General features: G+C 45.4%; 6 protein-coding genes across 7 annotated transcripts; 3 read left to right on the forward strand and 3 right to left on the reverse strand.

Moving 5' to 3' along the window:
* Window positions 1-26002: 26002 nt before the first annotated feature.
* LOC311199045 (histone H2B 5-like) lies at window positions 26003-26383 on the forward strand (the record flags this gene model as incomplete). Its single annotated transcript, XM_084273090.1, has 1 exon — window positions 26003-26383. The coding sequence occupies one exon, from the start codon at window positions 26003-26005 to the stop codon at window positions 26381-26383; it is 381 nt and encodes a 126-aa protein (XP_084129216.1).
* A 30872-nt stretch (window positions 26384-57255) lies between these two features.
* On the forward strand, window positions 57256-231138 carry CELSR1 (cadherin EGF LAG seven-pass G-type receptor 1; the record flags this gene model as incomplete). Its single annotated transcript, XM_084274584.1, has 35 exons — window positions 57256-60424; window positions 127801-128439; window positions 149883-150105; window positions 155010-155125; window positions 158447-158535; window positions 178783-178940; window positions 180562-180725; window positions 182143-182268; window positions 189705-189871; window positions 190301-190486; window positions 190819-190932; window positions 191234-191408; window positions 192127-192268; window positions 194205-194325; window positions 195552-195735; window positions 196565-196666; window positions 199087-199181; window positions 199481-199690; window positions 202384-202567; window positions 205653-205796; window positions 206996-207197; window positions 207522-207689; window positions 210133-210259; window positions 210856-211056; window positions 215889-216063; window positions 220576-220688; window positions 222004-222083; window positions 223337-223463; window positions 225425-225550; window positions 225841-225977; window positions 226488-226591; window positions 228100-228267; window positions 229174-229416; window positions 229717-229981; window positions 231067-231138. The coding sequence occupies 35 exons, from the start codon at window positions 57256-57258 to the stop codon at window positions 231089-231091; spliced, it is 8769 nt and encodes a 2922-aa protein (XP_084130710.1). The 3' UTR covers window positions 231092-231138.
* A 10760-nt stretch (window positions 231139-241898) lies between these two features.
* Window positions 241899-252578, reverse strand: TRMU (tRNA mitochondrial 2-thiouridylase; the record flags this gene model as incomplete). Its single annotated transcript, XM_084268847.1, has 11 exons — window positions 241899-242045; window positions 243448-243530; window positions 244074-244218; window positions 245450-245550; window positions 246411-246477; window positions 247333-247386; window positions 248339-248511; window positions 250352-250474; window positions 251007-251113; window positions 251890-252055; window positions 252491-252578. The coding sequence occupies 11 exons, from the start codon at window positions 252576-252578 to the stop codon at window positions 241899-241901; spliced, it is 1254 nt and encodes a 417-aa protein (XP_084124973.1).
* A 3155-nt stretch (window positions 252579-255733) lies between these two features.
* On the reverse strand, window positions 255734-265384 carry GTSE1 (G2 and S-phase expressed 1; the record flags this gene model as incomplete). Its single annotated transcript, XM_084267134.1, has 11 exons — window positions 255734-256030; window positions 256983-257123; window positions 258184-258364; window positions 260086-260334; window positions 260685-260757; window positions 260950-261327; window positions 262356-262500; window positions 262896-263066; window positions 263895-264513; window positions 264594-264657; window positions 265306-265384. 11 exons carry the CDS (start codon window positions 265382-265384, stop codon window positions 255947-255949), a joined length of 2184 nt encoding a protein of 727 aa, XP_084123260.1. The 3' UTR covers window positions 255734-255946.
* A 12970-nt stretch (window positions 265385-278354) lies between these two features.
* Window positions 278355-281381, reverse strand: TPRKB (TP53RK binding protein). Of its 2 annotated transcripts, none has more exons than XM_084270876.1 (5): window positions 281328-281381; window positions 280825-281077; window positions 279989-280111; window positions 279287-279463; window positions 278355-278473 (listed from the first exon to the last, which is right to left on the reverse strand). In XM_084270876.1, exons 2-5 carry the CDS (start codon window positions 280963-280965, stop codon window positions 278387-278389), a joined length of 528 nt encoding a protein of 175 aa, XP_084127002.1. In that variant the 5' UTR covers window positions 280966-281077; window positions 281328-281381; the 3' UTR covers window positions 278355-278386. The 2 variants fall into 2 exon arrangements, with proteins under 2 accessions (XP_084127002.1, XP_084127003.1); XM_084270877.1 differs by having other exon boundaries at window positions 281313-281343.
* A 57-nt stretch (window positions 281382-281438) lies between these two features.
* Window positions 281439-285750, forward strand: ALG10 (ALG10 alpha-1,2-glucosyltransferase; the record flags this gene model as incomplete). The annotated part of the gene is made up of 3 exons (XM_084275713.1): window positions 281439-281603; window positions 281914-282111; window positions 284695-285750. 3 exons carry the CDS (start codon window positions 281439-281441, stop codon window positions 285748-285750), a joined length of 1419 nt encoding a protein of 472 aa, XP_084131839.1.
* Between the last annotated feature and the right edge of the window lie 2608 nt (window positions 285751-288358).

Genomic DNA, 288358 nt, shown 5'->3' on the forward strand with positions numbered 1-288358 from the left:
GAAGAAATCGCTGCTGGCAGCACCCTCAAACTGGGTAAAAGTTGCTACCAGAAGAAACAGGAAAGAAGCAGAAGTAGCTTTAGGAGCAGTGTATCTGCTGTAAAAATGTTTCCCCATACAGTTTTCTGAGGAAGTCTGAACTATCCCACTCCGGCTGACTATTCCTATAACTGAAAGTAAAAATAAGAGCTGTCGAACGAGCGTACATTCATCAGGCCCACAAGCAGCTCCGATGGAGAGGGAAAGGCAAAATCCTTCCAAATAGGCCCAGACACTTCTATAAAGCATCAGAAGTTTTATATTCAGTATGTTTATCTGAAACAAAACACAGCTATCTCCAGATAATCTCAAAGAGACCACAGTCCTCATTTTTGCAGTGTTTTGCAAACTCCTGACATTAGTTTTAGTTACTGGAAGTTTCCAGAAAGCTCTCATAGCTGAAATAAAACTTGGGAGCACAGCAGCCTGGCAGTTCCTGGGAGCAGCTGGCAGTTCGCTTACAGGATCACCATGCCCATGGCTTGTTGGGAAGGTCATTCCTCATTGCACAATTCGAGGTTCTCCCACAGAGCTGCTGAGACAGGGCAGGGCTCTACACAAAACCAAGTCACACTACATTTTCGTACAAAGGGGGATCTCAGACACTCAGCGCTATCTTTCGGGTTCCTGTGCAGATTAGCCTGTAAGAGGAGCACGAAGAGCTTGGATAAAAGCACTGCAGAAGTGCAAAGATTTGCAAAGTTAATCAAACTGGAATAATGCCTAGAAGTAGCTCCGTGGTTTGGAAAGTCAATGTGTGCAGAGAGTACAGTTACACAGATTCCACTTATTCCCACTCCTTCCGATGACATGATCCTCACAAGCTGATGCAAAACCTAATAGTCTACAGAGCTGTTTTCTACTGTTACCTGATAAGCACAATAAAAAGTCACCCTAAGATTAGTCACACAAGGACACTTTGGACATTTTGCTGCCCTCAGGTCCCAGGCTTCACAGCTACCTTCGCCTCACAGAAGGATGGCAAAGGCTGGGAGTCGAACCTCTCGGCTACACGCAGTGAGAAGCAGCAGCTGGGGTGTCCAAGTATGGTATGTGAAGGCAACTCCCACAGCATTACTCCCTGTCTCACAAAGCAAAAGGTGAGAAAGAGGGAAGATGAATAACTCCTCAAGCACAAGAGTGAGTTCAGAGTTAGGATCCCAGGCTACAGATCATCTTTCAGCTTCATTTTGAATGGGGTAGCTAAAGTTGTGATCATTGAGAGACATGTAAGTGCAAAGAACACCACGCTGAAGGTACAAAGCTTTTCAACTTTGGGTGGTGAACATGCTATTTGTTTTTCCTGTTGCAACGTGGTACCTTGCTGCAATAGTTGCATACCTTACAAAATGCTCAGAACCCAGGCTACTGGTCCCTTCGCCACCTGAACAGGGATATGAGTATTTTCAGACGGGGCTCTTCTCTGCTACTCAGATCTCTAAGACTCAAACACGCATACCATCCTCTCCAGAAACCCCAGAAAGCACAAACTCACTCAGTCACTAGCAGCATGTTGTCCCTGGAACAAACCCTAAAACTGGTAGTTGTCAAACCACTACAGGAACATCTGGGAAAGCAGGTTGTGCCGAAAGCACACAATTATATGGCTCCCAAGGCTCAGATAGGGAGTAAATTACAGGGTTTTAGACACCTAAATCAGTTCTAATATAACTGCAAGCAACCCTGAAGCCCTATAGCTACGGACATCAGCTGGCTCTACAGAAAGCAAGAGGGGAAAAGGATATCCTTGTCAAGCCCGTAACACAGTACCATGGACTACACATGGCCTTCAAACTACATTTCAAGAGATCCTTCTCCAGAGGCTTCACATTTCCCCAGCCTCATGGCTGTGACACTGCTTAAATACTGCTGACGGTTATAAATCCACATGCCTCTCCGCAGCCCTGCCACACTTCCCCAGGAACCGCGACGTGCTGTTAACCTTGAAAAGTGCATCCAGTTATTTTAAAATGCAGTTACTCTGCACACATCTGGGAATGCAGAGACAAGATCCAGGGAGAGGGAAAGAAAAATATGCAAAGCTTTTTCCCGAATGTAGAAGGAACATGGAGCCTCAGGTAGCAAAATCAGCAGTTAGAGACTGGAGGACTTTTTACCGGAGGTAGCTGTAGAGCTAAAACTCTTCTAGCAAGTTCTCTTTTGCATACAGGTTTCTAAGTTGAAGAAACCACTTCCCAAATTTTAAGCTGACAATAAGCTTCAGGTTATGAAATAAGCCCTGCTTTGAGCATCTAAAGTTGCTTGTGTATCCTCCAGTGAAAAACCTGGTACTAATTCTCAGTCTCTGCAGACTGGTTGCTTTCCCAACTAGTGAATCTGAAGTGTTCTGTACATATGTAACATGAGACCTGAAATGAATGTTGAAGTAACAAGTGGCTTTTACAACCTGGTGAAAAAAAATGCCAAGCATTAGTAGTGCCAGATACTAATAAAAAACTGCTGACAGTCCTATCGAGAGCTCCGATAAGACAGTTCTAGCAGTTGGAGACTAATTGCACTCAGTCACTAATTGCATACATCAGGCCCGCGTGGAGTGCATGGCTTTGGTCTCTTTAATTAAGATAAGTATAGACCTCTCACGTTGTGCAGTTACTTTCAGGGGAGCACTTTGGAAATTTAAAATGCATTTATTAACCACTGTATTTCAACATAAAGGCAGCAAGCAACTGCTAGCTACTTTTTCTCATGTAATTTTGCCGTATTCTTGAAGAACCTTAAGAAAACCCACCTTAACCAACTACACATCCCTAGATATATAGGAGGGAAAGCTTAATGGTCAAGAACCAAGACTGCCCCCTCCCACAGAGTGTGATGAGAATCACAAGGATAAAGTGGTATTTTGTGCTTTATTCCTTTTTCTTGTTCTTCTCTCCCCACTCCTGTCCATGAGCAGTGTTACCAGCATTACATTCACAGCTTAATTCTGCACCTGAAATGTTGACCTAAAAATGAAAAACCCTGTTTACAAATTCTATATTTAACATCAACTACAGCTACCCATATAAGCATACAAAACAGATGTGGCAGAATACAGAAGCATCCGAACTTCACTCGGTTCAGTTTATAAGACAGATGCTCACCTTCAGGCGCGTCGCAAGGGAAAGGCAGTAACATAGCAAGTTCCCATGGAGCAGGCAGGTCAGCCCTGACAGAGTACAGCACAGCGTGGGATGGCTGCTGGAGAACCCAACCAGCCCACAGCAAGGATGCACCTTCACAAAAGCAAGCAGGCATTCACCCAAAACTGAAACGATCTCCGTGTCAGACAGCGGTCCATATGAAGACAGGTATCCATGTGACTCAGCATCGAATGATTACACTTACTAGGCATGTGTAGCCAGCAAAGGTAGTCATAAATCCCTGAATCACAGGTCAAGATTTGACAAATCCTGCATTGATGGGATGAGGAAAATATTAAAAAACCTCAAATGCTTCAGCAAGGAGCATCAGCTCCTGTGGAAATGTGCTCAGAGAAGTTGCATCACTGACCTACCGCAAAGCGACCTCTTTGGCCTGCATCTCAAAAACACACACACAAAATTTACTTTAGAAGTTTCTTCTTTTTACAGCATATTGGGAAATGTGAGGCCACAGCTGGAACATCTTATCCAGTTCTGGGCTCACCAGTACAAGAGACACGTGGACATACTGGGGAGAGTCCAGCAAAGGACAATGAAGGGACTGGAACATCGCTTCTGTGAGGAACAGTCGAGAGAGATGGGACCATTCAGCCTGAAGAAGCAGTGGCTCAGAGGCATCTTAGCAATGTGTATAAATACCTGAAGGGAGGGTGCAAGAAGACAAAGTCAAGGTCTTCTCAGTGATGCCCAGTGACAGGACCACAGGCAATGGCCACAAACTGAAGCACAGGAGGGTTCCTCTGAACATCAGGAAACACTTCTTCACTGCGAAGATGACAGAGCACTGGAGCACAGGTTGCCCTAAGGAGGTTGTGAAGTCCCCATCCTTGGAGATTTTCTCAAAAGCCATCTGGCCAAAGGCCTGTGCAACCTGCTCTAGGTGGCCCTGCTTGAACAGGGGGATTGGACCAGATAACCTCCAGAGGTACCTTCCAACCTCAACCACTCTCTGACTCTGTGAAATAAAAAGACTAGTTCTCTTCCCACTGATGAGACACCTAGAACAGGTCTTACAGTAAGCTTGACGGATTCCTGTTAACGTGTATCTAGAGCAACATGCTCTTCACAGACCATCACAAAGCGCTGGCTGCATTAACTTGGGATTCGTAAGAAGCTGCAACTAAGCGAAATGTCAGTTCCTATTAAGATGCAGATGTAGCTTTCAAACAAAAAGAGACAATTTTAAGTATTCTCAAGGCATGTTTAAAAAACACTACCAGTGGGTTGGGTTTTTTTTTCCTCATTAATACAGGCAAGTACAAAACACATATGATGACCCAAGATGCAAATAGAAAGGATTTTTCAAGCACAACTGAACATGTTGGGAATCTTTACCTTCCACTATTCTCAGCAGCAAAAAATTGCATCTTCAATCATTTAAGTACCTCAGAAAACCTTCATGGAATTAAATTTACTGCTAACAGAGTCTGCACCAGGAGAAAGGGCTGGGTGTTACAGAGAGGAGGGGAAAACCAGCAAGAGAGCTTCTAACCACAAATACAGTAATTTTATTTGCATCTGATAACTGCTCTTTCAGTTCAGTCATGGTGAGAAGGTTTACTGGGTGAAAGAAACTGTACTACCACAGTAATGATAAAATATCCAGAACTTACTCTCTGTGAAGACTGCAGAGCCTGTTAATATTTATGAAGTCTGAAGTGGCTTCAAAGACTCCTCCATTTTTCTTGTCATAACAAAAAGCAGCACTAACACATTAAATTTTAAGGTGAATTTACCACTGAACTATAACCATTTTAATAAATTCTGACCTCCTAGGAAAAGGCCTGGCTTCTCTGCTCCCTGTGCATGTGTGTCCCTTATCAATGGCCACAAGATGAGAAGAGAAAACTTGCATTTGTTCAGAAACTTGAAAGATCAAAACACACAAACCCTGGAAGCACCCAACACTGTGACCCAAAAAGCTACACTTGATGGCTGTGCTTCTGCACACAAATTATTTCATGGATTAACCTGCCAACACCCGTGGCCAGGTCAGTGGGCTGAGAGAATATCTTTTGGAAGACTGTGATTAAGCACTTACTGTCAAAAGCTTTCCCTCTGATCAAGCTCTGTCATAAAAATAACACGTTAGAGGAAGTCATCTCTCCTCCTCGCATGGATGCTGCCATGCAGATATTATTCAGCTGAGGGAAAAAAAAATCTATGTAGGAAAGAAAAGGAAACAGCATTACAGGATAAAGCTAGAAAATTGTGGACTTTGGGACTGGCATGGTCAGGTTTGGACAACAGAGCTTCCAATTCAGGATGGGAGGTTTTCCTGCATACAATACTAGAGTATTTTGTAACAGGCAGAGCTAGAAGGATTTTAAAGTTAGAGAACATCATTGCTAAGCCTGATTAATACTGGGGATAAGGAGAAGGAGGAAGAGACCAGGACAAGCCGCTGAATAGGTACATAGCTTTGACCCAAAAAATTTAGTGAGGTACATGTTGCCTTTGACTCAAGCATTCCTGAAAAGCATTTGTCTTCCAGACCTATAAGAAACAAAACATCAGGAAATGGGATCTGTTACTCCTTAAATAAAAAGACATTCACCATAAAGCTCTTAATTGGACCACATGTCTCACAAAGCACACTCTCATATCCTCAAGAATCCCTATGGATTTGGTTGTGACTGAGCCAAAAAACAAAGCCTGACTTTTCTAACTGAGGTGAAATGGGGTCTTTGTTAATTTTCCAACAGATCTGTCATCACTTTGAGGGTTAAACAGTTAATGCTCCTCCTTAGCTTTCAAATCCCTGTATTAAGGAGTAGATAATAAAATATGAAAATGATGCTGAAGACACATTTAGGTAGTATCACATGTGTACACGTCCTGTATAGCCACAGACAATGGTTTCCACAACCCAGAAACATACCTGGCCTTCAACAGCAGCACTAATCACTTTTCAGACACTGAAGAAATCCCCTTACCAAAATAAAAATACTAAAGTTATTTGTTTTGGGGTTCCCCCTCCCCGCCCCCCCACTCCTCCAGGTCTCAATCACAGAATCTCCTTAGCATCTGACACTGCTCTGGCCATTCACTCTTGTAATGAACTTCAGTTCCTACAAGCTTTGAATGTCACATTGCTGGAAGGAGAAGAGGTAGAGCCAGTGAACATCTTCTGCACTGGCCACCTGCAGTAAATCACTGCAAATTAGATTCCAGCCAGCAAGACAGCCAGGCTGTAAGTCCCTCCGATTTTGTCTTCTCAATCAGGATCTCTCCTCTGCCAGGCTCTCCAAAACCAGGATCCCGCGAAGACTGGAGCCAGGACTGGCTTTTCCCAGTAGCTGCCCTTAATTCCTCCCTCCCCAACAGGGAGGTGAGACATCAGGTCACCAGGCCACAGCCATGCTGGCAAGGCATGCCAGGAGGGAGGTCAAATCTTGGGTGATGCCTTCATCCAGAGCAGAAGCCATACCATGCCAAGGAGCAGCACACATATAATCAAGCAGCAGCCTCCCATGCATGGTTTGACAGTTCACCTCTAACCCAGGATGTACTGAACAGACCAGGTCTCCCTTAGTGCAACAACTAAAAGAGGAAAAAACCACAAACCCATCGGTCTGACACTGTAGTTCAGGTTAGTCCTACTTGTCACCAGTCAAAACCACCTCCGAGAGCCTACCTGCAGAGCTGGAAACATGGCATGGCTCATCTTCAATTGAGTCTGGCATGACAGCCCAAAACCACCTTTATTATGGCAGAGGGATGAGCCAAACATACTTGTGGCCACCTTATGAAACACGGTGAAACATAACTCAGGTTTTCAGGGCTTTTTGCGCAATATGGTATTGTAACACCATCAATTATTTTACATTTTATCCACTTCACAGCTAGTAGTTTAAGTGTCAGCTTCAGAAGAGCATGAAGAGGACTGAAAAAGACCCCTCTTTTCGAGTAACTAAAGATAGCATTTAAAAAAAAAGGTTTAAGGTAGCTCACATCTCTCAGGAATGAAACTACTTATCAGATGTTAAAAACTAAGGCAAAATATTGTCAGATAACACGGAGTTCAAGCAGCTGGGATCCTTGCTCACCCACACCTCAACTACCACTGGAAACAACATACCCGATAACTTGTCCATCGTTCATTCCACATTCACACTACCTTAACAGTACCACATCTGCTCAGGCTAAACTGCTGCAGCAAGGAAGCACAAGACAAAAACATGTTAAAAAGCTGTCATTTTCCTATTTGCCCCATATGGATGTTTAAGCCCAGAGATGACCACAGAAGAGGCCCACGAAACATGCGTACACCCATAGGCCTTTATAGTAGTCCAGGTTGACAGCCTGGACTGTAAACCAAGCATTTACTGGCACCTCAGCTGCACCAGCCTCTCAGACCCCTTGAAAGTAGACTCTCCAGCAGCATTTCTCACTCTTACTCCTCCAACACTCCCGTGCCTCATCGCACCACATCAAGATGCAGCCAGGCTCAGCTAAAGCTCAAGAAGCAAGCCTCACAACAGAAATGATGTTCCCTGGTCTTACTTCCAAATCGGATGCCACCCTGATGGCAACCCAGACAGGAGACAGGAAGAGGTACGGGAGGGGTGCGATGCAGCAGCGCACACTGCTCCCCCCTCGTCAAGGGAGATCCCTGCAAGCAGCTGTAGGAAATGTTACCACAATCGAAGCCAGGAGCACAGCAGCCTGGGGATGAGGAGCAGGTCTGGCAGGGACAGCAGCCACAACACGGTCCCCAGGACAACAAACCGGGACACCAGCTAGGAGGAGCTGCGTTTGTACGTGAAGATGTGACCTTTCCCAGGCTCACAACCACCCCACATACGCCGTGTTTACTACAGCCTCCGACTCCCGGGTCTGCGTTTCACCGGGACGATGGCGGTGATGCACACCTGTCCCCGCACGGCTCCTCCGGGCTGGAGGGGCTCGGGGAGGAGAGGAGAGCTGCTCCCCGGCACCGGGAAGAAGGGAGGGTGCAGCCGGGCACCCCCAGCGCCCCTGGGGACGGTCTCCCTTTTCCGGCAAGCGGATGAAGAAGGCCCAGAACGGCTCAGCCACCGACCGAGCTCCCCGGCGGCTCCCCCTGCACGGCCCCTGTCCGTCCTCTCCTCCCCCCCCCCTCCAACCCCAGGAGAGCCGAACAAAAGGCGACAGAAGGAACAGGGGCAGCAACGCTCTCCCGGTGTCCCGGTCCCCGGGGAGCGGCGGGCTCTGCTCTGCCCGGCCCGGCGGGCAGGCACCGCGCCTCACACGCAGCCCTGTCCCGGAGTGAGGGGGCGCGGCTCCCCCCAGCCTGCGGGGCGCGGGTCCGGTGTTTCCTCGCCGCCTCGGGGAGGTCGGCGCCGGGCTGGAGACAGCAAGGCTCGGACAAAGAAGAAACAAACAACGCTACCCCCCCGCCCCCTTCCCTCCCCCCCCCACCCCGAGGCGGCCCGACCGGGCACTCACCCTGCTCGTAAATCGGAGCAAACTCTCATTCACGCTGCCCGCAGTGCCCAGGCCGCTGGAACCAGGCGACGCCCCGAAAGCCGCCTGTCGCTGAGCTGAGCTGGGCTGCGCTGGGCCGGGCGCCGCCGGGGCCGGGCACGCCCGCTCAGCCCCGGACAAAGCGCGGCGCCCCTGCCCGCTACGGGCGAGGGCGGCAGCAGCAGGTGCCTGTCCGCCGCCGCCGAGGCCGTGCCGAGCGCCCTGCGCAGCCGCCGCCGCCGCAGCGCCCGAACTGCTCGCCCGCCCCGCCCCCGGCCGCCGGCGGCCCCGCGGCGGGAGCCCGCAGAGGCGGGGGCGGGCGGGGCCGGCGGGGCGGCCTATGGGCGGCCGCAGGGGCGGTGCGGCCCAGCCCGGCCCGGCCCGGCCCGGCTTGCAGGATCGCAGCGGCGGCGCAGAGCGAAGCTCCCCGCCGGCCGCAGCCCGGTCCCAGCTCCCGCGGCCGGCGGCGGAGGCGGGTCCCGCGGTCCGCCCGGCGCGGCGTCCGCAGGCTCTGCGCGGAGCGGCAACCGGCAAATCCCCCCCAGCCCCGCCGGCGCGCACCTGCCCTGCGCCGCGCCGGCGCCTGGAGCTCGCCTGCGAAGGAGTCCAGACGCCTAGCAGGCAAGACCCTCCATACTGTGGTGGCTGTTTATGGTGCAGTCTGTGCTGTACGCACTGCACAGCGGAATAGTCTGCAGCGGGGGTTGCGCTGTCCGAGGATGCGGTGTGCTGCGCAGCCTGTGCCGTGGCGCTGTCAATGGGTAGCGGTGGCGTGCGCTGCGGCCGGATCCCGAGCCCAGCAGCATCGGGGCTTCCTTGTGCTCCCGGCATGACAGGTCCACAGACACGGCGGCAGCCCGGCCTGTGCTTTGCTGTAGTCGTTAGGAATTGTGCCACCGGAGGTAACTGTGCTCCGGTTAACCTGGGGATGAAGGGGAAGCGAGTGCCCGGGGCAAGGCGGCGGCAGGGCTGGGGGCTGCGGGCTGCAGTCCCGCCCCGGGGTACCTGCTCTGGCACCGGCTGCAGCAGGCCGGCGGTGCTGGCGCAGGCAGGCCCGGCTGCAGCCTCCCCATACACACGCTGAGGAAGCCAGGCCCGCAGGGAAGGGGTCATTCCGGTGTGGAGACACCTCGGTGGCAACACCGTGTGTGTCTGTTAATTACTCAGTGAGCCTACAAGGCTGGACACCGTTGCTCAGGCGTGGTTTGTTGGCTTTTACTCTGCTTGCTCTTAACCCTGGTCCTCTTTTTTTCAGAGCTTTAGAGATGCAGGGAGTGTATCCCATAGGAAACCCTCCCTTTCTTTTTACCCTCTCCTTCTTCTCGTGCCCCGTCTCCTGGGTTTGGCGATGCAGGGACCGCCTAACGGAGCGGGTGCCGTGCAGCAGAAGCATTACCGTGCCGTTTTGTGGCAGACTTGTCTGCCTCAGCGCATGCCTCTAGCGCAGCGCGGTGTGCTGTGCGGCATCCTCCGGCGAGACCCCGGGGAGGGGGGCCCTGCCTCCGGCGCTTTTCCTCCCCACCGGGTTTGTCCCTTCTCAGGCCGGTGACTGACAGCGTGTTCTGCGCTCGCCGGCGTCCTCGTATTTCACGTCATCTCGTGCCCTTTGCATGCTGGCTTTGTAGCTCCGGGGGTTGGGGATGGGGGGGGGGGTTTGCCATCAAGAATTTGTGAATCAAAAGATGGGGGAGTGGAGCCATGTGGAGGCTGAGTCAGTTTGCCAGAGTGTGCAATTGCAGATCACATTTACAAACACGGTTTCATTCATCTCCATATGCTGCTCCCGTTACTACTAATAAAGCTTGGTTTTCTCAGGCTGGTGCTACCCTGGGAACACTCTTTTATCTTCCCTGGGGTTTTTGCTCTATTGCCTCCATAGTATTTTTGTTAGGGTGTTATTTTTTTCCTGGTTACTTTGTTTAACTGCATTGAACACACGTTAATAACAGAAAGAAGCTGATAGTATGAATGTACTTCCCACGCCCTCCTCTTTTGTTCGTGTTATTCAATCTGAAAAGGAGAGAGTTTATTTACCTGCAACATTTTTTTGCCCCTCTACACTGGTAAAGCTTTCCTAATTATTTACATATTAAAACCCCCCACTTTTTCCCATTTGCTTCCTCTTTTTTTCCTCATCCTGCTAATGATACCCAACTCTATCGTGGTAATTTAGGAGCTGCAGGAAACCCAGCTTTGTTTACTTGTCTACTGAAGTATTTCTACAGAAGCCCCTATAGGCAAAGGGAGCCAGAGAGCAAGGCCTCCTTTAGGCATAACGCTGCCTGAGGTTTTCTTCCCTGGCAGGGACGTCTAACTGTGGAGTGTGCAGCAATTGATTTTATCCAACACTTGGAGAGAAGAAGGTGGAAGGAAGATTGTATTGGAAAACAGCAAGGGTTTTCGTAAAGTCTTAGAGGGAAGACCCAAGTGGCAATTTCAGTGGCCTTCATGATTTCTATTTTAAAGAAAAGGCAGAAGCTTAGAACAGTGGTATTGTTGTCTTCTCCTGGCCTCATCCTTTGTTCTCCTTGGGTTTAGCCTGTTGAGTCCCAGGGCTTGACTCTGTCCCTTGCTGGGGTAACAGCACCTCTCACCTGTGACTCTCAAAAGCGCTGTTCTGGCAGGTGATTTTTTTTCACCAACTGCTTATTTCACATCATATCAGCTGTGCAAGGCCTTTCCTTCTTATGACCCTCCACATCTCTCTTGTCTGTGTGTTATTTATGCTTCAGTATTTCTGTCTTGCCAAACGTTTTGCCTGTTACTTTACCTTCTCCTTTCTCTCCATTTATTGTCCACTCACAACTTTTCTGTCATTTTTGTGCCTTTTCATGTATCCTCTCCTTTTTACACCTTTTTATTTCTCTTCTCTCCCAGTTTTTATACCCTGTCATTCTGTCTCCTTTCTCACAGCTCGCTTCAGTTGACTGCCTTACTCTACCTTCCTCTCAATGTTTTTTCTCCTCCACCCTGTTCCTTTGGTCACTGTTCTCCTCCATCTTTTCTCCTGACTTGTATTTACACACACATATATCTCTACCCCATTGCAGATCTTCCATTGCCCAGCTGAAACAAAGAAATGACTCATGCTGACAGCTAGCAGCCCTTTCTCAGCACCTGAAATAAGCTGCTCCTGCCCGTCCTCAAGCCCATGTATTGGGCAGGCTGAAGAATTAAGTATGTGGGAAATGTTTCTGAGCTCAGAAGTGGACTTGAGAGAGCAGCTTGCTCAGGCTGCGCTGTGAACAGAGTGGTTATTGTGCTCCCACTGACAGTACCAAGGAGGATTGTAAGCCCCCTGAACCCAAGGAACTAACAGCATTTTTTTCACATTTCTAAATATCTGACTTTTGTTAATGAGAAGCCTATAATTTTAAGTAAGGGAGGCTGTCATCTATCCAGATTATCCCTTGAATCTTGGACTAGTCCAAAATAAGACCCCACAAAATGCTTTCTTCTTTTTTTTTTTCCTCAATTGTTTTGTTTTATACATTTTTAAGCCACTTTTGTGCAGCTGATAGGACAGAAATGCTTTTCTTCTCATCAGAGCTAAGCTCTGCCTCTGAAAAGGGCTCTGTGTGGGGCGAGGCTGGGATCTGGGCTTGTCAGCTTCACTTGTTTTCTGGAGCCAGAGAGAGAGCAGAGCTGTGACTGTAGGATCATAGGCATTGGGTGGGTGAGAGAAGAATAGATGCATAACCCAAAAATCCTACATTAACCTCAGGGAGCTGGGGGTGGGCTTGTTAAATAATATTTCCCCTTGACTAGCACACAGACTGCAAACGGCATCATTGGGGATCAAGGGCAAATGTTATATTTTTTCTATTTAAATAAGACTCTTGGTTTAAAAAAAAATAATAATCTTGATTTAATAATTAAACTTTTTTTTTAAGGCTTTCAAAACCCATACCACTAGCTGGCTGGAGTGAAAACAGCTCCATCCCACGGATTCCACCTCCGCTTTCTGGCAGCTTACCCTGACTCATAAAGAGAGCGGGGGATTTGGTATGCCACCTACATCAACTCAACATTTTCCTTTGTGGTGAGAGTTAATCACCACCCCTGTCATATCATTTCACCGACCCTCTTGAAGATATGGGGGGATAATTTATCTCTCAAACAGCCTTTCAAACTTTATATAGAATAGAGGCAGGGGCTATGAAATTAGTGAAGATACACAGGTGGTCCATAGCAGTAAGGTTTTCTGCATTAATTCTTCAAAATGGGTGTTTACCTGAGCACTAGGGAAGAGAGAGTTTCTGTTTGCAGAGGACTCATCATCTCTGACATGAGATGTGCCACCTGGAGCACTGAGATGCATGAGCTGAAGGAAGAGGTCCAGCCCCCAGGTAATCATTGCAGGATGTGTGTGCTGAGGAGGAAACTGTGTGGTTGTAGCCACGATGATCAAGGATTTAAGAGGACAAAGTTTTGACAGCAGAGGCAGTGTTTATATTAGACCAACAGAGAGAGTCAGGTAAAATGGGTGTGCTTTTGGGCCTATAAAGTCTCTCCTTATATCCTGTTTGTATAACCTGTGTGGCCCTGTCTCTTGTGAGGAGGGAGATGGTATGCAGCAGACTGATACTTGTCAAGCAGAAAATTCTACACAAAAGAGCACAAGAAGATAGGAAGGAGAACAAAACACTAAGGTGACAATACAGTAAATATAGTGTGTGCAGGAGGAAAGGGAGGAGGAACTGAAAGTGTACCTCCAGGAAGGTTGTTGGCACCTGGCAGAGAGTGTTGGAACTAGATGATCTTTGAGGTCCCTTCCAACCCAAAGCATGCTGTGGTTCTGTGATTCTGTGACTTGCAAGGAGAACATACATTGCCCAGGAAAATGAGAGGAAGTTTGAGCAGAAAAGCATGTGGCACTTTTACAGGAGAAATTCTTGAAGTGAGGTACAAGGAGGGTAGAGAGGAAGGAAGAGCTGAGGCCGCTCTGGAGCTCAGCACTCAAAGAGAAATCTTGGAGTGAAAGAAGACTGTGTAAAGCATTTGGTAAGTCTCCTCATTTCTCTGTCACAAGAGCAAGCAGAACCAAGGAAGGGGAAGGGAAAGGGAAGGTAAAAACTGAAAGAACTGAAGTGGACCGTTGGGTGGAGGAAGGGTAGTGAATCTTCTTGAAGCAGAGGCACTAGTGAGCTCAGCAGAGGGTGCATCTTCAGAGGCACCAGCAGGGAGAAAGAAGAGAAAAGGGTGAGAAGTTCCTCTGAGGAGGAAACAGGTTGGGAGACCATAACAGTAGGGAAACTGAAGGTGTGGAAGCCTCAGGAGGAAAGTGAGTGTAGGGGGATGCAGCCACAGATGGTTAAAAATAACGGTGTGGTACAGATAACGTGGCACTCCGCTGACAGTTTAAACATGCTGCCTTCAAAAACGCTTCTGTGTTCTGCAAAGTAAACCCTAGATTAGATCTTTCTAATTGCTGCTGACCAGAGAGGACTGCTGGCATTTTGGGACTGTCACTTCGTCCAGCAACCCCAATTTTCTTCTCTACTGGTGTTGTAAAGGCAGGCAAGTCTTTAGCAGAGAGCTTTTTGCACCTCTGCCTGACGTATCCTTGATGTATCCTTAATTATGCTTGGATTTCTCTGGAAGGGAGATGTCCTTTTTTTAACTGTGTGTCAGTATACTAAGGCCACCTGGTAATGATGCTATCAGAAATGAGAGCTAACATACAGCACCGTTTGCAGTCACTTTGTGTGGTGTGGAGTTTGGGAACTGGTCTGAAACATTTTTTCAATGTTCCAAGAGAACTGCAAGCTTTTCAACCCCACAGCTGGTCACTCAAAGTAATGTGTCAGACCCTGTATAAATACCACGTGTTAGATGGGACCAAGTGGCAGGAAGCCTCCTGCAGCTTTAAACCTCCTGGCATTTGTAATTGGTATGAGAGAAAGAATGAAGGAAGACTAAAGGCCAGATTGGATGGGGCCCTGAGCAACTTTGTGTAGATCCAGGCCTAGAGGTTGGTGTCCCTGCCTGTGGCAGGGGGGTTGGATCTCTATGATCCCTGGGGTCCCTTCCAACCCAGACCATTCTGTGATTCTATGATTGTAAAGAGAAGAATACAGGAAAGAGAAATTCAAAGTGAAGGTCCTCTGTGTCCATTGATAACAATTCTTCAGTGGCACGGCAACACAGAACACAAAGGCACTGCCTGGTTAAGCACAGAATAGTTTGGCCTGGATGGGACCACAAAAATTCATGGGCAAGGACACCCTCCACTTGACCAGGTTGCCCAAAGCCTCATCCAACCTGACCTTGAACACTGCCCGGGAGGGGATAGCCACAGCTTCTCTGGGCAACCTGTGCCAGGGCATCACCACCCTCAGAATGAATAATTTCTTCCTAATAGCTAACCTAAATCTACTCTCTTGTAGTTTAAACCCATTACCCCTTGTTCTATCACTGCACGCCCTTGTAAACAGCCCGCCTCCATCTTTCCTGTGAGCCCCTTCAGGTACTGGAAAGGCTGCAGTAAGGTGTTTCTGGAGCCTTCTCTTCTCCAGGCTGAACAAGCCCAAATCTCTCAGCCTGTCTTCATAGCAGAGGTGCTCCAGCCCTCTCATCATCTTCATGGCCCTCCCCCTGAATGTGCTCCAACAGCTCCATGTCCTCTTTTTACAGGGCATCCCAGAGCTGGACACAGTATTCCAGGTGGAGTCTCGCAAGAACAGAGCAGAGGGCCAGAATCACTTCCCTCAGCCTGCTGGTCACGCTTCTTTTGATGCAGTCCAGGGTACAGCAAGCTTTCTGGGATGCAAGCACACATTGCTGTCTCACATTGAGCTTCTCCTCAGGGCTGCTCTCATTACATTCTCTGTCCAGCCTGTAGTTGCATTTGGGATTGTGCCAGCCCATGTGCAGGACATTGCGCTTGGCCTTGTTGAACTTCATGATGTTGGCAGAGGCCCACCTCTCAAGCCTGTCAGGGTACTTCTGGGTGACATCATTTCCCTCCAGCACGTTGACTGAACCATACAGCTTGGTGTCACCAGCAAACCTGCTGAGGGGGTATTCTGTGCCACTGTCCATGTTGCCAACAAGGTGTTAAACAGTGCTGGTCCCAATACCAGCCCCTGGAGAATGCCACTCATCACTGGTCTCCACTTGGACGTCAAGCCATTGACTGCAAGGCTTTGAGTGTGATCATCCAACCAATTCAATGTAGAGCAGTTACTTGCTATTGCCAGAGCCATATCCTAGGAATATTAAAATATATTTTAAAAAAAACCAATTTTTGTCTTTGCACTATAGAAGATATGGATTTCTTCATCTTTCTCTGCTGTTTCCTTCATCCTCCCACTTCCAAGTAAGGATATAAGGTTCCTTCTCATCTCCAGTGTGAATGTATCCATGAGCATCTTAAACCAGTTCCTTGTCAGTTCTTGTGCCAGAGTTTGCTTTCACCTTCAATAACTCTTGTGTCCTCAGTACTCTCCCCTCATCTCTTTCTTGAGAACATCCAGCTGCCCCCTTCCGCAGAGCTTTGCCACGCTGTCCCAGCCCTGCTTTTCTCCTCTTCTTCCATGTAACAAGCTCTCTTTTTTCCTGCTTTGTGCAGAAGGTGACCTCTAACGCTCAGAGGACTCTCTGCCTGTGGTAATGTGATCTAGTGGCTGCAGCAAAGAAAGGTGTCAGCAGTCCTGGACTGTATTCCCAGCCCGGTTATTGGCTGATGGGAGATCTGGAGAAGGACATTTCTCTTTGTTTCGCTGCAGGTTCCAGTAATAGCCACGCATCTCCATTTTACAGTGCAATGGCTATCACCATGCCAAATGAATTATTAATCCACATATCACAATATTTTCAGTGTTCTGTAGCAGGGAAATCTGACTCTGTGTCTCTCGCTGCCCTTTCTTGTGGCATGGCACGCAGTCCCCCTGGATCTACCTCCTCGGTGCTCACAGCTCCTGTGTTTGCGCTCTGCATTCCCAGGCCCCCACGCTTTGTGGCCATGATGAAGCAGCTTTCACATATTTCTGACTCTTTCATTAACTTTCCAATAATTTTATTTTTTTAAAATCTTTTTTTGGGACTTGCTGAGATGTGAATAATGTCACTGGGAACCAACAGTTGAAGTTAGAGACTCATTTAGAAGGAATGTCAGTCGTGATTGATCGCAGCTGCACACATCGTGCCCTCGCCTGGCTCTTCCTCCCCAGGCCGGGGGACAGTTGGTGGTACTGCCTGGGTCTGTGGAGCACTAGACCCATAGGCATCGCATGAAGGTTGTTAAAAAAGTTTTGCTGGGCTTATTTCACCCATACCATTGAGGATATGTGGTAATAATTAACGTTGTGATCTACCCACCATGTCACTCTTAGAAGCCTTAATGACCTCGGTCTGATTGTCAGTCTAATTTGGGAACGCAGCTTTCCACACTGGCCTGGGTCTGTACCCATATGTATTCTCACTCAACATGGTATGGCCAGAATAAGCATTTTGGGGTACTGCTGCTATTTCTTTCTGCTACACAAATTATCTGTGGCACTGGAAAAGGTCATGGAAACCTACCAAAACCTGGGGATGGGTCGTGTGGGAGGAAGAGGTGCCACACATGTCTGGGTTGGTTGCCACGTAACTCCTGCCTGAAGCCAGAAGCAGCTCTCATCTCCTGGGGCTGCTGCTTCTCCCTCTCCCACCCACTGTCCCCTTATGGCCTGCAGGTGTTGGGATGTAGCATCTCTCATATTTTTGGCCGTGGCTGAATTAGCACATTTTTAATGGATGCCTTTTTCAGCGCCAATGAAACTAGGTTAGAATTTTGATAATTCTCCATTACTCTATAAAAAGTTTGTTTAAATGCCATAGCAGTTCTTTTAGACTTGTTGCCATTACTAGTTTAGAGACCACAGCTCCATTGTAGAAAGAGTTATTTAGATGTAGCAGATTCAGTGAGTTTATGGTCTTCTGCTTTTCCAGGGAAACTGAAATTATGGGGTCAAAGATCAAGTGATTTTCATTTTTGATATGTCACAGAGCAATTAACTTTGAATCTGCACTTCTTATTTTTGATAGAATAGCATGTCACAGAGTAAGTAGAGCATCTTTCTAATGTGTAATGGGTTATTAGTATTACAGATCCCAGTCACCTATGATGTCACTATCTCCAGTAGTCTGTACCTTGTATATAACCAAGAAGATACATAGAGCTTGTGATGCTGCTTGAGAAGCTAAGCTGCTGTGATGCCTTGCTTGCTCCTCCTGCCCAGTAAGACCCCAGGTCTGTTGGAGATCCATCTGCCTGTATGTGGTTAGCAGGCTCAAACTTCTCCCCATTTTCAGAGCTACTTTCCTGAGGTAGTCTAAGGCCAGGAGCTAAGCCCTGCACCAAGGCACAGAGTTGTTGATGACAGGTTGACCACCAGTCAGTCCAGTTGAGTTGTAGTGGGATACAAAGGGAACAGAAGCCTCTTCTTGATTGAGGAAAGGATTTGTGGCAGAAGCAGCAAATTCTGATGACTCTGAAGCTTGTGGTGAAGTTTATGTTGTGTTTAGGTTTTGACTTACAAAACACCAGGAAGGGAGTTAGCCTGGTTGTGTTCTGTTGGGCTCTTCCCAGTGAGGGGTTTCCCAGGCTGGCTGGCACAGTACAGGGTTCTCTAGAACCCCAGGCACTCTGTGGGAAAGCCAGCTGAAGTGTAATTGTAGCAGATGCTGGTATTGGGTGTACTCCTGTAAACGTTTAACCAGTATTGATCTATAGAGAACACTGTTTCTCCTTTTTGCATTTGTTAGATCCTGTTGGTCAAGCATGTAGATCAGAGATAGTCCTGAAGCAGGTGAGGGAATGGGTGACCTTGCAAAATGCAGATAAAAGTCATGCTGCAGCTTTTTTAAGTACTCAGCTATTCACAGCAACAAAACCTTGATTTTTGTCCGATTTTTATGAAGTACTGAGCCTCCTGGGTTCCAGTGGAAATCAATTCTGGCTGTTGGTGCTGAGCATCTCTAAACGTTGTATTTGTGGTTTCAGACCCAGGTTAAACTCCCAGGCACTCCATTAGAATCAGAGCAAGGACAGCAGTGTTTTGCCTCCTGACGGTCATTCTTCTTGCAACACTGTGTCTCTCTGTTGCTGTGCTTGACTTATGGATAAGATTTTCCTTTCTTTAAAAATTCAATAGAGCAGAGAGCTCTGATCTAAGGTCCTGCTCCTTACTTAAGCATCTCTGATTGATGCCCCCACAACCCCAAGAAGTACTTGGAGTTCGGGCAGAGGTAGCACAAAAATTTACAGCTGTTGCTGGTGTTTTCTAAAGTCATAAATGGAAATGCTAGAAAAGAAGGAAGAGAAAAGGTTACTGTAGGGAGTGTCCTGTGCTGAGCTCCCCAGCAGTGCTTTAGCACAAGCAATGATAAGGGTCAGCCAAAGAGCTTGGATGCCAGCGTAAATCAGTGCTCTGTTCTGTGTGTATTTCTTCTAAAGAAATCTGAAGATCACTTTGAACATCCTGTGCCTGTGCCTGGCAGTGAGCTTGTGGCATTTATTTCTATGTTAAGGAAGAGGGGGCTTCTTCGGTTCTAACTTGTTTTTGTGGTCTGATGCACAAGAGTGAATCTTTTCACTAGAAGAACTCTGTGTGTGTATCCAGGGTTAAAAGTTACACCTTTAAATGATAACTTTACAGGAGCTGTCTTAAAAAATGCAGCAGAGAGTGTGGGATTTGGGGTGGGACCTTATTATTGATAGTGGATTACCTGGGATGAGAGTCAAAGGAGGTGATTCTCCCCCTCTACCCTGCCCTGGTCAGGCCCCACCTGGAGTATTGTGTCCAGTTCTTGGCTCCCTGGTATAAAAAGGACCGGGATCTCCTGGAGAGAGTCCAGAGAAGGGCTACAATGATGAATAAGGGCCTGGAGCATCTCCCCTATGAGGAAAGGCTGAGTGAGCTGGGACTGTTCAGCCTGGAGAAAAGAAGACTAAGGGGGGGACCTTATTAATGTTTATAAATATCTTAAGTATGGGATGCAGGGGGAAATGGCTGGCCTCTTTTCAGTGGTCTGTGGGGACAGGACAAGGGGCAATGGCCACAAATTACAGCACAGGAAGTTCCGCACCAACATGAGGAAGAACTTTTTCACAGTGAGGGTGACAGAGCCCTGGGACAGGCTGCCCAGGAGGGTTGTGGAGTCTCCTTCTCTGGAGATATTCAAGACCCATCTGGACACCTCCCTGTGTGACCTGTCCTAGGGAACCTGCTTTGGCAGGGGGGTTGGACCTGATGATCTCTTGAGGTCCCTTCCAACCCCTATGATTCTGTGATTCTGTGATCCCAGAATTGATCTCTGCCCCCCTCTGTTACTGGAAGAAATCAGATTATCTTATTCCAGGAAATTCTCCTCATTACTTCAAAGCAAATATTACCTCATTGTCACACGCTAGACAACCTACCAAGGGAAAAATTCTTTCCAGTCCAAAAAATGACTATCAGTTTTTGCACATGAGGCAGCATCACCGATGTCTCACGGTGACTCATCCTGCTTCTGAGCGGCTTTGCTACCTAAGGCAGAGCTTGCAACCAAATAACCATAAAATATCTGCTTGTTTTCTCTGCTACTGCTACTTAATGGCAGAGTTGGTTTCTCAGTTGGAAGAGAAAACTCTTCTTTAATACCTTTCAGGTAGATGGCTGTCCTGCTGCCTGGGCTCTTGCAAGCCTTTCAGAGCAGAAGAAGCCATTAGAAAGCCTTTTCCTTTCGGTGGAAACATGCCCTGATTTGTTGCCCTTCTTTGTATTTCAAAGAGGGTTAAAAACAAAAAGCAGCAACAAATTTCACTTTATGTTTCATATAGGATGAAACTCAAGTTTTCTTTACTTTATACAGCAAGAAATACCCAGGGAAGGGAGAATATTTGGACAACACTAACAGGACATCCCTATTTAAGGGGCAGAATAAACAACAAGTGCCTGCTGGCTCTCTTTTACTCTCACAAGGATTAAAATAGATCATCAGAAGATTAGCAGATACCAGAATATCAGATGTCCAAAAGATGAGAGCTTGGCTTTTTTCCTACAAATGTTTAATTTTTCACCAAAACCTCCTAAGAACAAAGGGCCAGTTCTAGAAATGTAACTTTCTGTGGTTGATTGGGAAATTGCAGCGAGGTGGACCAGATGGGCATGGGGATTGGCAGTGGGTGCCACAGAGCTCATCACAGCAAGGACAGCTTTTAATAGGAAAAAGAGGGAAAAAATCCAGGTGCTGTTTCCACCCCTACACGAGAAGAAAGAGGTCCAGAAGGCCAGCTAATGGTCCTCCTGTGGTAGCTCATGCTCACCTCTGGCACCAACTTGGCAGTGATCCTACAGACTTAGCAGCAAGACCAAAAATGAGCAAAAATGCTGTGGGAGCTTGCCTGCATGTGTGTCTCTCTCCATCAGTATATCAGGCCTGGGGAAAACAGAGACAGCATCAGGCTTCACATGGGATTTCTCAGCAGGGCTCCTCTCCCATCTCAGATCTGAGAGACTGCGGTGATTTGTATCTTTGAATATGTTTTCAGTTCATTTTCCTTTTAATGATGCTGAAGAAAGGGATGTCAACACAAAGGAAGATGTATCTGTCACTCTGCTCTGGTTCCTAGCAGCAGGCAGGCTGCTGCTTGGAGCTGGCTCGGAAAAATACCCTGGCTGGTTTTGTTGTTGGCTTTCTGAGGAGGAAAAAACATGCCAGCACTGATAACTGATTGACTCAGAGCACACACAGCCATACAGAAAAAAAATGCATCCAAAGATTTTCCTTGAAAGCCTGAAACCTTCCAAATGTCACCCTGACAGAGAGCCTCCTCTTGCATGGTCATACTCTGTGTTCCAGGGACTGTGGTGGCTTGGAGTTGGAGATGAGCACTATCTCCCCTCCTTAGGGGTCCTTGTGGGAGTCTCTGGCTGTGATATCCTGTGGGAAATGTCCACTGGAGGAACACATCTCATAAAGCATGTTCTAGGTGAGAGGTACCCGGCTTCAGTCTCCCAAGAGTCACAGAGTGGCTGAGATAGGAGAAGATCTAGTCCAGCCCATGCTCAGAGCAGGGGTGGACACTGTTTTGCTCCAGCATCCAGTTCAAGTATCCTCAGGGATGGAGACCCTGCAGCCTCTCTGAGAGACCTGTGCTAGTGCTCGGTCACCATCAGAGTAGAGAAGTCAATCATGATGGCAACACTTCCAAACACAAAATCTAAAAACTATTAACCTCTTTAGAGTTCCCTTCCCTTCCTTTTTCTTTTTTTAAAAGATCACCTAGTTTTCCCTCAACAACCTCTCCACATGGACACTTTGGAAATAATCCCACCACCTCTGTCTTCATATCGGAACATCACCTGCCTGCAGATTGCACTGCACTGTTGACAGAAGGGTTGGTGGTAGGGTGGACCATTATTTGTTTAACACCTGGCAAATGCAGCCAGGTTCTTTGTGCCAGGCACTGCCAAAACAAACTGGAAGGAAGACAACCTGTTCCCAGAGAAGCTGTTATTTACTGGTTAACAGTAGGCTGCAAAGAAATGCGTGGAAGGAATCATAGAATCATAGAATGGTCTGGGTTGGAAGGGAGCCCAAGGATCATATAGCTCCAACACCCCTGCCACAGGCAGGGCCACCAACCTCCAGGTCTGGATCTACACAAGGTTGCCCAGGGCCCCATCCAACCTGGCCATGAACACCCCCAGGGATGGGGCACCCACCACCTCTCTAGGCAGCCTGTTCCAGCACCTCACCACTCTCTCTGTAAAAAACTATCCCCTAATATCTAATCTAAACCTTCCTTCCTTTAGTTTTGATCCATCCCCCTTGTCCTGCCATTGTCTACCCTTTTAAAAAGTTGATTCCCCTCCTGTTTCTCTGCTCCCTTCAGGTACTGGAAGGCTGCAATGAGGTCCCCGTGCTGCCTTCTCCAGGCTGAACAAGCCCAGCTCCCCCAGCCTCTCCTCATAAGGGAGGTGCAAGGACACCAAAGTTTTGTGCTGATCTCTGAACTTTAGTATCATTGTTTCCCTCATTGCAGCCGCACTCAGGAGAAGAGTGAGATCCTGGACATGCTACCCAAGGGCATTAGCCAGTGGAATGGATGGAGATGTCCTGTAGATGACCTTTTTTTGGAGACATATGAAATCCCTCTGATGCCTGTTGGGTGGCCTATTCATTTTTTAAAAGCTGCAGTACAAGTGCACTTAACAATTGATACATATTTTAGAAGGATGCGGGTTTTTTTAAAAGCCCAAGAAATAGTCATTTAGATATCTCAGTTGTGGTATTTTTCAGTAAGGAAATTAGCTCAAGAGAAAAAGAAGCAATGCACAGTTATTTCTTCTCTTCCAAAAATGCCTTTCCATTGAAAAGTCATATTTTTGAGTCTGCAAATAAAAGCAATAGAGGATTTTTCACCCTGATATTTCTTCCTAAGTAGAGGAGGTGGTTTCACCAAAGGGGTAAAAGGTGTTGTTTAAATTGGGAAAGTGTCAGAGTTTTGAAGGGTGTTCAGGACTTTTGGGACAGTCCAACACTTGCCCTTCCAAATGCCTCCCCCAAGAAGAACGCTAGAGAAGATTAAGAAAAGGGATGAGGTGGCAGAGTTGAGCACATAGCACATGGAAACCATGTCTTTGGAGTTTTTAAAGAAAAGGTAAGAAATTATTCTAGGAGGACATGCCAGGGTACCCCGTCCTTAAAGCAAAGCGTGGGGCTCTGCAGGCTTGTTCCAGCAGCACGTTTCTGTGATTTGTGTGACACCATCTATTCACTTGCTCAAACTGAGCATTTTGGCATGCCAAGTCTCAGAGTCCACTTTGGTCAGAACCATCCTGTGTGTCTCTGGGCATGGTCTTTGTCCATGGTTTTCCACCTATCTTAGCTCATTTGGCCATGAAGCTTTGCCAGGGGGTGCAAAGCTGCTCCTGAAGGAGAGCTGCTCTCCCAGTGTGCCTTTCTCCTTCCTCTCCTATGAAAATGCTTTTCCTTTAACTTCAGAGAGTCAGAATATGTTAGTTTGTGACTGCCAGGTGGTATGACCACATATATTACAACTATGGGTTTCCTGAAACTAGGAAAAGATGTTCTTAAACTGAAAGCAACTAGAAGAAAGAATCAGCAGCTTTCAATACATTTGTTTGGGCTTTTCTTTTTCTTCCTATCCTCCATACCTGGTTTGAGAGGGATTTCTATGCACTTACCCTGTTCTGGTGGGGTTTTAAAAGTATTTTTATGCTTTGGTCACGAGCAGTTTGTGGTTGTGGTGCAGTGAGGAGTTGATGAGTTTGCAGCACGTTACATGAAGCTTTCCAGTACCCTGGCCCTTTCCACCTAGTTGGACAGTATCCTATTTTGCAGTGACAAAATACTTCTTTTTTGCAAGATGAGGCAAACAAAACTTAACAGGTCTCTCAGGCCTCACAAAGGCAAAACTCCCATTAATGGGAAGGAAGGAACTGCTTTGCTTAAGCAAAACCTCAGTGCTAAGGACACTGGTGCCAACTCTCACTTCTTGCTGGATGGGCCTTTTGGAGGGCTGTGGTGGAGACGTTGCCCCCCCACACCCTCACATCCCAAGCAGTGCCATCCTGCCCTTGCAGCTACTTGAAATGCCCTTCCCTACTTGAAATGCTCAGCATTGCCCTTTGTCCCACACCTGCCAGGCCATGTGCTGCCAGAGCCCGGTGTTGGTGCCTTGTAGGGTAAAGCAGCCAGCAGTGGCCCTGGTGCTTGCTGCAGCAGAAGGCAGCATCTCATTTACTGATTTGGAGCCATGGAGATGCGGGGCCCTAAATCCAGCCTCAGCACTGAGATGTCTCCTCCCACAGGGAGGAACTGGAAACTTCTTAACCAGCTTGGCTGCCACAGGGCTGCTGTGTCTGGTTTGGATGGCAGATGCAAGCAACCGTGGAGAAATCAGTCCAGGGTTCAGGATGAAGGGCAGCATCTTCATCATCTTCCTTCCCAAGGAGGAGAGGCAGGGCTGAGCATGTAATGGGTGCTTTGGCACAGACAATGTTTAGGTCCTTCTCTGATGCTCTGTGTGTGCAGACCATATATCACATCCCAGATTACTTTCTTCTGTTTACCTCTATCCATTTTCCCAGGTGCCACCAGCCCTGAAGCTCTTTTTTTCCTCTTCTAGTCTCTCTCAGACAGCAGACTGTAATTCCTAGGTCATGTCATACTCAATGGAGAGCAGTAAAAGCCCAAGGCCTGGGGTGATGCTGGAAGCTGATCCTCCAGCAAAGCCTTGAGAAGCCTTTCAAGTGATCACTCAAAGTGTCCTCTGAAAAACAAAACCATTTACCAGGGTATGACACAGTTGTTCTCTTGACTCACACAGTAAAGCACGTGTACATTTGTAGTGCAGGGGAGGCACTCGGTTTCATGACAGGTTTACATACTGTCTTTTACTGCACTTCTGGGTGACAGCAGTCAGCTGCAGGTCAGGGCTCTGCAGGTTGAGACCTAATGAAAAAAAAACCTCATAGAGAGGATCAGGCATCTTTGGTGTAAACTGACCAAAAACTCGTAGACAACATCAGGCATCTTTGGTGTGAACTGGCCAGTGGAGGTTTCCTCTCAAAAGCGGAAGACACCAAATAGCAGGAAACTATTTCAGTCCACGTGGCTTCTCAAAGCCCAAAAGCTCTTTGATTTGTCCTCCTATCCCCACTCCTGTTTCTCTATCAGGTGATTCCTGCCACCTCCTCTGAGGCTTTTCTACCCTGTCATATTTGTGCTAGCTAATGCGAACACTGAGAGGTTCCCATAGCTCAGCTACCTAGCTTGAAACGATATGATTTTGATACTCCACTGGAATACATGGGGTAAAACAACAGCCACCCTCAGAAAGGGTGCAAACACCCTCAGAAAAAAAAAAAGTTCACCTGCAAACAAAGAAAAAAGTGTCTATTGGAGATTCTAATAATCATGTAAAGTGATTTTGACCGATCTCATATAGAGGCAGCTTCAGCAACAGTCTCCAGCCCATTCCAGCAAGATTTAATTTATTCCATGCTGCAGTTAGTGTTTTCTTTGGAACCACGATGTTCTCAGAAGTTCACCCTCCAGCCCATATTTACTAAGTGGATGCCAACGAGGCCTGGGTTCAGCAATGTTTACAAGGCCAGATAATGGGGATTTAAGCAGAAAACAATAAAAAACCATGCACAAACCAGAGCAGCTCTCACTGGCAGTTCAAAAATGCTTGCAAAGGGTCACGGGGTGTTTGTCTCAGATTCAGATGTCGCTTGTCTGACTCAGACACTCGTCTTTCAGTAAAATATACTGTAGGAGAACAAAAAAGAACTTGATTTTTTGGGTGTTCTTTCCCAGCAGCTCCAAGGCCCAGAGAAAGAGCCCTCAGGATGCCAGAGCCAGCGAAGTCCACCTCTGCCCCCAAGAAGGGCTCCAAGAAAGCCGTGACAAAGACCCAGAAGAAGGGCGATAAGAAGCGGCACAAGAGCCGCAAGGAGAGCTACTCCATCTACGTCTACAAAGTGCTGAAGCAGGTCCACCCCGACACCGGCATCTCCTCCAAGGCCATGGGCATCATGAACTCCTTTGTCAACGACATCTTCGAGCGCATCGCCGGAGAAGCCTCCCGCCTGGCCCATTACAACAAGCGCTCCACCATCACCTCCCGGGAGATCCAGACGGCCGTGCGGCTCCTGCTGCCCGGCGAGCTGGCCAAGCACGCCGTCTCGGAGGGCACCAAGGCTGTCACCAAGTACACCAGCTCCAAGTAGCCAGACACCACCTCTCCAACGGGACCATCAAAGCACCGAACCCTCTGCGCAAGCACAGGCAGGCAGCCATAGTCCGGATAAACATCACAGCTATTATCCACAGCAGTTTATGGCTTTGGGATGGGCATGAGAAGCTGTCTGGTGAAAGAGGAGACGGTGATCTGGATGTCAGCTGATTTTCAGAGTCTGTCCGGGACGTGCGACGGGGTCTGCAGGGCTGGTGGAGGAGGCCTCTGCTTTCGCATCTCATCCGAAGGACTGACCGACTGCAGTGTACCCAGACTCTCCTCTGTGCTTGGCAAACCTGCATGTTTGGCGCTGGCGGGGGAGACTGGCAGCAGCAACACAGAGATGCCACCTCTGAAGTCTTCCTGTTTGGCTGCTTTCTCACAGTCATCCGAGACAGGCACCGAGGAGTCAGCACTAATATCCTGTCCCTCACAGCCTGGATCTGTCCCAGTGTACGGTGACACAGCCCACGCCGTGCCAGCAGAAATGGCATTGACAGCTACCAAGCATGGGCTGTAGAATAAAATCCATATTGATTCAGCAGCTATCCATGCTTGACAGCCTGTTTTAAAGAGTGAGCTTGGCAGGCAGATACCCAGGATGGTACCAAGTGCTATTCCTCCTCGTTGCTCCTGATGGATGAGGCATTGAGCAGGCTGAGGGTGCTGGAGCTGCCAGCTGCCTCCCACCCTGTGCCAAGTTGGACAGACAGACAAGGCGGGGTATTAGGGCTGGGTCACTACCTTGCACAGCTGCTGCTTTGCCTGCTTTAGGACTTGCTTTGGTGTTGAAGATGTCGCTAATTCTGCTGCTTTTCAGAGACTTTTCCTGCCTGGACGCTGCCTGAGCAATTCTTTCCACCTTAAGCGTGGGTCAGATGGGATGGTGCTGCCAGGGTGGCCTATGCTGCAAGTGCTGGGGTGGCCCAGGACAAGCAGCACAAAGGTGTTGGGAGGGCACCAAGGATTTGGGAAGGTAGCCGGAGTGGAAGCAGAGATGGTTAATGCAGTCAGGGGGAGAAACAGGTTACCCACAGAGATCACTGTGGGCAGCTCGCCTGGCCCTACTCTCGCTGCTTTATTCACCTGTTAGAAAGCAAAAGCAAAAACTGGGTCTAGGTGGATCTATAGGGACACTTCCTTGCATCCCAGTGAAATTTTAAAGAGTAAGTAATTTTAAACTACTTCAGCTACTCCCCATGTCTTCTCAAAGTCCACAATAAAGTGAGCAATAATAAAATCCTGATTAAAGCCATAGAAATTAGTGAAGGGATATCTTGGTTACAAGTTTATCTTGCCCAAACTGCTGGATAGCAGAAGAAAAGCATGTGTGGAATTGGTGTGAAGTTGCAGCTTCCTACTCAAACCACAAAATTAGCCAACATTTTAAAAAAAATATATCAAAATCTCTGGTAGGCAGCAGTGCTCAAACAAAACATATGCATGTCTTTAAAAATAACAGCTTATTCAGTAAATAAAAAGGGCAGCAAAGACAGGATCCAGAGCTGAGTGCAAGCTCTCCCTCAACTCCAAGACCTTGCCCTTACTGAGCAGGTAAATTCCTACCCCGAAATAGCAGCCTTGCAGTACATCTCTTGCTTTCCCTTGTGTTTCTCTCTACTTTTTTCTTTACACTTTGAGAGTGGTGGGCACCCTTGACAAATTTATGTTGCTTTTGGAGCTGTAGGACTCCGCAGCTCCAGGAGATTCAGTAATTCCATGTTTTTATAACAGTGCTGCAATCATTTCCCAGTTGATCTGAGGACTTAAATCTGCTTGACCAAGAGCACCTCAGATACCCAAGAGCAGTGTGGGGTCCCTGTGCAATAACAAGGGACACACGGCAGCTGCTTACAGGCTGCACCCATCATCCTGCTGCAGCTTGGAATATGAACACCCCATACCTGAAAAGGGACTTTTCTCCCATGCTTTGCTCAGTGATAGCACATTCCAGCTGTGTTTCATACCATATTCCAGCAGGAATCCACAGCCATATCTTCCAGAAGATATCCCCAGGTGTCAGTGTCCATAGTGAGCATCTTGCAGCAGTGGTACCTGTACTCAGTAGCATTGGTATCCTGGACTGCTTGGCCAGGAGACTTTGGAGATGACAGCATCCTGCTTCCTTTGGTTTTCCAATCAAATAGTAAAATTCAGATACCAAAGATTAAAATACACCTGCAGTGGGCCTAGAGCCACCAGCCTCCCACCAGAAATGAGACAAGGGGAATGTAAGGTGTGAAGGGCTGGCTGGCAGTGGTGGAGCTTTCTCTCCTGTCCTCTGGAATGCAGGAATTCCAAGTGGAATAAGCCCACTCCAGTTGAAGCAGTGCATACGAGCCAGGTCAGACACCTCACAGGACCACTAGGTGCAGGCTCTAAAACCTCACTCTTTTGAGCAGGAGTCCTGCTCTGGCCTCCACAGACTGCAAGAAGCCAGGAAAATAAGATGAGGTGGTCAGTTGGGTGGATGTCTAGGATCTCCTGGGCAGCTCAGAGAGCAGGGGACAAGGCTGGGTGGGTGCTTGGGTCCCACACACATACAGTCTTGGGTTCTTCTCTGGGCTGTGCCACTGCTGCCACTCTCTGTTTTTGGAGATGGTTTCAGGGAGAGAAGAAACAGCAATTTAAAGCTGTAAAAATACTTGAAGGCTTAAAGAGGATTTTTATGTTGTCTAAAGCTGAGCGACTGAGACTGGTCATCTCCATCCATTTATAGGTTAGGCTGTCATTTCACACATCATTTGCTCTTCATTTTCCCATTATATCATCTTTTAACTCGTCCCTGACAATGTGGAGCACAGGAACTGAGGAACTGATCCAGGGAACTGATCCAGGTTAAAACAAACCTTCTGGGTTGTGTGTTTTGTCTTGCAGGCTTCATTTTAACCCAGTTCTGGTAGCAGCTCTGATCTGTCACTGACCTGCAGATACCTGTGCCAGCAAAGGGAAGGGCTGATCCAGGAAAGGGAGGACAGACATAAACTAGGACTGCCACAGAGAGCAGTTGGGAAATTAATGGCCTTGATGTCGAAGGAGGAGTGGGCAAAAGAAACCAGTGCCACCTGGAATGGCCCAGTTAGCAGAAAAGGATGGGTATGAAGTACACCGTGGTGCGGTGTCCCTTGAAGCAGCTTCTCTTTAACAGTCCCAATGCTGGAAATCAAGGAGCATCCCATTTTTTGTAGATCCCACAGGATGAGTGGGAGGGAGTAGGTTGGCAAGGGGACTCTGTTCCCATGCATCCCCCCCCACTGTAGCAGTTGGAGCTCCTTGTTCAGACGGCATGTAACGCAGGCTGCCCATTCCACCGCTGCCTGCTGCTGCACAGGCAGGTGCTGCAGCAATTCACCCAGAACTATTTGGACTGTGGTGGGCTTGGACTGAGCCTTTAGATGTAGAGGCCATAGGAAATGGTCTAGAAGTTCAAGCATCGATTGTCCACTCGGTTAACTGAGTGTGGCAAGTGCCACAGTTCCTGGGTAAGGAACAGGGGTTGCTGCAGAAAAGGGGTTCTGCACTTCAGGACCTGTGCTCTTAAAAAATATGCATGTTCAGGTCTGTAATTGATAAAACATCCCTAAAACAAAGATAAAATGCCAAGCCCCACCGTCCCTGACAGGTTCCTGCTGCAATCCTAGGAGCACCTCTGGGACACTCCTGTGTTTTGTCAATTGAAAAAAAAGCCCAAACAAATAGTTGTTTGCTTTAGTGTACAACTGAAGAGAGCAAATTAGCAGCTATGGGTCTGTTCCTGATTTTTCACACTCCTTTCCTAGAAGGGCTTAAAGTCCACTCGCCCTTCCCAGTGGACCTCTGCCTACTAAACAACAGAGTAGCCCTGTGCGCGGGGTTTTGCTCCTGCTCGTGACAGACAGGTCTTTAGTCAAACACAGGGAAAGCAAACAGGTATGCAGGATGAGTGCCAGTCCTGGACATTGCTGCGTGTCCGAGGAAGGGATGCCCATGCTGAGACCACTGAGGAGCCCTGCACGGAGGAGCCCCAGTGGCTCATCGCTGCTCTGCCCTGGCAACCAGCAGCCATGCGGAGGTGGCCCCAGGTCCTGGTCACCCCTGGAGTCAGGCTTAGCATGGGCTCTGCGCAGCGCTGAGCATTTGCCCCATCACAGCGTTTCCTGACAGTTTACATCCAGACCAAGTTGTTTACAGGGAAAGGAAGAATGTGAACTAAACCATCAAAATCACTTGCTGCCAGGGATTCGGGGGTTTCCCGGGACCAGCGCCTGGGGAGCAATCTCTCCTGCTTACTGTCATGCATGGTGTCCTGTGGGCTTGTGAACACACTGTTTTTTTCTGACAGTAAGTGTGTGTTCCATCAAGTATGATCTATGTTACATTACTGCTGGTTTATGACCTACCTTACTGCTAATTACCTGTTTTCTGTTAAATGTATAAATAAAATATAAATGCAAACCTGCTGAAAGTCAGGTGAGACCCAGCTGTCAGGATGGTTTTGCTTCTGCTGCCACATCCCCACCCCTGCACACACCCCAAGCCCTACACTTCTCTTTTTCCATTATATTTCTTCCAGACCTGGGGTGACAGCTGCCACCCTTCCAGCAGAGATGGAGTCCGGCTGGTCCTGCCAGAGGGTCAGTCTAGAAACAGAGCAGCCCCAGGCTGAGGGATGTTACAGGCTGCCACTGTGAGTCCCTGTGGGGTGTCACGCACCCCAAATGTGTGCAACGTGGGCATGTGTGCATTTCCAAGCCTTTCCAGTGAGCTTGTCCCGGTGTAGAGCTGAGCCTGCACCCTGTTCTGGCCACAATCTTGTTTGGGATGCACTCTGCCTGGCACCCATCATTTAACCCCCAAGGGACTTTGGACTTGTACAGGCTGAACCACTGTGAGATTCTATGGTTGGAAAAGTGGCTTATGCACATTCAGAATCTGGAATCTCTGTTTATCTGAATTAATGATTGATGCCACTAGAAATGTCTTTCCTTAGACTATGTGAAGTTTGTAGGCAACAAACATGAGAAAGAAATCTGAAAAGCATCTCAAAATGCCGGGAAGGAAAACAAGATCTTCCTTTTAAAGAATGATTGGTAAATGCACTGGAGTGAATCACTTGCCTGCTGGATTTCAATATCATAATGTCCTCACTGGATTGGGAAATGCACGTGAGGTTCTAGATGCTGCGTGCTGGAGAAACAAGCTATGACTTCAGATATTGCATATAACAGAAATCAGAGATTAAAAAGTTTTAGGATCTCTCTAAAGACAAACTCATAAACTTAATTGGGGAAAAGCAGTATTTGGAAAAAAACCCCAACCAAACATTATAACTAACTGATCTGAAGTGTTTCCACTTTGCAGAGCAGCAGTCATAATGCATTTTTGTAACATAAAAAATGGGAAAAAACCTGTCAGGATGGACAGGTCCAAAGACTTGTGGTGAGGGGAGTTAAATCCAGTTGGCAGCTGGTCACAAGTGGCTTCTCCAGGGCTTAGGACTGGGGCCAGGTCTTAGTGTCTCTAGCAATGATCTGGGTGTGCTCAACACTGGTGTTCAGTTTTGTGCCTCTCACTACAAGACAGACACTGAGGTGCTGGAGCGCATTCAGAGAAGGACAATGAAGCTGGGGAGGGCTCTGGAGCATGAGCCTGACAAGGAGCAGCTGAGGGAACTGAGGTTGTTTAGCCTGGAGACAGGGAGGCTGAGGGGAGACCTGATCCCTCTCTACAACTACCAGAAAGAAGGTTGTAGCCATGCAGGTGTTGGTCTCTTCTCCCAAGTAACAAGCAGTAGAACATGAGTAAATGGCCTCAAGTTGCACCAGGGGACACTTAGATCAGGTATTAGGAAAACTTGCTTTACCAAAAGAGTTGTCAAGCACTGGAACAAGCTTCCCAGGGAAGTGGTTGGATGACCATGGCATCATAGAATCATATAATTGTCTTGATTGGAAGGGACCCTTTAGATCATCAAGTCCAACCATTACCCTAATCTGCCAAGTCCACCACTAAGCCATGTCCCTCAGCACTACATCTAACTGTCTTTCAAATACCTCCAGGGATGGTGATTCCATCACTTCCCTGGGCAGCCTGTCCAATGCCTGACAACCCTCTCTGTGAAGTTTTTCCTAACATCCAATCTAAACCTCCCCTGGCATAACTTGAGGCCACTTCCTCTTGTCCCTGGCAGTATTTAGAAGGCATGGTTTAGCAGTTGCCTTGGTAGTGCTAGGTTAATGGTTGGACTTGATTATCTTAAAGGTGTTTTCCAACGTAAATGATTCTTCTGACCTACAGGAGAGCTGACACCTGGGTCTCAGAAAGACCCAAACTAGGTTACAAAATCTAGAGCATCTGTGGTTGTGCTTCTCCAGGATGTTGGGAGGTAAAGAATTCTTTTTAGCTATGCAGTTATTATTTAATTATTGCTGACTGGTTATTTAAACACCAGTAGCTGGACTTAGGTGCCACATGGCTAAGGCTGTTGGCAGAACCAGATAGAAGAACTCTGGAGCATCGAAAGAAACTCGGCAAATGAGGTTTAAATTGAGTAAAGAGGAGCAACACTTCATGCAACAAGCAGTCCACTAATGGAGGCCTTTGCCAACAGATGTTGGAGATGCTAGAATTTTTTTTCAAGGGCAAAGTAATAGGAGAAATCCTTTGAGAGCTGCTAAACACATACAAACTATGCCAAAAATTGTTAGAGGCTGGGGTTTACATATTTATTTTATGTGTCTGTCTGACTCCTACAATCTTTCTTGCCTGTTCTGTCATGGCCACTGCAGGAAACAAGATTTTAGGTTGGGTGCACCAAAGGGCTGATCCAGGTTGTCTGCCTAAACTCATGTAATGCCTGCCTTGTACTATGCATGAACTCTGAAGAGTACCTTAGGCCTCTCAAGCTTAGGAGAAATCATAAGAGAAAACTTCACGTCCTCCTTTCCTAGGTGGTTCCTGCACTTGCACTGATGGTTGTGTGGATTGTGTTAGCCTGGCTTACATGAAAGATCTGAGATGTTTTGTTTCTAAAATAGTTGGAGTTAATAAACACACAGATGGTGCAAGAAAGAGAGGGAATGCAGCTTCTGCTCTCTCATACAAAGGAAAGCTGTTCTCAAAACATTTCTCATTTTCTCCCTTGAAGCAGTTGTTTTTCAAAAAGTAATACACAATTTCCTTTTCAATATCCATAAATCTAATTCCCCCCCTTAAAAAAACCCTCTTACAGCATTTCCTATAGAATTCATTCAGAAAAAAATTCTTATAGATTTAACTGTCTTCTAATGATAGAAGTAGTTTGTAATAGTAATATAAATGGGAAGATTGGTAAAAATAGGGAAGGAATAGCAGTGGCTGGGTGCGAGGTACCAGAAGGGACCACAGGCAGGATACTCTTAAGTGAATGCTGTAAGAGTGGCAGGTGCTGATGGGACCTTGACATGGAGCCCACCAAGATGCCAGCACCCACACAGCATGCAGCTGCTCGAGACACAGTCAGGAAACAAAGGGCAGGGAGTACATCCTGGTAACTCCCAGACGTGGAGCAGGGTGGACAGTGTTGTTTCTGCAAAGGGCCAAAAAGTACAAAAGGCACATCTAGAGCCAACACACAGTCACCAACCCAAGAGGAACATGGGAAATTTGATGAGAACATGATGGCACCATCCCTCGTCCTCAAAGTCATAGCAAAGATGGGCACAAGCATCCTGGTGTCTACTTACTGGCTTGGATACACCCATCTGTGTGACTACGTGGGTGTGAGAATATGAACATGACTGAGTCAAATCAGTACTGCTTTAAAATGAGTTCACCTGCCTCTGAGGTGGTAAAGTCATCCTCTTGTAGGGACTTGCATTGAGTTGCTGCACTGTGGCTGCTCATCCATTGTTTGTGTTCATCCAGCCTCGGGGCAGGCAGAGCGTCCCATCTCCTGTGCACCTCTCCAATTTATTGGCCATTGAACCTCCTCTCATGCAGGGGTGGAGAACGTTCTTTACACAAAGTACATCTGTATTTGCCAACAGTGGAAAAAATGTCTGGCACAGCTTTTTAAATAAACCAGGAGGTGCTTCTGACCTAACCTCCCGCATGGGCCAGGACATGGCCCAGTAAATACCAAGCTGCCCCTAGAAAATATAGTCCCAGACAGGAGAGCCATGAGTGCTGGCAGTGTAAGCAGTCAGCCTTCTCTCTTCACTTCAGAGTGCCTGTGAAGACCAGCAAAAAGAGGGAACATTAAGTGCACCACATTCAATTTCTCTCAAGTGAAGGAAGTCTGAGGGCGCTATTGCCATTTACCACCTTCTTGTGGGCTTTCAGCTTCTTTGGAGTGCTGCAGCACTTGGGAGCTCCCAGGAAACCTAGTCTAGCAGGCACTGATGGAAACAGCTTGTTGAGCTGCTCCATCTCAACAAAACCTGCCCTTGCAGGAAGCTTTCTGAGGCAGGGGCTCAGTTTGAGCCGGGTGGGAAGCCTGTGACAGCAAGGGCTGGCTTAACACTTCAAGAAGTAGTTGGTTGCTTCTGGTGAGAGGTTACTTTTTTGGGGCTGGATGTTTATCCCACAGCTGTGTACTTCTGTGGTCAAAGTAATAAAGACTCATATCTGAGTGCCAACTTTAGACATGCAGCATCCTCCCCTTTCTTCCACAAACGCCCTGCAATGCCACATCCACCTGAACACGCACTGAGTCCCTGGTGTTCCCATGCTGACCTGCAGTCTGGCCCAGGTCTGGAGCAAACCAGCTGCAGCTTTAAGTGAAAAACTCAGAGGGAGAGCAGAAGAAGACTAATCAAATTCATGCCCCAGCCCTTTCTGCAGCAAAAGCACCCAGACACCCCTCCCTTCAGCTGATCTCAGCTAACAAAAGCTGCCTCTGTGGGGTCCACCAGCTGCCCCTGGCCACTTTGCAGGAGAGAGCCAGAGCTCCTTTTAGCGGGGATGATTCAGCACAGAGAAAGAAGCCTTTATAGCTCAGCAGCAGGCATCACGCCTCTTCTCAGGTTTTAAATACAAGGGGACAGGAGTTCCTACGAGCCCCTGATTCTCTCAGCTCCCTGAACATATGCCTGTAATGTCGCTCCTGTCATTTAAGCACCTCTAAATGGAAAAGCTGGAGCTGGTGAGAGCCACGGGGTGCCACGTGCACCGCCTCCCTTTCGGAGCCAGCATCTTCCCTGGCATAAGCTGATCGCCCCGTGTGATGTCCTTCCTTCCTAGGACAGGATGTGGAACGACACTGAACAGCGCCAGGAGAGACCCCCATGCAAGCAGATGTGCACCATGAAGGAGGAACGGGAGGTCCTCCGTGCCAAAGGGTATCACAGCAACCAAGGGCTTTGCCATAATTTAAAGGGATTAGAGGTGCATAGAGGGCAAGAAGAATTTTAATAACAAAAGGCTAAAGAGATGCAAGTGTGCAGGCAAGGGTAGCTCTCTGCTTTATAGGAAAGTTACACCAGATACAAAGGAACAGCAGGAAGAAGTCTTATCCCACCCTGCTAGCTGCTGTGGGGCTTGCAGCATCCTCCGAAACAGCCCATGCCTGTCAGCTCTGACAAGGAGCCTCCACTAAGAGGCAGAATAGAAATTCATGCCCTAAGTGCCCTATTCACATGAAATGTTCAGACTGTTCAGAAAGGAGTACTCAATTTTTCAGAGTTTTTTCCCCTCCTCTTCTTTCTGCTTAAAATTTACCATTTTTCATATTTATGGCTTAGCCTGACTGTGAATAACTTTGACATCCAGGTCCACACCTGCCAAAGCCTGAGTGGGCAACAGCTCTGGAAGTGACCTGGAAAAATGGGAAGTCAACCTAAATACCTGCAGTTTTGCTTCTGGGCACAAAGATGCCAAAGCATCTGTGCCTATACAAGACTGAACAATTTTGTACTGATGCTTAACCCTGATGTTCTTCCAGTTTCACTCTAGCAAGCTGTCTTAGGAAAAGCAAGAGCATGGAGCCCCTGCTTGCTCACTCAATGCTATAGCTGAAAACCAAAAAAAGAAGAAAAAAGCATCTTTTTGCATGGGTGGGACAGGGGGCTTGAAATAAGACCACTAGCTGTTAGGAGGAGCATGTGAATTGCTGGCTGTAGCCACTTGCTTCCCAGTTTACAATCTCAAGCCTTGCAATTACTCTTGTTCCTAACCTGGGGCCTTTCTACTTCTCCTGCTGAGGCCAGTCTGCTCTTTGGAAAAAAGAAATGGAAAATACATGAAGGAAGAAGCAAGTGTTTCTGAAGCAAATAGGAACAGACCAGAACCCTAGAAATGGGTTGGTTTTATCCCTTAAATGATCCATGAGATCATGCAGCTAGGGGCAGGAGTCCATTCCTCAGCGAGTGCCACCTCCTCCAGACTTGTCATCAGGTGCAATTTCACTCTCTAATGTTTTTGGACAAGTGGTCCATTTAGAAGGGGACCAAGGGTGAGGACTCCTTGGAAATGAGGCACAACTGTATTACTACTAAAATCTCCCACACATCTCTTTAACGTAGCTAAATGTCTGCACACGGATGCAATCCCAACCTCTGTTTCTCATTCTAGCTTCAAAACTGAAGTCATCTTCTTAGCTGGGTACAAAGGTCTGAGCACTAGTAATAGCAGCATCTGTTGCTGGTACCAGCTTTCATAAAAGGCCTTCTGCCTGTCCCTGAGGGCAGTTTAATAGCGAAACCCTTGGTATTATTTCAGCACTAAAAATAGTGTCCTCTCCATACCTTGGTTGTGTCGTATTCCTGCACTTGTCAGATGATGACCCAGAGGAGACGGAAGCTGTATCAGTCTTCTCAGTCCCCAAGAGTCAGCCAGGTAAAAGGTTTGACTGGGTGTTTTAAAAGATTTAATGGGAAGACATGTGCTTGATCTGACATCTCTGATCACTTATGGGATTTCATGGCACAGCACACGTCAGGTTGTGTTTCGCTGTGCAGGGCTGCTGTTCTCCTGTACTGGCATCTCCCTGGCTCCGTCACTCAGCACTCACAATCCAGATTTAAGATGTGAAGGTGCATAATCTAAACCATGCCACGTGTTGTGTCTCACTAAAGGCCCTGCCACTGTGCTCAGGAAGCTCCAGTATGAGATCCTACTTGGATTCTCAGGTTATAATTACGTGAGGTTTCACTAAGAATTGAACTTATTTTTAGCAAGGTGGGAAAAGTCCTTTTTCATCTGCTGAGACTCGGTTCTCTCTTTCAAGCCAGGCAACCAAGACACTTCCACCGGGGTGCTGAAGTCACACAGCCTAAGATGGTGGCTCTTTGTCCTTACAGAAATGGGTGCACTGTCATCCGGGTTTTGAACCCTGTGCTGAAGCAGTGCCCACACTGTACTGACAAGCTGCATCACCAGGGCAGGCCTGGGGAGAGAGGCCTCGGGCACAGCCAATGCACTCACCTGCGATCCAGCCCAGAGCCCTGACCCCAGAGGACAACACACACAGATCCCCTTCCAGCAGTTCCTGTATGAGCTGGCTTAAACCTGCTGCTGACAGTTATTTTCATTCTTACAGATGAAGATAAGCTGTGGACATGACAGAGGAGTATTTAGTATAAATCAGTTTATTGAAACTCATCCAACTTGTGTCAGGGTTGAAATAAAACTGAGAAGGATAAGCCATCCATCCCAATTATTTTATTTTTATTTCAGCGGTTCTAAAATAATTCCAATGAGAGAACGTCTTGAAAGCAAAGAAAACAGCTTCTGTGCCAGAGAGCCTGCTCACTTACACAGGGACAAGCTGGCAGCACTGCAAGAGCATGGCGAGGAGGAGCCCATCGAGGGACGCTGCCAGGCACCAGGGGAGCAGAAGGCAGTGTCTGGTCTGTCTCTGGCTCCCTGACCTGCCCTGCAATCTGCTCAGCCTTTTGCAGGTCCCAGTGATACCTATAAAGTAGAATTTCCCACTTTACAGAGACAGAAGCATGTTTGGGTCAGTGCTCAGACACTGTTTAATTTAGGGGTAAATGCACTGCTTTGCTTTGCTAGCAACTCTCCCCTTGAAGAAGGGCTGAAGGACTGATAAAGAGCAGACTTTGCTCAAAAGTATCCTTGGAGAAGAGCCCAAGGACTGATAAAGAGGAAGCGTCCTGCCCCAGCAGCTGGGGGGTGACCAGAGAGGCTTGAAGTCAACAAAAATGGGCAGTAGCTGGGGGACAGCTGAAGGTGGCAGGGGCAGTTCGTGACCACCCACCCAATTAAAAGACTATGCAAATTGCCCTCTCACATCTTCAAGGAGCATGCCTGCTAATTTGAGTATGCTTGGCCAGTAGTAGATGATGTGGTAATTACTAACCCATTAGTGTAACTTTAGGTGGGTTTTCCTGGCTGTGGGTGGTGTGCCAGCTTTGTGGAATCACCACCCAGCAGCGTGTCTCTCTGCAGGCACAGAATAAATCAAACACCTCTGCTCTGGGGGTATGTTGTCTTAACCCACTCTGGGTAACAACCCCGCTTTTGGGACACCACCAGTGGTATCCTGTTGATGAGGGACAGTCTACATGGACACCAGACTTGTGGCAAAGAGGCTGTGACACTACCACGTGCAGCCATTTGTAGGGGACTCTAGATAGTGGAGATTTATGCCTGATGCTTTAGATTTAGGGGTAAATGGACTGCTTAACAGCATAGAAAATGGCTGTTATCTAGGCAAAACTAACCCTATACAGTGCTGTCTGTGACCTCTTCCCCCGTGTTTCAGAGTCTGCAATGGCAGCAGGCCCAGCAGGCAGGGGGGTGGCAGCTGTTTCAGTTCACCACTAAAGCCAGAGGTTTGCCTCTAGCTTACACTTCACAGATGCTCCGCTCTGATTTAGCACTGACAATCCCAGCACGTTGAGGAGTTGCCAGGTAAGATCCTGGTGACTGCCTCCATTTTGTTTTCTGCAGGTCTCTATTTCCAGATAGGTGTGTGGTGCCCCTTGTTGAAGCCCATTTGGTTAACACAGAAGCACAGTGACATTATCTACTTATATCCTACCTTTTCCTCCACAGCTTTCCAGCTTTCTCCTGGGAAGCACTGGATTTGTTGTGTCTCTGACAGGCTCAAAATCCTCTCTGCAGTTTCCTCAAGCCTCCCACTCTTTCTTCTTGCTGCAGGTGGCTTTGACCAGCTCTTCCCTAACAGGCAAGGAGGTATCCTTTCTCTCTCCCTCTGAGTCCTTTTCTCCACAAGTAACTTAAACTTGAAGAAATGAAATTTTTATCTGTGTCAAAGCCCCTCACCACAAAGCACAGGTGAAAGGGCCACGAAGGATTGCTCATCACTCCACCACAATGGAGGAGGCTGAGTACTTACTGTGTGGTTGAAAGGGAGTCGCAGTTCCCACACGCACTAGCAGCTGCAGAATCCCAGCACTGATAAAGCAAAATCACTTTCCTTTACTCTTGTTCTGCCTGCATGACTAGTGCAGGTGCTGGTATCCCTTGTCACTGGAGTGAAGAGCAATTTCCGTGCTGTGAGCTAGCTGACTTGTGCTAGGATGAAGTGACCTACACCTCAGGAGTGCACATTTCTCTCATTTTAAAACTGAGTGAGTCTGAAAACCTTCCTTGAAGACCAATGTCTGAAATTAGGTGAGTTTGTAGCAGGTAAGACATGTCAGAGGGGGAGCACAGACCCACAAAGAGCCCATCGGTCAGTGCCTGTGGCTGTGAATCCCCCAGGATGTCACATTCCTGACTCTCTCACCAGCAGCCATACATAGGCTATTAACCATTTGCCATGGCAAGCTGCTGTGCTGAGAGATGCTGAACCATGTCTGGTCCAGCTCAGTGTGCTAGAGGCTCACACAGACATGTCCCCTCCTGACACTCATGACCCAGGGATATACCACAGCCAAAAGCCCTTCCAGAGCTACAGCCATTTGTCATCTTTGTGTATTTTAAGGCAGAAACTCTGCCTGAGTCACCCCTCAGCAGGGTTTATCTGAAAGCAGCATGTCGGGGGCTCATGTTATGCCCTCTTGGGCAGTGGAGAGCCCCTTGAGAAGATTATGCCCACAGCTCTGCTCTTGAGTCACTCCCTCAACCAGCAGAGCTGCCTTGCCTTCCCCATGGGAAGGCTTTCCATTGAGAGGAAAAACTCAGCACTTGTTTCTGAATCCCACAGACAGCAAGGCAAGTCCACCTGTGGGGAAAAATGAAGAAGTAGAGGGTGCAGGTTTTGCAGGTGGCTTTTGGAGACAGCTGGCCTCAGTCATACACCTCTGTCCTGCCTGCAGCTGCTGCCAGAAGTTTTCTGACCTTCACAGATCTGTCCTGGAAGAGGTTGTCTCTCTGCTGTTCAGAGATCCTGGGCACAGGCAGGAGCTTGAAAGCTGCCTTGCCTACAGCATTGGGTTGACACCAAAGGGAGACCCCCCCTAAGCCACCTGATTGTGCTTCTCTTGCACTTGAACATGGCAGGGACAGCATGAAGCCACATAAATTCAGTCAGCAGCTTCTCAGGGACTCAGTTAGTGCCCAGTGCCCGGGGTCACGGGGTGGACTACACACACAGAAAAATGACCCTTCCCCTCACCCTGCCTCCCATAAGAAAAGGGATAAGGAAAGCACAGATCCCTGGAGCTTATAGAGGGTGATTCAATATTGTCACAGGCTGAGCAAACATTACATTCAGCTATATTATATTACTAACTCTCCCTCCAACATTTCTTCTGCCTAATCGCACTGGTCAGACCCACAGTGCCGATGTGGGTGTACTCCCATGGGCTTATTCTGCAGCAGAATGTAGATTCTGTTGTGAGGTGGGTGTTGGTTTCACTCAGCGTCATCACCAAAGGTGTCTTAGAGATGCCCTGAAGCAAAAAAGAAGGATCTCTGCATTTGCACAGAGGCAGCAGGAGGATTAGGAACAGTTATTTGAAGCATGTGTCTCTTCTCCTGATGCTGAAGGGCTTACTTCCATTGCACCAGTGTGGCAGGGGCAGAAGATGTGGTTTCCCTTAGCTGGAAGACCACAGTGGTGTGCTCAGGCAGTGGAGCAGGCTGTGTTCCTCTTTCTGTGTTTGGAACCTGGACATCTGGGTTCTTCTGATTCTTCTTGCAAGTTGTATCCTATACTTTGCAACTTAATTCATAAGATACTTGTGGGAACAGAATCTGACATGCTACCTCTCTCCCTAAAACTAACATGATCCTACTACACTGGGAGTTTGGGGGATTAGTAGCACTTAATTACACAGTGCTTTGAGTAGCATGAATCTTTCTCGTACGCAGGTTGGAAGAGTCACACGCTAATGACAAATATTTGCTCTCTTTAAGCTCTCTCCAGCTTTCCTCCTCCATCACTCTGACAGCTCCGACACCACCTGCTCTTGGAACAAAGCAGGCACAGAAATAAAATCCACACTGACTTTTGGACTGGGCATCACAGGATTGTAACGTGAGAGCATGCACTTTATTTATAAGTACCAGTAAGGAACACAGGCACACCAAAGACATCACTGACCTTCCTTATCATAGAGTCACAGAATCCTTTAGGTTGGAAAAGACCTTTAAGACCAACAAGTCCAACCGTTAACCCAGCACCATCAAAGCCACCGCTAAACCTTGTCCCTCAGCGCCACATCTACATGTCTTTTAAATACCTTCAGGGATGGTGACTCAACCACTTCCCTGGGTAGCCTGTTCCAGCGCTCCACAACCCTTTTGGTGAAGAATATTTTCCTAATACCAAATCTAAACCTCCCCTGGTGCAAGTTGCATGTGTTTCCTTTTGTCCTATTGCTTGTTACTTGGTTGAAGAGACCAACACCCACCCGGTTACAACCTCCTTTCAGGTAGTTGTAGAGAGCGATCAGGTCTCCCTGCAGCCACTTTTATGGTTTTCTTGGATTTTTTCATTAGGCTTTTTGTGGGATTTTTTGACTGGTGAATGAACAGAATGCTGGAACTATGGGGGAAAGATGGACACCTACAACTCTGCTCCTCCAAGACAGGCATTGATTAGGAGCAGTCCTGTTCAATTTATACATGCACAGACTGAGGTGTAATGGGGTCCTGATCCACATCAGGGGCTCCACTGAGCTGCTGCAATGGGAATAATAAACAGGCACGGCTGATGTATAAGGTCAACAAAAGATTTGTCTTTGAAAGATCAGGATTGATTCTGCTCCTGTACAGAAGATAAATGATATATGAAAATAGTGTCCTTGATAGCCCAATAGCTTACATTAGTTTATGTTTTTCCTCCTTACAAGTAGGCCCTGAGAACTCATGAAAACACTATGAACATAGCATAGGTACTGCTGTGAATATTTAGTATGTAATACCATTGAGTTTTGGTGCTAAGATTTGGCCCTTTTTTTCTAATTATTCTTTTTATGAAGCCAGATTTGAAAGGAACTGTGATTTAAGAAACTCCTAATAGGCAAATAATTTAGGTTCTCCTAATGAGAAAAAAAAAGACTCCTTCTTATAAAATGAGAGTCCTCCTAAAGAGCTTCACTGAATGCTCTTTGAGAGAGCTAATACGTATACCACTGGTTTTGTCATTCTCTTAAAAGGCAGACTAACTCTACTACCATTAATTTTTCATGCGCTGGGTAGGAAGGGATAATTAAAGCATGCTTCATACTGATTGTCTGCAACTGCTTTCTAATTAACTAATTGACTACAGAGCTAATGAGATTCAAAATTTATTTCGATATTTGGATTTGGCCAGGCCTATTTTAAGAACCATGAAGACAGATTATCCAGAAGCTCTCATTTGATGTCAATCAGGCTGGTATTTTGGAAACATCGTGGTATTATTGCCGTTTTGCAATGGGTTTTGCCTCTACCTGGTGGCGGGAAGATGAATTGCATGATTCCCGGTTTTACTTTGGTGGGAGGCAGGCAGTCTTTTGGGAAAAAAAAAATACATCTCTATAGATATATAAGCATGAAAAACACTCTCAGCTATCACTATCTAGGGACTAATTTTGCCTTCCCCATTCCACAGTCAGGTGAAGAACTGTTGGAAGGGATTCGTGGTGTAGATATCTAAATAAATATGATATATTCATCACACTCAGCATCAGCAACAATGACTCACATGTCTATAAGATCTCTTTGAACACATCAACAAGCGAGTGTCAACAGACAAGTAGAATCCAACCGATACGGCCAGCTCGGTTTTCAACAGGCATTGGGGGAATCCTTCAACGGCAGCTCGTCAGGTAGCTGCCATGGGTTAAGAGAGTGTCTTCATGTGAGCAAACAGTTGGCAAAAGTCAGGAACACACCAGCAATATTCACAGGGAAGGGAAGTTCCGGCTGGAGTCCTACGCTAGCATATGCTGTCGCTGCCCTGAGTTTCTAAAGCATCTGCAGATGAAGATGAGTAATGGACCTTGGGGGATAACAGGGAGAGTTGGTCACCTGGATGCAGCTGTCCAATGTAATAAGTGTGAAAGTTACTTCAGCAGTTGCAAAAAGGCCTTCAGAACACCCAGAAACAGGACAGTAAAAGGGTAGGTATTATTTGGAGATGAAAGGTAGGCAAGCTAAAGGCAAACCCATGAGCAAACCCAATTCTAGCTTCCAACATGCAGAGGTGCAACCCGAACAAGCTATTGCAAATCAGAGCACGACGCGCAGCTCTGGGGCCTCATCTCAAGGCCAATATAATGGAAACAAACCATTACAGAAAAAGATTACAATAGTTAATCCTAAAAGTACATAATCAAGGGTTAGGGGCCTGTGATGGCTGCCCATGAAGTCCCGAGCGGGATAAAGAAAGGGAGCAGAGGGCACTGAGTGTGTCTGAGGCCCTGAGCAGGTGGCAGATGCTACAGGGAGGGAAGGGGAGGGTTTCTGACACAACGTGGGCTAAAGCTTCCCAATGGTTTGTGGGAGGCTGCCAGAGTTGCCATGGTTCAGAAAACAATCAGCCAAATTCAGTGGAAGAAAAAAAATATAATCCATTTGGCACTATTTGAAATGACCGTGTAATTTCTGGCCAGGAAGTCCTTGGACCACAAATGATTGCAGTCTGCAAGCACTTTTGAGAAGCGCCAGTACCTCTGCCTGCAGGACCTGTTAGCTGCTCACCACCAGAGACAGAGGAACAAGCCAGGCAGCCCTGTGCTCTGCTTATTCTTAATTTCGATGTGTCACTCACATCCAGTGGCTTCCACATTTGGGAAGAACCCCAAAGGCTACAAAACATTTACTGGCGTACGTCTCATCTCTCGCTGGATTACATTTCAAACCTCAGTAAGAGCTGTTTATCTGCAGGGTCCATGATAGAAAATGGAGAAGAATAGCCAGAAAAGCCTCAATCAGGAGTGAAAGAGGGCTTATGTCTTTTCCATTAACTCCATAGTGTACAACAACCACTACACTGAGAGACTGCAACATTCCCATAATACATGTATTTAAAGAGGCTGTATAGTGTGCACAAGTCATCTTAATTCTGGCATGCTCTGGAGAGCTTGGCTTTGCAAAAACAGTAATGTCTTAGTATAGGCTGCCCAGAGGGGTCATGGAGTCTCCTTCTCTGGAGATATTCAAGACCCCTCTGGATGTTTACCTGTGCCACCTGTCCTAGGGACCCTGCTTTGGCAGGGGGGTTGGACCCGATGACCTCTGGAGGTCCCTACCAACCCCTATGATTCTGTGATTCATTTAATTCGGTCTCTCTGTGTGTGAATAATTAATAGGAATAATTAAGAAAATCAGCAGCACTTCACATTTGTACTGATTCTGAGATGACTTTCCTTTAACAGACCCAGTGGGGCTCAAGCTGCCTGCTATGTTCCTGGAAGAGCAGGAAAAGCCTGTGGCAGATGCAGATACTGACCCTTTGGAGCATCCCGTCTCCTTCATCCTTTGGTCAGACTGTGTCAGTCCCACAGTGTTGAAACCCTGAACATGGTCCATGATGAGCAGCTGTGCTCAGTGGGTTCAGTTTGAGAGATACTAAGCACCCGCTGCCATGGCCACCAGACATGTGGGCATGGTCCCTCTTGGCATGGCCAGCCTCTGGCAGTACCAAGAACAAGAAGACAGGTCTGTATGGCTTTCAGATATGGAGAGAGGTGCCAGATAAACTCTTGCAGTGACCACACTAACAACAGGGGCAACTCAGCCCAAGCAAGGAAGCTGGGCTTGGACCTGCCAGCACACAATGTCAGCTACCATTATCACATCCCAGCATATCTCACTTAGCAAAACTGTTAATGGGTAATTCAGCAATGTAAATCAGCGTTGCTTACAAGGTCTGCTGGGGAGGTCCACTCAGCACTATCTGTGTTTGATGAATCAGCTGTTTCTGATTAAGCACTGCAGCATTGCAAGTCCATGGCCCAAAGCAGTTCCAGTTGCAGGGATTCAGATTCCAAGGCAGAGGGAAAAAACACAGAAAAACACTTGATTGGGGGCCAGATCTTTTGGATCACCCTGCCATCACCTCTGCACATCCACAGGAAACCTCTGTGTCCATGCCCTCATGATGAAGCCCAGGAATAGGTCAGACACTGGACATCTCTTCTGGCACTTCCAGGTTTCACTGGCTCACTATCACAGGACAATGGGCTGGCTTGGCACAGGCTGACTGAACATCACTGACAGCCATCCTGAGATGTTCAGTATCAGGTGGGAAGTCTGCCAAGCTGTGAGATTATTGCCATTTTCCACTTTGCAGCCACTTTCTACGTTTATGTCTCGATAAGTCCTAAGAGAAACTCGTTCCAGATGGGGACAGAAAAGAGGAAATGCTAAGTGGTGATCCATCCTGGCAGTCTCATTCCTCTCTTCTGTTCTGCCTCATTAATTCACCTCACTCCATCTTTCTTGCCTTTTCTCACCCTCCCCCTTCTCTGCTCTTCACTGTCTTGTTTTGAAACACAGAATCACAAAGTGGTTGAGGTTGGAAGGGACTTCTGGAAGTCATCTGACTGAAGCCCCTGCTCAAGCAGGGCCACCTCAAGCAGGTTGCCCAGGCCTGTTGCCAGATGGCTTTTAAATATCTCCAAGAATGGAGACTCCACAACCTCCTTGGGTGACCCATGCCAGTTCTCGGTCACCTTCACAGTGAAAAAGTGTTTCCTGATGTTCAGAGGGAATCTCCTGTGCTTCAGTTTATGCTCATTGCCTCTGGTCCTGTCGCTGGGAAGGGCCTGGCTCCACTGTCTTTGCACCCTCCCTTCAAATATTTATAGACATTGTTCAGATCCTCTTGAGCCTTCTCTTCTTTGGGCTGAACAGACACAACTCTCTCCAACAACTCTCTCAGCCTTTCCTCACAGGAGCAATGCTCCAGTCCCTTCATCATCTCCATGGCCTTAGCTGGACTCTCCAGTATGTCCATGTGTCTCTTGTATCTGGGGAGCCCAGACTTGTACCCAGCACTCCAGGTGTGCCCTCCCCAGTGCTAAGCAGAGAGGAAGGATCACCTTCCTCTATCTGCTGGTATTGGTTTGCCTAACACAGCCCAGGATACCATCAGCTTGCTTTGTGGTAAGGGTACATCACTGGCTCAGTAGTACAGGCCCTGACCTGTGCACAACAGGCCAAATTCCACTTTCAGCACTTCCTGTGATTTAAGAGGATTTTCTGGACCAGAATTAATTTGGTTTCATTAGCAAGGTCAGTATAACAGGGCAAGTAGAGAAGCAGAGGATTTGCTTTGAGCTTATTCATGGCAGACACATACATTATTGTGGTTTGCCTGAAGAGACCTGTACAACCTCAGCAAAACCAAACTGCTGCTCATCAGCAAGGAAAATGGGGCAAGGAAGCACTCCATGGAATAATGAGCAGAAAGCCTGATAGCCATTAAGCAGATTAGCACAGATGACCCCTTCTGTATCTTAGAAAAAATTCTGCCTTAGGGGTGGAGAAACCACCTGATCAAAAGTTACAGTGTATGAGAAACACAAGGCCCTTCCAAGAGAGCCATATGGCTGTACTGTGTGTGGACATCATGGTTTACAACAAGGAGCAATCTTGGTTGTATTAGAAAAAGACACAGGTACAGGGCAATATGCCATGAGCAGCCCTACTGTGCCAAGATGCTCTGGCATCTGCAAAGTATCTGCAACACTGGGTGAGAAAGCAAAGGGACTGTAGGATAATTTCCTTTTCCAAACTAAAAAGACCCAAGGCTTTCCTTCAATGCCATTCACAAGAAGCAACTCATTAGTGCCCAGTGATAACCACCCATGAGGAGTCCAGCATCCCAGCACTATGCCCCATGAGCAACCCAGGACCCTCTCTGCCCCTGCCTGTACTGACAGCATGGACTGTTGGTAAAAATGTTCAGAATAAGGCAGTTTTGACAACCTTTTTCATCAGTGACAGTGGCAGCTGTGGGAATATTTTTAGTTCTGAGTCTCTCAGCCTCCTCATAGTTCAGAAAAAATGCCACCTTTTTTTGGTGCTGTGGGTGGAAAGGGAGATCAGCGCTTTCTAATATTACAGTGATGCTCCCTGGACGAGTAGCAGAGATGATGGTCAGAGTCCTGATGCTTTGCCCACAGCCCACAAAACCCAGAAGCACCCCACATTATCCTAACCTGACAACATTAGGTAGAACTAATTGTTGAGACAGCAGCTAGGAGTGATACTGCACACTCCAATAAAAAGGGTTAGAGATATTCACAGAGCAATTTTTTTTCACCTGAAAATGCCTTTTGTGGCCCTAAGGACAAAGAAATAATCAAGGCAGCATTTATAGCTATGGGTCAGGTCTGGAGAATCAGGCAGGGTGCTCATGGTGCTGTTTTGGCTCTGCAGAACCATGTGGGTTCATCCAGGAAGCGTTGCTGTGGCAAGAGAGACAGTGGGATTTCAAACCAAAGCCACTCCATGAGAATGTGGCCTTTGTTTCTTTGAGGAATACAGAGCCCATGTCTGTTGGCACAGGGAAAATCAGCCTGGCAGCAGCAGGAAGGATGGAGTACAAGCCCCACAACCTAACAGCCTCCCTCCTCCCTAGCCTGTGTAACCAGTGATTATTTTTGTCCTTTTACCTGACTGCAGGTCCCAGACTAGGGCATCTGAAGATAAGGGAGTTTTAGGGGATGCCAGGCAGAATAAGAAATGACCCCTGGCTGTACCTGCGCAAGAAAGCGGGTCCCCTTGTTTCCACACAGGGTATCCTCCCACAACCACCGCGGTGCTGCCGGTGAGACTGCTGCCTGCAGAGGGGCTCCAGGCACTGCAAATGGAGCTTGACCAATTTTACTTAAAAAGCAGAATTTGGAGCATTTCCCAAATGATAATTACCTATATCTAAATATAATTGTGCTACCTAACTGAGACCTCAGAGCAGAGAGCTGACAAGTGATGACAACTAAATTTGTTAAGAGTGCAAATTCTCTTCCTCTCTTTTATGAAACGATATTGAGTGATCCCCAAAGAAACCCAGCAACCAGAGACGTGGTATGTTAGTAAGTGGTGAGCCTGGTGAAGGGTGCTGGAGAGACAGGACAACTGATCCCCACCCCCCTCAGGAAATGCCTTGGTGCTGTACAGCTAGTAGAGGAGCAGAAGAAAGGACAGTTAAAACACTGGATGTTGAAAACACAACGTTTTGTGCATTTGGAGTGGAACTTCTCTTTTCATTTTGTTTACACTGGGAAATAAATCAGGGAATGGGCTGTTCTTTAGCCAACTGCTTTGGATTTGCATCCAGAGAAAAGCCCTTTTACCTTTCCTGACTTACACAGAGTAACCCTGCCCAAATATCTCACTAAGCATGGTCCCAAAGGTGTGCTAAGCCCAGCCTGGCATGGGCTGGCCAAGGGGGTGAGCTGGCAGGGGGCAAAACTCATCCTGAGAGTGTGACAGCGGTGCAACACACCAGCCCTGCACCAGGTCTCTGGTCTGACCCCTCTAAGTGTCTGCAGGAGGACGTGGTGTCTCTGCATACCCACCCCAGAGCCAGAGCGAGTCTAAACTGGGCCCCAGCATGGTCTTACTGGTGCTTTCTAAAGTGATTTGGTCTACCAGTTTTTCAAACACTTTCTAATTTTTCACGTGGAGAGGTGCCAAGCCCCAGGGATGATGACGAATGCCCAAGGATGTGTTTCAAAATGCACATATGAGGGAAGAATTTACTATTCCTAGGCCTCCTGGGGAAAGGTGAAGCGCAATTGTGGTGCATGGTGTGCTTCTAGACCAGGACTAGAAACCAAGACTGTACCTTCCCATCAAACTCTAGGTATGAAAGAATGCTAAGAAAGGGGAGGAGATAGTGGTTGTCACAATACCTGCAAAAATACAGCAGTTAAGAGGGGTGCTGGACACTGACTTTGCCTTCTTGCTTTTTTCTGCTGAGACAGCCACAAAGCCTCCAACCTCACCATCATCTGAGCAACCTGTTACCCTGACTTCATATTCCCACGTTAAGCATTTCAGCTGATGATTTTGTTTTTCCAACAGATCAAGTAACCCCCTGCCTGCAAGCCCTGCATTACAGCTTTGTGCTTCCTCCCCAAAGAGTCTGAAATACCTTGTCTTTGTAACTGAACTTCTGGTAAAGGAACAGTTTAGACCAAAGTCACGGTGTCCTTGCTTTCACTCCTTCACACCCACCCACCAGAAGCTCTTTGAATACTCTTTTATAAGCAGTTGAAAGAATTCCCCTGGATGGTTTTCCTATGCAAAGGTTGCTGTGTCCAAGGAGCCCACAGAAATCTCATGGAAAAGAAGGCTACAAAGGCCCACTGCTGGGAAAGAGCTGAATAGAAAGGTGAGTGTGTAGGTATCACAAAAAATAACCAGGACTGTTGAATCTAACAGCATCAAATCTAACTGGCTTCTGGAGGGATGAGGAAGAATCTTGTGGTGCCGAGTGGGGAATATAATGGCAGATAATGCATAGATTAGCACAAAGTAGTGGAGACTGGAGGAAAAAAACAAGTCCTGTCTCTAGGTATACCATAAAAAGTTCAGAAAATACCTGTTCACTCCAGAAAAAAATATTTTGGAGGTGTTAAAGTCCCTGGAAAATAGTGTTTCAATATTAAACAGGTGTCAAAAGAGTAGGGAGAGCTTAATGAATTACCTGAGGAGAAACTGAAGCAGGCTGGATTCAAACAACATGTTACACACCCCCAGGTGTAGTCACCAAGGAGCAGTCACTGCCGGTGGTATAAGAACATTACACCCACGCTCCCCTGTGAAACCACAGCACACCTACCCTGTGAGCACGCTGTGCAGTCCTGCAGAAGGCAACTCCACAGCCAGAAACCTCTCTATCAGTGCATGAACCCTACTTGCTACTCAGTCTGCTCATCTCCTGTGTCACCTCCTTGCTGCTCAGGTTCTCGTACTGCCGTCAGTAACTGCTCCTGGGTGACTACACCTGGGGGGTTGCAATGTGGCGTTAGGCTCCAGTCCTCCCCAGTCCCTAACCTGCCTAGATACGCCTGCCTTTTGCACTCTTTTTTTATTAATTAGTCCCCTAACCCCCCAATTAGATAGCAGAAGCTGCCAAAGCAAGGAACCCCGTCCTGCTCCACCTTTATTTCGATGGGCTGGCAGCAAATTTGCAGCAAACTCACCTGAATCTCTTGGGCAAAGTCACAAGAGCTGACTTTTTTAATCTGTTTGTACAACCTAAGGTGAGGGCCTGCAGGAGAGAGAGGGCATGTCCTGCAAAACAAACAGCAAGAAGTCACTCCCAAGGGTTTGATTTTCATTCAGTACCTCTGCTAATGCACCAGAGAGGTCTGAAAAGTAGAGAGAACCACATGAATCTACAGACCTGGGCTTCCTACTCTGCTTACTTGAAATGGATTATCAGTCTTGGGGTTTATATGTTAAGTTTGCTACAGATTTTGTTGCAGAGCTTGTTAGTTCATCGAACTACATTTCTGATGCATCAGCCTCTGCATTGCTTTTCCCATAAATAAAAGCCCAGCCACATCCAGCTTATATTTGTTCTTGGCCACCATGCACTTTTTGGGCATGAATTTGCCCTTCTATTGGTTTATGTGTCTATTTGCATGTTGTAACTAGTGGAGCCTTTAGCTAATGTAAGTTGGGGAGGGGGAGGGAATATCCAAAGCTATTCAGAGTGAGGAAATTCACAGGCTGTGTTTGAGAAGGGTGGAGCAGAGCTCCTTAGGCGAAATTATAAATGGATGGTATTAAGTCTAAGGAAATAAACAAGTTCCAACACCAAATCGCTGCTGTCTCCAGCGAGGATTTTAAAAGAAGCAACGGGGCGATTGGCTACAAGAAACTCTCTTAGAGCCCTGAATTGTTTCTTCTCTTCTTACAAAAGGAGAAGCTACATAGAGCTAAGAAGCCCTGAACATCACTCCTGCAGTAAGGATCCCAGCGTTTCGAAACCCCTTCTTGGCTTTAAGAGTGATGCATGTTAGCAATAAATGTGTTTTCTGAAACGTTTCCAAACCCACGTGGTTCCTGCAATAGGTGAAGGTTCAAGTTTCACCTTATGGAGCTCAAACTAAATCTTCTATTCTTAAAACAAACTCAGGTGAAATGTGGAAAAAATAAATTACTTTTGCTCATTTGAGCTTCCTTGGGCTGGACGTGGAACAGATTTCTACGAGGATTGGAAGTCCAAATGCCTGTTCAAGGTGCAACATGTCACCATGCTTTTTTTCTGTAGTGATTGCAGGAGTTGTCTAAGATCCTTATCTTACCCAATTTAAAATCAGCAGAGTGACACTGGGACTCACCTCTGGTCCTCAGGCCAGTTTGCATGCTGCACTGGGACAAGATCTTCTGCAGGTACTTTGGGCGGACAGAGACCCCTCTGCAGAGCCCAGCCCTGGAGAAGAAGGTGCAAGTGGGGGCCCAGGGAAGAGCAGCCCAGGGCTCCCACCTGTCTCCTGCCATGGGGAGGTGGGGGGGAGCAACAGCAAGGCAAGGTTCACCTTCAAAATTGGGGCATTCCTCTTGGCTTGCCCTTCTCTTTTTTTTTTTTTTATTAGACTTTTATTAGACTTTGGGGTGACAGAAGACTGTTCTTTGCTGATGGGCAGTCCCAGACAATGAAGAGACCCAACCTTGAATCACAGAATCACAAGGTTGGAAAAGACCTTGAAGATCTTTGAGTCCAACCATTCCCATCCTAAGCTAAACCATGTCCCTGAGTACCTCATCTACCCATCTTTTAAACACATCCAGGGAAGGTGACTCAACCCCCTCCCTGGGCAGCCTGTTCCAGGCTCTGACAACTCTTTCAGTGAAGAACATTTTCCTAACATCTAATCTGAACCTGCCCTGGCACAGCTTAGTGCCATTTCCCCTTGTCCTGTCTCCTGTCACTTGGCTGAAGAGACCATCACCCACCTCTTTACAACCTCCCTTAAAGTAGCTGTAGGTAGTGATATGGTCTCCCCTCAACCTCCTCTTCTCAAGGCTAAACAGCCCCAGCTCCCTCAGCTGCTCTTCATATGATTTGCCCTCCAGCCCCTTCACCAGCCTTGTTGCCCTTCTGAAGGTCGGATGTAACAGCAACCAGCATGAGTAACCTAAAACCCAGCAAGTTATTTGTTATTTGTGTTTTTTCTTTTTAATTATTCTTCATGTCTAGTATGTTGTCGGTTTATTTGAAATAGTGCATAGTAAATAGGCACTATTTCAAATAAATATTCTCTGCAAGTCCAGAGAAGTGCAGCCAGGCTGGTGAAGGGGCTGGAGGGCAAATCCTATGAGGAATGGTTGAGGGAGCTGGGGATTAGCTTGGAGAACAGAAGGCTGAAGGGAGACCTTATCACCACCTACAACTACCTGAAAAGAGGTTGTAGAGAGGTAGGTGATGGTCTCTTCAGCCAGGTGACAGGAGATAGGACAAGGGGAAATGGCACTAAGCTGTGCCAGGGCAGGTTTAGATTGGATATTAGAAAAAAATTTTTTACTGAAAGAGTTGTCAGGGCCTGGAACAGGCTGCCCAGGGATGTGGCTGAGTTACCTTCCCTGGATGTGTTTAAAAAAAGGGTAGATGAGGTACTTAGGGATACGGTTTAGCATAGGATGGGAATGGTTGGACTTGATGATATTCAAAGGTCTCTTCCAACCTTGTGATTCTGTGATTCTGTAAATAATGTTTCCCTCCAGAATACAGTTTTGTTCATTTCTGATGTGTGGCATGAAACTTCTCATTTCTTTGCAGGTGCTGGAAAATCTGATGGTTGAAGAATAAAGTGTGGTTTAAGTGCCTTTTATTGATGCCACTTGTGGTTTCCCAGATTATTTTCTCAAAGTGTTATTTTAGCAGGAAAGATCACCAGTGAAGTAAATAAACTGCAGCTATGAATGCATGCTACACGTATCAACTTACATTATCACTACATACACAGTGATCCTGTACAAGATATAGTTTGTGTTACATGGATGCCTAAATTTAAAGACATTTTTTCACCTCATGCATAACCTCCCCCCAAGCAAGAGTTTAGAAGGTAAAACCACTGGCTGCTGAGGAGGACACACACTACATATCACCTTCTTGCAATATCTCACAGCAGAGTTTCTGTTAAGGAATGATTCGTGGTCTCTTCCCTGGTCTTCTAACCTTCAAGTTTTTAAGAAAATCCCTTAAAGTTTTATTATCTATTTTTCCAAAGCTGAGGACCAAAACGGACCTGGGTTACAATGCCATCATTTTTGTTTTCTTTTAGCTTCTCAGCTTTATTTTAAATTCACTTTGGAAAGAAACTGGAAATACCTCACTGCCAGGCAAGTCGAGTGTTTTTTGAGCTGTGACATGAGAATGTCATTGATCAGTACCAAGGAAACAAAGGGTCAGGAGAAAACTCACCCACTTGTATACTTCTATGGACGTTGCCCATCATGGCGACGTTGGTGTGATTTCTCCTATAGAAAAGAGCAGTTTATGCCAGAGAATCTGCAGAATCAGACTCAAAGGGAGTATCTGGTTCTCCTAGAAGGGTCAGCCATGCCTGAAAACTTGCCAGTCAAAACACAAGACAGATGTAATTCTGATTTTTCTCCCCACCATGAGCTGCCTTTACCAACCACTCGGTTTCACTGACTCTTCCAGACCCACAGAACCAACATCACCAGAAATGGGTCACACCAGCCCCAACCTCTGACCAAGCAGTGACCCCCATTTCTATACGGAGCGATGTGGGAACAGGCCTGTCACTGCCTGGGAGTCCAGAAAGAGATACTGAGTTGTCAGTGTGTTAAGCAACCCTCTCCTTTCACTAGGGCAGCAAGTCAGCCTTGCATTTCAGTACTATACCCACCACTTTGCATCCAAAATCTATTTTTACAGCAAAATTTGGTGTGACACGTGAAGGGAACAATAGGGATGATATAACTGATGAGAAAACAGTGAAACTTATCAGATAAGACGAAATGAACTGAAAACAGAGGACGAGTCACACAAATGGGAATAGGATGAAGAATTTTGTGAAATTAAACACACACAATTAGTTTTCCACAGATGCCTTTACAGCATCTTCCCTTTCCGGACTCACAGATGTTGCTTCTTCTTGCAAGAAAATAGAAAGAAAAAAGGTTTCTTGCAGATCTGTTTTATCTAGTAAATGTCCCTCAAACGTATCCTTGGATTTCACTTCTATAAAGCCATAGAGAAGGATTATTCTGCCACAGAAGTGTATTTTTCAAAACGTGAGCACTGCAGCAAGAAAATGTAGAGAGAAGTAAGAAAGGTTAGGACTTAAAATAGGACTTTAATCCCAAGTTAATCTCGATATGACTTCAATCAGCTATGGAGTGAATTGCTTGATTTCTGGAGGGTAAGCCAGATAACTACATCCATTCAAACTTCATAAAAGGGGAGGGTATTTTTTTTTCCCTCTTCCTTTTCAGGAATTATCATTTCCATCAGAGGATCAGAAAAGCCAATTAAGCCTCTACATTCCATCCACACCCCTCCCCCTTTTTTTTAAAAATCTAATTGAGTAAAGCTGAGTCAGCTAAGCATCTTCCAAAAGTGCAATTTATAAAGCCTTTTCTTCCCCTGACAGACATACTGGCAATAATCCAAGGTAGATGTGTTTTGGTTTGGGGTTAGTTTTGGGGGGGGAGGGGAAGTTGTTCTTCCCCCCCCCCCCCTGCAATAATCCAGTTCCGGGGATGAAAGTGGTTGAAAGAATTTGGGTGGGTTTTGTTGGTTTTGAGGGTTTTTTTTCACAGCCTTCTTGTGCGTACCGAAGATCCTACCCTGCCACTCACAGATTGCTCTCGAAGTCGCCTTCCAGCTCACAGAATCACACAATCACGAGGCTGGAAAAGACCTTTAAGATCGTCAGGTCCAACTGTCCCTGTCCTACGCTAAACCATATCCCCAAGTACCTCATCTACCCTGTTTTGGGCTCCTAACTAAGCCCAGCGTCTCGCACCGCCCCACCCGACAGACTTTTGCCTTCTCGTTGCTCGCAGCACCCCGCGGTCTTTTTTTCCGAAGGTAAAGCTCTCGTAGGAAGGATCCCCGAGGATCAGCACCGGCGTTGACCTCCCGCCCCGCCCCGACGGTACGACGCGCTGCCCGCACCTTCCTTTCCCTCGCAGGCTGCGGGTGCGCTGCCCGCCGCGTCCTTCTTTCTGCCCGTAGCCACAAGAGGACGCCGCAGCCGCAGGGATGAAGCCTCAGCGTCCAGGAGCGCATCACAAAGGGGACGGGGAAAACGAGGGGAGAAAAAAAAAAGTAAACCGATGTAAACCGCTCAGCACAAAGTGGTGGAATGGGCGTTATAACCCCCGGCGCAACATCCACGGCGCGGGGCTTGGCTGTGCTTCTTCCCACGGGCTCCCGAAAGTGGCACCTCGCGTGTGACTATTTGCGGTGGCCCCGAGGAAACCCTTCGCTCGGGGGCTCCCGCTCCTACCTGCCGCTCCGCACAGCTCGGAGCGAACCCAGCGCGTCCGCGAAGCCTACCCGCCGGGACACACGGCGGGCCCCGAGTCACCCGAAGGCGATTTTGCCCTGAAAAGTTATTGTACTTCTCTCTTTTTTTTTTTTTTGTCTTTTTTTTTTTTCTCCTCCGTAGGGATAATTTAATAAATAAATTAACTACATCGGTTTAACTCCGTTCGGGACGACGGAGCCGGGCGACAGGTGGTTGGCTATACGCGGGGACGGGCTGCGAGCCGCGGCGCCATCCCGCTCCGCCTCCGTCCCCCCCACCCCCCGCGGAGCACCGTTTCTGGCGGGGGGAGAGGGGCTGCGGCAGCGGTACCTGTGCCGCCAGCTGCCCGCGCAGCCTCCGCCCAGCGCAGCCACCGGCCCGGGACGGGCAGCACTCCGGGCTGCCAGGGCGCGGGGCCGGGACCGGCCACCGAGAGGCGCCGGGCGGCGAGGAGGGAGCCCCGCGGGGCCGGGCTCGACCCAGCCCGGCCCCCGACACCGCCGCCGCCCGGGAGGGGCCGGGCGGGGCCGGCAGGAAACCCCGCCCCGGGCAGCGCCCGCCGCGCTCCGCGCTGCCTGCGCCGCTCAGCGCCGCCGCGGAACCGAGCGGAGCGGCAGGAACGGGACGGGACGGGACCGGCTCCGACGTGTCGCGTAGCCACGCGGGACCGTGCCGCCCGTGGGCCGGCGGCGCCGCGGCGGGACCTCCGTATTTAATTTGTTTCTTTACTTTCTTCTTTTTGGGCTTTGGGTTTGGGTTTTTTTTTTGGCGAAGGAGACGAGCAGCAGGTTTATGCTAATCACCCTCTCGGGAGCGACAGCGGGAGGAGGAGGAGGAGGAGGAGAGGAGCCATTTTGAACTCACTTCAAAGTTTAAGGTGGAAAAGTTGGAGCTCTCCAGCCCGCTGGCCGCGGACGGGGCGCGGGGCTGCGGGTCGGCGGCAGCCGGGCGGCGAGGGAGGCAGGGGGGGCCGAGCCGGCGGCTGATGGATGAGGGCGGGCGGGCAGCCCGGCGGGTGGATGGATTGTGCGGCAGCCCTCTGCCCGGCATCGCTGCCCGCTGAGCCCCGGAGATGCTGCGGCTGTCCGCCGCCGCCTGCGTGTCCTGGGCCGCGCTGCTCTGCGCCCTGGCGCCGGCGGGCGGCGGGGAGCTGCGGCCGCCCCGCGCCGCCCCGCTCCTCCACCTGCCCCCGGGGGCCGCGGGGCGCCGAGCCGCCGCGGAGCCGCCGGCGCTGCCGCCCGCCGGGCGCCTGAGGGCGGAGGGCGCCGCGCTGCGCCGCGCTTCTTCCGCCCAGCCCCGCGGGCCCTGTCCGCGGCGCGCCCGGCAGCGGGCGGCCGCTGAGCCCCGCGGAGCCGCCGCCGGCTGCGCCCCGCCGCCGCGGGAGGAGGGCGGCGGGCGGAGAGGAGCGCGGCGGGCGCGGAGCCTCAACAACCCCCCGCAGTTCCAGCTGCCGAGCTACCAGGTCTCCATCCCCGAGAACGAGCCCGCCGGCACGGAGGTCATCGTGCTGCGGGCCCAGGACCCCGACGAGGGGGAGGCGGGCCGGCTGGCGTACTCCATGGAGGCGCTCTTCGACGAGCGCTCTAACGACTACTTCTCCATCGATGCCGAGACGGGCAGCGTGGTCACCGCCCGCAGCCTCGACCGGGAGACGAAGGACACCCATGTGCTGAAGGTGACTGCCTCTGACCACGGCTCCCCACGCCGCCGCTCGGCCACCACGTATCTGACGGTCACCGTCAGTGACACAAACGACCACGAGCCGGTGTTTGAGCAGCCTGAGTACCGTGAGAGCATCCGGGAGAACCTGGAGGTGGGTTATGAGGTGCTGACCATCCGTGCCACCGACGGGGATGCCCCAGCTAACGCCAACATGCTTTATCGTTTGCTGGAGCCGGGTGCTGGTGATGGGGTCTTTGAGATTGACCCACGCTCTGGGGTCGTGAGGACCCGAGCCCCAGTAGACCGTGAGGAGGTCTCTGAGTACCACCTGGTGGTGGAAGCCAATGACCAGGGCAAGGACCCTGGACCACGCAGTGCCACGGCTATGGTGCACATCACCGTTGAGGATGAGAATGACAACTACCCCCAATTCAGTGAGAAGCGCTACCTGGTCCAGGTGCCAGAGGATGCCCCGGTGAACAGCCAGATTCTGCAGGTGCAGGCCACAGATCGGGACCGGGGCAGCAATGCCCAGGTGCACTACAGCATTGTGAGCGGCAACCTGAAAGGCCAGTTCTACATCCACTCTTTCTCTGGCGCCATTGACCTGATCAATCCTCTGGATTATGAGACTATTCGGGAGTACACACTCCGGATCAAAGCCCAGGATGGTGGCAGGCCTCCCTTGATCAACTCCAGTGGCATGGTGTCAGTGCAGGTCGTGGACGTGAATGACAATGCCCCCATCTTTGTGAGCACTCCCTTCCAGGCCACAGTGCTGGAGAACGTTCCTCTGGGATACTCAGTGTTGCACATCCAGGCTGTGGATGCTGACTCTGGGGAGAACGCTCGCCTGGAGTACAAACTCGTAGAGATGGCACCATCCACGGGAGGTGCCCCAGTAGCAGGTGACTCTGGGTTTCCTTTTCAGATCAACAACAGCACAGGGTGGATCACAGTGGCTGCAGAGCTGGACCGAGAGACTGTGGAGAACTATCACTTTGGGGTGGAGGCCAGGGATCATGGTGTGCCGGTCATGACCTCCTCAGCCAGTGTGTCTATCACTGTCCTGGATGTGAATGACAACAACCCCACCTTCACGGAGAAGGTGTATCACCTCAGACTGAACGAGGACGCGGCTGTGGGCAGCAGTGTCCTAACCCTGACAGCAGTGGACAGGGACGTTAACAGCGTTGTAACTTACCAGATCACCAGTGGCAATACCAGGAACCGGTTTGCCATCACCAGTCAGAGTGGAGGAGGTCTGATCACACTGGCCTTGCCCCTGGATTACAAGCAAGAAAGGCAGTATGTGCTCACAGTCACTGCCTCCGATGGCACTCGCTTTGACACCGTCCAGGTCTTCATCAACGTCACGGATGCCAACACGCATCGCCCAGTCTTCCAAAGCTCCCACTACACAGTAAGTGTCAGTGAGGACAAGCCCATCGGCACCTCTATTGTCACCATCAGTGCCACCGATGAAGACACAGGGGAGAACGCAAGAATCACTTACATTTTGGATGATAACATTCCCCAGTTCCGCATCGACCCTGACACAGGTACCATCACCACTCTGATGGAACTGGACTATGAGGACCAGGCCTCCTACACATTAGCCATTACAGCTCACGACAATGGCATCCCCCAGAAATCGGACACCACCTACGTCGAGATCCTCATCCTGGATGCCAACGACAACGCTCCCCGCTTTCTGCGTGACCGCTACCAGGGCTCAGTTTTCGAGGATGTGCCACTCTCCACCAGCGTCCTACAGCTGTCTGCTACCGACCGTGACTCGGGCCTCAATGGCCGCCTCCTCTACACGTTCCAAGGTGGTGACGATGGAGATGGAGATTTCTACATTGAACCCACTTCTGGAGTGATACGCACACTGCGCAAGCTGGACCGCGAGAATGTGGCTGTCTACAGCCTGCGGGCCTTTGCTGTGGACAGGGGCAGCCCACCACTGAAAGCTTCTGTGGATATCCAAGTGACCGTGCTGGACATCAACGACAACCCCCCTGTCTTTGAGAAGGATGAATTTGACATCTTTGTGGAGGAGAACAGCCCCGTGGGCTCTATTGTGGCACGGATCAGTGCTGCTGACCCCGATGAGGGGACCAACGCGCAGATCATGTACCAGATCGTAGAGGGGAACATCCCTGAGGTCTTCCAGCTGGACTTGCTCAACGGAGACCTCACGGCCCTGATGGACCTGGATTATGAGAGCCGGACAGAGTACGTGATCGTGGTGCAGGCCACTTCTGCCCCTCTTGTGAGCCGGGCAACAGTGCACATACGCCTCCTGGATCAGAACGATAACCCACCAGTGCTGCAGGACTTCCAGATCATCTTCAATAACTACGTGACCAACAAGTCTAACAGCTTCCCCTCTGGTGTCATTGGCAAGATCCCAGCTCATGATCCTGATGTGTCTGACAGCCTGGCCTACACCTTTGTGCAAGGCAATGAATTAAACTTGCTCCTTTTGGACTCTGCCACTGGGGAACTCAAACTCAGTCGTGATCTGGACAACAACAGACCCCTGGAAGCCCTCATGAAAGTATCGGTGTCAGGTAAGGAAGCGTGCGAGGTTCGCAAAGCGTGTGATTCCACTTGTCAGACCAGTACAGGGAGGGGGGGAGTAGGGGGAGCATGAGCAGAAATAACCCATTTGCAGTTTTGTGCACAGCCTTCAGTTTCCTGAGGCAGCAATTTTACCTGCAGAATTTTTAGAGGAACCACAAAAATTCATCAAACCCATGTGCTGGCGATTGAAGTGGTGGGTTGAAGTTCTTTAGTGAAGGTGGATCACAAGGATAAATAAACAGGGGTGTGCGTGGAAGGGTATATACTCCCTCAGTGGAGGTGGTACCTTGGTTGAAGCTTTTCTGATGTGGTTGACTAAAGGTAGTAAATAATGTAACTTGCAAAGATGGAGAGAATGCACGTGTATCTGTAATGCCATTTCCCTGCCCTCTTCTTTTTCCCCTCCTAAAAAGAGAAGTTGAGATTTGGTGTCTCTGCTTTTTTTTTTTTTTAGCAGCAAAATGTGTTTGTTTCCTCCTGAATACCAGGGGGGCTTGGCTGGTAGATCCTTGGGCCTCAGCCCAGCCTTCTGCTGGTGTGTCCCGGGTGGATGTGACGCTGGATGAGCTGTGCTGGTTTGCACTGCTGGCGTGTGTTCCTGTGGGGAAATGGCGACGCTGAGAGCAATGAGTTATGGCTGTGTAATAGCTGTGTAACGCTGCTAATTGCGCTGGAGTTGCTTTAGTAGAGCTAGGGGCACGTACTGGCCAAACACAGCCCAAAACCAGCGCTGCGGGGTGGAGGGAGAGAAGGGAAGAGGGAGGGATGCTGTACCATTAACTTCCTCGGGGAATTTGTGTCTCTGTGTGCGTATTAAGACTGTTGGATGCCACCTGCTATATACTGTTACATGAGCACATACACACTCTTAGGATATTACTCTTTTTCTGCTCGGTTGTGTATCGTGGGATTACATTTTATGCCTGTAATTGTGGCATCAATCATGCAGCAAGTAGTTTCCTCTGCAGGTGCCACTCTATAAAGTTTACTGTGGACCTAATCCCGGACTTGTGTTGACTTTCTGAGGTTTAACCGAGATACATTCCTCTCGCAGCCTCTCTCTGCATCCTAAAGCTAATATTTGTATTCTTTCTGGGGAAAAAATAGCTGAAAGTACTAGGTACATAAAATGATGCTTTGGGTGGGAAGTGCTTCGTTTGGGCTGATTCTCTTAAAGTAAACCCCAATAAACTGTGGCATAGTCCTGGCAGCACTTGCTCTACTGCAAGAGGTCACGGCTTGCAGCAGGGCCAGGGGGGAGCGAGCTGTGCTCTCCTTTGTGTTTGCAGGCTCGAGGTCCTTTCTGCTTCAGGAAAATTAAAGCAGTAGTAACCAAACTGATTGAATTTCCTGAGGTGTGTCACCGGACGAGCCCCTCCTGATTCTTCCAAAATGATTGGTGGGTGGGGAGATGGGGGAGATGGACACACAGCCGATGTGTTAAGTTGGCTGATAAATGCCATTTCCATGTCCCGTGAAGACTCGCAGAGAAAACAGACTGTTGGCTTGTGACCTTAAAGAAAAACATTTGGATTAAGGTGCAGGTGATTGCGTGGCCATTGTCTGAACTGGTAGCTCTTTATCTAGTAGCAGATGATAAGAACTTGAGCTTGGAAACTTGAGCAAGGAGCTTGGAAAGGATGTTTCGCTAGAGGAGGTGAGGGAAGCGTTGAGAACAGAAGCACAGATGAGACAAACTATTCCTTTCTCAGTGTGATGATTTACACCGTTTAAGTGGATGAAACCTCAGGTAGGAATTAAGACCTCTGTTTTCTTAAGTAACAAGGGCTTGATGGTGAAACCAGCATCAGTTTCATGTTTGGTGAAGGTGTGAACTTTGAAACCCCTGTGATACTGATCAGAATCGCTGTCTGCTGCATGTCTTGAGCTATTTGAAAGATTAAAGGTTTTTATAGACGGGATTTTCAAATAATTTTGACAAGCCCTGAACTCCACTGTGACGTTAATTCAGAGAAGTTTACTGTCTGGAAATTGAAAGGGGCAGAGTTTGGCAGGATGTGAGGCTGTGTCGGGGAAACTCTCACCTGCCTGTTTTCTCTGGTTTATCTGATGCCCTCTTAAAAAAAAAAAAAAAAAAGACAGATGAACTCAGACAGAAGTGCTCCACAGGGTTATCTCTAAGTGTTGCGAAATACCTGCAAATCATCTGCTAAAATGACCTGCCAGTTAACTGAAAAACGTGTCTGTGGAGTAGCCATTAACCTCTCAACCCAGACAAACACAAAGTCTTGCCCTGCGCTGCACAGCTGCTCTTCTTCGGGTCAGGGAAGGATCCCGAGCTCTTTATGAACTTGAGGAATTCGCTCTATAGACGAGTCGGAAGTAACGCTGCTGCTGTAAAAATCTGATTTCCACTCAGCGATGCGTTGTGCTGGGGAGGCTTGTGAGTGTGTGTGATGCTAGGGAGGAGCTGTGCTACCCGGTTAAATCATTTTGAGACTTTGATGCTGGGCTAAACCCAGCATCTTCTTCATTTGATCTGGGGATTATTCATCTAAGCGTGGTAATGTTGGCCTTCTGTGTACAAACAGAGCTTCAAGAATGATGAAAACCCAGCAGATGAAGAGCATTTCGTAAAACCCGAGAATACTCAGGTGTTTGAAACTTGCCCTAAACAGTACAAACACCCCCAGAAGCTCGGTGGGACGGTGGGCAGCCCTGGGCAGGCTCGGTGTGTGTGTGGCTCAGCCTCCGCCCCCGTGCCACAGTACCGGCTGGGCTGTGCCTCCACAGCCGGTCAGGAACCCATCCAAAACCCCATCCCAGTGAAGAGGGAGGAATGTGGGTGGTGTGGATATTAGCATTCGGCTTTGGATGGGGAGGGAGCTTTTGAAGTCAACCTCTTTTGAAGTGAATCTTTCTGGCTGCCCCTCTGCCTGTGCCTGTTGTGCAGGGCAGCCTGAGTGAGCAAACTGGACCCTGTTTGGTGAAATTAAATGATGTGCTCCAGGGGTGCCCCAAGGGGTCCCTTAAAAAGACACATACTCCTTATTCCATTCTATCTTTAAGGCTTTCCTACAGTAAAGCAGAGCTTTGCCTTATATTCCCGTGCCTTTATATTGTATCCTGGGCATTGGAACAGGCTGCCCAGGGAGGCGGTGGAGTCACCATCCCTGGATATATTTAAAAGACCGGTAGATGAGGTGCTCAGGGATACGGTCTAGTAGAGGATGGGTACGGTTGGAGTCAATGATCTCAAAGGTCTTTTCCAAGCTAGTGATTCTGTGATCCTTTGGTTTATGTTGGTTTAGCAACTGGGGTGAAGTCTGGACCCTACTGAAATCCTGGTCTTGTTTTCCAGAGGGGCAGGATTTTACTCTGTGCTTTGGAAACAGGCAGTTAAGTATTGATCAGTCTGTGATTTCTTAGTGTTACTAAAAATATATATGGCATAAATTGGCAGGATTTTTTTTAAAAAAACAAACCTATTTCTTTTTGTCTGCAGCAATGTTCATGGTAACAAATTGGGGTTTATTTGGTAAAAAAAAAGGGGTTAAACATTGCTCAAGTCACATGGAGTTTGCCTATGTTAAACATTATACTGTGGTCCTGGCCAGTGCTGGGAGCGGGGGAAGTCAGTCTGGTGCTAGCCTCAACTTTGCACAAACCTCACACAAGTTTGCCTGGGTATCACATTGCAAACGCTGCTGGCACCTGCTTGGCTGTGCTACCACAAGCAGCCCCACTTATCCCGGACAGCTCGATGGGATACAATAGGTGTGTGTGCAAACTCCTCTGGGAACCCAGCCTAATTCAGCAGGGCAGATAAAACCCAGCCTAACCGGATGCTGCTGCTTTCGAGTGGTCCAGATAAATGTCAAATATCATGGTGTAACACACAGTTTTAGGAAGGCAGGGCTTTCTCAGGCAGTGAGGGATAGACATCCAGGCGTTTCTAAGGGCATGCAAGCTCAAGAATCACCTTTTACATTTCTTTAGCTTTTAATCTCTAGAGGCATTCGGTGAGGTTATTGACTTATCAGCAAACACAAATTAAGATAGAGCTTGTTTGGGTGGCAATAAACTTTTGAGACTTTTACTCAAGGTTTGGTGAAGGATCTTCATTATTATTGTAATTTAAAAGTCATTATGCTAATGGTCCTGTGCCTTTTCCATACAAATGTAAGGGAAGATGCAATACTTAGGTTTAACCCTTCTGATAAAGGAAAGGCCACAGCTGAGTCCTGGATGCAGGACATTGGGGGATTATTTCTGTGTGTGTGAAGAAGCTTTGAGATTCAAGGGGAAAAAGGGAACTTGAGGGAAAAGGGGTCTTTAAGAGCAGGGGTACCTTTGGGTGTGGAGGGCGAGCAGTGGGCAACCGCTTGGGATGCAGGTGAGGTGCCTTGGCACCATCTGGATGCATCCTGACCTTGTGCCCCTGCCTTTAGAAGTGGGCTGGACAGGGACGCTGGATCCTTGTGCATGTTGGGGGGACAGATCTGCAGGGTGACCAGTTCTTTCTGAGTGATGCTTCTGGTTGCCTGTGAGGACTTGTTTTCAGGGTCTGCCAGGGACGGTTAGCACCCGAACTTCTCTCCAAACACATTCCCGCAGGCTGTGGGATCCCTGTGGGTTGTACAATTAGGAGATGATGGAAATAGACGGGCGGAGGCTCCTCTCCCTCCCTCTGGGTGGGAAGAGGTGTGTTGTCGTGTTGCATGGCTGCAGAGCTTTTGCACACTTGTGTCCCTGGGGACTTCAGGCACTTCCATTTCCTGTGTGCATCCCGCGCTGTGGTGAGTGAGGAGAAGGCAGCGGCTCAAGGGCTGCAAAGCCCAGGGATGCAGCGACAAGGGGCCTCGTTCAGAAATAGCAAATCAAGAGCAGAGTCCATCATTTGAAAGTTAGGGTACCTCCTGGGTCTGATCTGGCTACCTAGATCCTTTCTTGCAGCCATATGGGTTCTGTAATTTCTCCTATAGGTAAGATGCATTTTACATGTGGGTCCCTCCAGCCTGCAGGAACGTGACTTTCCCTCCTCATCCGTATGATCTGTTCCAACTGATAAAAAGCTGTGGCTGCCTTGTTGCTTTCCTGTGTGCTTCCTTCCACTTTGTCCCTGGATTTCATAGGAGTGGTGTATTTTTGTTTCCAAAGGCAGGAAAATGTCAGTGGCTACCAGAGGAAAATATTTAGTGGAAGGCTGACTGAGAAAATAACTTTTCACTGAGATAAAAGCTATCATCTGCATGCAAATAAATAAAAGAGCAGTTCATGCTACTGTAAATAAGCAATTTCTTTGTTATACTGCTGATCCCTAGTAATAAAAAACAAGAAATGTTTACCACAGCACACTTTAAAATCTGGATGAGATGTTTTATCTCAGACAAAAACTATTTTGTAAGTTCAGCTTCTTTCAGAAAATGCTGCTCTGCAGTGTAGCCACCACTGAAGATGATGTTTCGCCCTGTTTTTGTGTTTCTGTCTGTGTGCAGTGCAGGCTGTATGTTCTTGGGTTTGATTACAGAGTTTTAAACAAGATATCTCTACTTGAGTGTGTCTTGGTGGTTGAGGCACACAGAGATGGCATTTCTTAACTTCATCCCACAAAGTGAAACTTTGAATCATGAATACCTGAGCTCACAATCAGCACTTGTGGGGGGCTGGGGAGGAGTATCCATGCCCTACATAAGCCCAAACTCTGAGCTGCTGTTTAAAAACCCACTGGTGTGTTTGCTTGAGATTTCTGTACAAACTTTGGGTTGCCTTGACTGAGAGGGTGTGAGAAATGGCTTATTGAGGTTGCAGGGGGTTTGGGCTGGTTCTCTACACACGTTGCTCAGTGTACTGATAATGATTGTTGTTTGGTTGGGGTTTTTAATTGCCTAAATGCTGATGCTTTTCTCAGTGATTCCTAGGAAGAAGGGAGAAGGTTTAAGAAAAATGAGATGGAAGATGTGAGAGGAAGAAAGATGTACTAGGCTTCACTTGATAATCAAGTCCTAAGGGATGGAAATTAAATTTAGGGGAGCATGATAGTGGGATTGCCTGGAAAACTTTTTCCCCTATTTTTAAATTATTTGCAAATGGGGAGATAGTTTTAACAACCATTTTAAAATTATATTAGCAATTGCTTTATGGTTTTGATTACTTTTTAAGCTTCGGGGTGTATTAGTGAATTGATTTCCGTGGTGTACTCGCTTGTTGTGATTTAATTCCCTCTTAGAAGTCACTGAAGTGCTCCAGCTTCTCACTTGCACTTGTGGGTTGGGAAGAACCCTCTTTTGTTCTGTTGTTCTGGTCACACATTTCCATGCAGTTCAGCATTGCTTTAGGCAGCAGAGCCTGCTGAAACTGCCAAATCCAGAATAAACATCAAATTGTTGTCCAGGGTGATGACAAAAGAAGCCTCTGTTTAGAATGTAGAAAAGTTTTCTAGGTTTGGATGTTAGATTGATAGTAAGTCTGCAGTAGAATTAGGGGTGGGGGAGGTAGGTGATGTGAAGCAGTAGGGTTTTATACTTCATTATCTCCAACATCCCAAGCACTCCCTGAGGAAGTGGCTGGCTGCTGATAAAGTGTATAATTTTACATTTGCTCATTAAACGGTCTGTTTTCTTTCAGCTTATGTACTTACTATACTGAAACTCCCATTCGTTGTTGACTCCCATCTTTGAGCTGAATGGATTTTCTCAGTCATCCCGTGGCTGAGGAAAGCAATGCTGGGTTTTAAAGTAGGACATCGGGTAACTGTAGGTAGTGTGCCCACTGCTCTTCTGATAGGGCTTTCGCTGCTGGGACCCTTAGCAGATGCTTGGATGGGAACCCAAGTGTTCTCACATTTACACCAGTCTGGTCAGAGTGTGGCTCTGGTATCTCCCAGCATCTTCAAGGAAGGGTTGGGAAGACTCATCCGTGGTCTCCTGCCTCTGCTTCAGGACATGCTGCAGGTCTGCCAGACACCCCTGCATCTGTCGGGTTGTCTCTGGTGATTTGGCTGGCTGGGTGCTCAGGCTTTGTGGGTTCAGGGGCATGTGATAGCACGCAGCACCTGTGATGGTGTTTACGTTCAGCCAGATGTGTGGCTGCTGCATATGTTGGTGCAGCTGAGCTCGCTTTCATCAGGTTATTTTGGGCACAGACGGCAACGGCTGCACTGTAGCACGGCTTTGCCTTGTGATTTCACTGGGCCCCTCAATTCCCTCCTGGGTCAGGTGAGACTGATACAAAGACTGGGAACACAAGGCCTGTGGAAGTTAAGAGCAGGATTGCTTTCTGTGCAGGAAAGGTGCAAATGGGGAGCTCTTCTAAAACCTATGTGCTACAAATACCTTTTCAATATTTAGCAGTGTAGGCAACTCTAGCTGTAGTGCTCATGCATGGAAGATGAGTTAAGGGGAGGATCAAATGTCAGACACAAGATCTGTGCTCTCCAGCCCTTCTTCTCTTTTATAAGCCCTGAGGATTTTGAGAGCCTGTTGTTGGGGTGACAGAGTTTTGGGTGTTGGAGTGCTTGAGATAACAACACAACTTATCTGCTTACCTCAGTATTGCCTAATTCACAGGATTTGGGCAACTGTCTCTCTTGTCTTCCACTTGTATTTCCAAAAATGCCTATGGAGAGTCTCTAGGAAACAGGAATGTTAGAAGGGCTGAAGCTCAGATCTGATGACCTTTTCTGGCAATCTTCCATGTTATGGTCTTTCTGTCCTGGTTTCTGTGGGAATTACGATATTTTTAGGTAAAACAGTACTCCAACTATGCTGCCAGCTCTTTTGCCATTTAAGAAACAAGTATGGCTATGCTGTCTTTTATGAGCCATAGGCTATTTTGTTGCCTGCTCCCTTTATAAAAGACCTTTTGGCCAAAAGATTGCATAAATCAGAGTACAGAACAAGTTGACGAGGGATTTGGTTCCTCAAAGCCTTGTTCACAGTGGTTGTCCACTTGAAAGAAGGAACATCTGAGACCCTATTAAATTCAGTTTCACTGCTTTGTGTTTCTGTGACAAGTGATGGTTTTGTTACATTTTTTTCCCCCCATGCAGCTCTTTTTCCAGTGTTGAAAAACACCAAACTATTTATAGGCGTAACACAAGTTTCCAAAAGGGGCAGGATGTAATCTTCATGGAACATTTTGAAATCTGCCACTGAGTGATCTCTTGTTTGTTTGGCAGAGCTTTGCATAACACCTCTTTTTGTAAGACCTGGGCACATACACTTCAGTTGCGCTTTTATCGCAATGTGTTGATCTTGTTGGATTGAAACAATCTAATCAAAGGTAAAGCTTGGCTCTTCTGGTTGAAATTGTATCACTTATCATGATTTGGCTAGTGGTTGGACTTGCTGATCTTAAAGGTCTTCTCCAACCTAAACCATTCCATGATTCTATGACCTTCCCAGTAAATCCAAGTGTCTCTTCAGAGGTGGCTGTATAGGTTGCATCCGTGACTGGAGGGCTTGATGGCTGAAGATGCCCATTTCACCCCACTGATTAAAGAGGGAACATAAGTGACTGACCTGGGCTAATTGCCTTGTTGCTACGTGGGTAAAGTTCAGTGGGGTGAACCCACCCTGAATGTCTGTGCCAGGACTGTGGGGTTTGTTTTCTTTTGTAGCAATGACTGTGCTTATTACTGTTACAGCAAACTACCTGTAGTAACAGGCTTAGCAGACTGGATGGAAAGGATGGGGAAGGCCATAACTTGCAAACAGGAAAACATTCTGCCATGAATAGCATTAGCAGAGGCTTTAAATATTGTCAAGAGTTTGAGTGAATGAAGGGGGAAAGTATGCTTTTATGGGGATTTGGCATTCAACAAAGAAATAAAATTTTAAAATACTTGAGAAAGATGATCTTTGCACTTGAGGGAAAAAAAAAGCAGTTGGACAGAATAGGATTTGTTGGAGAGAAAAGAAAACTTTTGGACTTTGTTTCAACAAGTTGTTAATGCTGCTAAGCTGTAACCGCCTTCATATTTATTCCAGTATTTACACTTGACAAGCACAAAAAAAGCAAATAAATGAAATGGTAAACCTGTAATAAATCCTCGGGGGACCACATAGTAAACACAGACATGTTGGGCTTATCTAACACAAAGCAAAGTAATCTGCTTTCAACACCATTGCCAAACGCGTGATAGATGCTACATTCCATCAGGTCTCCAGCGCTTTTGGAAATGACACATCTGGTCAAAATATTTCAGTGCTTTTTGAAGGAGGGAGGAAGAGAGGCCATCATTAACAGCTGTTGCAAACATGGCATCTTCTGCCTGCTGTGGAGTCTGTGGGCCTGGTCCAGTTTCAGGGAGAAGCAGAAGGGTCTTGCCCCACCAGATGGGCAAAGCAAGGACTGTATTACTGGTCTTGACTTTTACAGGTGTGATGACCAGCATCTGGCAGTCTGTCTTTGCTGTTAAATTCCATAGAGCTGTTAGGTTTAGAAGCTAATGTACTCAAGGTGATGCTCTGAAGCTGTCATGGTGCTGGAGAGTGCATCGTGCATTGGTTGGGTTTGCTCTTTCCTTGCACTAGCTCCAGATCAGACTCCTTGACCATGTTCAAAACTGATGTTAGCAAGTCACTGAGTTTATTGGATTGAATAGCACTTCTTGAATGCCAGGAACCAAGTGCACCCCTCATTTACTTGTGTGCTTGCAGCGATGTTCCTGATGGGTCTGTTTCTAAAAGAGACCCCTTAACATCCACGCTGTGATTTTTGCTTTTAAAATTTATTCATTTAGCCATCTAAAACATGTAAAAGCTGGATATGAAGGAAAAAAATATTCACTATGAAGGTGGTGAGGCAGTAGAACAGCTTGCCCAGGGAGGTGATGGATGCCCCCTCCCTGGAGGTGTTCAGGGCTGGGTTGGATGGGGCCTTGAGCAGCCTGGTCTAATGAGGGCATCCCTGCCTGTGGCAGAGGGTTGGAACTAGATGATCTTAATTTAAGGCCCCTTCCAGCCCAAACCAGTCTGTGATACTACGATTCTGTGACAAGCTGTATCACACTACTGCTTTTCTTGTTTTAGCAGTGTGTGACTGCCAGCCTTCAGACACTGCAGGCAAAGCTCAGCATGGTCAGGAAGAGGCATTTGGCACCTTTCACAGCTTAGGTCCAGTAGAGGACTTATATCTAACCATCAAATGCCACAGTGCCTCACCTTGAGGTGCCTGTTTTCTGCAGCAGTATCCTGGTTTGGGCCTGTAAGTGTTCTATAAAGTGGGAGTACTTGAAATACCATCCTGCTGCAGCCTGGGCACTTCACTCAGCAGAGCGATCAGGACACACAGCGAGGACAGAGATGGGCTGGGCTCCAACCCTTGATCTCAAAGCTTTTACTGTGCTATACATTAAAGAGGAGATGAATAAGGTGCAGAAACCGTTGTGGGACTCATGTTTCCCATCACTCTGGTAAGTGCCATAAACTACAGGGTCCTGCTCACACTTGCAGGGCACCAGAGAGGGTGCTTTCTGGCTCGTGTTTGTGAACACCTCCACTTCAGTCAAGCAGCGGTGTGGGCAGTCTGGCCCTGACTCTCAGCTGTTGGATTTAGTTTAGGTCATAATAAAAGCTGGATCATGAACCATTCATGCTATGTCAGGACTGGGTCAGTTCTGCCTGTAGCCAGGGACTCAGCTCTTCCCACCTGGGAACTCAAAGGTAAAATAAACAAGAACCCTGGGGCTTTCCAGGGAGTACTTTCCTATTGATCGGAGTCTGTTTGTTTGTCGTCTGGCTTTAACTATATGTAAATGTATTTTGCTTTTTATGTGGAGTGTCCCTCAAGTGGGTTAAATGGTCAGTTATGGAAGGATTCTTGGGCTCAGACTGCTAAATAGCCAGAGTTCAACCCATCTTCACCTACTTTTTAATCCTCTTTCTCACTGCAGTTTGCCATGATGATAGACTTGCTGGTAATTACCAACATGCTGCCGCACGTCACTTGGATCCTGTGGCTTTTCCCGCAATGTGCTCGTTGACTCTGCAGCTATCCGACATTTTCCTGACGCATGCAGTAAAAGGTCTCCTGGCAGCAAAGCCCAGGTTGAACTATCCCATTGGCTGACTCAGTTTCCCTTCTCACAGGGTGTATTTCTGATGTTGGCCTTCTTGTATTGGCACAGTGTAATTTAGCAACGTGCTCTCCGCATGATGAGCTCTCCATCTGGCAGATAATTGCCTGCTAGTTTAAATCCCGTCTTAACTTCAGTTCCTTGAGATCATGAATCCTGCTGATGCCTTCTGGTTGATTTTGCAGGCTGTTTGCAAAAGGATTCGTTCCCACCTAAAGTGGTGTGAGCATGTTTCTGTGAGGGTTTTTGGGAGGATAGGTATCGTAGCTTAACTTTTAGGTCCTGCTTACTAAGCTACCTGACATTTTTCTGCACCGAGTTTGGCAGTCTAACACTTGAATTTGTTGACCAAGCTGCTGGCTGCAGGCGCTGGCTGTTTGCACTCCTTATGCAAAGTGGGAACCCGGGATACCTTTTAGGACCTAGTGGATGATGTTGAAAGGTTGTTACACAAAAGCACGCTGGTGTTCCTCTTTCCTCCTTGCTTATCACCTTCTTTGGCCTCGCTGGATCTGTTTGCTGTGTGTAGTTTTGCAGCAAGGCGCCTGTCTGTGGAGCTTGCCTGCTGCAGGCCTGTACAGCAGGCCCAGCGGAGACCGCGTGGGTGCTGCTTTCGTAATACCTGCTGTAAATAGTGAGGGTAACCACCAGACATGGACTGACTGGCAGCCCTCAGAGATAGCCAGATACGAGTGGCCACACTGGGGACTGACTTCAGGGTTGGGACCTCAGCGGTGCTGGCTGCTGGGCGCAGCTTTCAGCAATTTTGCAGCTGTGGTTCTTTAACCCTCTCCTTGCACAGGGTCTCGGAGGCCATGGCACGAGGTGGTAACAGTCCCACCGAGCTTTTGTCACAGGTCATAGGGCACGCTACACACTGAGTCTTGGTACTTGTCGTCTTTGCAGCCTGTGGGAGTAACACCTGTACCTGTGAACTGGGAAATGGGCCCAGTTTGGGTATAGATACCGACTGTACTTCTTTCCTACGCCTTGTGACAAGTTGCAGTTGTCTTTACTGGCTGGTTCCTTCATGGCTTATCTAATAACGGTGTCTGGGACTTTATGCAGCTTTAAGAGGCTTTAAACTCAGAAATTCCTCTTTACTACCAACAGCATTGATGGACATGACTGATTAATGGCAATAAACTCTGGTGAGAGCTGAGAGATGAGGACAGTTTTTCTTTTGTATGCAGTGAACATGTGTTTATTTTGTATGAATGAGTTTTACGAACTTTGGTATGATCTGCCTTTAAAATGTCCCTTGCCAAATGGTTGGGAATTTCTTAAGCTAACTGATTCATTCCTTAGCTCAGCCAACATGCACCAGGCTGTGCTGAAGCTGAGGTGATGAGATGATCAGAGAAAATTCAACTGGTGGCAGTTGAGCACCCATTCCCTCCCCTCCTCCCCCCTTTTTGGTGGTTTGTTTTTTTTATTTTTTTCCTGGAGGGAAGTCCTCCAGATTTCACCTGCTTTGAGGTGGTATCAGTAACTCCCCTGGGTTTTTGCTTTCAGTGTCCTTGATCAGACTTTAGCTGTCAAGAGATCCCATTACTCTTTCCAAGGCCTGAAGGGAAAGTGACAACTTTGATGGCCGGTTTGGAAACTTTCTTAGACTGGAAAGCATCCCATGGGGTAAACAACTTTACTCACCCTCTAGACATCCCATAGAGATCAGATAGGAAGGCATTTTACTGGTGTAGTGCTGCGTAAAGTTGGGATGTTGTGCATTTTCAGGTATTTACTTACGTAAATAACTTATGATAAGAAAGGATTAATTAATATTATTCCTGTACTGAAACTGAATTTTAAAGAAATCAGCCTGAAGTTTCAGTGTGAAATTTGTAGTGTTGTTCTGTGCACTGTAGAGCCTTTGTGCTTACTGCTGTAGTCATATTACATGACATTGCCTAATACCCAGCAAGACGTATTCTTGGCTCATTTGGCAGGTCAGGCTCCCTCTGGGTCACTGAATCCCTCCATGTACTCAACAGAGAGCTCAGCCTGATGATTTTACAGCCACCCATCTGCCTTTTCATTTCCAGTGCTTTTTCCTTTTTGCAGTAGTTCTCCGTTTTACAGCATGGTGAGCATCAAAAGCAGGGCTCTGACTAGTTTTGTGACCAGCATCATCCCTCCCTGCTTCCCATTCCTGGTGGGCAGCTGCTGACTTGCTGGTGGTCTGTTCTGGGGATAAGTTTTTTTGCTCCATCTTCCTGGTGCGGTGAGGGAGGCCAACGGGCGTAGGCACCTTGCGAAGATGCTCAAGTCCTGGGGCAGGGGCTCAAGCTCGCAGCTGAGAGCTGGTCCTCTAGCAAATGAGATGCAGATTCATTAGAGCTTCAGGATAATTTAATCACTTTTGGAAAGCTCAGTAGTTAATAATCCCACACTAAGAAACCGCCACTGCTTCTGTTCCTTATTAGACATCTTAATTAATTTCTTTTCCATTTCTGTTCTTTGGCATTTCATAGCATTTAATTTTCTCTGCAGTAATTTATGAGTCACAAAGTCTCTTGGAACAGGTGAGCCTCTGAGTGATGGCGTTTCAGCGCCTCGTGCATTTCCTGAGGTTGGATCTTGTGCTGTTGCTCATCGTTTAGTGGCAACGTTGCTGCTGCTTCCCCCAGGAAAGCAATATGTTGTTAACTGGGTGTGCTGTGCCCGGACCATGCTGCCCTCCCTTTGGAGACAGGCAATACACCTACTTTGGTGGCATCTGAACTGCTTAGAAAAATAGTGGGATGGATTCCATTTTCTGATGTTACAGGATTTGGGTGACTTACTTTTGTTGTCGAGCCACTGTCTGTGGGTTTAAGTTGGTTCAGGAGGATGGAGGTAACAGACAAGTTGAAAAATGCGTTGGTGCATGGGGCTTCCCACACAGGGGGTGGATTTCTTAAAGAAGGTTGCCTGTTGTATGAGGCCTTGCAAATATAGTTCCTCTGTACTATTCTGATAGTTCCTACTCAAGAAAAGATTTATGTTGTAAAGAGGGCAAGATGGGGGACAGAGGAATTGTTGCACTGGAGGTATCATTTAAGGTAGAAGACTGCATCTTCCATGCTGTGAAATGAAAACCAAAGAGGGCTGTGATTGCTGCCTACCTCTCTGAAATACTTATGGAAAACAAAGTTAAAAGCAGGGCAGTTTAAAGAAAAAAATCCCTAAGTGGACTGATCCTCACTAAATTTAGGTAGGATGTTGGAAGGTGGTTTGAAACCTTTAGGGAAGCAAATTTCTGGAACAACCTCTCTGTGAAGGGATCCAAGAAAGTGTAGCTGAGTTTAATATCCTGGGCTGCGTCAAAGGAAGTGTGACCAGCAGATCAAGGGAAGGATTCTGCCCCTCTGCTCTGCTCTCCTGAGACCCTACCTGGAGTACTGCATCTAGCTCTGGGGTCCCCAGTACAAGAAAGACATGGAGCTGTTGGAGTGCATCCAGAGGAGACCATAAAGATGGACAGAGGGCTGGAGCACCTCTTCTCCTATGAAGACAGGCTGAGAGTTGGGCTTGCTCAGCCTGGAGAAGAGAAGGCACTGGGGAGACCTTATTGCAGCCTTTCCAGTACCTGAAGGGGTCTGCAGAAAAGCTGGAGTAGGACTGTTATCAGGGAATGTAGCAACAGGACAAGGGGCAATGGCTTTAAGCTGAAGGAGAGTGGGTTTAGGTTAGCTGCTAGGAAGAAATTCTTCCCTGTGAGGGTGGTGATGCCCTGGCCCACGTTGCCCAGAGAAGCTGTGGCTGCCCCCTCCCTGGCAGTTTTCAATGCCATGTTGGATGGGGCTTTGGACAATCAAGTCTAGTGAAAGGTGTCCCTGCCATGGCAGGGGGTTGGAACTAGGTGATATTTGAGGTCCCTTCTAACCCAAACCAGTTTGTCATTCAATGAAGCTTTATAAATGAATGCCTGCTAGTTTATAAGCAGTATTATATATACACAACACGCTTCCTTGAGAAACTTCCTGGAATAAAAATATTGAACTAGGTGGGAAAATTATTTCCCATTCTCCTTTTGCTGTAGAAATCAAACATGCATATTAACAAATTGCAAATGTGTTACCCCTTTGAACTGCCTGAGCTTGTGTAAGTTGTTGTGTGTTGATAACAGCACTGCAATCTTCTCCTAAACCTTGGTATCAACAGAAGATAACAAATCCACAAGGCAGCGTGGTTCAGCAGGTAAATGAATGGGGCTGGAAGTTATTCACAGATGTCATAGGCTGCAAGTTGCAGCAAATCTGAGCCAGTCTTGCTTCTGCCTGTTACAGTCCCTTCCCTTCCAGCACCTGTATGACCTTGTGCTGGGCTGTTTCCATACACAAAGTTGCTTAAAAGCCAAAAACCAAAGCAAGCTGCTTAGCATGAAAAAACAGTCCGTCAAGCGAGTATCAGAGACAGTGCAAATGAGGATATAAGTTGATAAAAAGCCAAACTACCAATGAAAACAGAAGCAAAGTAAGTCTGACTTAAGTGTGAAGAAACAGTTCAAAGCAGTGTGACATGAGAGCCAGTGCGAAGGAGGGGAGGGACTGTGGCAACAAGCCCTTAGATTAGCTATGTATTTGCAACCAAAGACTAAAGAAAAAGAAGAGGTACCAGGATGGTGTAAAAGAAGGAGCAGTAATTAGGTGGGTTTAGGCTCTGACCTTGGCTTGGTGGGTTCTACGCTGCTGCTTCTTGGAGATTATATATGTTTTCCTTCTGGAAGGTAGAAAGTCTCTAGAAAGTCCTTTCCCATATGTGTGAAGGTTACGCTGTCCCTCCCTTGGGCCTGTGTGATCACATTGACTCAGATGAAGGGGGAAATTGGTTCCAGTGCTCTGTGCCCAGTACTCACCACCTACTTCACACGAGCAACTGTGTGAGCTCGCACCGCTCTCTTCAGTGGGTACAAAACTCCCAGCTTTCATTTGTATGAAGTTCTGCCACCTAGAAGTTCTACAGCTTGACCCTACCGCAGGTTTTGTGATGCAGCTGTGTTGTGCTAACATCAAAACCATAGGAGATTCGGTAAACATGTTTAAAAGCACCTGTCTTGGAACCATACAGAGCGCAAGAAAACAGTGTGATAAATGAATGCAAAAATAAACAGCTGAATAATTTTGGTTCTTCAGTCTCTGTAGATTGCTGGCTTTCTAGTTTAGATGATAATAATAATAATAATAATAATAATAATAATAATAATAATAATAATAATAATAATAATAATAATGATAATGATGTCTGGTAGTGAGGATTTTGCATTGAGAAAATGTATGTATCTATGAGCTCTGCGTTTGAATTATCTAGGCACTACTGTAACCGATAAGTGAATGCTGATAACCCTGTTAATATTTCAAGGACTCTCTGCAAGTATAGGGGAGCAGTCGGTAACTATCACATTCCTTTGCATTGCAGGACAGGTTTTTTTATTTGCTATCTTAATGGTGCTATATGCATGCTGTTTTCTCGAGCTCTGTTCGCCTTGTCTCGCAGTAGCTCCTTGGCAAGCAGCCTCACAAACTCTTTAAGATGCTTCTTGCTCACAGCGGCTGGGCTCATTGCCTGCCCTGGTGTGGCAGGGATTTGGATTGCAAATTCCTGATCCGAACAAAGAGGGAGGATAGAAAAGGCCGGTTTCTGGCTTCTCTCACTCTATAGGAAATGTTGCTGGCTTCAGAGGATTGTACTAATAGCTCTAGCTACACTTGAAAGAAAAAAAGAAAGACAGAGGGGTGCAGCCCCAGCAGTAGGCACATTGCTAGAGGAAGGAAGAGAGAAGTGGCTCCAGGCAGGCTGCTGGGATTTCAGGCATCATCTTAGCTAGAGCTACCTCGAGCCTTGTCCACGCTTGTTCCCTTTTTCTCTTTCCCCTTGCTTTGTCTCAGAACTGTGGGGTTGGAGATCACTGGTTTTCAGAAGGGCAGAGGGTTGGGGAAAAAATGGATGGAGACAAAACGTGGATGGAGACAAACCGTGGATGTCCCCACACGCATTGCCTCATGGTGCTCATCAGCTGCACCCAAGGGCCTTACAATCTGAGAGGCAGCTTGCTGTAATTGCTTTCACGAGACAGTATATCAACTGGGTAGGACTTGGCCTGTGCTGGCTTGCGTTTGGTGAGGAGATGAGTCAAACCAAACAGGGTGACTCATCAGAATCGAGCTCCTGCAATGGTTTGTGTGTACAAAAACGCTCAGAGTTGGGAAATGGGCTGCCATGGTCATGAAATCATTATCTCCCTTTGGTTTGCCGCTCTTCAGAGCTGCTGAAGCTCTGTAGAGTCCGTGTCAGCCACAGTCTGAACAAAGGTGACTGTGCTTGGCTGATACCTAATTCCCCAGGGGCTCCGGACAGGGACACTCATGTTACCATGAGGCAGCTGCCAAGACTAAATTTCTGTCCTTGAACTTGGGGTTCCTTTTTTTGTTGTCTCCATCAGTGAAAGTGACCAAAAAAGCACTCAAACCTCTTGCTTGGCTGGAAACCTGTGTGGAGGACTTTGCGCAGCAGGTAGTGCTGGGCTAAGCAACCTGCAATTATTCATTGGTTTGGTTTAGAAAGTGTGGTAATTGCCTCCCTGAAGCCAGGCTTGTGTAGTGTGAGGAGGAAAACTGCTTTCATGTCTCCTGAGCTGTGTTTTGATTTGAAACCATCCTCCCTGTTACTCTTCTCCCAGGCAGCCTTGTGTTAAAAATATTCACCACACGCTGAGATCTCCACCTCTCTTGTGGCATAAAGTCACAGGCCTTCATCTTAATGGACTTGGAGGAACCAGGTGGAGGCAGAGAGAGCATGGCCAGATGGACACTGGGATTAACCTGCTCCTCACCGTGGAATTTACCAGAAGAAATCCAGTCGGTTGCTTTCCTCCTGCACAAGAAACCCTCCTTAAGAGGTGAACTAGAAGGTAGACCTAGCTGCGAAGCCCTGGGAGGAGAACCTGGTTTGACGAACAGATAGCAGGTCCTGTGGATGCAGAGCTGGTGTGGTGGCTGTGGGAGCTGCCGCAGGCACCTGGGAGCAACACTCAGCAAGAAGGAGCCTTGGGGTTTCTTCACACTCATCTCCACAGACAGGAACAGTTTCTCATAAATCGTTGTCTTGAGTATAATATGCGCAAAACCAGCCTCTGGGAAAAGCTGGTGCTCCCTGGTGAAGTATTTTGGGTGTATCCGGCTCTGTGAGTGAGTTAGGATTTCTGTGAGGCGCAACACACCCTTTTTCGATGTGTTTGTTAGTCAAATAGTACACTTACTTCCTTTTGTTTCAGGAGAAGTGAGTCTGAAGGAGAGGCAGGTAAACAGTGAAAGAGGATCTCCTGGCATGGCTCACTGTGGGGCTAGGAGGCCATGCTGGGATCTGCGGGGCTGCCTGATTCAGCCCTGCGTGTAGGTAATTAAGGTATACCCTCCAATTAGCCTAAGTGGCCCCTTTATTGATGTATGAGATCAGTGAGCCCAGCTGCCATACAGATAGCAGAAAATAGTCTGGATGATTTTAACCACTGTTTTGCATGTTTAAGTAATTTAAAGTTAGAAAAGACCTGCCCTGCTAATGTTTACAGAAGCTCATTAAGCAAGGCAGGGATGCTTGCCTGCCCCAGAGGCTAGATGGCTGGGCTGGCATGGCTCCCTCTGCTCCATCCCATCCCAGCGTAGCCAGGATCCATCCTGGCAAGTGAGCCAGTTTGCCCGAGCACTACCGCACCAGCCAAAAACTGCACCGGGTCCAGTGCTGACGCTGCTACAGGTGATTGTATGTGGCGCCTCGTTTAATTAACCACTGTAAGCATCACCCCTCAGACCTGTTAAATTATATGAGGCCAAAGGGATGTCTAAGCCCATAGCTCCACTCTAGCTCTGCCTAGTAACAAATACTAAAGAAAGAGTATGAGGAACAAGACAAGTACAGACTGGTCCTTCCCTTCTCATACTGTCCCAGCTCCTGGCAGGCAAAAGTATAAGGGCTTTTGGGGCTACAGGCTTCTCGTGGTTCATGGTGTTTACTTGCCACAGGATGAGTCAGTGCCACAATCCATGGCCCCTCATCTCTCAGTTTGTCTAATCCCTCTCTGAGGTTTCTGCTCTCCCCAATGCCTGATCACAGTGCCCTCCACCCAGATGCTTACAGTAGCAGAAATTGTTTTCTGTTAAAACATGTTGCCTGATCATTTCACCAGGTGATTTTTTTTATATTGTGAGGAACATGGATTAATTGTTCTTTGTACCCCTCATTGTGATTTTATATTCACTTGTCATGCCTCCCCATAGCTGTCCGTCTTCCCATCCTACAAGGAGTAGTCCTGGTAATAATATAATGTACTGTGAAGATGACTTCTCCAGATGTGCTTGACTTGCAGGGGAGGATGTAAACGAAAGCATCCCGCTGTAAATGGGCGTATTTATGCCCAAACCATTTCCAGGGCAAGGGTGGATTACAGAGGTGGTAACTGTCTGCAATGTTCTCAGATGCTTTGAGCTTTCCTTTTTTTTCCTGGGAAATTTTTACTGTGTTTACATCGTTCTTTAAAACTCCTTTGCAAAATTTGCAAGGCTTTGGACATAGAAACACCTGTCCCTGGGGGGCTGCTGCTGGTGGCTGCTGGCTTAACAGCGGGGTAGCCCATCAACTTTTTTGTTATTCTCTTTGCTCATCCCTCTAACTGGGGTGTTTTGGGTACAGCTAATACCCCTGTCTGTACACAAATAGTAGCTATATTGCCTCCCCACTCATGTTAGAGCAAAGCTTAGTCATCTATTGCAGAGAAGAATGAAGAACCAGGTGCAGCGAAATGTATTTTTATATTTTTATTTGTATTTGTTGGCAGCCTTTTAGCCTGCAGATTGCCAACATAAATGTGTGCAGGAGAGCAGTGCCGAGCAGGGTTTGCTCTCTTCTCCATGCTGCAGATGATACAGGGTAGCCATGATCTGAGCTGGGTGTCTTGCCAAATTCAGATGTTTCTCCTAAGATGTTTGACTTCTAATTACATTCTGGTCCATTTCAAGGTCATCTCTGGTCGTGGAAACAACCAGGAGAAAAGGGAGGGTGGGAAATACCCATGACTTCAGATCTTCCTTGTGATTAACAATTAATGCTGCCTCCCTGGTCAGGATTTTGCTTTGAGGTGGGACAGGTAGGGCTGCCTGGTTCCTTCAACCCCTTGCTGAGCCCTTTGCGATAGAAAGACCAAGGTGAGTGTACGTAGCCAGTTTTTGTTTTACTAGATCTCTTTCCACTAATACCAGAACACGCTGAATTTCTGTACTAAGCCAAAAATCAGTTCAAGAAAGAAGATTACTGTAGGCTTCAAGGAAAGACCGAAGTAGCAAGAATATTCTCTAGGCAGTGTAAGGAGTTCAGGGCTTTGGGAACCTCATGGTGCTGGGAGGAGACTTTGCACGGGGCCCTGTCACCAGGCCGTTGGAGAACAGCTTTATCCAAAGTGGGAGCTCAGAGCTTGCTGCAAGGCTAACAACACTGGATGCATATGATTTTTAGGTGTTAGGTTTAAATTTGTCTCTATTTACCACGTTTGTTTGGGGTTTTTTAAAGACAAAAAATAAACCCCAGAAAATCTTAAGCAATGCTGTTCAGAGGATGTAAAAAGGAAAGTGCTGTTTTTCTTGTGTTTGTGTTTGTAGAGCATAGGGTCTTGGTCTTGGTCCCATTTTGGATTACAAATCACTATAATAAAATGAAGAAAGCAGGAACTCTGCTTTGCCTTGCACAGAAGTATGGTAGAGCATTTGATTTAATTAGTTTTTTTAATGCATTTAGTGTGTATGTTTTTGACTTCACTTTTAGTAGATGAAGCTTCACTGGAATCTTGCTGGTGGTATCTTGGTCACAGATGATTGAGCAGGGAATTATTAACCCAGCATAAGAGCTAACATGAGGATTACTGGAAAGTTCCTGCCTGTGTCAGCTTTAAGTGAACTGTGTTACTGCCAAAGCTGTGGAAAGTTCAAATTGCTTGAGATCCTGCCAAAGGACTGTCAGTGGTCTTTTGTTAGACACTGACCACCTCAGGCAGAGCTCACAAAGAGAGCCTATTTTCTTTAAAATGAGCAGTGCTAGCTCTACGCTCCAGAGCTACAGCCTAGCTACCTTCCCCTGTGTTGGTGTCTGGGTTACCAAAACCAATTACCAGTATCTCTCTGAGAGCCTCTGGAAGAATGGAGACTTATAGGATGGTTTGGGTTGGAAGAGACTATAAAGATCATCTAGTTCCAAGCCCTCTGCCGTGGGCAGGGACACCCTCCACTAGACCAGGTTGCCCAAAGCCCCATCCAACCTGATTATAAGCACTTCTGGGGATGGAGGAACCTGGCAGTGATGTGACTTGGGTGTTTCCACCTTTAGTGGGAGTTCACTGCAAAGCTTCTTGTGGTCTACCTCCATCTTTACCTGAATCATAAAATTTAATTTTGACCAAATACCGCTGGTTGACCCCTCCATATAGCAGCCTTCCAATACCTGAAAGGTGCCTGTAGGAAAGCTGGGGAAGAACCGTTCATGAGGGCATGTAGCAATAGGACAGGGGGTAATGACCTGATCTAGTTAAGATGTCCTTGCTTACTGCAGGGGAGTTGGACTAGGTGACCTTTAAAGGTCCCTTCCAACCTAATGCATTCTATGATGTGACTGGCACCTGGGACATCAGTGCTGAACTAGACATGTCTGCTGATGTTGAGCACTGCCAGGTTGATATACCATGGAAATAGAGCAGTACTCTGGACCCTGGACAGTCCAGATGAGGCACCATGTCTTGTCTTAAGCAATGCAGAGCTCTGATGGAGACACCTGCATGGCCTCTTGATTGAGATCTGGGGAAGAGGTCTTCTTGGCTACAAGGTCTCTCCTCACTGTTGCTGCATTGCCCTTCTCCATTGCACATTTCTCTTCTGAACAGCCCTTGTTGCTTCAGGCCATGTAAGGCATTGCACAGCTGCAGTTCTTGTGGAGCAAAAGAGCTTGAAATGTCATCAGTTGCACTGAGAAACAGGGTCTTCCATGCATTATGGTCAAACCTTTCTTACCAAATTGGAGTTGTGAGGCTGGACAGCCCCTGCTCCTCTTATTGTCAGACATGATGTCGTTAATGCTAGTATCTGAAACATCTGGATTTTAGGTCATTTCACGAGTAGCTTTCCTAGCTTGCCAAACCCTTGGGGATGGAGGAAACAGTGATATCAGCAGAACTAGGAACTGTTCTTCACTGTCAGCTGCTGGAGAGGTTGGGATCACCTTCCAGGAAACTGGAGGATGTTGAAACTGTTGTATAGTTGTACCTTGTGATAAGAAGTTCAAAGTGGTGCCTGCGAGAGGCCGGTTACAGGGCAGAGCATTGGGCACTGGAGGCATCGCCATGATTTCAACTGCTCATGTGTACCAAATGCATATGATGCCAGTGGCTGCTGTAACTATGTGACCTCAGCTTTCCCCTGTGTTCTTGGAGGATGTGGGAAAGGTGCACGCCTTCGTTGCCAGTGCAGCTTGGTGCTCTGTGCACAGAGTACCCAGACACAGGTGTCCAAACATGAACACGTTTTGTTGAAATAACCTGGTCAGTGGCACTAGACCAGCAAAATTTGTGATTTTCAGCTTCTCTTGCCTTTTCATCTCTTTTCTAAAATGATTGACCCATGTCTTCAACCTCAGCTTGGGCAGTGTTGGCTTCTGGGCTGATGTTTTTCTGTCATTGTCAACGGATCGGTGGGACTGTGCCTGACTTTCTGCACCCATGCCTCTCTTGACTTTGATGGATGCACAAGTTCAAGCTGCTCCGAGCTTGACCAGCATCCATCCTGGAGGACTAGACAAGGACCAGTCCTTGTCTTAGCAGAGAGACAATGTCATCTATGTACAGAAGCTATAGATAGCTCGGGGCTGAATGCACGCTCACATAGCTCTGCTGCCCCCGGAGCAAGAGGCTGCATTTTGGGAAAGGAATCTGTTACTCTGGTAATTCAGCAGAGCAGCATCTCCAGTCCTGCCCTGTTGGCATGTCCCGCCTGCTCCCGCAGGTCCTCACCAAAGGGCCTTTTTGCTCAGTCTGGGGGGGCTGTTAACATACAGCCTTAAATGGATGTCGTGTCTTGAAGCAGGATCTGGCTGCCAGTCCCTTTCCTGATGTCATTTTTTTCTGACAAAGCTCATTTTCCTTAGCCAGCTGCATAGGCATTCATAAATCTTTTGTAGAAAAATTCCTCAGAGCACTTGGGTGAACACTTGGAAGCCTGATTTCCTTTTCCCTGATGACAGCACAGCAGAGACACAGTGTTTTAGGTACTCTGAGAGGTCTACAAAGATTCTCACATTGCAACATTTTCCATGTCTGCTGTGTGTGTCTGTGTGTGACCGTATCCCATCATATCACCGCAACTATTTTTGAGGTCAAAATAAATATATCAAGAGATCCACTGTTCTTCTGGTATTTTACCCTGCAAATAACAGCAGTAGCGCAAGGCAAGATCTTGCATTAGACCTTTACACTTGACACTTTCAATCACTTTCTGAAGCAGCAGATCCTAGTGACATCCACAGGCTCGGATATGCAGTTTTAAGTGGATTCTTCCAGAACCAAAGGGATTTCCCAACCCCTTTATTTGTTGTGGGTTTTACTCTCTTTTTCTTAGGACACTTGTGCTGCTTCTAGAGGGGAAGGCTGAGTACAGTAGATGTCTTAGCAAGTGAAAGGCTACCCTGTGGGAGGACATTCTACTCAGGCACATCTTACCTTAAAATTACCTCCTTCCTTTTAGCTACTGTGTATTTTATACCACTGTATTGTTAGCGTGTAACACCGAAACCCTCTTTTTTTGTGTGCATGCCTGCATGTGTGAAGGGCACGGCTGGAGTAAAAGCCAACGGGTTCTTGCAACACGTTGTTACAGCTGCCAGTGCGGGGCGGTTGGTTGAGTGTGTGTATAGCTGTGCCATTCCTCAGATTCAATAGCAACAGCTGCTAGGGCTTTTGTGCCGGCTACGATTGCAAAACCCTTCTCTGCCTGTTTCTTCCCGTGCTGATCCACCATCCCTGAAGTAGGCTGCCCTGAGCCCTGGGTAGTGGGACCATTGGTACAGCGTGAAGCTCTGCAATCCTTCTTTTGCACATCAGCATCCACCCCTGAATCACTGCGAGCTGTCCTGTGTAATTCGTGTTAATTTATTTCCCTGTGAAATTAGTAACAGGTCAGAAATCAGAGTAGGAAATGAGCTCTCTGGAACCTGTGTGGGTGGAAAGCCTCAGTGAATGGGAAAACCGGGGCGGCCGCACGGCTGCGACGTGTCCCACGGGAATGCAGAGCCTGTATGGGGCTGCGCTAATGCGCCTCTAAATTGACACCAGGTTGGGTCTGTGCTGTGAATATTGAAGAGTCTCTTTTATCTTATTCCCCATGAGGTAATTCTTGCAGAATAACATCAAATCGCTAATGAAAGGGAAACCCTTTATTTGCCCATTCTAGATAGAGATGGCAACATACTCCAAGAAGTGCTCCGTAAATACGAGTCGTGATAAATGGTTGTATTTCATTTTCTTGATGGAGATGTAGCAGAGACTTAGTAGATAAAGCCTGACAGATGTTAAAGAATCTTTATTGTGGATTGGAGTGAAATGCAGATTTGGAGAGGGTAGCTCATGTTCTCCTTATCTGTCCCTGTACAGTACATCTTTATAGGTTTGCAAACTCCCCGGGCGCCAAAACCGTTAGACCCCAGAACACCCATGTTTTACACAAATAATACTTATGGCAGACTGCTGGGTTGGGTTTTTTTTTCCTTATTCTCTCTATTGTCTTGGGTTTGGTTTTTTTTTTTTCCTTTTACAGAAGCAATCTTTTGGCCAGCAAAACCGCAAAATTCCTGGTTCTTTTCGAAAGCTGATGTTTGCCAAAACGGTAACCTCATAGATTATCTTCTTGTCAGCAAGGCTTTTAACCGCAGTTTTTTGGCAGAGCCTTGAAACATGCCCTTTCTCAGGAAAGAGTTGTCTGGGCAAGAAAAGCATTGGCATTAAAAAGAGGTTGTCATAGTGATTGAAACCTCCTCACAGACATTCCTCAGGAAAAGTAGGCTGCAAGATGCACCTTTGTAGTCCCTTTTTTAAGTAAGGGACTCTTTAAATTGAAGAGCCTATTTCATTGTCCAAATGCAGATTTCTGTCACTTGTAAAACAATAGGAATCTGGAGTGCTGTTTGTGTATCAATGCTTATTTTAATTACTTTCTACAAGAAATAGCTCAATGGGAATTAAGTTCCAATTTCTTGCTATTGCAAAGTGCCCGGTTTTTTTTTTTTAGGTCTAAATCAGGATCACAGCTTGGTTCCCTAGATTAATAGGAAAAGATTCGAGGAAGACACTCAAACTGAGCTCCAAATAACCAGCTCTGAGCAGGCTTGAAAAGCACAGCCTGGGAAATCTGTTCTCGGATAGGTTTGGTCTTTTGCCTGGAAAGACCTAAAAAAAAGGTCAGGACTTGGCTGTTATCTCCCGAGGAGGCAGATCCACGTGTATGTCTGGTGTGCTTTGGTCTGGACAGAGTTGCATGTAGACAAAAAAGAGGGAATTCAGAATGCAGACAAATAATCTTTATACTAAATCTAGAAATGCATCATATAATCACAATGTTTTGGGGTTTTTTTATATAAGAATGTAATAATCCATTTGAATCACTGCTGTATCTGTGGTATATTTCTGTTTAGCAAAATAAAATGAGGAAACACCAGTTTCTAGGATAGAGTCGTCCCTACAAAGTAAAACAACATATATGCTGGATAATCTAGGCAAAGATCGGAAGGTAATTAAAGTAGGAATGAAATACGTGCAGGGGAAGGGGTGAGGTTGTAGAAGTCCCCTGGGGATTGCATCCTTCAGTGCTTGGAGTCTCTGGATGTGCCTTATTCCATACGCTTACTTTCAGTTCTTTCGTAATACATGCACACTCAAGGAATATTAATGAGATGAAAACTAAGCTCATGGCTAGCCCAGAGCCATCTGTTAGATACCCACTTCTGGTTTTTTTTACCTGGCTGCCCAAGAAGAAAGGTCTAATCCCGCCACTTTCGGAGAAGGTGTCAGAAGGAGAGGTGTTGATGTGGGTTGCACAGGGTTTCAATGCCTACTCCTGCAACAAAATTAACCCTAAATTCCAATCCTGTTGGGATTAAAGGAAGAGACAAAGAAAGAGACCTTTGGGAAGATCTTGTTATTTCTGGAAGTACCCAAAGCCCCGCTGGGAACAGGGCCTAATGAGAACCTATTATTGTTCCTATTGTTCTCTCTGAAGTCAAAGGGACTTCTGCAATCGACTTGAAAGGAGCAGGACCTGGGAGCCATTTATTTTACTTTCATCCCCTGCGTGAGAGTTTTCATCTGTTCTAAAATAGTGACCTCAGGGTTTGTGGGTATGGGAAAACCCATCTGAGTGAGAAACTAGGGCTCGGGTTTTCTATGTTGCATTGGGGATTTTGATGTTGCATCAGGATTTTTGAGGGAATTGGGCAAAGCTGTAGTTTAAATCTGGCTCACAGTGGGTGTATCCGTGTTCCCATTTTTGTTCAGATCTCAGGTCACGTTTTTGAAGCAGATCTGCTCATTCCCACTTACTCCAATTTGATGTGCCTCATTGGGACCCCTGGGAGCGAGTGAACTGGGCTTCTCCCAGATGAAACTAGTCCAGAGGATGATGCTCAGTAACCTCTGCCAGGCAGTCCTCAGGACTGAACCAGGGCAGCTGAGATGAGGAACCCCTGAAATGCCTGTCAAACCCCATCTCTTTCACCCTACAGATCCTGCTGCACTGCTGTGTCCACGTCATGCACCTCTGCTGCCAGGGCAGCCTGGAAGGGAATATGTGTTCGACTGTGGGTTTGTTGCTTCAGCACACACTCACCCAGCATCTGCCTTCTCTTGGGGTGCTGCAGCAGGGTTACTGTTTCATAGAAAGCTCTTCTTTTCAGATAAGCAGCTAATTGTAATAAATACTTAAGAAATACACCTTGACTAAGAGCAATATATTTGGTAATAGATTTTTTTTCAAAGCAGCACAACATGGTCAGACCTGGAGTTACACTTGGCAAAGCTGTGGCTACAGATGAACTGCAGTTGAAACATCTTACAGGCTTTTTTTTTGTCAGCCCTTTCTTCTTGAAAACCCCAAAGTTAAGCAGGGACAAAATCCAGATCCAATTCAGAGTTTTGTGGCTGAAGTTGCTCTTACATGTTACTCTCCACATGAGAAATGACTGTAAATGCCAATTCAGAAATCCTTTAGGAAGATAATAAAGGCACTTGGAGAAATCTGCTTTAATATTCACTTTACAGCCACTCCCACCAGCTACAGATGTCTCTCCAGCTGCAGTTTCAGTGATGTTCCTGGTCCACCTTGCCTGGGGTTTGTTTGGTGCTGCAGCCTTTCATGCCTCATTCCTGGCCCGGGCAGCGTTAGGGACCTGGTGTGGGCCTGGGTGTGCGCCTTTGTCCCTGAGTTACTCATCAACTGGAGGGGCCGGCGGGGCACCCCGTTACTGTGGTTACCGGCGGCATCGTGCTCCACTTGTAAATGCAATCTTTGACTGCAGCCACCGCTCCGGAGGAATTTTCACAGCTCCCAGAGAAGACAAAACTCCGGGAGCTGGGATGTAAAAGGTTATCTGATACAAGGGGGGGGATGAAGCGCGGGCTTGTTCTCTGGGAAAGCAAATCCCTCTGCCTCACAATGAGAGAAACGTTGGAAGATTTTTTTTTACGTTTCAGGTGTATTCCTTTGCAACTACGGTCTTGTTAAATTTGTTTTCTCTAGTTCTGGTACAAGGGTCGTGCGTGGCGGTAGGGGTTGGGTAGCTGCGGTGCTTGCGGAGGAGCTATAAGGTCACTCAAAATTGTGCTTGTGTGTTTGCAGCAAGGAAATTTTAATGAGCCTTTCATCGGGAGCAGCCAGATCATATCTGCTCCGGGGTATCACTCATCTGGCCCCAGCAGAATTAATGCGTTGAATGCCCTGAGCTAGGGGCTGAACTTACCCAAAGTAAGCTAAATACTTTGTCCACGTAGTCACAACAACAAAACCGCGGCCGAACTCTTTGGCTTCTCCAGGACCGCGCTATAGATGTGTTTCAGCCTGAAAGGCTGCGCTCGCCTGCCCGCAGGACGGTGTTCTCAATCAGGACTTTTTTATTTCATTCCTGTCTGCTGCAAAAAGATATGTCACTGGGTAACAGAAATGGGGGCCAGAGCACAGGAGACGTGACAGTATTGTGTCGGTTACCATTGTACATTGTCTTACATTCACTGTTACTTGAATTACTTTATTTTTCGGAGGGTTTTGTATTCATAGACTGTATGTATCTATTCCACATCATTATTAACTCGAATTACTGAAACCATTTAGTTCCAGGTGCGGGTTTAACAGGGCAAGGGGCTGGTGCTCTCCAATGCCGCTCTGGCGGGAGGGGCAGTGCTAGCAGTGTAAGCACTGAGATTGCCCCCCCTTGCTGGGACTCTGGCCCCTCCTATCCACTTCAGACACTCACTTCAAACTCTGCTTAGGATTTTGGGAGCTGCCCTTGCTTCTTATCACTCCTGGTATGTCCCCAAAGTTGAGGTCTTCGCTGCCTTTAATTTTTTAGTGCTTACACGGAAAATATGCCAGCATCTTTGCGGTTAATGGAAAACACCTAAGATGTTGTTGTCTGCCTGAGCTTAAATCAGGGTAATGGCTTTGAGCAGATCCTCAGCCCTTTCAGTGGGAAGGTGGAGGTCCTGCCCTTGGTTCAGAGGAGGAGAAAGGGCAATAGTGGAGTGCTGTGTTGGCTCCTAGTCCCGGGAAAAACATGGACTGCTGGTCTGTTTTGGATGGTGTCAGGAACAAAACCATGGTGGTGGATACAGTTGAACCTGTGCATCCAATTTTTTCCTGTGTTCTGTCAGAAGTTCCCCAACCCAGTGTGATTCAGTGGGCCCTAACAATGTGGGTTTTGAAGATGCTCTCCTTGTGCCACGCTGGGAGGTGCAGACGCAGAGCTTGAGGGGTGCTGTGAGGAGAGATGTCCCAAGGCACATGTGTGGGTAAAGACAGTCAGGCTGGGGGGTGGGTGGGAGCTGTGTGCCGCTGCAGGATTACAACCCAGACAGAGATGATAGGTCAGATACAGTTTCACCGGGGCTTGTTTGTGGCATAAAGGGCTCTTTTTAGTGCAGCCAAGAATCCCATTAGCCTTTTCTTTTCATGAACAACCTGTCTTCTATCCATTGGCAGTATCTTTTGGTTACCTAGCATCATATAGTGCATCTTACATGGTTTAACTATAAAATGCATTTCTTTACATGTGCTCACATTACAGTGAAGTCCATCGCTTTGCCACAAATAGGTCACATGAGTGTCAGTAACACAGCCACATAGTTTGACTTACAGGAAATATTTTGCTCCTTTCCTGTTCTTTTTGAACATCTATACTATTTTCAAGGCAGAAATTCTTCACCTCTTCTCCCCAAATACACCAAGAAAGCAACTTTATCACTGTTATAAACACGATGATACTGGCAGTATGCCCCTTCTAGTTCCTGTAATGTCGCATCGCTCTGGACTAGGAGCTTGATAAGATGTTTGCTTCCAAATGTTAACTGCTGTATATGAAATGGTAAGTTAGAAAAAATTATTCACTGGTTTAATTAGGAAGGACATCCAAAATATCCAAATCATAGAATCATGGCATGGTCTGGGTTGGAAGGGACCCCAAGGATCATAGAGTTCCAATCCCCTGCCACAGGCAGGGTCACCAACCTCCAGGCCTGGATCTACACGAGATTGCCCAGGGCCCCATCCAACCTGGCCTTGAACACCTCCAGGGACGGGGAATCCACCACCTCTCTGGGCAGCACGTTCCAGCACCTTACCACTTTCTCTGTAAAGAACTTTCCCCTAATATCTAATCTAAACCTCCTTTAGCTTTAATCCATTCCCCTTTGTCCTGCCAGTGTCTACCCTTTAAAAAAGTTGATTCCCCTCCTGTTTCTATGCTCCCTTCAGGTTCTGGAATGCTGCAGTGAGGTCCCCCCCGCAGTCTTCTCTTCTCCAGGCTGAACAAGCTGGGCTCCCTCAGCCTCTCTTTGTAGGGGAGGTGCTCCAGCACTCTAAGGATCTTTGTGGCCCTCCTCTGAACCCTCTCCAACAGTTCCACATCTTTCTTGTATTGGGGCCCCCAGATCTGGACACAATAATCCAGATGGGGCCTCACGAGGGCAGAGTAGAGAGGGACAATCACCTCCTTGTCAGTGCTGGCCATCCCTCTTCCAAATTAAAATAGCAGACATTGGGCAGTATCATCCTTACGTTATTAGCTTTGTCTGCATTAGAAGAAATCCGTCCTATCTGTGTGTAGAAGTATGTTAAAACTGTTTATAATCTTGCTGAATTATATTTGAGTGGTCCTTCTGCTATGGGAGCTAAATACTAACTTAATTTCACTTTTTTAAAGAATTTTTTTCAGTTCTCATGTAGATAGATGCCCATGGCTTATGATTAGTTGTGCCATCACATGTCACCTCAGAAAGTAGACTCACCATTGATGACTCTCAGAATAAATGGCTCCAAGAAACTGTCAGCAAAGACACTATTGCAATTAGAAAACCCAGAACAGTGCTAATAAGGATAAATTTTCTGGGATATTTAGCATGGTTCAGTGTGGCTACCAATGATGACCTGTGCTGTTTCTGCCTAAAATACTAGAATACTTGTAATTTGGTTACATGTGGTGAAATGGTATAAACAGGTTGATTCACTGTAGAGCATAGAGACACAGAAGCTTATTATAATAATTTTCATGTCCAAAAATTCTGTCTATCCCTCATAAACATCTTAGCAGGCGCCGACACTGCAAATTCTACCCTGGGTGAGTTGTTCCACTAACCCCACTGTACCTGCCTGTGTAGCAAGAGGTTTGCAAGACCAGATCAACAGTTTGACTTCCTTTCCCACAGGGTGCTAGAGTTTAAGTCTGGCAAAGTGATTTTTACCACTTTCAATTAATTTTTGAAGAGGACAGACTAGTTTTGGTAAGCAGTCCAGATCCTGTTTGTCCTTTTTTCACAGAATCGCAGAATTGGAGGAGTTTGAAGGGACCTCCACAGATCATTGGGTCCAATTCAAATAATGTGTGATTGCTAACTGTTCCTGGTGCTTCTCTTCTCAGTTAAAGTTCAGGGATGTTGTGATGAGAGGGAAACCAGGAGCCAGATCTGCCTCATCTGGCATGGGTTTTTTTCCATCTGTGTGTGGCACCTGTGCTTCAGAAATGTTGCACAGTGGATGAATTACATATTTTTTCAGCCAAATCCTGTGCAATGCTAGGTGTTAGTTTCTCAGCCTATCATACCTACGTTTTGCAGTGTTTTCACTACAAGTAGTATGTTATATTTTCTGGCTTGGCTCAAACAATTCACTTCAGTTACCCAAGTCACAGGTTGAAGAAAATGAGGGATTTCTGTAATCCTCTTGCAAATTTGCTGAGGTCAGTAGGGTTTTCCCACCTGAGCCCTGTGAGCTGACCTTACAGAAAATATGGGTGCCTTACCTTTGCTATGATTCCCCTTAGGGTAGGGGACATGCACTAGTTAACTGCAGTTAAACTACAACAAAAACCTCCCTCTCATGAATTTAGATCCCAAATAGTCTCCTACACTTCCTGCTTGTGCTTCTGCTGATACTACTAGTGCTAACTAACATAGTTGTTGATGTTCTCAGTACATCCTCAGGGGACTTTTCTCTTTCGCATTGGATGTGGATGGTGATCTAGGAGAAGGATCCTTATATGTACCCAAATACAGAAGACAAAAGACTGTAGCTGTAGTTCACAAGACAGTTTGTTTTGTTGTTTCACTGCAGCTTTAGGTTGGCCCAGTTGTATATAGTGTCCGGGCTTGTGTCTCCTCTGTGTATTTTCCTGTATAAATTATCTCTCTATTTTTATTTTTTTGAATATATTATTATCTATATATATGTGTCTTTAAAAAGTTTAAAACTTCATAGAGCTTTTTGAGGCAATGACATAAACTATGCTGTTAATAAGACACATGAACATGTGGCCTTGTTCTTATATTTATCCCAAATTACGGTGAGGGAAGAAGGATTTAGTTGGGCTTTGAAGATGTAATGAGTGCATTAGAAGTCCTAAAAAATCAGTTTGTGAATCAAATTGTGATTCATGCACAAGGACTTTTGACTCAGTCTGTTGGATTTCACAGAGCCAGCAAGTTTATGAAGTGTATATATACAGGCCGCCTGACCAGGAAGTCTTGAGTGGATGAGGCCCTCTATAGCCAAATAGGAGCAGCCTTACATTCACAAGGCCTAGTCCTCGTGGGGACTTCAACCACCTCACTATTTGTTGGAGGGACAACACAGCAGGGCATAAGTAGTACAGGAGGTTCATGGAATATGTTTATGATAACCTCCTTCTCCAAGCTATAGAGAAAACAATGAAGAGAGGTGCTATGTTGGGCCTTCTTCTCACCAACAGGGAGGAGCTGATGAGGAATGTGAAGCTCAAGGGCAGCCTCAGCTGCAGTGACCATGAAATGGTGGAGGTCAGGATCCATAAGGCAGTGAGGAGGGTGCACAGCAAGCTCACTACCCTGGACTTCAGGAGAACAGACTTTGGCCTTTTCAGGGACCTGCTTGGTAGAGACCATGGGACAAAGCCATGAAGGGAAGAGGTGCCTGAGAAATCTGGTTAAAAAATCACCTACTCCAAGCTCAGGAGTGATACATCCCAACAAAGACCAAGTCAGGCAAAACCATGCAGGGATCTGCATGGATGAACAAGGAGCCCTGGGCAAACTCCAACACAAAAAAGAAGCCTACAGAGGGTGGAAGCAAGGACAGGTAGCCTAGGAGGAATACAGACAAACTGTCTGAGCAGCCAAGGATCAGATTAGGAAAGCTAAAGCCCTGGTAGAATTACATCTGGCCAAGGGTACCAAGGGCAACACGAGAAGCTTCTGTAGGTACATCAGGGATGAAAGGAAGAATAGGGAAAATGTAGGCCCTCTCCAGAAGGAAACAGGAGACCTAGTTACCCAGGATATGGAGGAGCCTGAGGTACCAAACAACTTTTTTGCCTCAGTCTTCACTGACAAGTGCTCTAGCCCCACTGCCCAGATCTCAGAAGGCAAAGACAGGGCCTGGGAGAATGAAGAACTGTCCACTGCAAAAGAAGATCAGGTTTGAGACCATCTAAGGAACCTGAAGATGCCCAAGTCCATGGGACCTTGAGATGCATCCATGGGTCCTGAGGGAACTGGCAGATGAAGTCGCTAAGCTCTCCATCGTATTTGAGAAGTTGCATCAGTCCAGTGAAGTTCCCATTGACTAGAAAGGGAAACATAACCTCTATTTTTAAAAAGAGAAAAAAGGAAAACCAGGGAAACTACAGGCCAGTCAGTCTCACCTCTGTTTGGCAAGATCATGGAGCAGATCCTCCTGGAAACTATGCTCAAGGGCATGTTTAAAACAATATTTACAAGGGCTTGGAGTGATAGGACAAGGGGTAATGGCTTTAAGATGAAGGAGGGTAGATTTAGGTTAGATATAAAGAAGAAATTCTTCCCTGTGAGGGTGGTGAGGCCCTGGCCCAGGTTGCCCAGAGAAGCTGTGTCTGCCCCCTGCCTGGCAGTGTTCAAGGCCATGTTGCATGAGGCTTTGGGCAACCTGGTCTAGTGGAGAATTCAACCCCTATATTCTTGTATGAATTATTCGCCTTTCAGCAGATTTTTTTTTTCTTTTTAATATGTCAAATTTGCTAATAGTAAAAAATTGTTTCCATTTTAAGTACAAAATTTTCATGTTGTTAGATCACAGACTTCTTGTTAGCATTTTCCTGTCCTTTCTTGGTAAAATTGAAGCTCAGGTTTCCAGGAAATTTGCATTGGCACATATCACTGTCCACACCCAAATGGCCACAGTTGCCTCCTCCATTTCCTCCTCCCTCCAAGCAGCTCTTCAGTCCTCGAGGAGTTGTGGCATGGTCAGGATGGCAAAACAGGTTCCTTAGCTGGAGGAGAGTACTAGAGAAGACATTACTGTTTGGGTTTTTTGTGGTGTAAAACTATTGCAAGCAAGCACACACTGTTCTTTTTTAATGCCCTGACAACTGGAGCCTTGAGTATTTCACAGGAATCTTCACCAGTTTAAGAAACACAGTTTTCTAGAGAAGCTTCAGTAATCCCTAGTCCTCAGCTTGATTTTATAGCACAACTAGTAAGATACTAGTATTTATTTTTATTTGGAGAAGCCTCCTTGATCTTTTTTGAGGAGGCTTAGGTCCTGATTTTTAAACCCATGGCGTTGGAATCACAGACATTCAAATACTTTTGTAAATTAATTCTTTCAGGCTGCAAGCACGGAGAGCTAATATTCACACATTAGCATGGGAGTGCCTTAGGCCTTTCTTCTTTTTCCTTTATTGATACCATCTGAAGCCTCTTTAGAGTCAGGTTCTAGATTCATTAAGTCTGGGTTTATATGGGTGAGACATTGCTCATTACCCATCACACTCAGTTTACACCAGTCCAGCTGACACCGCTCTTCACAGAACTCTGTGGAATTACGTGATCTACGTGGGTATCACTAAATGTGCACATCCCCTTACAGCAAGCACTGTTTAACAAGGTCAGGGGACTTTTCCAGGTTCAAGCACCACAAGCTGGTAGCAACTAACAGCTTCAGTCACTGCTGGAGCAGGCAGGTAGCAACTAACAGCTTCAATCACTGCTGGTGCATTACTGTGCTTTGCTGCAGCACCTCTTAGCCACATGCAGTGCAAGCTGGGTTGGCTGTGGCCGTAAAGCTCCTCTGAGAGTCTGAAGTACTGCTGCTACAGCTAATGGGACTTACACATCCAAATCCTTTAGATCACTTTAAGTATCTTAGACTAAATTAAAAAAAAAAACGGGGGGGGGGGGGGGAGGGGAGGAGAAAAAAAGAGTGTTAAGCTAATGTAAAGGTCTAACTTAAGCTCTCTCTCTCAAAAAAAGAGGATTTGGCATCATTATCTCTGCCTGTTGTTACCGTGTATTACTACTGTTGTGATCCCTTGTAAGAAAGGCTCTGACCTGCGTGAGATTGAAAGAGTGGATGAATAAAATAAACAATTTTAATGAGCAAACATTTAATAGCGTTAATACAAGATTTCCCAGCCTGCTGCAATTTAATTTTAAAATCACGTGTTCTTATGGAAAAGCCATACTGTGCCATTTGTGCAGTTAATAGAGTCCTAGGGCCTAATTCTGCCATGTTTGCATTAAGCAACACTCTGTTCTAGGAGCAGTCATATGGCAATTACCAGGAGTATGTTCCTGCACACTATGAGTAAGCGTGGGATTTAATTACCTGGTGGAAGATTCTCATTAGTGTAAAAAGAAATATTGACCTTTCCAAAGTCTAATACCTGAAGTTTAGCAAAACTATATAAAGCCATTTCTATCTAAAAACCACGAGTGTTCATTGAGCATCGAGAACTCCTTATAAAAACATGATGGGAGAAGTTGGCCACAGCTCTGGAAGAAGTGTGATATGGGCTGGAACCTGCACCGTTCCAAGTGATGGGAATTTTTCCTTTGACTTGGCAGAGAGCAAGATAAGGATCAGTTCTCTGAGCTCTGAGAGACCAGTTCAACAACTCTGGTGTTGATCATATTCTCATGGACTAAATGTGCAACTACTTCAACAAGTAAATGCCTCTAAATTAACACTGCTAAATTAACTAACCTAATCCTTTAGTGTAAATAACGTCTGTTGTGTGCCATATTTTAGCATGTTGAGATATGAAGAGAGTTCTAACAGCAGAGCAGATTATGCCCTCCAATGCGTGGAGAGCAATGTCAGCACACCTTACTTTGGGGATCTTAGCTGGGCATTAATCAGTACATGCTTTATTAGCAGAATTTGCCTCTCAAGTCTATTTACATACAACACACTAATTGCCTTTCATCAGGTATTCCTTTGGGGGGAGCAGCAAGTCTCAGATGGCAAAACCTGTCTTCAGTGCATTGTGTTTGCAGGTAGCTCCGAGGAGGGAGTTACATAGGGTAGAGTTTGTTCTCATCAGATCGACGTAAAGATAAATCCACTCGTTGCTGACAGGGTTTTTTTTTGGTTGTTCTTCATGGAGTGGCTTGGTGCTTGTGTTTGAAAGATGTTTTGCTGCCCTGTAGATTTCTCTGTGTTTCTTGCTATAAAGCTGTCAAGCTGAATTCCGAGTTAAGATCTCTTTTGACCCTGGAGGTGCATGTTCTCAGACGATGATTTTGAAGTTGGAAGCCAGGGGAGCAGAAGGTCTCACACAGACCTGGACTGGCTCTGATGAGGACAGCTGCTGGGTGTAGCTGTTGCGTGGTGGTTATGTTGACCTCAGGTCAGGAGAGCCACAGAAAGCAAACCTAGGAGAGGCTAGACGATCAGGGATTATAGGGTGGAGGTTTTGACCTGGGAGGGAATAGTGCTCTCTCCTTAAAGAAAACAAATTATGTGTGGTTTGCTTCTGTTAATGGAGCTCATTTGGTCTACTGAAGAGATTTAGAGCAGCAGCATTAGCCAGCAGCATTTAACAATTTATCTTCTAATAGTTAAAGAGTTGGTTTTATGGGATGAGGAATCAGGATCTGCCTTCTTTCCTTACTGAGTCTTTTCTGGTTTGCAGACAAACCGCGTTGCTTGTCTTGTCTTCTCCACTTGACTACCACAGAACCACAGCATGTTAGGGGTTGGAAGGGACCTTGTAAGATCAGCTAGTCCAACCCCCCCTCTGCCAGAGCAGGATTACATAAATTAGGTCACACTGGATCACATTCAGGCAGCTTTTGAGTGTCTCCAGAGAAGGAGACTCCACAACCTCTCTGAGCAGCCTGTCCCAGTGCTCTGTTAACCTCACCGTGGAAAAGTTTTTTCTTAAGTTGACATGGAACCTCCTGTGCTCCAGCTTGCACCCATAAATACTGCATATATTGCAGCTAGCATTGTATTGCATGCCACAGTGAGGAAAGGGTGCCTGGAAATGCTGTGGTAGGATTGAATGCATGAAGAGCAGTTACACAATGTATGGTTTTGTTCATTGTCTGAAAATCTTGTGCGACTGGGGGAGTACATAAACTATAGTGTGTTTATTCATAAACACCAGCCCATTAATTTTGTCTGACTTAACTGACTTGATCTTGGCAAATAGTTATCTGCAATACTGTAGCCCATAAGTGCCTACATATGCTGTGCCTTTTTGGATAGCATTTTTATCAGGGTCTTTCCTTGGCCTTCAGAGGAATGCAGAGGAAAAATGTACTCGTAATTAACCGTGTGCCAGCTGCTCAGGTGACTTACTGCCTGACTTGCAGATGTGGTTGGATCCCTGTGCAGTGTTGGTATGTTTGCTTTGCAGTGTGTATGACCGAATTTGTGTGTAATGTTGCTGCAATACAGTAGAGACAAAATGTACCGCACCTCCTGCATAGTTTGACTGTCATGGAGAAGTTTCATTCCTCGTGCCACAGAAATATCTCAGGTGGTTCTTGTTCCCACACCAAGGAAACAGATGTCTTACTCCATTGCTTTTACACTCTCCAAAGTATGGAGTAAGGACTCTGTGTCAGGCAGCATTGAAATGTTGAAAAATAGAAGATAATGGAAGGACAAAAAGATGTTCCCCTTGAGATCAGGAATCCTTCTCTACTAAAGTAAACAGAGAAAGAATTAATTTATAAATTCCCTTTTAAAACTCCCATCTATTAAAGTAGGATTATTTGAACAACATAATACAGAAGTTATGTAAAGTTTTCAATGATGTGCCATGTACTGCTTTCAATTTTTAATAGAGATCTCTTTCATTAACTGCATTTTGATGAGTAAGTGTTTTCACCTGGAGATGTTGAGTGAAAACTATGAAAGTTTTGGTGGAGTGCATTGCTCTGGCAGATGGATGGCCCCGGGCCTGCTCAGGGATGCTCATTAAGTAGGTGCCCGTTGCTCCCGAGGTATCGATGGGATCTGCTTGGAGGGAAAACACTGCTTGACTTCTCATCCTGGTGGCAACCATGCTGTTTTGATGAATACTGCAGTAAAAGAGCACAGTTTATGTCTCTCTGACTAAAAGCTTCAGCATACAAGCCTAACTTCATAATTTTCTTCTTAGAAAAAGACCAGAGGTTGGTACAGAGCATTTCTCTGAGAAGTCACTCTTACAGAGGTGAACCCGAGTTGACTCCTCTGGCGTGGGCTGTAGTTCCTGGCTGTTTAGACCTTGCAGTGAGATTCCTCAGATGCGTGACAGTTTCTAGGATCAAAAGAGTAGATTAGCAGAAAAGTGCTTAATGTGGAGATTTATCAACTTTCTGTATTGCATGTGGAGATAGATATTCAAGTACGAAAGAGACCGTGAAGGGTATGTGTTGCACAGAGCCATGAATCCGTCTCCCAGCTGTGGCTTGTGGATTGATACAACTGTCCCTTTTGGTGACCACTCATTGTCTTCAACTCTAAATGGTTAGCCCTCCTTTTCTTTGTGTTCTGCTTTTATAAACCTTTGGGTAGGAGCACATTCTTGGCATTGTTGGGTGTTTTTGGGGAAGCAATTCCACACATTCCTAGCTTTGGGAAGTGATCAGGCAGAAAGGCGTGAGCTAACGTTGGATGATTTATCATTGTTCCTCCAGAAAAGCGACGCAAGACCTTAAACAGCTACTGGCTGTGTTAGCCCAGAAAGTATTTCACATAGGGTTGTTTAAAACCGGTATAGGAATAGTGACAGCCTTGTATGCTGGAGAGGTGCACTGCAGTTTGAAACCACAGGCATTACGTACTTGCGTGTTAATTGTGAAAATGTAGTAATTTGAAAAAGTGTAATAAGGAGGCATTTGCTTTCAGAAAAAAAGAGACTGTGAAGGTTTAATATGTCAAAATATTGTGCACTTGGTTCAGTCCAGGAGGTCTTTATCTTTGTGTTCATAACAGTGATCTTCTCCAACCTAGGATTTAATTAAGTTCATTGATGTGCTGTCTTGGTGAATGGGGAACTCCCTTGCTGTGATGCTGAGAGAAAGAAAAGAGCCTACTTCACTGAGATTCCGCTTTTGTAAGATCCAAAATCAGTTACTGGACATCTGATTGCGCATTCCTGAGTAATTCATAGCATTTAAACCCTTTTCTTATTCTCCTGCACATACTGTGCAGTAGACATTGAGTAATTCAAATACAGTAGCTGTAAAGCTACTTCAAGTGCTGTCTCAACTTCACTCTTCCAGAAAGAACTGGCAAATCAGATAGGCAGTAAATTGGTTTAATTCAGTAAGAATTATCTACAAAGTCATCACACTTCTAGGTTTTCTTGGACAAGTCTCCTTTCTCTTCCCAGCAGTTTTGTCCAGGCAGAAACCAGGCCTTTGCCTACATAAAAGCACATATGTCCACGTTACCTGTGTTAAAATTTTTCCTAAGGAGCTATTTGATAATTAAGCTAATTAAAAGCAAGCACTAGGACAGATTCGCTGAAGATATTTGTGGAAGTTGTATCTTTGAATAAACTGAAAGAAAGAAACTGAAGCAAGAAAAAACACAGAAGTGAATGTAAAGGGTGAACCTTGCCATAATGTACAGCTCTTGGATTTGCTGAGGTTTTTCCTCTCGCTTTAAAGCAGTCACTTTTTCCGTGCAACACTGATGCCAAAATGCCCCACCTTCCACATCTGTTTGACTGACACCTTGGAAGAAGAGCTGCTTGAAAGGATGAAAGCTTTATTTCTCATCCTTTCAGACCTGAACCAGAACAGTAGCTAACACGGCTGCTACTTGGGCTTTAAAGATAACACTACTGTGAAGACTTGTCTGGTTTTCGGTACATACTTTTCTGGGTGATAGTCTTTTGAAGTTTGTGACTGACTACTTTGTACAAACACATGCATGAAGTGTTTCCAGCCTTGGGTCATGATAAAGCCTCTTAAAAAGAAATCAAGCAGTGTATTTTGTTCTGGTTCACAAAGGTGGTATTGAATAACATCGTGAAAACCTGTTGCTGCTCTGTGAATCGGGAGAGAAGCGGTGGTCTGGCCCTGGCAGGAAGAGAGTCATGATATAGAGAGCCTTGAGAAGATGAGGTTCCAGAACCTTTGGGTTTATAATCCAAAAGATATTAAGTTCATTTTCTTTTAGTGACCAGTCAAAGTCTGACTTCCTTCAGATGGGAACCAGGGGCAGAGTCAGGAGCTGTCTGTGAAGCAAAGCAGCCCCCAAGGTGGACGGTAGTAATTAGGATGGAAAGTAAATGGCTTCACACTGAAAGGGGGTAAGTTTAGATTAGACATTAGGAAGAAATTCTTTACTATGATGGTGATGAGGCACTGGCACAGGTTGCCTAGAGAGGTTGTGGGAGCCCCATTCATGGAAGTCTTTAAAGCCAAGTTGGATGAGGCTTTGGGCAACCTAATGTAGTGGAAGGTGACCCTGCCTATGGCAGGGGGTTGGGACTAGATGTTCTTTGAGGTCCCTTCCAGCCCAAACCAGTCTATGATTGTATGAAAAGACTGCCAGTTGTGGGAAGCCGCTGATGTTGCACACGCTGACTTAATCCTAAAGCTTTCCCTTTCCCACCTGTCCCAGAGTTCCCTCCCAGCTCTTCTGGGTAAGAAATACCTGGTACCCTGAACCTGGCAAAGCAACCACGTCTGAAGTCTTTATTAGGAGGGGGAATACATGGAAGGGGACAGTGGGAGGGGAGGAATACACCTCTTGTGTTTCCCAGTGTGCAAAGGACACAGAAGTTAACCTCACTGCTTGGAAGATATGGCTGTCAATATATGTGTTTCTCCTCAATCCATATATATATGCATCTCTATATATCTATATGTCTGTGTATGTCTGTCTAATTCATAGTCATATATTGGGTTTTTATGTGACAGTGCAACTTCCAGTTCTGGAAATAAAGTGTTCATTAAGAAACTGCATGTATTTTTACATAATTACTTAATAGTATTTGAACTAGATGGGAAACAGTGAACAAAAATACTTCTTTGAATTAAAAAAAAAGAGCCCAGAACCAAACCAACAAACCACAAACCAAACAAACCCCCCCATTCCTGTAAGTGAAAAGTTGCCAAATTCAGCATCTGCAGTGGAAATGGTTCACCTTCAAAGCTCAAAATGAAAACTCATTACAGTTAAGGTGTTGGGGGAAAAAAGAAAAAGAAAGAAAATCATAAACTCAGAAATATGCATTTGATTTTAGAAGTCGGAGTTTTAATACTCTTGAGAAAGGTGCGTACACATGTGTCTGGTTTCTGTCACAGTGGCATAAACCTCATCAGAAACACTGGGGTTACTTTGTCTGGGCATCAGTCAGTGTGAGAATATTTGGTTTGTGATTTTGATGTTTTAGCTCCTCACCAGGACTCAGATCCACAGGCAAAACGCATCAGGTATTTTCCTGTGGAAGTGTGAATGCACAAGGGGAAAAACTGAATGTGTGAAATGGTATCACTGAAATTAAGAGCTAAAGAGCCATGCAAAGTCCTGAAACTCAGGTACTTAGGCACAGATCTGCTCCCACAATAGCTAATGCCGGTAGTTTTCACTGGGAGCTGGATTAAGATGTTTATTGATATCCTGCCAGTTTGAATTCCTTTTTCTTGATCTTGATCTTGACAGTCACTTTTTCCATTACAGTTCCATTAAAGATTTCAACCACAGTATAATAAAACTCAGTGAAAAAAATAACTTAATGCACTTAAATTATTATGCAAATGCAGCAAATTTAAACTCATTCACACATCTGCAGTTCCCCCTTTATGCCAAAACAATAGGATCTAAACTTTATCCTTTTCACTTGCTAATCGATTTTTAGTTCACTGTCTTTTTAATTGTTTTCCAGGGGCTTCAATTATCAAAATAATGGAAAATAATTAGTCCTTCAGTTGTTTTACAGTTAGTACTTGGATAATTAAAAATGAAGCAGATTATGCTCGTTGTATTTTATAAAACAATTAATTATTATTCACCAACCTTTATCCAGTGGCCTCTATGCCTGGCAGCGCTCAGCCCCAAACCAACGGAGGCCAGTCCGGATCACAGAACTGGCTTCTGTAATTGGCAGGGATGGAAATCGCTGTTACTTGAGCCTCTGCAAGGAAGCAAAAATAGAAAGACTTGACCGATCCTTTGCTACCCCGGAGAGAGGTTGCTGCAGCAGAGATCTGGGAGCCAGGGCAGCCCAGAGGCTGCAGGTGTCCGAGGATGCTGGGTCAGCTACACCTCTTCTTCATTTGCTTTGGCATTGTTTCTAAGTCTGAGGTAGGGATGTCTATTTTTGGCACCGTATGTAGATCTAAATAATTACCCCCTAGTTGCTATCAGTGTAGTAAATTCAATCCCAGGTGACCTCAATATGGCAGTCTTTCATGTTATGTATTTATGCAATTCTGAAAAAAGCATAGATTTTATTTTAGAGACTATTGGCTCAGAATTTGCCTGTAGAAATACAGAAATACATGCATAGTAACTGGAACTGCTGTTGGTTTGCATGTGCAACTTTGCTATCAACCAGACTGATCATGATTCATTTTCTGTATGGATTTGATATGAACTTGAAGACATGATATGAAGATATGGTTTGAAGAAAACTGATATACTGTGTCTAAAATGTTTGGAGTGGAGAACCAAAGCATTTTCTCACATTCTGCTTGTGTGTCTCCATGATGTGAGTTCATTTGCCTCCAGCTTCCGTGTAGGATGGTCGTAGGAGCATTGCTGTACTGCTTTACTGCTTCATTTGGCAAATACTACAGACAATTAAAGACAGTTTGACAAACCCCCTGTATTTTTTTCAGATTTGAAAGAGCTTTTGTGAATAGACCAGCCTCTTGTCCACAGGCAATATGCAGTAGAGCTTGCACAGTACTCCAGGTAATCCTGCCTGACGCAGTCACGGGAAGTTCTGCAAGTGTCAACTCCCTGCAAGTTTTCAGGAGCTAAATCTGCTTTGGGGCATTTCTACAGCTTCTCTGTGTTAGCAGTGTTTTCAGGTTGTGCATACAGACAGCAAGTAAGTAGTGGCATAGTAAGAGGCATTGCTCCCTTTTATATACACAGGGACACACAAGCGTTAGATGCAGAGTTTTTAAGTCTGCCCAGCCGCATGTTGCTCCCCAGGAAGCTCAGGGCAGTGCGTGTTGTGGTTAAGGAGGCAGATGGCTTCCAAAACTTGTGGCTGTTCTTACAACAGGGCAGGTTTTTAATAGGGATAATGTGAAGCTAGGGAGGCCATCACATTCTCTCAGTGCTGGCTCCGTGGTGGCTGTCGGGGGGCATGAGCGCATTCATGCATTTTCCCTGTGTGGTTGGACCAGGAAAATAAGAGATCAGATAAACCCACTTGATGGGAGTGTTAGAGACATGTTATACCCAGGTTTTTCCCCTTGTTTTCATACCTTTTATTCCACATACATTTCAAGCAGAATGAGACTTGCCAAAAGGAATGAGCACCGTGTGGGGACGATGAAACCTGAATTGAGCAGCCCACAACCTGCCAAGGCTTCACGGGGTGCCAGACCAGCTAGGCTAGTCCACATGCAAATCCTGATGTGAACGGTAAAACTCCTTTTGAGATGAGAGTTTACCAGATCATTCTGAAATTCCCAGGGCACATACATTATTGTTTCAGTATTTGGTTGAGACTCACAGAGCTAAGTTAGTTTTACTGTCGAAATCAGGGATGCAAAGTTCCCTCTTTAGTACCAGCCATGTAAACCTCATCAAAATCAGTGGAGTTACTTTGTATTGGCATCTTGGGAGTGAGGACAGTGATGTTTTAGGTTCCCACCAGACTTCAAATAAACAGATAAAAAGGAATGGGTTTCTTTTGCCTTGCTACAACCAGATTTGAGTGAGTTTTGGTTGTGGCCTAATTCTCTCATTCATTATTCACAAAACATGGTGCAGAGCTTCTCGAGCTCTCATGCTTCCTTGCTTTGCAACAGCTGTGTTCACATGCTTGCAGTTGGGCAGGTTTGCATGGAAATGTGCATCAAACCAACATGGTGTCATTCTTCAAGGGTCTTCTAACTGTCCACCCAAAAGTTGCTGATAAATTGTCCTTTCCCTACAGATTTAGAAAGATCTCTCAGCTCCGTTTTTAAGTAAATTTACGTTATTTAATGGGATGGGGCGACAAAGCTTACGTGTTGCGCAGCACTGGGGTGACTTCTGCATCTGTGGCTGGAGGGGCAGCTCCTATTTGATACCCCTTTAAGTAGTACTGTCCCAGTGCCACATACCCAGCCCCAAACAGCATTACTGAATTTCTCTAACAGATTTGCAGGGCTTTTTTATTCTTTACACACAGACATATGAGAAAATCCCTGTCTAGGTGTTTACGGCTGGGTTAGATGGGGCTTTGGGCAACCTGGTCTAGTGAGGGTTTCCCTGCCCATGTCAGGGGGGTTGGAACTAGATCATCTTTGAGGTCACTACCAACCCAAAACCATTCTGTGATTCTGTTCTGACTGCAGTAGGTTTATGGGCTACACAAAGGGATTTCTCTAAGGGTGTGTGCTGGGGAAGAAGGTGTGATCCCGGCTGGAGCAGCTGCAAGGCCATCAGCAGAACCATTGCTGGTGGCTTTCTGCCTTCTCCTTTCACAGGTCAGACAAATACTTTCTGTGGCTGGTGTGGGATGTTGATACCTGCCTACAAAAAAATCCCCTGGTCTCTTTGAGGCCTCTCAGGTGGGTGAACAAAAGCTTTGTACAAGAGAACAGCTCAAATAGTCATCAGGAAACTGTTTGGATAGTATTATTTTTTATCCTTTTCTTCATAAAAGGCTTCACCAAGGTGTGGGTTACTTGTTAACAGCTGAAGTCAGTAGTGATAGACGAATGTTTCTTTCTATTTACGCACCACAAGGCAAGAAAGCTGTGTTTTTTTAAATAGTCTGTGTAAGGACTGTAAACACAAATGTCTACACCCTTCACAAACAAAGGCTTAACTGGAAAGGCCAATTTCCTTGTGCAGTGCAGAGAAAAAGGAAGAAAAAGGGTAAAAATGCCCTGGTTCCTGGCAATTCTTGCTTTGCTGTTTGCAAACACATCTCTGGTGTCTCCACGGGTTCTGCAGAGCATGAAGGAAGGGGAGGAGAGCTTTGTGGAACCAGAGCACACATCAGCCGCCTCCCAGATCAGTCCATTTCTGAAGCAGGTTTGAGGAGATGCTAACCCTTTTTGGCTCCTCTGTGAGCTCCTCAGCGTGGTTCACTGATGGGGGACTTGGTTTCTGAAGGCTGATGTTTTGAAAGACATGGCTGTACTTCACTCCTGCTCTGAAGACACCAGTTCCCATGCTGGCTAAGTCGCCGGTTTTATGCTTTGTATGTGTTAGCTGCTGCCTCCAGAGCAACTGGAGATGCACCACAAACAGGTTCCAACAAGAGCCTTTAAAAAGCTGAACTGTTCGAAAGCAGACAGTGGGATTTTCAACACATTAGGAAAAATCTTGTAAACCTTTCATCCTCGAGTTTTTAACGGACATTTTTAGTGTATGTGTATCTTTCTAGGAAAAGAAAATTACTCGAGGAGATTCAGAAGTATAAATTCGACTGTAAGTTGAATTGGGAAAGAGCATACGATGAGTCTCCTCTCCATGCAGTAGGATACAAGACCCTGTAATGATTTTTCCAGCTGTTTACTTTTTTTTTTTCAATATACTTAGCTTTCTGTCTGCCTTGCTTATCAACATGACACTTAGTATAAATCAGGAAGTATCTCAGATCTTAGCAAACAGGGGCTCTGAGCTCGACACCCAACTGCAGTTGTGGGTCTCTCTCATGTCAAGCAAAAATCCCAGAAACAAGCACTTTTCTCTCCATGCTCATGCAGGAGGAGGAACACTTGGTTGTCTTTGTCCTTGCACGGAAGGAGATCTGCAGTGGGGGCTTCATTTGCAGAACACAAGGGTGGCTGAAGGCTCTTAGCCTCCCATTCCTGGAGCAGTGGTGGGCAGAACAGCACCAAGAGACCCTTTGGTGCACTTTGGAAACTGCAGAGTCTTTTCTATTTAATGTGTACTATCAGGGTCGTGGTTTGGTGCTCAGAGAGGTTGGGTGGCCTGAAAAGCTGCAGGCATCTCCACTGCAGAACTTACTGGGAGGGGTCTGTGAAAGGTGTTGGCAGAGGCAGCGCTCAGCAGCCCACAGCGTGCCAGAAGCCACGGTACGTGGGCAGCGTTCGAGCGCCGTAGCACGGGGCAGGCGACAGGCGCGGGGTGAGAGCTGCAGCAGCCCTGTGCCCTACCTGGGGGTGCCTGGACGTGGGATATTTTAGCAGAGCTTAGTGCTGGAATGTAAAGGGGATGAGCAGCTCAAGGTGGGAGTGTAGAGGACTAGAGAGAAGGGCAGCTGAGGAACATGCTGCACCTCTTACTAATTGTTAATTGCATATTCCAGACTAGAGAAAAAAAATTGCAATCTGTTTCATTTTCTTGTTTAATCCTTTTTAATGTGCTGGTACAAGTGGTAGAATTAATGATGATCAGCCAAATAAGCTGGGGTGGCAAATGAAGTGGCCATTTGTACAGGGAAGGATGTTGCATTTGTGCTCCTGCCTTCAGCTGAAATATACTCAGCGTGTCTTTGTGTTGTTTAAATTACCTAATTGCTGTGTTGCGTGAAGGCATTATTTTATTCCATTTATTAGTCTTTAATTTGTAAGGTGAACTTTTAATTTGGTGCCACAAGGTCAGTTTACAAATGTTTTATATTTTTAGTTACTTAACTTTAAGAAGTCTTCCAGTGAGCAACATTTGCAACACTCAACTGTGCTGATTCTCTGTGCCCTGTAAAATAACCCTTGAAATCCACTGAGTAAATGGAGGAAGAAGAGACATAGGGTAATGAACAATAGAATTTGTCAGGAGCAGGGTGTTACTGTCTTGCCTGGGCCTAAACACTCTCAGTGGTTGGGTCTGCAGCGTGTTAGCCCTTGGAGGAGCAGCGTCTCCAAGAGCTTTGCTTTGTTTCTCTTGGCAAAGGCGGTCTCCGATGCCAGGAGGAAGAACCTCCCCTGGGTGCCAGCCTTGAACAGCTGCCGACCCCTGAGCTAGCCTGCCTTAGTGGAGGCAGATCGATGTGCTTCTCCCAGCATGCTTTTAAGATGTCACTGAGGCCTTCCAAAAGCTAGTCTGCACAAGCTGACCGGCTGAATTTCCTCCCTCCCCAGCACTGCAGGGAGGCACGCTGCGTGCGCCTGAGCATTTTCACCTGAGCGCCGCTGTTTGGGCTGGTTCAGAGCAGAATGGAGTAGCAGATGATAGACATTCTTTCTCACAAACACCTTCTTTTTGCCATACTCTTCCTTGTGTGAGCTGGTGCCAGAAGTTGCTGAGATGTTGTGAAGGCTCCGGAAGCCAGTAATTTGCTCGTTTAGAGCTCCACAAAAAGATACCAATTTTTTTCTATGGTTCTTACCATCTTAAGGCAAATATAATTAAGAAATTGAGTCAGTTTACAAATAGGTCATGGATCACATAATAAAGTGCAATTGTTGACATTTATAGAGGCTTTTTCTCCCAAACATTGTTTATGAAAGGCAACTGGCAAAGGTAAGGAGACAAAAACTGCTGTAGGCTCCTTTTCTGGGCAGCACTCAGCCTCCCTGGCTCCTCCTCTCTCCCCAGCATATCTTTTGAAGCTTGCTTTTAGTATTTTCATGTATGTACATGTGCTATAATTCAAGTGGTGCAGTAGTTGATTTTCTTGTATGGAGAGCTGTGGGATGTTAATTGTTGGGCTGGTTTTAATGGGTTTCACTTGAATGTTGGCTTTTCCTGGGGAGGCTGCGTGCACGACCTTCATTTCAGCTGTTGCCCAGGGCTTGGCAGAGCCAACCAGGGTGGGCGTCCCAGGCCAGGCACAGAGTGTCCTGCCAGGCTGCCAGATGTCCTGAGGGACCATCACTTTCACCAGGTCAGCAGGAGGCCCCTGGCTGCCTCCAGCGGCACAGACCTTTGCGCATCACAGCCCCAGATTAACCTCTGGAACAGCTGTAGGAACAGGTACGGTCTTGCTCTTTGCAGGGGAGCAGCAGTACGTGGAAGCACCATGGCTGTTGTACTCAATAAAGGGTCAGGCTATGTCCTGTTCTTCAAGCAGCCTGTACGTTGCCCGTCAGTTTTTCTCTTATTTTGGTCTGCTGTGGCCTGCATCTCATTCTTGTACCAGAATCATCCACTCCAGTCAGAGGCAGCTGATCTGAACTAAAAAAAACCCTCTTGCTCTAGGCAAAATGCATATTCTCTCTTCATTACCCACACCAGACTGGTGAGAAAAAATGAAGGCGGGGGAAGCAGCGAAAACCAGATCAGGACAAGAGTCGAAAGACCTGGGGCTGAGCTGGAGCCTCAGCTGCGTTCAGTTTTTCTCCCGTATCTTTTGCTCTCAGAGGTATTAGTTGGATTTGGGAGAAGGAAGATAAGCGTTAGCCAAGGGAAGAACTGGAAACGAGCTTCTCCAAAGCTGGCAGTGCTGGGCTGCAAAGTCATTTTGTGGCCCCATTGGTAAGGAGGCAAGCACAGGGCCAACCAGAGTAGAGGCTGCATCCTGTGGAGATCTTCGAGGAACAATAGCATCTTTCATACTTCACAGCTGTAAAGTGCGTGAATCAGCTCACCTGAGGCGGGAGAAATCGGGGGCAGTGACATCAGCTGCACAGCCGAGGCACGCATTCTTTTGGGGTTAGTGCACTTCCCCATCCAGTCTGCGCTCCAGAGGCTGGCTCCCTCCCTCTCTCCTTCCCTCCCTCCCAGTACAAGTTGTGGACAGATGGTCATATACTTGTTCTGTTATGTCAGATGACCCCACTGCTCCAACAGAACACAGCGTGCAGGAGTCCAAGAAGAGGCCTGGGTGGATGCTCCTGTTGTTGGATGTAACACTGGGCAAGAGGCCTTGGTGGCATCCTCACCGGGGTGTCCTCTGGCATCCTGCACCATGCAGTCAAAGACAGTCCTATCCTGCACAGTGTGGGGACAGCTGTGCTCTCCTTCCCTGTGGACAGCTGGGGATCGGCAGGCAGGGTTTGGCTTTTTCAATGGTCCATGTGAAGTCCCTGAGACATGTTGTGAGAGGCCACCTTTTTTTTTCCTCCACATTTACTAGAGTTGGAATTTTAGTCCAAAAGGTCTTGGAGTGACCAAGCTGGGATTGATCCTATCCATGAGAAAACCCTTTGGTGCAAAATCTCCCCCTCCTTGCAGTCCATGGGTCAGTGTTTGGGACACCAATAAAAGTTGGAGAGAAGCCAACTTAAACTCATTTAATCTTTGCCTTTTGCCATGGCACTCAAACTGTTGTCAAAGATTGGTATTAATAGGATTATTCTCTTGTCAGATGAGAGCTAGAGGTAGTCATCCCAGATGTGCATGCCTGGTTTGAAGGCCTGATTATCTTGTTGGTGTCAGTTCTTGGCCTCTTATCAAAGGGACTCTCACGCACATCACCTTTCAGCGCCTCAGTCTCTGCTCTCCAAAGAGGAGGAATACACTTAAACAACTTCCAGCTAGTAAGCTGACATTTGTCATTTTTTTCCTCCAGGGCAGTAGTATCAGGATGAAGAGGCTCCTGAGCTTGTCAGACAGAGGGCGGATGGCAGGTTTCTCATGGTTGAGGGCGATAGGTGAGGACAGAGCTGCCATGCTGAGCAGGAGGAATACAGTGAGGTGTTATTGCTGAGCACAAGGCGCCTTTGGAGACTTCTGGTTGGGATTCAGTTGATGGTAGAAGATTCCATCATTGTTCTGCCAGTGGCAGGACATATCTGCTCAAAAAACAGCAAGATGTGGTGTTGCTCTCAGTGAGCATGACTTGAAAAGGCACTTTACAGGTAAAAGGCAGCTTAAAATCTGAAAGTGGTACCAGCTGGCTTGAGAAGTACAAAGTACTTCAAAAAATCTAATCTATTATTTCACTTTTATCGATATGTCAAGTAGATTAACTAGGAAGTCTGTTGGGTTTGGATTTATTTACATGAACCACTTGGTATCTTCCTGTAACAAAGCTGTCAAGAAAGAAACCAACTGTTCCCCGCATCTGAAATCCCCAAATACCTTCTGGTGCCTCTCATTGTGTCACCAGGCTAAAAATGAGTGTATGTCCTTCTGAAACCAGCCAGAACTTAATAAATACAGGAACTTCAATCTCCATTGTTCACTGGAAGGGAAAGCTTGTCCTTTCCCAAGGTGTGTTGACGAGGGGCTGTTTAATTGAGCTGAACAAACTGGTACTTGGATGGATGTGCTGTGCCGTGTGGGGGGAGCTGCTGGAAGAAGAGCAGCACTGGCCTGTGGAGCAGCTGGGTTGGCTGGGGAACATGCACCCAGTGAGGAGTCCTGGCTTGAAATGTCGAATGTGCGTTCTCCAGATGACTTCTTGGAGTGCCGAGAGCTGAGCTGACGTGCTGCGCCACAACTGGCGGCGAGAGAAAGAAAGAAATTAAACCAGAGGAGGTGGCAGTGAGTGAGCAGGTGTGTTGCTCCCAGTTAGACTGGGACATGCAGCAGTTGTGAAGCCAGCATACTGTGTCCATCTCTCACGCCCAGGCGGACTAGAAGTTACTTCTGCAATTCAAGGAAAAAAAAAAACCTCTAAAGATAATTCAGATTCTCTCACGTGTCCTTAAAATCAGTAGCTAGCCAATGTAAAGGGAAATGCAACCTGTGGAGTTTCATTCAGGTTAAGACAGCTTGTGTCATGTTTGAGATCCTGTAGCTAGTAGTTTCACTGGAATGAAGGATTTTCTTGTTGCATTTGGCAAATCACTTTTAAATGTACTGGCTGCTGCATTCATTACCAGCACTGAATTACCACATGGTTGCACCACCAGCTGGTTCTCGCTGTAATTTCTAAGACCTCTCGAGTCTCTTCTCTTGTAATTTGATTCTACTCTTTCTGTGTCACAGAACTGTTCTGCAGTTCTGCTGGCAGAAAATGAAGATATTTTTGGTTGCCATGTGTGAAAACACCGAGTGTGTTAAAATTCCCTACCTCTGTGCAAGGTGTGAAAAGCCGAGCAAGTTCATATTGTGCTGTGATCTCTTCCTGATGTTCAACTTCAGTTTCCTCCTACAGTTGCTTTGGGTTTACGTCCTATTTACTCACCCATGATGTCTCACCTCCTTATTCTGCCTTGTCATATGTTTTTTGGTAGCAACGTCTCGCGCTGCGTCACCCACCCCTCTGCCTCCATCTCTATTCTCTCTCTCTGGTGCAGGTCCACAAATCATTGTTCTCTGTTTACTGATGTTGCCTGGGTCACAAATTGCATCGTTCGTTAACATATTTACCATTGCTCACTTCTTTCCCATACCCTCTGCATCGTGTGTGCATATATTAACATAGTTGTCATTGAGCGCTTATATTTTACTCTTTTAATTAGTATTTTTTTTACTTTTGAGGGTTTCCTTAAGCCATGAAAAGTGCCAATAGACAGTTGGATTTGCAGACTTGCTCATTTAGGCGTTTCCCCAGCCTTGCAGGAAACCCCAGGTTACAGAGACCTGTGCATTAGGATGATGTTTGCACACTGCATGGCTGTCAGCAGCAGAGGCAGATGCCAGCCTTCAGCGTACAGTGTGTGGCTTAGCTTCTTCTAATGTGTGCACTTCTGCAGTGCACAATTGAGAAGGGAGAATGTGTATTTAGGGGGTAAGGGAAATACTTGATCTTTTTTGCTGTTTGCTAGAGTCAGTGGTGAGACCTGTGAGCCAAGTGCCTCCTCCCCTGTTTTTTTCCACTTATCTTGAAGCTCTTCTGAGTTGTCAGCTGTGAACACAGGGAGGTTAGCACCCTCTTTGCTTAAGACCATTTAATCTTAGTAACTAACCTTTCATCGCAGAAAGCACCATGCCAATGCAGATCCATTTCTGCAGCGCTCTTGCATCCTTTGTCCACTGAACAGTGTCCCTGCTGACTTGTGGTGGGTACCAGAGCTCTCTCAGACAGCTTTTCTTGTGTGATCCTATTAAGCATCGCCTTGCATGATACTAGTCTTACTGGTTTTCATTTGGAAATAGTGACTCAGAAAATTCCCCTGTATTCCTGAGCTTATTTTGCCTGCTTACATCTGTTGTATTAATCCCATCAGATCTCCTAGAGGCAACATCACATCCCATTGTCCTTGTTGCAGTCCATGGTGTCACAGGTCTGACACTTCACCGTGAAGCTACCAGTCACGGTCACTTTTTTCATCCCCCTGTCTCATGTTTGCTTCTGGGTTGTAAGTTTGGAGAGTTTTGGGTATGTGTATCCTTTTCCGTGCAACGGTCTCTGTGGGAGCTGCAGCTCAGTCAGTCTGAGCAGTTCTTAAGCCCACACAGCAAATTCCCCACAAACATATGCACTGCGACCACAAATCCTTTTCTGCAGAGACGTCTCTGCTCTGTTACTGTTATCTTCTTGTGTGTTAGCAGCATGCTGAGATCCAGGGCAAGATGCACAAACACAGAAGAGAAACTCATCCCTTGAGGCTGAGAAAAGACATAGTAAGTGCTCATTAGGCTTGCCCAGGGTGAGGGGTGGCATGGCCAAGTCAGCCGTGTACATTCACATCTACGTTTGCAGTTGAGACCCTTCCATATCTGCATTCATAGATATGATTAGTATGAGGAAGGTGTCAGTGACTGAAGCCACTTGTGCCAGCTCTCACCTGCCACCACGGGAAGGCAGATTCCCATACGTGCTCAGAAAGGAGATATTTGCAGTGAGAATAGAAGAGAAGACTTTGTGGCCACCTTGGGAGGTGGAGGAAGGGGCAGACATGCAAGAGGAGGTGAAACATAGGGGAAATTGAATCAATTCAGTTGATTCAAATTTTGATACCGGGAGATGGAGCCCCACCATGTTGGCAGAGCAGAGGGTTAGTGACAGTGTGTCATGAGTAGAGGCAGCAGAGTGACCATAGTGGTGTGGAAATCTCAATGCACCTTGCCTACAGCAAAACATGAGCTCTCCAGCAGAGTTCCCTAGCTCATGAGGATCCTATGAGCCACTACACTACTGTTTTGAGGACTAAATTTGCTTTAGTTGGTGAGCCAGTACTCTGTTCTTTCCCATCTTCTTTGAGCTCATGTAGGGAGTTCCCAGATTTTCTTTTTGCAAGCTCTGCAGGCCTCTGCATCTGTTCCCACAGAAGCATCTGCTCCAGACAAAGGCTGACAGGACCTGAGCCCGCACCAGAACATAGATACTTACACTGAAATGATTGATTTTCACATCTGTATTCATGGTTTTCCCCTGCTTCTGCTTGTGTGTCCCACTTCTTTACTGGCTGTTGACAATTTGCATTTGAAGTAGTTGGTTTCAGTATTAGTAGATGTTTTGTGACAGTTTGGGGTGCCCAGCTGGACCCTCCTCGCCTGCCCAAATGTGCATCTGCCTCCTTGCCCTGCTTTGCAAAGCTAGCAGCTGAGTAGAGAGGGATTAGTCTCTAGACAGGGCTTTCAGAAGCAGACTGTAATTAAAGGTGCAGGATGGAGCTCAGTGATCACCTCCGATTATTGCTGCAAATGCTTTAAGAAGATAAATTAGAGCAATGGCGTATTAAAGAGTTGGGGTCTCAGGTCTTAATATCTCAAGCAGTTCAGAGTTTTTAAAGTAATTTGCTCAGATTCTGCCTTCTGGTACCTGCATGCAAATCTGGAGTCACCCCAGTAGACCAAAGATGTTGCAGAGCAGAGCGGTTACTTTGCTCCTCTGGGTAGAGACTGTTTTGAGCTGAGTGCTGCCGAGCGCGTTACTCAGGGAGAGGGAAGCACTGTATTTATTTTACAGTGATAAGTGGTAATAGAGAACTATGATCTCATCATTATCATGTTATTTCTTACTACATGGCTGCAGTTTCTGCTGGTAATTTGGGATTGCTGTTTGGTATTTACTAAGACAGCAGAATTATTCAATTTTCACCACTTAGCAGGCTGGGAACAGTGGGCACAGAATGAGATCAGTACTTTTAAAGTAATTACAGAAACATCATTACTTGATTGGCAAGTCAAAACAGTTGTGAAAGACAGGTACAAGATGCACTCACAGACCTAAGGAGCCCCCCTGTACTTCCGTGGTCTCCAAAGCATCCTGTGCTCCCTGGGTGATTCAGTCAGCAAAGTGCAGCAGATGCTAAATGATGTTGTATATTAACAAATTACAGTGTATTATCCATTGGCTTTGAGTAGTGTCTGGGTTGAGCCATGGGCATAGACATAATAAGACCCTAAATTCTGGCTACGACTGTGAATATAAAGAAAAATAAGGCTTATTAAATAGGAAATATTAATGTATTTCCTCTCTCTGAGTGTTGACTTAACTTTAGCCACCTGTTACAGCGTTTTCTGAAGCCTCGGGTTACCGCCGTAGAAACAACATGCAGGAGATGCCTTGAGCCAACTGAGAAAGCCACTCAGGAGAGGTCATTTTACAGAGTTTGAGCTGTTTTTTAAAGAGTAAGTGGCCCAGGACGGGAGCCTGGTGTCACAGCAGGGTTTCCTGTTCACAAGAGCCTCTTTCAAAATGTGAAAGGCTTTAGCCATTAAACACAGAGCCGGCAGCAGTCCTGGAGTGAGAACGTGGAGTTGGATTTCCATAAGAGGAGACTGTGAAACATCTTTGCCAAAGAGGTCTCTGAAAAAGAGGCAAAGACAAATTGTTAATTTTTTCAGGGCTAGAATATTTTATTTTGACTATGAATGTTCTTTGAAATTTTATGGCACTTTTAAAACTTTTAATTACACGTCCACCCTTAATTAAAAGTTTTTTTGTTTTTTTTTTTAATGAAACTGAAGTGAAAGATACATTTGGCAACGTCAGAAGCACTTTTAAATTTTACTGTAATGAAATTAGGGTAAGTTAGAGGTCATGAAGGCTGGAGTCTGGCTAAACACACCTCACCCTATGGGCTTCATGCCTGTGAACAGTTCCCCCCCCCACCAAAATGCAGTGTCAGAGTTTGATTCTCCTTCGCTGCCCAGCATAGCTCACCCATGTGAACTGTCCACCTCCTTGTAGCTACAAATGCAGCAGTTAGTTCAGGCTGGAAAGGCAGAAAATTAAAGAAAAGTAATAATAATAAATTAAAAAAAGAGGAGTAAAAGCCAGCTGCTCGGGTGTAGTTCTCTGCTTTGGTGGGGGAATGGAGGATGAGCTGCATCCGTCTCTCCACCATAACAGTAGTCAGCTGTGATGGGAACAGCCTGAGCTGGAGGTCAAAAGCAGGAACTCTAAGACAGTCATCCTTACCAGTATGGGATTTTGAGTTACACAGACATCAACAAATATATATATATATATATGGCGTGGCGGTAAGTTATTCCCAGTGAAAGGCTTACTGGAATGGGTATGTTTGCATTAATTTATATTGGTTTCAGTGACGTGATATGGGGAGATTTCTGGTAGAAATGCTTTTTTGCCACTAGATGCTTTCTGCAGATGTTGTGGCCAGCTGTCGTGATACCTTGGTGTGCATCTGGCTCCATGTTTACTTGACATGAGGAACAGCATGTGCCTAAGGAATTGTGGAGCTGGGTTGGATGACAGCTGAGTATCACTTCTGGCCACCACACTACCCGCAGCCCTCCCGCCTGTGCTGCCTCTGACCTGGATGGAGTGTGTCACAGTCCTTCCCGTGTCCCTTCCTGGCTGTTTATGGGAGTTTTGCTGGCCTTCCCACTAATCTTGCCCCATGCTGAGCCCCTGCTGCCCGCGCTGCTCAGGCACCCCCACCATCCCTATAAACCTCTCCTGATGTGGATTGCAGCTGCTTGCCTTTCTCCCCATCACCAGCTGTCACATCCAGAGAGGAACGCCGCTTTCCATGCAAATACTGAACTCCCTTCCCTGGGAGTCCACCCATGAGACATTCAAGGAAATTAATGTTTCCAGTAGCCAGCGCTGTGAGGTTCTGCAGCTGTGGACCACCATGGGTAAGATTTAGCCCCACCTCAGATATCAGCATGTTTCTTGAAGGCTGGGAGGCAGAGAGAGGTTTCAGGTGTGCCCTGCAGAGAGAAAGAGCAGGTGTCCTGAGAGGCCCACGGGATGTTTGCAGGTGTTATTAACCCAGTGTGCAGCGGCTGCGGGTGCTGTAATTGGGTGCCATAATTGGGTGCCTTGTCAGCCTTTAGAAAGCTCCTCCATGAAGATGCTCAGCGCTGGCTGAGTAGGGTAATATCAGTCTAAGACTAAACAGGGCTCCAGAGGCTTCTGAAAACTGGGGAATTTTTTGAAATACCTAAAATATACTCTTCTTCTGAGAACTATATACTGGTTTGAGGCCATGATGTAAAGCCTAATTTTATTACTGGAGAGAAGAGCGGTCGCACTTGAGGGCACTGTCCTCTAATGTCCCGTCTGTACAGATGGCCCTGGAGCTCAGGTGGTAAAAAAGTGTGCTCCAGACACTGAAATAGCAAATCCTTTCTACTGATTAAACTTCAGCAATTATCTGGGCTCTCGGGAAATGACTCGACGGAATGAAGCATCCTGCAGGAATTCAGATAAGCTCTTTGCAGAGAGAAGCCTGATTTACAGGCGGCTGCTTCTCACACAAAATTTAAATAAATAAATAAATAAATAAGTAGAAATAGTATTTGTACCCACTCAGGGGTAATATTTATCCCATATTCCATGCATACAAATGGCTGATGTGGGAGTTTGTTATGTTTTATGGGAAGGTGGTAGGACCTCTACTAGTGCTTGGTGAAATCTTGCCCTTGTGACTGGGTGGTTTCTCAGGAAGCCACACTCGCTTGGCGCCGCACCGAAGTACAGCCTGAGAGCTCAGACTGAGGGCTCCGTGTCCAGAAGTCCTGTAAGGCTCAGGGCTCTGCCAGTATCAGTGGGACTGGATGGGTAAGGGTTCCTAGAATAAGGATTTTTCCTGAATGATTTACCTTTTAAGGCTCAACATTAAGAGCGACAGGTTTTGAGGCTATCTTGCATAGGCTCAGTGGTTTATATTTTTCCACAAAATGCAACTGAAAGAATGAAAAATGGCACCTTTAAAGATACTAATAGCAATCTACTACTGCTATACTAGAGATACATATATCCATTAAACTTTGTAGCAAATACATAGAGCTTTGAGAAAACTCAGTATACAATGAAACTTTTTTTCCTGTGGGTAGTTTATTCCATGGGAGTCAAAAAGTGCTTCTTCTGTGGCACCATTAAGGTCATAGTATGTCCAGCTTTCCCGGATCTGTACTCTGTTCTACCTGGGATTGAAAGAAGGGGCTTTGCTGCTGGGTGTTAAGATGTCCAGTGGTCTGGTAGGAGGAATAATTTCAAGGAGATGTCTGGAAATAGTGAATAAAATGTCTCTGCACTGGTAAAACTTTGGTGCAGGTGGCACAGGGTGTCATCCTCCTCTGCTCAGCGGTAGGCACATGCCTGCTGGGTGTTGGCACTCTCCTGTAGTGAGCCTCTGCTTGCTCTTGGATACCCTGAGCTCACCCTGAGCAGGTTGTCTGCAGCCTTGGAAGAGTAGGAAGGAAAGAACTGTCTCCCAGAGGAAAAAGACACAGTCACCCTGCCCTTGACCAGAAACAAGCAACTGCTGGGCAGTGTCTAGCCTGGCACACTCCTTCTGATGCCTTGCTAATGCTGTGGTAAGGCCAAAGATGTGTTGGGAGAACCCAGTGTTCTCCTCTGTTACCCAGTATAGTAAATTCCTTGAAAGAGAATGTTTTGCTTATGAAAATTGTGGAGGAGCCTGACGTTAGTCCTGAACTGCCAAAGACCTGTTTTGCTCAAGGTCTGTCTCTTGCAAAGCATCTGGCAGAAAACCTTATCCGATACTGAACGCAGTGAATCATGTAGTTCTGACTCCATTTCTACAGCTCAGCTGAATAGAAATCATTAGATAGGCATTTGAGATTACGGTATCATCTCTGAAGATCGGTGTAGTTTCTGCATTTCACCAGTGGCTCCGAGTCACTGATGTTACCCTCTTTGATCTGTCATAACTCGACCTGCCCTGTCTCTGCGGCGGCTTCCCGAGATGACATGCGGCGATAAGAGCCGAGCTCTTGCATTCTCTTGGTTTTGTCCATGGGGCTGCTTTTCTCCTTGGGAAAGTTTTGGAGAGAAAAAATACCCACTACAGGTTGGGGACGACAGAAACAGGAAACAAGTGCTTTGTCCTTTTTGATTTGTGTCCAGCATGCTAGTTTTAACGGCAGGGATCCAAGAATAACCTTTTTGGTTGACTGTGCAGCCAAAAACACGATGATCTCATTGCCAGTGGCCAGTGACATGTAGATGGTTAGCTAAAGGGGGCTTTTTTTTAGTTGTTTTCACATTGTGTTTTTAAAAGATTGTTTGGATTGCCTATCAACAGGGTCTGGACACAGCGTGGAGCATTTTTTCTATAAATATTGCCAGTGCCAGGTGAGACTTTCCCAAAATTCCAAAAGTTTGGTAAGGTTGTTTTTGCCTGTTTATCTTTCTGTTCTTATTTCTTTCTTTGAGTCACATGGTGCAAGCAATTAGTTTTTATTTCATTTTCTTATTTGCTTAATTTTATTTCCTCAGATTTCTTACTTGCTTCTTGCTCTGTTGAACTCAGCAGACCTCCATGAACAAAAAGGGTCAGCAAAACTGGTTAGTTGAGAATCTAGAAGAAAAAAGAAAACCAACTTCCTTTGAAACCAAAAATGGGGGAAAACATAATATTTTGTTGGAGAAAATATCTTAATTCTGGGGATTTCTAATGGACTCGAGCTAATTGAAAGTCTGATTTGTTAAGATGGGTGTATTTTGTGTCAGATCCCAGTGGGTGGATCTTGATGCTCCCCATCATTTCTCTTGATTTTGCTCTATTTCTTCTTAAAAAACTCTTCAACATGAAATGAACTTGGGAAAGAGAGAAAATATTTATAAAGGGTCTAAAACCACTCCTTTCAGTCGCCTGTGTTAGAGGTGGAACATCTGTGCCCCCAGTCATTGCTCCCATCAAGAAATTTAATGTGAACTGAAGCACCGTGAGCGTGTTGCCCTCCTCATGTGGTTCCCTGGTGTTCAAGTGTGTTCGAATCTCCTGGGGCAGAAGGAGCAGCTGAACCAACCTTTCCTGTGCCTGGTGCACCTGGAAGCTGAGACATGGACATTACTGCTTGTCCTTCCCCGGGTGGATAGCCCTCTGTGACTGGGCTCCCCATGCCTGGCCTTCGTGCACCCCGGTTCTCCCTGGCATCTCCTCCCACCCAGCAGTTCCCTGTCCAAGCCACTGCGGCCACCGCTGTGGAGCACCGCAAGATGTGGCTGCAGGTAGCATGACCCTGCTGGGAAAACGTCTCTTAGCTATGGACATTTAGCTATGCATTTGATTAGACTTGAAATGTAAATGGTATTAAAACTCTCTGCCTTTAAAGTTCTGGGAGGCTTAAAAATTATTGCAGAAATTAAGCAGTGGCTTTGATTATATATGAAATGATGTGAAGCTGTATGGCAGGTGATGGAGCCCCCAGCAAGTCAGCATGGGACTCTATCTGGTGTAGCGATCTGGAGTGGGGTTTTTCATCTGAACAGGTCTGATGAGTGCTGCAAGACGCACAGTGCCCCTGGGCATTACCTTGAAAGGGAAACCCGCCCCTTCAGCAACTTTAAAAGCTGTGTCACAGCTCATGTGCCAGTGGTGGAGCGGCAGCGAGGTGGGCTTCTGGGTTTTGTGCCCCCCACCAAGGGCCTGTGTGGCCAGGAGCTGGGCAGGGGAGCGGTGATGGTGACAGCAAGCAGGGAGCCGGCCATGCCGCTGGGGCAGGCTCAGTCATGCTGCCAAGCACGGCTGGGCAGAGGAGATGTGCCGTTCCTTGCTAACCAGGAAAGTCAGCTGGGGTACAGGGAGATGTGCAGGGCCCAAGAAGGAAAACTGATTTGCATTTTATCTAGCAGGAAGATCTCCTCGTTGGTAAAATGGTCTGTGAGGAGCTGGTTATTAGCGTGCACATGCTGTCTTCCATGTATCAGACCTCCCTCTAAGTATCCCTAATCCTTTCTACTTGTGCTCTCTGCTCAGGACAGGAACTTGCTTCCTTACCTGCCTTGTCACTCCTGCATCCCTGCCATCTTCCACTGTCTGCATCTCACTCCCCCAGCTGTGACAGCCCACGTGCACCAGGTAACTGAAGAGCAAGAAGTGGTGCTGCAGGAGGGTGTTCAGGGAAGTGAGGTGTATTTTCAGCATCGCTGCAGCAGGCACCCTCTGGGAATATTCCCCCAGACTAGTGATATCAACCCAATTAACATTTCAAAATACTCAGCTTGCAGGTGCTGGTTTCAGAGAAGCTAATGGCAACCTTGAGCAATGTTGAGCAATCCAGTTGGCATCAATTTGTTCTTAATCCCCTGTTCAAGCTGCAAACCAAAATGTGTTTTTTTTTCTTTTCAGTGTTGAGTACAAAGTCAGTAAACCTGAACAGCACAGGCTACATTAATGATGCCAAAATTAGTTTGTTTTTTTTCTCTTACACACATTGGGAGTTCATGGGTGCTTTATGCACAGTTTCTCCTCCCACAGCTTGGAGGATTGTTTGGCTGACTTAGCTGGTACTGCCAAGGGGAAGATGGAGTGAGAGCTGCTGCAAGTTGCAAGCTCCAAGTCCCACTGCCCACCTTCCCCGTGTCCCAGCTCTCCATGTCTGTCAGGATGAAGAGACAACTCATCTTACATAAATACATGAAAGTTTGACTTGAAGTGTTTTTAAGACCAAAGACTCGTAGCTCAGTCAGGACCAAGCCCCCATTGCCAGTGTGCATGCTCATCTGCCTTCTGTTGTACCTTGCCCTGTGACATAAAACCCCTCCATAACACCATGTAACATATCTTCCCCCTCCCTGTGGCCCCTCTGAACCCTTATTTTTTCAAAGGATGCTGGGCAGCATTGGCCATTGTTTTCAGAACTGAGCATCTGCAGAGGGGCTGCAGCAGCTCATCCTTCCTGGAAATACACAGATGCTGAGGTATGGATTCAGCCATCTGATGGAGGGAGAACCTTTGCAACTCATGTGGTGCAGTCCACGTTGCGTACTTCTACTGTCTGTGCACTCACCCTGTGCATCCCTCTTCTTCTGGCTTCTGCTTTTGCCATCCTGATTTTCGGCGTGGAGCCTTTTCCTGGGCAGACTGTTGCTCTTCTTTGGGTCTGCTGGGTCAGGAATGAACTCTGCGTGAGTGCGCTGGCAAGGGCTCGGGGAATTAGGCTCTAGGCCCAATTTTGGCTGGGAGCGAAGCCCACTGAAGTCATTGGGAATGCTCCTGTTGACATTACTGGGTTTGGAGCAGACCTAGGCTTCGATGTTCTTTAGAGCAGTGATTCCAGTGTGAACTGTTGGCACCGTGTGAATAATAGACAATTATTTTTATATATCCCTTCCAAAGCCCACAACTTCTGTTGGCAGTCAGCGCTCCTAAATGCGCAAAGCTGAGACTGACAGCCTGCAGCAGAGGGACAAAAGCAATGGCATAAGCTTCGTGTGGCCAAGGGGAGTTCATTTCCATGTCATTTCATCTGATTTGATACAAAGGAGGAGTTGCTTATCAGCAGCTTTTCTGATCCCAATGAAAGGGAGACTGTAGCAAAATCCATTAGTGCCTGTGTAAGAAATGACAGGACTTTATACAAAATATGTTTATGCTTTTTCAAAAGGAGGTGACATTACTTTTTGGCTATTGCACCATTTAGCATCACTTTTCTCTAGCAAAAGAGAAGTCTGTACTCCCCTCTGTTCCTATCAAGAAGAGGAAGTTCTTAGGGATGCATGGAAGAGGTTTGCTACTACTCATCACTCTGGCCTTTCGGAGAGCTAAGGCTGACACCAGCCCCCACACCCTTTGCCAAGGTGCCCTGAAGGCACTCAAAGTGGGGTCATGTACACAGGTTCTGTCCTGAAACACTTCACCAGTGAGGCTGCTGGTGGGGTAGGCTCTCTGTAAATTCACAGGACATTGACGTCCTCAGGTGTGTCTAGAGAAGGGCAACGAGGCTGGTGAAGGGGCTGGAGTGTAAATTGTAGGAGGAGCAGTTGAGGGAGCTGGGGATGTTTAGCCTGGAGAAGAGGATGAGGGGAGACCTTATCACTGCCTATAACTACCTGAAGGTAGGTTGTAGAGAGGTGGGCAATGGTCTCTTCAGCCAGGTGACAGGAGATAGGACAAGGGGAAATGGCACTAAGCTGTGCCAGGGCAGGTTCAGATTAAATGTTAGGAAAAAATTCTTCACTGAAAGAGTTGTCAGGGCCTGGAACAGGCTGTCTAGGGAGGTGGTTGAGTCACCTTCCCTGGATGTGTTTAAAAGATGGGTAGATGAGTTACTTAGGGATATGGTTTAGCATAGGACAGGAACAGTGGGACTTGATGATCTTCAAGGTCTTTTCCAACCTTGTAATTCTGTGATTCTGTGAAGGGGCTCAGCCCTGCAAAACTTGGAGACTGAGGCAAACCGAAGCTTAGCTCAGGGCTGTGCATCTCACATTTATACATATCTGCTGGTTTGTTACTGCTGTTTGCTCAGCAGGAACTGTGGTTTGGGTTCCAGCTCTGCTCAGGCAGCCAAGTATTCCCTGCTGTCTCCGTTGCTATGATCTGGTGCTGCTGAGGTGCTACTGCCACCCAAGTGGCAGAGAGGATGCTAAAAGTATGGCATCCTCATCATTAAATCAAGGCTTAGTACTAGACTAGGTATGTATTAACTCCTGTATGTAAAGCCAGGGCTGGAAGCAAAGGGGGACGGAGTCTTGATCATCCAAAAGCATGTTGCTAGGCAATGTTTGCTACCCATGGGCATGCCTGCTTCTTACGAGCTGGGGAGAGGAAGAGGTTATTAGAACCTGTGGAGGGTCCTTACTCTATCTTTTGCTAGCCAAGGAGTTTACATGGCTGTCACAAGCTCTGACAGCTGGTACTTCCAGACGCATTACAAACCAGCATTAGAGTAGATGTGGGGTGAGCTGTCTATGAAGGAAAGCTCTGCTGAAGTAGTTCTATAAAATATTCAGCTTTGATGTGCAACCCTAAGACATTCGTATATAATAAACCAAAAAAAGTGTGAACTGTTTTATTTCTGCCAACTTAAAACCCAATCAGAAATACCCTTTCTGGGCAGGTGCTGCCATTGCTGAATGTGCATTGCAGTTAAACTGAGCTGTGTTTACATTTCTAGACAATAAAATTATTTGGTTTATGGACTGCCAAAAGATAGAAAGCTGAGATTAGAGCCTTGGATTTGATTTGGTTTGTCGTAAAGTAAGGGTAATCATGAAACAATGCCTATTTAATCAATTCTGAGTTACTAGTGCATTTTAGAGAGGTTCAAGCTTTTGTCAGTGTGACTGTCATCTTTTTTCATTTTAATGCTTCAGGGTAAGTGATTGCTATTAAATCTTTTCATTAGTCACCTGGAGGATGAAGATGGGTAGTTATGAATTTAAGGAGCATATTCAGCAGTGACAGTGACACAAAAGGCAACAGTCTGCTTTGATTTCTACCTTCTGGAGATTTCTTTTGTAGAAAGCATACTTAAAATAATATTGCCAGGATATTAATTCAATGGCAGGGACTGTGTTTGTAATGAACACCTCTTCTCCTCTGAAGTCCCCCCATCCGTCCAGAATCCTCTTTGTCCATTCACTGACATGTGAGATTCCCGGTCTTTTATTTTACTCTTTCCACTTTGTTTTTTATCGACCTGGTTGCAACAGCTTTTGAAAGAATCTTTTATGATTTGCTTAGGGCATTTATGTTGCCCCAGTATCTCAGCAGTTCAGCATCTGTACCCACTAGTCCATGATGTACATGTAAGTGCCATTATCCCTGCTTTACAGAGGAGAAACTCAAGGACAAAGGGACAACAGCCATTGACACACGGGTTTTAGGAGCCAACCCTACAAAAGGACAGCTCGAATCCTACCTTCCTCCTTGGTTCATCTGACATTTCCCTTTTCTCAGGCTGGGTGGCAGGGGCTAGGGCTGCGAAGATCCAGGCAGTCCACTCTTAGCAGGAGGCCTACTAGTCCCATCTGCCAGCACGGCTTGTGTTTTTAGAGCTCCTTTAGGAAGGCTCCCACATCCAGCCAGTTTGCTGAAGCCAGGCAGATGATGGCTGTGAGAGCTGATGACAGCTAAGCCTTGCGTGCGTGTATGGCTTCATCTGTACCAAGGTCTGCTCCGAAGAGTAAAGTTTTAGCCAGAGTTCCTCCCATGTGGCATCACTTGAAGGATGTTTCACACCTCTGACTGAAGCCATCTTGCATCTGCCAAAACACGATACGGACTTCTTGTAGCTGTGTGGTAAGACCTTTGAAAAAGAGGATTTTCAGAGCCTTTTCAGCAGAATAACAGATTGGCTGTGCGTATAGATTGGATAGCTGCATATGGTAGGCATGTCAGACAGCGAAAGGCCATAAAGTATTATTACCACTCCATAAAGCAGTACTTGCTAATACAACTTTTCTGACATTTCTGGCAGTAAACATTTGAAACTTGCATGGGATATTCCACTTGTGAATCTCAAAACACATATATTACCGTGTGTTTGGGGCTTAATTCAATTCCCAGTAAAGACGAGGACAAAACTTCCACTTTCTTTATTGTCCCAGCCCCTCAAAGCGAATGCTGTCCGTTGAAAATAGAATAGATACTAATTTGGTCCCATAAAACTACAGATTGTTTCAACTTTCCATGAATTTCTCAATGAATAGATGATTGGACCCTGCGGTGCAGCTCTCAGGCTCGCTGCCCATATGAAAGAGGCGCTTGTCCAGCCGGCTGTATAGCCGCACCACCCTTTTGTCGCCTATGGTACACAAGCTCAGCTCCTCTTTTTATTGTGATGCTCTGCCACAGGGCTGCACAAAGCCAAACCAGCCTTTAAAACAGGACTTTGTGTTTTGCAGCTCTACGTAGGCCTGTGCCCGGGTTTGCTTTTGTCCCGCCTGCGGAACAAGGAGGCTGCGTGGTATCCGACACCGGGGCTCTTCCCCGTGATTTATTAACTGTGTCAGAGTAGCTGTTGTGAATGCTGGGAAGCTCTTGCGTCTTGTGACAGTTGATATTGATTATGACAGTCTGTAGACTCCAGTGCGTTGTCAGACAGCGGGGTCGTAGTTTGTCTTCTTACTATACATACCACGGGCTGTAGATCATAGTGTTGCCTTAAGAAAAGGACCCATTGTCCGGCATTCTTGCTGGTATGAGGGAACTTCTGTAGCATATTGTGCAGCAAATAGCAAAATAGTTCAGGCACCCTATGGGACAGACATGCAAATGTCAAGTGCTTTAGGAGGAAGAAAACCAATAATAATAATAATTTTTAAAAAAGAATGGTGTTTTTTTCCTGCTTCTGGCCTTTCAGGAGAATGGGCCACGTAGTTGGCAGAAGTGGGTAAACTGGTCTGAGGATGTCTCATATGGTGCGTCCTGTATCTGCTCTTGGCTGGAGATCCACAGACAGCCCTGGAGGAGGGGGTTTGCAACAAGGATTTGGGTTACCGATCATTTTTAAAGATTGGTTTGGGTCTTGATGGAGGTTGAAACCACACTTTTCTAGGCTGAGTCTGAGGAGGAGGAGATGAAGATTTCTGGAAATTTGGCAGAAAGAGAGAGCCGGCGCAGGAGCTTCTGTGAAGCAGGGGGCACATCAAATAGATCACCCTAAATAATGTCCTCTTCTGGCTGTTTGGTTTTAGCTAGGCAGTAGCAAAGTAGCACACAGGAGAGAAGATTTTTCTGTTTGTCTAAAAGCTGCTTCAGTATGGGGGAAAACAATCAGTAGCTGAGCTGTTACAGGCAACCTAATCAGGAGAGGGTTAAAAGCCGTTTGGTTAATTATGCAACTATGTATACTATATTGCTACTATATTATTGGAGGGAAAAAACCCTTCCAAAAATATGTTTCTTTTTAAAACAAAACAGGAGTTGAGTTGTAGCAGTGACAGTGAATCAGAAAGGAGCCATTCTGATTTTTCTGTTCTTGAAAGACCTTTTATGAGAGACCATAATGGGTCGTTAACTTTCACTTTGAGACAGTAAACCGTAGGAGAATGACCTTTAGCAATCTGTGCTATTAGAATTTTGAGCTCACACTGGGTTTAGATTGATTCACTTGCAGCTTCTGCTGTGATTTTGCATTGATGTGATTCAAAATCCATTTCTGCACATCCCGTATGGTTTAATTGAATAAAATATAATAGCAGGTCACTTGTGGAATGATTATTTCTGGGATGCTTTGGGCCCAGACTGAGTGGATACCTTGGGGAATTGGATTCAGCTCTTAACCCTTCTGTGGGTTTGATATTGCCATTCAAACCAGTTAATCTCTCTCATGAGATGAATGCACCCCCATTTCTGGTTGCTTATTTACACTATAAGATCTTTCAGAAGGAACATTTCCTATCAGAGGCTAGTGTTGATCTCTCCCAGGATTTGTAGATGCTGCTGTAATGCTAACCATATTTTCTGTAATGCAATCTGTATTTTCTTAATGAGTCCTTAATGTTAGCAAGGAGACAGAATTAAGCTAAGTGGTTTGGTTTCAGTGATGACGCAATTTCCCATTCAATGCTCATGTTGAATTTGGAGTAATTATAGTCACTGTATCATGATTATGTTGTTTCCTAATGATAGAATGCTCTAGAGTTTGCACATTCACAGCTCTACTGTAAGCCTCAGGGTATGCTGAGATTTTACAGTGGTATCTGTCTGTCCCCTGTCAGGTATTAGTGCTGTATTTATATATTTTTGGGCATTATTGCAGAACATCCACAGCAGTCTCAGAAATGCTGTAAAGAAAGTATAAAATGCAAAAGTTTTTAAATGTCTGCCTTTTACTGCAGACATATTTTATTTTATTTTAACTTCATGAAGTGATTTGAAGGACTTAGATGTGAGGAATGAAGAAGTTTAGGTGTTCAAATGTGAGGGCTTGTTTCCTTAGGTGACTTTTGTCTAAAACTCTGGTCACAGTTCTCTGTCTGTACATAGTTCTGCCTCCTTAAGCCTGAGACTGTGCCTGGAGAAGATGATTTTGCTGTTGTGTTGTGAAGAGTAACAGCTTACCAGCACTGGTTGTAGACTAGCAGTAACTTGTATGAAGCTCCATTCAGCTGCTGTCAGGAGAGGCCCCTTCCCCTTGGATACATTTCCCTCTCACATCCCAGTACCCTGCGTTGCCTCACAGGTCTGTTTTGTTTCCAGGACAGGATACTGAGGGATCCTCCTGGTCCATAGGTTGAAGTCTGCTCTCTGACATCACCGCTCTCGTTCTCTTTTCCCTTTAGATGGTGTCCACAGTGTCACAGCAGTCTGCACCCTGCGCGTCACCATCATCACGGATGACATGCTGACCAACAGTATCACAGTGCGGCTGGAGAACATGTCCCAGGAGAGGTTCCTTTCTCCTCTCCTGTCCCTGTTCGTGGAGGGGGTGGCAACAGTGCTGTCCACTGCCAAGGATGGCATCTTCGTTTTCAATATCCAAAATGACACAGATGTCAGCTCCAATATCCTGAACGTGACCTTCTCAGCTTTGCTGCCCGGTGGCATTCGAAACAAATTCTTCCCCTCTGAGGACCTTCAGGAGCAGATCTACCTCAACAGGACCCTGCTGACCATGATTTCCACGCAGAGGGTGCTGCCCTTCGACGACAACATCTGCTTGCGCGAGCCCTGTGAGAACTACATGAAGTGTGTCTCCGTCCTGAAGTTTGACAGCTCGGCCCCGTTCATCAGCTCCAACACCGTCCTGTTTCGCCCCATCCACCCCATCAACGGGCTGCGGTGCCGGTGTCCCCCAGGCTTCACGGGAGACTACTGTGAGACGGAGATTGACCTCTGCTACTCCAACCCCTGCGGGAGCAACGGGCTGTGCCGGAGCCGAGAAGGGGGCTACACTTGTGAATGCTACGAGGACTACACTGGTATGTGTTTATCTTATCTTTGACCCATGATTTATACATTAGACCATCAGCCAGGCCAGCTCTGTGTCAAGCTGAAATTGCTGACATTCTTAGTCAAAGGGAGAAAAACTCCTGGCGTGCTTTCTGGTCTGGAGAAGGCTTGTGAGTGTCACACGTCAGCGTAGGGTAAGTCCCGTATCTCTGTGTGTGCATGGTGATAGGAACCAAGCCTTGCTCCCGGGCATGCAGGGGGCCCTAGAGCAGCTGAAGTGATTTGCATTGTGTGGATTTCTGCTCAAAATCCTTTATGCCAATGTATTTCTTCTGTCTGGATGGAAGAAGGTGGGACACATCCCCTGGTCCATGATTTTGCTCGTTAATGCCTTCCTGGCCCTTTAGCAGTCCCCTTCTACCAGGACATAGTGGAGGTGTGCAGCAGGAGGCCGTTAACCCTTGGTCATCAACAAGTCTGGGGTATGAGGATGGTTCATGGTCCCAAGAAACTGCAGTAATACACGTTTATGGGGAGTGCTGCAAGTTTGTCCAGATAAAATCCAGAAAGATGTAGTTGCTTCCAGGCTTGTCTACAGCAGCCGGCTGAGGAACGTACCTTGTATCATCATGGAGTTGACAGCTAACAAAGATCAAAGTGCTGCTTTTCAAATACGCCTGGGAAGTTATGAAATAATATTAGCTGAATGTTTTCTGGTGCTTCAGCAAAGTCAGTGGGGTTATTTATGTATTTGAAATTGCACACATATTTAAGCGTTCTGCACTGACTGCTGCCGGCTGTGATTTACGTTGACGGCTCAGCAGTGTCTGCTGCGACCCCCTCAAATGAGGGGTGAAGCAGTGGGGGCTGTTCCCAACGCTGCCTCTGAAGTTATAAAAAATTGAAAGCATAAATTATTTAAGTCTCCCTGTAAAAACAATCTAGATGATGTGTATGCCTACTGGGCTGGATCCAGCCCTCAAGGTGGAGGGATTTTCTTTCGCTTTCCGTGGCTTTTGCCACAGGGCTGCAGTAAAAAATGTGACGATGGAAGGAGCCTGGAGTCTGCGAGCAGGAATATGGCAGCAGCAAGCATGCTGGGCTTTCCCCAGCAAGGAGGGCAGGAGATGCTCCCCAAAATCAGAGCGGGGCTTAGGGCAGCAGGACTGTCCCAAGGATATGCAAACTTGTTGCCTGGCTGGTGAAACCCCTGAATAGAGCTGTGTGGTGGGTAGGTGTAACCACCACAGTAGGATATTTGGGCTTTGTGAAGGAGTGCTTTTCCTGCCAGGCTTCTCATGAATGACTTCCAGAGTGAAATGCATTATAAAGTCCATTATCCATTATGTCCAGCTAATGCAAAATACGTGCAGCACTAGGCATTGCGAGATGGGTTTTATGAGCAGTTGATTTGATTTGACTTGTTTGTGCACTATTATACTGTAAAAAAAAGAATGGTTGGAAGTAACAAATTTCATTAAAGAAAGATACACATATATAGAGTTAATTCATCCATGTCTTAGGTTTTGGAGTGATGTGTGTTCCTGCATCACATTTTGCGGGTCACTTGCTAGAAATCTTCAGAATAAAAAGGCTAAATATGCTTTAAAAATGAAAGAGAAAAGTCTTACATTAATCATTGATGAACATAATTAATAATTAACACTGTAGTCAGAACAGTCGTGGCACATATTTGGAGGGGAGGCACCATATTATACATACCATACAAAGAAAGATTTGGTCTGTACCTGTGTTTTCAGTGCATAGTCATTGAGTTAAAAATTAACTGTCCTGCTGCCAGGTTATCCATGTTAAGGAGTCAGCACTGCTAACAGCCTTGCCATCTTTAGGTTTCAGAGTTAACTGTACTTCAGTGAAAAACTTTATTCTTTGGAAGGGCAGTTTAGGTTGGCCGGGGAAGATGCACCCAGCCCTGATCAGGAGGAGTCCCTTATCCTGTTAATTAATACAAGTGTTATTGAATATTTCTGTTTGATTGCTGGCTGAAGGCAGGAGAAATTTAGTGTCTACGCTGTAGTGGGTTTATGCTACATTAGTGCCTTTAGGCTCCATGGTGCACCAGAATGTTTTTTCCATCAAACCTGACATGCTTGCCCACATATGGTGGTCATTAGTTGGTTGATTTTCATCCCCTTCACTGTATGAGGTGGAAAATGTTATCAACAAGTAATGTATTACCAGAAATATTTTCTGAAGAAGCATTGTTGAATCTTGTCCCAATCTCACGTTAAGACCTTTTATTTTACCTATTGTTTTTGTCCTCTTTGTATCCATTTGCATGTTCAGTTTATATCTGTCAATCATACTACTGTGTTTTCTGCTTGTACATAAATATTAATTGTTTGCAACAATCCAGATTTTATATCTATTTAATATTTAAACAGCATAGGTTGGTTTCAATTGCAGCAGTGTGTATTGGCTCGCCGAGTGGAGCAATCGTAAATCAGACTGAGCAGAGAATTCCTAAGGCTGGAAGTTGGGAGATTCTGGTATTACTTGGATTGTTACCGTGGTATTAACTCGGTGTAGTAACATACCAGCATGAGGTACTTAGGAATTTTTGAATTAATTGTAAATGATGAAATAGGAATGATAATAGTCAATTAAATGCAGCCTCCTCTGGGAGGTATCAGGTTTCTATTTCCCAATTAACAGCCTATGTAGAAAAATAATTACAAGAAAATACTAATATCTGTCATCTCTCTGGAGATACGTGCTGCAACTCAATGAGAAATCACTTCACAATCATAACCCTGTACTGAGTTTATCTGACTGGTCACCTGCTAAAAATATAGCATTTATTTCCTGTAGAAGATAATTATATCCCATCTTAATCAGATGGAATTTCCTCCCGTTTTTCCACCCTGCTTTGAAGCCCTCCGTTTGTTTTCATGTAATTGTTAGTCATTTATACATGATGAAAGTTTCTCTGTCTTCAGGAGTCTTCTGTTACAGGCACAAAGGTAAACTGAGCTTCTATGAGATATTTCTGAAACCTGATTACTGGCTAGTCCGGGGCGATTTGGAAATAGCTTCACTTCCTGTGATGTAATGACAGGAGTGGAGAAGGACATATATTTTTAACTCCCCTCCCCCACCCCCCCAAATAGTGACCCCGTGAACTACTTTTCTTTATGTACAAATTAGTGTAGAGAAGTGGACAATAGACACCCCAACAATTGTGCCGTTGGTGGCAGGGAGCTGTGCTCATGGCTAAAGGGTTAATGGATGTAATTTAAGTTAAACAAACAAGTTTAATGAACTTGAACACCATGGAAAGCCTGTGTAATCTTCCCAGCTGTATTTCATGTCTCTCTGAGTGCTATAGAAGCAGCTGAGATGAACTATATATAGGTGAAGGCTTGGACAGAGGTGGAATTGTCTGCGCTCCTCAGGGGCAAGTGCATCATGTCATCTGCACTGGTTTTGGAAGAATAGTTGCCATGGTGGTTCCTAAACAAGCTGTGTTTCCAGCCCCATCCTGGTGCCTTCTCTAGGACATGCCACTGCAGCCACGTGGTCACCTTTTTGGGTGTGAATTCCCACAATTCCTGCCACGCTGTGTATGCTGCCTCCTGCCACCTCCGGGTCCCTCCCGCATCTCTCGATGCAGTTCGATGCCCACGATCCTTCTGCTCAGCCACCCCCATGACCATTCTCCTCTGCAGTCGTGCTCCCAAAGAAAGTGAAGCGTCCTTTTCACACAACAAAAGCACTCCAAGCAGGAGCAAACAACCCGAAATAAGGAAGAAATGCAACGTTCCCACAGTTCTCCTCAGCACCGGGCATTCTCTTTGCCTCCTTAGCTACCTAAGCCCTAGCAAGGAGCAATTTCTAGAGAAAAAGATTGTCAGACAGTTTCCCATATCCTCTGCATCTCTCCTTGGATTTCACTTCAGAGAAGGGAGAAATATTAAGTGGCTGTAAATCTTCTGGTAATCAAATACAGCAATTAGAGATCTTTTTCATGTTATACATTTTTCCTCCTAATTTATTTTTGTGATACCATGTTGACATGAGGAATCGTGGCATCTAACTTGACTGCCATGGATTCCGACTTTGTGGCATGAGAAGGTAATTATAGCTGGGTTACAGCATCGTGCCAGAGGTCCCCGTTCAGATTGTTGAGTAAGTTCTGGGTGCTTGGCTCTTACAAACATTTAGCAGTGAAAGTAAACGTAAGGATTTGCTTCTGTGTTATCTTTACTTATATCCATTCTTCAGATAGTAATTTCCCAGCTTGGTCTGATACCAGATTCTCATTTTTCAGGCCAGGGAGATTTACTTGGGAGAATTTCAGCTTTCAAGTTGGGAAATCTGGCAGCCAGGGTAGCCATAATGAGTGTTTTATCTTGGGTGAGAGGGTCTGAAATTCCACTCTTGGTTACACTTCTGCAGTTCCACTGGAGCGGTGGGATCACAGGTGTGTAACAGCCAAAACCCTGTGCAGCAAACCTTCATCTGATTCCTTCAGGTCCCTTACCACATCTTTAACTCTTTGTTTAGCTTATAAAAGCCCACGGTTTTGCTGAACAGAGACTATCCTCCCAGGGTTGTGGGGTTTTGCCAGCACTTTGAAACAGCTGTGACCAAGTTTGTCTTTGCCACAAGATGACAAGTAAGAAATTCTGTCATTCCAGAACATTCTACGTTGACTTAGGGTTATTGTCCACAGCATGAGATAACTTCGTGGGTCAGCTCTGTGTTGCCTCAAATATTAAGGCAGCTCAGTGAATGCACTGGAATGTTTTGTGTCGTTGCTGCCTTAACAGTGTCCCTTAGCCCAGATATTCAGAGTTACACTGCTGGATTCCAGGTACCTTTATCTGACAAACATACAAACTGGTGGCAGAGCCTAATACTGTTAAAAATAGTATAGTCGTTTTCTGGAGTCCAGCAGCAGCTATTGGGGTGCTGGGTGATTTGCACCATTTTCAGAATTAAAAATCATATGAGGAGCAGCTGAGAGAGCTGGGGATATTTAGCCTGGAGAAGAGGAGGCTGAGGGGAGACCTTATCGCTGCCTATAATTACTGGAAAGGAGGTTGTAGAGAGGTGGGTGATGGTCTCTTCAGCCAGGTGACAGGAGACAAGACAAGGGGAAATGGCACTAAGCCACGCCAGGGCAGGTTCAAGGAAAATTTTTTTCATGGAAAGAGTTATCAGGGCCTGGAACAGGCTGTCTAGGGAGGGGGTTGAGTCACCTTCCCTGGATGGGTTTAAAAGATGGGTAGATGAGGTACTTAGGGATGTGGTTTAGCATAGGACGGGAAGGATATGGTTTAGTATAGGACGGGAACGGTTGGACTTGATGATCTTCAAGGTCTTTTCCAACCATGTGATTCTGTGAAATGGCTTAGGTTTTTATGAAGTTTTTCTGCTGATTCTGGATGCAGGAGAAGTTGAGTGCTGACTATCAGCCTTTTTATAACGTTTGTGGTCTCTTGGTGACTCAGAGGAGAATACCTGGTTGCCTTTTCTTGCACCTTCTCTATGGCGATGCCATGGGAAAGCTTGTAGGTGATGGTCTGTACAATGTTCAGGTTTAGAAATTTTTGTTCTTTTTCAGCAGTGCTATGTCATGCTCTTGTTTTGATGTTTGTAGTGACACTAAGTCTTTATAGCTGCAACACAATTTCCCTTGTATTGCTGCAGACCTGTCACTCACTGCAGCCAGGAGAACTTTTTCATCTCTGATAGATAAACGATCACTTGCTTGTAGGATCCTTCCTTACAATTAGTAGTCCTTACTTTTGTTCTCTGCACAGATGTCCCAGCAGTCTTTAACATCAGTCTTTGGCTTTCTCTGGCTCATCAGCATGAAATGTTTTGTGAGGAAAGCCCTCTCCTGCCTTTGTTGCATAGGCAGACATCTCCCTTGGCTTAGACATGGCAAGCCGTGTGTCCCTGTGGTTGGCAGCAGTCGTGTACAGATGGGTCCCTCCATTTCCTCCCAGTCTGTGGCCCCTCCCAAGCCCCTGGGGACTGGCAACGCTTTGGCGGCTGGCGAGGGCTCCATCAGCAGTACAGTGCACGGGCCAGAGCAGAACTTAACTCCTTCAAACCTTTTTTCAGAGCATGACTGGTGCAAAAGCTGGAAAAGCCTATCATTTTCACTTTTTATGATCTTCATCACTCAGCTATGTGCTGAGAGACATAGTGTCTCATAAATCCTACTCTCAGGGCTTTGAAATTTCCCCATCTGACCATTGCATTTACCCATGCCAAAAAGCGATGATCCACAGATGCCGTCTCACGAGCTGACTTAATATCTAAACGTATAAGGAATCCGTGGAACCTATTCTTTGCAATTAGCCATGGATAATAAGTCTTCCATTGAGTCTTGGAAAGTGCATGCTGCATTTGAAGAGCACAGCAGACAATTATGATCTTTACCTTTCTCTCCTTTTAGCACAATGCCCCTTTTGTGCCATGAATTCCTAAAAATAAGTTCTTGGTTTGGATATTCAGATTAAGAGATATCACCTGGAAATATTCTTGCTTTTCAAGCTATTTATGTTGTCAAAGAACTATGGCTTCAAACTTTATGAGCTGTACCTGTGCAAAACACTTTTCATCCAAGGATCACTGCGGACTGCAAAAGTTACTAACAGCAAAGGAAGCCTCTGAGATATCCCTTTGAGCAAGAGGATCCTGCCCTCCTCACCAAAGGGATGGGAAGCTGAGGCACAGCATCTTTGTCTCTTCCAGGTCACAGGAAAGCAGTCAGTGGCAAGTCCAGAGCAGCTGAGGCAGCTTCTCTGCACCATTCCTGGGCTGCCCACATCTGGAAACATAGGGGGGAAGGGGGGAGGGATCCCTGTGAAAGACCTTTCTTTTCCTGACGCAGACTCTCAGCAGAGGCCCGTGTGCCCACTCACCTGCTGTGTTTAACTCACAGATTCATTGTGCATGTTAAAAATGGGTCCTTGCTTGCTTTTATGGCAAGGTTCAGTGTTAATGCCTGCAGTGATGGGGCCAGGACACCACAACCTTATGTGGCTGGACCCAAGTGATGCCAGGTTGGCCCTGAGGCTATGGACCAGAAACACAATTGCATGACTGCTAGATCCAGAAGATAACTGAAACAATAAAACCAGAGTAAAGTTGCATTGTAGGTGTTTTAAAATTGAGTCTTAGTGGCCAGGTATAATCATGGGGTCATAGGATGGTTTGGGTTGGAAGGAATGTTTTGGAAGATCATCTAGTCCAACCTCCTGCCATGGCTAACACTGGCTTCAGTCTCTTTCATTGAAGTCAAGTCTTGTTAAAGCCCTGATGTGACAATAGCACGGCTGACCCTGAACTCATGCCAAGCCAAGCTCATGTTTGCTGTGAGGCAGCTGGCTTTACAGGAGCAGAGCAGACTGCTAACCTGGCGTGGGTGCCAGCCCACCTCTGGCACCTGGCCGTTCCTACCTCTTGGCAAGGAAATGTCCCGCGAGTATGACCGTATCGGTTGGTGGTGCTCCGTGGCAGAAAGATGCCCACTGCACACCTTGTATTTCCCAGTGGCATTCTGGTTAATGGTGGACCAGTGTAAATTTAGGCTTCCCTTTGTTGTATCATACATGAAATCTCTTTATTGTCTTAAACCTCTTTGAATTATCTTGCTCCATCATTTTTCAGCAGCTTTTTAGGCTGTTGACTTGTACTGCTGGTTTTGTATTGATGGGATTTCTGTTACCACACCTAAATGGGAGTCTCAATTCTCCCAGGCTTTTTGAAAACCTTTGTTATAATGCATTTGGTTATCTCCATTGGTATAACTCAAAAAAAAAAGTGGAAGGTGGAGCATAATTACACAGACTGGAGCTATTTGATATTATAATTTTATAGGCACATGTAAAACCCCTCCTCACTGACGTAGCCAAATTCCCACACACTGTCATAATTGTGAACATTTATATGCATTACAGAACATTGATCTGAGAGCAGCTACACGCACTGAGGTTTGTTTTAATTAAAATATTTTAACTAGCGGTTTGTTAAACAACGGCCAATTTCTCTGTGACCATAGTTTACGATTGTGTTTTTGTTAATTTAGCCAAGTTGAGCCTTGTGTAATGTAAGACTTGGGGTTTTTTCTCATAGGTTGTAGTTGTTTTTCTTTCATGTCAGATTGGCTAGCTGGATAAAATTTTAAACTGCACGTAAGCCACACAAATATATTCTAATACGTCAAAACATACACTTGCAAAGTGTCAAAATAGCCTATATATTATACTACTCTTCAAGTGTTTGGGGTTTTTTTTTGCCAATGGCTAGGTGTGTTGGTTGTTTTTTTTCTTACTGAGAACAAATCAGGGGAAAAGGAGAAGAGAAAGGAGGATAAAAAAAAAACCCAATAACTTGCCTTTGAGTTACTTGTGGAGAAGATAAAATCATAATGAGATAGTATTTGTTCCAATATGCCTCATGTTCTGGAAAGTCCCTCACAATTTTCACAGGAGATCAGAGGTGAAGGTTATAAAAAGAAATTCCAGGGAGGCTGGAATTAATTATTTTAGAACTTTCAGAACAAAAAAGAAATTTAACTTCCAAGGAGCTATGTTACAGGAATCTTTTTCTCCTGGCTGTAAATAAAAAACTGGGAAACAAAACTGGGAAGCCCCCATACAAGTCAATAGAATTGAATTATAAAAAAAATGTGTTGGGCTTCTGCATATATTTGCAGTTCTCAAGTTTAGACATTTTTGTTTTCATCGGTAGGTAAACAAAAGGAGAGTGGCAGGAAGGGCAGTTGGGTGCTGGGATGATGGTATCAGGGTGATGTCCTGTTAGGGAGGAAAAAGAGTATGAAGTGGTTTCTTGTGTGCCCATTCTTTGTGGTATGATGATTGAAAGTTTCGACAGTTGAGCACCAGGCTGAGGCACTTGGCCTTGAACATCAAGATAATTACAGTTCTGCCATACAGTTGTGCAGGGCATGGTGGGAACCACAACTTCATTGTTGTTGCAAATGCTCTTTTGTTTAGAGCATCATGGTTCAGTGCCTGCATCCCAGCTCCGGCTCCTCCTGGGGCAGGTTTTGTTCTGTGACCCGCACTGTATGGTGCCCTCAAACCGCAGCTCCCCGGACTGAATTTTCAGTTTCTAAAAAATCAAGATGAAGATACATCACTTTGGGTTGCCCCTCAGATTCTCCATAGCTAGGCATATCTGAGCTATCGTACATCATTTTCCGAGATAATAATTATAAAATGTATTTTAATTAGATAGGGGTCACCCTGCTTCAGAGGGTCAGCACACTGATGTGCATGTTGTAAGGAACATTATTATGAAGATGTTTGTCTTCTATTAATAATTAAACACGACCTAGATGACACAGCAAAGAGTATTAACTCTAACAAGACAGTAGTAATTTAAAGTGACTATAAAATGAAACCATGTTTTTTTTACACAAAGGCTGAATTTTAGTCTACTAACCTGTTGTAACAAGAGTTAAGTATGTGCTGTGGAAGCTGGCTGGATTCATTTTTGACAAGTCTGTTTAAATAATTTTTTTAAAGTATCTTTTAAATTTCTACCTACTAGGTGTAGTTAAAAATACATTGATACATTTCTACCTACTAGGTAGAGTTAAAAAAAATAAATTTCTACCTACGAGGTAGAGTTAGAAATACATTGATTTTGAGGTTTTTCTGTGTAAGTCATGTGAGACATCACAGCAGCTTTTACAGGAGTCATTAAGAAAAAGTCAGCTTCACCGATTAAGTTGCTTTTTGGTTTCAGTTTATGTTTACTGACCTGTGTAAGAAATATTTTGGAGACCACCAAACATAAGATTATGGGATTATTTTTTTAACCCTAATCCTTTTAATTTTACAAGCAAAGGGGCATTTTTTTATTTTTTTCAAAATCTGCCTTCAATCCATAGCAGTGGAAATTTGATGATCATCAGATTAGGTTTGCTGTTTCTATCTACTCTGTCAAGCAAAACCTCTGAACGATCTCTGAACCGCATATGATCCACAATGAACACAATTACACTGTACTTCTAAGTGTAACTTTCTTTTAACCTAATACTCCTTGTATAAAATGAAAGTATAAAGCTCTGAAATCTCAGCCTCCTAAAATGTAATTACAGTAGTAGATTAACTTTAGGCATGTTTTTCAGTTGCTTTATAAATATTTTATGGCTACTCTTCAGTTATTCTCACTAATTGGCCATTATGTTTCTTTTCACCAGAGATTCTGGGACCACCTAGGATGTTAAGGAGCATGATTTGTTTTAAGGTCTGCCAGTTTCTCCATGCCATCATTTTTACAACAGCCTTGGATTATGCAGAAGATGTGAGAGTGAGATGTGAGACCCTGTGAGAAGGTCTAATTTCTGGAAAAGAGAAAACGGGGGATCTCACCAATCTTCCTTTAACGGAGGTGTGCAGAGTTAGCGGCTTGCGCAGTTAATCCCAGCCAGCTGCTGAGGACCAGGGCAGATGGTTTCTTCTGTGCTTTGTCTCTTGTTCTGGGCCAAAGCACCAAGCCTGTAACAGCTACATGGAGAAAATTAAGTGGGGTCTTAATGGAATAATGGCTGGACAATTATAAAGCTGGACAATTAAGAAAACATTCCATGTTTTCCATGGAATGGGAGGCCCTGGTCTCCTTTTCCCATATTCCTCAGCCCTTTTTCTTCTTCCTTCCTCTCTTTCTGAGGTCAGTTATTTGCAGGAATGTTTGCTTTTTCAACTGCTTCAAGAAGTTAACTTGCTGAAAAATAAATGCTAGTGCTTTCCCTTTGCCTACATATTTGGGAACTGTGAGTCGCAGCCCTTTGTCCTCCTCTGTGAGAAGTGGTTTAGAGAAGCCAGGCTGAAGGCAAAGCGGGGTGCCTGAAAGCACATTTGGTTTTCCGACTCCCCAGTTCCTGTTGATAAAAGAGGTTATTGCATGCATGCCCCTGGCACAGCCACCACACCTTGCTTGCTTTCCTCATTCACCTAAATAGTTTAATATATTTTGAAAAGCCCGGTGTGAGGCCGCAGTGAGCCGTGGAACAACAGCCTTGGGGAATTAATGGTGGCAGTGGTGGTATTTGGTGGCCAGTAAAAATAGCAACTTTGTGTGATGAAGTGGTCTTTTTTTTTTGTCATCTGAGCAGAGGCATAGCAAGTCTATGAGTGCCCTTTTCCTTTGTCATTGCTGCCCACAGAAGGAGGTGAGAACCAGGCACGGCAGCTGGTTCCCATGCTGAAGTGCCTGCAGGTGCACAGGGATGCAAATACAGACCAGGCAGCAAAGGCTGTCCCTAAGGGAACGTGTCCTGCAAGCCACAGTGGCTGCTCCAGCCTCCTCTTCCCTCCATGTGCCCTTCCTCAAATAATGCTCCTGGAGAGCAATCAAGGAGCAGAGAGGGCAGAGAATGACAAAAAGTAGATATGTTTATATTAAAGGTGAAGGATAATTGTTTCTTTTAAAAATAAATGGAGGTAGGGATATTCCTCTGTAAATTAATATAGGCATGTTATGCAGAGGTGTGTTTTGTTCTTACACCTCCAGGTTTCTCATTCGCTTTAAGCTGGGATTTGAAAGAAGAGATTTATTCCAAGTAAGACATAATGCAAATTGCAGACACAATGGCATAATCTAATTTGGGTTTTATCTTTGACATCTACAGTAATGTTTTCCCCCTAGTAAATACATCCAGAGATAAGGCTTAGGCTTTTGAAAGGTACTCTTCACGACCATATCTTACCTCAAATAAGTGCAATTTACATTATGATAAATTATCTTGCTTAGAAACCTGCCACAGAACTCTACATAAACTGGAAATTTTTGGTGTGTTTCTTTTTTCTCTTGTGTGGCTTTGTACTGTGCATAGTCCTGGATGAGAGACAGAACCTAAAAAGGTCTCTAAAGCTTTAACTTCCAGGTCAAATGCAGAGGGAGATGACATATTGTGAGCGCACTGTGCATTACAACAATGATTCAGTAATTTACAGAGCTTAGAGGTAGCTGTAAAAATCAGCCAAGAGTAAAGATTAAGACACAAAGAAATTAGTCATTGGATACCACATAGAAAAACTGATGTTAGGTAGTTATGGCAGGCTGAAGGCATTGATGTTTTATTTCTTTTTCTCCTTGGCTGTGTCTAACACATTGCAAAAGGGTGCTTTTCCCCAGCATTTCTTCAGAAGCCTGGTGGTGATTATGTCTGGTGCCACAGGAGCAGGCAACGGAGAGGATCCATGCACGTTGTACACACCTGTTTTTTACTGTGGTGTCTGCCTCCTTTCTCAGCAAAGTGCTGTAAGGAAAAAAAATAAGTTACAATACTTGTGATAAGTGTTTGTAGTGCTTCTGGTGCTCACGCCACTCCTGGCCTCGTTGCTGGAAGGTGAAAGGCCTGCCATCTGCTGTAGACAAAGTAGAAGCTTAATGACTGAGAATTTTTAATCCTCAACAAATATATGAAGAACAGAGCATGGGTATTAAGGATTCAGTCATGACTTTCATCCGTGCTCTGTTCCTGCCAGCACTGGTGGAAGTTTCATGGGAGGACAATGCCCAGTGCCCATTCAAACTGATCATGTATTATCTTGAGAACATGCTCATAATTTCTGGAGTGCACAGACCAATTCATTTCTTCAACAGATGTGCCCCAAATATCACTAATCCTCATCACTATTGGTTCATTTTTTTCCCCAATTATTCCTCCTCATTTAAATGATAAACCACAAAAAACCCAAATCCATCCAGCCAGACTTCCACCCTTCCCTGCAGGGTGTCTTGTTTTGCTTTGTTTTGACCAGGAGCAGATGAGGAGGAGGAACATCTTTACCCAGGCTAGTACTGCACGTAGGATCCCAAGCCTGGTTTTGGACTGCTAAGGGGCCACGTACCATTGTAGTGGTTGCTCTGCATGTGTGGTGCATCAGCCTGAAGTGGCTTGAGAGATGGAGACCTGAGCTTTCCTTGCTTTTGTTCTTTTTGTAAAATACAGATGCTAGTAGGGAAAAACCAAGAAGCAGGATGGGGTTCTGGCCTTTCCCTTGACTTTTTGGCCACGGCAGTTTTTCATTGTGTTCCTCTTCCTCCCAAGAGCTTACAGGTCCCTGGAGCAGCCGGGGTGCAGATGCTTTCCCCAGGGACCTTGGTGGGGAGTATAGCTGGGAAGGGCCCAAGGAGTGACCTTCTGTTGAGGTGGGAGTGGGAATGGGAGCTCCCTCAGAGCAGCCAGTTTTGGTGGTGTGTTTTGGGCTGGAATTTGACCACCAAGAGTTCTCACATGCCTTGGGGCCAGCAGATGCCACCCACAGCTTCAGAGGCAAGTAAAAGAAAATAAGAAGCCTCCCATGTTCATTATTGTGAAGCATCTTATGATTAAAAATCTCATGACTTTTATTTAGCCCAGTCTTATGATTTTTTGAAATCTGACTTGTGAGTTCTCAGGGATGCCTGGGGGAAACTTTGTGGAAGAAGACACAAGAAAAGGAGAAGGGTGATGGTAAAGGCAAGGGATGATATATAGCTAAGAAAGCACTGGTAGTTCTGTACTCTCTCTTCCCACCAGCTCAGAGCTTAGTGTTTATGCCCATAGAAAAATTAAACCAGATCCAGAGTTAAACTGGTGATTTTCTGAGTATCTTCTTATAGGATCCTTTTCTATCTCCTCAGAGAGCTTCTTGGCAAGCTATATATGCATACTGTGATAGGAATGTGTTTGTTGTTCTTTTGAATCCAGGTTACTGTCTTGCAAACACATCTTAAATCTGGAATGCTTAGCAACTCAAATTATGAAGGGCAGCTGTCATTACAAGTCATTGGGATTTAGTCCTGAACAGTGTGAGAAGATGATCAGGGAACTGAAGCATCTCTCCTTCTATGAAGACTGGCTGTTGGAGTTGGGCTTTTTCAGCCCAGAGAAGAGAAGGCTCTGGGAAATGCTAATTGTGGCATTAACAGGGCACTTAACAGGGTCCTACAGGAAAGTGGGAGAGGGACTGTTCAACAGGGAGCGTAGTCATAGGACAAGGGACAGTGGCTTCACACTGAAAGAGGATAGGTTTAGATTAGATGTTAGGAAGAAATACGTCACTGTGAGGGTGATGCTGCCCTGTCATGGGTTGCCCAGAGAAGCTGTGGCTGCCCCCTCCCTGGCAGATTGGATGGGGCTTTGGACATCATGGGCTAGTAGAGGGTGTCCCTGCACATGGCAAAGGGCCAAAACTAGATGATCTTTGAGGTCCCTTCCAACCGAAAGCATCCTGTGATTCTATGATTCTGTGTCTCTGAGTGTAGTATGTGCTCACATGTATTTATGTGTTTATGTATCATTTTAACTTTGCCTGTTTCTTATCATCTGCCTTTATAGTGCAGAAAGCAGCTAAGGGAGCAGAAAGCAAAGGGGAGGACAGAGACCCCAAAGTGGGATTTAAGCTGGTGTTTCTCCTTGTCAGAAGGTTGGGGCTGATTTTAACTTTCCTAGATCACTCCTAATTCTGAAATCATAACCTAATAGGTAAAAGTAAAGACCAAAGAGTATTTTAACATTTGAGTGCCTCGTGGCAGTGTGATATAGAAGCCTCACGAAGTGATGACCATCAGTATCAGTATTAAGTCTAACGACTGCGTCTGCGTGGCCTCCCTGAAGTGGCAGTAGGGGTTTGTCCATTGATTTCTAAGGGACACAGATTTCACCTCAGCTCTTCAAATAGCACTTCTGAGTCATCTGCATATAATAGTACACGAACACAGTCACCCCCTAATTAATCACGGTCACCAGTACACCAATGGCTCCTAACTTCTCTTTGATCCAGCGCCTCCTTCAATTCAGAATGACTTGTTTATTTTCTCTGCTCTCTGACCTGTCTCATAAACCCTGTAGATTGTTTGTTTGTGTAATGTTTCATTGGGAAGTGGCATTTGCTGGGAGGTAACACTGACTTCTCCCATTCTGTTCTGGGGGCAGGCTCATGCATCACAGAGTCTCTGAAGTAGTGAATTTCCCTTTATGGACAAAATCCAGTAGTGATTTTTATTATTTTACTTGCACCTACATTTTAGTCAATTTTTCCTGCAGTATATCCCTGCACAGTCAGGGGGAGAGAGGTGGTTGTTACCACTGACGGTGTTGATCCCGTACACCTAAGCTGGGCATGAGCCACTACACTTACAAGCTAGCCATCTAAAATGACTTAAAGCTGTATTTCCATAACAGTTCAGCCTCTCTAAGACCATCCCTTCATTCTTATTCCTGGGCACATGGTCCTGCCTCCTTCCCTTGTGCCTGCTGTGCTATTCATCCCATCAAACCTAGGACAGACCTAGTCAAAAGATCACTAACCCTGCAATAAAGAAATGAATGGTGTTTTGCCATCTTAGGTCCACAAATCAGTCAACTGCAGGATTACATGAATGCCAGCACAGGGGAGGGGGAGGAAAGTGAAAGGAGGGGACTATGGTAACTCCCAGTCAGCCTAAACTATGGTGAAACCATCCCTAAAGTAGATGGTAACTCACAGTCAGCCTAAACTATGGTGAAACCATCCCTAAACTGGATTCGTTGGATCCCAACCTCTTTGTCTCTTGTCCCAGTAGAGATTTTGAGTCTGATTCTGCAGCTAATTTGGATGTAACAACCTTCTTATTAGTTAGTGCACTGTACTAGTTAGTAGCATTTACTGTACATGTTAGTACCATTGTCATTTAAGGTTAGCAGTGGTTTAGTTAGTAGAAGAAAAGGAGGATTGATTTTCCCATAATGTCCAGGATAGCCAATGGGTTTTTAATGATGGTTGGTTCTTTATTAGGGCAATGGGTCAATGGGAATTCTTCCAAGAATATAGTTGCCCTATTTGTTGCTTCTCCTTTGGCCCTATTTCTTCTTGTTTGTCCTTTCCTCTTTAAAGTAGATCATTTTAGGCTGGCTGCTTAGATCAGCTTCTCAAAATCCTTTCCACTCTGGTGAAGCAGCTACAGACATGGAGAAGAAGATTAATATGTATCTAGAGCAAATGGCAGCATGGAGGAAAAAAGAATCAGTTTGAGTCAAACAACTACAGATACTGAGTGAAAAATTAACTATTGTCTGGGGAAACTGGAATAAAATAAACAAGAGCACCAGGCAGGTCTGTTGCTTCATGTAAATGTATTAATTTACTATTTCAGTTCAAAACCATCAGTGAATAGTACAAGGTTTTGAGGACTGGTCCATAAACAGGGAATACTGTGGAAACACATTGCCGTAGAGTAACCCTGTGTGTATTCCAGTGCTGTCACGTTGTTTCCAGCAAGCTTTCTGACATTATACATTGTCTGTTGTTGTAAGGTCAAGCAAAACCACAGGCAGATTTCTGCAAAGACCAGGTCCTTGGCACACACCAGTGTGCTGTTCAAAGCCCATCATGTTCAGCTCACAAGGTATTTGCAATTTTGAGATGACTTTTTCATTTTTCAGATAGATTTTTTTAATTTATTTAAATTTTTTTCATCATTTTTTTGTTTATTCATTAAAATCTTCCATTATTTTTCTTGGAATAGGTAGAGGAAAAAACAGTCTTCTAGCCAGTCTTTTGCTTTGTCAGTTCTTGCTGTGTTACATCTGATTCATGGTGTCCACGCTTACATAGTTAACAAGAGAAATTTTATGATTGACATCTTTCTAAAGTTAGTCCTAAAATTGAAGAAGAGATGCGTTAAAGGCAGGATGTTTCCAAGTAGGAAGCAAGTGTTGTAAGCAGCTCTCACATTGTGATCTCAAGGGCTTTGAAACCAGGGAGCACTACATAAATGGGTATGTGAAAGCCTTAGGACTCTTAGCTTTAAGAATGATCGATATTAATTGAGAGCCTATTAGATCAGCTACTGTCCTGTAACAGTAAACTGTTTGCTGCCTAGGGCCAGAATTGTTTCAAAGCCCAGGAATCTGCTGGCAGATAACGGGCAGCCGCGGCCTGTGTTATCTGACAGCGCATGCTTTGGAGTTCGCAGCTGGAGGGACTGAGCTTCACATCTCCTGCTTGGATTTCACTGGGCTGTGATATGTAGCTAGGTTTCTCTAAGTGATTCCTCAAAATGCTGGCCAGGGTGAAAAATGAAATTATATTAGCCAAGGAAATGCCATGAGGAGCGAAAGGGAGTTTCACAGGCTGGGTGAGGGGGTGAGCCATGCCAGCATCATCAGTGTCGCAGACCGACTCCGCTCTGTGCTTGGCAGCTATCTGGATTGTGCTCTTATCACAGGAGCCCCTCCAGACCCTCGCTGCACAACAGCTCTCTCTCCTCCTGTACTAATTTTTCCCACTGGACTGCGAGACATCCCCTCTGACAGTGTGTCCCAGCCCTCTGACCTTCAGCTGCAAGCAGGCACACAGGCGCTTTTCATCCCGAAGGCTGGCGGATGCAGATCCCTTCCTTTTCAGCTCCTCAAGTAGCTCTTCCCTGAGGGCCTTCCGAGTCTGGCTGCAGCCAGCAACCAGCTCGTCCTTCAAGTCCATGTAGGCTTCAGTTCAAATTTTGAGGATGCTTTTCAGGCCGTGCCTCAGAGCTCCCGCAGGGCAGTGCTGTGGGATGGGGATGTGTCTGGGATGAGGTGGCCGCCCTTGGAAGTGACAGAGCCAAGAGTGGCACAAAGGTGTATTCTGTTGCCAATCCTGATCAAAGCAGTGTTTCGATGGTGACTCCATAAAGCCAAAAATGCCCTGTTTCTAAATGATTCCAGGCGCTTTTGGGAAAAATAAAGGGGTAGTTAAGAATTTATCAAATTTCTTGGTAGACCTTTGTGCCTTGAAGCACAGTGATTTCTTGGAGTTACTGTAATATATTTTGGTAAATATACATAAAATATGAAAATACAACATCAAAGAGTATACATCAAATGCAGTTCTCATTTACATTACAGAGTAAAGAGAATTCAGAATAATTTTAGTAACTGGGACATCAGTGATGCTACAGCTGAATGAATGTAGGACAGAGAATCTTATTCAAAGTTGAACTACATTTTTTTAAAACTGCTTCTTTAAGCCTCATAATGAAAAGCAGTGATAGCCTTAATTCAATAGAATTTTTCTGTAAGCTTTCTTTTAAATAGTTTTGTTCCCTTGTAGATGGCTAAATAAATGACCTATAAATTCTTGTTATATCACAGAATTAATACAGAACCATCAGTGGTTAGCTTAGGCTTTTATATTTTGCTTCTGTGTTTCCATGGCATTTCCACAGCATGCTGCCATGCCAGGAATCTCTCCCTTAGGCTCACTCCTTTCTCTCCCTCTGTATTTAAGCCTGCGTATTATTTACCTTTCCCAATTACATCATTCTGTTTTCAGAAAGCCTCGAATCATTGAATACCCTGAGTTGGAAGGGACCCATAAGGATCATTGAGTCCAGCTCCTGGCTCTGTACAGGGCCAGCCAAGTCAGAGCATGGGACTGAGCTCATTGTCCAGGCGCTTCCTGCACTTGGTCAAGCTTGGTGCTGTGACCACTTCCCTGGGGAGCCTGTTCCAGTGCTTGACTCCCTTCTCAGTAAAGCACCTCTTCCTGATACCCAGTCTAAACCTCCCCTGTCGCAGCTTCATAACGTTCCCTCGGGTTCTATCACTGGCTGCCAAAGAGAGGAGATCGGCACCTGCCCCTTCGCTGCCCCACTCATCAGGAAGCCACAGACCACAATGAGTTCTCCCCTCAGCCTCCTCTTCTCTAGGCTGAACAAACCAAGGGAGTTCAGCCTCTCCTCATAAGATTTCCCCTCCAGACCCTTCACCATCCTTGTTGCCCTCCTCTGGACACTCTCCAATATTTTTATGTCCCTCTTGTACTGTGGCACCCAAACCTGCCCACAGTACTGGAGCTGAGGCTGCACCAGCGCAGTGCAGAGATTGCATTCCTCTCTGAACTGGAGAGTTATTTCACTACTACTGTTTTAAAGCAACTAATCTGTGTTCAGACTCTCTGTAGGAATTGTGTCTTTCCAGTTTTTTGAGAAGTTTGGACACAAGGGGTGTGTGTGTGTGTGTGTGTGTGTGTGTGTGTGTGTGTGTGTGTGTGTGTGTGTGTTAAGGGGCACTGGCTGTGCTTAAATAGTGAATCATTAACAAGTGCTTTCTGTAGCATCCTCTCGGTGCATCTGATGCGTGTGTGCTTTGTTTGGGGTATCATCTGGTACACTGAAGGATTTTTCTCTCTTGAATGATACGTACAATTTCTCTCCAAAGAAACACGTTATCAAGCATTTTAAAGTACTAAGGAAGGCGTATTCACACCAGTCTTGCCTGGTATTCACAGTTGGTAAATGGAAACAGGAATAGACTTATCAAGTGGTTTTCACAACATTTTGTCTTAGTGTAGGAACATCAGTCCTGGATCAGAAGAGCTCCGAGCACAGGCTTGGAGTTGAACTCCCAGCTGTGTGGTTTATTACTTCAGAGGTTTTGGCTTGCACTCCCTCTAGGATGGTGGGAAAGATTTATTTCATAATCTGTTAACTGTGAGAATTATTATTATTATTATAGAGAGATTTGTTCGGATTCCCTGTGCTTTGTGTTACATCCCTTTTAAATACAATGAAGCACCCCAGTATGTCGTTTACACAATGAGGGTGACAGAGCACTGGAATAGGCTGCCCAGGGACGTTGTGGAGTCTCCATCTCTGGAGATATTCAAGACCCATCCAGACGCCTCCCTGTGCAATAAGAGCTAGGGAGCCTGCTTTAGCAGGGGGGTTGGACCCGATGATCTCTCAAGGTCCCTTCCAACCCCTATGATCCTGTGATTCTGTTGTGCCAGCAGATACCCACAAAAGCTTTCATCAGGACGCAGTTGTATGATGGCTCTCCTCGTCGTGGGGAGCACAGAGCAGGACTGGAGGTCCGACCTTGGGAGCTGAGCCCACTTGGATGGGGCATGCATTTGGTTGCCTGCATGAGCATAGTGCCCTTGTATTTGCTCCTGGGTTTTGGTGGCATACGTCCTGCCTGCCAAAACAGCTGGGCCGTCCACCTCACCTTGTCTCAGAGATTGCTGCCCGTGGGGCAATGGCTAAACCATTGCAGCTTACAGCCAGGCATAGAAAAGAGGTCAGATCCAGGTCTGGATTTGGCTGGACTGCCAGCTGCAACCTGCCACGCAGTGCAGGCAGCTTTGGCATGGGAACCTGCGGGAGCAGGGCCGCAGGGGCAGCGACCGGAGGAAAACTTTCTAGTTTAATTTGCCTTCATTTGTGAACCACTGCCCACAGTTCCTGCTGCTTTTACTTTCCTCCAGGAAAGCATTTGCACGGCTTTAACTGTGCTTGAATTAACGTAGTTGTATAATCTGATAGAGAGTAATCATGCAAATACGGAACTGTTGAAAATGAATTCGTTCCTTCAGCTGGCTGTGTTGAGTAATTCTGCTCTGTGTTTATTTCTCAGGCATCATTACTGGATAAAATTCAACTACATATACCATCTTCAGTTTCTCTGGGCAGCTTTACGTGTAGGATCTGAACATGCTTTATACCTTAGGAGGACACACGCCAGAACATGAATGTTACCTAATGAACTCACACAGAGGGTTTAGCCTTCTGCACAATGAATTCAGCAGCTGCTTTTGTCCCAGCTGCAGATTTTTTAAGAGGCTATCCTCTCTCCATTATTAACACAAATTATTATTGCTGCAAATTATTTTGTTTAAATTGTGATTCACTTTCAAATTTTGGGCAAGAGCAGGAAAAATTGTGGTGTATATACACAGCGAGGCACCTGATTCTTGAGTACTTGCACTTAACACAGCTTGATACAGACTTTAGAATAAAGTTGATGCATTTGGGGGGAAAGCAGCTTCAGGAAGCGGCACGTGGAGACCCACTGTGCACACCTCCAAAAGGTTCAGAAAATGTCTGTCACCAGCAGGATACATAGGAAAATGTGGAAGCAAATACGTATGTTATTGGTACCCTCCTATCCTTTCTATAGACCTGTTGCAAGCGTCATCGTGAGTGAGCTCAGCTGTGCCCTGCCGCCGCCATGGGCAGCAAAGCCAAACCCCACTCGAGGTGCAATGCAAACACTTCCCTATTTACACCATTTTCCAACCTGTAGTGAAACGCCAGAAGAATTTACACATACTTTAGTTGACAGGGAGCACACATGTTTTTAACTGATGGTGTTACCTCCTCCCATATAGATCTGTCACCGGCTTTATTTTTATCACCGGGTCTGGAAGCGGCCGAGGAATTTAAGAACCAGGGCCAATGTTGTTAGATATTTGCAAGAGGATTGCTCAGCAAATCATCTCCCACACACCCTTGACAATTCAGACTTGGAAGACGATGCAGCATCCTTACCCTGCTGCAGTTACAGTCTCGTACCTCAGTTGTGGAGGGGGATCAGGTGCAGAAGTTTGGAAACTTCTTAACCTTTATCAGAAACACTTTGTTCAGAAACACTTGGGTAGCTGAACATCAGCACTGTGCTGCTGTGGTGAGGTATCGCCTTCCCTGACATCTGCTTCTCCCCTTGCAGGAGAGTACTGCGAGGTGAACGCACGCTCTGGCCGCTGTGCTCCGGGGGTGTGTAAGAACGGAGGAACCTGCGTGAACCTGCTCATTGGGGGCTTCAAGTGCGAGTGTCCCCCAGGAGAATACGAGCGGCCATACTGTGAGATGACCACCAGGAGCTTCCCCCCACAGTCCTTCATCACCTTCAAGGGGCTGCGGCAGCGCTTCCACTTCACCGTCTCCCTCATGTAAGTCCCAGCGGGGAAGGGCTCTGTGGCTCTTCTCCATTTGAGCTTGAGGGGTGTTTGTTAATTTGTCACCAACTGAATTATCTGTGTGTGCTAGGCTGCTGTATCTAGGCTGCCCAGGGGGTTGTGGAGTCTCCTTCTCTGGAGATATTCAAGACCTGTCTGGATACCTCCCTGTGCAACCTGTCCTAGGGAACCTGCTTTGGCAGTGGGGTTGGACTGGATGATGTCTGGAGGTCCCTTCCAACCCCTACAATTCTGTGATTCTATGTGTGGAGATCACTCTGGGTATTCCCGAGAGTGACTCCTGGGAGAGGGGCACAATTGTGTCGTTTGAAAGAGGTTGGCTTCTGCCTTGCTGAGGATGCCACCGCAGCACTAACTCCTGACCTTCCTCTGCTGCAACGTGGGGTAATGGCATGGGGAGAGGGGACACCAGGGCCACTCTGGCCACCGCCCAGCAGCCCTCAGCCAGCGAGGTGACTGGTGCTTTTTGCTGCCTCTCGAGCGTGTCAGATGTTTTTCTAATTGTGCCTGTGGCTCGTGACTTTCAGTCACAGGTTGCTAGTTCGTGCTGCTTGCTTTGGGAGTGCTCTTCCCCTCTCCTGTTTCCTGGTGTGTGAGAAGACCTGGTCTCCTCAGGCCATGGCTGAGCACAGGCTTGCCCTCTTCAGGTCCTTGCTTTCCACTCATTCCCAGCCTTGGGCTTGGGACAACCCCAACTGTCCCAGCTCCCTGTCTCTCTGCTTTTGGCCTTCATTCCTGGCTTCTGCTTCTGGTCCCATCTTGGGTGGCCAACACAACCAGCCTTATCACTATTCCCATGTTGGACAGTCTTCCCCTGGGCTGGCTGTCACTTTTCCCATGGGGGCACTCAGGCTCAAGGGGAGCAATGGTGGCAGCCACATTGTGTGGACCAGGGCTCTGCTCCCCTGGCTCACAGATCCCAGGGGCAAAAACTCACTTCTGGAGAAGACTTTTGGGCCAGGCATTGGGCTCTCTTGCCACAGAGCCAGTGCTGCAGGTGCACACCCATCTCTTCTCCAGAGGCGTGGGATTGCAGCTTTCCCATGGTTTATCTCATCAGGATCGACCTTTGGTTCTCCCTCACAGTTGACTGCGAGTAAATAACACAGTATGTGTTAGCCCCGACCCCAGAGGGCAAGGCCAGGGATCTGTTGATAGCTACAACAGCAACAATGACAGACATGTTTGTGTGTCTGTCCAGAGAAAGTGCTCGTGGAGGACACCAGCAGGCACACATCCCATCCAGCCCCCAGCAGTTACTGGTTGTTTTACACCTGTCAGGAGCCAGGCAGCTTCTTTCCATTTTCTCCTTCATCTGCCTTAATCCCAAAGTATGGAATCTTGACATTTTGGTTAAAGCAGAGAGCGCAGGCGTGGTTTGTATGTGGATCAAGAGGAGGAAAAGACGCGCCTGTGAAGGTAGCTTTAGAGCATCTGATCTAAGTAGATGGAAAAGCTGAGGAGTATCAGGCTTTGTTGGACTTGTCAGACCTATGGTGAGTGCAAACAAAGGAGCAGTCTGGGCTGGCTGCCAGCATAAATTACCTGCACTGCCCTTGGCTTGTCCCCACAGCAATGTGCTGCCATTTTTCAGGCTTTCAGGAAGAGATCTTTGACGTGTAGGGTGCTTAAAGTTAAAGCGACTCCAGTGCTCTGTGCAGGGGTTATTGAGAGACAGCAAGCTACTGGAACACTGTATCACTTACACTAAGGTTTCTTCATTGTCTTTAAAACCAACATGGTGTGTTTAGTCAGGAGCTAAACGTGGCTTAGTCCATTCAGTGTGATCAAAAGTTTAGACCTTCATGGAGTTCAGCCCACTCTGTCTGGGATAATGACCCATTTAGCTTTTGACACCTGAAGTTCACCCTTATTTGCATTTGTTATTTCTTTGGCTTTTATTATCCTTTTGTGCAGATGGAAAACGTTATATGAGGATAAGCAGAAATCAGCAGTTTGACTAGACAATGATTCGCCATTACAGATTTTGTGATTTGGGAGCATTTGTAAAATCCCAGGGTGCCTAGCTTCCCTCAGCTTCAAGTGACTCATGAACTGCTCCTGGCAAAGGAGCAGATGTTTGCATTGTCTAGTCTCATAACTAAAATGTTATTTTTTAAAAAAGTATTTAGATTATTGACCAGGCATGTCTCTCTGCTCCCAACATCATGTGTCTTCTTTGCTTCCTTCCAATGCTTGCTGCTCCTTCACTGTGCTGTCAATGGAGAGATCTTCTCACTATTTATTCAAAACTGCCTAAGAAAGTGTCTTTTGTTTCTTGTGTCCTGAAATTAAAAAGTATCCCTTCTGTGAAGAAACCCCTATTTTTTTCCCCCAGCTGGTGATAACCAGACTGGTTCAAAAGCAGTAGTGCTTCAACTATCAGTATGATACAGAAAATGCTTTTGAGTAGTGGTAAGGAATGGAACTGAACATACACAGAATAAAGAAATATATGCAAAAGGTTTAATTTAATAGTTTAATAATCGTTTAATAATTAAAATTATGGTAGAGAATTTAAACCATGCCAGACAAAATATATTCAAACAGAACAAAGGTTCCTTCTGTTGTTAATCAAACTAAATTTTTCATCCACTAAAGAAGTGTTGCTCATATTCTTACGTCTGCTCATATGTATTCTGGATAGAGCTGATCAAAATGTTTTGATGAAGCAGTTATCTACTGAAAAACACAGTCTTGGGGAATGCTTTACAGGAGCTGTTTTTCTTTGGATTAAATGTTTGATGGTGAACAGTGAAAACTAAATCAGTGCTTTCATAATATTGAAACATTTCAGAGGTATTGTTGTAATTCATTTAGTTTGCCTTTTAGTTGTATAATATTTTATATTATATGAAATGAATTTAGAAATCTGTGTGATGATCTGATCTCCTGTGTGATTTAGTCTAGGTGATCCTGCTCTGACAGGGGGGTTGGACTAGATAATCTTTCGAGGGCCTTTCCAACTTCTAATGTTCTGTTCTGTAAAAAAATTAGGATATATTTCAAAACTGTTTAAAGATAAACAAGACAGTAAATTGATACTTTGATGGACTATAGCAGATATTCTTTAGAGTTTGTATTTTATTGGAAATGTCAAAATCCTGACTTCTGTGTTTGGACCAGAACAATTCATTCTCCTTCAGAAATACTACAAAATGTATGGAACAAAAATTCACATTTCCTTGTAGCTCAAATTCAGGCTTCTGATTCTGCAAGCTCTCTACTCGGGGTGATCCAAAACATTCGTATGTCTGACAAACATTTTTTATTAAAAAATATTCTTTGGTTTTGAAATTTCTTACTCCAAATACCAGACCTTGATGTTCTGATACTGATGTTCCTTGATACTGCAGCTTTCGCGTTCTCTGAATGCAAGTTTTGTTGCATCGCATGCGAGTCTTCCTAGTAAACATGACATGACAGGCACAAGGCTCATTTCTTCTGTCCATGAAGGCAGTTTTCATTAGCTGTGTTCAGCATTTGATTCATTTGTAGGAAAAGTGGGTTAATTTAAATGAGGCATATTTCCTGAAGTTCAAGATATAAAATCAAATTACACCACCATTTGGAAACACAAGAAATTCCCATGGTTTCTCTCTCTTTGTATGATGTTAATCATTGTAAAAATGTTTATGTAAAGTGTGATCATTTCTTTTCCCCTTTTTTTTTTCATTACTAAGTAGTTGAAACCCATGTGTAAATCCCCAAAGAAAATAAGGTTAAATCAAAAATTATAAGATAAACACAACACACAGAAATTTGCAAAACAGGTCCTGTGCTGACAAAAAACCCCACAGACTTTTTTAGAAGTGGGGTTGCTTCTTTTTCTGCAGGAAAGGTGTGACACATCCCGTATTAGAAGCACAAGAAAAATAAACTCAAAGTACGCCCATTGGTTCTGATTTAATAGGAGTTATTTGAGTGTTTATTTTCCATCCTTCAGTTGACTGACCTGTTGATTGATGAACCCTGATGGTCTACATGGCATTATTAAAGTAACTCTTATCTCTCTTTTCCCCTCGCCTCCCCGGCCAGGTCTTTTGAATCACTTGATGACTCTGCTTGTACCCTGTAGCATTTAGACAGCAAGGGAAAATGCTTTCTAGCTTTCGGACTGTTTGCAAAGTGTAGTAAGTGCTACCGTTTGGCAAGTGCCAGATACACACTCCACATCATGTGAATGGAGGGCAAATCATATGAGGAATGGCTGAGGGAGCTGGGGCTGTTTAGCCTTGAGAAGAGGAGGCTGAGGGGAGACCTTATCACCACCTACAACTACCTGAAGGGAGGTTGTAGAGAGGTGGGTGATGGTCTCTTCAGCCAGGTGACAGGAGATAGGACAAGGGGAAATGGCAAGAAGCTGCACCAGGGCAGGTTTAGATTGGACATTAGAAAAAAAAAAATTACTGAAAGAGCTGTCAGGGCCTGGAACAGGCTGCCCAGGGAGTGGGTTGAGTCACCTTCCCTGGATGTGTTTAAAAAAAGAGTAGATGAGGTACTTAGGGATATGGTTTATGTTAGGATGGGATTGGTTGGACTTGATGGTCTTCCAAGGTCTTTTCCAACCTTGTGATTCTGTGTTTCTGTGATTGATTCTGTGACTGCCTAATTTTACCCTTTCTGAGGCTCAGCATCTGCAACAAAATCTCTGCAGAGTAGATTTCTGTAATTTCCGTCTTGCCTGCCTCTGCCAATTGTGAAATAATATATTTATCCTGCTGCTGGCTCAGTTTTATCATTTTCTGTCTGAAGAAAGATGCAGAGGCTTGCTTCTCTGCTAACTATAATGCTGCCTTTCTTCTGGGCGACCTGACCGCCAGACTTTAATTCATAAGCCATGAAGCATGAGCTATAACCCCTTGTCTCTGTTCTAGGTTTGCAACCAGGGAGAGGAACGCTCTCCTCCTCTACAACGGGCGGTTTAATGAGAAGCATGACTTCATTGCCTTGGAGATCATTGAAGAGCAGATCCAGCTGACATTCTCTGCAGGTGAGGTCTTGCTTGAGTTGAGCGTTTCTGCCGTGGTCAGGAGATCCTCTTGAGCCACTTGGAAATGCACTTTCATGAGTTTATAATGACTATTTGTTGCCTCATTAGTTGAGTAACTGGCTGACATTGGACAGTGCACAGCTGATGCTGGGTGTTGCAGAGCACTCCAGATTGTAGCGTTTTGTGGTGGTTACACTTGCTGTCGTAGGAAGGAGTTTGTCAACATACCAGCTATAAAAGCTGGGGTTTATGACTATTATAAAAGATTGGCACTAGCCTGGAGTTGTCCTGTGAGCCAATGTTTGCTTAAATGAGGCTTCATTTTATCAGACTGTGATAAACGTTGTGTGTTTATGCATTTTTACACTACACCGCTGGTGAAACTAAGCGCATAAATGTTATCTGAAAAATACACGCGAGCCAGAGGAAAAGCCAGCAGCAAGTGAGAAATGCCTGCGTTTCCTTAGGGGCTGGTGACAAGTAATGTCGTAGCAGGAATGTACCTTTTGCACTGTAAAAGCACCTCCCCCCTAGGAAGAAGCTAAAGACAACAAGGAATTTAGGAGAAGTTAGCTGCCCACGCATGGCTGCGGTGGGCTAGGAAACAAGAAACACAGTCTTTGGTGTTTGCTTGCTCCTTGTGCTGTGGCAAAGGTGGTGTCTCGTGGTGCTGCTGGGAGCAGAGAAGGCTGAGAAGCAAAGCTCAGGGTGGCATGTAACCCTGCCACCATGGCCTTCTCCCAGGGAAGAGGTTTCCTCCAGAAAATCAGCCCTGGCCAAGTTTTCCTGGCACACGAAAGCGTGATCAGACAGAACCCTGACCTTTCCAGCCTCGGCAGAGAGGTGTTTCCCAAGCGTCATAGAGAAACTCAGGCTGGGCTGTGCTGATTGCCATGGCAGGTTAACAGGTGAAGCTGTTAGCGTGCAGCTCTACGGTGTGGCTGAAACACACTGAAGCCACCAGGAATCACGTCCCTGACTTCAGCAGGCTTGCTGAGGCCCTTGGAGGCCCTCTTGGTTGACCACCTGCATTTCTGCTTCCGCAGGAGCCAGCCTGTGAGTGCAGCTTTGGTGGCTTTACTGAATCTCAGCTGGGCAGACAAGCTGTTGTTACAGGTTTAGGGGATGTTTTCCATCAGGACGGAAACAAATACCTGGGAAGGGCTGTTGTCATGTAGATCAAGTAGATTACATGTAGGTCAGGTGAGATGTTTGCACCTCTCTACTGGGTATGTAACTCAGGAAATAAGCCTGTTATTTCCCATTACCCATATTCAGGATAGACACGCTGGCTCTGGTCAACTCTTACTTTATTTTTATGAAAAGTGAAACATGGCAAGAAGTAAAGTGGTAGAAGCAGAGGTGCAGCCCACGTTGCTGTTACAGACTCAGAGCCAGCGATGATTGATGCCCACAGACTCCACGGTAAATCCTATGTGACCCCACTGATTTACCAGCAACGCCTCGGTGCGTCCCTGGTCCCTTTGGGTTGAAGATATCCGGTTTCATTTCCCCTTTGTTACCTCAAAGATGTCCAAATTAGATTTTAAGGCAGGCTGTTGAATGGATTTGTGTAACAAAATAACATGCTGCAGTTGGAGAGATGCACTTTCTTCTGTAGGCCTGCTCCTCCTGTCTAAACTTGAATCAAATCGCTGGGGAGGCACCCTGAGGATGAATGAGACAAAAAAAAAAGGCTACTACTTGCACTTATATGTATTTAAATGTGGAGGAACGCTTTTAAAATACGTGGAACTAAATTTAGATTTGCACTGCTGCACCTGAGAGCAGGTCTGGTCCTGTATGTTGCAAATGGTATTTTCTTTGGAAGGAGGATGGTTTGTGTTTTATGGTTTTAAGTGGCTTTTAACGAACAGTACAAGTCTTGGACATATGATCCGTTTTACCTGTCGCAACAACTTTTTCACAGTAAGCAAAGCAAAAGGATTGGAGACTATTGATTTTTGATTTTTTTTTTTCCAGAAACTTGCTAGCTGAATGAAAAACCTAATTTTTACCATGGATTTTTTGTCACTAAATAAAAATTTTAAAAAATCACACTAAGATGTCAGATGTGCTGAGCTGAAATCTCTATTGTTTAGAAAACAGAAGTATATAAGATGGGAGTTAAAGGAGAGTGTGGTACACAGGAACAATACTTAGAATCACAGAATCACCTGGGTTGGAAGAGATCTTTTAGATCACCAAGTCCAACCGCAGCCTAACCCTACCTAGTCCACCTCTAGGTCATGTCCTTAAGGACTTCATCTACATGCCTTTTAAATACCTCCAGGAATGGTGACTCCACCACCTCCCTGGGCAGCCTGTTCCAATGCCTGACAACCCCTTCAGTAAAGAAATTCTTCCTGATATCTAACCTAAATCTGCCCTGGTGCAATTTTAAGCCATTAATTCACACAGGATAAAGTATTTGTTGCAAATAGAGCATAGAAAGTACATTTTAAGCTCAATAGTGCTGTGAACTTTGTTAGCTTATGTGAGGGAGTTATTTTTCTGTGGTTTATTATGTACAATTTTCCAACTGCTAAGAAGAAAAACAAAAAAACCACAAAGAAAGAAAAAGGAGAAAAAAAAAGTCGAAACCTAGGAAGGCCTTCTGTGTGCCAGGCCTTTTATGTACTTTCAACATGAATGTTTGTTTTCCTGCTACCTTGTAACAGATATGCCTGGTTACTGAGCTGGTTCTGCTGACTCAGACTTGACTTAAAAGCTTCAGCTTTCCAGTTGCAATGCTGAGGACTTGCTTTCAAATTTAAATGCTAAAAGACCACTGATAATTTCATTAATCACTGGTAAAATTTTACTGGGACCAAGGTTTCTCTCCATGGCCTTTATATTACTTTTGGATTTCACTTTCTCAGCTCTGATGAGGAGTTGGCTTCCCTTCCCTGACAAAATATCCCAGCCTGATACCCATCGTATTTAAAAGAACCTCAAAGTGCTGCTTTTGGTAGAAAGGCAGAAAACTTCAGGTACATTTTTTCCTCAGTTGATCATTTCAGCAGTAATTTTATCTACCAAATGCATCTGCTACCCTGCTTTGCAGAAGCATAACAACCTCCCACCCCTATAATTCACCCAAATGTGCCAGAAGCTATTTTTGTATTTGTGCACCAAAATAATTCCATGAAACTAGGGTTATTTGCTGTCTCACAGGGTGAACCCCCATATTTCTCCATGATGAAGTAAGATGGCTGCATCCTATGCCAGATGAGGGCTTCTCTGTGTCTTAATTTAGGGCAGAGCAGAGTTTGCAGTGATGTTGATGACTTAATTTTTCCCTTCTGCCCCCCCTCACAGGGGAGACAACCACTACGGTGGCACCGTTCGTTCCTGGAGGGGTCAGCGATGGGCAGTGGCACTCGGTCCAGGTGCAGTACTACAATAAGGTAAGATCTATTGTTTTGGTGATGACCTTGTTCTTTGTAAAGTGTTAGAGGCATGGGTCATCTAGCTCGGTATGCAGGTGGCTTGAATTCTACTTATTTAACCAGGCATATTGCTCCAAAGCTGCCTGAATGGTACTGGTCTTGCTCACCTTGCCCAAGACAATGATTCCCTCTGAGGGTTTTTGAGTTTTGACTCAGGAAGGGAAAAGCAGAGCCAGTGCATCCTTTTCAGAAGTCTTAGCAGGGAAGCCTTCAAGTACATGGAGCTATTTTAGTTTTCAAGTTCTTTAAACCCTCACAAGTGTCCGTGTATCTAAAAAACCCAAATCACTGATATGGATCTTTTTAAAGAGCCATGCAGTGCAGGGGTCTTCAGTACAGTAACTATGAACCACTTGGGTAGAATTTTCTGAAGCAAAGCAAAATTACTCCTCATGACTGTCTTTTATTGTGTGAAATGATCAGTTTAGCTAGTGCAAGCTTCTGTGCTTTGGAAACTTGAGTTATTAAATAGTTGACACTTAGTAATTAAGGGCTATCTTAATAAATCTCTTTTTTTTTGTCTGCTATAAAAAAAATATATGCAAGGGAATTGCAAAAAAACACCATTCTGCGTGCATTCTGCGGCACTCAGAGGTGGACCTCAGGGTCCCTGTCCCTCAGCTGGGCCCATGGTAGCTCTCAAGTACAGGTTCATTTTGAACTAGAGGTGGGGGCTTTGTGCTCACCAGCCATTTCATGAAGAAACAAAAAGCAGGCTCTTAGGGTGTACAGTGTCACTATTTACAGATACTTGTCAGATCTCTTCTGTAATCTATGACAAAAATTAGAGAATTCATTTAATTACTGAGACACGTTGCTTTTAAGTCTGACATGATAGCATTATGGGGGATCACCTAAGGAAATAGAGAAGTATTGTTGGCTGTTAAAAAGGAAACAGGATACTGCTGTAGGAAGCTGAATGGAAGGTGAAGGATTAATATGATCAGCGAGTTCTTTATTTCCCAGTGCTACATCATTTCATCACAGTTTGTGTGGCAGTTTGAATGGGAGGATTAAAATTTTCTCTGGACTCCTAGGCAGGGTCTCCCAGCCTAGGGATATTTTTATTGAGCGAATAAAAGCCTTTTTTATTAGTTATCTATAAAATAAAACTTATTTTATAAGTTTTGTGCTTAATACACTTAATAGGCTCTCTGCTAGAGACAGTAGAGAAATGGAAGCGAACTTGGGGTGTAACCATGTGTGCATCTGTGGACACTTACCAAGTGCACCATGCCATGTTTCCACAGCCTGTGTAGTTCTTAGTCAATCGCTGTAGCAGAGTAAGTGGCACTTGCTGAGGCACTGGAGGGACACTCCAGCTTTCGAGCTCCTTGTTGGACAAGGAGGGGAGGGCACAGCCATGGGGACAGCCTCTGGAGTGGCTCGCTGAAGTGCTACGGAACAGATAAGGGGCTCGGGAAGCCCCAGGACACTCTTTAAAAGGCAAAGAGATCTGACACAGCTGTTAAAAATAAACCTCTGCCTCATTTTCAGGGCCTGGTGCTGTTGAAGCAGGTTGGTAGGTGAGCCATGTTAGCAGCTGGTGTTTTCCTATCGTTAACACACACGCGCTGTCATAATTTTCTTCTTCTGCCCCAGTTTTTTGAAGGGGAACAAGCCAGTCCCTGCTGCATGGGAGGAAACTCAGGGGAGATAGGGGCTGTGCCAGGAAACACCACTGACTTCACTGCCTTTGCCACTGGCATGCTGTAAAAGTGATGAAAAGCAGGGTCACTGTGTGGAGAGCAGCACTTTGCCCTTTGCTGTCTGTTTTAGAGACTGAGGTCATCACCTTCCCCTTAGCAGTATTTATTCCAGAATGGTTAAATTTGGGCTGGCAGAGGGGAGCTCACAGTATTGACTGAACGGCACAATCAGGATATGCTAACCTCACAGACTCACAGATTCATAGGAGTTGGAAGGGACCTCTCTGGAGATCATCTAGTCCAACCCCTCTGCAAGAGCAGGATCACCTACAGCACACTGCACAGGATTGCATCCAGATGGGTCTTGAATATCTCTAGAGGAGGAGACTCAATAACCTCTCTGGGCAGCCTGACCCAGTGCTCTGTCACCCTCACAATAAAGGAAGCTTTTTCTCACATGCTTAGCGTGCTCTCAGGACTTCCCAGCGTGTCTGAGAATGGCATCTGTTGCCCCAGCTCCCTGGTGGGACAATGGCAAGCAGGCAGCCGTGGCAGCCAGCGGCAGCTCTGCAGGCCTGCCCCCTGGGCTGCCCGCCGGGCCCTGCAGCAGCGTCAGGCCTTCGCCTCGGCTGGTGTTTGTTTGCAAAGCAGTTCCTTGGCTACTCCGTGTTTTAACAAAGCTGGAAGAAAAGTTCCTGTGAGGAAGTTGAAAAGACAGAGATAATTTAGGGATTTGAGCTGTGCCAAAATAAATGGGATGCTGTGTCTAAACTTGACACAGCTGAGACACGTTTGAATAACAGAGTACCCAAAACTCATGAGTTTGCTTAAATTATGCACTTACATTGCAGGTACTGCATCCTTCCGCTCTTCCCAAAATCCTACCACACAGGGTCAGGTCCTTGTCCCATCACTACTCAGCCCCTTTGCTCTGCTCAAACACTGCAGAGCCTTCCTGAGCAGGCAGAGCTCCCCTGAGCTGTCTTCCCCTTCCCTGTCTCTGGCTTGTGTTTAATCCCCACCTCCAGCCCCTTCTGGACTCCCCTCCCTCCTCTCTGCCTCCGGCTCACTCCAGCATTTTGCAGCATCACCCTGTCCCTGAAGCAGGGCCACAGGGGCTGCCTCTACCAGCACCCCTGCCGGGCTCCTTGACCCTTCTTCTGATCATCTGCTTGCCAAGCTTCTGGTCTTTGCTTCTTTTTAGACATCTCTTCCCAATGCTGCTCATGAGAAATACATAACCCATTGTTCCACATCCCCATAGAGATCCATTTTATTCATTTGTCTATGTCTTGTGTTAAAAAGCCCTTCAAGAGATATTTATACCTGCTCTTTCTTATCCCTCACTCATGTTGAATTTCACCTCCCTCCATCTGCCTTTTGTTCCACCAGCAGGCCTTCTTTATTTAATAAATATGACCACCTTGGCCTATCCCTTCTCATGTCACTTCTGTGCTATTTTTTGCACAGCAAGACCCATACAGACATCCTGAACTTCAGTTTTTATTCACCCTCCTATGGCTGAGTGCTGCCAGAAGGCTCATCCTGCTACTGAAGTCGTTATAGCTGTGCCCATCCTCTTTCTACCCACCACTGTGTCCTCGGGCAGTGACAGACTTCTAGATTGGACCCTGTCCTCCTTCCTTGAGAATGTGAGACACATTGGGGAGCAGGTTGAAATAAATAAGAATTCAAAAGTTTCCTTTTGTGCTTACAGCAAGCATGTGGGGCCAGGTGCTCTCTTAGCTTCATCCTTCTTTAAACGTTCCTTTTTAAATTAACTTTCTTTAAAGTATCTTTTTAAAACCTAAGCTAGAAACTTTTTCATTTATTTCCTACTTTATGCATTTGTACAGCATCTAGCAAGGTGGGGGGGAAGGGAGAAAGGGTTCAACCTTCTTTGAAGTGTTCAGGTCATGCTGTAATTCACACAAGGAGCATTAGATTTCATCACAGTTGAGGTTAATTTTTCATCTTTAGTTTTTGAGGAGAGTGACTAACAGGCTTCGATAGGTAATCTAAACTACTCCAGTCCAAAGCAAATTTTGGTAGATGAGTTTTCACAGCTCTGAAAGCTGTTCCTACAACACACGTTGGTTGTGGTCAGAGCAAAGGTGGACTGTTTTTTGGCACCTGCAGCTCCGTAGGTGATATTTGGCTGAGCATTGCTGGAATTTGGACTTCAGGTGTGGGTGACTCGGATGCAGGGGTGACTCTGGTGGGAAACTTCTGCGGCAGCTATTTCCTTAACATGGCACACAGTTCTGCAGCATCCTGGTGATGCTGCCACCTGGCACAAAGTCAGTCTGGATAGCAATAATGAAATAAGAAGTAAGTGTAGAAGTGACTCCTGTAAATTATTTTCTGTCCTCTGCTCAGAAGCAATGTGCTTGGTAATATTTATCTTTAGTGCTGTTGAAAAACATTGGTTTATAATTAACTCCTTATGATGAGGGTCACCTGCCTCTTGCTCCAGGACAAACACTGGAGCTTCAGTGGCAAGAGCTGAGTCCAGAACTGGCTTTGCACCACCACCACGCTTGCAGAGAAGCATCAAACCAGTTCTCTACCAGCTCAAGTATTTGATGCTTTCTTACAAATCTTTGTATGTCAGGACACTGTAAAACATTGTGGTAATCAAATGGATTATATCAGGGGAGGAAGGGAAGCAATGTAATTTCATTTACCATGTAGTGATGGAAATGCATGCTTCCTCCTCTGCTAACAGTTGGTTTCAGTAGAAGTGCCTAAGGGAAGCACATGGATGTTGTACTAAGGAAGTGTTGGCTCCGTATTGAATTTCTGGAAGGGTAAACACCAAGGGGAAGGAATTAGTAGCTCTAAGAGAGCAGAACTGAACTAGGAATGTTTTATAACCATTCTCTAGTTTCGGTTATATATTAAGTCTTGTCAGCTACCCAGTAGCAAGGTATCAGTTTACGTGTTAGCAGTGTTACTTGCCACCATGGATGTTTGCTGACAGCCAGGGGAAGGAGGGGAGGTGGTACTCTCTGACTCTCTTAGCTCAAACAAGTTATCTTTTGGCATCCTGATCTCACAGCCATTAAAATCAATGGAAGGTATTAAAGGTGGCCTGCCTGCAACTTTCTGAGGAGGTGTATGTATTGATAAGTAATTTAGAAGAAACAGGATTTTAAAAATTATCTTGGAAGGAAAGGTGGAAAAAGGGGGAAGTTTTCATCCTGGCAAATAAAAGGGATAAAAAATAGTAGAAACAATGTGCTGCTCATTCACAGGATATCCAGCATAAAGGGCAGCAGCAGTGTGAGCTGCGCTCTTCACCTTGGTAACACACCCCCTCTCCCCGTGATGAGAGTGCAGTCAGCCTCTGAAGGAGCTTGGCTCTTGCCCTTTGGCTCTCTTGAGCCTGCTGACATGATTGGCAGTCAGTAAATTTAGCCATGCTGATATTTGTTTGGAATAGGGGTAAAACCACCAGCATGTTTGATAGTAACAATGTTCAATATCAGGAATATCATCTGAACTATCCAGCATTCATCGCATGTATGATTTTAGGCATCGCATGTATGATTTTAGGCAGCACTTGGGACAGGAGATTCTAATGAACCCAATAGTGGGTGGTGATTTTAATTAAGTGAAAACTTCAAGCAACTCTCTCAAACTTCTGATAGAAATGCTATTTTGTTCAGAATTTAAGATATACTATCAAATTTATGTTAATGTTTTACCTGACTCAATACCTCAGGGTAGAATTCATCACTTGGCACAAGATAAAAATGTTTTAAGTATGGACATGTTCCTTTAATTATAGAGGGCATGTGCATGTATATTTATTATACTGCGCATCTTGTATGTTACTTATACATATATGACATCAAAGTTGCTCCAGGATGTTACTGTTCTGTAGGTGGAAGCTCCTTCTGTGTCTGTTTAAGGGAACACAGGATAATTTTACCTAACTGACGGAAAACCTGAGAAGGGCAGAGAGAAACGTGCTGTCGTTGATGTGCAGCACAGTAATTCTGTGGGATGGGAAGAATGAATCCCTGAATGACTCACAGAATGACTCACAAAAGTAACGACTTTCAGTCCAGGCAGTGTGTGCACGGGGATTCTTCTCCATGGTCAGGATGTGGGAAACTGATGGGTGTCTCAGAGAGTGTCTCAACTGTACTGCTGAGCCTGCACGCTCCTAGGATGATATTCAGGACAGATGTTACCCTTTTTCCATGACTGGGCTAAGGTTTCTTCTCATATTTGATAATTGATAACAAGCTGCCATTCTTTCACCCCTTCCTTGCAAGTCTTTAGACTGAAGAGTGCCATGATAGTTGTTTCAGATGCTTGGTTGTCTTGGTTCAAGTCAACCACTTGAACCAGCCTTTCACAGTGGTTACAATTAGCAGGGACCTGCTGCTTTCCATCCCTTTGCGCTTCCCACCCGGCAGAGCCCAGACCTGCGTTTAGCCTGAAGACAGCTGCCGGAGAAAACAGGCAAATTCTTTAGTTAGAGATAAACTTAAAAGCAATGCAGGCTGCTTAGGGCTGATCTTCGGCGTGTTGCGAATTCAAAGCACATCGCTACGTGCACTGCTCTGAAACAGACTAACACATGCTTTCAAAAATCTCCTGTCTGTGGTAAGTGATGGCTCCTCTTGAGTTAACTGGCCTTCATTTGGGGCAAGCTGGAGCTTGAGTATAGCTGAAGTCTGAGCTAATGCTGCAGAGATTTCACTCTCAGCCCACTCGCGCACTAGAATTTGCCAGTACCTTTCCTTGCCGGAGAGCTTGGGTCTGTCACTCACCCACGGGCTGAAAGCTGTTTCCAGGTGCCAAAACACCCTCTGTTTCAATGCCAAGACCCACGCTGTAATGGATTTTCTGTACCTCAGGTGCGTGCTGCAGCTGTACCCTTACGCTGGCTCAGCCAGTGGGCAGGAGGACAGCTATCTCCCTTGCCCTTGGCTTCCTCGGCCAAAGCTGGTCCCAGAGGGTTGTCTAAGCATGCCTCCAGCACCAGCAGAAATTTACATTTTTAGTCTTCCACAAGCCCTCCATACCGTGGTCACTAGTAGTGCCCCACAAACCAATCATCGGTGCTGGGCTGTAGCATGTTTATGGGCAAAAACAACCAGCTCTGTTTCTGGGGAGACTTCAGTGAGCCCCAGTTGCTTCTGTGGCCTAACTGGTGGCTCTCCAACATTGCTGGACAGAGTTTGTGTGCCCTTCTGGGCTCCAGGTGGAGCTGGGGGCAGCGGAGGGCCTTGCAGACAATATGGAGTTGGGACTGCTGCCAATCCAGATAGGCCTGGAACAGTTACAGATCCCATCTACACTTCCCTAGGACTCCGAGGGTGACATGGAAGGAGAGGCAGGTTCAGGAAGGAGAAGACAGGAAGAAAAAAGCATCCCCAGGTCAGGTCAGGGCTTTATTTGCTGCTGCTGGTGCAGTCAGGCAATATGCTTGTCAGAAAGTGGAATGTTGTATGAGGCTCTCTGTAGTTGGACTTGGCAGTATGGGTCAGGAAAGGCTCTGCTTCCACTCACCTTCAACATCCACGGAGCAGGTCTGCACCATCACTGTATTCCCTTTTACCACCATTCCCTGCAGAAATCCTGCCCTGACCTATTGCAGTGCAGCTTCAGCAACCACCAGGCCCACCATTTTGGGGAAACGATTGCCCTCTTTCAGTGCCCATCCTCCCTTCCCATCTTCATGTGCAATTTATGTCACATGCAAGCATGCTGGTTTTGACTGGCACAGAGCGTGGGGCTGTGTTTGGATTTGTGCTGAACATGGTGCTGGCAACCCAGTGGTGTTTTTGTTACTGCTGAGCAGCACTTACACACAGCCAAGGGCTTTTCTGTCCCTCACACCACCCCACCAGCAAATGGGCTGGGGGAGCACAAGGGACACAGCTGGAACAGCTGACCCCAGCTGACCACAGGGATATTCCGTACAGTACAATGTTGTGCTCAGCACATAAAGCTGGGGGAAGGAGGAGGGGAGAGGTTAATGTGGGACTTTTTTTTGAAAAGGGTGGGATGAAATACAGCAACCTCTGACAGTCTGCTTCAGAGACAAGCACAAGCCCTGCTGGCTGTAGCACACGTGCCCCTGCGTCGGGCGCCTGTGGAGCTGACAGATAGGTTATCTCATTTCCTTCTAAAAACACACACCCTCTCTGATGGTGGCAAATTCACCTGTTATGGAAATATAATTATTCTTTATTCAGGAATAACTATTGATGTTGCCTCTTTGCCTTTGGGGGAAAAAAAGAGTCAGGTACCAATATTTTAATCACAGTCAGATTGTGACAGCTGCACCATGAGAGACAGACGACACTGGTTAGTGCTTTCTCTCCTTTAACAGCAGCTAACTCCACGATGCCCTGTCCCCCCACTCTAGGACCTACAGGCACACAGGAGCATCCTGCAGCGGCTCAGCACAGGCTTCCCCATGCCACCCTGCCACCACACTGCCCCTCAGACAGAGAGCTCCCATTCCAGCATGAAAGCCTTGTTTGCTCAGCCCTCTGTCTCCCTGCCGAGCCTGCCAACAAGGCTGCTAGTGCCGCTGGTGATTTATGATGCAGGCACATGCCTGCAGATGAATAGGGATTGCCAGCTCCTTGGAGCAAAGCCACATAGCTGCCACCAGCTAGGCATAACTTTTAGTCTTTGGACCCAAGGTGAAAGGCTTTGTCCTGAAAGTATCCAGGACACCAGCCAGTATCGTTTACTCCTTAATCTGAACGGTCAGGAAAAGTGGTTGGCAATTAAATTCTTAGATAGGTATTAGGTATTTATTGCACCCTGTGCTGGGGAGCACCTCTGGCACCGGTGCAGGCTTGCCCATGCCGAGTGCTACGTTTTGTAACTTGGTTGGAAAAGCCAGACCCTGGTGGAAGTCAGATCACCAGAGATGCAATTAGTAATTAAAGGCTGGGTATGACTTACGCAAATGTCTATCGCTCGTGACATCTGAGGAGACGCAATTGCGATCTGAGGGAGAATTTCTGAAGTTAATCCTCCCAGTGGCTTCCAGACTAATTTGTTAAGGGATTGAGGGAGATTTTCTAAATAAACAATGCAGTTGTTGAAGATTATAGTAATGCCACCGTCGGTCAGATATGGGCTTTGCCAGAGTTTGGATTTTGCTGGCTCAGAGTCACTTGCTGTGCTTAAAGTGACTATGATCAACACAGGCCCGTTCTAGCATTGCTTGGCATTATCTGCTGAAGAAAACTGCAGAACATGAATTGCAATGTTAAGCCAGTATGGAGGTGGGGGCCTGTACTGCCAATACTGAAAATGTCATTCTGTTAGGAACAACCTCCTTCTCTGGGCATATTTTTCGAGGAAGAAATACAGTTTTGCGTATCTCAAGTGTGCAAGGCAGAAAGTGTATGGATTATTTACTGCTTCCTCTCAAAATAAATCACATGTTCTTACCTAAGATTTAGTCATATTTCTAATCTTATAGTTTCCTTATCACCCATCTCACTGGCAATATTTCACATTAAATAGGAGAAGGTTCTGAAGGGCTGTGGAGCTCAGTGGTGGCGTAGCAAGGAGGAGATGGCAGTGGAAAGCACCAACTTCCAGCAGAGTGCTGGTGGTATACTTCACCAGATCATCAGTTTGTGCTGGATGCCTTATCTTCTATGGCATTTTCTTGAGATCAAAAGTTCCACCATAGCATAAGCACGGGAAAACTTGCAGGACAGTAAAACCACAGGGACCATGACCACAGTCAAGTCATTAGCTTTAGTTTTGAGATGGATTTATCTGTGGTTACCTGCATTAAGTGCAGGGCCTTTCCTTCACAGAGAAAGTTGTCGAGGTTTCTTCAGTTATATCAGGGAAAAAAAAAGCAATTCAAGTGAAAAATTCACTCTATCTGCAAGCCACAGCCAAAATTTTTACCAGTGTCCTAAGGGACACTCTTTAATTTGCTTTCCAGCTCAAGAGGTCAAGGTGTTCTTACTGGATTACCAATTTTGCTAGCCAGGTGCAGGTTGTGATAGTTTTTCACAACTTTCTTACCAGACCTGTAATAGCAGATGACTGTGCTTTTTGATGAGTAGGCTTTTATAGTTATGAAGCACATTGGTGGGTGGTGCTGGAGGCAGAGATACAAGATGAGAGTATGACCTTTGAGTCCGAGGAATTTGTAGGTGTTCATTTGTATTATTTCTCTGTACTATGTACGTTTGGGACTAGTGGGCATGACTGTTTAAAAAAAAAAAACAAACCCAAGCAACTGTAGCAATTAAAATTACAAGCATCTAAAGGAAGGGAAAGAAATTAGATTTTCCAATGCTGAATCCGTGCCAGAGTTTTACGTTTAAAGTTCGACATGTTGTTCTAGTCAAAGACATAAAATATGTTGCTTGTGTTTGACCACAAAACATGTCATTTCCTACATGCTCAGAACTCAGATTTTTAAATGCCATGAGAAGAGGTAATCTCTGCAGAAATAGTTCAGTTTGTGAGTCATTTCCTGGCATTCTGGCTGAAGATTCAGATTTCCATCCTTGCTGAGACCCAATTCACCCTCTTCCACCTAAAACCAGAGGATCATCAATGAAATTAAGACCACAGATTTGATATATAGAAACTGAAGCTTGGCAGATCCTGTCTAGAAATAATACATAATATTATTAATAGTGAAGAGATATAATCTGCATGATCATCTGCCCACAGTTCTGATGCTTTTGCTGTCCTTTGAAATTTTTAAATCAAATCAGCATGTTCCTTTCTAAAGGAAAATTTTAGCTCAGGTGCGAGCTGTGTCATTGAGGCAGGACTCACTGGGTGAGGTTCTGTGTAAGTCAAAAGCCTGGTCAGCTGATGAGTCCCACCCATAAAACGTGACAGGATCCTGTGAAAAAAGCCCATCTGAAGCTTCAGCCTGCAGTATTACAGGTGGGAAGCCAGGAGAACAGAAGCATTGCTTCACATTTGCCCCGGTTTTGCGCTTCTCCGCAGCATCTACCCCTCAGCAGGACCGTGGTCTGGCCTGTGGCAACCATTTACATTCCTAACATCTCCCAAAATGCAATGAAGGGCCACCTAGCAAATATTTACTTTTTCTTGATTCTGTTTGGCCACGACTGCCGAGCCCTTGCAGGTGGTAGTGGGTGTAACACAGTGGGGGCAGCTGACCTGCACTCGCAGAACCGGCGCACGTGAGCCTGGATTTTAGAAGCCCCTCCCTGCAATTCCACCGATACTCATTCATGTGGAGTTCAATTAGTAGTAATTGGTTTTGTTGGGGGTTTTTTCTTTTTTTTTTTTTTCTGGTAGAGGGTAAGTGCAAAGTGATTGATATCTGGGAAAGGAAATCAGGATTTGGCAGCAGAGCGGCATTCCATTGTCTTGACACAAAATAACAAATAACTTACCTCTAAATCTGTGTCTCGGGAAATGAAAGTGTAAAGCAGTGAAAGTCATTTAGAGGTCACAGACCTGCAAAGTGTGTCCTGCTTCCCAGCCCTGGGTTGCTCTGCTCATGCTTAACAGCTTTGAGAAATCTCTTGGGCAGCTGAGGGAGAGGAGGGCAAGTCCAAACCCAGTGCCTGGCTCTCTCCTGCTTTTGGAGGTGTACTCACAGTTGGTAAACACCCCCTGAAAACACTCACTGTCATGGCAGTAGTTTTATACAGAAATGCAAACGGCATCTTTTCAGAAACCATCCCCAGGGATTTTGCTCAGGGAGTGACAGTAGGGATCATGTCATGTCAAAACCAACTCATGCCCCAGCTCTTCTGGAAGCCTCATCCTCAGCAGGCCTGGTTGGTGCTTACTGCTCTTGCTCCTCACCGTTTTTAAAAGGCTGGGCTTGTGTGCCTGGTTAGAGCACTGACACTTTTAGGTCTGTGCCCACCCCACACCTGAGCTGGGTCTCAGCTATGTGGCTTTCCCCAAGGTGTGGGCCTCTCACATCACATTGGGGGTCCTGGTTCCCAGTGGTGCTCCTGGAGCCATGTTTTTCTCAAGCTGAGCTGTCAGACACCTCCAAGCTGCAAAACTCCTCAGGGGTTTAATGGCACATCCCAAAATGTTGATTATCTGCTCCTTCTGAAAGCTAAGAAAAGGTGAGGGACCTCCATGAGAGCTGTCAGAGTCCGAATGGCCCTTGGCTCACCTCAGGGTCCGGAGGATGGTGCTTGGTGAAAGCTGTGGTATTTGATGGAGGCCTGGTAAGGGCTTCTGTGAAGCCAGCAGAGTCATTGAAATGGCACCTCAGGAATTTGGTGTGAGTGCTTTGAAGTGCACTGTTATCTCCATTTAATCACACGTTATATCTACAGTAGCTCGATGGTTTGCAGTAACTTTTCAGGTATTTTGCATCTGTCTGTGGAGTGAGGGGAAGCAGCACTTCGCAATTACCTGGTCACATGGGGGTCTGTGTGTGCCAAGGGACCCTCCCAAAGACCCAGCCAGGAGGGAGGTTGCTCGTAGAGCAGTGTGGGATCTTATAGACACAGTTGTGTCCCCATCCCCCACACTGAGCAGCAGTTAGCTTGGCAAAGTATCACCAGGGATGAGTCCAAGGAGACAGAGTTAGTTGCTGTGAGTAGGTGTGATGTTGTGCTATTTCTAGGTATTTCTTGAAGTCTGACAGCAGTAACATTTGCAAAATTAAGTTGTAAAACATAGAAGATTTTTAGAAAACTGAAAATATTTGAGAGTGGTACTTCAACAGGTACATAGTGACAGATGATGAAGGGAGAAGGGTTTGTTGAATTGAGGGAGGAGAGCATGTGAGGGAGAACAAGGGTGATTTCCAGGATCTTTCATGTACTTTCCTTGTTTTCCAAGGATCCTGGAAGAGCATCCTCGTTGGTATAAGGGAGTGAGGTAGCAAAAAAAGGTTCAGAGGGCAGAATGGGGCAAGGAGAAGGCATGCCAGTCACAGGGGTAGATCATAAGGGAGGAGAGGGCTGCAGAAGATGGACAAGGGGACCTGCAGTAGCAGAGCACTGTGATGAGTGGTGTTTCCCATGCCGAGAGCTAGGTGTTGTCTTGAGGAGTGGGCAGGATCTCTCTGCAGCCAAAACAGGTCCTTCTTGCCGTGTCACTGATTCAGCATCAAAGAGCTGAGGAGCATCTGAGAACACAAATTTGAGGATAAAATTTCCATTTGCAGGTGGGGAAAACTCATTCTTCCTGTCGGCACCACAGCAGCCTTTGCCAAAACTAGTCAAATCCTGTAAAGTATCTTTAGCAGGAACTGGGTGATACATGTGAGGACAACGGTCTGTGGGGGGAAGAATCTCAGTCAGGATGCTGCGTGAGTGTAACCATGGCATTTCCCAGCCTGGCCATGCCATTGCTGCGTGGTGGGACAGGAGGACTGCTCCCCATCTCTGCCCTGCCACTGAAGGAGCAGTAGCAATGTGGGCAGCGCCATTCACATGTGCCAGGTCTCGTAGCTGTGCCGAAAGCCCCTGCTTTGAATATCAAAGTTTAGCCTCTGGATGCAGCCTCGAAGGAGATAATAAATCAAGCTAGTAAAACTCGCTTTTAGACTTTGTGGCCTAGGCTGGATCCTGATGATCTCTGTTTCAGGGAGTTTGTCTAGGAAAAGGAACTGGTCTGGTGGCTTTTCAGGATTTGCATTTTTGACTCACCAATGAGAAGCTTTTTGGTTTTCCTTTTCACTGTCACAGGCTCTCATGTTTCCCTACAGACTCGAGCCAAGTTTGTATAAAGAAATGCCATTAAAACATTCAGGGAATAAAGGGGATGCATACATCAAAGGAGTAAGGGGTTTATGTGAAATGATTTGTCCTGCCTTTCCCTGGTGACTAATCAGGATGTGTAAAAGGTTCCCAGTTCTTCACACCACCTTATTTTAAAAGTGCTCTGGAAAACTGTGGGGAGTAACTTTAAAAAAGCAGAGATTAACATTAGCAATTCCTCTTAATCTAGCCTCATCTGGAGATTCCTGATGGATCTGAATGGCCTGCAAATCCACACTGCAGTGCGAGCCTTCTCCAGCCTTCCCTTGTCTGTGCCCCTGGGATCCCAAGCACGGTGCTTTCCCTGGTTATTTTTTTCCTGTTTATCTATTTATTTTCCTTGCGGGGGGCCCGGCCTCAGCCGCTTGCCCAGGGAGACTGCTGCCGCCGCCGTGGGCCCTTAATGAGCTTTTTGACCACTGAAGCAGCACAGCATCGCCTGGGAATCGGAGGGGGTTTCTCCCTTCCCCATGTTAGATAGTGGAGCAGAGGCCGGCGGGTTAACGAAGGAGCCGGAGCGGCTGGCAGGCGGCCTAATGAGCACCAGGGAGCCAGCAAGGGGGGACCCCGGCGGTGGCCAGAGCCCCAGCAGCAGCCTCCAGCGGGACTCCATGCCAGTTGCTCCATTTTTTCCCATTATTGCTGTAGCTGGAAGCATTAGGAAGCAGAGTCTCCCAGAGGGTATGAACCACCCAGCGCTTTTGGGGGCAGTGGGGTCTGAACCAACACATTAACAATGCAGAAGAGTGCTCTTTTTTTTTTTTTTTTGTATTAAAAATAACTAGGAAACAGATTCTTTTTAACCTTTAGCCACTCCGAACAGTCAATAAATCATTAGCTACTGATTAACAAAAACAGAAGGGTAACTTATTGTCCAGTAAGCAAACTCTTGGAAGCTCTGAAAGGCTGGCACTGACTTCAGGATGGCTTTTATTTTTACACATTTGCACTCACTAGAGAGACAAACAAACCGAGCTCTGCATATTAAGCCATGCCACACAAAGCATTTTGCAAAAAGACCAACTTTCTAAAATAGATATATATTTAAATGTGTACAGTGAGCTGAGCCCATTGCAACATTTATGATACACATTATTATATCTACCCCACCAAGAAAAGAGGTCTCCTCATGCCAAGCATGGAAAGATGGGTTGTGTCTCATGTGCAAGGATTCCCAGTCTGCGTTCTCAAAGCCTTGGCCATCCTCACAGCCTGCTGCTGAATCGTCTCCTCAACTGTCAACTCCTTCGAAAGGCTCAATGGGGTAGCTAAAGCAGGAGGAAGTCCTCGTGGCCAAGGTTCAGGCTGGGCAGCACAGCTTGAGGTTTGGGTTCAGAGAACATCCGTGAAGTCTAACCCTCTCCCATGGCTGACAAAAACCCACTCTTCCCTCTTCCCATCTGTGTGAAAAGTCAAGTGGCAATTTTTGATCCAAGAATAGAAGTTGGATAAAAGTGTTTCTGGGGGAGGAAATGCTTGTGGGACCTTTGGAAAAGCCCGACTGTTTTGCAAATTAACTAATAAAAAGGTGAGGTCCAGGAATCCGAGTGTCATCACTGCTGCCCATTGACTAAACAAACATTTGCACTTTTTGGTATTGCTATTACTTGTTCAGTACCAACTCTTTCTTAGTTCAAAGTAAGTCTCTTAGTCTGTTTGCTTAAACCTCTTCAATGATTTTGCTTTGTGACTCTTGAAAACAGTAGTATTTACAGTGTAACAATATAACAGTTAGATATTTATGACAAGGTTTTCATTGTCCATTAATCTGTATGTCTTTTCTGTTCACTGTGCATCGTTAGGCCATCTGTGTCTTTAATAAGTGGCTGTGTGGGCTCTCACAGTTTAAATATTTACTTAAACAATAGAGGATCCAAATGAAACTGAGATACATGAGAATATCCATGTCTGATGTTTTAAGTGGAAGGAGAGTAGATTTGTGCAGTAGATTTGCAAACTATAAACAGATGTGTTTTGATGACCTTCTCTCCCCGATCTGGTCTCCATTTATAAAACACAAGTTCACAGATTAAGCTCCTCAGGGTTAAACATGCACTTGGGAGAACCTACATGTGTTTCCTTCTATTGAAGTTGTGGGGAGAAGTCAGAACAGTTCATTGCTTTGTACTTGGATTTCATGAAAATTGGACTTGGTACTGCTAGTAAAATACTTTCACAGTGGTGTTCTCTCACTGCACCCCAAGAAAGTCACTGCAGGTGGCCAAAGGGAGTAAACGTGCATCTTTGTGGCACTCTCCAGGTCACCACTGAGGACAGTAGATGAATCTCACTGTTGACTATGATCACAAAGGGACTGCCATTTTCAAAAGATGTCTTGAGACACTGTCATTCCTGCAATTGCAGTCTGTCTGTGGCTCTCTCTAGGCAAGGGAGAGTGTCATGGGTTAGCCGTGAGATTTGACATTGTCCACCCATCAGTCAGAACCACTAATGTCCTTCATGAAAGCTCGTGAGGCAAAGTTAAGCTTCATGACATTGTGTACAATTTTAGGTACTAATTCCTGTTGTTTAAGGAATGTAAATATGGTTCATCTTGTTTTACAAATAGAGAGAGAAATGGGTGCCTTGTGCTTTCATGTGTGAATCCTGAGTCAGGGCTGCTTCTTTCCCTTCTCCAAATGACTGTATGTGATAGCAAACATAAAGGTCAATACAATGAACACAATGTACTTTAATATGGAGTGCACGGAATGTTTGAAGAATCACTATGTGATGGTCATAATATGCTAGAACACTCAGGCCTGGGGTTTTGGTTTTGGGGTTTGGGGCTTCTTTTTTTTGGTTTTTGGTGGGTTTGGGGTTGGGGTTTTTTTTATCCCAGGATGAATCCACTTCTTTTACACAGTTTCTTTAAGGGAGACCAAGTTCCCTCTCTAGCACTGTTTGATACCTCTTCTTGCTACTTACTTTTACAGCATGTGGTCTTTGATGTTTGGATTCCAATCTCTTTCTGGACAAGCACTAAGTAAAAAGGCTGCCTTTTGAGTTAGGCAGCACAAGGTAAATTTTCGGCCCCATGAGCAGAAACTGAGTTACATGACTTGCATGACCATTAATGGGGGTCATGCTGGTAAATTCCTGTACACCACATTGAACATTTACTCATGAGTGCAGGATTGGCACAGCTAATGAAACTTGCCTTTCGGGTAGCATGGTGTTTCAGGAGATGAGTCTGACAGGCAGAAAGGACGACTAAGTACCCAGATGAAAGTCTGGCTTTTTACTCCTTGAACCATATTTCTGGAAAATAATAGTGTAAATTAGTGCTGGTTAGTGTTAGCTGTTCCTCCTGTTAAGGATCGGTCTTGTTCCAGTAGGATTTCACAGAGGCAAAGATGGTGCCTGAAATGTAAACGTGTGTGCTATCATTTAGTGCTTGTGTTTAGCTTTCTTGTGTGTTTTCCAAGTACTACTTAATGCTATTTATTTTCTCTGTTAACATCAGCTTCTATAATGACAAACAAGTCCTTTTTTTATAATTTTCACCCCTGCTGTGTTCCCCAAGATGACCCATCCTATGGCTGAACATCACCTGGTGTTTTCCAGCCAGTGTTACTCAGGTGCATCTTATCCCTATTTCTTCTTGCACTGTGTCCATTGCAGTGGTAGCATCTTCTTACTTCCAAAACCTTTCCTCAGCCTTTACTTTGCTAGGCTAAGCACATCAAGACCTCTGTGTCTGATAAGAAAACTTTTGATTTCCCTGGCTGCCTTTCTGTGGATTTGTGTTATTTTTAATATATGAAATCAAAATTGCCCACAATTTTCTATCCTGTTTAGTGTCATAAAATTTCCCTCATATCCATCTTCATAACAACCCACTGTTGTGTTGCCTTTTCTACCTTTAATCATACCATGGTCCATAATTGTTTTGTAATTGACTAATAGGGTTTTTTTCTTATTTTTCATATTTACAGCTATTCAAAGAGATTTTTATTAATGCCCTATGCCCTAAATATCCTTCGCCTCACCAGCAAACTATATTTAGTATTAATCAAAAATATTAAATTAATATTAAATATTAAATGAGTCTAATGATTCATTTCTGAAGGAACCCCCTAACTTAGACTCCCTCACTTAGACTCTGTTCCAGTCTTTTATTTACTTGATGTTATTTCATCTGTAAAGGTTTCCCCACGCTAGGTGCCAAGAAGATGAATAATGTAGCACTTGCCACATGTAAGAGAAAAAAGGGTCCTTGTCCCATTAAATCACTCAGAAAATCTCTCTCTCCTACCCAGCAACGTATTCTTCTGTTTTGGGAAGAGCCTGTTCTGTTAAATGGACCTTTTAACATGGTCAGAAAATCACTATGTTCTTCAACCAAGTATGGCTTGAGCTGCCAATAGGGTCTCTTTTCATTCACTGGAATATTCTATTTCTTCATCAGCTCATGGTCCTGTGTGGCCATCAGAGCTGAAGAGATGCCAGAAGTCTGTGCTGCAACGACAACATCTAGAGAAAGACTTTGCAATTTCTAGGTTAAATAAAAAGTATTGGAGGGGGAGAGAAAATCAATTTGCCGCTGCAGCTAGCTGACTGTGAAGGAGCAGCTGCAAACTGCTGAGTCTGTCAGGTTGCAGTCTTGATTAACATTGGGCAGATCCCCCCTGCTGTGAGAATAAATACCCTGCCTTTGTCGAGGCTCCCATGTACGAAACAATAGGTTATTTCAGTGGAGCACAGGGACATAAATGTTAATCGAATCATTCCCCCAGATGAATAGAAGTAGCACCCAGAATGTAAACATTTTAATTTTGGAAGGGAATGTCTGCCTGTCAGTTGGTCGATTTTCTGTGTATTTTTTTTTTTTTTCATTTTCTTTGAAAAGCTGCCCCCTGACATTGTCATCACTGCGTGCAGCAATATTGTCAGCACTGCAAATAGGTATGTTTCCTGTCTCTCCAAGCTGGGCACCAGCAAAGTCCAGGGAGTATTGGAAAAATGAAAATCTGCCTTACTGTCACTCAGGAGAGGTCAAAACCTTAGCCTATGTAACTGCCAAAAAATGTGATCACATTAGTTCTCGGTGGAGGAAGTGGGAGAAATACTTTCCAACTGGAATTGACACCAGGAAACATCTTTCAGAATGTTTTTTATATGTTGGGATAATTACCTTTAGAAATAAATCTGGATCTCTTTACGGATGATGAAAGTGGCTTTAGGTATTTTGACAAATTTATGTGTGTAGAAGCAAAACAGGCATTTATCCCCTTACTGCTTCCTTGTTTGCTCTACAATTAAGGGATTTCAGTACACAGTTTCAGCAATGAATGTGGTGCCCAGCCATCTTCCATTTTCATATGGTTGCAACTGTTGTTGATGAGCATATCATAAAAATACCTCTTGGCTTTCAGTTGTGTAGCATGTCTGGTCAGATCCTGGTGACCTCACTCCTGTGGGGTGTCCCTTTGCCTGTAGAGGAACGACAGGAAAGCCAGGGGAGTACAGTTCATTGCTTCTGTTGTACTCATAAAGTCCTCAGAGATCCTGCACCAGTGATTAGGACTCTAGGATTAGGACTCTGTAGCTCTCCGTAAATAGTAAACATGAAAAATGGGTTTCTTCCAGAATTTGCTAGCTCTTCACTGAGGGCAGCTCTGCTGCTGTTTGTGTGTGCACCCCGATGCACTTCTCCACAGGAAGAATGTTTCTCTTGAGTTTCTGCATAGCAGATATCATTTCTTGTCAGTCAGATTGGGAACAACTCATCAGTTATGAAACTAGTGGAGATGAAAGGTGTGTTTGTGGTGGAGGCGTGGAAGTTTGGTGGTTGAGGTTGGATTCCCAGTGGTCTCATAGGCTTTCCTATCTGTCAGGATCACTGGATTTCTACCATTGTTGGTAGGTGCTGAAGTGGGGAGAATGTCAGCTGCCACCAGGTTGATCAGCAGAGCAGCCAGTAACAATGGAGGTGTGAAGCTGAGTGTGATAATTCTAGGTTTGTGACCCACAGAGCACACCAGAGCATGTTGTGATTGGGTGGGCAGGAATCTCCTGCTGCCTGGGTAAAACCAGAGATGAGGAAAAACTGGAGCATTTCCTACCACTCTAAAACACTTTCTTCCCATCTTCTGTGTACCAACCACAGTGTCAGTCTGCATGCCTGGACCAAAGCAACTGTGTGAGCAAGCTCAGATGCATCGATCACTTTTTACTGTCTAACTCCCCAGGTCACTGATCTCTGTTTTCCTGTGACTACAAACTGGGGGCTCCTCACACGCCTTAGCAATAAGCAGTGGTTTTACATGCCCTCTGTCTTCATCTAAGCTCCCTTCCAGTCATCAGACCTTTCACAACAGCCTTTATAGGCGTAGTTTCCAGCATCCCTGACAGAGTACCCCTCTCAGAGAAAAAATGATTTAAGCCTTACTTGTAGTATTACATAATTTTATTGTTTTCTGTCTGTGGGCAGAAGCAATGTCAAAAATCAAGTGACTCCACTGACTTGAGGTGGAGAGTTGCAAAATGAGCAGAATTTATTAGAGTTTGCCATGCTGAAGTAAGAAAATTCCTCTTTGAAGTAACTTGGGCCAAAGTGGTTCAGCAGTGGAAAAGACCAAAGCCACTTCTGACCCTGCTGTATATCACACTGGGTATGTGTGGACTCTCTTTGAAGTCATCCATTGGTCTTTTTTCTTACCTAGATGTCATAGGTCAACTTCTGCTTTTTCTTTACATATCCTGTTTTAGTCCCCTTTGGAGGGGGAGGAGGAAGTATGTTGTTGAGCTGGCTGAACCAGCATTTAAATCCTGTGTGTACGTAGCATTGTATGACATGTGACATGTTCTTCTCAAAGCCCAACATTGGGCGATTAGGAATTCCTCATGGGCCTTCAGGAGAGAAAGTGGCCGTGGTGACTGTGGACGACTGTGACACAGCAGTGGCTGTGCGCTTCGGGAGCCTCATTGGAAACTACACCTGCGCTGCCCAGGGGACTCAGACCGGCTCAAAGAAGTAAGGAGTCCCTATATCTTAAATTTTTCCACTCATTCTCTTCTTCCAGGGGGAATCACAGAATGTACTGGGTTGGAAGGGATCTTTAAAGGTCATCTAGTCCAACCCCCCCGCAGTAAGCGGGGACATCTCCACTAGATCAGGTCACTCAGCGCCCCATCAAGCCTGACCTTAAATATCTCCAGGGATGGGCCCTCCACTACCTCTCTGGTCATCCTGTTCCAGTGATCCACCACCCTCATATTGAAGATTTTTTTCCTAATATCCAGCTTAAATCTCCCCTTTTCTAGTTTAAAACTGTTACCTTTCGCTCTCTTGCCACATGCCCTTGCAAATAGTTCTTCTCCAGCTTTCTTACAATCACCTTTCAGGTACTGGAAGGCCACTATAAGGTGTCCCCTGACCCTTCTCTTCTCCAAGCTGAACAAGACCAACTCTCTCAGCCTGTCTTCATAGGAGAGGTGCTCCAGCCCTTTGATCATTTTTGTGGCCCTCCTCTGAACACACTCCAACAAGTCCGTGTCCTTCTTGTGTTGAGGGCTCCAAAACACAGTATGTGATTAACTACCAAGCAAATTAAGTTGGAAAAGCACATGTGATTTAACAAGAAAAGGTGACAAAGTTTAGTTTGGTAGATGAAATTCGTCGGAGGCTATTGCAATTGGCAGTACACTGTGGAATGCACAGTGTCTTGTGTATATATGTACTTGTGGCCAAATTACTTGTAAAATAAATTAATTAATTAAAAATAAAAAACCAAAACCTGGATATCCATGTAGATGGCCCCCATAAAGCTTCTACCTAGTATGAAATAGAAGAGATGAGGGCAAATAAAATTTATTAGTGGATGGCTGAAGAGCTTCATATACTGTCATTTAAGTTAGCAGTCCTATCTTAAAAGGAGATGGAAATAAAGGAAGTACAGAACAGGCCATTGAAAACATGTTAGGTATTAAAAAATATTTCCTATGAGGAAAGATTATTACTGTTGCATTTAAATACAAGATAGACAGCAAGGAACTTAGGGTTATAAAATAACGAGTGCTAGCAGAAAGATCATTGAAATGCACATGCTTCTCTAAAATCCCAAGAGGAGAGACCATAAAAATTGGGGCTAATTCAAACTGACTAGATACACTTTTCACACAGCAGGGAGTCACTCAGTGGAACCTGCCTCCACCAAAGGTTATTGAGACAAAGATCTACAGAGGATTTAGAAAGGGTAGGCACTGTATAGTAATTAAGTCATTAAGTCAAAATCTACAGCCTCTCAACCCTTGTGCTGTTGAGTACAAGCCAGCCCCTGGGTGACTGGAATCAGACTGGAGTCACAAAGAAGTGTCCTGTGGCTGCACATTTTTCCACAATTTTCATTTTCTTCTTCCTATTGGCCACTGTTAGGGACAGGTCGTTGGATTCTGTATGAATGTGAGAGCTCCCAAGTTAAAAGTTAGGGTGTTTCTAGAAGTTCCTTTGATTGCAAACTCTGGAGGTGCTGATGTAGCATGGCAACACGGGTAAACTCAACCGCTCCAATGTGCTTATGGGAGTGGTAAGATAAAGAACAAAGCAAAGCAAACTGTACACAAGAAATGGTGGATCATTTCTGTGCTTTTTTCAGATCTCTGGACCTAACTGGCCCTCTCCTCCTTGGCGGTGTCCCAAACTTGCCCGAAGATTTCCCGGTGCACAACAGGCAGTTCATCGGCTGCATGAGGAACCTCTCTATCGACAGCAAGCCCATCGACATGGCTGGTTTCATCGCCAACAACGGCACCTTGCCAGGTATGAGTGCCTGCTGCCTCACAAGTCAACACGAGAAAGGTCTCTGCCATAACTCTGTGTGTAACAGGACTTAGGATGATGTCAAAGGCACTGAGAGGATGCCCCCCCAGGATGGGCTAGGGGACAGAGGGGCCTGGAACAGCCCCTGCCCCTCTGTTCACACTGCTGAGTGCAAAGCATTTGCTCTAGTCCATGTGTCAGGGACTCCAGGTGCTGCTGGGCATTGCGCTGCCACCGCATCACCAGCACGGCTGCAACCAGACCTGCCGGGCACACCTCATTTGTTTGAGCAAGGAGCAGCCCGTGCCTGTGCCAGGGACACACACAATAGCCCATGACACAGTGCACACTTAGGGGATTAAGCAGCATGCAGAAAAGGACGAGGCTGGTCCAGACCTCCTGCATTGCTCTGAGTCTCACCCAGGAATTTTCTCCTAAATGAACTTCTCCTGTTCTTGTTTACTTTTTTTTTTTTAATTACCTTGTAAATGTCACTTTGCTCTGAAAGCCAGTGGGATTACTTCATGAAAAATACAACGGTTTTAATGACTTTTTCATAGATTATGTTTGTTCTGTAAATCAAATTCTGCAGTCCTCCAATCTGAAAGCTGCTTCATGAAGAAGCCTGTAGGAGTTTCTGATTTGGTTTCCAGCCCCTGGATCCCTGATCAGGATTAGTTCTGGTGTACAAAATGGTATCATCATCATCATTGTAAAGCTGGCTCTTACACACAAGTGGCAAGTGCCACCCTTCCAACCTGCTGAAGGTCTATGGAAGAGCTAAAGTGCAGTTCTTAGGTATGTTGCACTGATTGTAGATCAAGAAGAGAGTTGTAGCATAAGCTTCGAATCACTGTTTTGTCATGGATCCTTTTTTAAGTTATGTCTCTAATATTACTTAAACAGGGAATGCACATCAGGAGAGGCAGGGTTTTTTTTCCCCTCATTTGGAAACGTGTTTCAGTATAGTTTAAAACGATATATAGTAAAGTTACACTGCACAATTGCTTTCCCTGGTTAGTGTGCCAATTATATGAGAGTAATTTGCAACAGTGGTGCTGAGTCACAGCACAAGTGGATCTGCCCATTCCCAGCAGTGGATGCCAGGGGGAAAGTGTAAAACAGCACAAGCATGCGGTGATATTTCCTCAGAACTTTCTCTTAATTCCCAAAGATTTATGGCTCAGTGACTGTGTTTAATAGCCTTTGGTAGATTTGTCTTTATGAACTTGATAGTTGCTCAGCCCATTTAAACTTTGCCATCTATATTTTGCTTCGTCAACTTCAAGGAAATTAAAAACCCCAAAAAGCTATAATGGTCACGTCTTCTTTTTACATAAAAACTCAGATAGAATCATTCATTCAGAGGTTTTTGGGGTTTAAAGCCATGGAAAGTAACTGTTTTTCTGAATTTCAGGCTGTGCAGCACAGAGGAACTATTGTGAAACCAGCTGGTGCCAGAATGGGGGCACGTGTGTCAACAAGTGGAACACCTACATCTGCGAGTGCCCTGTACGCTATGGAGGAAAGAACTGTGAGCAAGGTATGATGCGGAGGCCTCTTCATGCCTTGTCATGTGTGCAAGTTGCCTTACCCATCATTAATACCTCACAGAACGTGTGTCAAGCTGTGTTACTTAAAGGATAGGCAACAGAAGGTTGCAACTAAGACTAAAAATCACCAGTTATCTATTTGAAATCATTTTAGAGATTGACTGTATAGGGATACAGAGGAATGCAGAGAAATTATTCAAGCAGATAGGATGTGGTTAGGAAAGCTGATAGAATTAAATCTGAATTAAATAGAATTAAACCTGGCCAGGGATAGCAAGGGCAGCACAAAAAGCTTCAGTGATCAAAGAAAGACGAGGGAAAATGTAGGCCTTCTGCAGAAGGGAATGGGAGACCAGGTTACCCAGGATATGGAGAAGGCTGAGGTATCAAACAACTTTTGCCTCAGTCTTCACCAGCAAGCGCTCTAGTCACACTGCTCAAGTCTCAGAAGGCAAAGTCAGGGACTGGGAGGATGAAGAACAGACCACTTGTAGGAGAAGATCAGGTTCAAGTCCATCTAAGGATCCTGAAGTTGCCCAAGTCCATGGCACCTTATGAGATGCATCAACGGGTCCTAAGGGAACTAGCAGCTGAAGTGGCTAAACCACTCTCCATCGTATTTGAGAAGTCACGGCACCCTGGTGAATTTCCCACTGTCTGGAAGAGGGGAAACATAACCCCCATTTTTAAAAAAAGGGAAAAAAGGAGTACCAGGGGAACTACAAACCAGTCTGTCTCGCCTCTGTTCCTGGCAAGATCATGGAGCAGATCCTCCCAGAAACTGTGCTCAGGCACATGGAAAATAAGGAGGTGACTGATGGCAGCCGACATGGCTTCACTAACACCAAATCATGCCTGCCACATTTGGTGGCCTTTGGTGATGCAGTTACAGAGTTAGTGGATAAGGGAAGATTGACTGATGCCATCTACCTGGACTTGTGCAAAGCATTCGACATTGTCCTATATGACATCCTTGTCTCTAAATTGAAGAGACATGGATGAACCACTTGATGCATAAGGAATTAGCTGGACAGTCACACTAAAGAGTTGCAGTCAGGAGCTCAATGTCCAAGTGGAAACCAGTAATGACTGATGTTCCTCAGGGGTTGGTACTGGGACCAGCACTGTTTAACATCTTTGTCGGTGACATTGAGAGTATGATTGAGTGCACCCTCACCATGTTTGCCAGTGACAGCAAGCTGCGTGGTGGAGTCAACATGCTAGAGGGAAAGGATGCCATCCAGAGAGATCTTGACAGGCCTGAGAGGTGGGCCCATGTAAATCCCATAAAGTTTAGCAAGGCATAATGCAAGGTCCTGCACATAGGTCTTGGCAATCCCAAGTACAGCTGTAGGCTGGGCAGAGGATGGATTGAGAGCAGCCCTGAGGAGAAGGACTTGGGTATGTTGGTGGATGAGAAGTTCAGCATGACCTGACAATGTGCATTTGCAGCCCAGAAAGCCAACTGTGTCCTGGGCTGCATCAAAAGAAGCATGACCAGCAGGTTGAGGGAAGTGGTTTTCCCTCTCTGCTCCACTCTCCTGAGACCCCACCTGGAGTACTGCATCCAGCTCTGGGGTCCTCAGTACAAGAAAGACATGGACCAAGTCCAGAGGAGGCCTCAAAGAAGATCAGAGAGCACTTCTCCAATGAAGACAGGCTGGGTGAGTTGGGCTTCTTCAGTCTGGAGAAGAGAAGGCTCCAGAGACACCTTATTGCAGCCTTCCAGTACCTAAAGGGGCCTATGGGAAAGATGGACAAGGACTGTTTACAAGGGCATGTAGCGTTAGGACAAGGGGTGATGGGTTTAAACTGACAGAGGGGAGATTTAGATTATATATTAGAAAGAGATCATTCCCTGTGAGGGCAGTGAGGCCTTCCCACAGGCTGCCCAGAGAAGCTGTGGCTGCTCCCTCCCTGGCAGTGTTCAAGGCCATGTTGGATGGGGCTTTGGGCAGCCTGGTCTAGTGGAGGGTGTCCCTGCCCATGGCAGGGGGTTGGATCTGGGTGATCTCTGAGACCCTTTCCAATCCAAACCAGCCTGTGATTCTGTACAGTTAATATGATTGTTGACACGCTGTCGTGAGTAACAGCAGCTTTCATTGATTTACTTATATAAGCAAAGTGGTTCCACAGAACTTGGCAGTATTTAGTAATTTGTTTATAGTAAAAATGCCTTATCCTAAGCCCCTTTAAATCACTGGAAAGATTCCCGCTGACTTTATTGGGCTTTGACTCAAACTAGGGATGAATGTGGAGTTTTAATCACCGCTTTCTTGGCAAGAAGGCAGTCTCTGCTGAGTGCAAGCACTTTCAGTTTTACTGGGTTTTTCTTTGAACACAACATGCCTAAATGTGTAAAACCTCATTAATGAAGGATGAGGAAGGAGCAGCAGGTGTGTTTTATAGGGCATGAAGAACTTGCAGTTAGTTTCTTCCCAAGGAAGTGAGGAGTCGTCTGCGTGAGAGGTCCTGTGGGCTCAGTGCAGCAGCACGCTGCTTGCTGTCAGGTGGCACCTCCATGTCTAAAGGGTTACTCATTTGGAGGCTTCCTGGAGGTTTCCAGGTCTTGTGGTTTAGTCCCAGCTGGCAAATAAATGCCACGCACCCACTCGCTCACCCCACCTCCCCCAGGGGGATGGGGAGGACAATGAAAGAAACCCAACTCGTGGATTCAGATAAAGGTAGTTTAATAGGACAACAAAGGAAGAGAAGGAGAATAGTAGTGGTAAGTAGTAGTAGTAGTGGTAACATAAATAATAAAAACCAAATGCAATTGATCACCACAACAGAAGTTTAAAAAAACCCCTAAACAACTCAATGCCCAGTCCATTTCTAAGCAGCGATCCCACCTCCCGGATAGCTTCCCCAGTTTTATCTGGAGCACAAAGTTAGATGTTAAGGAATATCCCTTGGGCCAGCCTGGGCCAGCTGTCCTGGATGTGCTCTTATACAGCAAGGTGTGAGAAGCTGGAAAGTCCTTGACTTAGTGTAGACACTAAAACTACCTAACAACAACTAAAAGCATCAGTATTTCAATGGATCATAAATTGACATTATTCTCATTCTAAATCAAAACCACAGCTCTATACCAGCTGCTAGAAAGAAAATTAACTCTGTCCAAATCTGGAACATCAGGAAAGATGCTTAAACTATGCGTGGCTTCCCTAGAAACAGAAGGCCAAATTCTAACCTCTAATGCAGATATGGTGGGTCTTCATTTCCATTATCCCCCTGTGACACTTAGGCCATAAAGGCCATAATAGCCTGCAGTGTGATCAAGGATTTTGTTCTTTGGATGTATCTACCCTTAATCAGACGTTCTTGATTACTTTCAGCAGGACATGAATCCTGGAATAGCAGGTCTGCAAGTTGAGATGCACACACCACTGTGATTTGCAAACCACTTTAGCACAGTATACCTCAGCCTGGACCAGGTCTAGGTGGTGGCAACTGCCCCCCTCTTTGCCTGAGAAGCAGCAGGTTAGGAAGAGAGGACTCATAGTTAAGTTTCTGGTTTGGAAATAAGGGTCTTCAGGATGAGAGGTGAGGGAGGGGAATGATGGAGGCTTATTCCTGTGTTCCACCTCACACAGAGCCCAGAGCTGCTATTACTGCTCCTAGTGAGGTGTCTGTTTTCTGTATCAGCTCCTCAAGAATTTTGAGCTCTCCAGATTTGCATGAAGATCTGATTTTTCCATGTGTCCCATGTCAAGTGTATTTGGCACTAAAGTTCTGGTGTTTTCTTCATGATACGCTGGTCTCTGTGGTACAAACCCATGCTGATGTCTCCTGAGAGTGCCAGAGCCCAATTCTGGTGTGACCTGTACTGGAGTAAATGGGGAGTAATGCAAGACTATCCTTCTCTCTGTCTTATTTTAGTTTTGGAGTGTAATTTCAAAATTCAATGAAATCTATGGGGTTTTTTCATCGTTTTCTTATCCCAAACAAAAGACCAAAACGTGAAGTTTGGGAGTTAGAAGATCACCTCAGAACTGCCCTGTGCTCCTCAATGGAAACTCATTTTAAGTTCAATACAGATAAGGACACAGTATCACTGTTCCCCACCCAGTGATACCCTCTCCCTCCAGTGCTGTGCATTCCTGCATGTCCCCTTTGTCATTCAGCAAGTCTGTGTTCTTGCTGACACCTCAATTTGTGTGGGTCTTTAATAGTGTGAAGGGCAGCTGGTTGCTCACTGCTTTGATGAGATTTGTGGGACAAAATGTCCCTAAGGAAAAAATCACAAGCCAAGAAAGAAATTATTTTTCTTCGGAAATGCAACCAAAGATTTTGAGAGCCCGAAGTTAAAGTCAGGAGGAATCACTGATACACAATCCTCCTGGCTTTCAGGTTGCTCATTTGAGTGCTCAGATATGACCCTAACAGTATTAGCTATTATTAGGAAGCTATTTTTTGAAGAGCCTTAGCTAGAATCTTTGCATTCTTGTGGAGGAGCAATTGGCTGATGTGTTTTTTCAATCCCTTTGGCAGTGTTGGACCTGCTTCAGGTTCACAGACAGCAATGGCTTTGGCATGTTAAGAATTCAGTTTTTTCCAGTGCCCACTCTTCAGAGACTCTGGGGTCTGGTCTGCACTAGTGAGGATGGGGTGTTTTACCTTCACCCTACAAGCACCTGCTGACTCAGCTTCTAGCAGCTCTCATCTCCCTCTGCTGACATATAGAAGGGAGATAAAATTAGGGGAAAATGAGTTTCACTTTTATTGTAGTTTAGTTCTTCTCAAAATTGAGGTACCAAAGTGGTGTGAAGAAGATGTAGCAGCTGTGCCTGACTCGCTGTTGGCTGACTAGTGTCATTGTGCTGGCCTTGGTCTGGACGCCACAGGCTTGCACTAAAACATAAGCTGTCACATGTCCTACAGCCAAACTACAGGAGACATCCTAGGTGTTGGCTGTGTGTTTCCCCAGAACCTCTGTCTGCACAGTGAATAGCCCTCATGTCTTTCTGATGACTTTTTAAATGTAGGAGACTCTTAAAACTTGATGTAGATACATAGGCAGATCTTCAAAGTGAAAAACCTTGAGAAAACAATTCGTTTGCATCACTGCATCACCGATGGCAAGGAGATGCTGTCCCTGGGAGCATATACACTCAGCCTCTGTGGTGACAGCAGTGGTCAGGTCCCATCTGGGGACATGGGTATGATGAAAAAACCCTAAAAAAGGGAACCAGCAGCGCGGAAATTGGCCAGTGACTCCATCGGTGTGTGGTGACCAGCCCCTCCATGGAGATCTTGGTCCCAAGCATGGTGAAGGGCTCGGGGGAGGAGGGAGGTCAGAGGGGGCTGATGGATGAGGATTTCTGTTTTACTAGCAGGGGAAGGTGCACCCTGGCCCCAGGGAAGGGAGGGGAGTGGGGAGGAGGTGTGGGAAGGGAATGGTATTTGCAAGCACCGAAAATCACCACCGGTGAGAAAAGGAAGAAGGTGGGTAATTGCCATGCCAGTCCAGTTCTCCCAGAAGCCAAGCTGAAACGCTTGCAAACAGCATTCCTAGCTGCCAGCAAGCGGGAAGCTCTGCTCTCTGGAGGCAGATGGACTTAAAACTCTCAGAAACAGTCTAGAAAACCACAGACAGAGAAGTTGGGAATTGATGAAGGTTGGCAGGGCAGAAGAGAAAGGAGCGAGCTGGCTTTTGCATGTGTGGAGCAGGAGGAAACAATCACTGGTGTCACGGTTTCTTTTGCACTGATGTGGTGCAGTACAGGCTGATGAATCATGCCCTGGCCCAGCCAGCCAGACCTCCAGCACTGGATTCAAGTTTTACACAAGCTGGGGACATCTATGTCTATGGTGGCCATGTATGGTGGCGAGCCATTTTAAATTGCTGCCTGGGTTTCAAAAGCAGACTAAGCATTAGTAGTTCCACCATATGCCCCTGCTAGCATTCGTGGAGGACCATGGCTGCAAAGGGGAGACCACAGCCTGGAGCAGGAGGGAGGGGGGCTGCCTGCACTTTCCTGAGGGTGGACTGGGTGGGTAACCACATCTTAGAGAAAGGCAAGTCAAGTTACATCTCTGACTTGGCTAGTGACAGTCCGCTTGTCACAGACACCTTGTTTCTCACAAATAGGGAGCTGAAGGGTTGGAAACAGCACTCCCTTCTGACCCTTGTGCTCCCCTCACCAACCTTTCCCTTTATAGAGACTGGCAAGGCAGCAAATATATCAGAATTTGAGTTTTGGGGGTTTTCCCTATATAAAAATGCACCTTTATGTCAACCTGACTCCATCTTCTGCAATGATGTCATCCCTCTAGCTTTTTCTAAGGACTTGCCATTTTTCAGTAATGCATATGAGTTTATATATAAATGATCTCTCCTACCACAAAAATCCAGAAGAGTCAGCACATATGGTAGTGTGGAGCAGAAGGGGAAGGAGACTGCTAAGCCCTGTCATCTCTCTGACCATCCGCATGGGTTCAGTGCTTGACAAGATACAACACTGGGTGCCAGTCTGTGATGTGTTTACCAGGTCTCTAGGGCCTGCTTCCACTTGCAAAAAGCTGCCATAAACTTCACCAGCATGCTCCTGAGCGAGGGCATCAGGCAGGAGCTGACTGCAGATCCTGCTAAAAGGTGCCACATATGGTGGAGGTGCCATATGGGGTGCTGAAAATAGCATGGAACTCCCACACCTTAATTTGTGCTTCTAATTAGTGGGATCAACTAGTCCATGGTACTGTAGGTCTTGTTACTTGAGGTAACTACTTTAAAAGTCCAAAGGGTGGGTGTTCCCTTGTTTTCCATCAGCAAAAGGCTTTCCCTTGAAGGCTGTCATCAGTGTCTTCCCTGTAGGAGCTGCGTTCATGCCAGGTTAGAGAGCAGGACAACTCTTCATCTGTCACCCTGATATATTTAAGGCAGGTGATTTGGGCAGTTCCACACAAGGTTTCTCCCTGTGAAAAGGCTGTATAGCTGAGACAGCTAAGTAATCTGGCCCTGGAGTATTTATAATTAATATTTCCTGTTGCCTCCCAGCCTTTTCCTCTGTGTTTAATCTGTTAATTAGAAGCAGGTAATCAAGGTTATGTTGAAAACATCTGCAGCAAGTGTTGCCCTCATACTTCCTGCTCTGTCCACCCACTCATCAGCAAAACTGTATCAGTAGAGATCCTGAGCTCACCTTTCTAGGAATGTCTCTCACCTGGGTAATGCCACAGCAGTGTGGAAGTGCTGCCTTTGAGTGCAGACACCAAGACAAGGTGCCTACCCCACGACAGGGGTGGGTTATGAATTTGCAGTATTATTGGCTGCTTAGTAGGAGCTCCCCTAGACCAGCTCTTAATCCATAACAGATTAAAAATAGCTCAGTGGAAGAATCACTAGCTACCCTGCACCATCACCATGACATAGCACTATTCCTGAAGCATATCAACTGTTTGTCTCCTGTCTTTTGCTTTACAGCCATGCCTTCTCCTCAGCGCTTCAGTGGTGAAAGCATTATCATCTGGAGTGACCTGGACATCACCATCTCTGTGCCGTGGTACATTGGGCTGATGTTCAGAACACGGAAAGTCAATGGGATGCTGATGCAAGCCAATGCTGGGACTGCTTCCAAGATCAATATTCAGGTAATACTGTGGCTGCCTTTGGTTAGAAAAGAATTAAAGAATTTTCCCCCATCAGAGGATGCAGCTACACCAATCTACGTAGCTTTGTCCACCCAGCTAAATGCAAATTATTTTGTTCAGCCTTTGACAAATGACCAGATTTGATGGTTTAAGATTATTTTATTTTATTTTTAATAGAAGTAGTAGTATGCATTAGTATAGATGCAAAAAATGTGTCTCTTGATTGTTTTGGGGAGGATGTTGTCACTGAGGTAAATTAGAATCTGAATGTTCTGAGTGATACAAGGAGTCTTGAAACTGTTCCCATCTTTGCTGTTTGGACGTTTTTTCCCTTTTGGGCTGCCTTAGGAAGTGTTATTATCTTGCCCTCTGCTCCCTTCCACATCAAATACAAATATCTAGCAAAAATATACCTTTTTTTCCCAACAGATACTGAACAGCTACGTGCAGTTTGACGTGTACAGTGGCCTGAGCCAGGTTGCTAGTTTGAAGATGAGCCAGTCACGAGTCAGTGATGGGGAATGGCATCATTTGTTAATAGAACTGAAGAGTGCTAAAGATGGTAAAGACATCAAGTACCTTGCTGTCATGTCCTTGGACTATGGGATGTACCAGGTGAGGCAGAATCATAACTTTGCCTCTGAGCATTACAGAAATGTTTTTTTTAGAAGATAGTAGAATAAAGGTTTGACAGAAGCTTATTCTGTGAGCCATATTCTGCAGTGATTTGTGCCTAATGAAGTTAGACTCATTTATTAAGCCTAATGATAAGATATCTTATGAACAAGTCTGTGAAAAGCCAAAACCAGGTGTCTAACTCCTCACTGCTTTAATATTTTTTTCTGCAGTTACTGTCAGCTACTGCTTGACTCCATCAGGCAGAAAATAAGCTGTCTGTGTCATAGAGGATGATAGTGCTTCTTACTGACTATCTTCTTCCTCAACAGAGCACTGTGCAAATTGGAAATCAACTACCTGGACTGAAAATGAAAAGCATCGTTGTGGGAGGTGTCTCTGGAGACCAAGTCTCTGTTCAGCAGGGATTTTATGGCTGTATGCAGGTATGAAATGAAAAGTGTAACAACAAACTTCAAACTTTTAAGAAAATGCCCATGAGAAAATGTAGGGTTTTCTTTTCCTTCCATCCCCAAAATATCTAAGAAACAAAGTATTGAAGTCCACCCACTTTCCCAGGTACAAATCGGGTCTCCTGGGGGAACAACATTTGAAAAAAGTCTGGGTTTGGTTTATCAGGTGATCTTTCTTTAAAAGGTAGCCCCATGGGTTAATGGAAGTAGTGAAACACATAGTGCTGCATTCTGAGCAAAGACTAATTTAAATATAATTGTCTTTTGTCACCAGGGAGTAAGAATGGGAGAGACATCTACAAATACAGCTACACTCAACATGAAACAAGCTACCAAGATCAACGTGAAGGAGGGTTGCGAAGTGGATAACCCCTGTGATTCCAACCCTTGTCCTCAGCACAGCTACTGCAGTGATGACTGGGACAGCTACTCCTGCATCTGTGACCCAGGTAGCCCACTGACCATCCCATGCACTCATGCAGGAGCTGGATCACATCTTCATGAGCTCATCAGAAGAGCAGCAGCAGAATGCTTGCAAAATACTCCTCTCCTGATTCTTCTTCTTCTGATCTAGTCTTATTTTTCTCAGTCTTGCTGTAGGACCCTTGAAACTGCAATCACAGAATAAGGATCATTTCTTCTAGGCAACGTATCAACCAAACAGAAAGACGGTCTCTGGTCCACAGGGCTCTCTCCCTGCACCTCCCCTTTTCTTTTCTGTCTGTTTTCTTTTTCTCTTTTTATTTCCCAGCCTTTTCTGCTGCTGAATTTCAGTCTCACGCCCTGCATCCTAATCGAGATACTTTGAATGTTTGCTCTGTTTTGGTGCATGTAGCCGGCACATGCTGTCAGCACCCAGCACAGTCACCTCCCATACATGCAAGGAGAGAATACAAAACTATTTCTAACACATGCCCTGAATATAAAACTGAGAACCAAGGGCACCAAGGTGCCTCAAGCCTGTTAACAGGCTGTTGAAAAGAGCAGCCCAGTGTCTTTTTTGCTGAGAGGGAAAAGAGTAGCTTCTGTCTGATGGTATCTGAGGGGGAATCTACTGATTATTGAAGATGTGTTATTAGTGTTTAAGCTTAAAATAGATGGTCTTTTGGAGACATGCAAATCGTAAATTACAACGGTTGCTGTAATTTTATGGCCTTGTCTCCCCAGGGTACTTTGGGAGAGACTGTGTTGATGTATGTAACTTGAACCCCTGTGAGCATGTCTCCACGTGCGTGCACAAACCGAGCTCATCCCACGGCTACACCTGCGAATGTGGACAAAGTTACTACGGACAGTACTGCGAGAGCAAGTAAGAGAATTATTGTTGTTCTTTGTTTCTTGATCCTTCCAGCAGTCCTCTAAGGCAGCAGTCCTTTCACTTCCTTTTCTGCTTTGGTTAGCTTCCCTGTAACAATTTGTGTGCTCATTAGTAGATGGTATTTGCAGGCTTCATGCCCTTTGGCATTCCTGACCTCTCTTCCCAGAGACCCAGGAAACTTCCATATATAGAGTAGCCGCTTTTCTTCAGGAGCAGGTCAGGTGAGGTGTTAGACAGCACTGCATCTGACCAGTACCTTGTGGTGGCCTGAGTTTGCTCTGTGTCTCTCCTCCAGTTCCCTCAGCAGACACCCAGAGCAATGTACTCAGTTAGGTGGCCAGTGGGCAGATAAAATGGCTTTGCAGTTTGGGTCCAGTCCCTGGGCTGGCAAAAAGCCATCCCTTCTGGACAGTCTGAGAGGCCTATGTCCTGTCACTGTGTGGGAGAAACGTGCCGATTCCCTCGTCACCAGCTTCCTGGTCTCACTGAAGCATTCAGCAACCAGCCTTATCCCAGAGCCCGCACTTTGATTTACTGTAATATGGGCCATTCATGATGTGCAAATGAAGTGCATTTGTCTGCCCATTTAGAAATAGCTCATGTGATGTTTCCTTCCCTTTGAAAACCACAAGCTTCTTCCTCCGCCTTTCGGTGTGTGAGCATGCAAATGCTGGCCGTGCTGTTGCCAGGTTCATCTCTCATTCCTCACCTCTCATTCCTCTGGATTAGTGACGCAGAGACGTTGTCCCGTGTCATTATCTACTGACATCATGTCAAGTGCAGCATTGTGGTTTTTCCTCTTACAAAGCAGAGAAGTGCAAACCTGGCAATTACCCTAAGCGAAATTCTGCATGGTCTTTGAAACAGACAGCACACAGCTTTTCTTTCCCAAAATGAGCAGCAGGGAGGGGATTCCTTGTGCATTACGCTGATCACAGATGCAGCAGTGTCGTCCTTCAGGCTATTGTTTGACAAGGGCTTCCAGCTCGCAGAGACCCTGGTCGCTGCCCTGGCCCTTTCCCAGAGCTCTGCTTGCCAGCACTAGTGTTGGGGCATCTGTGGGACAAACCGGCTCAGAAGCTCACCCAGCAGAAAAAGAACCATCAAAACCAAGGGTTATTCCTCAGCAGGGGCAGCTTTTGGGTTGATGCACAAACACTGACTAGCTGTGCTGCTTCTGAATAAAAAATCTGTATAAAAGCTGTCACCTTTCCCTCTTCCATGTCCCTAACCACATGTGTTCTCCTCCCCATCCCTTATGGCAAGCCTGGGCTTTTCAGACCCTGTGGTGAGCTGCCTGAGAAAGCCAGCTTGGCTGAAAGTAGTGTCTTTTCTTCATAGGTTGAGCTTGCAGCCAGCTATGCACCTGAGCTGGTGTGCCTGCAGGTTGAATAAGCATGGCTGCCCACGGCAGGGGTGGGACAGGAACCCATAGGGATGGGAGGTGGGATATAAAGTCTGGGGGAGCTGTACCCTGAAGCTGTTTGTGGGTGTAGGTAAAGCAGGACATGGGCTCTCCAGCCTGCCTTGAACACCACTTTTCCCAGCATGGGGCTGGCGCTGGGGCTGGTGGGACTGGAACCGTTTCCACTAGGCAGCATGAGCCCCATCGCCCTCTCCCAGAGGAGAGAGCACTTTATTTGCTCGTATACATGTTTGCTCCCTATAAAGCAGAGCTGGTCTTGAAAACATTTGTAGGATCATTACCACCAGGGTTTTGTAGCACTGGTATTCTTTATACTTTTTTTTTTTTTTACTAGAGTATATATATATATTTATATGTCTTGAACTCAGCTGGTGCAGTGAGATATACATTACAGTCTGTAAGCTGATGGAGTGGAGTGTAGATTGGACCCAAACCTCTTTTTTCCCAGTTCTTAAGAGGAAGCTTAGAAGAACATTCATTCATTGTGATTTTCTTTTACAGGATTGACCTGCCTTGTCCCCGGGGCTGGTGGGGAAATCCCATCTGTGGTCCATGTAATTGCCAGACTAGCAAAGGGTTTGATTCTGATTGCAATAAGACCAATGGAGAATGCCACTGCAAGGTAAGCAAGAGAAACCTGTCTTAAGTCAACGTTTCTGCAGCTTAGAAAATAACTATATCACTAATAACTACAAAAAGGGAGCATCTGAGACATAAGGATGTATGGTTATGCTTTGTATCATATATATATGCACACGGTATAGTTAATCTTTACCTAAAACATTTTGCTGGCACCACCCTTCACAAAATCATACTGTGCAGCTCTTATCTTATTTGTGTTTGGAAAGCAAAACTGAGAGGATGAAAGCCTGGCCCTGATCTCTCTGAAGTGCAGCCTGCTTTATCGGGCGGGAGATCAGACCTGGGTGCAGAGGAGTGCCGGTGGTGTTTTGTGTATCACAAGTGAGTAATAGCCATGAAACAGCTGAGTGAAGCTCTCCCCTCTGCAGTGGGCCAGCAAAAGGCCTAGCAGCTGGAGGGAGGTAAATAATATGGGAGGCTGAACATTTCCTTCAGTGCCAGCTCTGTGGAGTTTAAGAGGAATTTGCCATGGACAGACGGGGGGGGGGATGCAGGAGGGGAGGCGCCTCCCCGCTGACGGTTTTACAAAGGACTTTTCACAGTGGGTTTTACAATAGGCTTGAATGACATCAGAGGAGCTGTGCCTGTGCAAACCAGCGGCACTGAATCTGGCCCCATACTTCTTTTCTAAATGCCAGCAGGGCGCGCAGCAACTGTTGCGTTAAATAGAGGCAGTGGGGTGCCAGCACCACGCTCTTGTGCAGTCGCGGAACGCCTGGGATCAAAAGCCTTTCCAGATGCAGTTTGAATACGTGATCATTGGTTGCTCTCCTCCCCGTGCATGAAACGAGTGGACAGTGCAAGAAGCTTCCTCTCTGGCTCGTTCACGTCCATGCAAGAGTAGAATTGCAAAGCAGAGCAAAAATGCAAATCCTTCAAGAATGCGTTTGCTGGGCGCTGGCAGCCAGTACATGAGGGGTGCCTCTGCCCCCGCTGCAGATGGTGAACCGAACCAGGGGTCTCCATGGCACGAGACAGCCCAGCCATCCACTCAGCACTCAGCTCTGCCTCTCTGCATCACCAGGGCTAACACAGCACACTCCCTATAGCTGTTGCATTTGCAGTTAATAGTAATACCATTATTATCCCACGCTTGGCAAAATTAGCCCTTTTGTGATGCACACACTGCTGGAGCAGGATTTCAGAAATGCAAGTAACACAGAATCTAAGTCAAGTACCTCACACCTGTCATTTTACTTTTTCTAGGCAAATTACTACAGGCCTCAGAGCAGTGACACCTGCTACCCCTGCGACTGCTTCCCATCTGGCTCCCACACACGGGCCTGTGACATGGAGACGGGACAGTGCCCTTGCAAGCCTGGCGTCATAGGGCGGCAGTGCAACCGCTGCGACAACCCCTTTGCTGAAGTTACTGTGAAGGGTTGTGAAGGTACCTTCTGTCCAGTGAGCACTGCTGATCAGCCAGGCTGTAGCTGCAAGATCAGAGCCTCTGGCAGCAGGGAAATAGAGACATGCAGCAGTGGGCATGCAGCTGCGTCCTGGGGTGCATATGAGCCCGAAGGGGTGGCTCCATCAGGGGCAATGGGAGCTGCAGGAGCTTTAAGCCTTCTATTTTACCCCTCCTTCTAAGTCTGTGCCAGTGTGCCTCACGGGGGCAGAAGGAAAAGAAAAAAATCTCAAATTTCTTTAATTTTCCTCAAATGAAAGCATAGCTGGCTTTGTAGGGAAAGCAAAACACTAATCCTAGTTTTGCTTGAAACCTGAGTTCATTTGCCAGCACATCATCCTATGCTGCCCTGCAGCTGAAGAGGCAGGAGAAAGCCCTCGCTCCTTCTGCCCACAGAGGCTCTGCCGTGTGCCTAGTGCCCTCTGCCTTTCTTCCCCATCCTGCCTTGCCTCTCACCCACCCTCCTCCTGTGATCAGCACAAAGCTGCTACAGCAGCAGCCACCTCTCCCCAGTGTGTGGGTGAAATGAAGGAGAAACATTTTCCCACAATAAAGGAGCAGAGAGAGATAGGCAGAGCCAAAATCCAGAGCCCCATAATCATCTTGAGCTCTCCTCTGCCTGTGCCTGTCTGCCCACACTGATGGATAAGGAACAGCTGATAGATTACAGCTTGGAAGGTGCTGCAGAGGGCAGGTATCCTGATGGGGCTTGGGAATTACAGGAAGGTCCTTTAGCCAGGTTGAAATGTCTCCTTGTTGTGATTTTTTATCTTGTCAGAAAAAATTGCATCATTTCTTTTTCTACTTTCAGTAATTTATAATGGCTGTCCCAAAGCTTTCGAGGCTGGTATTTGGTGGCCACAGACCAAGTTTGGCCAACCAGCTGCTGTGCCATGTCCTAAGGGATCAGTGGGTAAGTTCCCTGGGTAAAACATTAACTACTTTATCTACGTCCCATTTGAGGGGAAGAAAAAAAAAGAGCAAAAAGTTGTGTACATAAGGAATGGCATTTGGTCTAGAGATTGCAGCATAGCTCAGGCATATCACGAGCAGAAAAGTTGCACTAGCTGAAATTCAAGAACTGTTAAAATACATTTGGAACAGTAGCAGTAGAGAAATGCAAAAGCATGGCAGATCAACACATATAAAGAAGAGAATTCTGTATCTATTTTTTAAAAAAACAGTCCATTTTCTTTGTTCTGTTTATTAAGCATTTCTTACACGTGTAACTTTCTGTTTCTAATGATTTGTACATGTTCTTTAGCAATACTGGAGAAAGATAAAATGAGGAAAATAATTGTGTGATGATGGCTTTACTAGCACTGCAGGCTCGCAAAGCTGAGATTTACAGCAGAACTCACATTTTTCTACCCAACAGCTTTTCATAGAATCACAGACTGGTTTGGGTTGGAAAGGGTCTCAGAGATCACCCAGATCCAACCCCCCTGCCATGGGCAGGGACACCCTCCACTAGATCAGGCTGCCCAAAGCCCCATCCAGCCTGGCCTTGAACACTGCCAGGGAGGGGGCAGCCACAGCTTCTCTGGGCAACCTGGGCCAGAGCCTCACCACCCTCACAGGGAAGAACTTCTTCCTAATGTCTAATCTAAATCTCCCCTCCTTCAGCCTAAACCCATTACCCCTTGTCCTAACACTACATACCCTTGTAAACAGTCCTTCTCCATCTTTCTCATAGGCCCCTTTAGGTACTGGAAGGCTGCAATAAGGTCTCCCCAGAGCCTTCTCTTCTCCAGGCTGAACAAACACAGCTTTCTCAACCTGTCTTCACAGGGGAGCTGCTCCAGCCCTCTGGTCATCTTCAAGGTCTCCTCTGGACTTGCTCCAACAGCTCCATGTCTGTCTTGTACTGGGGACCCCAGAGCTGGATGCAGCACTTCAGGTGTTAGATAGCGGAGGAGGAGAATCCCCTCCCTCAAACGGCTGGTCATGCAGCCCAGGATACAGTTGGCTTTCTGCGCTAAGAGTGCACATTGCTGAGTCCTGTTAAACTTCTTGTCTACCATCACCCCCCCCAACTCCATCTCCTCAGGACTGCTCAGTCCAGTAAATCTAACCCATAATTTAGATGGCTGAAAAACTTATTTTAGCACATTATCTGCATTGTTTTGTACCATAAGCAAATGACAACGTGCTTTCTCATGCCTGTCCCTGAAAACATCTGTCAGATTTTTGAAAACGGGCTTCACAATGTTTTCCAAAGGCTGTTCTGTGGGAAATGAAATCTCTGTAGCTCTCTGCTGTCCACTTCTCATGCACACTGAGTTATAAATGGGTTTGTGACTTCTGCAAATATTACTGGGAGAGGTCACTGCCTCTAGGTGTGCAGAAGATTTCTGGTCAACCATGCTGCTGTTCTACGTATTTTAGGCAATCATTTTTTAAGTGAAGAATATTTATATTATTAAACAGTGTAAAGTTGAATTAAAATAACTTTTCTATGCTGTTCTGGTGGTTGACCCCAGTGTGTCTTCTAGCAAATGGACTAGCAGGCAAGGGTACTTAGAGGTTTTTAAGTGAATTTACAGACCATTCAAAAAAGTAAGCTTTATGAGAATGAATATTGAGGCTAAGAATCTGAGGCGTAATTGTATTTACTTCATCATGGAAGAGAAATAATATTATTAGATACTGTTCAGTTAATTATAATTATTACTTAGGTATTAGTAATTAAAAGGCTTAGAGACATGCAAAACTTTAAGTGCAAATTAACTAGCACAATGTAAATTTTGAATTTGATAACTTGCAATTCACTTTGAAGGATCCAGAGCCGGGAATCACACATGGTACTAAATAATAGGATAAATTAAACCATCAGCTGCTGATAGACTATTCACAAGTGGCAAAAGGCAATTCTATATGTTGGCTGAAGTGCTTACCATGTGCAGCGTGCAAAGGTGATGGCATGTTTTGACACGAAGGCAGCATTGGTCTTCCTATATAGGCTGTCACACAGAAATCTCAGTAGGGATATGTTTTCAGAAATATTTAGGAAGTTCACAGTCTTTTTCATATTTGGTATAAATAAGCTGCTGAATTAATTTGAGAACATTAGGGCAGTGAGGCTGAGAGTGGTTAGGCAGATCTTGAAGCTTGCATGACTTTTCTTTTAAGCCTGGGGACAACAATTCATGAGAATTAGTACTCTCTAATTTTGTCCAGACAGGAATCCCAGTTTGGAAAGTGAAATATGTGTGTAACTCTTAAGAACTTGAAAATGTAGGAAGTCTGAAAGTCTAGGATATTTGAAATCTATGGAGATTTACCCAGCACTGTTCAGAACATTATTTACCATTAAGGTTTTGTTTCCTTTAGGAAACGCAGTTCGCCATTGTAACATTGAAAAAGGCTGGCTGCCTCCTGAGCTTTTCAATTGCACCACCAACACATTTATGGATCTAAAAATCATGGTAAGCTGTGTTTTCTCATTTTTCCCTTTATTTTATAAATGATCATCAGTTCAGTCCCTGGTTTGATATCCCTGAACTTCATCTTTTGACTAAAAAAAGCCCTTGAAGCCCCTTGTTTCTCATCAGGACCTTCATGCTTTTCTGGCTCTCGGTTACGTTTTCTGTTGAACAGTCTTGTCCTCTCTTCCTCAAGGCAAACACTATTATGATCAAACAACTGTTCTGTACCAAAAATGTATCTAGAATGAAAAAAAAAAGTATGTCATTGGGTTTCTGATTCCTTCTTGTCTCCGTTTCAGAATGAGAAGTTACACCACAATGAGACCAAGCTGGATGGAGATAAAACCATACGGATTGTGAGAGTGCTGCAGAATGCCACCAAATACACACACAGCTTGTATGGCAACGATGTGAGAACAGCTTACCAGATGATGATCAGGGTCCTCCAGTATGAGAGCCAGCAGCAAGGATTTGACTTGGCAGCCACGAGGGACGTGGAATTCAATGAAGTAAGAGAGATACTATATGCTGTGCTGAGCCTGTAAAAGTTTTATAGTGATGGGTAATTACATTTGCCTTTGACTAAAGTGGGGTGAATATCATGTAATTGCTTAATATGTTTCACAACTGAATCATTCTTCTCAATTTAGGATGGGAAGTTGGTTATCCATGTGTGTATGCACACATCATAAATATCATCATAGTAACAACCGAAAGTGAAATGCCCCAAATGAAAAAATAATCAAGTTGATGTATTATTCCTGAATAAGATAGCTTTGTGTACTGGACTGAATTTTTTTTTTTGAAAACCTGCCTAATGTGTCCATTTTCATTTAACTGTGCAGTGAACTGACTCTGAAGGTTTCTTATAATTCAGTTTGGAGGCACTTAGAATCATAGAACAGTCTGGGTTGGAAGGTACCCCAAGGATCATAGAGTTCCAACCCCCCTGCCACTTGAGTCATTTTATTAAAGAGTTGGGACATTGAAAGACCCTCTATACTGTATTGATATTTTAAGTGATGCAGCAAACACAAAAATGTGTTCCAGGGGCTTCTGCTAGTCAGAGCATTCTTTAAAGACCCAGTTATTACCAAAGACCTGACCAGGTCTGGAGAACAAGCTGTAGCACACTGTCTTTCTGAGGCAAACACATAGCTGCTGTGGAAAAATATGAGGTGTAGAGGAAGTTGGGAGTTTTCTGTGGTCTGAAAATATGAACCATGTCAGGCTTATAGAACTCTACTCATTGCCACGTGTGCTGTGAGGCACTGCTGTACACACTTGGCAATACTATTTCCAAGATCCCAACCATGGCACATCACAAAGTCCAAGCTAAAACATTCTGCTGAACCCGTGCTAGTAGAGCCTGGAGCTCAGGCACCAGCATAGGGATGCTGCAACAACCTGTCATGAGCCAAGACTGACCTCTATGCTGGCTAAAGGTGGTCTTCCTGAATTTGAAGGTGTTCTACACCCAGCTCACTGCTCCCAGTACTCCAGGAGGAATGGCCAGGTCAGGCAGACTTCGGGTTGAACTTGAAGACCCTCTACAGGGCCAAGCTGCACCAGGAGAGCTCATCCCTAGGGAGGCGGGAGCTGGAGGAAGTGTGGCTGTGAAAATTCTTCAATTTGTTGGGCTGTACACTCAACAGAAAGCAGAGAACTTTTGAAACGTTGAACATTTTAAGTGCACCTGATTTTAAGACATGCAGTTTTTGCTTTCCTAAGGAGACACTGTGCTGACAAACTTGTGCAGGCAGTGGAGTAAATGAATTCTTCCGTTCAGATCTTGAGAAGGAACTTGGTTTTCAGTATGTTTTAAGTATAAATAAGAAAAATAAGCAAAAAAAACCTGCCCAAAACTTTGGAAACCTCCACTTTAATTTATTGTTCTCTGTGCTTGGCACTGAAACTCATACAGATGATGTTTTCAAGAACTCCCTGCATATTTTTAGCATAGGTCAGGAATTTGAAAACTAATCAGTAAAGCTCATGCAAAAAGGAGGCAACATCCCAAACTGAGGGAGCACAATGGGAGAAGGAAATTATATTTTTTCATAGTCTCATGTAGAAGCCTGAAAAATAGATAATAAAAACCCCATAAATAACATACACAAACACCAAAGAGTTCTGGTACCAAGTACAGCATGTGTCTTCTGCGTTCCTGAGGAACCACGTAGTGCTTCTTACCCTAGTTAAAAGTATTCATACTGGCAGTCACTTTTATCTCAGATACACACCTGCAGCCTCAGACAATGCTTAGAGAATATAGCATCTTCCCTGTCTGCTTCCAAATGAAACCCAAATATTTGGCTTGGCTATTTTAGAGCTTGAGGTGATTAATTCCTACCATAATTTATGCAAATGTAACCGTAAGAATTAGGTTTTGACACATCAATATATTTCACATGTACAACAAGACAAAAAACTTCTTAGCACCTTTCCATTTAAGCCATTTAACACTCTGTTTTGGGGCCTTTTTTTTCATGCAGCCTGAGGGTCCCTTTGCATATTCTTGTAGTAAAAGGGCAGAAGATCCTCAGCTTTTTAATACCATTTCTAAGCAGCATAAAAATGGGGAAATGGGATGAGGGGGAACAATGTGATGTAAGTTTTCTTATGTATTTTCAAGTTTGTGTATGCAAGTTAATGTTTGCTCTTGTCTCTCTTTGCCATGCAAGTTTTGCAAGTTATCCAGGAATCAACAAAGTAAAGAAAAATGTAAAAAATAAAAAAATTAAAATAAAAGAGAAGGCAATATTGCTATCTACAGATTCCTTTTGACTTTTAACATATCATATTTTGATTTCTCTGGGAGAGTTCTTCAGCGTGCGTACCAAGCACTCTGCTTTCCTTGTCTCTGCTCTCTCCAAGACAAAACAAGTTTAGGTTTTATTTCTGCGTTTTCTTGCTAGGTTTCCTGTCATAAAGGGGAAAGAAAGTTGGCAGTTCTCTTACAGCCTCCAATTTTGGCTTTGCTTTCCTCATAAAACGTTTGGAGGGATTTTCTTTATGCAACTGAAAAACCTCGGGGTAACTAGCGTGCATATTTCCATACGGCCGCGGTAGAACATGCCTGCATTAAAATGTTTCATTATGCACTCACCTCAGGCAGTAATGCCAATCATTTTCAATATCCCTCACTTCAAACCCAGCCCTTTGTTTGCTTCATAATTTAGGCTTGTACTTTGTTTCTCAGAATATTATCAAAGTCGGTAGCGCTCTACTAGACCCCAGCAATAAGGAGCACTGGGAGCAAATCCAGCGGACGGAGGGTGGCACCGCTCACCTGCTCAGGCACTATGAGGAATATTTCAACAACGTGGCCCAGAACATGAAGAAAACCTACATGAGACCTTTTGTCATTGTCACCACAAACATGAGTGAGTATCTGTGTTAAAGAATGCTATTTTGTATCAGGGCTTTAAAAACGTGCTGGATAGAGTTGCTAGCTATTTGTCTTCATAGTACCCACTGAGAAACAACATACTTGGATTTTTCTAATCTAATCAGTCCATTCATTTCAAGTCAATTGAGCTTTGATCCATATCTCTCAGTTGCCATGGCTTCTTCCTGGAAGATGCCTGATCTGTTTTCCCTCTGGGATGTGCCACTGCACTGGCTGGCATTCTGTTGCAGCCATAGTAGTGTACAGATGGTAGGAAGGACCAAGTTTATAAGTATAGTGGAATGTAGTTTTTGAAGGATTCACACCACCATCACGTAAAGAGTTACTACAGTACAAAAAACCAACCTCCTATGGATCAAATAGCTTGGATGTTTGTAGACTCACAGAATGTTTTGATTTGGAAGTGTACTCAATATCACCTAGTTCCAACCCCTCTGCCATGGTAGGGACACCTGGACTAGTGTCCAGGCTGCCCAAAGTCCCATCCAACATGGCCTTGAAAACCTCCAGGGAGGGAGCAGCCACAGCTTCTCTGGGCAACCTGTGCCAGGGCCTCACCACCCTCACAGGGAAGAATTTTTTCCTAATACCTAATCTAAATCTCCCCTCCTTTAGTTTAAACCTGTTACCCTTTCTCCTATCGCTACAGGTCCTGATAAACAGTCCCTGTCCAGCTTTCCTGTAGTTCCCCTTCAGGTACTGGAAGGCTGCAATAATGTCTTCCTGGAGCCTTCTCTGCTCCAGGCTAAACAAGCCCAACTCTCTCATCCTGTCTTCATCAGAGAGGTGCTCCAGCCCTCTCATCATCTTCCTGGCCCTGCTCTGAACTTGCTCCAATGACTTCATGTCCTTCTTGTACTGGAAACCCCAGAGCAGGACACAATACTCCAGGTGGTGTCTCAGGAGCATAGAGCAGAAGAGGAGAATCCCCTCCCCTGACCTGCTGATCACACTTCTTTTGATACAGCCCAGGACATGGTCAGCTTTCTGAGCTATGAGTGCACACTGATGCACTCATGTTATGTTGAGCTTCTTATCCACCAACATCCACGAGTCCTTCTCAGGGCTGCTCTCAATTCATTCCCTGCCCAGCCTGTAGTTGTGCTTGGAATTGCACAATCCCATGTGCCGGACCTTGAACTTGGCCTTTTTGAACTGCTTGAGATTTTCACAGGCCCACCTCTTCAGCCTGTCAAGATCTCTCTGGATGTCAGTGGGGCCTTTCTAGCCTGGAACCTATCCAGATAAGGATCTTCTGTAGAAATTCTGCTGTTGAAGAGTATCTTCTCAGAAACACCTATCCAAGCCTTCAAACTCCCTCCCAGCCTTGCAAAACTGTGATCAGAGTAACATCCTTGAGGTCCAAAATATCAAGAATTGGTGTAAACTGAGAAGGAAATATCAGATGTACAAAGACACTTTCCACACCTCCTCTGACAAGCAAATAGCATCTCCAGCACTTGCAGAACTGTGATGTACTTCACAGATGTCCCTGCTGTACACGTGCAAGCGAAGCACAGCGTCCACAGCTTGCTCAACCTCCCTCTCCTATTTTCTTTCCCCACCTTCACTATTTCATTTTCTCCCCAGGTACCAACAGTCTGAGCTGGTCAGGTGTTGGTGATAATCCTGCTCTGAGTTGGGTGACCTTCAAAGGTCCCGCCCTAGCAGCATTGCTATCTGTTTTTTCTTTCAGAGGTGGTCTAAATTTTTATCAACCTGCACTTACATTTAGCTTTTCAAGCCGCTGCTTTTATTTCAGACCTAAAGTAGGGCTTATGTGCCTAAAAGCTTGGCTTATTTTCCCAACTACACCCAGTGGTATAAGAAGTGAATTTACCTTTGCCTACCAACCTTGTTCTGAGAGTCTTTCATGTCCACAGTCACAGAGGCATAAAAAGCCAAGGCATCAGATAATCAAGATTCAGAGATAATCAAGTCCTGCAACAGTTCCAGGGTGGAAGGATTATTGTTGAACTAAGCCAAACTGAAATACTTTGATTTCAGTTTAATAAGCCAAACCTGAACTATTTCCTTGTGATTCAGGACTGTCAGAATGAAAATATTTTCATCTTCACACTCACAAAAAGTATGTTCAGTATTTTCACCAAACTGACCTGCAATAAAACAAAAACCAGAATTACTTGCAGGTTGTAAATCCTCTTTTTTTTTAAATGTATGGGGTTTTACCATGTCTTCCTGAGTAAAAAGGCATGAGTTTGAGAGGGATGAGGCAAATCTGGCAGGAAAGGGGTCTGTTTTCTTTTGAACAGTTTTTCCAGGTGAACGCAGTGTTAATGGAGTTTCCTAATGCTCATCTGGGAGTTATTTAGAGACTAGGAAAGGAATGGGAATTTGCAAATCTTAGCTTGGATATTTCTCCATATAGAAACTTGCAGTGAATCACAGCTTTCGGTGTAGGGTTACCCCCAGGACTTCCAGCTTCTCACTTTTATTAGAACATCTAAATTGGCACTCAATGACTTCTCTTAAATGGGAAAGTTCAAGCCAACTCAGCTGCCCTTAAATAGTTTGGCATTTAGACAATGAACAGGCAGAGCTGATGAGGTGAGCCAGAGACAAACTGCTAGGGTAGAGGAAGGAGAACTGGAGGACTAAGGAGTAGTCCCAGGTAATATCCAGGTTCTTTACTTTGTTTAGCTGACTTTGTAGTTTAACAGATGCAGAAGTATATTTCTGAAGCAGCAGATTTGGCCTTCCCTACAACAAGGAATCCTGAAAATGGAACATGTTGCTTACCTGCAATTCCAGTGTTTGCAGCAGTGTTTTCCTAGTGTGAGATGCTGCGTTGTAAGTTCCATTCCACTGCAAAATAAATTTGTCATTTGATAAATGTAGCATCCTGCTGGCATGTGAGCTTTTAGTTGTCCTTTATGGTACTGGTTGAGTGAAATTACATTTGACTTTGTATTTTGGGGTTTACATGTCTTCTCTGTGTTGTGCAGATATTTTAACCTTCCAATAATGTTCATTATGTCACGATACCATACTTGAAAGCATCGCAGTTAATTTTATGAGAAACTTTCTTTTTCCCCCAGTTATTGCTGTCGACCTCTTTGACAAGTCTAATTTCACGGGAGCTAGAATACCCCGGTTTCATGAGATTAAAGAAGAATATCCAAAAGACCTGGAGTCCTCTGTTGTCTTCCCTGATACCCTGTTCAGACCTTCAGACAGGAAAGGTAAAACCCTTCTGCTGCTGTTCAGAGGGCAATTTTGACTAGCTCCCAAGGAGCGTGATTGATTCTTGGGAAGCAGCGTGGTACTAGGGTGAGAGTGGGGCGGCCGCCGACACAAGCGCACATTATTCAGGGATGGAGCAGCTGTGCATACTTCTGAGGCATTTTGCCTGCCGGCAGCGGGGAGAGCATGGGGGGCTGCATAACTGGCTGTACCTGTCCGTCTGGTTGTGGCCCCCACAATGCGGGAGAAAGGCTCTGCCTTCGTTCCCACCAGGACGGGAAGTGGGAAGGGATGGCCGCCCTGAGCCTGCAGCCCCACAGCCACCTTCCCCTGGTCCCTGCAGAGATGGAGGGAGGCGGTGTGGAAGAGGGAGAATCCAAATCCAGGACGGAGCTGTGTTACCAGAACTAGACAGCAAGGAAAAAGTCTTGAGCTGTGCAGGGAGGTGGGTGGTGAGGGAGGGTATGTGGAGAAGTACCTGTTTCCCAGTGTCTCTGAAGTATCCTGGGATTGCTGAGAGGAACCACAAGTTACCTTGGGTAAGGGAAGAGAGGGAAGGTAACTCAAAGTGCAATACTTATTACACATACCATGGCTGAATATCCTCCAAATGGGGAAATAGCAACACTTGTGAAAATAACACATAATACTTAATACAACTTTATGACTTTCCCCTCATAAAAAGAGTATCTGCTTGTACGGCTTGTATCTTTTCCTCTAAGAAAAAAGGGAATGTGAATTTTAAGAGATACTGCCAAAACTGAAAGCTCATTATATGACAGAATTAGCAGGGAACAATCCCATGTCACCAGTTGGTCTATTCATAGCACTAGCTTTGCCATGTATCAAGGTGCATGCAATTTAACAGCCTGCACAGTGTTTTAATGTTCTTCCTAAATCATGCGTGGAGTATTTATATACTTATGGATCTTAGAGCTTTGAAATGCTTTATTTTCTAGCTAGACTAAATGGTTGCTCATGGTTCAGTGGTTATTTATTATCAGCTGTACAAGAAATGTACTAAAATTATTGTTTAAAATATCAAATATGGCATCAGGAGCATGCTCGGTGCCGTAAGCCTAGGGTTATAACAATAGCAACATCTCTATATCTTTGCAAAGCAAAACTGCCAGTTTAAATGGCAGCTCCAAAGCTATGTGGAAAGAATTTAATATTTGTTATTTTGTTAATTCCATAGCAGTGCCTACAATGAAGCCTTCAAATCAAAAATTATCCTCTAAGGTGAACAGTGATGTTCTAAGCCCTGAGAGTGCTTTTGCAAAGAGAAAGAAAAGACACCCAGATGACTCAACACGTCATACTGTTGCCATGGTCATTGTATACCGATCCCTGGGACACCTCCTACCTGAAAACTACGATCCTGACCGAAGGAGCTTGAGGTAAACCTCAAACCTGTTTGTGGATTGTCTGGACCCCTTCTTCCACTCGCTCTGAGTGTGCAGGGGAAGGCAGAGCTGCTTTTACAGTGACCAGATGTCAGCTGTGCTGCAGTCACTTGTGACAGTACTGTCACTTGTCCTCCTCTGGCACACTGTGGGAGAATGACCACGTCAGTAGTGCCAGCAGCTTTTGGAAACAGAGCTGTGTGGAAGGCTAAATGGTGCATCTGCCTTGCTTTCTGAGAGGAACTAGCTGGAAATCTGTTATTTGCAGAACCTTTGCGTTTTAACATTTACATCACCACAATTTTTCTCCCTCTGTAGGTTGCCAAATCGCCCTATTATTAACACGCCGGTCGTGAGCACAGCCGTTCACAGTGATGGGGGGCTTCCTCCCAACCTGGTAGAAAAGCCCATCATAGTGGAGTATGCCATGCTGGAAACAGAGGAGAGAACGAAGCCTGTCTGTGTCTTCTGGAATCACTCCATCACGTATGTATCCTGCTTGCTTTAGGGCTGTGCCTGGCAACTGTCTTCATAGCAGAGAAGTTCTGCCCAGGAAGATAATTCTAGAGAAAAACCTTTTTTTCTCTATTAAACTGGCAGCTGATTCTTGGTGGAACAGATCCATGTAGTCACTTCCCACCAACCTGAGAAAAATGAAAATAATCATCACAACTCTTCAAGCAAAGAATTAGCCATGTGGTTTCTAACAAACACAGCACCATAATGTCTTCCTGTAGGGTTCATTTGCACCCAGCAATAATAAATCTCACCATTTCCTTTATTTCCTCATGCTTTTGGCTCACAGATGTGTGTCTGGGCAGGCGTAGTCTGCATTGCCTGAATTCATGGCTTGTCTGAGGTCCCTAAGTCAAGGCTCTCATTGCACCATGCCCTCTTTTTAGGAGAGTATCTCCAGGACATGATTTGCTTCTTACCTTGGCCGCATCTTCTGTTACACTTGTGACTATGGAGAGAGTACATGGCAAGCAAGCACCCACCCTTCATGCCTCAGTCAGAGCTAGTGCAAAAAATTACAAAGCCAAGTCTTCATGTCAGTAAAAAGGAGGACTGAGGTTTTGCAGGGGAAATTATATGAGTAGGGTTTAATAATTTTTGAATCTCAAGTTTTTGAATCAAAATGGCAGCCCAAAAGACAGTTGGACTGGCAAGAAGCAATTTATCTTTCCTTCCATCAACTTTTGTGGATTTGCTATCATTTACTTCAGTGAAAAAAATGGAGGTGGGAGGAAACACCTACTTTAGGATCTTAGACCTGTTCCAGCAGTTAGGAAGCAATCCTGATACATAAGCAGAATACAAGCAGGGAGTATTTGACTCTCTAGGGAGAAAGTGCAAGGGGAAAAGGTGAAATATGCTAAAAATGGCTCATTTAGGTCTTTTGTATCCAGTAGAGTTAAAGATACAGACATTTTCCTTGAAAATGTGAAAAATGTTAAGGACTGTGTATGTTTGTGCTTTGTGGGTTTTATGGCAATGTGGAAACAGCATAGACCTGTTGGAGGTATTTCAGGAGGGTGGATAGAACAAAGGAAGATGTGTTGAGAGGTAACTTCGCGCTCTGCGTGTTATGATTTCACAATCTTGTAACTATTCCACGTATAATGCAATTTTCAACCATAAAACCAGGTGTATAGTGAGAGGATGATATCACCTACCCAGGGTAGGAGGAATAGCTGTTACTCACTTCCTAATGACCCAAAAAGCTCTAGTAAACCTATGGAAAAATCCATTAAAAGGCAATATCCTGTGCTGGAAATAAAAGAGCAAACTAATGAAGGAATTGTTTGCCTCCTAGTCAAAAGCTTCAGGAGATTGTATCATTGAAAGGATCGAAGAGGCAACAGAAATCTCTTATATTTGCAATAACAAACTACTTTGTTTGCCTACATGCAAAGTAGTGTAATTGCTGCTATGTACAGATGATTCTGCCAACTATGAGGAATGGCAAGTCCTTTTTCATAAATTTTTAAACATTGTATGGGCTTGAATAACTCATTAGCTCTGAAGTGATTCATCTATTAGCTATTCGCTGGCAACTTCAATGGTATTGTTGTCTGTGTTACGTCTTCCTCCAGCCACAGCAGCTCTTAAACTGCATGTAATGAGTTTTTTAAAAGTGAGGACTTCTCAAGAGAAAGTGATCTTAGAACTGTGTAACAAATATTTTATTGCAGAATGAAAAAGATGCCCTGTCATATCTCATTAAAATATCTTTCAGTAACTACAAGACTATTTTTATTACTCATTAACTTCAGAATAGAATAATAAATATTGATACAAAATGATTTCTGGAGCTGGAGTTAATAATTTCTGGCGTTAACCAAGGCTGTGCAGGGAAAATCTTTAAGGGAACAGTTCTTCCCCCGTGTTAATACAAGAAATCTCCTGATATGAAATATTATTTACTGGTTTTAACCTTTGTTGTGTACTTTTCAGAGGAACACTATAACAAAGTTATATTACTGCTGAAACATATTTCACATAGGAGCTGTACAAGCAGTGTCTAGATCTAGGGAAAGAGAGATGACTCAAAAACATGTATCTCACTGTGGATTTGGTATTTTTTTTACCCTTGTTATGGCCAGATTGCTCTGTACAACCCAACCCCCCCCCATATTGCTTGTGTGGTCACCGACCCAAAAGTAACATTTTTTAATTTATTTTTTTTAAAATTCAAAACAGTTTGTGATAAAACCACAAAATTTGGTCAGCAAAGCCAGCTGTCATATCAGAAATTATGTCAACTGAAGACTATTTAAGTTGATGATACTCTTTCAAACATGTGACACCTATAAATATTGCTGTCTTGGTACTAGCACTCTGGTTGCAGAGCAAAAGATACCCTGGGGAATGATAGCAGTGGGAGGCAAGGGGAGACAGCTCTCAGAAATGCCTTTTTTCCCTGCAGGATTGGCGGGACAGGTGCCTGGTCCTCCAGAGGATGTGAGCTTTTTTCCAGAAACCAGAGCCACATCGCTTGCCAGTGCAACCATATAACCAGCTTTGCCGTCCTGATGGACATTTCGAAACGAGAGGTGGGTGATGATTTTCAAGGCCTTTGGTTTTCAAGAGCTTTGATTCAGAGCTTGAGCTTTGAGTGTGACTCAGAGCATCATCAGCAGATCAAACCCATGTTGCAGTGTGTCAGGAATACGTTGCCTGGTGCCTGACAGTGCCCACCATTGGGTCTGCTGAAAGGAGCTTCTTGCCTGGTCCGTGCACACCATAGCTGGCAATGCAGAACTCCACCAGGCTGTGCTGCAGAAAGCCCTGCAGGGAAGGGAGTGAGACAAGAGTTGGAGACACATGGTATTTGTGGCATCGCTTTATATTAGGTCCACCTGGAATTGCAGTAGCAGAGCCATTGACATAAATGCCATAGGCTTTTCAGCATCTCAGGATAACCTCAACAGGGAACATCCAGTTTCAGATTCACGGGGATTCTTGCTTAATACTCTGACTACTGCCTGCACACACTCAGCATGCTGAGTGACAAGAGGTGGCTTCATCCACTCCTGTTGGTCCTAAAGCAGTTCTGCATGTTGACTCAGTAGTAATGAAAACATTGACCAAGTAGTTGGGAAGAGGAATGAAAAACTCCTAGAGACCCTGTCAGTCTCTCTTTCCACAGAATGGGGAGGTGCTTCCACTGAAGATCGTCACTTACACAACCATATCCATCTCACTGGTGGCTTTGCTGCTCACCTTCATACTGCTGGTCCTGATCCGCACGCTACGTTCCAACCTGCATAGTATCCACAAAAACCTGGTGGCTGCCCTTTTCTTCTCAGAGCTCGTCTTTCTTATTGGAATCAACCAGACTGACAACCCGGTAAGAGTTACTCTGGGCCTATTGCTGGCGTTGTTATCAAGCTTTAAATCGGGGGTTCATGCTGTGACTTCTACCTGCTGCTGTCTGGTTCACTTTCTCTTCTGTTTTAGTTTTGCTTGGCCTCAACAGCCATTTGAAAAACATCAAGCATTTAGTATATTCTTGTGTGTTTTACTTGATGAACTGCAGTGCAAGGAGACAGGACTGTATCTTACTTTCAGGGAACAAATGACAGCACTCCTGTTGAAGGCTTATCCCAGGAACTGAACCCTGAGTACTGATTTCTTCCTTACTTTCCATCAGTATGTTTTCTGTCTTGCTTTATCTGTTCAGTAGGAGTCTCTCCAGTTTCTCCTGCAGCAGGTACCTCACAAGCCCAAACGGCTCCTCGTGTTGACTGGTAGGTTGTCAGCTATGTGTTGCTGTGCAGGTGCTAATATGCATGTTGCACACCCACCATGGCCGTTCTGGAGAAGCCACTTGCCAGGCATGGGACAGCTTGCTACAGCCAAGAATCCATAGAAAACCTGTCGCTTTGCTTTGTGCCTTCCAGCCACAGTGATTGTTGGCTTCAGCCCGTCATATCTGCTGCCAGAGCTTAGTGCAGGCACCTCCAGCATTGTGCATGTCGAGAAACGCAAGCTATGAATGGACTGGATATGAGATATATGCCACACAGGAAGTGTGTATGTTCTGTACCTACAGCCTCATTGCTATCTTAGCTGTGTAGCACTGTATGTAGTATTGCTGCTAATTCTTAGTAGCACCCGTCTCAAAAGTTACCATGCAGCCAGGTAGGAGGCAAGCAGGCAAGGGTTCCAGCACTTCCAAGCTTCACAGTCACCTCTACCAGTCAGTAGACAGATGGGAGGATGGCATGCAATAAAAACTATGAAAAATATTCAAAAAATATTTTAAAAACCTATGAAAAAACAGATGAAAAATATTCAAAATGTTAGTGTAGGGATTATCTGAACACTGATGAAAATTTAAATCCTTTACTGTAACACTTTCCAATGTAAATTTTGAGTGGGAAGTAGAATCTTGAGATGAAAACACATACCAGAATTAAAAAAAAGAAAGAAAAATTGTGATGATTCCACATTGTCCAAGCAGCAGAAATGGGAGAAAATGCCTACATAGAATAAATATCATCACCATTATGGTAATGACACCATTGTGACTCACCGTGCAGCCTTACTTACTATATAACTTAAGCCTAAAGTGTTACCGTGGATTCTGATAGTCATTTGAGCTGTAACATGAATTTTAGGAAGTATCTGACCTTGACTTAGAGATTTGATGTGATGGCAGGGTCCCTTACCTCTGACAGTGTAAGGTGTTGTAGTGTCTCGTCCCAGATAAACATACAGTCAGATTTTTGTCTCATTTCAATTTCCAGTAACAGGTTGCTCTCAAGACCTTTCCCTAGTAAATCTGAGAGACCTCCCTCATAAAAACTGTCTTCTCAGGAAGCATCTGTTCGATAGTGTTTCTTTAGGAAAACTCAATAAAATTAAGCTGCTTAAATTCTTGGATTTCTAAAATTCAGATTATTCTGTTGCCTTTTTTTCCTGGGCTTTCTTCCCCCACTTTACCTTTTGGAAAACTGTGAATGCTAAACTGGACGAAGCTTTCCAGCTGCTAATGTCACTTCCAGTCCCATATTCTTATGTTCCACTGCAACAGGAACTCCAGTTACCTGCTGCTGTGGTGAGGTCTCCAGCAGTGTCCTGCCCTCTGCGATGTGATCTCACATCACGTGCTGTCTTTGCTTTGTAATATGCAATTTTGCATATCAAAATAACTTTGTCCAAGTGAACTCACCTTGCCAGTTGATCCACAGCACTCTGTGTAACTCGACCTTACCTGTGCCTTCTTGAGCACACCACTCGTTTTTCACTGCATTTCACTATCAGGGACTTTATTCTCTTTCAGTTCTCCAATATGAATACCGAGGAGCAAGTGCACTGAATTCACCAAGTGTTTTTTGATGCTAAGGAAACAAATCTTTTCCTCTGAGAAGTTTTAATTAAATACCCACTTCCCTGCAGGATCTTACCAAAAATTCCTCTGTAAATGGCTCCTCATTGCCAGATTCCTTCCCTAGAATCTTGAAGCACCAAGCAAATGACTGTAAGAGTAAAACAGTTCATTATGCAAATACTAATGGTAACAACATATTTGTTGAGATTGTTCTCTTTTGCTTATTCTCATTTTCATGCTTTGGGGCTCATGGTGTGACCATGTCTTGTGTTCTTACCAGCACTCAGTGAAACACCCCAAACCTTTAACCCACTTACAAAGACCTTTATGTTACAGACTATATTTCATACAGTGGAAAGCTGCTCCTTACAGCCTACCTAGTCAATTTGAAAAGTTAGGAGGGCTGTAAGCCATGTCTGCTTGAGACAATTATTCATCTGTCTGTATGGAATGAGAGTTGTCTAACGAGTCATGCACTGATGAACATAAAGAGGGAAAGAATGCTGGAGCACAAATAATGCTGCGCTGCTTGGCACCCAGCCTGGCTTTTATGGTTTTCTGTAAATTAACAGTCACATTTCTGGGTGAGGTTTTAATCTTTTCCCTGGACTATTGATAGAAAGTGATTTATTTTCTTTCTTTTTTCTTACCTGAAAAAGGTAAGGTTCAGGGCAGCAGTCTACTTGTATGCATGTGCCAGTAGGAACAAAAAGCCCTGCATACATAGAGGGAGGAAAGGTCTTGCATTTAGTGAGCGACGTTTTCAATAGCACTTGGTGTGGTAATAAGGCTGATGCAGTAAGTGAATCCAGAAAGTTGGCAGTCTTTGTACAGTTCCTTTGCTCAGCAGAGTTAAAGAGGGAAACTTACGGTTCTGAGCATTATAGCATGAAAGAAAACCACTAAAAAGTCATGCCAGGATCTGAGACCAGAGGCAGCGCTGCACAGGAACAATAGGATCCAAAACACAATGTAAAACATTTTGGAAGAAAGATTGAATGGTTGCCCAAAAGTGCTCTTAATTCAAGCTTATTGACTGATCCTTGGCAAAATCCTTTGCTTTGCTCCTGAAAGGACAAGGTTTAATTGCAAGTTTCAATTCAGGTGTCGGATGCTTGTGGTCATTCCTGTTTTCACCAGTGAAACTGTTAAGTTGGGAGAGGAAGCTGGTTAGTAGATACTACTCAAACGCATGTCTGTGAAGGTCAGAGGTTTCAGGGTAGCCATTTGGTCACAATGATTCCCTCAGCTGCCAGTTTGCCTGCTACAGCTGTTGCTCCTAGTCACACTAAGGACCCAGTCTCTTTTGTTTCAGCAGATCGTTCACTTCTGCTGCTCTAAACCTGGCAGAACTGAGTGAATCACTTTATATTGCAGTCTTGGGATAAAAACTAAATCCAAACCTGTAACTAGAAGATCCAAATCACCTTGTTCTTAACCAAAGACATGAACTATCCAGGCAGCACTAGGTCACTTTCTGTTTGTCCTCATGACTTCTGTTCCTGACTGCAAGTAGCAGTCTCAAGAGGAGGTCAGAGACGAGCATTCCTGGACCCGGAATATCCTATAGCCTGGTGTTTTGGGTGGTTTTCTGCAGTGGATGAAAAGGGTGTTAATTCCCCTGCTCAAGCTATGTAGAGCCTGGAAGTCAGCCTCCCACTTTGTAGTCAAATACTTCCATTTCAACATTAGGTGAAAGACTGATCGGTGTAGTAGGTGATGATCGACCTCTGGCTACATCATTTTAGTTCAGTGGTTACAGCCAGGCATCCTCCATGACTTGTTGAAGTATAGATGTTCAAGGTCTGCAGGGTTCATCAGTGAAGGACAGAGCTTTGAGGCCAAAAAGAGATGGCCACTGCCTTAACTCATGGATGCATCCATGCTTTTGCTTCTCTTTTTTTTAAATGAGTCCTAGAAAAGGAGCTGTAAATGAAACATAGGGGCAATGGTCTGCTGATCTTAGGTTACATCATAAGATCATGTCAAATTTTGCCTATTTGTGAGACAGACATTTCGTTTATCTGATTTAAAAAATCCTCAAAGAAAGGCTGAGTTGCTTTGGTTAAGGTCTATAGATCACCTGTTGTTCATGTTCAGTGCGTTCACTTTTCCTGGGCTGAGGCTTTGTGGATTTCTGTCCCCAGAAGTGATCTCTCACACCTCTCCTCCACCTCCACCAAGTACAAGGAGTTTCTCTGTATTTTTTTTATCTAATACCGAGCACAAAATGCGGTCTGTTTTCAGACAAAACAAAACCATACCAAAAATAGCTCACTTCCTGGGAGAGAGATCTCTCTGGAAAGAATCAAGTGGCAGAAAAACACATAACATGGTCCTTGATGTGGAAATGGGAGACACCGAGTCAGTGCCGGGCTGCAGGTGGCCATTCTCAGGAGCAGTCTGTTGGCTTTGTGGTGAGACCAGGTTAGATGGTGCAATTAAGTGCACTGTGGCTGGATTCAGTGTATCTGCTTTGTGCAGGCAAGACTCGTACACAAGGCAGGGCAGGGGGTCTGCAGCTTCCATAGGAGCATTCCCACCTCCACACCAGGAGAAAGAGCCAGGACCTCTGCCAGCCCTGCCTCTCATGTGAGCAGAAGGAATTTGGTCAGAATAGCCAAAATCTTCACCTGTGCAGCAAATACACACAGAAAAATTAAAAAAAAAAATTAACAACACGAACAGCTTTTCTGACAGGCTGAAAAACTTAATTAATGGCAGTATATTTGTTCTGCCAAAACCTTTTCATTACAGTTGCCTTTAGCTGCACGGGGGAGCTGGTGACTCACCGGGTTATGATTCAGAATAGCAACTCTAATTTCCCTGACCTTTCCCTTCTGCAGTTTGTGTGTACCGTGATTGCCATCCTCCTGCATTATGTCTACATGAGCACCTTTGCATGGATGTTTGTGGAGCAGCTCCACATCTACCGGATGCTGACTGAAGTGAGGAACATTAACTTCGGGCACATGCGGTTCTACTACGTCGTTGGCTGGGGCATTCCTGCCATCATAACAGGTACCTTCAACCACCCCAAAAGAGCTTCGTTTCCCTTCCCTGCCATCTTCACTAGCTAGATTTGGGAAAGTTACCCCATCCAAAGCAGCTATAGGTGCACTGAACTTCAGGGTTTTCCTGAACAAGGGCAACACCAAATCATGTATAGCAGAAGCCAACCTGAATTTTCCCCAGCTGAAGTGATACTGTGGGCTTTGCAATAAGATAACATAATGGCACCTAGATTAAAACAAAACTCAGTAACATTGCTTAGGAATAACAGTATTTTTATTTTAACAGCTTTTCCTGCAGCCTTCAGACTTTTTCCTTCCCTGTTCTGGTACCTCGGGATATGGACACACAGTCCCCTCTCCGGGAGGTAACTGCAGTGGCTTCAGCAGTGGTGCTGCCCACAGGGCATTACTGCCCTTCACTGGACGTCCCTGTTGCCTACCCTTGACCAGCAGTAAATGCTCCCAGAAGGGAACTTAATCAGTTCTGGGATTTTTGCTTGGCATAAAAATGAGCTGAGAGTACCCAAGCAGCCTTTTTACTTCATTTCAGATACAAAGGCAATTAACTTCCACTTAAAGAAAAGTAATGAAAAGCTGGAGACAGTAATCTTTTAAACTATTCCAGGGTGATCCACAGGAGCAAATCCACCTCCATCCTCACCGTGGCTATTTTGGCAATCGGACATTTCCAGCACTACTCTGAGCACGTGGTGCTACGCTAATTCAGGCAGACAGCTCCTTGGGCAGTGAGCTTTGCAGAACAGTTGGAGTGGGGTTTTTTGGTTCAACTATTTCAGCATGTATCTGTTGCCATATGGGAAGTAAGGTCACAGGCAGACAGTTAACTTTTGTCTGATGACTTCTATTTTTACAGATAGCAACGTACTGCCGGCAATGGCAGAGGTTTAAATGTCTCTCAGATCAAACAAATGACTGTCCCTCACATACACTTGGAAAAATACTGTGGAACAAGTTAGAATTTAAATAAAACACATGGGGATTTTTTTCTATGTGACTTGAGAAAGTGTAATACAGAAATGTAACGTAGAATAGTACAGGTTAGGTTTAATTCTGGAGAACTGGTAAGTTTTTTTTCCTTGCCACCTTGTTCCTCCATCAATTTATCCAGAACTCAGTGGGAAGTACAGCCCAGACGGCTCTGCCACACTAGACATCTCTCTGACATTTTAAATTATTTCTATTTTGGGTTTCTAAAACATTTCAGACCTGTGTAACTTTCTTCAGTACATACAGGACTACTGCAATATAATTAGGAATGTTTAAGTGCCATCAGGTAGTTGGAAGCATCATTTCTAGTGGAGAAGAAGTATCAGTAAACAGCAGTAAAAGAACTGTGTTTCAGAAGACGTAAGTCTCTAGAAGAATTTTGTCAGAAGGATTTTCTGTGTCATGTTTAGTTTCTCTCCTGAATTTTAAAATAATTCAGACCTTCTCAACAGCAGTATCATGCAATCTAAATACTACAACATATTTAAACTTGTCTACGTAGATGATGTTGTCGGTGATACAGAACTGTTTGGCACTTTTAAAACAGTGAGCTGCAGTCCCAGGTTGTCTCCCCTAATTTAAACTCTGAATGTACTGTATCTGCCATTCATTTAAATGAAAAGTCAGATCCCTGGTACTGAGCAAGTCAGAGGATTTTGTGAAATGAAGGATAAAGAAAGCCAAGCCTTTTGTTTGCCCTTCCAGGTCTAGAAATCATCTGAAGAGAAAATTATTTCATCATAAATAGAACAATGTTGGATTTCTTTCCCTTGGAAAACTTTGTTATTGTACATATTTTAAATAAGCTTCCTTTATAAATTTTAATATCTAAACAGTAAAAAGGTTCCAACTTCATAACATGACCTTGCATTCGATTTCTTTTAAATTTCTTTATGAGAGAAGGATGTATTTTAATACTGTAAAAGTCTAGATATGGGAAGGGGTTTTAGTCTCGGATATCCAAAGGACTTTATCATAGCTATCCTTAAAAAAAAAAAAAGAAAAGAAAGAAGAACCTACAGTTCATAAAGCAGAGGCTTTACTCTGGTTTGGTTTTATGGTTTGTTTATTTTTTCTGTTTTCCGTGCTTAAACTGACATATATTTCAAGCTGGGACTTAGCAGTCCTAAGGTATCTGTGATGGGGCCAGGCTACTTGCAGAAGGGAACCTTGACCTTTAGTGCAGGGAAAAACATCATTGCAAAATGTTTGCATAGGAAAACTCCAGCAGGGAAGAGCCACATTCGGTCACAGCACAGCGAAGCAAATTGCCATGAATAAAAATAGGGTGGAAGTTGGGAGAAGGCTTAGAGCCATCAAAAGAGTGCATATGTGGAATACTCCTCCACGGGGAGCAACGGTGGAACATTTAAAATTTGCTTGAGGCTTGCTTGTCTTAAAATGTAGTTTGATCCACCTAGGAGGGGGATTTTATGATTTCCTTGTCCCAGGAGCAATGGGGGGGATTTGGCACCCAGCAAGACCCCTCCAGCTCTGCGTGTCTTCGTGGTGACCAGTTGGCATGTGAGCACTAAAACTGCTTTGCCGTGCGGTCCGCAGCACTCTTGTTAAAGCCGGTTCTTGCATAGCTCTAAAACCAGTGTCTCCCAGAAACTGGCACCTTCCAAATCCTCTGTTTGGTGTGAATACTAAGCGAGGCAATGAGTTAGGAGAGAGGTGAGGCTGACCCACAGTCGCCTGAGTCACACACGGCTGCTGAGCCCACAGGAGCTCAGAAGGTTCAAAACGTACCCCTCCAGCAGCACCTCCCCATGGCATCCTCTTCACACACTCCCAGGATGGGTGCTGGTCCACACGGGATGCTCAGCTCAGCCATAGAACCAGCTCCGGTTTCTGCCACCGTCAGTGAGCTGTCATGCAGCCCCCATGCTTTGTCTGCTCAGGACGACCAGGCTGCAGCGTTTAATTGATGCACTAAAAGTAGTTCTCTATAATACATGGTGTTGGCTTAATTGTGCCTTTGGGTAAATTGTTACTTCACATGTTGCTGACTCCATTAAAATCTGAACCGTGTACCTGAAGACTCCAGTTGGCCCCATTTGTTTAATGGTGAATTTGAGGGTAGGATTTTGAGAGTGAAAAAATGCTGCTGTCTGCCAGTTACTTTCAGAGCCAGATGTTGGGTCAAAATATAGTTTAAATCCCACTAATGGGGAAATCAAGTCCTGGGAAACAGGCTGTGTCTGTAGAATTACATCTGTATAAAATACTTTATGGTCCCTTAATCATTTACGGGTAATTCTTTCTGGATGGCAACTGCTGAAGGGGGTGGTGGAAGGGCCAATGGGAGCAGGGAGGGAGACCAGTCCTATCTCATTCCACACTTCAGAGGAAGCAGATCCAATATCCACTGCTTTGCCAAATAGCCAGTTTAATTTTCACAGACTTGTAGGCTTGTACCAGATGCGGATACTGGCGGTGGGCCAGCTTTAAGCAGTGAGAGTGAAATGCAGCTACCTCTCCCTTTTTTTGGTGTCTTTTCCTCAGAGCACATGGGCTCCCATTGTAAAGAAAAGGGGGTTATAAATGCATGTGAATTCTCCTTGTGGAGAGCAGCACTGCTGTCAACCTTGGCCACCTGCTTGAGTGGGCATACGCTCAACCCAAGAGGTGCTCCTGACACCCAGACAATATGCCACAGCCATTTACCATATGTCATTGGCCACAGGCCTCGTAGGGATCAGTTTCTGTGCCTTGAAGAAGGAAGACTGCTGCAGTATTTTGCAGGTCAAAGGCAGCAGTCCCGGTCCATCACTGTATGGGTGAGGTATGGGTCACCAAATCAGATGGTACTGTAAAATGAGCAGGTGGAAGCTTTATTCAGAGACTTTCTTGGAATAATCCAGGCTTTGAAAAATAAGACAATAAAGGGTGTGTTCTTAATTCAGTTGCCTTGGGGGCATTAGCAAACTCCATTTCAAACAGTGCTGAAAGCAAGGTGAGGTACCTGGGATGGCAGCTCGAAATGAATCCCACCTGAGCTCAAGCATTTGACTCCCGTGAGTTCCCAGGTCCTGGTGTTGTTTTAGTGACAGCAGGCTCACGGCAGTTAAGAATGCTCTTTTTTCTGTAGTACAGACATCTCTTCAGTTATGATTCATGTCATTCTGCTGCACAGGCTTATTGAAATTCCTCAACATGTCACTCGCCCTCAAGGCCTCATCACACTGTGTGAGTGTGACTATAAAACAGCGCTGAAACAGAATGAATTTGAGACTTGCATTTATTGTTGGTTTTGTGCAGCTGAACTTTGTTCTGGTAGGCAAAACTCATGGTATCATTTGATATGGAGCAATCAGTGTAAGGATTTTGATTGACAAAAGCTTTTATTTCACTGTTTTCCTTGATTTTAACTACCCAGGCTTTCCTACTGATCACTATTTACCATTATCATTTTGTTTGTCAGGCAGTGATTTCAAAATGCTCCTGGGTCTGTAGAAGATCTCAGCAGTACCTTAGTGATGTGCTTTCTCTTCATTTTGTGACCTAGGGCTTGCTGTTGGCCTGGATCCACAAGGCTATGGGAACCCTGATTTCTGCTGGTTGTCTGTTCATGACACCCTTATCTGGAGTTTCGCTGGGCCCATCGTAATTGTTGTGGTTGTAAGTATGGTGGAACTGGCATCCTGAGCTGTCCCTTCTTTATTGCTACCTTTCTTTTTATGCTTTGTCAACCAATAGTCATACTGTGAAGCAAATATATTCTTCATAGTCAAAGCTGATACACTCAAGCTTCTCTTGCTTAAACAGGTAAGACCTGAGCTAAACTCCTGGAAATCAGCAGGCTCCATGCCAGAGCAAAGATTGCCTGTGGAGCAATGGCTGTGTGGCCAAAAAACTGCTTATTTTTTCCCACTTGCTTTGTTCCATGTTTGAAGGGTTGGTCAATGGGCTTAGAAAACAAATTGACAAAATAAGCCATAACAAGTGCCTTCATCCAGAAGACCTAAAGAAATATTAAATAATCCAAATTTCAGGAATTAAAAAAAATTGTCAACTATTTCACTTTTCTCTTAAAACATCCCTTGGGCACCAGGAGGTATATATCCATGGTGTGACTCTGTCTTGAATACCAAGTCTGGTGTCTCATCTCAAAAAGCATGTAGTAGACCTGGAAGTGGTGTAGACTGGGATCATGAGTTACCAGAGTCATGGGACAGCCCTAGCTGGAGGAGCAACTAAGTGGACTAGGAGCCTTCAGCCTAGAGAAGAGAAAGCTGCGGAGAAGGGGATAGAAAGAGGCTTGCAATAATGTGGTGGCCTAGGGAGTATGACCCAAGCATTCGGGGTCTTTTCCAACACAATTAGTGTTAGGAGGCAGCAGATTCAGAACAAACAGGATGAGCTACATGGCACCCCACAGGGAGGTAAGTTATAAATACACAGAAACAAGACTGTGGTGATGGTAAAGCCCTGCATGGTTTCAGAAAGTAGCTGGGCAAATTCCTGGCATCAACATACACCACAAATGACTAAGTACAAACGCACCACCCCAACTACTGCATCCCAGCTCTGGAAGTCAGTGAAGGCTGGAGGAGTATTCAGAGGGATTCTCCTCTGCTTGCCCTGTTACTATACTCTGCTTTGGCCCAGCTGAAACAAGATGCTGGGCTGAGTGGACTCAGGGCTGGGCAAGGACAGATAGTTCTTGCCTTTTTGTGGTTCACTTGAGCCTTTTTGCATAGAGCCATCTTAATGGGTTTCATCCAGATAAAGTCTTGACTGTGTTGGCTTGAATGTTCTTGGCTATGTTGGCTTGAAATTAGATGAATCTTGGAACTTTGAGACATATAAATTGAAGGGAAAATGTTCTTGGCACCATAAACTATTTTGGGATAAAAACTGCATTGTTATTGAAAACTGACCCTTAACAACTTTACAGAAGGAATCCATGTTGTTATTTCAATTTCCTTTTCAGACAAACACTGTCATCTTCATACTGGCAATGAAAGCATCGTGCAGGCGGAGGCAACGTTCGTTTGAAAAGACTGGAGTGGTGTAAGTTTGGGTTGAAAAACCTGAAGAAAAAATCTGATGAGGAACAATAAGGGACAGAATTGTCTAAAAGCACGTGTTGGGGTAGAAAATAAATAAGGGATTTGCAGGAGACAGTCAGCACTGGCAGAGGCAATAGGAGCTACTCCTGGAGTTCCCTTGGAGGCAATGTAAAACCTCCACCATGGTGCTCTGTATCACCACCATGTGTAGGCAGGAGAAGAGAGAGGAAAGGGAAAGGTCTGGTCCCTGGATGGTATCGTTATAGTTCTTCCAGGTCTTTAGTCATACTCCCTACTAACCTGGCACTTCACCTCTGCCTGTGGCAATGCCCTGGAAGACACAGTGCTGGATCTCCCTCTGTTCACCTGTGGCTCAGCAGCATCTCCCCTCACCAACACCTGGGCCAGCTTCCCCCCAGTCCCACTCCCTGTGGGACAAGGAGAAGGCCTCACAAGCTGCAGCCTGCCGCCTCCCCATGCTGCTGTGGCAGCCTGTTCCCATTAATGTCTGTTTTGCCCAAAGCTCAGAATTTACCTGTGAACTGAAATGTGATTAGCTAGTGGCAGGACAGCACACACACCACCCTTTCCTCCCCCTTACCCCCCCACACCCAAATAGGTAGCTGTATGAGATTTCAAAAGACTGCTTCTGGCTATTTATTCAGACCTGTTGAGTAATTTTTTAAAGTTTCTTTTTTAAATCTCCCTAAACAAGTGGAGTATAATTGCTACTTAATGGCAGCTATTTAACTCGTCATACAGAACTTTTGCCACCAGAATTGTGACCATCTTCTGAAGGCATTTATGGAAATAATGGTTTTAACCAAACAATACCCCCAAGGGCTCTTGATCCAAAACCTGGGGCTGTGAAGTTGAGAAGGAATGTGAGAGTGAACTCAGCAAACAGAAATGAGACAAACGTGACCATTTACCACCCAGATCTCTTCCTCAGAGTCAACAAGGCTGAACAGAGAGGCCTTGGCAAACAGCCATTTGAACATTGCATTTGAAGAAAACCTTGGGAATGAAATAGAAGAGAAAGCACCTTTATTTTTTTAAACCTGAATATGCAAAGCCAATGAGTAGTGCAGTGAGAGAGTTGGGACCTGGCAGCTGATGAACACTGCCCTAATTTTCCCAAAAGTCCTTTCCAGTTGGCCAGTCGTTGGGCACATGGCACCACCTGCGTGGAGAAGTTGGGTTGTTCCATCGTATCCTTTCACGCTGCCAACACCTGTCTGTGTGTGTTTACAGCTCTGTGCTGCGAACGGCCTTCCTGCTCTTGCTGCTCATCAGTGCCACGTGGCTGCTGGGGCTGATGGCTGTCAACAGTGACGTCATGACCTTTCACTATCTCTTCGCCATTTTCAGCTGTCTGCAGGTAAGTTGGATGGTGTCTTGTCCGTGGCAGACCTTGGTGAGCCCACTGCTGCACCCAGACCTCTCAAAACCAGCTAAACAAGAGCTGACTTCAGAGCAGAGATGTCAAGTACAATTTTTGCTCTCTTTTCTCCAAGAGAGGGTTCTTTTCACCAAAACAATAACTTTGACTAATTGCATCTCTCACTTTTCATCATTCTAACGATAAGTGCTTCACTATTGTAACCTGTGACAGATAAATAACAGAAGGCAATTATACTTCTGTCATTCTAGAGACAAAAAGCTTTGCTACTGTCTTCTGCCTACTCATAGTTAAGAGTTGTTCTGTTGCTATGGCAAATAAGACTTGTGTTTCACCTGGAGTAGGTAAGCTCCAGGTTCAAGGCTTTCACAAATAAGGTACTGTTTAAGCAGGCAAGCCAAATAATAATTTTCAAATACAGTTCATTCATTGCATTAGGGATTTACTGAGTTGCCTGTCCTAGGGTACACACTTACTCATTCAAGATGCAGAACATGGTTATTTGTAGGAGACCTGGCACAGAACTAATCATGAAACTTCATGTTGGTCACGACTTGAATGTGACCAAGGATAGCAGTAACTGTCATGGCAAGTGCCTGCAGTAATGAAACAGCAGCTGTTAGCTAGCCACTCTTGTCAGCTCTAGCACAACAGCCAAAAATTGCAGCCAAGTAGAAAAAGAAGTCTGATGGGTCTCCTCCCGAGATGATTCTCCCTATCCTAGAAGCACACCAGATAGGCCAGCCAGGAACAAGGTTATTTTGCCACTGCAGCTGATGTGCTCTGAAATAAATGCACCTACCCAGGCTATAAAACCAGGCTTCCACAAGCCTAAAGCTAAATTAAATTAAATATAAACCCGATGGGAGGCAGAAAAGTCAGCAGCTGGAATTCTCCAGAGTTGCCCAGAGAGGCACAGCGGTATGTGGCGTTTCACGTCATTGCCTTCTTTGAAGTGGTATTTTTAAAGAGACATTTATGTGAATTTTATTAATGAGTAATCCCAAAGTGCCAATGCCAGATAAGAACGTGAGCTTGAAGTTTAAAGTTTCTCTAAGTCAACTGCTTTGGCTGAAATCATGACATGCAGGCATCTTGTGATGTTGGTACAGCTGCAACTTCATGAGTGAATGGCTTCTACATACTATGTCGCCAACCAAAATTGATAACAATTTGGCAGCTGCATGAATTCCCTCAGAGCAAATACATCTGAAGGCAGGCACGTGTGTGCCCTCTGACCCCAGCAAAAGCTGTTAAAGTGTGTTCCTGGCAGCCAACAACTGCCCAGCCCTGAGGATTTCAGTGATCTTCTCATCAGGAGGTATTGCTGAACCAAGGAACATACGGGGCAAAAGTTGGGACCTCTCTGCTCCCAGGATCAATACATGTTTGATAAGGCTTTCTAAAGTTCTCTAACCAACAACACTAATAGCACGTATCACAGAAATTCCTCATTTCCAGAGGTTTTCACTAAAGGCATTGATGTTTTTTTGTATGCTGCTGTTGATCTTGTCTCATTATCAGTGTAAAAGCTCTAAAATCTTCATGCAAAAACAACCCTGAAACTCCCTGCAACATCTTCCAGTAGGGTATTGGAGACCCCATTAGATATTTTGAGAAGAACATTTCCTCACAAACAACAAGGGAGGGTGACACACTACAAGCTCTGCTCTGTATATCCCAGAGGAACACATTGTTGTGTGTATTTTCTCAGGCCCTTGGTGCACATTTGAACGTGGAAGCCAATTATGAAGAAGTCCCAGGAGATCAGTCAATGCCATTCCAAAGACACAAAGTTGTTATTGCTATTGAAATAATGGGCTATGAACTGGAGTTTGGAAGTTGTTTCAAAAAAGCTGTTCTCTAATACCTGCTTGTATTTGCAGTTTGGTAGTAATGTATCATTTAGATTTATTCTTTCTCTCTGTGAAACCCTCCAGGGGCTGTTCATTTTCTTCTTCCACTGCGTATTTAACAGAGAAGTCAGGAAGCACTTGAAGAACACTTTAACTGGAAAGAAACCTCTTCCAGATGATTCCACTGCAACAAGAGCTACATTACTAACTGTAAGGAAAGAACAACTGGGAAAAAGCATCCACTTGCTGGTAGAAGTTATCTAAAATACACTTAGAGGTGGCTTGACTGTAGTTAAATGAATTGTCTGATTTCGTACGAAGATTGCTGATGGCCTCTCTCTAAAGCTTTTTATTATGTTTTTAAATTAAAAGTTTTGAGAGGAAATAATTTGTTTCCTTAGCACCAAAAGCCACTTGGTGATTTCAGTGCACTTGTGGGTAACGTGGGGTTTTGGTAGGATCATTCACTGTTGCTTTGTGTCTCTTTTTCCTTCCTCCAGCGGTCTCTGAACTGTAACAACACCTACATAGAAGAGCCGAATATGTACCGCACAACCATGGGGGAGTCCACTGTCTCCCTAGAAAGCACCGTCAGGTCAGCCAAGAGCCACAATAGCTACCTTGCTTATATTCTCAGGTAATCAGGTGGCAGATGCATGGCTTTCAGGTGGCTTACCTTTCCCTTTGCATCCATCTTGTGGAAAACAGAAATGTTTCTAGTTCGAATGCTACTTGGTTTATGTCTTAAACAGTTCTGCGTTATGTGACTGTCATTTTCTTCTGTGCATTTCCCTTTTGCATGTATCTTTGGTGGGGAGTTCCAACAGTGCTGTGGTTAGCTATTGAGCTGGCTGTATGTATGGGCTGTGCTCTTTGCCTGGTAAAATTCAGTCATGTCTCAAGGAGTGGGATTCAGCTTATTAACTTGAGGCTTTTTCTGAGTGTGATTCATGTGGCCAAAGGCAGACAGCTCCGTTAGGATAACCGATGTCTTGCTGTAAAAGTTACCATGCTGACAACCAAGCACAGGTTGGCTAACACCCCCTGCAGCCGCCTGTCTTTGACCAGGAGAATCTCGTCTGCGTGTCTTCTTGTTAAGGACAGTAAAATGACCAAGAAAGTTGTCCCTTGTTTTTATTTTCTTAAGGGATGAGGCTGCTCATAAGCTCAGTGGATCCTCAAGTCAAGCAAGGGCTGGTCAGACTGAAGCAGATTCCTCCATTTTTCATAGGAATCCCTCAAAATCCAATGGTAAGAGCTTTTTCTAAACACTTTGACCCAGTTGTGCTCCTTTTCCTTCTCAGCACTTTTTTCAAAGGCTTCAATAAGGAGAAGAATACTCAGTCTGACTTGGTGTGCCTGATTCTCATTACGCTCTTGGCATAATGAGCTGTGCAATGGTTGCTTTGCTAGGGAATCCTGGAATGGAAATATCATGTATCTGCCTCTTGTGATGGTTCAGTTTTAATCTGACAGCTGTCACAGCTGTTGACAGTTCCTGGCGTCCCCTTTCTTTCTCACAAATGACGTGCTGTTGCTCTTGATTTTTAATTGGCGATCCTTTAACATTCGGGACCTCGAGGCAATATCCTCTTTTACTGCTGTGTTCTGTACAAGAAAATAAGAGGTGTCTCTTGCCCAGCTTCCTTTCATCTTGAGTCTTGATTTAAACTTTGGTGCTTTGTAGTAGTTTTCAAGTGCGCACGCTTGCGGATTCTTGGTATTTCAACCTACCTTGGTTTGCCTGTGTGTTGTGTTGAGACCCTGTGGAGTTGGTGTTCTTTCTGCATATTGAATAGGATCAAAAATGCCCCCATTCAGTTCTGCACCTCCCGTGCACGTCAGCATTCCCGGACCTTAGCTGAGCCAAACGGTTGTGCTTCCCGTGGTTGCTTAGATGGATGCCATAGCCCTTGCAAATTAATCCTAGGTACACTTATGGATCACAGAATCACAAGGTTGGAAAAGACCTCTAAGATCATCGAGTCCAAGCACTCCTGTACTAAGCTAAACCATATCCCTTAGGTACCTCATCTGCCCGTTTTTTAAACACATCCAATGAAGGTGACTCAACCACATCCCTGGGCAGCCTGTTCCACATCCTAACAACACTTTCAGTAAAATTTTTTCCTAACATCTAATCTGAACCTGCCCTGAAGCAGCTTAGTGCCATTTCCCCTTGTCCTATCTCCTGTCACCTGGCTGAAGAGACCATCTCCTACCTCTCTACAACCTCCCTTCAGGTAGTTGTAGGTGGTGATAAGGTCTCCCCTCAGCCTCCTCTTCTCTAGACTAAACATCCCCAGCTTCCTCAGCTGCTCCTCATAGGATTTGCCCTCCAGCCCCTTCACCAGCCTGGTTGCCCTTCTCTGCACTCATTCGAGGACCTCAATGTGCATATTATGGTGAGGAGCCCAGAACTGGAGACAGTACTCAAGGTGCAGCCTCACAGGGCTACAGGGGTATAATCACCTCCCTAGAGCTACTGGCCACACTATTTTTGATACAAGCCAGGATGCCATTGGCTTTCCTGGCCACCTGGACACACTGCTGGCTCATATTCAGTCAGCAGCCAACCAACACCCCCAGGTCCTTCTGTTTCCATCCTTCAGGACAGAAAAGCTCATCCCTGACATGGTCTGAGACGGACACCTGCCTTTTCCTTCTTGTGCATTTGTTAGGTATATTTGTTCAGCTCATTACTCATTTGATCATTTGATCATTCTCATCACTTTTGTTTCCCCTTTCTGTATTTGTAGAGCACGACTCAGACTCCGACAGTGAGCTGTCCCTCGATGAGCACAGCAGCTCTTACGCCTCCTCCCATTCATCGGACAGCGAGGAAGATGGGCTCGAGCCAGAGAAAAAATGGAACACGTCCACCTCCAAAAACAATGAACGTGGCCCACTCCACAGCACACCCAAAGGTACTGCCAGTGAGGGGAGAGCAATGGGCTTATTCCTGTCTTTAAAGTAACTTTAGAGAGGACAAATTTGCCAGACTAGCACAGGGCAGAGACAACATCCCTACCGCTGTGCCTTCCTTTTGCAAAGGTCTTCTTTGTCTCCAGCTTAGAGGTGTTTCTTTCTTCCCCAGTGTATTTGGCCACAGGGGTGACTAAGTGCAGGCAAAAGGATGCTTGAGCAAATCTGCAATTTATGGTACTCAAGCAGAGGGTGGTCAGTGGGCTTTGCAGGTTGGACTTTAGCTATGCAAACATCAACGTCTCATATGAAGGAAGAGAAGGAAGGAGCAGGTTATTCTGAGAGCAAAAGGAAGAAGCACCTGCCTCTCCTTGTGCAATACAGCTATGTAGATTTAGCAAGGTTGGGGAGGTCCTGGACCTAAAAAGTGGGAGATGATTAACCATTGATATGAATACCATGGCCTGCAGGGTCTAGGCTTTTCTGGGTGCAGTTCGTCTTGTCCTAAAGTTAAGTCAGGTAAGACTGTCAAACATCCAGCTGTATGCTGCTGCTCTGCACAGGTACAGCATGAGGTACCCTGGGCTCCCTTTCCTCAGAAACCAGCATTCCCAGGGGGCTGGCTGGCCCTGGAGAGCTGTGAGAGAAGGCTTGACTCATGCCTCTCAGTAGTGGAGCCAGCAGCATCACTCTGGGAAGGGTTTGGACACCCTGCCATCCTACCAGGTGTGGTTTTTGGGTGTCACTGCACCCCGAGGGCGGCACAGCCCAGCAAGGATCATCTGAAGCATTGCTCTGATTTGATACACAACTCCTCCCCAGCCACAGGGAACAGGACTGAGCAAGCCATAGTTGAGAAAACCTATCGTCCGAAGGGTTTTTCAAGCTAGTGTTTTTTTGCATTGCAGTTGATACCCTTCCCAATCATGTGAAACCCTATTGGCCCACAGAGTGCATAACAGCCAGCGACAGCGAGGACCCTAGCGGGAAACAGAAACTCAAAGTTGAGACCAAGGTCAACGTAGAGCTTCACAGGGAAAACCAGGTGAACCACTGCAACGAAGCACCCCAGGACAAGGAGAACGAAGGGCAGCAGAAGGAGAACAGACCTCTGTCCCACCAGAATAACCAGCAGCCAGAGCAGAGGAAAGGTAGGCCTGCCAACTCAGCCTCATAGACGGACTGGGAGATGGTGGGGTTAACGAGCATTAATTAGTTTATCTGGGATATCTGTCATGGAAGAGCATTTTCCAAACAGCTCCAACCTGTGTACACCACGGGAAGCTAGTAGGTTGTTGCTGAAGTCTGACAGTTTGGTTTTAAAATAAAGTTTCAAAATAGGTGTCTAATTAAGAAATAGAAAATGCCCTTTCTGGGATATGTTCAGCTTGATAAATGAGATTACTGATACATTTCAAAATTCGGATTGCGCCTTCTGTTTTCTTTAACAGGCATCTTAAAAAATAAAGTCACCTACCCTCCGCCTCTGGTGGATAAGAATATGAAGAATCGACTGCGGGAAAAGCTATCTGACTACAATCAAACCACAATCTCATCCAGGACTGCTTCCCTGGGGACAAATGATGGGGTCCGCTCCCCCTCGGACTCAGGGGTGACAGTAAAAAATGCTCGGAGGGAGCAGTCTCGAGACCAGCTCAACGGCATGGCCATGAACGTCCACGTGGGAACAGGACATGCTGACACCTCAGACTCAGAGTAAGTGCCACATCAGGCTGCCCTGGCACACATCCCATGGTCATGGCCTCTCCTTCCACTTTCCAGTGGTGAAGACCCCCTGGAAGGAAAGGAGCTAGGTTGGGAGGAGCATGGGGTGGGTGTCCAGCGGGGCAGAGGGAAACCATTGCTGGGACAGGAGATTCAAAGGCTGCAGAGAAAGTGCCATGTCAGGCTACTGCCCCTAAATTACCAGGTGTGTGATTCCCACCCGCCACGTGTTTGGCATTGTAAACTAAATCAAACATAACCAAAAGGCTGAGCAAGCTCCCACCCAAAGGTTATTCTCAGAAACCTCATTACTTGCCATAGTTCTTATATTTCAAACGAGGACAATAGCTATATGTAAAGTCTGTGCAAACATTTTTCACCTATTCTCTCAGGTTTTATTAACACAAATAATAGTCTTATTCTTTCTCCAAATGGAGTGAAAGTTTCTCACTCGGTGTTAACTCTGACGTTGTCCTACCATGTTTTGCACTCCCATCTTTTCTGGGTGTGCAGACTGTTCCCAGCTCACTGTAAAAGCACATGGTTGCTTGGGAACTGGCTGAGAGCCATACCCTGTGCAGCAAGGAAGCAGAGATGTCTTTAACAAGCAGCGATGTCTTTAACAAGCAGCAAGTCCTTCCTGCTGCCAGATAATATGGCCATTACTGGAGAATAACCAGCCAACTTGTAGTAAGCTTGTAGCAAGCAACTGTTTCATCTCTGCACTTTTTGCATGATGTGAAACTCTGCTGTCATACAGCAGGTGGCACAAATCGGTCTTGAAATACCAGGTTTCTAACAGCTTGTGATGTTTGTGTGGGAACTTGCACCGTCACCTCAGTGTTAGCCAACTACAAGCCCTTGGTAGAGCTTCCTCTGGAGAGATCATGTCGTGTATGACCCAGCTCGTCTTCCCCTCCAGGGCAGCATCCCCTTTGCCAGCGTTGTACTGGCAAGGCCTGGTAACACCACAGAGCACGGGCCCTTCCCGAAAAGGGTTAGGTGGTTTTGGGTGGAGCGGTTTGCCCGTGCCTGTTTAACCCTGAGCCTGCATGGTTACTTCTTCCCACTAACAGAGGCAGTAACGAAACTTCAATTTGAACCATCAGGGAACTGTGATGGCTGCTGCGCGGTTCCGGACTCCTGGCTGTGAGGCCGCTGCCCGCGCGCCTCGGACTTCAACAGAGTGGCCGCCTGAGGTGGGCGTTGCTCCCGCGTGGTTTCACGCCACGACAGGCTCCTGACCGCGCGCGGTGGAGACACGGTGCCTGGATGGGCCTGTGATTGATAAGGCTGCTGTGTGGTACGCCCCGGGCAGCATGGACACGTGCCAAAATACATGGGAATGGCCACGGGGATGCACTGGAAGGGCTGGATACCCACGTGCAGCATGGACAGTGCGGCAGGGATTGCTTATCTACGGGGGAGAACCAGGGAAAGCCGCCGTATGATCGCAGTGGACCTACAGTATGTCACCCCATCAGCCTTAAGACAAGCACCAGGAGACGTCTCTTGTGGAGTTTTGTCCGGCTACAGTGTGAACCCTTTGGCTTACCGGGCTCTAGGGAGGAATATCCCAACAAGTGTCCTTTTGTTTCTATGCCAGCATCTCTATCCACCCCTCTATGGACACATGGTCTTAAGAAAAAGAAAAAAAAATCCTTTATATATATATATATATATAAAAAGTGTAGATACTTTTATATATTTTGTATGGTGTTGCTAAAGAAAAAATTCCTTTGTATATTTTACATTTATACTGATCTTAATTTGATAATAGGGAATCAATTAAAAGAGGTTTTGATATTTTTTATATGAACATTGCACAATTTTACTTGAATTTGGCATTTGATAAAGTAACCAAGGTTTGCATGGAAGCCCACCTTATGATGCAAGGCAGTTGTCAAAATAATACAGTAAAGGTGACATTGAAGCCCATGGCTATAATTTATAAGTTTTTTGACAGATTTTGGAACACTTTCAGGTTGTTTTTTTTCATAACCTCTTCTAAAACCCACAAAAAAATGTTTTCTTTTTTTCATTTCTTGGTGTTTTGACCTCTTCTCTTCCTTGAAATGTTCAGCAACTGAACTTAAGGACTAAAAATAAGTCACATCTTCATCTAAGGGTTCAACACAGTCCTTGTCTGGAACGAGTCAGATCAATATTTCCCTTACCAAGAAGACGATGACAAGTGGTGTCATTGTATGGTAGGTTTTGACTTTGGTCTGACTCAGCAACAAACCAGTGCTCTGCATGCCCCAGAAAAGCGGGCCTTCCTCCCGTGGGGTAATTTCTGCCTCAGGAGCTGTGTTTTGTTTGACTGTTAATTTTTTCCCCACTGGAGTCAGCACGTTGCTAAGCAAAGCAGATTCACAGGGATATCCAGGTTTCACTGCCCAGCTCTTTGACAAAGCCCTGGCTGCCTCGGCCTTTCAGAAAGCACATGGAAGGAAGGCCTCAGGTGCCATCTTCCCCACAAAATATGCTGGTTTCATGAGTATAGGAAAGTTAAGTGGGGCCTGTCCGCCATCTTCACCTTCCTGTGGTGTTTACAAGAAAAGGAAGAAAAAAAGATGTGGAAAAGTTTGCATCCAACAGCACAGGGCAGAGCTCTGCTGCCAGCTCCCCAAATAGGGACTCAGATGGTGGCAACGGTGAGGCCATGACCTGCTCCCTGCCACCAAGGAGCTCCTCACTCCCTGTAACAGAGTCCTTCTGGGAAAACACTGACTTCTGTTTGCATAACATTGTGTGTGTGAAAGGGGGAAAAAAAAAAAAACCACCAGAAAATCAGGCTGAATAAAATGCAGGAGCTGAGAGGAAAAAATAAGGATATAATCTATACTGTAATTATGGTTTCATTATCTTCCTATGCATTTTTTTTCCCCAACTGTACTGAGGAGGCCTTTGGAAGGGGAGAGGGTGGAAGGATGCTCTTCCTTCAAAACTTATGCAACAAACCGTGTGACGTTTTCTGCCTGACAAACATGTTCTGAATGTTCTGAGGGTCCAGCGCTGGGCTGGGTGCTCAGGCCTTGTGTATCACCCACGCTCCTTGTTTTTACATCTCTGTATGTATATTTTGGCCCAGTGAGATGTAGGTAGTTTTTCATTTTGATCAGAATTGTTGCAGTAAACGAGGGTCAGTTGTATTAATGACAAAAAAAATGAAAAAAAAAAATTTAAAACCTATTTTTATGACTTTTTAAAAGCTTTATGGCAGATTAGACACTGGAGGTTTTGTTTTGGTTTTGTTTTTTTTTTTTAACAAATGTATATTTATTAATGTGCAGAACACTGGAATTGCGGCACAGATGAAAGGAGAATTTACAATAAATTAAGAAAAAAAATTTTTTTGAACATGTATTCTTCCTCTGGTGGTTTATTTGAAGTGTCCTACAAATGTTGAGGGTCCAAATGGGCCTTAGGGAGAGGACTGTGCTTGAGAGGCACTCTGCCTCCAACAGCCAACCTCTGTCCCATGGTCATATTTGGCCTAAAAGGTCAGTGTGTTTTAAAAGGGGAACGAATACCTGGTTTTGAAGAAAATACATATCCCTTTTCACCTGGATCTTTCCACACGTTCCCTTCAGGTTAGGAGCATCCCACTGAAGCCAGAGCAAAGCAGGAGCAGCTGCAGTTGGGAGCCAGCGGAGTGAGCGAGTTTCCAGGTGAAGCAGTAAATCATAAGCTGACTTTGAGGAAAAAATGGTGCATTTTATTACATGTTTCAATTTTCTGGATATAACAACTGAAAAAAAAAAAAAAAAAGCCTGGAATGGTTAACTGCTTCACTTCCAGCTGCACAGGGAACAGGTGTTGAGGATGGGGAAGGTCAGGGAAAAAACCCTGCTGGGTTGGGGCTAGGGATTAGGGTTTGTTTCGCTGGCGCAAAATGTCCGAACTCTGCCCTCTGGTCTGCCCTGGTCAGGCCCCACTTGGAATATTGTGTCCAGTTCTGGGCTCCCTGGTATAAAAAAGACAGGAATCTCCTGGAGAAAGTCCAGAGGAGGGACACAAAGATGATTAAAGACCTGGAGCATCTCCCCTGTTAGGAATGGTTGAATGAACTGGGGCTGTTCAGCCTTAAGAAGACTAAGAGGGGATCTTGTTAATGTTTGTAAGTATCTTAATTATGGGATGCGGGGGAAATTGGCCAGCCCATTTTCAGTGGTCTGTGGAGACAGGACAAGGGGCAATGGCTGCAAGTTGGAGCACAGGAAGTTCTGCACCAACATGAAGAAGAACTTTTTCACAGTGAGGGTGACAGAGCCCTGGGACAGGCTGCCCAGGGAGGTTGTGGGGTCTCCAACTCTGGAGATACTCAAGACCTGTCTGGTTGCCTACCTGTGCAACCTGTCCTAGGGACCCTGCTTTGGCGGGGGGGGGTTGGACCCGATGATCTCTGGAGGTCCTTTCCAACCCCTGCGATTCTGTGATTCTGGGAAACTGATGGGCACGAGTGGGCAGTCAGAAGGGACCAAGTTGCTGTGACACCAAAGCACGCTGGGCACATGGCTCTTCTCCACCAGGTTGTCCAAGGGGGGGGGAAAAAAAAATCTTCCTGGCTGATCTCATCAAGGTTATGCCCAGCACAAAGCAAAAGCAACATGTGTATTTTCTTTCTCACTCCCTTGAGTGACGTGTGAGCTGACCGGGCAGCCATCAGTGCCATCCCCACTGAGGTGACCCCAAAGGGGTTTGTGTTGGTGCTGTTTGGTTCCTCTCACTGGAGCAGACTAGCAGCAGAGCACTCCTGTCTCTTGCAGAGGGTTCTGCTTGCTGTGCAGATACAAGCCATGGATCTCTTGGGATTTGCTGCAAGCTCTGTCTGTGCCAAACCATCCTCTCTCTAACTGGAGAGGAGCCTGCCCTCCCCTGAGCTGGCTTTTCATGGTGGGTGCTCAGGACAGCAGCATTAGGCATGGCCCCAGGTTGCAGCTAATGCCCATTGCAGTGAAGGGGTCAGACAGTTGTGGCAAGCAACACATGAGCAGAGTTGCCTGCTCTGGGTATCCCAGCACCAACCTTTGGTGCTTAGAGAGTAGCGACATGTCCCTCCCAAGTGTCAGTGGTGCTCAGCCTCTGGATTCAGAAAGGAGTTAACTTGCAGGGAGCCACCTTAAAAGCCGCCAGGCTCAAATCCTCTCCTCTCAGCAGTGACTTCTCCTGCTCTCCCTGCAATTCAAGCACTGCTACTGTATTGCAGGGCAGAGGAGACACACCAGGCGAGGACAGTCTCTGCTCCATGAAGTGGCCACGTGGCTTAAATAAGGTTCCACACCTGGCCACCAGCAGTTCAGAGTTTTTTCTTGTGCTGTCTCTTTCTCTTTAGGTGTAAAACTAGCTCACTGTCAAATCTTCTACCAGAAAACCCTTTCTTTAATGTTCAAAGCCACTATAGGCTACTCTGATCCATTTCTGTAGATGTTAAAATAGCAACAGGTACTGTTAGTACACATGGTGATCTTCCATTTAAAAAAGCCATGCCTGAAACCTTTCAAACTGCGCAATGAAGTAGGTTTCCTGTCAATTTTCCCCACAAGAACTGATGTGCTGTACTTACAAGGCTGGTGTTTTCCTCGGACCATCCTCAAAAGATGTTGCTACTGAACAGGAACAGCACCGTTGAACTGTCCCAGGTCTGGAGCTGGGCAGTCATAGAATCATAGAATCATAGAATGGTCTGGGTTGGAAGGGACCCCAAGGATCACAGAGCTCCAACCCCCCTGCCACAGGCAGGGACACCAACCTCCAGGCCTGGATCTACACAAGGCTGCCCAGGGCCCCATCCAACCTGGCCTTGAACACCTCCAGGGACAGGGAATCCACTACCTCTCTGGGCAGTCCCTTGGGAATATTTCATTTCTCTGAGTAGGGTCTGATTAAGGGGAAATCTTTCCATATATTTCATTGTTTCTATGACCTTGAAACCTTCAGAGTGAGTTTGAAGATCCCCTGTGCTGAAGAAATGACTCAAACGCTGTAGAACTGCTCAGAACAAGGCACCTGGTTGGGTTTCCATGAACTTTTTCCATTCTTGAGTCGTTCCAGCCGATGCTGCACCTGCAGCAAAGCACAAAGCTGCTTAGAAAAGAAAACAAATCCCAGAGATTATGGTTTAGCATAGCATGGGAATGGTTGGACTTGATGATCTTCAAAGGTCTCTTCCAACCTTGTGATTCTGTGATTCTGTGAAACCAAGCCAGCAGCTAGTGTTCATCAAATCCCCTCACACACCCAAAGAAGTGCAAGACCCCAGTGTTAGGCCACCAAACAAACAAATAAATAAATATATAGAATAAATTTCCCTTTTTACCTCCAGTTGTTCAAGATCCAGATGAAGTTTAAGAGTGACTGTGAAAGCGACTGGCCAGCACAGCACTGGGGACGGAGGACAGGCAGGACCTGCAGTCTAAATAAAAAGCATGTGTTTGCCCTGCTGCCAGGGCTGTTGCTGGCCTGGCTTGTACCCCATCGCTGCCCAGCCCAGGTGGGAGTTGGGCTCTGAAAAGCTTCTGCTTCTCAGATGGCTCATGGCTGCACCAAAACAGCGACGTGGCTTTGTCCCTGCCTTGAGCAAACCCACCGAGTGACAAGTCTTCCAATCTACCGGCTCAGCAAAAGGGTTTGTTTCTTTTTGAAAAGGGGAAACTTCACAATTACGGATGGGTTAATTGCTGTTCCTACCGTCACCTCCCAGCCGTGAGTTGCTCGCAGTTGGGAGGGATGAACATGGTGTCCTGGTGCCTCCTGGTGCTGAAGCTGGAAATGGCATGCTGCTTCTCTGTCACCCGAGTGTGCCACGTTGGAGTGACTACTGCATTTATGACGGGTAATTTAATTTGGTTTAATTCATGAAAGCACTTAAATATGTACAAATGCTGAGGAAACATTTTTAAAATGCTAATCCTAAACTGTGTATGGTTCCAAGCATGTTCCTCATTGGTAGGACATCCTCTTCACCTCTCTAAACCAGCACCTTCATCTCCCAGCAGTACATGCTATTATGATGCCCATTAACCCCCACGTTTTCCCAGGCCAGAGGGCCTGTACCTCTCCCCTCACCCATTTTTCTCCTTGTGAAGCTCATTTCTCACACAGAAATCAAGTATTTGTTTGCTTTGCTATTTGAGGCAGATTTCAATTCAGTCCCGGTCTTGAGCTGACACGAGTTGTGGTTTTTAAGTTACATGATCTAAATCTTGTTACCATGTTCTCTATTTTACAAGTGAAAACTTCTTTTTGTAAAAAAAACCCAAAAAAAAGTTATTCACTTGAATCTTTGAAAGCAAGTATTTCAAAACCTGCAAAACTCAATGACAACTTGAAACTGAAATCACCCGCTTGCAATTTTTTGCCCAAAGTGGGACAAAAATGACAAGATGAATTTTAGAAAAACCCAATGATGTGAATCTTCTGCAGCAGAGACAAAAAGAAAACTCACCTACCAGACAAACCACTTTTACCCAGTTCAAGCCAAACCTCGGCCAAACTCCATCCCCTTGCACAGGATGCAGGCATCAAGCCCTGGGGCAGGCTGGAGCATGGGATGCAGACACTTCTCTCAGCTCAGTGCTCCTGCAGACACCAGCCAGGAGCAATGGGTGTTACTGAAACCACCGTCCTCTTTACAAACACAGTTGGAACTGGTGACGGTGCCATTCACCTTGTATGCAACAGCGCCATTCACCTTGTATGCAACAGCTAGATCCAGAGGTAGAAATGTGCCACTATAGACTGCTCTGCCAAACCCCCCTGAGAATCTCTGGCAAAATCCCCTTTGCCAGAGACCCTGCATACGAGAGGCTCAAGGATCTCACAGTAGGTGAGGTTAGTCAGAGGAGGTCAGTAGTTGAGACCCTTACCCAGAAGAAACACGTGGGGTGGAAAGAGGAATGCAGCACCCCTTCTGAACAGCACAAGCTAGTTGGAAACGCTGTTTTAAACACGCATGTTCTAACTTCATGTCAATTAGATGTGTGCAACCGGTCGTAGAACATCCCATGCAAGAAGCTGTTTGCAATCTGAGCTTCACGAGTGCCCGGTAGCTCCCAGTGTCACAGCCAGAGTCACTGTGAGCAAGGGCGGCATTTGCTTTATCGTGCCAAAGGTTTTTGCTCCTCGTCACAGCAAGAGGCTGAGCTGCACTGAAGCCGAGTCTAGGACGAGTCTCCACTGACCAAACACTGTCCACATCTTTCTCAGATGATGTTTCACAGAATCACAGAAGGTCAGGAGTTGGAAGGAACCTCAAAAGATCATCTAGTCCAACCCCCCACCACAGCAGTATCACCTAGGCTAAATCACACAGGAACATGTCCAGGTGGGTTTTGAATGTCTCCAGAGAAGGAGACTCCATAACATCTCTGGGCAGATCTGTGCCAGTGCTCCATCACCCTCACAGTGAAAAAGTTCCTCCTTGTATTCACATGGAACTTCCTCTCTCAGAGCAGGTTCAAAAGACTGCCTAAAAGCAAGTGAGTTTAAGACCAGGATGGTGGGAACCACTTGTATGGATCTTGGTTCCTTCGACCTGAGCTCCAAGCAGAGTTTTGTACTCCTGTGTCAATGTGATGTCAGCAGGTTTGGGCAGTGCCAGAAGCCGAAATTTTTAGGCAGCTCTAAGAACTTTAACTTGTGGACACATTAGTAAAGTCCAGCAGCCACATGTGGGTACACAAGACCTAAACTTTGGAGGTTTAGATCCCAAAGAATGCATGTTTTTAGATGTAAATTGAAGCACATAGGAAAGGAAGCACCACCTGCTAGGGAAAGATAGTAAAAAGGAAGTAAGGACTTGTTATACAAGAGAAATGTTAATGGTTGGAAACCAGCAGTGTCAAACAGAGCCTTAAACTGAACAAAATCCCCAGCTGGGGCATTGCTGATCCTGCAGTCATTAACCAACTCAAAAGACCTGCCTTTCATTCCCAGGTGTTGGCAACTGCAACAGCATCTGATCTGCAACTTCAGGACTTTAAAAAGCACTAACTCACGTTTTGCTGAAGAATAAGGAAGTGTTATAAATGACCTCCTCAGACCAAGCTCCCAAGGGAGGGCTGGCGGAGCTGCGCTCACTGCCTGAAGGAGGTAGGCACTGGTGGATGCTTCATTTCACCAGAGGCCATTGCAGGAGGCCAGCAGCTTGGGCCACCTCAGAGATGACAAGGGAGAGATTAATTGGATCTTCCCTGGAGCCTTGAGAGCTGGAATGCAGCATTGTACTGAAGGAAGGACAGGCAGAGTGACAGTAGGACACTCCCACAGGTGGCAGAAGCTCCAGCTGCTGACCCGACCTGGTATCTGTGGAGGTTTGCTGCGCACCAGGCACTTGGAGCCAGGCTGTCATGGGGAGACCCCAAGGTGGGTTGGCAAGTTAGAGCAGCAGGGTGATCCAGGCAGGAGAGACCTTGGAAAACAACAGAAGTGGCAGAAAAGGTCTCTCCAGGTGCCCTCTGATGTGCCTGTAGGCTACACCACAGCATGGGGAACATGCAAGAGGAATGGGAGCTCTGTGCAGCTGCAGAGGTTGATCTCGATCTCATTGGGCTCACAAGACATGGCAGGACAGCTCACACAGCCAAAGTGCTGCCACACATGGGGAGAGGCTCTCCAGGAAGGTCAGGATGGAAAGGGGAAGCAGAGGACTCATCCTGAATGTGAGGGAACAGCAGGACAGCACTGCTTGTCCAGAGGTGGACAATCAGCCAGCCCAGAACACATGGGTTAGGATTAGAGGGGCAACCTATGTGGGTGATGGTGCTGTGGACAAACAGGAAAACAATTGAAAGAAGCCTCATATTTGTTGTACCTGCTCCTCATGGAGGACATAAAACCACTATAATAGCTGCTGGAGGGACAACACAGAACGGCTCGAGCAGTCCAGGAGGTTTCTGGAGCACTGGTAACTTCCCAATGCAGATGCAGAAGAGCTGATGAGAAAGGACTGGAGAATCTGTTGTACAAGTAGAAGCTGAGAGAGATGGGGCTGTTCAGCCTTGAGAAGAGACAGCTCAGGGAGAGATGCAGATTGTGGAATGCCGACTCATGGAGATACTAAAAATCCGACTGAATACACCCCTGAGCAACCTGCTCTAGGTGCTCCAGCTGGGCAGAGTGAGTTGGATTGGATGATCTGCAGAAGTCATTGCCAAACTCTGCAACTCTCTGCATTTTAAAAGAAAGTGAAATCTGAAGACACAGAGATGGCCACGTCCTTTTCCATGTCCTCACAGCTGTACCTACATGAACCTGTACAGTATCAAACACCAAACATAATAAACCCCCCCACACCGGTGTAACACAAACACATGTGAAGATTTTAATTGGAACATTTACTGAAAAAGTCCAGATGAGGCCAGCCTGGAGCATCAAGTCCTTAGTAATTAATTCCACATTTTGCAAAGACAGAAGTTTCAGGAACAGTAAGGAAAACACTAGGGAAACCACGTAAAAGCCATGAGCAGGACCTGTAACACCACTGACCTAACACAGATCAGGAGCTGATGTGAAGCATGAACAGGAGAGACACTGTTTAAAGACAGACTTTTAAAAGGAATCCATTTTGGCACCACTGAAACAGGATGGCTTCCCCCCACTCCGCCCCCAGGCAGATCTACTGTAGTGTCAAGTAAACACATTTTAAAAGATTTTAACAGTCCAAGTTTTTTCCACAGGGCTCCCTGAATGCTGTGTTCAACTTTGCCAGGCCAGCAGGCAGACACCGCAGTGTCTTCTCCCCCTTTTACTTCTGCACTTTGAAGCAAAGAGACTACCTTCTGCTTTTCTTACCAGAAGAAATAAAAGGAATTCTTCGAAGGCACTAGAAAACAGAAAGTCATGTACATGTAACCCAAGCCTTCAGATCAGCTGAAAAGATCTATTCAGGGTAGAGCTTTCCTACAGCCCAAATTGGATGCAAATCTCAAAATTCTACACCCACCTGTAAAGCCCAGCTCCTGCAGAGCTGCACTGGAGGGACAGGCATCTTCTACTCCTGTGTTGAAAGACACAATTCACTCCTGTTGACTTGCTGAAATGAAGTTTTATTATGAGCTTACGGTGTCCTCAATACACACCCAATCCTTATAATCACAAATAGTTTGGACAGGGGTATTCAGCTCCTCCCAGTACTGCTTCATGTTGACACACAGCAAGATCCAATTGTTACCAGGTCTCTGTTAAGGTATCTTACATAAGAAAATACCTGTGAATCTGTGTTTTTCTCAAGCACAACACTGCATTCTCTTCCCCAGGAGACAAACCAAACAGCCTCCACCCTCAGCATATAATGACAAATCAGTTATAAGGTTTAACAATCAAGGCTGGTTTTAAGCCCCTAGATTTGTAAACCTGGATTACAGAAACATCTGAAACGACTACTTAATACAGCTTAAGAATCTAAAGCATCTCTTATAAAACTGTATAAAATTAAAAATAAACATCTGTTTATTCATAACATTGAACTTCAGTATCATTCATTCCTTCTCTGCAGTTCAAAGCACAAACATACACTCACTGGAAAACAACACACGTACTTCACCTCGGGACAGGTATCTTCAAGCAAGGAACAAAGTGTGTCACATTGGCATAAAAAAATAGATTTATGATCTCAGACATGATTTTTATATTAAAATCCTCACATGTGTAACTACTATTACACATAGAACAACTTTAAGACACCCCTTGATGTGCATTAACATAAATACACCATCCGGTCCAGTAGAACTGTTCCAAACTGGCTGTAGTTTTAAACCTGATCAGTGCCAACAGTCAGAAGCTGGGACTCAGAAGTCAACTGACCTTTAGAACGTACAGATCAACAGAAAATGTATTTATTATTGTTTTTATTATTTCTCAGGCAGCAGATTCCCTAAAGTCCTTCAGCAAAGAAACCCACGTGTTACGTGGCTGGTTCTATCTTGTCCATCTCGTTCTTCTTCGGCCCCTCCTCTCGGCCTTTGCCCTGTTGCATGGTGTACACCGAGGGGCCTATCCTGAGGATCTTCCCACTGCCCAAGCACTCATCACCCTTGTAGAACACAGCAAACTAGGAGATAAACACAGGAAGAGGCTTTTCAGCAGCTGTAAACTGCATGGTGAGCAACTGCAGGCTGCACAAGACCCGTGGGACCTGGAGGGTAATCATTTGTATTTGTTCTGACTACAAAAAAACAAAGAAAGAATAAAAAAAATGGTGAAGGTTTGTTGTTCACAGGAGTGTAAATATAAACCTGTCGGGGAAACTCCATCATCAATTTCTACAGGGTTACCTCAACCATCTTCAGTTACTGAGGTGGAATGGATAGTGCTGGAAAGCTTCCTCTCCCAAAGGGGACAGCACACACAACGTCACCTGCACCTTCGCTGACCTGCCCCAGACAACGGTGCCCAGGCTACAGCGGCCCTTCTCAAAACAGGAAGGGGGACCAAAAGGACTATCGGAGCAGGTCACATGGAAGGCAGCCCCTGACGTGCTCAGCAGGTTCCTGCAGGAGAGGAGGAGCACAGACCCAGATCTGGGCCCTGTCTCATTACACACCCTGAGAGAGGGCACGCAGAACGTGTTCGAGAACTGCCCGTTGGTGACGTGGTGGAGTCTCTTTACACCAGCAGTGTTACAGGCATCGCCACACAGTACCTCTTCTCCACACTGTTCTGGGACAATGAAGTTCCCTGGGCACAGGTCCTCACTAACACATTTGAACGCTAAAACCTCATTAAGCAGCCAATTACCAAACTGTTGCCTCTTATAATCTGTTTCTGGAAGTAAAAAACAGATTCCATTTCTACTTATGCAACTGATCACCAGAAATATATTATACAACAGTACAGTTGTGTGTTTGCAAATCTTATGGGGAGCAGCTGAGGGAGCTGGGGATGTTTAGCCTGGAGAAGAGGAGGCTGAGGGGACACCTTATCACCACCTACAATTACCTGAAAGGAGGTTGTAGAGAGGTGGGCAAAGGAGATAGGACAAGGGGAAATGGCACAAAGCTGTGCCAGGGCAGGGTCAGATGAGATGTTAGGAAAAAATTCTTCACTGAAGGAGTTGTTAGGATGTGGAACAGGCTGCCCAGGGAGGGGGTTGAGTCACCTTCCCTGGATGTGTTTAAAAAACGCGTAGATGAGGTACTCAGGGACATGGTTTGCATAGGACAGGAATGGTTGGACTCGATCTTAAAGGTCTTTTCCAACCTTGTGATTCTGTGACATGTTTACATGCAGTTCTAAAACTCGTAAGCCAATTTCACAGACTACATGGGTAAGAACAGACCATTTAAAACTAGAAACAACCTCCTTCAAAATAGCTGATGAATAGTCAAAACCAGAGCTAATTGCTCTCCCATGAAAATAAATTAGCTATTTCAGTCCAGCTAGTAAAAACACCATCTATTAGTTAGACAAGCCAAAACACAACAAAGGAAAGAAAATCACATCTAATGACTTACCTGCCCAGGTGTGATAGCTCTTGCTGGCTTCACCAGTGTCACCCACACACTCCCATCTTGGTTTAGAGTCAGCACACAAGGCACTAGGAGCAGAAAATGCCCAAACACCTGCAAGTTCATCCTTAGGTTTCCAGCAAGAGTGAAAAATGCTTATCACTAGATTAGACAGATTGAAGTCAAGATACTACCGCTCCAAATTGTTTTATAGAAAAGGGGGAATGGATTAAAACTAAAGGAAGGAAGGTTTAGATTAGATATTAGGGGTAAGTTTTTTACAGAGAGAGTGGTGAGGTGCTGGAACAGGCTGCCCAGAGAGGTGGTGGATGCCCCATCCCTGAAGGTGTTCAAGGCCAGGTTGGATGGGGCCCTGGGCAACCTTGTGTAGATCCAGGCCTGGAGGTTGGTGGCCCTGCCTGTGGCAGGGGGGTTGGAGCTCTATGATCCTTGGGCTCCCTTCCAACCTAGACCATTCTATAATTCTATGATTCTATATTCTACGATAAAGACAACTCTCAAAGAGAAAGGCAAGCCAAAACATTTCAAGTATTTCTGCAAGACTGCCCTGAGCCCACTACCACAGTCTCACAGATTGAGTGAAACAAAGCAGCAAAACAAAGTTTGATTACCAAGTGCCATCTGGTGTCGAAACCTGAGATGACATTCCATCATCTTCTCTCTAACCAGCTCTGCGGGAGGTTCCTCCGCTATCCAGTGCACTCGGTTTGTCCGCAGCAAGTCTCTGTACAGAGCAGGGTGATCCGTTGAGGGTGCCTTACAGAGACATAAACACAACATTTATTTAATGCTGATGTTTTTGCTGGAGAGTGTGTAACTTGTAAACCATGAAATGTACAGGAAACATCAAGGCATATCAAAATGAAGGCAAAATGAGTAAGAAAGCATTTATTAGCACTCCATCGGCTTCCAGGTGGAAGCCTTTAAAGAAAAAAGGGAGGCTAAAGGAAGCCCAAATTATCTGTCCATCTTCTATACCTCAGAGTCATGCCCCTTCTTGTACTGTTTTCCTCCCATCATATTTTGGCCTCCTTCAGGTTGAGTTTGGATATCTACTACCCTCCTTATCCTACCTCAACAAGATGCTACCTGCTACCTCCCCCCTTCTCCAATTTCTCAACTCAACACCTCCCCCACAAAAGCGCTGCATTCACACACAGCCATACTGTAGGGCATGTAAAAGGTTTTCCTAGTGGTCCTGCCTGTTTCCCCCCAAGGAACATCAACATTATGATTTCCCCCTCGCCCCCAGGCCCATCAACAAGTAGCAGAACACTCATTATAATCACATCAGCATCAAATAAAAAGAGCAACCGCAAGAACGGCAAGAAACATTAAACATGCCAGCAAGGTGCAGGGCTCTCAGTCATCTGCCCCATCCCCGGAGGGATTCAAAGCCAGGTTAGATGGGGCCCTGGGCAACCTTGTGTAGATCCAGGCCTGGAGGTTGGTGGCCCTGCCTGTGGCAGGGGTGTTGGAACTGTATGATCCTTGGGGTCCCTTCCAAGCCAGACCATTCTATGATTCTATCTCTTATGATTCGTCATTAAGACACCAGCGATTCGCAGAATTATAAATATTCTGACCCAGTTTTCAAAGTGATCAAACTGTACTGCTGGCTACTGCTGCTTTTACTAGCAACAGAAAGTAGCAATACATAGTAAACCAAGACAACACACAATAAACTGTGTAATAACAGCTACAATAAAGCTTCACATTTTTTAGAGTAGAAGATGAGAGCTCAGTGGATTGGGCTGATTCTTTTGCCCTTTGGAAAAGTTCTACCCCAAAACCTAACCCCATTTTATTCCCAAGAAAAGCCAGTTTGGACAAGATGTTTCAGATCCACTGACACTGCACTAGTCAGTTCTTGTTTCCCCCAAGGAGAAAGCCAAGAATTCTGCCCAGGTTACAATCACATTCCATACAGCAGGAGTCACAGACTGCCTTCGTCAGTCGTTTTTAAAACGGGTGTTAATTAACTCACCACAAAGACATCTCCCGTCCGGACATCTTTGTCTACAACAAACCAAGCATCCTTCAGGCCTGCTATTCTGGCCCTTTGGCCTATTGTGTAGAGGAACCAACCTAAAGACAAAAATGAAAATGTAATGCTGCCAGCAACTTCTAATCTTCCACTTGCTGAAAACATGTTAAAAGAATTTCCCCAAAACTTCACCACTAATAAAGAATAACGAACCAAGTTGTCTTAGAGAAGCCTGACAATTACAACCTAAACTTACACCCACTTGAGAGCTTTCACCTGTACCTGAAGCACAAGATTTCAAATTAATTGTTTCAATTTTGGTATTCTTAGGGTCTATGAAAGGCAAACATTTCTTTGCTTCAGTCCATGGTTTTGCTAACACTCGGTCTTACCAGTTTCCCTTACTTTTATGTACTAGCAGAACATCCTCTTTCCATGAATTACTTGGGAGAGGAATTCAGTTCTGGCAGCTACAACTGAGGAGAGCAGGAGGACATGGAGAAGGAGAGGAAAAGGCAAGCTGCCCATGTTTGGTGATTTCCTATTGTGCATCACTGAGGTGTGTGGTGCATTTTTTTCTGCCAAGTTTAGGTACTAAAGTATCTGGAACCGAAGCATGGTTTATTATTTATTAATTTTATTTAGATATTATTTATTAATTGTTTCATTTTGAAATAATTAAATGAACAATGGTCTCTCGGTATTAAATGAAAAGCCACTTAGTATCCGCAGAGTAACCCTAATAATTAGCATTTACTTTCTTGCAGCATGGAACAAAAATCAAGAATCAGTTGAAATTCAAGGCTTTACTTTTGTATAAAGTAAGCTTTCCTTGACTATTCACCACCAAACTGGGAAAAAACTGTAGACTGGTTTATTTCACAAAATTTGCCCCTTCACATGTAAGCAGTTATTGTTCCATTTGTCTAAAAGCAGTTATTAAGGTGGGTTAGCCAATTACCTTTGTGTGTTCCCATCACCTTCTTATCTTCAATGGAAACAAAGTTACCTGGTTGAGGTTCTAAATACTACCAAACAGGAAGAGATTGTTTAAGTCACAAGACAGCCCCCCAAAAAATCTTCACAATGTATTTCAGGTTCTGTCACTACGTTCTCTTGACACTGGAAAACAGCTCTCCAAGAAATAAACTGCCCAAGCAGCTTACTGCCTCTTCTATGACACTGCTTCTGAGAGAAGCCTGGTCAGGCCCCACCTGGAGTATTGTGTCCAGTTCTGGGCTCCCTGGTATAAAAAAGACAGGGATCTCCTGGAGAGAGTCCAGAGAAGGGCTACGAAGATGATTAAGGGCCTGGAGCATCTCCCCTATGAGGAAAGGCTGGGTGAGCTGGGGCTGTTCAGCCTTCAGAAAAGAAGACTAAGGGGGGACCTTATTAATGTTCATAAATGTCTAAAGTATGGGATGCAGGGGGAAATAGCCAGTCCCTTTTCAGTGGTCTGTGGGGACAGGACAAGGGGCAATGGCCTCAAGATGGAGCACAGGAAGTTCCGCACCAATATGTGGAAGAACTTTTTCACAGTGAGGGTGACAGAGCCCTGGGACAGGCTGCCCAGGGGGGTTGTGGATTCAGTAATCTGCCCCTGTCACACCCCAACCATTTGTCAGAGCCTGTCAGGCACAGGAGTGCAAGTTCACACACTCCTTCTGCTACTGAACATGACTGGCTGACCACTGGCAGAGGGGTGAGATACCTCCCTCCAGGCTGGGGGCGCGAGCTTCTGGGTAGGTTTGGGACTGCAAAGGGACATGGGACACCCCTACATGGCCACGAGCTGTGGGACATTCTTCTGTAGACCATGCTATAAATTACCACTGAGAACCAGAAGAGAACATCAAGACTGGCACTGACTTACTGTTCCTCACCTCGAGAAGGAAATTTTCAAAGTTTCTTTCACCAATGAAACAGACTCCCATGCTCTGAAAGGGAAACGTGGGGGTGAATCCATACAGGCAGAGAAAAGCATATGAAATAAATAATGTCTCCTAATAACCTGTCCCAGATGGATTCTGCCCCCCATGGATCCCCAACTACACTGGCCATCTCATAAAACAAACAAAACCACAACACAACAGAGGCAAACAAATTCTATGCAGCATCAGATAGCACCATAAGCATGGAGAAGAGGAGAAATAATGGGAAATACAACATGTTTAAGAAATTGATACATTAACCTTGGTGACTATATGGTAGGCACATTAAAAACAGAAGTCCCTTTTCAGACTGAAGAGTAACAGGAATTATACAGTAACAATGTATCTCTTGAAAAAGGTCAAAACCAAATAGGGTTTCATTCTCACCTCATTTACTGCCTATCTTCCTTCAAACACCCTTTTAGTGAGGGTGACTACACACATTAAAAGCCATCGAGGCAGCATCAGCAAAATGACTGCTGCCTGCATTAGATTTTTTGGGGGGTGAACTCACAAAGTGTTAGCTCTCAGAGAAACAGAACTTTGGGGTTTTTAAAAGAGTAGCTGTGGAAAACCAATCCAATTTCTGCAAAGACAAAATGAAGAGCAATTCCAGTGAGGAAGCCGTTAAAAGCGATGGGAAATAACGATCAAAGGCTTCTCACCTGCTGCACCAGAGATTGCTTTCCTTAAGGCTCACAGCACCCTAACAGGTTCACCCTCACCTTAGTTCCTCTGAGATACAATGGCAGATAAATGATCTGCAAGCTGAAATAGGCAACTAACCACAAGCTCATAAACACTTTATAGCAAGCAGACAGCTGTAAAACTGCTTCCTGACCTGTTCTCTTGTGCTGCTTGGAAACAGACAAGCTGTCACAGATCAGAGTTCAAAATGTTCAGGAAAGTCTATTTTAGAGAGAAGTACAAATCAAAAAGAGTTTAAGTGTTACCATGCCTCTTTTTTCTTTAGCACATGATGAAGGCCATGTTCTGCTGCGATCTTCTTCACAAAACTTTTGGTTAAATCCCCTAAAGGGAAAATGGTTTTCCTCAAAGCATCCTGAGAGATCTGACTTAGAAAGAAGGTCTGGTCCTTAAAGAGGTCAGCCCCTTGAAGGAGTTTCACAGCTGCAAAGTGCAGAACACATAAAGCATCTCAACATAACATCTTTTAACAGTTCTGATACCATTCATATTTTGTTTGACAATCAACATTTTAGTTTTATTATTTCCAAACAAATGTTAAATACAGTACTTTCCAGGTTTTTCAAACTCTAATTGAAAACATTTGGGTAGCTTCTCACCACTAAAAAAGATCTATATTTGTCTCCAAAACTGAACTGGTCTTGTTCAGCTTCCCCCTGAAATTGTACTGCTATACATAAACTATTTGAATGAACCACAGAGTCATTCCCAGTGCTCAGAGTGTGGCTTTTTTTCTTTAAAACAGATGAAGTCTCCTGATTGCCCAGATGAAGTAAAATTGGGATAGTTTTTCAGACACATTCTTTCTGTCCACTCTTTTTAGGAGCTAACAGAATAGCTCTGCTGTTGTGCTAGCCCTACGTACGCGTTCCTTGACTCAAACAAACACCAACTACAGGCCAAGAGTCAGTCACAACTAACACAAAAGTCTCAGTAACTGGACAGGAAGCCTGTTCTGAACATCACAAAATGCTGCAGCTGGGAAGGACAGCCTGCCACAAGTACAGGTCACTGGTCCTGCTGGGGCCACTTCAACTTTCCAGAAATAAAACGGAAACAAGAACCTCCCAGATAACCCCTTTTAAGTCCAGAAAAAACAAATGAAAGTGGAGCAGCTGTAACACAAAACCATCACCATCATGGCAGCTCTGTGTAGTGATAGTTCCAAGTTTCTTTCCCTTTCGGTGTAGCACGCCACTCATTACACATCAGAGCTTCATCTGAGTTACTTCACTGCGTTACACCCCAGGGCAGAGCTATTTGGGAAAGCTCTGCATTGCCACCCAAGCTGTGATAGTGCCATGCAGAGACATAACCCAGCCCAGCATTAAAGCATCTGGCTTTGGTACCGGTAACGAGAGAACTGCTGTGGTGCCGAGCTCAACTTTCAACCTCCAAAACGGTCACAGGCAGAGTATTGAATTGAAGGGCAAAGCCTGCACCTCTGCTGCTAGCACCTCTGCTGACCTGAGCATCACAGTCTTAAAAACGTCTGCACTTGCTGCATTTGCACTTTCCCAGCTGCCATGCATGCAAATCTGCCTGGGAAAGCCAGGCTTCTAGAGGAGAACGGGGAAATAAGGCAGAACAGTTCAATTACTGAATGAGGACCTGATCTCTTTCAGTCAAGTAACACACAGTCCAATTACTCTGTAAAAGTATGCTATTAATTTTAATGTTTCAGAGCCTTCATTCTAAAATTCCACTTAAGCACATCCTTGTGAATGGTTCTATATGTATCTATACCAAATACTGCATAGAAAAAGAATCCATTCCCTGAAATAGGAGAAACATTAAAAAAAAGAAAACTGTTTTTAAGTCATGGAAAAACTTGAAAAAAGATTTCTTGACATACTTCTCGATAGTCCTGTCTCCTTAATCGATATTACAGCTCCCCCAGAATGCTGATTACTACTGAAATGTTTATGCTTAACTCTGCCCCTTGATGAAAATTCTCAAAAAAAGAAAATGTAGTATTTGAGTAGTCAGGGCAATTTTCAGTACTGTAAATCCCATTTTGCACAGTTACCCTTCTACAAAGGCTGGGATTTAAATAGCAATTATCTTCATAGAATGGTCAGAGCTGGAAGGCACCTTAAAGATCAAGTTCCAAGCCCCCTGCCATGGGCAGGGACATCTCTCGCTAGACCCAGCTGCAGAAGGTAACAAACCTCCCCGATTCTGTGATGCTAAATACAGTTTAAGTATCTCTCACACCATCTTTCCTATCTAGGATGAAGTATGAAATTGAGAAACCACTTACTATTTCTAACTTCAAAACGGTTTCTGAAAAGCCTCTGTGGTCTTTTAACATGCTTGTGTTGAAACACTTCCTCATCCTCTAGCGAGGTCCTAGCATAATGCCCAGTTGCAATCGCATCTGCTCCTATCAAGGGAAAAAAACACACAGAAGACAGAGGCACATATTGAAATTCACAGTTCAGAACAGGATTATAAGCACCCAGTAAGAAACCAACAAAGGAAGAAAGCCTACAGAGAAGTCATATGCTGACAATAACTGTACTCCTGCTATTTGAATAATGTAAACTATTCAACAGGATACTGGCACTTGTGGGTTTTTTTGTACTTTAAGGATCACTTAAGAACGTACAGCTTCATGGTCAGGTCAATGTATGTTACCAATTTAAATCTGTTCCTACATTATGAACCATCTGGTCAAGCAGATGATGTCCCTGCCCATGGCAAGGACCTGAACTAGACATTTGAAGAACCATGGTGTGATTTTATATGTAAGAGCTTAAAACCAAATACTTTGCAAATACTGAAATACTGCCACAGAGAGATGTGATTCAGGCATGCCTAAGTACTCTTGTTTTCCCCCACCTTTTCAAGAGCTCATATCCTTTAAGCATTTCTGTGGCACACACTCTGCACCGACACACTTGAAAATGCCTTACCGAGGTTATCCATAGCATAGTGGAGAAAGTAGTTGAACTTGATGTGCTTGTTACACACAATATCAGGATTAGGAGTCCTTCCCAACTCGTACTCTTTTAAGAGGTCACTGTAAAATAAAGATTCAAGTGTATATCACCGTCATTAACACTGCATAATACTACCCAAGCCCAAATGATCTGTTCAAACATGAGAACTTGAGACCCAGTCATACTAAGTATTTCACGTAAAAAAGTAAATATCCATTAGAATTTTACCTATGAAAAAATAATGCTTGGAAGATTTTCTCCCAAGTGCCCCGAGGACACGATCAAATGATCCCATCCAATCCTGTAACCACGTTTCAATAAATTCATATTCCCTCAGGAGAGATCTGCTATGCAGATCCTACTCAACTCTTACAGAATTAAATCACACCCTGTTTAATTCACAGCACTGCAGTGCATGCACCAGGGGCTACTGCCTCTCAGGTGAAGGAACAGTAGCTTCATCTGCAATGATGACACCATAAGCAGTCACAGGGCTTAATTTTACAAAGGGTTTTTTTCCCCCATCTTTATTTTTTTTCTTCAATAAATTTAATTAGTTTCTTTAAGTCACGTTGCAGTTTTACACCACAGAGTAATTAAAGTGCTTAGCATTATCTGCCTGAAAGCACTGAAATAATAACTAATGAGATTACACCAGCATACAGTAACGGGCTGAGACATCAAAAGTCCTGCTCGCTGCATCACCTGCCTTCAGTCACTGCTGAAGTGAGGAGGAACCCAGGGCACAGGCTGCAGCAAATTCCCACTGCCCAGTCTCTGTCCCTCCTTACTTTTCACAGTAACGCTGTACAGCACTAACACGCCAAGAGACCATCTGTTTTAAAGGTGTTTCTACCTGAATACTTCATTCCAGTATTCCTTCACGTAGGAAATCTGGTGGAAAGGAATATCGAGCTTCTGACAGACCCGGTACGCATCTTCGCAGTCTCTGTCCGCCGAGCAGGCGCCTTGCTCATCCAGAGGGTCCCAGTTCTTCATGAAGACGCCCGTCACCTGGTACCCTACGGAACGAAGGCAAGTAGGAGCTACAGAGCAAAACTCCCACGGCCCCCGGCACAAAGGCTGTGTGTTCCCAGACTCGAGTGGCCGCTCCCTTCAGAAGCCGCCGGCAGCCCCGCAGGCAGCAAACACCCCACCACGCTGCGGCAGCTACCGCACGGCTCTTTCACCCCCTCCCCGCCCCACCAGCTAACAGCTCACCTAAAACAAGCTCCGCTGGCAACTACCGCGACGGGATGTCCTAGCTCCGAGTGTGTGTCCCCCCCCGTCCCCTCCTTTACCGCCCGCTCCAGCCGCCCGGCCCGAGGTGGGGCTGTTACCCCCCCGCCGGGCTCAGCGGGACAGCGCGGGGAGGCGCCGGCCGGGCTCGGTTACTCGCGGAGCGGCCAGGCAGGTAGGCTGAGAATGGAGGCGCGGCCCCCGCCGCCATCACCCACCTCGGCGGCGCAGCAGCAAGGCGGCCACGGCGCTGTCCACCCCGCCGGAGACGGCACAGGCCACCCGGCGTCCCGCCGCCGCCAGCATCGCCCCGCGCCGCAGCGGACCGCGGCCCCGCCGCTTCCTCCTGACCCCCCCGTCCTTCCGGGGGCCGCCGGTTCCCAACGGCGCTCGGGGGAAACGCGGCTCTCCTCGGGGGTTCCGGCTGCTCCGTTGATGCCGCGTGTAAGTAGCGTGAGCTGCTTATAGCTGGTATGTAGCACGGAGGTGTCCTCAGGAGAAGAGGTGCCTAAGGAAAGGGGCTTTGCTGACCAAAGGGTGGCCGCTAGCGACCTTGAGGGCAGATGGAGCAAACCCAAGGGTACCGATAAATTCCTGCGTCGGGAAAGAGGGAAGCGGGAGAATAACAAAGTCTTAAATCGTTCAAGAATTATTCATCTGGAGGCATTGTGCATGATCGGGGGTTAGCAGCAGGATTAATAATCGGGTTTATTATTTGCTGCACGTTCTGTAGAAGCTTCGAGACGTTTGATCTTCCATGTCTAGTTCAGTTATCCTGGCTGGGTGCGGCTGAGACGCGCGTTGGAGCGCCAGGCGCGGGAGGAGCTCCAGCCGCGCTCCCGACCTCGGGCGACTCAGGTGGCCGGAGAAAAGCGAAGCCATTGAAGTAGCGAAAGGGGAGGTGGGGGAGAGTAAGCCTTGCGAAGAGAAATCACCTTTGGGTTGTATATTAAAACGGTGGAAGGACCACTGTAGGACAGGGTGGTACCGAGGATAACAGGAAGTTGGTTAAGGACCGTAACCAGCGGTGGCCGCTATATAAACCAGAGGATGAAGCAAAAGGGCCTCAGGAGGGAGGGAGGTTAGGTTACAACACTCTCCTGCAACTAATGTTGTTTCTAAGAAGGGAAGGAAAATGGGATGAAGTATCATATGCAGATATGTTGTTTGTCCCCCAGGACGAACCTGAATGGCAAAGAGACTGGACGCTGGAAGGAGGAGTGCCCTGAGTGCCCAAGGAACACTTGATGCCACAACAATCAAGGAAAGGTGGTCGCTCACATAGTGAAGGAAAGTGACCAGCCAACCCCTTAGCAAAAATAAAGTTAGGGGGAGGACGAAAGGAAATCGAATTTTTAGTAGACACGGGAGCGACTTGTTCAGTTTTGAATCAAGCTTTGATGCCTCTGGAAAATGATTATATTATAGTGAAAGGTGCAACAGGCCAGACTGAAAAGGCTTACTTTTGCAGACCCTTAAAGCATAAATTGGGGAAGCAAGTAGGGATCCATAAATTTCTGTATATGCCAAATTCTCCAAAGGCCCTTCTTGGTAGGGACGTTGTTGCAGTTTTGTGAGGCTGTGCTGCTGAGACTTTTTTGTAAGCAGCATCGGGTTATTGCAAGCTGCACTTACTGTGTGCCCCAGGCAGACATCCCATGCTAACCCCACTTCAACAGTCCCTGGCTCTTGAAGCAGGGAACACTAAGTAGTGGTTGCTCACCAACAAACTGTAAAGGATGAGATAAGTTCTGCCTAAAGGACTGCCCCTGGGTGCATGGGGATAGCACAGGAGAAACTGCTTATCTCAGAAGGGTGTGATGAAGAGGAAGAACAGGAAGGCACCTCAAGTCTGCAGAACCAGCTCAGTGGCTTTGTTAGCAAGGCAAAAGCTAAAGCTCACCCAAAGGACCTGTAAGGAAGAGGAGTAAATGAAGTAAACAGCTATCAAGTGTCTTTGAAGCCCACCAAGAGATTAAGAGGGTGGGGTAGGTGGGTGGGCAGTAATGAGTTCTCATAAAGTTAACCATACCTTGGAAGCCTATGAATATGCATATTACAAACATGCATGTATGTCTTGTATAAAAGCTGTGTAACCGACCCTTTATGGCACACACATTAGGAGGAGGGATCCCCTGTGCTGTCCAGCACTGCAATAAATACCTGCTCAATAGTCACCAAGGCCACTGAGTTTTGATTTTGGCTTTTCACAGCCTCACTCTTCAACTGGATTTGAGCTTGAAGGATGGAACCTGGAGGAGGGGGTGCTGCTTGTTCAGAAGTGTCACAGTCATGCTCAAACCCAGGATTTAGATCTGATGCCTGCAGAAGCATACATTCACAAAATGTAGTGCTCAAGGCTCAGTTCTTGGTTCTCTTGCCAGTCCTTGAAGTACAAGGGATAAGGCCTTTGCCTCTTTTAAAAAAGTAACCACAAATACCTCACTGATGAGAATTAAAAGAAAAACCAAACATTATCTCCCCTCTATTTCGCATATTTCTAAGTGAATCAAACTGATTTCTTCTCCTGTTTAAAGACTAGATGAGGACCTGGCTTGAGTATTGATTTCAACTACACAGTACTGGCTCAAACCAAGTTTTAGTAGATGCTGCAGTTGAAGGAACCCTTTCACTTTCACAGAGAGAAAACAAGTAGAGAAAACTACACAAATTCTACATGCTCATATTTGGTAGGAGCACATAGCCTTCATTCAGAAAGGAGCCTGACAGTGCAGTAACCACAGAAAAGGCAGCTGTGCTGAGATGGTAAGTGCCTTCAGATGAAGTCAAGACAGCAGCCTTGGTCAGCATCAAAACATCTGTCACACTCACCTGACCACTTTGTCTCCCAACTTCCACCCCTTTTTGAATTAATACAAAACAGCTAAAAAATTTCCAGCTCTTGATAAACTTAGATGTGTATTAAACTAGTACATACCCAGCAGAAGTCTCCAAAACAGGCTTGTTGTTTCAACAGTTACAGGCTACTACTGTGTCCTTTTTCATTTCTAGTTGCCTCCCTGTATTTAAAATCCCCAGGTGTTACCCAAGTGTGGGAAACTCAGTTCAGAAAGTGTCTTTCTATTCTTTGAGAGTGAGAAAGCTCGAGTTTAACCTTCAAATGTCAAGACTAAACCATCTGGCAGTAACAAGCTGTTGATTTCTCCTTTGAATCATGCAAATTCAGCTGTTGCTGTCAGTGTACTCCACTAGCATTCAACAGTGAAACATTTCTCTCCAAACTTCCTCTTCTGTATGAAAACCACCCTCAGGTTCACTAGCTTTACCTACATCTTAGCATTTGATAGTGAAACACTAACATAGTCTAACCAAAGCCTGCAATAAAAGGCTGCTATTTTGTACAACAATTAAAAAAATTTATTTAAAATTAAATCTTCGTTGCACATAGAAAATAAGGAATCAAGGGACACCTGGTAAGAAACAATACAGAGAACATGCCTTCTTGCCTTCAAGCAGCACAGTTTAAATACATCAATTGCAACGCACCCACGAGCAGAACCATTAACCGGACCTGATTTGACTGTATCAGGTCTGCTAGAATTGTTGTGTTCATCAGATAATCTACAGCCATCTTAAAAACTGTATCAGCAAAGGGTAAAACTTGTGCATCTTAAATATCACAGGCACCAAGAATTCTTCATTTCAGCTTGAGTTCAGAACTTGAGTAGAGGGGAATCCAGATTTTCTTTGTTTACATCAGGACTCAGAGTGATAAGAGGTGAACTCAAATCAATTAGCTGAAAGAAAAACAATAAAATTTAGCTATTGTAGTCAGCTGTTGTACATAACCACTAATAGCAATAATATCTAACATCATCCTCAAATACATTTTTGTGTCTAGAATTCCTACCAGTTCCCAGAAGACACAGGTACAAGCATCACACTCAAGCTTTTAAACACCCACCTCATTCTTAGACAAGCACAAGCTTCTCAGGAGGTAGTTATTGCCTGTACTCACTCACTTTAAAAGCCCAAAAGGCTTTCCTCAGTTTCACTGTTATACCTATTCAAGTGACTCTGTCTTCCATGCAGGGCAGAGCACTTCTGGGGGCATGCTCAGAGGAGCTCAGAAGTCATGACTACCATGATCCTCTTCTGAGATACTCTGAAGGACCCGATATTAAATTGATCCCAGCTACATTTAATATCAGAGGCTACATCCACATTGTTACCACCACCACCATTCACCTGACAGTATCTAACAGCATCTACCTTCAAGTCACTGGTGTGCAAGTGACACTTGCCCAGAAACGCTTGTGAAGTTGAGATGCCAATACGAACCTTTCAGCTAAGGAGTTGAACAGGAGAGACAGCCCAGCTGTTTTGCCCAAAGTGAGCTGCTGCTGCCACCAAGAACTGAAACTTTGCAAGGGAAAAGCATTCCTACACCACTGAAGGCACTGTTCACTCCCTGCTTCAGAACAGTGTCACTCTATAAGCGCTTGAAGCATCAAGTTCCTTCTCCCATCCTCCTGTTTGCAGATGGCTCACCGAGCTCCAGTTTAGAGCACGCTGATTTTAGACATTACCTTCTCTTTACTTAAGAGCATCTTAGTATGTATTATCATCCTGAACATATTGAGCTAATATTAAATGATTCTTACAGTACTGTGGAGCTGCTCTGCAGACAAATATATGCAGCCAACTGACATTTTCCTCCTAGCATATTTGCACTTGACTAGAACTTACCTTGACCTGCTCCAAGGCGACAGGCTTTAGAGGAGTAATCTTAGTCACTTCAGGAGTATTGGAAAGGTCAATCAGAGGCCTACTTTCACATTCCAAAGTGTGTGGGAGACATTTGTCTGCTCCAATATCTATCAATAAGGCCTTAAAAGGAAAAGATAGTTCAGGTTATACCCCCTCTGTTCTCCATGCTTCCTTCATACACATTTAGGCAGTCAGTTTATTAATACAGCTGCACAAATAACAGGATTAATTTACAGGTTGGCTGTTTTTCATGCAGGCTAGCATCACAAGCAGGGACAATGTAGTGAGACAAAGCAAGAGAGCTCCTTGAGGCATAAATCAATTCCTCACTTAACAGGAGGGTTGAGTAAAATTTAAGAGAGTCCTAAGTCAATATTTAAATGATTTTATTATTGTGCAGTTATTTAGCCATATAAACTATTCTCTGTAGAGCTCCAAACTTTAGTTATGCTTTTGTCCACTTTAACTACACATGTGCTAAGCAATTCTGTAACAGATACTTCGTATGTCATAAAGCTAATCAGGAAAATACAGATGCAATAACATAATTAATCTACATATTATTCTATGCCTGAATACTTATAAATTAATAGCCACTTTGAGGGGTTAATATGTCAGAACTACCTGTTCAGTGCTTCTGCCTTAATGCCTGTGGAGTGCCTGCCAGCTTTCAACATGAAGCCAGTGGATTCTTGGTCAAGGGGAAGAATGCTCACTGAATTAGGTGCATGACACAAGTAAATGTACTGCTCCATGGGCTTTGGGGTCGAATCCTCACTCATATGCAGATTTACACTGCTGTTAGATGATTAAGTTTAGCTACAGCAGTGCATTTTCTTTTTCTTCCAGAAGGGCTTTATTGCTGCAACAAAGGCAGGAGCTGCCCTGTGACACTGCTTTTCTAATCAAATCCACAGGGATTTGACAACACTTACCCAGAAATGGAAGTTTAATATGAAATCCACAAGTATTTGACCATTCAGCTTTAAAAAGGGAACTTGGAGGAAACACCGAACAGATGATCAATGCTACAAATAGGCACTAGAGGGTGCACAGGCTTAGCGTTAATCCATTTGACTTTGCAGGTACTGAAGTGGCTTTTCTACTTACCCCTCATCTTGAAAGTTTGTTTTCAAGCAGTTTACTTAGTAGCTCTGTAGCAAAATGTATTCATTCTTACCTCAGTTTGTTTCTCTTCAGCCAGCTGATTTTGTACTTCAGCCTCTTTTAATTCATTTTCCATTTCTTCTGGACATTTTTTTTCTGGTGAGAAGTTAAGTGCAAGAGGTAGCACTGGTGGAGGAGATATATCATCTTCTGAAGAAGATATCTGTGTCTTAGTCTCTTTTGTCTGTTCAGAACTAGGGAAAAAAGCATTACCAGTAATTGAATTCTTCAATCAGACTGAACTTCTAATACAGACAAGCCCTAACCTTATTTTCTCCTTTTCCCTCCCCAAAGCTTTCACTACCAAAAAGCTTCCCATAGCCTAATCCAAAAGTACACTCATTACCTGCAATATACAAGACAGTTCACACAGCAATAAATTTATAACCAACCCATGCAAGAAAAAGATGACTTCAGGATAATGACAAATTTAATCTTAGATTAGCCTATACATGTAGCCTTAACTTCACATGTAGGATTTTGTGGTTTGTTTGGGTTTTTTTTTTTAACATTGGTAAAAAACAACTATCAAATAAATACTGATACTGCATATCACTGAGCAGCCCACTACAGTCTTTGATGACAGAACTACTGACAGCAGCCGGAAGACCAGGAATTGGAATCTGATTAATATGATAAAACCATTATATAAAGAGTAATTGTTTCCTTGAGAGAATAGACTATTTTTGACTTTTGGCCTAAGTAACTTGACATACAGGAAGAGTCCTCTAGCCATGAATCATTCCTGCTTTACTACTGTTCATTATCACCCATGAATCAAGCCTGCATATATATATATATATGGCACTTGTGAGAAAGTGCTGGGCAGATAAGGTGAAGGCAGCAGCAATTGTTTTTCCACAGAAAAATACATATTTAACAAGAGCATAGGATTCACCCATTCTGCAAGCATTGATTTCAAATTAAGCATAGGCAGACCCACTAAGAAACTGCAGTTCAGTCAACTAAATCCTTGGCTTTCTGACTGATGCTTTAACAAAGCGTAATTTTACAGACGCATTGGCAACAGAGTGATGTGTACTTTAACCAGCTACTTCCATTCATCAGAAGGCAACAGCAAAACAACACCAACACCAAATCTGTTTTCAATCAGAGCATCAGATCCAAGTCTTCAGTTGTCTGCTAGCTTGAGAAATATCACAGAATTACAAGGTTGGAAAAAAACACTAAGATCACGAAGTCCAACCATTCCCATCCTAAGCTAAACCATATCCCTAAGTACCTCATCTACCCATCTTTTGAAAACATCCAGGAAAGGTGACTCAACCCCTTCCCTGGGCAGCCTGTTCCAGGCCCTGACAACTCTTTCAGTAAAGAATTTTTTCCTAACATCTATCTGAACCTGACCTGGTGCAGCTTCTTGCCATTTCCCCTTGTCCTATCTCCTGTCACCTGGCTGAAGAGACCATTGCCCACCTCTCTACAACCTCCCTTCAGATAGTTGTAGGTGGTGATAAGGTCTCCCCTCAGCCTCCTCTCCTCCAGACTGAACATCCCCAGCTTCCTCAGCCACTCCTCATAGGATTTGCCCTCCAGGCCCTTCACCAGCCTGGTTGCCCTTCTGGGGACAAGCTCGAGGACCTCAATGTCCTTCTTATGTCGAGGAGCCCAGAACTGGACACAGCACTCGAGGTGCAGCCTCACTAATGCTGAGTATAGGGGCAATACAAATAATCTTCTAATTCTTTAATGTTGGATACTGGATCATTTCAGTAAGGAGTATAGTATTTTACTAGTCACAACATACAAACCTTTTATGTCAATACAGCATCTATGCTGAAGTGCTTTATTCTAACATTTACCAGAGGTCCTAGAAACCTGAAAGCCATTATTAAGTCATTTAGAGGCAGTTTGCCTACAATGCTTATTTCATATATGGAGGCTTCTGTCTTACCCAGCTGGAAGAGTCTTTCTGGTAGAAAAGCTGTAACTTTGGCGAACAGACTCAACACATGGAGAAAACTGCATTCTTGGGATGGTTCTGGGAGTCACTGCTGGAAACCCTGAGAGACGCTTGACAGGCGTAGGTAAGCCGGACCGCTTCAGACTAGCGGGAGTGGCGACGACAGGCTTCTCAGGAAGAGAAGAAGTCTGAAAGATCCTACCTTCTGAGGCTTTCACAGGAGTGCTGGCTGCCAGCACACTAAAAACAGAACATGCATTAGCCAAAAGCTTCTAGAAAGAGTTTTCCCTTTGGTCAGTAAGGAAACAGTAATCATGACAAAGTTCATAATCACAGCATAGCAAGGGCTTTATCTCAATTTTTTTTTTATGAATGACTATTTAGCAGAAAACCCTCTCCTTCTGAAGGGGGGGGGTGAATGTTTTAGCTCTGGGTTTTTAAGTTGGTCCCAATAGGCATTAACACAGCTAACCTGAAGGGTCTCAAGGGACTAGACAATGAAGTTGCCTTTTAAAGACTGTTGCAACACCCAGCCATGTTGCATTCTTACGAGTATGCCTCAGGACATTTGATTTTCAGTGAAGCCCTACCTTCTAGGCGTGCCACTAAATGTTAATCCAAGAGATGGCATTGCTTTTGGTGCGGGTTTGTTTGGCGGTGTACCTACAGAGAAAGGATTTGTTATTGCTCTTCACATTCACTTATTAAAAAACCCCAACAGATACCTGTCAGTTGAAATACTAATTCCATCCAAATGGTAGACAGAAGTGTAATGAAATAAGTAACAAGGATTCAATGTAACATTTGCTTATAACAGCCAAGCTGGAAGATAAGTCATGAGGAGTACGTGCTTACCTCCAGTCTTCACTGGAACCTTAGTTTGACTTGCAGGAATTGAGAGAGCTCCAGCTTTGGGCTTTGGACACAGCCTTCCTTTTGTTGCACTTCCATCTTTATTCTGCTGACATAGCTTCTCCAAACTGGGAACAGAGCTCTGCCTCTGAATTCCACTGCCTACAGCCTCAGATGATGGTACAGTAACTGAAGATTTAGCCGAGCTTACAGCACTAGATATTTTGGAAGTACTAGCTGATCTTGCTTGCCTCCTGGATTTCTCAGCGTTGGCAGCCTGCAGAGATGACACACTGGTAGGTCTGACAAAGGCCAGCCGGCTCGTGCTAGATGAAAGCTTAGAGCCACTCACACTAACTTTTGAAGACACGCTTGATTTTCCTGAAATAGAAAGTTAAATTACACTTATTGCTTATTGCTAATTTCTTGACTAAGCAGAATAATTATGCTCACACAGAAAACCAGTGATTTACAGCATTTAGGTATATGTTCAAGCAACTCATGTTTAAGAGCACTTAACACTGAGAGCTTATTCTCTGAATTCTTTGCCAATTTTGTCTGGTTTAGAAAAATCTCCTCACCAAAATCCTGAATTACTTCAATTGAAGTCAAAGAATATTCATCAAGGAAAGACAAAATACCTTGCAGATTCAAGTTACATTTTCAACACTTTCTCCCACCATAGCTGGCTCTGTTCCCTTCAGCAGCCATTCAAGAGGGTAACCGTTCAAACACCACAGACTAAATGACCCCAAAGTGCTTTTCTCAGTTTTCTCTATAGTTCTTACTTTTAGTCTGTAGGTTACTTTTATTAATGGAATGAATCCTGAACAGACACTTCTATCAGAAAATAATTCTTCAGCTTTAACTGTTACTGATATATTATCCACCCAGATACAAAGTAGGAAAAAAATGCCATAGTAACTTGGCATTTTAATACATCTACAAGAACTGTGGTGCTTACACCTAACAGTATTTTTAGGACATTTTCTGATATTTTGAGGCTTAACGAAAGGGTTAAATTGGTGTCTTATAGTAACATATACAACACAACTGAATACAACCAAAGCTTACAGCTTTGAGAAGCTCACGTATTTTGCTATAATAGAAAAGATCATGCACAAACAGAAGAGGCTTCCTGAGGCACTGCTTACTTTCTAGCAGTGTCAGACCCTTGCATGTAGACATCAGGCTTACATGAATCTGGTTTTTACAAGTGATAGAAGCAAAAGACTTCTCATTAGACCACAGGGATTTATTGGGCTAGGCTATAAAATGTTATTCTTCACTCAGATCCTTTCTTACTGCTTGTATGTACTGGACACCACTGAAAAACATCCAAAGCTAAAAGACATGCTTGGCTACATAAAAATTGGACTGTGGCACATATCTGTAGAAAGATTGATTACCATATTTTCCTATGGGAGAAATGGGTAAACTTGAATTCAGACTCAAGTTTGTGGTTGAAGCCAATGATGAAGATGAAGTAGTCCCTCTTGTGAGACCAGAGGCAACACCAGGAAGTTTCAGATGTGTTGCCTTCTTTAAGCCAGGCTGAATCAAAGAATGTAGTTCATTCAAAAGGAAAAAGAAATATTTATCACGTTAGTTTGCCATGCTTTTTCTTGCTATCACAGCTATTTCTGATACTTCATCCCCCAGATTACAATTTAAAAGGTGAGTTTTCTTAGAGATAGCTCATTATACCTGGTTTATTATACAGAACTGGAACATCTAACTCCAGCTGGCCCTGCTTGAGCAGGGGGTTGGACCAGATGACCTCCAGAGATCACTTCCAACCTCAGCTCTGTGATTCTGATTACAGAACAGAGACTACTGTTCCTTAAAACCATTATACACAGCAATATAACTATAAACTAGGAAGTAAAAAGTATAGTTTATCAGAACATCACAGAAAGTATTTTCATATTAACATTGCTTGCCCTTACCTTACTTGGTGCAGGAAGGGCTTTTTTTTCCTGCACCGAGGAACTGCTACTGAACGAAGACTCAAAGACATCTGAAGCAGCACTGGATTTATCAGAGGTTAGATCTTCAGATGATCCCATGCTGTTCAAGTTTCCCTTTGTAGAAAAATTAGTATGCTTTCCTGGCTTGGGCTGCAAATTTCAATGCAACATTTTAAAAGCTACTAGTGTTTCTAGAAACCACTATAAGCTTTTTACACTAGTTGACTTTGTTAAGAAACCTAGACAACAAGCAATGAAGAATCCTTTGAAGCCAGACAAATCCTTAGTCTTTAGACTAATGTAATTTAGTCTAAAGAGAGTGTTTGCCAAGTACTGGAACATGCTCCCAAATGCTGGACATCACCCTACAGGCAGTTCTGTAACAACAATTATTCAGCACAAATTCCATAAAACCACGTTCACCTACATATAACAACAGCTGTTCCTTAGAGCTATGACATCTCCATTTAATTCCTACTCTTCTGCTTTACTCTAGCTTCCTAAAAGACAAGACACTACAGTAGCAGACCATGTCATCCAAACTGTCCACTTAGACAGTGAGGTACCGTTTGGCTAGTTAAAGCATTAAGACCGTGCTTTTTCCTACAACACCCAAAAATCAAAGAGAATTACACCACAAAATAATCAAAGGATTTGATTGCCTCACCACCCTTGTAGTGAGGAATTTCTTCCTAATATCCAATTTAAATCTACCCCCTTCCAATTTAAAACCATTCCCCCTTGTCCTGTCACTACGTGTCCTTCTAAAAAGGCTCTACCCAGCTTTCTTGCAGACCCCTTCAGGTACTGGAAGGTCGTTATATATAACAACATTCCTGGCTAAGGATCTCATGAGGTAGAGAAACTCCAGAAGATTAAAGTTTACTTTTAAAAATAAAAGCTTGTACACAGTTTAAATATTCCTAAAACACACAAAGGCCACCTTCAAAGAAAACGTTGCCCACAAGCTGTCTTTACCTTTTCAGTAGTCAGCAAATCACTTTTTCTAAGAGTGGATGAAGGTTTTGCCCTTGGTAGTTTGCCAGTTGCCTTCGTATTTCTTCCCTTAGTTTTCTGTTCTTGTGTCAGAGGCGAATCAGTAATTTTGATAGGAGATACACGAATTTTAACAGGGCTTCTGTTTGGAGGAGTATGAAAAGCCTGTGTTTTGTCATCTGATAAAAGCATATCTGATTCCTTCAGAAAACAAGGTGGCAGCTGACACGCTGGGCTATCCCACACACAGTATGTCTCCCTTTTAATTGCCCTGGGGCTTTTTGTTGTATTTGGGTTTGTCAATACTTTCAGTTTTGACTTAGAGTCCTCCACAAATTTTTCTACGATCTTGTTTCCACATTCTTCTGACTGGTTTATTTTAGCCTGTGCATTCTTGTTTACAGTCTCTATTCGCAGCGCCAGCAAGTGAGCTTCTTTGAAAATTTCCACAAATTTCTCTCCTGTAAGTGGGCTCCACTGGAGTTTATCATCAGAAGCAGGTGCCCTCTTTTTTTCAGCACTTTTCTTTGCTTCAATGTGGACAGAAATACATTTTTCTTTGTGTCCCAAAGGTCCAACAAAAACTTCATCTTCATTTTCACTATGAAGAAAAGTAAGTTAGCCCAGTACCTTGCACATGTCTGTTTTAAAGGTATATTTATATGTAGACCCTTCACTTACCTTGCTGGAGAGAGTGAAAGGTCAAAATCGAACTTTTCATCAGTCAGAAGAGGAAAGTCTTCAACTGTAACAACAAGGATTTTGTTAAAGTAGGGATTTGTTGAAGTGACTGCATTATGTTTTGGCAATCTGGTGAAGCTGATGTCAGATAGCAAAGAAAGTTTTAGCCACCAACTCTATATAATTAAAAAAATAAAAATATGCTTTAGGTCAAAGACATCGAAGGTACAGCTGTGAATATGATCATTACACTGATAAGTGCCCAAATGTCATGAATGATCTTAATGCTAATTTCTAAGCATCCGTAATAGACACATGGGGTCTAGCTTTAGGAAGAGGTATCAGCATTTTCTACTCTGGCAAAGTGAGAATATATACTCTAGAACTATATGACAACACAGTTGTCCTAATAGCTGTTTCCTTTCTGTTTCAGATCATGACAGTAACAGGAGCCAGTGAAAAAGACAGTTCTCCTGATAGCTAATATATACACCAAATATTAATTGAATCCACAGCAGACAGGTAAGGAAGAGGGAGGAGCTCAGATTAGGTATACAGAAGAGAGGTTGATAACATTGTGTCTCTACTACACATGCTGTAGCACCATCACTCCACAAGCTCTCAAGGAGGCTTTAAGTCGGAAGCCACCAACAGCAGCAGCCCGTGAGAGGATGCACCAGGCAGAGCGCATCCTACAGTGGTCTCCACCTACCAGGGTTCATGCAAATCCCCTGCTTTTCTTCAGCCACATGACTGGAGCAATGCGCTGCCATTTCTTTTCCTCCCTCCATAGCGCCTGGAAAATAAGAGAATTAGCAATGCAGTAGGTTTTAAGAAAGGAAAAAAAAAACCAACCCACAAACAAAGAGTAAGCTCACAGAATTTCATGGCACTGCGAAATCAGCAAGGAGGCAAGTGTTGCCTTTGAAGACTCTGATGTTATGCTTAGGGGCGGACACAAAGGCGTGGCTTACGGGCTGCCACACATCTCGCCATCTTGTCTCGAAAGGTGCTGTCGAATTATCGGAGACCACTTCCTTACGCTGCCTTGCGGCCTTCAAATACAGCGGCGATGGTTTGGATCCCGGGAATTCCCTAACGCGAACTCTGTGCTCGAGGCACAGGGCTCCAGCGGGGAGCACAGCCGGGCGGCCGCGGTGGGGACACTCCCACCCCACAGGCCAAAAGACGCTTTTGGCCCCTCTAACTCAGGGCCAGCATAACCGAGGCTCGGCGCGTCTCCGCGCCGCGGAGGAAACGCGCTCCCGCCGCGCTGAGGGCAGCGCCTTTGGCCTGCAGCCTGCAACGCACCAAACGCGAGCCTCCTGCGAGCAGAGGCCGCCTCGCCCCCGCCTTTAGCGCCGCGCGCTCGGGCTTTGGCCGAGCTTAGTCGGGAGACCCTCGGGACCGGCTCCTGGCGCGGGGCGACCAGGACCGGCCCCTCACGGGGGAGCTCAGCGGAGCCCCCCGGAGCCGAGGGGGAGCACCACCCCCAGGGAACGCTTCCAAGCCACACGGAGCCCCGCGAGGAGCCGCCCTGCTCTCCCGCCGACCTCCCACCGCCCCACCTCAGGCAGGTTCCCTCAGGGTCCTCCCCGGCCGCAGCCCCCCCGCAGCCGGGCCTCGGGGGAAGGCCGCCGGCACCCCACTCACCTGCGCACAAGCACCGAGCCGCAGCGCTGCCGCCCGGACGTTTGAACTAGCGGCCCGCTCACGTGAGGCGCCCCGCGCGCCCTCATTGGCACGTTCGAACGATGCGCACGGCACCCGCCCCCCCCACCCCCCTCCCGGGGCATTCTGGGCCTTGTAGTTGTGGCAGAGAGGGCCTTCCTCCCCCCCCCCTCACCCCCACACCCCCCCCGCGGCCAGCTTCTAACAGGATAAATATATGTAACTGCTCATGCAGCTAGAGCTGTACGCATGTAAATATCCGTCACTGCTTGTACGACTAGAGCTGGGCCTCTGGGGCATCAGAGTACCCAGGACTGCAGCCGGATGCCTGCTGGCAGCCATGTCTGGCCCTCCTGCTCCGCTTGGCCTCGCAGGCCTCTGTCTTTGGCGCCCTCTGCGCCTTAGTGTGGGTCCCAGCCTTGCTGTTGCATCCCCGCTGCTTATCGCTCCTCCGGGGAAGGGGAGGGGAGGAAAGGGAAAGGGAGGAGGAAAGGAGAGGGGAGGGGAAGTTGAGGGAGTGGGAGGAGAAGAGGGGAGGGAAGGGGAAGGAAAAGGAAAAGGAAAAGGGGAAGGGAAGGAAAGTATAAAAGGAGGAGGAAGGCTGGGCTGCCTCGAGTGTCTGGGCAGTGCTGAAGGACTTGGGTTCAGGCCCCTGGCAAGGTTCAGAGCCTGGCACAGCTGTGGTGGAGGGTACAGGCAAACTCCTTTTGTCCTGATGCTGTGAAAAGCTGAAATCAAAACTCAGTGGTCTTGGTGACTATTAAGCAGGTATTCTTTACTGCAGCATTGGGCTGCACTGGAGATCTAAAGGGTCAGTCACACAGTTTTATACAAGGCATATGTGCACATCCATAGGGTTTCCAAAAGATGGATAGTTTTTGCCGTTGTGAGAACCCATTATCACCCGCTCCTGCATGAGCATTATAATCTCTTGGTGGACTTCAAAGACACTGGATGGCCGTTTTCTTCATCTACTCATCTTCCTTACCAGTCCTTTTAGTGAGCTCTAGCTTTTGTCTTGCTAACAAAGCCACAGAGTGTGTTCTGCAGAGTTGAGGTGCCTTCCTGTTCTTCCTCTTCCTCTTTATCACTCCGTTCTCTGAGATAAGCTGTTTTCTGAGCTATCACAATGCACACAGTGCACTAACATGGCAGTTGTTTAGGTGGAATTTTGCACATCCTTTAGATAGTTTGTTGCTGACCAACTAATATTTATCATGTTCCTGCTTCACTCCATCACTTTGCTGGATATGATGGACCTAATAACGGCACCAAAAGGCACGTGTATCTGTTCCAAAGCTGGCATAAGGAACAGCAAGATTCCTGGGTGCCAGTCCCAGCTACTGATAGCTAATATGGGCTGACTGACAAAGTGGTTTTAAAAGTAGACCTATGTCAATAAGGAACACCAGGAAAACACCATGTGCTTTGGGTTTGTGTGGCAAGGTTTTGTCAGTGGTAGGGGGCTGCAGGGGTGGCTTCTGCGAGAAGCTGCTAGAAGCTTCCCTGAGGTCCAGCAGAGCCAATACCAGCTGGCTCAAGGATAGACTCACTGCTGGCCAAGGCCAAGTCAATCAGCAATGGTGGTACCATGTCTGGGATAACATATTTAAGAAGGGAGGGGAAAGAAAACCCCAAACAGTTGGCCACTTTTTGCCACCAGAGAAGGAAGTGAGAAGATGTAAGAAACTCTGCAAACACTATGGTCAGTGAAGAAGCAGGGGGATGAGGTTCTCCAGGTACTGGAGCAGCCCACAGAGAAGACCATGGTGGAGCAAGTTGTCCCCCTGCAGCCCATGGAAGATCACAGGGAGTAGTGATCCCACCTGTAGTCCGTGGAGGACCCCATGGTGGAGCAGGTGGGGACACAAGAAGGACACTGTGACCTGGTGGGAAGCGCAGGCTGGAGCAAGCTCCTGACAGGACCTGCAACCTATGGAGAGAGGAGCCCACACCAGAGCAGGTTTGCTGGGGGGACTTGTGATCCCATGGGGGACTGTGCTGGAGCCGTCTGGTCCTGAAGGTCTGCACCCCATGGAAGCTACACTGGGGCAGTTCATGAAGAACTGAAGCCCCCATGGGAAGGACTCACATTGGAGAAGTTTGTAGAGGACTGTGTCCTGTGAGAGGGACCCCATGCAGGGTAGGGGAATAGTGTGAGGAGACCTCTCTCTGGGAAGGAAGGAGCAGCACAGACAGCTCATGTTGAACTGATCAAAACCCCCATTCCCCATCTCCCTGTGCTGGGCAGGGGGCGGGGGGAGGGGGCAGTTAGAGAAATAGGCAATCAACTTGAGGCTGAGAAGAAAGGAGAGGTGGGGGAAGGTGTTTTAAGATTTGGTTTTAGTTGGGTTTTATTTTGGTTTTTATTTTGGTATGAAACTGCGACAGAGGAGGTTTAGGCTGGATGTCAGGAAGAGGCTCTTTACTGAGAGGGTGGCCGAGCACTGAAACAGGCTCCCTAGGGAAGTGGTCACAGATGTTCAAGAAACATCTGGACAATGCTCTCGGTCCCATGCTCTGACTTGGCTGGCCCTGTGTGGAGTCAGGAGTTGAACTCGGTGATCCTTATGGGTCCCTTTCAGCTCAATGTATTCTGTGGTTTCCATCATCCCACCCTGTTCTCATTGGGTAATAAATTAGATGCATTTTATTCCACGCTGAGTCTGTTTTGCTCGGGACGCTAATTGTGGACTGATCTCTCCCTGTCCTTAACTCCTGAGCCTCTCAGTATCTATTTTCTCCTGTGTCCATCTGCAAAGGGGAGTGAGAGAGCGGCTTTGGTGGGCATCTGGCCTTCAGCCAGGGTCAAACCACCACACCACTCTTACACATTTCTTCTGACATTTAATGCTGCGCAGTGCCAAGTGTTTTATCCTCATAGATGCATTGCCTCAGAAATGGTAGTTGAGTGATGTATTCTGTTCGGAGTATTATGGGATGACTAAGTCACTGGACTGGAATTTAGCAGCTGACCAAGAACGGATAATCATGACCTGCAGATTTTCATATAGACAAAATATTTTGTAGCCCTTTCTCTATTGGAGTAACGGTATTTTGGTACCTTTCATGGAGCCTTGCAAAGCAGTGTGTACGCAGCTTGGCTGTCTAGCAAGTATCCTATGTATTGGCTGACATGCACACTAAGTGGCTGGGACAACTGGGCTACTAGGCTGAGTATTAACATACTCACCTCCCACCTTTTCTCCCTCCTTATCACCCCAGAAGTCCCGTCTGGCTGGCAGTCAGGTGGGGAAGTGTCATACTTCGTTGCTTGTAAAACAGGCCAATTCTCATTATCCCAGTTTCTGTTTCTAGCTTTTTATCTCAGGATTTTATATCCCTTCCCTTCCCTTCCCTTCCCTTCCCTTCCCTTCCCTTCCCTTCCCTTCCCTTCCCTTCCCTTCCCTTCCCTTCCCTTCCCTTCCCTTCCCTTCCCTTCCCTTCCCTTCCCTTCCCTTCCCTTCCCTTCCCTTCCCTTCCCTTCCCTTCCCTTCCCTTCCCTTCCCTTCCCTTCCCTTCCCTTCCCTTCCCTTCCCTCCCCTCCCCTCCCCTCCCCTCCCCTCCCCTCCCCTCCCCTCCCCTCCCCTCCCCTCCCCTCCCCTCCCCTCCCCTCCCCTCCCCTCCCCTCCCCTCCCCTCCCCTCCCCTCCCCTCCCCTCCCCTCCCCTCCCCTCCCCTCCCTCCCCTCCCCTCCCCTCCCCTCCCCTCCCCTCCCCTCCCCTCCCCTCCCCTCCCCTCCCTCCCCTCCCCTCCCCTCCCCTCCCCTCCCCTCCCTCCCCTCCCCTCCCCTCCCCTCCCCCTCCCCTCCCCTCCCCTCCCCTCCCTTCCCTTCCCTTCCCTCCCTTCCCTTCCCTCCCCTTCCCTTCCCTTGAATTACTGATGTAACAATTTCAATCCTACATTTTTATTGTTTTTCTCTTGCATTGCTTTAGCCTATAGAATGTCTTAGTAGCAGCTCAGCAGCAGTTTCTTTTCAGTATGTTGAGCAAGGGTCCATGGCTGTATTAACAAAACTGGGACATGCACATCATAAAGAATATTTTTCCATACAAAAAATTATGATATAAGAATAAAAGATGGGAGATTTCAAGAGTGTATTATATGATCGAACCCCAACAATGTCAGACTCATGAGTTGAGGCTTGCACATGCCTCCTTTTACTTAGTTCAGTCAAAAAGTGAAAGGATCAGCTAAGAAATGGGAATCTAAGATGAAACTAACGGGAAAAGGGGCAAATAAGCTGTTAGTGCTACAGCTTTCAGGACTGAAGTAGGAAAAAATGTATAAAGAAAAGTAAAAAACATACAGGAAAAATTCAGTGTATAGCTTTTATTGCAGCACCCACTACTCTGTATATGTTATTTAAGGAAACAGAATCCAAACACTGGCCACTGCCTGATCTCAGGATCAGGTCTGAAAAACAGAAGTGATTCAAGTCAGCAGTTCTTTACTGATGTCCAAATTTCTTCCTCCAAGCCACTGCAATATTTCTGTTTGTCTTTCTTTAATGTATGAATAATCATGAAGAATGATAGGATGTCCTCAGTAGCCCCACTGGTTCCAGTGACACAGTTTTCCTCTAGAAGTAAACAGCACGTGCAGTTCTGTTGAAGTGCACGCTGACGTAACAAGTTTACTTACAGCAAAGGCAGACTGGGGCTCTGTGAAATGGTCCCAGTGCTGATCAAACGAAAATAGCTCTTTTTTCTAAATGTTATTTATGGGAAAGAGTTTGAAGACCGCTGAGAGGCTGGGTAAACAAGCTCATTGGCAATTTTCTGGAGTATAAGTGATATTCCAAGGCATATTGGGAAATTGCTAATTGTTTTACTAAAACTGAAGGAACCAATTTTATTTATATACAAACATAAATGCTATGTGAATGAAAGGCAAAAGCCTTTAGAAATGTGCCAGGACTGCAAGTTCAGATTTGTCTTACCAATAATTATAGGTGGCAATAAGCTTAAAGTAACAGTTCAACGAGGAAGAACCTTTTTTGGCAGTTTAAACGTGATGCAGGAAGGGGTTCACATTTTGTTTTGGAAAAGAAGGACTTTGGCCTGTCTGTCTAAACTATGAATTTATATTTGTATATTCATGAGCCCTACAAGTGGCTGGTGGATCACCAGATTTATTGCCCTAAAGCCACCATTAACCCAGCTCAGCACGCAATGCCCAACTTTTTGGGAGACCACCTGTGCTGGCACAGCCTCTTGTTAACTCACAGCTCCAGGTAGTCAGGGAAGAGTATGTCGTATGCAACTTTGTTACTAATGACCCTAAATGCCCAAATGCTTTTGTGTTGTTATACTGCATCTTGAATATGATCGTGTTATAAAAGCCAACAGATTAATAAAGAAGGCACCTACTTTTTCATTTTAACATTATTTAGATATTAGAGCACCTCTAAGTGATGGTGGCTTGAAATTTCATTCCAGACAGGTTAAACCAAATTGCAGTTGTAGAAAGGAACTAAGTTTTACCCCAAAATAGCCTGTGACCTAATAGAAAGTAGTTCTAAGTTACAGCTCATCCTGCATTTTTCATCACCAGCACCCTCCATCTGTGCATTACTTGTGTTGCTATGAATTTGGCAACACTTTAGCAGCAAGCTACTGTTTATAAGAAGGGATCCCAGCAGCTAAAAGAAGCCCGTCATTGGGATTACTCATCACTTGCCTTGTGAGCTGCTCCAGGGAATTTCTTGAAGAACTGTGTCAAAACCAGCTTCAGAAAACAAGCAATTTGAGAGCTTTGATTGATGCATATCGAGTCCTCACAGATTAGCACTGGTCAAGGCAGTGAGCTTGGAAGAAAGATTCTTTTTGTTGGTACTGAGTGAAGATTTTCCTCTTTTGTGCCAGGAAACGAGAGGATAGGAAAGGTCTTCTTCCTCTCTGCAAGGAGAAACCTGACGCATTGGGAGCGCAGTCACCACGGCACCATGAATGCTTCTAGAAGGTAAGCTGCACACATTGCATTCCCCTCAGGTAGGGATAGGAAAGCAAACTGCTGACAGAATAGTCCTCTTGTGGTCCTAACATGGTGCTGCCTGATGATTGTGAACTGTTTTATTTGATTTGCAGTTACACAAGAGTATGTGAATGTTAAATGTGTATTTCTAATTCAGCTACTTTCTGTAAGATCTCGGCTGCAGAACTCCTGGTTTATTGATGAATTCTCTTTTGCAGGCTGCTCTTCCTAGTCTTTCATTTTTAACAGATCAGTTTTGACAGCTCTCTTCCAAGAGAGTGCATAATTTGTGTTTAAAAGCTTTTTATTCACAGGCTCTATCTGCGGTAACATTTTTCATAACTCGTCCTCTTCTGCGACAGTAACAGCAGGAACATGCACGAACCAGAGCTAATACTTCTCAGACCCCTTCCTAAGCTAGGAGAAAATGACAAGCTGATTTATCTCCTTTTGGCATTCCAGTTCAGATGGAACTGTGGACATTTCACATTTTTTTTCTTTAAAAAAACCCCAAACAAACAGGCTTACTGGGGCTTAGCAGGCAATTTTCAGCAGGGTTAACAATAACCGGAGGTCAGCTACCACAGGCTAATGCTTCTACTTCCAAACCATTTGGGAAAGGTGGCAATGTAAAATGTTAGCCTGGGGAATCGTGGAGATACTCTCTGTGTATTTACTCCTGATTTGTATATTTGGCTAAAGCTTTCTATGACTCTCTGAATAGCTTGACACAGACTGCAGAGGAAGTCCACTCCAAAAAAGCAGAGATAGCAGCACATTTTCAGAGCAGGGTGGGAAGCTCACATAGATCATGCTGTGCTTATTCCCATGGATTAAAGCTTTGAAAAGTGGCTGCTTGTTGGTTTGGGTTTTTTTTTTTTAAACCTGACACGTTGATAGTATTGCAAAACAAGAGGCTGTGCTTTTTCTCCTACAGCCGATCTGTATCACCAGTAAAGAGTAACAGCACTGCGTGTCCCTAACAAGCCTCTCTGCCTGTCAGTGGGAGAGAAATACCAAATGGCCGGTAAATGTTTTGCCTTCCCAATTATGGGAATTACTTTAGTAACCCCATACAGTTTGGAGAGCTCTTTCCCAAATCTAGTCAGTGATACAATGCACACTCTGGGCTTCGTTATAAACATCGCTGAGCTGCGAAAAAACCCAGGATCATTTCTAATCTTGATCTTCCTTTCTGTTATGGCAGGATACAGTCTCTCCGTGCTCACAGGCAGAAAGGCAGTGGGAACAAAAGTGAGAACTGGCACAGCACCTCTGGGTTCAAGCACCAGCATGGAGATGACCTTGCCACAGTCCGTACCCTTTACACAGTGATTGTCATGATCCTTCTAATGGCAATCTGGGGAGCCTGGTCAAGAAAGGATTCATCCTCATAGCAGCAACATGCTTTCCTTGTCAAATACTTAAGGGAATATTTGTGTCAGTTATCCATACCCTGGAGGTACAAAAAGTGGTTTCCAGCACATTACAGTTTACTTGAAACTGCTCCAACTGTTGCTACTTGTGGAACTGAGCCTGTGAAGCAATCTAATAGGCAATGTACAGAATGTGACTTTGTGAATAACATGTGACTGCACTGTAAACATGTTTATATTACCTTTTCCATGTATATAAAACTTTAGTGTGATATGTTATCAAGAAGAGTTCAACTCGTATTTATTGGTCAGTGTTTTTGGTGTCTACCCCAGCTTTCTATTTTTGATCTTAAGCTGCCCACTCTCTACCTCTGCTAAGATTACCTGTCCCCATCCATGGTAAAATATACACTGTAGACAGGCAAGTCACCTGCCATGTCACAGCAACACAGGGGAGAGACCCCAGTAAAACCAGCTGTCAGGCAGCCTAAAGAAGACCTCTGAAAAAGTACAATTCTCATCTCAGTTGCTGAAGAGAGTTCATACGGAGGGTGGGGCTTGCATCTGCCCATTTTTAATTTATGTTTTGTAAACTCAGAAATAAAACCATGAAATAAACTGTATTTGTAAGCATCCTTTGTGCCAGGAACAACTGTTTCAGTTTTTGATCTTGTACCAATCTACTTGATTAATCTTCAACCACTTCTTGCTTTTCCACAATTCGTTAATACCTCTACCTACACCAGCCCATCCTTGATGGGAGACATTCTAGAGTCCCACGTTTTCAGGGACATAACTCCAGTTAGAAAACCTGTGAGCTTTCTGGAAATCCAATAGTGGGGACTCTGTTAAACTCTGTTAAGCTGCCTCCTCCTGATGAGCTCAGGTCAACAGCCTGGCAGCTCTGAAGGGCAGCTCCTGTTGGGAACAACAGTCCAAGCCTTTGGTGCTTAGACTCAGGTAGGTAAACTGAAATATCTCTTAAGACATATCTCAAGGAGTATATAGCACCAGAGTCACAGATTCACAGACCAGGAGGTGTTGGAAGGGACCTCTGGAGATCATATAGTCCAACCCCCCCTACTAAAGCAGGATCACCTAAAGCACGTTGCACAGGATCGTGTCCAGGTGGGTCTTGAATATAGATTCCAAATTTACTGCTTTTTAGTGTGTTCAGAAACACAAATGTAACTTTTCCCAATCAACAAGACCTAATTTATTACCAGTCTTTGTAAATAATGTGTTGAATTAAGTTAGATAACACACTTAGGGTAAGAGGAACACTGTGCTCTTGCAGGGCAGTGACAAAGTCTCTCATGTCAATAAACCCAGATCATTTCCCTGACGGAACAATGTTATGGAGGCTACAGGTCCCCATATCATTTCCAGTAAATCCACCCACGAGAACAGCTTCTGCAGGTCTCACAGGAAATTAGAGTTTCGTAATTTAACTCATCAGCAGTAACAAACTATTTAGTGTTTCTACACAAATGAGAAAGTCTGACAAGACCTAGAAACTGGAGACTCATGTTTGGAACGTGTGTATCAATAGTTACGCAGCGATCTTTGTATTAATATTTATGTTAAACAGACCAGCCTGTTGTTTTACCCACGTTCAAAAAAGGCTCTGCTCCAAGCATGCCTGTCGGCTGTTGTTTTAAGCTAACAAAGCCAGTGTCAGCAGGTCAGCCAGCAAACCTGATGATACACTCCATGTACCACTTGGACTGTCAGGAACGGGAACAAGCCTTTCATTTCCCATGGTCATACTTACATTGTCCTTATGCACTTTGTATTTCCACAGACTCAAATACGTCCAAGCTCCATCTTTTACCCCCCTGTCCTGGTTAGGGAGGATAATACATCCTGTAAAACCATCTTAAAAATCAAGAAATCGGCACAACCACTTCTCTTGAATCATTTCCTTTGCTAAACCCTGCCATTCCCTCGGTACCTGGCAAAACTAGATCCTACAAAACAGGGCGGCAAGGGACCTAAAGCCAGTTCTTAAAGATCTCCAGCTACAACAGTTCGTCAGAAGGGTGAGAACTCCGGTATCATAATAATGGTTCTACCACAGGGCTACACCTAAGTTGACTTAGGTGGTTCACCTAAGTTGACTCTGTTCCATAATGCTAACCAAAAGTCTGCTGGCTTAACCTTGACACCTCAAGGAAGCGGTGTAACTCCTTGGTCAGGTGGTTTGTCTCTATACAAGAACAAATACTTAAGTCAGATTTGCAAGGTTAAGCTGATCCAACATGGCAGCTGCAGGCTGGCCTAGGCTGTGAACCTCGTGGGCATCAGGAAATCCTGCACCTCAGTCCAGAATTTTGGAAAGCAAGCCCAGTCACAAAAACTCATGTACCGCAGGATTTTGCCGACAGAAGTTTGTATGCCTATGCAGTTAACAAGCTGCAGGGCTGGATTTAGGGGAAACGAATTATTGACTCCAATACTCAAATCCTTTAATGGTGATAAACTACTTCTTGAGTCATTATCAACAGTTCTGCATTAAGGTTGAGAAATGCTTTTTCTTTGGAAAAAGCCTAAGTACTTATAATGAAATCACCAGGGGGCCATTTCCACCCTTGAAGAAGGTCTTGTTTAAATGTGAAACTGGGAGTCAACGACAAAGCTTTTGGCTTTTTAGACCCCTGGCTTTAATTCAAGAAAGTGATTACTATAATAGTTATTTTTCCTCTCATGTTGTTTAAAGTAATGGGGAAGAGCAGCCTGCCATTAACACACTCGAATTGTGGCATTTCGCCATTGATTTGGTTGGCCAGAAAAGGACAGTATTTGTACTACTCTGTCTTAACTGAGGGAAGAAGAATGAATAACAACAAAAATAAAAGTGCAAGCCAGAAGCTAAGGATTTCCCTATTAAATACAGAAACACAGACAACACGGGGTCTGTGTGTCAGCTTGCTGTATGTTTACTCTAATGGATAACAATTCAACTCTTAACTTGCCTTTCCACCCAAATACATTTTGTTTTCCCAGACACTATGTGTAAGAGTCTGGGCTGTATCCTTCCAAGTATCTTCTGAGTGCACAAATCATAATACCGCAGAGAACGTTAGGGGAAAAAGAAACCAAACAAAAATGCAGACAGCCATAAAGTTTTATATACATCCCATAAAGAAAGATGATGTAGCGTAACAATAATAAACAGTGTGGATTTCTACCTAATTAGGACAGGAAGTTTTCTTAAATGGAATCATAGACTCACATAATAATTCAGGTTGGAAGGGACCTCAAAGACCATCTAGTTCCAAGCCCCTGCCATGGATAGGGACACCCTCCACTATCCCAGGTTGCCCAAAGCCCCATCCAGCCTGGCCTTGAACACTCCCAGGGAGGGGGCAGCCACAACCTCTCTGGACAACCTATGCCAGGGCATCACCACCCTCATAGTAAATGATTTCTTCCTAATGTTTAACCTAAACTTTCCCTCTTTCAGCTTGAAGCCACTGCCCCTTGTCCTATCCCTGCACTCCCTCTCTGACTTTCCTGTAGGCCCTTTTACGTACCGGTAGGCTGCAATTAGGTCACCCAGAGCCTTCTCTGCTCTATGTTGAACAAGCCCAACTCTCTCTCTCAGCCTGTCTTCATTGGAGAGGTGCTTCAGCCCATTGATTTTCTTTGTGCCCCCCCTCTGGACTCGCTCAAATAGCTCTGCATCTTTCCTGTACTGGGGACCCCAGAGCTGGATGCAGTACCATACAGGATGCCTGTATGTGATTAAATGATATTCCTGCAATGTTTTTGGACCTGGTGTCTATTGGAAATCAATATTCTTTCCAGTTCCTTTAAGGGCTTTTCCTAACACTGGCTCAAAAGACCAAAATGAGTTCAATGATCCTTTCATAAGCTATAATGACAATTTAAGCAAATAAATCTATGGTGCAAATTTCTCTGTGAATTCTGCACCTGGAACCAGGCCCTTGGAGGTCAGCATCACCACGTGTAATTCTGTGTTGTAAAGTAAAAACATCTCTCTTTATCCTTTAACACCAACACTAAAGTACAACAGCAACACATCATTACCTTGGCAGTATGCTGCAGCAAATGACATCAGACCATCTGGTGCTACCACCACCACCACCATCACCCATACTGACCTCTTTCATTGTTCTACACATCTCTGATGCCCCTGCTCCACACTGCCCCCACCACTGGCTGCCCTGGTGCCCCTCCTGATCCTTCCTGTGCCCAAAGGCTGGGTAGTGTCTCCACCCCATTAGCAGAAAGACCCGAGGCTCTGCTGACAATTTATGGAAAACTTTCCTTTATCCAGTCTGTCAGCAATACCTCATGCTGTAGAAACAGCTTTTCCAGCACTACTATTGTTAAAATTATTAGCATCCATCAGGGGTGCAAACCTCCCCTCTGCTCCCTACACGCAGGGAGGGTTAGTAAAAATTATTTACAATGTCTGAATCCTATGTGGGACTAGCAAAACATCTGATGAAAGAGAAAAGTATTTCCCAGCCTTCTGTTTGCAAACAACTCGAGGTGCTGGCAAAAGCCAGCTTTTTAGCTCGTTCAGGAAATGGGACAGAAACCCCTATTGCAGATTCTGCTTTGCACGGCAGAACAGCTCTCTGTGCTTACATCACCCCCACATCCAAGCTTAAAACTCAGATGTCAGCTGACTACAGAGCACTACACCACTTTCTCTGAAATGCAGGGATGAAAAAAGTGTTTTTACATCTTAAAAAGCCGTATTTTTTTTCTCTACAAAAATATATTTATTTCCACAACTTCACAAAACGTCTTTTGTTGACATTCTGCAAACAATACTATCCAATAAGGTGCCGAGTTTTTCTTCCTGTGGAGTGACTTTGTACATCTGCAGAAAAAAAAAAGAAGAAAAACATAAAAGCTGTGTAAGGAAGAAAAAAAACTGATCCTGTATCTTCTAAAAATATGTACACAAGAAAAGATTTTCCCTTCTCCTCCACGTCTACACTGGAAACTTATATTGTCGTGACTGCAAGGCAAAATTGGACCTGAGGAACCGGGCAAGACATGAAGGGAAGCTAAGACACTGAATAAGAGCAGCAATTTTAGCTCCACAAATGATATGCTATGATTCTTCCCATTTTATTCATGCCCCCCCATCATTACTTTGACAGACACGACCAAGATGATTTAAGTTACTTGAATTTTATCAAGTGAAACACATATGCCTCGAGATACCTACCTAGCATATGGTGATCTGTTAAGAGCACACATGCCCTTACACAGCTCCTAGCAGCTAATCAACACATTTTGATTTTAACCACCCATGCTGGGACTATTTATGTGCTGAAGATTATGAAACTGTTCAGGACTGCAAGTTTATTTTTAATTAAATGGAAAACAGGAAGCAAAAACGCCTGAATGGTAGGCAGCAATCTGGAATTTATTTTTATGTTCCAACTTCCTGACAGTGTTAAGAATTTTAAGAATTAAATGTTGTGATGTCAGGGTGTGACAAGTAGAAATGTTTTCAAGTAAAAAAAAATTATAAGAAAGAGATAATAAAGGCTAACTTAAAACAAGTTTCCAGTTGTGCTAAAGAAACACAAACCCTAAGTTAATAATGTCCGCTGATATTTAATCAGTCAACTAAATACACTATCCCTTTTCTCCAGGCCAGTCATCTCTTTTGGCTACATACCTTTTTAACTTTGGCAGTGTCTGTTAGTTGAGGTAGTTCATCTAGGGAAACCTGCTGGCCTTCCACCTGAGATGCTATGTCTTCCAGATTTACCGTTTTTTCTCCATCTGCGATCAGAACAATGAGTACTGCCGTGTCACTGTCTGAAATGCCAAACTTTTTAAATGCATCTGAAATCTAAGAAAAGGTGAAAAATACCAAAATGTCACAAGTTACTTTCTCATTACAGATTCACAGAATTGTAGGGGTTGAAAGGGACCTCCAGAGATCATCAAATCCAACCCCCCTGCCAATGCAGGTTCCCTAGGACAGGTCACATAGGTCGGTGTCCAGACAGGTCTTGAATATCTCCAGAGAAGGAGACTCCACAACCCCCCTGGGCAGCCTGTCCCAGGGCTCTGTCACCCTCACCGTGAAAGGAACTTCCTGTGCTCCAACTTGAAGCCATTGCCTCTACTACATATACACAACCATCTCAATTACTGGGTCAAAGAAGACTATATACCAAAACTATAAATTGACACGTCTTAAATGAATGGAATTCTGACAAGCTACAAGATGTAACAGCGTATTATTGTTATTAAGAATAACAGTAACATCTATCAGTAGCCAGGTAACCCGTTAAGTGAATACATATATTTAGTTTGGCTGCATGGATCTCAGCGTCCCTAGCAAAAAAGACATCTTTTCAGTAAAACTTACATTGTTGTTTGGTGAAAGGCTGAAAATAATTTCTGCATAAAGGGTTCTGGTCTTCATTTTACCTATCTTGTGTAGATGAACTGCTTTGTTGGCTGCCACGAGAACTTGAAAAGGATCTACAATCTGTAAAACACAAGAGAATAAGTTAAACAGACATTTAACATACTATTTTGAACTCTGAAAAACAAAACCAACAACCAACCTGACCACATAATTTTGATAGCCTAAGTCTGCAATCACAGAAGTTAGCAAAACAGTATTCTGCTCTTTATTCTAGCAATTCTTGGTCTTTCAAAGTCAGTGTGATTATTTCCTGAGTGGGTTAGTACTTGACATAAGAACAAAGATTACACTCTCTCAATCAGGTTACTGAAATCTTTTGAAAGAATCCCATTGATAAACCTGTCAGAAAATTGCCAGATTAGGTTCCCCCCCCCCTTCCCTAGCTACTGCTTCGCTAATTCTAACAAAAAAAGAAACTAGCCATGGGTTTAAATGAGAACAAAACCTCCAAACAGTAGATTTGCGACAGCGTTAAGCAATTGGTGCGTTTTTACGGCTAGAAGCAGAGTGAAATAGCTCCACCAAGTAGGCCGTGAGGTGAATCAGCCCAACGACCGCTTCAGCCAACGCTGCCAGGGCTCGGCCCTTCAGCACAGGGAGCCCGCCTCAGGCTGCGCGGCACTGCCGGAGGGGCGGCTGGCGCGGTGAAAGCCCGGCACACGGCGACCCGGGCGGCGGCGGCTACCGGCGCGGGCCGTTCTTCACCGGGCTCCCGGCGAGGCGGCTTTCCACGCTGCCCCGCGCAACGCGGCCCGACGCGAGCCCTCACTCACCATGGCAGGGTTTATCAGCGCCCCGTCAATGGCGCCTTCCATGGCCTTTTTCCGGAGGGCAGCGGCGTTTTTCACGTGCCTGAAGAGGAGGAGGGTCACGCTGCAGGCAGGGAACAGCTCCAGCCGATGCGTTAACTCCATCTCGCAGCGATGGCGCGGCCCGGCCCGGCCCAGTCCAGGGAGCGCACAGCACCGCCAGTCCCGCAGCGTTTGCCGGAGCAGCGGTTACGCAGAGCCGCGCCCGCTCCTGTCGCTGGTGTATAAAACGCAGCTTTACTTACGCGCAGCCGTTCACATACGACTCTCAACGCTTCCCGGGGGGAACACCCCACGCGTGCGGGCTCCGCGGCCGGACTCAGGCCGCGCTCCCGCCGGCCCGGGCCGCTGCTCCCCTCCCTCCTTCCCGCCCGTCAGCGGCCGCTCCAACGGGACTCTCCGCCCGCGCCTGGCTCCTCCCGCCCGTTCGCCCAGCCCGGCCCCCGCCGTACCCTCCAGCCCCTCACCGCCGCCTGGCCAGCGCCTCCGCCGCGGCCCCGCACCACCAGGCCCCTCCTCCCCGCGCCTAGCCCTCCCCGGAAGGGCGGCTCTTTCCCGGCCAGCGCGGCGGTGGCGGCATGGAGCGGTCCGAGGCCTACGGCTTCTCGGCAGTTATGAGCGGTGCCTTCCTGCTGTCGTGCCTGCTCTTCGCGGCGATCAACCACCGCCAGCGCGGGCCCTACATGGACGAGGCCTTCCACGTTCCCCAGGCGCAGGCCTACTGCCAAGGCCGCTTCCTCCAGGTGCTGAGCTTGTGTTTTCCAGTCAGGGTCGATGGTTTCTATGAACGTACCGTGTGCGCTTTGAAAAGGGAATGATTTCTGGTCATCGTTGTCCAGAACGCAGGTTTCTGCTTGCTGTTACATGGTGTGCACCAGGCAGGATGCAAAGTGTTCAAAAATCCCCATCTAATAATGCCAGAGATTTGCTGAAACATCCGAGCTACCAAGGCGGGGCGTGGGCGGTGGTCGTGTCATGAACCTGTCATGCGTCTCTTGCACCTCTTTGGTGTAGCAACAGCTGTGTAAACTGCTTTCTCTCTCCATTTTTCAGTGGGACCCCATGATCACAACACTGCCGGGCTTGTACCTGGTCTCGGTGGGAGTAGTGAAGCCTGCGGCATGGCTCTTCGGGTGGACGGGGAGCGTGGTGTGCTCTGCGGGAATGCTCAGGTTCATTAACCTCCTTTTCAGCGCTGGGAACTTCTATTTACTGTATTTACTTCTGTTCAAGATCCATCAGAAGAATAAGGTACGGTCAAAGTAGAATAATTTTATGCACTCATACAAGCAATTTTGATGCCTATGTGTATGTTCACTACGTATGTGAGCTGTTCTCAGTTTTATGTAACTGCTAATGTTGCTGCCAGTTTGGCCAAGGAGATATGTTCCTTTATTTTTTTTTAATATGTTTTTTCTGCCCCAGGGTGCAATCCTCTAAAAATTTGTGTGTAACTAGAAGTAGTCCAAGTTAAATAAAATTTAAATTAGTACGCATATAGACTTAGAATCCAAAGGTCTGAGTGCTCGTTGAGTTGAAATTGCTTAACACTACACAAAACTTAAAGCAGTGAATCCTGATTGAAGCCCTGTAAGCAGGGTTTAAACTAAAATGTGTTCTTTAGAAAGATACCAAGCTTGATGTCAGTATTTAGAACAGGAGAATAATTCTAGTAGGACAGAGGTGGAGAATGATTCAGATTGGAAGGCACCTTAGGAAGTCCACCCTCCAGCACAAAGCAGGCCAGCCCTGAGATCAGGCCTGCAAAACTCTCCAAGAATGGAGAGAGACTGCATAACCTCTCAAGGCAACCTGCTGCATTCCTGCCTGGCCCTGCAGTGAAGAAGGTTTTGTTTTACATCCAGTGTGAACCTCTCAGCTTATGACTCCTGTCCTCCCACTGCGTACCGCTTTGAGGAGCCTGGCTTCCTTTACCTCTTGACTTTCTCAGGTATAGGTAGGGTGCTGTTCAGTCTCTCCAAGCCATCTAATTTCCAGTCTGAACAAGGCCAGGTCCTTCAGCCTTTATTCTCAGGGCAGGTGCTTTAGCCCTCAACTAAATGTCTTGGTGCCCCTCTGCCACTGCTTCAGTTTACTGATACCTTTTTAGTATCACAAGACACAAAATTGGACGTAGCATTCTAGGTGCAGCCTTAAAACATAGAGTGAAGAGGATAATAATTTCCCCTGATCTGCTGCTGTGCTCCTGTTAACACAACCCAGGGCCTGCTGCTGTTCCTTGGTGCCAGGGCACGCTGCCAGCTCATGTTCACCTCGCTGTCTGCCAAGACCCCAAGGTCCCTTCCACAGACCAGCAGCTCCTCAGCTACTCCTGTAGCTGAGTGCCCAACCTTTTATCATTTTGGGGATTTCTTCATTTCCTGCTGCAGGTATTTCAATTTGTTCCTGTTGAATTCCGTAATATTTCTGATGCCTCATTCCTCCAGCCTGTCTAGGTCACTCTGAATGGCAACTCTGCTCTTTAGTGGCCTGCCAGGTGCCTGCAGTTTAGTGTCGCCTGCAGACTTAATGAGGGTGACTTCGCTGCCTTCAAGTCACGGCTGAAAATGTTAAACAGGGCAAATTGATTGTGTAAACGCTGGTTGTTAACACTCACCTTTGGATGAAGTGTGACCACTAAACCAGCCAGCCAGGTTTTGCCTGTCTCAGCTGTCCACCCATGCAGACCATAACAGCTAAACTTGGGTATTGTATGTTTAAAGTGGTGGAGCATCCACCACTGCAGTCGGTGAATTGTTCCAGTGATTAATGGCCTATTCAAAATATTTAATGAATCTTTAATGAAGTTCTTTAGTTTCACTTTTTACTGTAAGAACAATTTTTTCCTGTTCCCCGATAACTGAAGGATTCCTTTGCTATAAAGAAACTTGGTCTGATGGATTTTCTTAGAGGACACTCTGTGTTTAAGCGCGTGATAAGACTATACAGAATTCAGTAAATCCTTTCCACTTCTGGAACGTTTTTAATGGTATGCTTGGAGGTAGAACTATAAATGTAAGAAAGCAAAAGGTTTAATGACAGTGGTCTAAGCATTAGGGAATGTATTGTTTGCACTTCTTTGAGCTCAGCCATTTTCTCTGTTCCTCTTTTCTGTAAGGTGGTGACTGGCTGTTTCACCCCACGCTACATTTTTCAGAAACATCATGCAACATTTTTTCACATTGTGAATTGAGATGCATCATGTAGTGAGTGGGATAACTGGGAGGAGTTTTTAACTGCATGGTCTCCTACCTTCTCTAAAGTTTCTTTTCGAACTCATGAATTACAACGAAGGTAAATAATAAAAGCTGCACCAAAGCTTAGAAGCTTGGAACTGGCTGCTCTGTGGACTGACTTCAATAAGAGGCAAAAGGATAGAATGATGTGTTCTGCTACCTCACAACATGATGATGAGATTTCAGGGACATAAAACATTGATTTAATTTTTTTCCTCTTCATTTCCCCACTAGTGCAACTCTTTTATCCTAGGTGTGGGAGGAGTTGTACTCCTACAATGATTTTAATGTCAAAAATATATGAATACCTGATGTATTTTTTCCTGCCATACCTGACATATTTTTAAGTCACCTGTGACAACGCTCAGTACTTTATTTTGTCTTTTAACTTTATGTAGTCTGACATTCTGTATTAAATATAGTAGGAGGTTAAAGAAAATACAGCATGCATGCTAATGCAGTAATGGAACCAAACAGCATTAGAGATGTTACATTGTGTTAATGGAATTCTCAACAATTATACTTCGTTGTTTGGCTTTTTCTAAAAAAAATTTAAAAATTGGACATTACTAACCTCATTTTTCTGCTTTTTCTCTAGGCTGTGTCTGGTTTGCAGAGAATATTGTCTACATTAACTCTTGCAATGTTTCCCACCCTTTACTTTTTTACATTCCTGTATTACACGGACCCAGGATCAGTATTTTTTACTCTCTTTGCCTATTTAATGTGCCTTTATGGTAACCATAAAACTTCAGCTCTCCTTGGATTTTGTGGCTTCATGTTTCGTCAAACAAATATCGTGTGGACGGTCTTTTGTGCTGGACACGTTGTTGCAGAGAAGCTGAATGAAGCCTGGAAGACAGAGTTGCAGAAAAAGAAAGATGAAAAGATTTCTTCCAGGAAAGGATCATTTTCAGATTCGATCAGAATACTGAAGTTTCTTATTAAATATCTCACATCACCTAAAAACTTGGTTATGCTCACCGCTTTAACTTGGCCATACATCATGTTAGTAGCTGTGTTCTTTGGGTTTGTCTACATCAATGGAGGAATAGTTGTTGGGGACAGAAGCAGCCACGAAGCCTGTTTGCACTTCCCTCAGCTGTTCTATTTTCTGTCCTTCACTGTCTTTTTTTCATTCCCTCATTTACTGACACCTGCTAAAATCAGGAAATTCCTTCTGTCGTTACGGAAGCACCCCGTGCAGTACAGCGTAATCGCCGTCGCCTCTTTGTTCCTCATCTGGAAATTCACCTATGTCCATAAGTATTTACTAGCAGATAACAGACATTACACGTTCTATGTGTGGAGAAAAGTCTTCCAAAGACACGAGCTTGTAAAATATGCATTAGTTCCAGCCTATATATTTGCTGGCTGGACTTTTGCAGATACACTAAAGTCAAAATCGATATTCTGGATCTTAATGTATTTTGTGTGTTTATTGGCAGTCACAGTTCCTCAAAAATTGCTGGAATTCCGTTACTTTATTTTGCCATTCTTAATATATAGGCTTAATATTCCATTTCCGTCTCTGTATAGGCAGCTTCTGGAGCTGGCTTTTTATATTGTTGTCAATGCAGTGACTCTCTATCTTTTTCTAAACAGAACATTCCAATGGCCAAATAGTGATGAAATCCAGAGGTTTATGTGGTGACTTTGGGTTTTTGGTTTGTTTTCATCTGGGATTTTTGATACTTTCATACCCTTAGGAAAACTCAGTTCTGTTTCAGGGCTGTAGACTCTGGAATGAAGCAATGTTTTGCATTATGTAAGGACTTTTTTCCCCAGTTGGAATGGGGGAAGCAAGCTGCTTGCTTATTTCTTCGAACTGAATGTGAGATCTCATCTGTTGTAATGTGGAGGTATTCCACATATTGAATTTGTGAGCTTCTGGAATTAACAAATTCAGTATGAGGAGAAATACAAGAACACTTTTCTGTAGTTAATGTGAAATAAGGGAGATGTTTACAGTAATTTTTCATTATAATAAAATATTATGTAATATGCCCTTGAAGGTGTAACAGCTTTTGTCTCACATGTTTCTCTTTAAAACAAAATATTTGAGTGTTTCATCTTTTTGTTACCTCTAGGTGCTTATCTGTTCCTTGGATCAGGCCACTCCATCTACATTTGCTAGCAGGCAACGTATGAACCACTGCTAAAATATAATTGTTTTCAAAACCTCCTACATCAGACTGAATTTTCATGACTTTTTGGCCATAAATGCTTACATTAGTTTTGCAAACAGAGTGTAGGTTCTTAAATCATTAGGGCATTTTGAAAATTATATTTCAAACCGATATTTAGAAAATATAGTGGAGACTTACGTGCATGTACCTTCTTTGGAGGAATAAATGTTATTGTACAACAAAAGATAAATTGCAGTTGATAATGTGACCTATTAGGAAAGGAGTAATTTGTGTGTGTCACACTGAAATGTGTCATTACACAGTAGAATGAATGCCCTTTAAAATAATCAAGCTTTTATGTCCTGAGGTTCTGTGTTCACAGGTTTGTACTGAAGTAGGGTATGAGAACACTCCCAAGTTGAGCTGAGTGTTTCTAAGATCGTGTAATCTTAAAGAAATACTAATGGCATTACTGAATTGTTCTTTAAAATGTTCTTCATATATATATACAAATCTAATGGAGCTGGGGAGTATATATTTTGTTTTACAAAGGTAAAATACAATGTGTGTGTGTGTGTATATATATATATGTATTTTTTTAAGAAAAGCATCTTAGTGCATCATCATTAGAATAAAAGAAGACTCTAATGGTTCCTGACTTTAGACTCAAAAATATGTGATCACTGAAAGTTAACTGTTAAGCAATTTAAAATGTAACTAAATTATGTTGGGGGTGGGGAGAAGGATCCAAAGCTGCACATACTGTGGAGGATCTTTAAGTTCTTTCTTATGCTGTGATGAAAATGCTGCAGCCAAATCTGTGCAAACGTACCATGTTATTGCCACTGCAGTCCTTCTGGAATGGAATTGTTTCTCAAAAGGTCAGTAGTCTGGAGTTATTACTCCAGCTTTGGAGACCTCAACACAAGAAGGACGTGGTTCTGTTGGAGTGCATCTAGAGGAGAGGGACACAAAAATGATCAAAGGGCTGGAGCACCTCTCCTGTGAAGACAGGCTGAGAGAGTTGGGCTTGTTCAGCCTGGAGAAGAGAAGGCTCCAAGGGGACCTTACAGTAGCCTTCCAGTACCTGAAAGGTGCTTATAGGGAAGCTGTGGAAGAACTGTTCATGAGGCCATGTAGCAGCAGGATAAGGGGTAATGGTTTTAAACTAGAAAAGGGGAGATTTAGGTTGGATATTAGGAAAAAATTCCTCAATACGAGGGTGGTAGATCACAGGCATAGGTTGCCCAGGGAGGTGGTGGAGGCCCCATCCCTGAAGATATTCAAGGTCGGGGGGGGGTGGAGTTCTGCGCAACCTGATCTAGTGGAGATGTCCCTGCTTACTGCAGGGGTTTGGACTACTGCATGGGCTTTAAAGGTTACACATTCTGTATTCTGTGATTCTGTGAAAATCTATGCGTAGATCCTGTGTCTTGGGAATCAAAGCCAGTTAGGCACATGCTTGAGTTCCCCAGGAAATGAAATTCTGTTTATTTCACTGAACTTCTTCTTGTCAGCATACAATGGCCAGAAAATATTTCAAAATGTGACCAGCTTGAATAAAGATGCCATGCTTTGATTCTATGATTCTGTATCAGTACTGGTTTGAGGTTTTTTTCCCTTTTACAGTATGCATATCAATGTCCTGGCTCTGATCCCTTCCCTGTACTAACAGTATGAGGAGTGTTGTTAGCTCAGATGCTTCTGTCTGGTGTTATTGCAACCCTGTTTCTTTTAAGGAAACCTTAAAGCCACTATTTAGTGACTGTGTTTATTTGTATTGAATTTAAGACGTTTGCCAGGTCAATGTTTACTTCTTGTCCTGTTGCCAGTATGGTAATTTGTTGGTAATGTGTGTATAGTAGGGAAAGCCATTTTCCATCACTGTTTGAGTATGTGTAAGTTGACGAGGTAGAAGAAACCCAGAATGGGTTGCTTTTCAATAATAACAAGTCTTGTCAAGAAAGGAGTGTGGCCCGGAAGTTGTCTCGTGATTTTGGTATGACATGTTGCAGCGAGGAAAGTCTTACACACCTTCTGCTTCCAGTCCTTTTTTGTATACCATGCCAGTAAAAACATAAACAGGGTGAAGAGCCTGCTTGTGTTTTAGTACAACTTCATTTGTGTCCTCAG

The sequence above is a fragment of the Gallinula chloropus genome (assembly GCF_964237585.1).
Source record: "Gallinula chloropus genome assembly, chromosome: 1".
Lineage (NCBI taxonomy): Eukaryota > Metazoa > Chordata > Aves > Gruiformes > Rallidae > Gallinula > Gallinula chloropus.

Excerpts from the sequence above, each read along its gene's own strand:
- TPRKB (XM_084270876.1), bottom strand. The coding sequence starts at position 280,965 with ATGGAGTTAACGCATCGGCTGGAGCTGTTCCCTGCCTGCAGCGTGACC. Across the intron at positions 279,464-279,988 it reads GCCTTTCACCAAACAACAAT|ATTTCAGATGCATTTAAAAA; the intron begins GTAAGTTTTACT and ends ACCTTTTCTTAG. Across the intron at positions 278,474-279,286 it reads ACACTGCCAAAGTTAAAAAG|ATGTACAAAGTCACTCCACA; the intron begins GTATGTAGCCAA and ends TTTTTTCTGCAG.